General features: G+C 39.5%; 1 protein-coding gene and 1 non-coding gene across 3 annotated transcripts; both read left to right on the top strand.

The window, feature by feature from the left end:
• Positions 1-66,079: 66,079 nt before the first annotated feature.
• On the top strand, positions 66,080-249,873 carry ADCY9 (adenylate cyclase 9). 2 transcript variants are annotated; one of them, XM_036738071.1, is made up of 10 exons: positions 66,080-68,425; positions 174,986-175,179; positions 195,797-195,901; positions 199,766-199,983; positions 204,943-205,045; positions 214,403-214,611; positions 226,203-226,362; positions 227,724-227,872; positions 228,997-229,038; positions 246,225-249,873. In XM_036738071.1, the coding sequence occupies exons 1-10, from the start codon at positions 66,721-66,723 to the stop codon at positions 247,414-247,416; spliced, it is 4,077 nt and encodes a 1,358-aa protein (XP_036593966.1). In that variant the 5' UTR covers positions 66,080-66,720; the 3' UTR covers positions 247,417-249,873. The 2 variants fall into 2 exon arrangements, with proteins under 2 accessions (XP_036593966.1, XP_036593964.1); XM_036738069.1 differs by having other exon boundaries at positions 199,763-199,983.
• LOC118832405 lies at positions 173,044-173,150 on the top strand. Its single transcript, XR_005009170.1, has one exon. It is a non-coding gene; the product is annotated as a U6 spliceosomal RNA (small nuclear RNA).
• Positions 249,874-258,479: the final 8,606 nt, after the last annotated feature.

Here is a 258,479-nt window from a genome sequence, read left to right as displayed (position 1 = left end):
TTGGTCCCAAGTGGTTCTAAAGGTGAAGTAGAGGCAGGTGATGGTGAAGAAGCAGAACAAGAGAGGAGTACTAGGGTATGAAGTGGGGGGTGTGCCATGGACAGAACACTGAACTTGGACTGTTGCAACAGCTTTCTGAATGTTCTCCCTCCTGTCAGCTTCTCCCCTTTGCTGCTCATGTCATGCTCATGCTCATGTCTTCTTAATGCACTGATCTGGGCCTGCTGGAGAGGAGAGAGCCTTGGACTTAGAGGTAGGAGATCTGGGATCAGCTCTGAGCTCTGGCATTCATTAGCTATGCCATCTGCACAACTAACTTAACCTCTCTGAGACTCAGCTTCCTCAAATGTAAAATAAAAATAATAATACCCGCCTCCCAAAGTTGCCGTCATCTGGGGACTTTTCTTGTTCTAACACGCAGGACCGCCAGTTCTATGGGGGAGGTAGAGGGAGCGACTAGGGCTTTATTCCAAGGCTCTGTCAACATGTGTGACCAAATCAATTCAATTTCAGTTTAAAAAGCATTTATTAACCAGCAGCTATAAGCCAGGCGCAGTGGTAGACACAGGTACACAGAAACAAAAAACCGCCTTTGATCTGTCTCAAGGAGCTTAAATTCTATTGGATGAAAAAAAAATATATATATACACACATACACACATACACAGTATATATACATACACATTATCTGTATATACAACAATATGTATCTATATGCATAACATGCTATAGATGTGTATATGTACAGACAAGTAAATATAAACATGATGACTCTTGGCTACTCTTGGTTACTCTTCGATTGATACGTGTCAGTTCCCTGGTGAGGATGACTACCTCAGATTCTCTGTACTTGTTGGGTACGCATTCCTAAAGCTTTATAGCTTAGCAGACCCCAACAAGGTAAGTATCTTACAACAGTCACCCAGAGTACACAATTAGCCTGAAGCAAAGATGTTCCCTGCAATCTGTAGTAAGAAGATTTAAAATATGCAAAATACCCTCTTCCTCCCACATAACGTTTTTTCGTAAACAATATTTTATTTTTTCTAATTACAGGTAAAGACAGTTTTCAACATTCATTTTTGATAAGATTTTTTGATAAGATTTTGAGTTCCAAATTTTTCTCCCTCTGTCCTTCCTTCCCCTCCTCCCTCCCCAAAATGGCAAGCAATTTGATATAGGTTATACATGTGCAATCATGTTAAACATATTTTCACTTTAGTCATGTTGTGAAAGAAGAAATAGAACAAAAGGAAAACAAGACAAGAAACAAAAAAATGTGAAAATAGTATGCTTCATTCTGCATTCAGACTCCATAGTTCTTTCTCTCTTCCCGAATAATCTTAAGGCACACTCCCCTGACAGCCTATATATAACTAAAGTGATTCAGCGATCACATGAGAGAAATGTGGGGATGGGTAACTCATACTTTAGATTCTTCAGGGTCCCTGGTATCCTTTTGTTCCTGTCTTGGCAAGATGTCTTGGCTGGGTGTGTTGTTTACTTTAGACTCACTAAGCCAGTCTCTACTGGACACTTTGCTTTAGTTGGAATCCTTGGACTTCCTCTCTGAAGGGCACATTGCTTTGACAGTTGGCTAGCATCTGTAGTATCCATCTAGAATGAAATCCTTGCCTAGGCCACTGCCCAGGTGGGCAGAAAGAGAGAGAATCTTTATTTTGGGACCAATGGGAAACTTCCCCAGTTCTACTTTGTGGGAGTCTCAGGTCTGAGACCTAACATTTCCTGAGAAGCAAGATTTATGCTCCAAGCATGAAAATCTCTTTCTCTCTTCAAGCTCTCTCAACCAGAAGTTTGGGGCTGAAAAAAATTATTGAATTTTTCAGGCTTTTGCATGCAGGTCTTCCAAGGCCAGGTGCTTCTGTTATTCTAATGGGGCAGAGAGAGAAACCTGCCCCCTCCCTTTTTTCAAGAAGGGGAAGGGAAAAGGTACAGAGTTGATTTCTCAAGCTTGCTGTTCAAGCAGATTGTCTTTTTAACACTAATATTGGCCACAAGGGCTAGAGCTGATTGTCTTAGCCAATCAGGAGTTCCCTGGACTCCATCATGGTTTAATTTAATGACCAATGTCTTATAATACCACCAGAATGATGAAGAAACTTCAATTGGACCACTAACAGAAGCTCCCCTTCCGTTGTGGTATCAGGAAGTTTGGAAAGCTCCCGCATTGATTTGTTCACCAAAGAATCTCCCAGATCCCTTTGCTTTATGGGGAAAAGTATACAAAATAAACACGTGGTAATTTGGGGGAGGGGCTCTAATAAGTGAGGGATCCAGGAAAGGCCTCTTGAAAGAAGTTGTACTTAAACTTATCCCTGGTGAGGACTAGGGGTTCCAAGATGCAGGGACGAGTGAGAGTGTGCCAGGCATGGGGTAACAGGCAGGGCGAGGGAGCTAGAATGTTGGGGACTGAGTAGAAACCATAGGGTTTAGCACTTCGGTAAACTAGAAAACTACCCAAAGGCTTACCTCCTCTGCTCCTTCCCTTCCTCCCACCCTCCTGCGAGTGATCTCCTCCATGTTCTACCTACCCCCTCACCTGCCTGTAGCAATCTCTTCAAGTCCAGGAGCCTCTGCTTTAAAAAGCAGGATGAAGGGCCTGTGTGTGCTGCTTGCCCCTAGGCTCGCAGGTTTGTGCCACCCAGGTACGAGAGTTATTAGTTGAGTCTCTGGCACAGAGTCGTGGCTTGTTGGTATGTTTTGACAATTACAGAATATCTCTGTAGCCACTAATGGAAAATCGTCCCATTGGAGCTGCTGCAATAGGTTGGGACGTGGTCTCTTCGCTGAGAGGACTGTCTTACCTGGGAGCGGCAACAATCAAACCCTTGTTAGCCTGGACTGCCCCCAGTAAGAATCACCTTATCAGATCCTGACGTTCAAGGTCACTGCTAGTACAACAGGGAAGCAGGGGACAAAGAAGTGAGAGAGGCGAGGGTTTGGGTTAGAGCGGCCGCTGGGGCTGCTATTATGGAGCCCCATTCCTTCTCTTTCAGACCAGGTCAGGGGAGCAGGGAGTTCTGCACAGGTCTCTACCCTCCCTTTCACGCTGCCTCTTGAATTGCACACTCACTACTTTTTTTTCACTTAATTTTTTGTTCAAGTATTTTTTAGAAATTCTGAACATAAGAAAACAAGCCTTTCTGTAACAAGGTCAAACGAAAAACCGAAAAAGGAGGATTGCGCCTGAACCTGCAATCCGTCGGGTACGATTCGGTATTCCTTTGAAATACACAACACAGTTATCACGGAACTTTCTTTTTTTCCTCCCTACCCTACCTCCCTACCCCACCCTCACCCTAGAGATGGCTACCACTAGACACAAATATTCGTGTAGATACACACACACACACACACACACACAAACATGCACGCATACACAATACACGTATGTGCATATAAACAGGCACACATTCACACACATATACACAGATGTGCATACTTACCTATGCATACACACACACATTTTAGCAACACTACCTCTCGGTGAGGAGGCCCTTCATAGTAAAGGCTTTCTTCCTTACATCTCACTTAACACTTTGTTTTGCTCTTCCCTAATGTACTTTTTTTTTGAGGAAATTGGGGTTAAGTGACTTGCCCAGGGTCACACAGCTAGCAAGTGTCTGAGGTTGGATTTGAACTTAGGCCCTCTTGACTTCAGATGCAAACAGCATCTTCCTTCATAGGACCTTTGCAGTTAATTTGGGTGTTTATAATAGAAAGACTTGGATGCCCAAAGTTGTTCTTAAAACAGGATTACTGTTACTGTGTACATTGTCTTGGGTTTTTTCTCCTTGTCTAGAACACTCTCACTACCAGTCTTCACCCACCGATAGTCTACTCTGCTCCCATTTGAAGTCTCCTTCCCTTTCCAGCTTTATCTTGTGTGGGACCTATGCACCAACCAAAGTAAACCGCTCTCTACCCTGTAAGACATTCTGTGCTTTCCCACCTCCATGTCTATGCTCACTCAATTCTCCTCTCTGGAATGTTGTTGAATTCCTTGAGTACTTGAATATTTCAGAGATGGGCATAGGGACTGTCTTTGTTAAAGGGAATCTCTAGGGGAGGGCACTCCATCTACCAACATGGAGGAGCACCTTCTTGGAAACTTTTATAGTCTTAGAGAGTTATCTAGAGGAGAAATGTCAAACCTAGGCAAGCTGAATGAGGCCCACTCCATATCCCTGCGTGCGTGTGTGTGTGTGTGTGTGTGTGTGTGTGTGTGTGTGTGCATGTGTGTGTGTGTGTGTGTGTAGGTGGGGGTAGAGGACCAGATTAAAATGTAATTGGGAAATATTTAACAAAAATAAGTAAAAATGCAATACAACATAGATAATGTTAATTTGTGGCTTTCTAAATCAGTATGAGGAAGCAGGTATCCCATTTCTATTTGAATTTGACACTGCTGGCCTAAAGCACTAAGAGATTAAGGGACTTTCCTAGCTTTTAGGCGCTGAATAAATGCTTATTGACTGACTGAGGAGGGTCACGCAGACCAGTATGTGTCAGAGGTGGACTTGAACTTGGGTTTTCTTCGCTTCCAGGGCCTGCTCTCTCGCATCTCAGAAACACTACCTCTCAATGAGGAGGCTAGATTCTAAAGCCCAACATAATATCATTTCCTCTATGACACCTTCCCTGATTCACTTTTAGTAAGGGCTTTCTTCCTTACGACTCACCTAACACTTTGTTTTGTTCCTCCCTAATGCACTTTTTTGGAGAGGCAATTGGGGTTAAGTGACTTGCCCAGGGTCACACAGTTAGTAAGCATCCAAGGCTGAATTTGAACGTAGGTCCTCCTGACCTGAGTGCCAGGGTGGCATCTGGCTGCCCCCTAATGTACTTCCACGATGTCTTGCATGGTACACTCTAAGGAAGAACCTTGCTTTGACTAAACATTGTATCTTCTCTGTCTATAGGAAGTGCTTGCTAAGGGTTTAATTTTCACTAATTGTTTAATGAATGAATGTTTTATTTATGTACAAATGTTCAGACCACAATGGAGAACTGTGTGCCGTTCTGGGCCCACATTTTAGGAAGGATGTTGATAACATGGACTGTTCAGAAGAGGGCAGCCAAGATGGCAAAGAACCTCAAAATGATGCCATACGGGGATGGGGTGAAGGAATGGGGGATATTTAACCTGGAGAAGAAAAGATTTATTGGAGTACAGGATAGCCACCTTGCAGTATTTGAGGGGCCTTTAAGTGGATAAGATCAGTCAGTCAATAAACATTTATGAAGGACCTACTGTGTGCTAGGCACTTCGCTCAGTGCTGGATTACAGTGGTTCTCCCTGACCCTAGAGGGCAGAACCAGGAGCGATGGGTGGGATCTGCAACATGGGCTTAATGTGAGGAAAAAGCTCCTAATGAGGAGAAATCTCTAAATGTGGACAGGGCTGACCTCGGAAGCAGCATTGCCCTTCAGCACGGGTGCTTTAGTGAAGACTGGACGGCTGTGTACTTCCGGGATGCTGTAGCAAGAAGCCAACATTTCATAGAGCGCTTTAAGGTTTGAAAAGAACTTTCCAAATGTCTCATTTTATCCTCATAGTGACTCTGAGTCAGGTGCTTGTATTATCCCCATTTCACAAATGGGGAAACCGAAGCAGCTACAGGTTAAGTGACTTGTCCAGGGCCACACAGCTGGTAAGTATCTGAAGCTTGATTTGAACTCAGGTCTTCCTGATCCCAGCTCCATCACTCTATTCATTGCACATGCAAAAATGTATATACTAGTATGTAGGTAAGAATTATGTATACACTATTTTATATGTCTATATTAGGGTAACGGAAAGACTGGATAGGAATTCAGAGGGAAGGCCCAGAGGAAAGCGGAGGACTGGAAACGGCCTCTCGAGGGTTGAATTGGAGCTGATTTAAAGGCAGGGACTTTCATCTGTCTTTGTATTTCCCACAGAGCTTGGCACGGGACGTGACCCTCCTCAGTCTCCTTCGCTGACTCCTCACCCATTTTGTGTCTCTTTGCTGTGGGTATATGCTAAGGCTGTGTCCTGGGCTCCTTCTCTCTGTGCACCCTCTTCAGTGACCTCACCAACTTTGCCTGTGCAGACCTAGGCTTTTCACAACGCTCCGGTTCCATGGAGCCAACTGCCTAACGGACACTTTGAACCTAGTTGCCCGTGGTCGTCTCAAACTCAACAAGTCCCAGACAGAACTCATTATCTTTGCCAAACCCAAACCCGGCCTTCTATTTCCATTGAGCACACCACCGTCCTTCCAGTCAACCAAGTTTCGAACCTGAATCATCATCAACTCCTCATCCTCCCTCACCCCTCATAGCTAATCAAGTTTTATTGACTCTGCCCCACACTATCTCCTGCATCTATCTCCTCTTTACTCATACAGCCCTGCTCCTTCCTTCCCCCAGTTCAGGCCCTTTTCATCTCTTACATTTTCAGTTGTTTTCAGTCATGTATGACTCTTTGTGACCCCATTTGGGCTTTTCTTGGCTAGCATACTGGAGTGGTTTGCCATTTCCTTCTCCAGTTCATTTTACAGATAAGGAAACTGAGAGAAACAAAGTTAAGTGACTTGCCCAGGGTCACACATCTAGTAAGTGTCTGAGGCTGGATTTGAACTCAGGTTTTCCTGATTTCAGGCCCAGTGCTCTATCCACCGTGCCATCTGGCTGCCCCCATTTCTTACATGGACCTTTGCAATAACCTCCAAATTGGTTTCTTTCTTCTCCAAGTCATCCTCCAAACAGCTTCCAAAGTCATTTTCCTCAAGTCTAGGTCTGACCATATTACTCCTCTGTTCTGTAAACTCCAGAGGCTTCCTATTGCCTCTATAATAAAATGCAAAATCTATTTGGCACTTAAAATCTTTCACAGCTTGACTCCAATCTCCCTTTCCAACTTTATTGTTTATTACTCTCCTTCACACACTCTGTAATCCACTAAAACAGACCTTGTTATTCCTCATACATGACACACCCACCTGCCCTCCCTCCCTTCCTTCTTCCCTCCCTCCCTTCCTCCCTCCCTCCCTTCCTTGCTTCCTTTTTCCCTCCCTCCCTTCCTTGCTCCCTCCCTTCCTTCCTCCCTCCCTCCCTTCCTTCCTCCCTCCCTTCCTTCCTCCCTCCCTTCCTTCCTCCCTCCCTCCCTTCCTCCCTCCCTTCCTTCCTCCCTCCCTTCCTTCCTCCCTCCTTTCCTCCCTCCCTCCCTCCCTCCCTTCCTTGCTTCCTTCCTCCCTCCCTCCCTTCCTTCCTTGTTTCTTTCTTCTCTTCCTTCCTCCATACTATACTGCCTGAGTTTTAGCTCTATCCTTGTCATTTATTTACTGTGTGACCTTAAGCAAGTCACTTCCTTTACCTGTAGCTCAGTTTCCTCCTCTGTAAAATTAGAGATTAAACAAGATAATCTATCTCTAAGCTCTCTGCTACCTATAAAATTTTAAGTATATGAATTGCCTTCATAGACAGGAAAAGGATGATTGGAGTACTTTTTTTTTTTAGTTTAGGACAGATTTCTGAATTCATTTGACTTTTTTTTCCCCCAAAGCCTTATGTGCACACCACCCCCTTCTCACCCTCTCCCCCACCCATTCTGGGCCTTGGACCAAAGCACTGCCTCGCCCCCATGAGGAACTCCCACTCTCAACTGCATCTGTCCACAAGCTAACAGTGGGGCTGGTGCTGCTGGGAGAACATTTTGTTCTTTAGGGAACCCAGGTGTCCTGGTACCTAGTGTAAACTTAATTCTCCTCCACCAGACTGGCTCCTGCCTCATTACCTGGTGCACAGCTTTCTGAAGATGAACGAGCCTTTCCTAATTTATTGAGACTGGTCCCTTGCTTAAAGCTCTTTTAGCAAACATAGCGTACATTCTTTTTTTGTTTGTTTGTTTGTTTCTCTTCATTTCAGAATTGGCTCTGTATACACAAATCATTTTAAAAAATACATGCATACCAACCACCATAGGAGCCTTCTCTAGGAAACAGGGATCAGAAATACAAATTGCGGACAATCAGAAAAGTTGACCGTTAAAGAGAGCCACATTAAAATTCCATGGGTCACTCTTCCTTCAAATATTCTCGATGCCTTCTTTAAGTTCCTCCTTTGCGGACACAGGGAATTTCAGGCCAGGCTGCACTGTAGCCAGCTCTGGGTTGTATTTAGCTTTTCCTTCAAGGAGGGCTCAATGTCTACATTCCATGTTTCAAGGTCCCTTCTGGCACTAATGTTCTCTGTCCAAGATCCTTTCGAGCTCTAACATTCGAGATTGCCTCAGTTTCTTTACCTGTAAAATGGAAGTACTAAGCAGCCACCTCACACAGCTGTTGTAAGGATCAAACGAGACATTCTTTGTAAATCCCTTATTACAGGGCCTGGAACACTCTCTGCACTTAATGAATTCCAACCCCCTCCCCTCTCTTTGAAGTAAGGTCTCTTCCAGATCTGAACTTCTCTGTTCTGAGGTTCCTGTCACCTCAGAGCCTCCATGTTCTATGTTCTAAGGTTCATATTCTAATATTCTGTGCTCTCTGATCTCTAAATTACCCACTTGTGCTGCTCACCAGGACAGCAGGTGCTTTGTCCATCTCAGTCCCAGAGTATTCACTTTGTGAAGCCACTCTAGTCAAAGGGGAAGGGCAGAGGCATAGAACCTTGCAGCTCACTTTCTTGCCCAGTTATCTGTGCTTGTTGCTCCCAAAGCTATACTGCCAACCTCAAATTCCTTTAGGACCTATCTCTGAGGCCTTGCCTGCTCCATTTATTGGCTGCCACTGCCATCTAGTAGTGGTCTCTACCCTCTCAGTGACAATGTCCCTCTGGTCAGGATGGGAACTCAGGCTACTCATTTGTGCTAAGACCCTGTGACACAGAGACAAAAGATAGTCTTCCTTTTCAAGGAGCTGATGTGCTACTGACAGGGGGTGGATATAACATAGAAACATAAAAGCATAACATATGTTAAATTGGAGAAAAAGAGAGAGAGAAAGAAAGAGAAGAGAAGAGGGAGGAGGAAAAAGAAAAAGAAGAGAGGAAAAAGAAGAAAGGGGAAGGAGAAGAATAAAGGGGAAGGAGGAGGAGAAGAAGAAGAAGAAGAAGAAGAAGAAGAAGAAGAAGAAGAAGAAGAAGAAGAAGAAGAAGAAGAAGAAGAAGAAGAAGAAGAAAGGGGAAGGAGGAGAAAAAGGGAGGAGAAGGAAGAAGAAGAAGAAGAAGAAGAAGAAGAAGAAGAAGAAGAAGAAGAAGAAGAAGAAGAAGAAGAAGAAGAAGAAAAGGGAAGGAGGAGAAGAAAGGGGAAGGAGGAGAAGAAAGGAGGAGGAGGAGGAGAAGAAGAAGAAGAAGAAGAAGAAGAAGAAGAAGAAGAAGAAGAAGAAGAAGAAAAGGGAAGGAGGAGAAGAAAGGGGAAGGAGGAGAAGAAAAGAGGAGGAGGAGAAGAAAGGAAGAGGAAGAGAAGAAAGGAGGAGGAGGAGAAGAAAGAAGAGGAGGAGAAGAAACGAAGAGGAAGAGAAGAAAGGAGGAGGAGGAGAAGAAAGAAGAAGGGAAAAGAAGAGGAGGAGGAGAATAAAAAGAAGAAAGAAAGGAAGGAAGGAAGGAAGAAAGAAACAGTTTATATTCTGATGGAGGAAAACACCTCATAAAATTGAGCCGAAAAGCAGAGGTGTAGGGGGAGGGTGGTAAAGGTCCCCACAGAAGGACATTGTAACAAAATCCAGAGCATAAAGGAAGGCTGGTCTAGGCTGTTCCTCAGAATGGTGGTTCTGGGAGGTAACTCACCAACAGGAAAAGGAGAGGAAAGCAGAAAGCAGTTGAGGCTCGGCGGTTCAGCCCTCATCTCCCACAGCACTCACTTTGTACCTCGAGTTCGTGTGTCTTGCATTATTGCTTATTAAACTTTTACAGTATGTTTGTGCTTTATTGTTCTATTACACTGAGCTCCAGGGAGGTAAAGACTCTGTCTTACTTAAACTCTGGGTCTCCCCAAAATGCCAAGCCCAGGGCTCTGAATAAAATGGGGAATAAGAAATGCTCATGGAAAGGATATCTAGTTGGATGGAAGCATAAATTGATGGGTGGATGGTTACATACACACACAGAGGAGATGCCCCCTCCTCTGCCCCTCCCCCTCTTCCTTCAACCCCTTTGAGTTACAAGAATCTCTCAGGCCGGAAGGGTCCCTAATGTAGTTGAAAAAAGTCTCCCTTTTCTTTTATCAGTTATTCTAGTTACTACAAGGTTTCTACCAGTCCTAGCTGAGGGCCCTCTGGTGCTGCCCCAGACAGACAAAAGCTAGGCTTTTACCACTTCCCAGGGGAGGCAGAAACTTCAGGAAAGGGGGTGGGGGGGCTGGGTTGTCAGCTCTCCCTCCATGGTGGCAGGTTCTGTTCGGGGGTGGTGCCAGCTCAGAGCACCCGCTCCCCAGGCTCAGCCAGAACGCCTAGGCTTTTCAAGAGTGAATGGGTGTGGGTTGAGATGACTCACCAGCTGGGTACAGACTCTCTCTACAGCCCACGGAATGGCACCACTCCCCAGGAGATGCACAGAGGGAATCGTTCAGTGACATCAGCTCAGGTTTCTCAACAGTCGTGATCCCAAACACCTCAGAAGCCTTCGAATCAGAGAATTTTAAGGGCTGGAAGGGAACCTTAGCAATTATCTAGTCCATTTAGGTAAAGAAGCTGAGACTTGAAGAGGTAAAAAGAAGTCCAAGGCCAGCAAGTAAGTGGTAGACCGTACCCAGGTCATCTGACGCTACAGCCTGTGTCTTTTTTCACAGCACAAGGCCTGGGACTGAGAGACTCATGTCCAAACTGTCTACATGAGAGATGAGTTAACATCATGATCTCGTGGAAAGGGCGCCTTGATCCTATCACTAAGTTGCCCTGTGATCTTACAGAATTTGCTTCAAGAGTCTTGTAGATTTAGAGCTGGAAGGAACCTCAGAGGCCGTTTAGTCCAAACCCCCTTTTTACAGATGAGGAAACTGAGGCCCCAAGCAGTTAAATGACTTGCCCAAGGTCATGCAGTAAGTGGTGAGGCTGGAACTTGAACCCAGGCCTTCTGCCTCCAAATTCAGAGCTCTTTTCTTCTGTATTGTGCTCTCTGCTGCTTCTGTTCCTTCATCTGTTAAACAAGATGATTGGATAAGATGATCCCACACATCCCTTCTAACTGGAACACTCTGTAAATGGTAGTGTCTGGGATAGCTGGAAGAGATGATTGGAGATTGAATTTGGAAGCTCTGGACAAAGAGGGCCAGGAAGGTGAAACACGGGGCAGTCCTAGATAATGTGACTTTAAAGCTAGTGGGTTTAAATTTAGATCATGTTAAACAAATGGCCTCTCCCACTTTTTTTCCTTTCTGTTTATAGCCTAGGCTGGGCTTTTGAATCCTCACTTTACTTGCTCTACTAGTTTGGCTCTGTGTGAGACAGTTGCCTCATTGCTCACGGGGCCGCAGACTTCACCAATCCAACAACAAGTCCTTTCTGAGTCTCTGTGTGCCCAGTTGTATTTCCAGCACTACGGGGAAAATGATAGGGAAAGGACAGACTCCCAAAGTCTCGTCACTGGAAGGGAACTTTGGGGCACAGGTCTGACTATGTGACTCCACTGCTCAAACATCTTCAGTGGCTCCCTGGTATCTTCAGATACCAACTCAACTTGCTATTTGAGACTTCTCTAGTCTGGCTCCAGCCTATGTTTCCAGACTAATTTCACATCACTCCCTTCACCCGTCCCCCATCCCAGCCAAACAGGCTCAGCATTCTATCTCTGAACTAACTTAGTGAAAAGCACTAGATCTGTAGGCAGAGATTGCTGTTCAGTTGTGTCAATCATGTTTGACTCCTCATGGTGACCCCGGTTTGGGGTTTTCTTAGTAAAGAAACTGGAGTGGTTTGTCTTTGTCTTCTTCGGCTCATTTTACAGATGGGGTAACTGAGGAAGAAAGGTGCCCTGTGCCCAGGGTCACACAGCTGTTAGGTGTCCGAGGCCAGATTTGAACTCAGGAAGATGAGTCTTCCTGACTCCGGGTCCTGCACTCTATCCACCGGACCACCCAGCTTGGGTTTAAATCTCACTTTGGACTCATGCTACTTGTGTGACCTTGGACAAATCACTTAACCTCCCCGGGTCTCAATTTTCCCATCTATAAAATGAGGGGTTTAGATTAGATGGCTGTAACGGGGTGAGTTAGAGCCAACCCCTGCCCTCCTCGGACCTCTGAGACCAGGGCCCGCTGAGGTACACGCAAGGCAAGGCTCTTCGGTATGGGAGGAAGAGGATGGAGTCAGGAGGAAGGGTCTCGCCATCATTGCCTGCGAGGCAATTCCGGGTCTTTGTCTGGACTTGCCTGACCGCAGGGAACTTTGGGTGAGCTTGGGAAGAGAAGGGGAGGAGAGTAGGCAGAACCAGGACAGCCCTAATGCCCACGTAACCAAAGATATAAAAGTTTGCTTCTAACCTGAATAAAGCAGAGTTCCTTCCATCCATCCTTGGCTCCCACCTCAATCGTTGCATCCCGAGACAGGTCCTTGCTGGTCAAGGACTACCAGGGGTGAGAGGACCCCAACAGATGGTCTCTGAGGTCTCTTGCAGCTCTTGATCTATGATTCTAATTAAAGTCATCCCTGGTGCCGTGAATTCATTTCCTCTTCTCCTCCCGCCCTTATCATCCTTATTATCCTTCAAGGCTCAGCTCAGGTTTTCCATCTCCTTCCCTAGGCCTAGCATTGTGCCATGTACATAGAAGATGCTTAATAATAATTGTGACTAATAAATGTGAATTGAAGTGAAATGAGACCGTGGTATTGTAGGAAGAATTGGTGACTTCTTAGAGTCAGAAGAACTTGGTTTCCAGGCCTAGTTCAAAACCTTTGCAATGACAACTGACACTTTAATGTTGGTAAAACACGTTGTATACGTCATCTCAATGGAGCCTCACGGCAATCAGGTGGGTGGTGCAAGCATCATTGTCCCCATTTTCAAGAAGAGGAAACTAGGGCCCAGAAAATGTAAGTGACTTGTCTGTAGTAGTTGCTATTCGGTTGTGTTCAACTGTTTGTGACCCTATTTGGGGTTTTCTTGGCAAAGATACGGGGATGGTTTGCCATTTCCTTTTCTGGCTCATTTTACAGTTGAGGAAACTGAGGCAGAGACGCGCCCAGGATCACGCCACTTGTAAGCGTCTGAGGCTGGAGTCGAACTGAGGTCTTCCTGACTCCAGGCCCAAAGCTCTGTGCCACCTAGCTGCCCTTGTCCATAGTTACCTATCTAATAAGTGTGATAGGTGGTAGTCATAGTGAAGTTTTGCTGACTCGGGGTCCAACATTCTATTCGCTGTGCCGGGTAGCCTCTCAAACTGTACAGCCCCAGGGCAAGTTACTTAGATTCCTCTGTGCCTCAGTTCCTTGTCTATAAAGTCAGGCCATTCAATTTTATAAGTTTGTTATTGTGGGAAATTTATTTTTTAAGAAAGAAAAGAAAAGTGGCCTCCCTGAGTACACAACACGACAAGGGCAGTGGTTATTCACCGGATTTCCTCAGCATGGCTTTGGTCAGGCTGATCAGAGGATCATAGATACGGAGGTGGAAGAGAAGGCAGAGGGCAGTTATTGTGCACCTGAGCCTCAGTTAACAGAGAACAAGCAACATTGGCCCATTTTCTGACATGTAATTGTGGTTCAGTCATTTACAGTCATGTCTGACTCCTCGTGACCCCATTTGGATTTTTGTTTGTTTTTTGGCAAAGCTACTGGAGCGGTTTGCCATTTCCTTCTTTGGCTCATTTTACAGAGGAGGAAACTGAGGCAAACAGGGTTAAGTGACTTGCCTGAGGTCACACAACTAGTATGTTTCTGAGGTTAGATGTGAACCCAGGAAGACTACAGGCCCTTGCTCTGTGCACCATGGCACCATCTAGCTGCCCCATAGGTAATTATAGCTCCTTATATTCTCTCATTTGATGCTTGAAACAACTCTGTGAACCAGGTGCTATTTCCTGGACAAATTAAAGGGCTTGCCAGGGGCATGCAGTATGAATCTGAACCATGTGGAAAATGCTCTTACAAGCTCAAAGGCTGCACTAGTGACAAGTGCTGTTATTCGGTCTACTCCCCTCACTGTACCGATCAGAAATCCTCCCTGCCCTGAAGGGGTCCACAGCTCATCTGGGCAGGCAGGATACACATATGCAGAATCCTTAGCAAAGCCATCGCATGTAATCAAGTCCGAGGCGGTTTGGTAGCACTGGTTTTATGTTCTCCTGGGGGCCAGAGAACGCTAAGATCACTGTGTGCCAGGGTAGTCGTGGAATCAAAGGAAGAGTGGGGTTTAGTCTGGCCTGGAGGGAGTAGTGCAGTGCATCTGGGACGTTGGGAAAGGGTGACACAGTGTGACGGAGCGAGCCCTAGATTTGCAGTCAAAGGGCCTGGGTTTGAATCCCAATTCTGCCACGCGCTACCTACCTGCCTGTGTGAGCTGGGACTTGCCAGGCGCTTAACCTTTTTTCTAAGCCACAGTTTTATTATCTGTAAAACTCTGTAAAATGCCCTCTGCCATCCCTTCTGATAAAATCTGTGGCCCTGTGATCAGCCTGACAAGAGCTATGTTAAAGAAATAAAGTTAAGGATGACTGCCCTTGTTATATTGCACACTGTAGTTCAGAGAGGGTGAGTGCTTTGTCTGGGGTCACAGAGCTAGTAATGACCAGAACTGGGGCTCGAAGCCAAGTCCTCTGACTCCAGGCCCAGTATTCTTTCTATCGTACCCTCACAGTTAGGCCATCCTGGTTCTATTACTGACTTGATGTTGGGGGTAGGGGAGGCTGCTAAAAAGATGGGGGCCAAATCATAGAGAGTCTTGAAAGCCAGGTAGGGGAACTTGGATTTGATGGGACTGGTGATACAGAAACCTTGTTTTTGAGGAGAAGAGTCCCAGCTGTGGTGGTGATTTGTGAAGGCACTTTAGAAAGTCTGAAATCCTCTGATTACGAAACATCACTATTATCTGCTGCTTCTTACTAGTCACCATTCCTAACCTTTCTCTAGGTTCCCGGGATACTTAGTATTTCTACCTAGAAATTCCTCAAGGTCACCAGACACTGCACTTAGATGGCATGAGCTGGGGGGGGGGGGAGTGGTGCAAACAGACCCCCAATTAGGCTCCTCATTCAAAGAAATTCAGAACTGCAAGGGGCCCGGGGAGGGGAGGGTCGGGTCCTCTAGTCCGGGCTTTTAGCAGATGCCGAATTCCTGTTAAAATGTCTTGGGTTAGACTTGTGAAGGCTGTTGAAAATCCAGAGATGACTTCTAAGCTATAGGAACTGGGATGGGGCAGAAAAAGAAAGACTGTAGTCCTGGGCTGGGGGTGGGGTGGTGGGGGGGAGGAGAGGGGAGGGGCCACAGAAGCTGGAGCATAGTACAGAGCTCCCACTGCCTCTCCAGAGATAGATGGTCAGATTCCCATAACAGTAACTTTTCTGGCCCAGAGAGGTTCAGCCTTCTCATCTCAGGACCACCAAGGAGAGCTCCTTTGTCCTCAAGGTCCTTGCCTTCTCTTTCTGCTTGCAAACTTCCTCCAGTTATGTACAAACACAAAATACCAGGATATGAGTCAGTGAAATGGTAGTTTGGCCTGTGCCTGAAAACAAGGCTGACGAATTCTGGGGAAAGACGAGCCTCAGGGATGATGCATGCAGCCTTGGAGCTCTCTCACGACTTTTAATGGGAAGTGGATGGGGGTGGTGTGTGAAGTCCTAGGAGCATAGGATTTAGAGTTAGAAGGTACTTTGGAGGGTATTTAGTCCTGTCAGCCCAGCCTACCTTGATATACAGAGGAGGAAACTAAGGCCCATAGACGTAAAATGGCTGCCCAAGGTCACACAGATAGGAGTGACGGTGGCAGAGCCAGGATTAGAAATCAGATCCTTTGGCCACAAACCCAGCACTCTCCCATATTTGGACAGGTGCCATTGTCGCCTGCTGATCGTGAGCTTTGAATCAAAGGCCCACTTGTATTGGCCGCTTTACCTGAGGACACGAGTCCAACACACGGCCAACTTTGGGCAAAACCGTCAGTCAGCCAGCAAGTCCTCTGACTGTGCGTTCAGCCCCAAATGAGGCGCTGTTGGGAGGCGGGGAAGAGAGGATTGATACAAGGATGAATAAGATGCGAAGGAGCTTCTAATCTAGTTGGTCAGATAAGACACACGCAAGCACGGAAAGTTAGATTACCAAATTAGCATATGAAACATAAATGTATTTCAATGTATGAAGTATAGTGTAGTATATGGGAGAGAATGGGGCAGCGAGGCACAAAGGAGTAGAAGAAACCTGGGTTCGAGTCCCGCCTCAGACCCTTACTGTCCCATCGGCTGACCGCCCCAATTCAATGAAATTGAACATATTGTTATTAGTGTGAAAGGCACAATGTCAGGCGTACGAAGAAAAAATAAAACAGTCCCTGCCCCTTCTAAAAGGGGGGGGGTCACCGCATGGAACAGGGACTGTGGGTTGGGGGTGGGCATAAGACCAGGCTAAGGGCGAGAGGAAGTGCTAAAAAAAGAGTCACGCGGGCACGACTGCCCCAGTCTCCACCCTTCTCTGCTCATAGGCTTGTTTCCTTGTTAAGTTTTTCTCTAGGTTTATCAGCAGTCTAGCAGGTATGAATATGAAGTTTACCTTAAATGCAGAAAATTATCTGTCTAATTAGCTTACTCTCAACTTAGGCCAAACCAATCTGTTTCCCTCTTGGGTTAGGTTCCCTTTTCTCAATTCCAAACCATGCACTTATAGGCTTGAACAAAAATTATAGTTACCGGCCATGTACTTTAACAGCAATAGGAAATAGTATAGAAGCGCAGATAGATGTTAGAACACAGCGTAGCAGGCTAGAATATGATTTACAGCTGTCTGGCGGGATTTATTCTGAGTTCTTCAGCCTTCTTCCTCACCTGTTGGAGAGGAAAAACGGGAAGGAAAGTGGTCAGATAGGAAGCAAGGCAGGGAGGAATAAGCTGTGGTCTGGACTTCCCCTTTCACCAGTCACTGCAGCTGCTGGTTCCCGGTCAACCCCGCATTCCTCTGGCCAGTCCCAGTCCACCCATGCGTGCATTTATCTGCTCTGATCTAGCCAGCACCTTGCTTCTACTCCCTGTCTTGATCTGGTCTAGTCAGCATCTAATTTCCACTCCCTGGCTTACTTCCCTAGTCCCAGCTTTCATTGGAAGTGAGGCAGGAGGAGAGGAGCATCCTCCCCCACATCAAGTTCCCTCTCTACTGTCAGTAACCCACTGGGAGAATCTAGCTGCCGGTTACATATAATTTGACAACATTGCTTCAGTCATTGTGTGGTGGTTGTTCTTTCTAATTTCGTTGTTACAGTCATTGTGTATATCGTTTTTCGTGGCTCAGCTTATTCACTTTTTATCCACTCATGTAAATCTTTCCATGCTTCCTTGTATTCGGTATGTTTATCATTTCTGGAAGCTAGTTGCTTCACTCTATAGAGCCCTAGACCTGCAGTCAGGAGGACCCGAGTCTGCCTCACATCCTGCATCAGCCATTCACTAGCTGTGTGACACTTAAGTCACTGAATCTCTGTTTGCCTCGGTGTCCTCATCTTTAAAATGCGGATAATAACAGCGCTTGCTTCCAAGAGGTGTTGTGAGGCTAAGATGAGGTAACTTGCAGCTCTTTGCAAACCTTTAGGTCCTACAGGAACGCTAGCTGTTATCATTATAGCGCAGGAGTATTCTATTACATCCACGGACCACAATTTGTTTAGCTATTCCTCAGTCATTGGGCATCTGCCTTGTTTCCAGTTCTTTGCCACCACAAAAGGTGCTGCTGTAAACATCTCGATGCTTATGGAGCCTTTCTTTTTATGAATAGCCTCCTTAGGATAGATGCCTAGCAGTGGAATCTCTGGGTCAAAGCTTACGGACATGGCAATCATTTCAATTTGCTTTCTAGAATGGTCATTTTAATTCACAGCTCCACCAACAATGCATTGGCTTGCCAATTTTTCAGCAGTCTTTCCAATACTAATTATTCTCACCTTTCATCATCTTTGTCAATTTGTCAGGTGTGAGACCTGACAAACCTCTGAGTTGTTCTGATGTGCAATTCTATTATTGTTGGTGATTCGGAGCCTTCTTTCATATAGTTGTTAGCTATTTGCAATTATTTTGAGAACTGTTTGTTCATACCATCTGACCATGAATGGCTTTTAGTCATATAGTTTTGTTTGCTGTCTATCTTAGCTATCAAACCCTTTTCAGAGACATTTGGTACAGAGATTTTTTTTCAGTCAACCACTTCCCTTCTTATCCTAAATATGTTAATTTTGCTTGTGTAGAAACTTTTCACTTTAATGTAATCAAAATCATCTATTTTATCTTTTGTAGTTGTCTCTATCGCTTGTTTAGATAGCTGTGAGAGCTATGACAAGTATATGATCTAAGTTCTCGGTTATTTTGTTGGAACCCCTACCTCGTCCTGGCCTGGCTCCCCAGAGATGGCAAGGGGCCCCAGCAATGGTAACTGGGCTCTTTCTTCTCCTAGAATGGTTCCACTGTCCTGGTCTTCCTTAACCCTCATTCCCTCCTTCCCTTTCGTTGGTTCCTCTGTATCTTTCCCTAGATGAGGTTTTTACTTCTCTTGATTTAATAAACCCTTAAGTCAGTTTAAAACAACAACAGCTCTGTGATCTGCTTTCCCCCTAATTTTAATGTCATGATTGTTAAGATTCAGGTCCCATGTTGAATTTACTGGGGAATATCATGTAAGATGTTTTGAGAGTTCATTCATTCCCACTTAGTTTCTGATATAAAAAATCACGGACAGAGTCACCTCTGAATCCCCAACACATTTATTAGGAACCCCCAAAGATACATAAATCTATAACTCTAACATGTTGATACTGCTCAGATGGTGCTAGAAAGCTATTAATAGAATATGGATAGGCTCTAGTAATATGACAAGGATACAGACACCAAATGGCAACTTGCCTGCCTCTGGGAATTTTGCCACACCTGGGGTTCAAGGTAGGTAGTGTGTATTGGCAGCTGAGGCAGTTGGCAGGGGTGCTATCAAGATCCCATGACTTCTAGCTCATACATTTCCTCTAGCCCTTCCTCTATGTTCACTCTGCCCATTAGGCAAGGCACCAGGGAGCCACAGCAGCTTCCCGCTTTACCATCTGATTTAAGTCTATGGCCCTGGCTGTTGGCCTCTTCTTTGAGGGTGTGGCATTTTGGGCATACCTTAATGTGAAGCAGAGAAGTAGTCAAAGCAGCAAGCCCATTCCGTGTGACCCTCACAAAGGGTCCTGTCATACCTCTCTTACTTCCCTTTGTGTGGGGTCTCCCACATTAGAGTGAGGTCCAGCACTATCTATGCTTTGCATTGGTGTTGATGATAATAACAGCTAGCATTTCTATGATAGCTTAAGGTTTGCAAAGTACATTACAAATCTTATCTGATTTTATCCTTTATCCTCTGGGAGGTAGGTGCCAGTATTATCTCCATTTTATGGATGAGGAAACTGAGGCAGACAGAAGTTAAGTGAATTGCCCAGGGTCATACAATTAGTATGTATCTGAAGTTGGATTTGAACTCAGGCCTTCCTGACTCCGCGTCCAGGTGGCTCCATTCCCTCTGCCTCCTGGCTGCCTACTGTTGAGGTCATTTCTATTTACATTTGTCTCCCCAGGGCTCAGCACAGCACTTGGCACATAGTAAGAACTTAATAAATGCTTTTTCCTTAGTTTATTCATTTATTTCTCTCTAGCCTTCCACCTCTGTGCCTGCCATGTTTTCAGCTATTCGGCTTTGTCATTGGCTGTGGCCCATGAATCAGTGTAAATATACTCTCCCTCCCGGGTCTTGTCCTTGGCATGTTTTACCAGAGCAGGAACCATTTGGAACTCACACTACAGTAAGACATGAGTGCTGCTGCCTGAGCCCACCCTTGGCACCCTTCCAGAGGTCCTTGTGAACTTGATTTATGTGCCTTTATTTCTTCCGGCTGAACACAAGCCTGTTCCTGCTACCTCCATGGTTATTAGATCCGGCCCCACAACCCAACCTGAGGCCCTGTGTTTGAGATCACCTTTCTCCCTTTCTCTACCCCAATCAGAACTCACATTTCCTGTGTCCCGTTTCTATGGGTGTTGCCCCCATCTTCACCCCCTCCCCTGAGTATTGGCTTCCCTACCCCCCTTCCCAATAGCTTTCTATGCACCCAAAAACGAACTCCTACATTAACTTAATTTTACATTATAGTAATTCGTGTTGTTATGGCCAAAGAACGTAATCCTCTAATTATACATATCAAAAGAAAAATAAAATAGGGAGATGTTGTCTTGTCAAAGGAGTCTGCTGCTGTCGGAGGATGTCCAAAGAGAAGAGCGGTCATTGTCCTATAGTTAGTGGGTTCTCCAAATGTTCTTGTTTGTGGTTATTTTTTATTTTAGAAACTCTATTCCACCTGTCACTTTCTCTTGGTTAGCTCTTTCTTTTTTTTTCAAAGCTTTTACAAAGGCATCCACTCCAAAGATATAGCAAGGAGGAACAAACCTTCCCCCCCCCCCCCAGTCTCTGGGGAGTGGAGGGAGATTAGGTTCACAGCTTAACTCAGTTCCTTTAGAGCACAGTCCCACAAAGTTCCAACTCCAAGGCCCTCTTGGGCTTCTTAGCATCCTGGCTTCTCTGATTCCTTGCTGGGCTGGCATCAATATCTGGCCTGGAAACCTGAATCCAAGGTTGCCATGGCTTGGGCTCCCAGGAAAGGAATCCTACCACCCCCCACCTAGAATTGAAAAGGACAATCAAAGTTGACCAAAACACAAGCCCATTCTGGGACCTGGGGGCCTGAGGGAGTAAAGGATAAGGTGGGCCATTCACCTTACTCAGCTTCATCCACTGTGTCCAGACTGTGGATGAACAAGTCCTTCACCCCTAGGTACACTTGGAAAGGGGTAACTGTTACTTAGGTTTCCGACATCTAAAGTAATGAGCAGACTTACTAGAAATTGTAGTTATCCCTTCCACATCAGTGGGGGCGAGAGGCACAGCAGCCCCCTGGATCTGGAAAATCCATGTAAAATTCTTTTTAGCCCTCCTTTTGTACCAGAGAAGGAATCTGAATGATTATGGTATTAAAAAACAAAATATGTTGATAATATATAATATTATATATATATATGTATATATTATATATATATATATACTTATTTTATGCATTTCTGAGTTCCTAAACTTTTCCTGTGTGGTCTGCTGGCCTTCGTGTTTTGCCTGCAGCTTCTGCAAAACTCCAAAAAATTCCCTTTTAATTTCTTCTACCAACCTTCAATACATCAAAACCACGATATATTGAAATCATGATGGGGAAGGTCGCAACGTGGAAGGGATAACCGTAAGCGCCACCGGACTTCGATGACTCGGGAGGAGAAAGTGAGGCTGATATGACTTTGTGCAGCTCTGTCTCACTTAAATAAATTCGTGAACAAGTCAAGACCCCATCCTTGTGACGTCATTGGTCATCTTTGAGAAAGAAGGCCAAAAATGGTTAGGGACTCACAAAGATACGTGCAAACACACTGCTTTCTTGTTGAGGTTACTTACGAGGCAATGGTACAAGTCTAGACTACAATCACAGAGCAAGAACGACGCCCATGTGTTTCTGCAAAAACGTTCCACGTAGTGTGGTGGAAAGGATTCAGCGGCATTCAGGTGGGTTCTTTCATAGATGGTCCTCACTTGAGGTTCCCATGTCTCTGCCCCAGCCTCCAGTCTTCCTGTCTTTGGAGGTACCCTCCGCTCTGGTCAGATTTCAAGGTCAAGCGACATAGGCCTCCAAATCCTGGCTGAACGGCTTCCTGAGCTGTTGTGGAGTTGAGTTCTTCCAGTCTTTCCAGAGGCTATGACAACACTTCATTGATCCTTTCGAACATTGAGCTTTACCCGTTTGTTGACACAGCTCACAGCATGGTGGGGTAACATCCTCATTAGGGCAACACTGGCCCCCAGCCACCTGAGAGACCTTCGGGTATTAGGCCAATCAAGGTGGCTGGTGGGGAGGTGGAGTGGAAAATTGCCTGGCTGGGATTCCCCCAAAGGTCAAATCAAATAGAAAATCCTCTGGTTTTCTTTGAAAGCCCTTGGTAACCCGCCCCCTTCCTGCCTTTCCAGGCTTCTCCCGCCTTCTTCCCCTCCACATTCTCTCTGATCCAGCGGTGCTGGCCTCCTTGCTGTTCTTTTCACCCATCTCCCAGGCTTTTCCACCGGATGTCCCCTGTACGCGGGATGCTCTTCTTCCCCACCTCGGCCCCTGGCTACTTCTAAGTCTTTGCTAAGCTCCTACCTTCGGCAGGAAGCCTTTCCTAATCCCTCTTAATTCTAGAACCTTTTCTCTGTGGATTCTTTCCCCCTCATCCTATGGAGAACTTGTTTGTGCACAGCTGCAGCTCGTCTTCCCCCAGTGGACTCTGATCTCCTTGAAGGCAGAAGCTGTTTGCCTTTCTTTGTACCCCTGGCACTGAACACAGTGCCAGGCAAGTGGCAGGAGTTTAATAAATGGACTTGGTGTCCCTCGCTCCCGCTTCAAGAAGGGCCCTCTCCTTTTTTAATTACACATGTCCTGATGATAATAGCTGGCATTCATGCGGTGCTTTGAGGTTCGCCAAGTGTCTTACCTAGATTATCTCATTTGACCCTCACGACGACCCTATGAGGCAGGTGCTATGATTGTTCCCATTTTAAAATGAGGAGACTGAGGCCAAAAGTGGTTAAGTGATTTATCTGGGGTCACAGGTCACACTGCTGTCTAGTATCTGAGGCAGAATTTGAACTCAGGTCTTTCTGACTTCAAGGCCAACACTGTGGCATCGAGGTGGAGGAGCAGATAGAGTATTGGACCTGGAGTCAACAAGACTCCAATTTCAAATAGGACTTTAGACACTTTTACTGACTGTGAGACTCTGGGCAACTCATTTAACCTGTACCTGCCTCAGTTTCCTCATCTGTAAAACGGGGATAGTCATAGCTCCTACTTCTCGGGGTTACTGTCAACATCAAATGAGGTAATATATTTTTAAAAGGCTTTGTAAATAAAGCTCTGCATAAATGCTGGTTATCTACTGAGCCACCCAACTGACGTACACTCCAGACAATCTCTTTCACACAGTTTCTCTTGCTCTGTTCACTCGTAATGGGTTGCAGCTTGCTTACACCCACCATGTACCTCCGCATTACCCTTTGGACGATCCACAGCTTTAGTTCTTTCAGAGGCACGCTGGAACAATGTTGATACAAAAAAGATGGGCCTTTGTTTCAGAGAGAAGCTTGGAGTCATTAAAAGAACTTCACAATTTCCCAAAATCAATCCAGCCTTCTCTCCCATTGAAGGACCCATTGTCCTTAAAACATACGTACAGATGTGTGGTTAACCCATTCTACACATCGTAGCATGGTCTGGATAATCAGCATTCTTCATCCACTTAGTTTTTCCTGTATGAATAATTAGTTCAAATTCTTTTGAGTGATTCCCAAACTCATTTAGGAGACCCTGCAGTGTCCCAGGGATTAATGACACTCACAAACGAGAGCATCTGGAGGACCTTACTGCATGTAGGACATCCCTCTTCCATTTGCCCTCTGCATCAACCGTCCTTGTGATGGCAGCGTACACCACTGGCAGGCATATATTGTTTGTCTCATTTGACATTTATCATCATAGCATCTCGTTCTTTGGCCAAAGCTAACCTAATAACTAACCTAAGTTCATTAGTAAGTGGCAACAAAGTGCCACGAGTGCTTGGGAGTGGGTCAGTATGCCAAGGGGTCAGTAAAGATTGGCATAGCACCTGTAGTAATGGGGCACTGGGCATATAAGTTTTGATTGGAATATGGAAAGGGAGAAAAATCCCAAACATGAGGCATTGCCTGGAGGTCAGATATGAGTGGGATATCACAGTAGGTGAGCTCTGGGCAGAAGGGGAGTAGGAGGGCAGCAATAGTACAGGGACCCTCGAGGATGTGGAAGAAAGTAGCAGGATTCCAAACACAGGCTTTGCTGAGAGAATGGTGAGCCAGGCTCCAACTCTTGGTACACCCTTCTGGCAATATGGCTGTTGTGGTGGTGATAGCATGGAAGGTCCATTTTCTCTAAACCTATCTCACAGGGCTACTGCGAAGGAAAAGGAAAGAAAATATAATCAAGTGAAGCACAGGATGTTAGACATAGAAAGCATCTTGCATCTCGATTTTACCCTCGAAGTAACTGAGACCCAGGAGGGAAAATGACTTATCAAAGACCACATCACAAGTTAGTGGCAGAGACAGTACTAGAACCCCTCTTGACTCCCAGCTCCTGTGTCCTCTCCTTTCCAGGTTTCACAACACAAGACTGTCTTTTAATTAGGTTATTTTGGTACTTCAGTAACTAATCACATCTGGCACATAATGTTTAATAAATGTTTGTTAATTTGTTAAACCCCTTGGATGGGGTCCAACAAGCAGTTCCTTACTATAGTAATGATGTCAGGTTGTACTTTGAGACCCTTCTTTGGAAAGCAGAAACAACACAAATCCAAGGGATTGGCTTTCCCTACCAAAGCTGTTAAGGTTTTCACAATTCTGCCATTATTATCAGAAATGACCTATAAGGAATGAGCCTTCCTGCAGAGAGGAGGTTTAGTCAGACAGTCTTTAGTGGGTACTAACTCCATACAACCCTCTGGTGTTCCAGGGATTGATAAACTAAGATAAATGAAAAGCCTGAGAGACAGAGTTTCTGGGTAATTAATAATCAATTTCTTAATTAGGCTACCTGGTAATCAACACAATGATGGTCAGTGGTTTCTCTGGGTAACTAAAGAAAAAACAATGGAGATCCCTGAATGCTTAAATACCTTTGGAAAAGGAGGTGCCCCGACAGGTGAAAATGAGCCCTGATTGGTGAACATTTAATGAGAGGGTGGGCTAAAAGTCTTGAGCTTCTCCTGCTGAGAATGTGACTAGATCTTTGAGACTTGGCCACCTCCAGCAATCTGGACAAAGGAATCCATCTCTACCCAGACCCTCTGCTTGGTTTTCTCCTTCATAAGCTGGGTCACCCTAAATTCTAATGGAGGGTTCCAGAGACAGGGGCTTATTTCCTAAGGGCAAGAATTCACCTAGTTCAGATTGTAAAGTCTTCTACTCGGGTGGTATCCTGCCCAAGATCACAGATGGTATACTCCTAGGACTTGGGCGATCTCATCTATCAGCAAGGTCCTTCAGAGGCTGACTGACTGGCTTACAGAGGCAGAAATAGAAAGGAAAATCCTTGATCCTAATTTAACAGTTGGTTATTAATATAATATAAAAATAGTTTCTCTCAGCACTCACAGAACTTTGCAGGTACCGGTTCTAACCTGGGCTCTGGGTTCATGAGGGTTGAGATTAACAGAGGCCTATGCTGAGGCAGGAAGTTGAAGATTAGCATTTGGGGATCCCTTTGGGTTGGCTTTTCAGAGAACTGGCACAGGGACCATCCCCTGTGCACAGCTGGAGGGATTTGGGCTCCTTCCTCATTGTCTTTCCCAGGGAGGCCATTTGGGGACCTCTCTGCTGACCAAGCAGCCCACAAACATTTTTTAAACCCAGACACTGGTCCCTTGGCACTATGATAACATTGCAGATGGAGCCAAGGCAAGAACCATTGGGTGCCACATTTTGGAAAAGACATAGATAAGTGGGAGAGCATCTGAACTTGGATGCTATGGATAGATTCCAGGAGGTCTGTCCACTTGGACAGGGGAAATTTGGATGGGAAAAAAATTATATCTTTATTTCAGTATAAATGGTTTCCTTTGTAGTTCAATATATCTTATTTTGTACATTTAAAGACATTCTGAGAAAGGGTCCATTGGCTTCGCCAAAGGGGTCCATGAAGCACAAAAAAGTTAAGAGGCCCTGATCTACAGGAAGATGGCCAGATTTGGGAAGGGCTTCATGGTCATGCCATATGAAGATTAATGGAAGCAAGTAGGACTGTTTACCCTGGAGAAGAGTGAAATGGGGTGGGGATGGGGGCAGGAAGTGGGGTTGATAGTTGTCCTCTAGTCCTTGAAAGGGCTTTCTTATGTGGAAAAGGTATTAGATTCATTCTGGTTGGCCCCAGAGGGCAAAAGTGGAAACCTTGGGTAGAATTTTCAGAGTCAGATTTGATGTCAGGAAAAACATCCAGGTAATCAGAACCGTCCAAGACTGGCATGGGCTGCCTCAAGGCATAATGGATTGCTTCTCCCCGGAAGTCTTCAAGGCAGGAGGACCATTTGTCTGGGCTGTTATAGAACAAGAGTCAGGGTTCCAGTTCAGTCATGAATTAAAACAGATAGCCTCTGAGCTTCCATCCTGACTTGGAGATGCTGAGATGACCCAGCATCAGTTCCTGAACAAGATGGGGGAGAGAGGGAGTTGAGCACACTTTACACTGATCACAGATACCCCAAGGGAGCCTTTGTCCACCCAAGCAGCCAACTGTTCAGCTCCCTAGGCCAGGCTCACAGGCCTTTTTTCTGCTACATTTTTTATCTTTTCAGCTTTTCCTCCTTCTCTGTCTCAGCTGCCTTAGTCTCCATGGCTGCACCATCTGGGATTTTGACTTTGCTGTGGATCTCAAGTACTTCTCCTTCCCCCTCCCTCCTCCCCCCTCATCATGTTCCACCAAGTGTGGGCCCTTGCCAGTTCAGACTTAATAAGTACAGAGAGTTCTTCCTTCATTTGTTTCTCTCTGCACAGGGAGGACAACATTGCTTCATAGGCTTCGAGGGGGTTTGGGCTTAGCGGCGACTCTGGTTTATTTTTTAATGAATGGCACAGTCTTTCCTTTGGCGTATGATGGTCTTCCTGAGGTTGGTCACCAGGCATAGGCCTTATGCCGTGTGCCATCATTCTGAATTCTCCTAACTTGATGTGTTTCTGAGTATAAAAGGGTTGGGAACCAGAATCGTATCGCGCAACCCTCCAGGACGCTATGGTCCCATGGTACTCTCACAAGACACACTGCGTTCATCTCCAAGCTTACAGATGTAACCAAAGCTAAGAATGGTTCAGACAGATGTGTGTCATGTAATGATTTCAGACAAGGTGATAATATCACTTACTTTGCTGACTCTTGAGCTATTGGGATAAGGGTAGCTATTAACTTGATTCCCCCCTGTAAATAGGGAAAAGTGGTGGCTCTAAATGCTCTCTGATGTAGAAGAGAGAGAAATCTTTTTCTCCATTCCTTTTTTCCCCTCTCCTCCCTTCCCTGTTCTATACTACCCTCTCTTCCCCTCCTCTACCTGAGCTTACCTTTTCCTACATTCTCAACATCACAGTATCTCAGGATGTTCAAACTGGAAGAGACCAAGTATGAGAGCTGGAAGGGACATTAGACTTTAATTTAAACCCCTTATTTTACATATGGGGAGACTGAGACCCTCTCAGAGAAGTGAAATGACTGTCTCTGGCAGTGCCCAGTCTATCATCCCAAGCTGTCTTCCTCACTGGGGGCCATTGTCTCATTTGTTACCCCAGAAGTGGGTCAAGGAAGCAAGTGCAGGGCCATGGTCTCCAGACTTTGCAATCCAGAAACTGCCAGCCTACTTGTTAATAAGGAAAGCAAAACAAAAAAAAAACCCCAAAACATCTGCAAACAACAACCACCAACTGGCTTTCGGTGCCTTTGTCTGGTACATGACCACCACTGCGACTACATTTAAAAATAACTAATTTTTGTGCTTCAACCAACACTTACTGCGTATGTACTAAGGACTGGGCCATGGTAGGGGTTGAGAAGAATAGAGATACAAACATATATTATGGCAAATCACTTGGCCTGGTTCTTGGAGGTGTAGAAAGTGCTTTCAATCCAACATTAAATTTAACTCTCACAACAACCTTTTAGGGTGGGTGATCCTGGTGTCATCTCCCTGTTAAAGATGAGGAAGCTAACTCTCAGGCACTTGAAGTGCCTTGCCCAGGGAGTCTTAGCTGGCAAATAGAGCCAGAACCTGAAACTAGGGCTCCAAACTGAACAGCCAGTGTTCATTCCACCAACCCACTTCTAAGCCATTAATTAAGATCTCTGTCCTCACTGAGTTTACGATTTAGCATTAACCAAAATAATAGGTTTATGTTTGTCAAATAAACAATGTAGAAAATAAAGTGAAAAAAAAATCCTGGGACAGCTAGGTGGCACAGTAGATTGAGCACCAGCCCTGCAGTCAGGAGGACTTGAGTTCAAATCCGGCCTCAGACACTTACTAGTTGTGCGACCCTGGGCAGGTCACTTAAAAAAAAAGAAAAGGAAAAATCCTAAACCACCTCCCCTGCCAAACATAGCAGACACATTTTTGGGTGAGTTGCAATTCATTTCAGACTAGCCTAAGAGAGTCCACAGGGGTGGGGAACCTTCAGCCTTGAGGCTGAATCCAATTCAGCCCTTTGACTGAATCCAAACTTCACAGAACATAATCCCCTTAATAAAATGATTTGTTCTGTAAAACTTGAACTCAGTCTAAAGGCCATATCCTAGACCTAGAAGGCCACAAGTGGCTTCAAGGCTGCAGGTTCCCCATCCCTGGTAGGGAGCAGCTTGTTGTATCCAGTGACCCTGGAACCAGCTTTGAGGACCATACACGCTCCCTTTTTATGGTTGTAGAATTCCTAGCTCTCCCTCTGGTCTGCTTTGCTCTGGATAACCTGAAGAATTGGAAGCCTACACCCATTCTTTAGTTTCACCATTAATAGATAAGGAGTCTGGTGGAGGTGCAAGCCTTTACCATTCATAAGTGGACATACCTCTACTCTCTTCCCTTATAATACGTTCTAAACTTTGTGCTGGGATCTTCTTTCTAAAGGACTGTTTTGTACAAATCACCCTTTCTGGGGGTAGCTAGGTGGTGCAGCGGATAGAGCACCAGCCCTGAGGACCTGAGTTCAAATCCAACCTCAGACACTTACTAGCTGTGTGACCTTGGGCAAGTCACTGAACTCCCATTGCCTCCAAAACCAAAACCAAACAAAACAATCATTCCTCCTCCTCAAAAACATCAAAACCTGTGCATTTCTCATGGAGTAAGTGCGCCCAATCTGCCTCCATCTTTACGTCTCCCTGGTCTCTGGAAGCAACCTTTGGGGCAAATCAAACGGATCTCATTCCCCAAACACACCACAGGCATGCCTGCTTTTGTATCACAGAGCGCAGGCTCTATGCTTTTGGCTCATGCAGGTCTCCCTGTTTAAAATGCCCTCCCCCTTGTCTTTACTTATATAAAGCCCAGTCACCCCTCAAGGGCCAGGTTGAGGTTCAGCTCCTCTAAGAAAGCCTTCCACCCGACCCCCACCCCACAGCCTTCAGGGATTTCTCCCTCCCCAGAAACCCCATTGCATGTATTATGTCTATCAAGACCGCCATCTCCTCTTTGCCTGCCTTCAGTTATCCTGTTATGGAGCCCTTGGTCCCTTTGTTCAGAGAAACACATAATTGGATTAACAAAAACCAAAATCTAAATAGTACAGACAGCTTAGTGCTTCTGAAAGGAACACAGAATTTGGATTGGACACCGTTGGGCTTTATTGTAATTTAGGATTTGCTGTATGCTGTCTGCTAAAGGCAGTTAGTTGTTTTTTGTATAAACTCTGGTATCACTCTTTGCATCTCTAGCACTTAGCATAGTGCCTTGGTCAGAACAGCCCTCCCATCCTCCCATAAATGCGCTCAAGATGAGTCAGAGAGTCACAGAATGTTAGAGCTGAGAAGTTAGAATATTAGAGATGGAAGGTTTCTTCTTCTTCTTCTTCTTCTTCTTCTTCTTCTTCTTCTTCTTCTTCTTCTTCTTCTTCTTCTTCTTCTTCTTCTTCTTCTTCTTCTTCTCCTTCTTCTTCTCCTCTTCCTCCTCCTCCTCCTCCTCCTCTTCCTCCTCCTTCTCCTCCTCCTTCAGTTTACAGTTATAGAGTGCTTTGAATCTATAAGGCACTTTACATACAAGGGAGTACCATTTAGCACCAGATGTGAAACAGGTAATATAGGTGACAGTATTCCCATTTTACACATGAGGAAGCTCGACCTCAGGGAGATCGTGAGGGAGATAGATCCAGGGGTGTGCTGGAGTCAGCTCTAACCAGCTCCGGAGAGCTAATTGTTACATTTTTGGTGTGAATGTTTACACATTGAAAACCAGTAAATGCTATAAATCAGGGCTTGATTAATTATTTTGTTGATTGTCTAGATTTAAGAAAGTGGTGGAGGAAATATTAACAGTGTAGATTAGATTTGAGAGTGTATCGTTTGCATCGTTTTCTCCTTCCCCAGCCAGTTGTGGAACGCTTATCAGCATATTCCTGGGTGCGGTGCAAAGTGTGCTCCCTTTAGAATCAAAGGATAAGGATTTGAATCTTAGGTTTACTATTTAAAATCTAGGTGATCTTGGATGAGTCATTTAAACCCTTTGGGTTTTCTTCCCTCCCCCCATCTGTAAAATGAGGGGTCTAAACTGAATAACTCCTAAGGCCTTTTCCAGTTTCAAACCCTCTGATTCTGTGACTTGCCAAAGGTCACGCTGGTAAATGTTAGAACCGGTATTCTAAGCTTGATCTTTTGACTCTAAGTCCGGCATTCATTCCATGACACCATGGTGACAGATAGATAGACAGAGCGTTTGTTAAATGCTAACTATGTCCTGGGCTGTTAGGTGGTGCAGTGGATAAAGTGCCAGGTCCGGAGTCGGGATGACCTGAGTTCGAATTTGACTTTGGACACTTGCTAATTATATGACCCTGGGCAAATCACTTAACCCTATTGGCCTCAGTTTTCTTATCTGTAAAATGAGCTGGAGAAAGAAATGGCAAACACTCCAAGAAAACCTCAAATGAGGTCACAAAAAGTTGGACATGACTGAGAAACAATTAAATGACTGTCTCAGGCACCGTGCTGACTGACTGGGTGTAAAATACAAGCAAAGCAAGACAGTCTGCCCTCATGGAGCTTACAGTCTAATGGGGAAAATAATACATATATAAGGGTCCTGGAAAGAGCAGGGGCAGTGTGCCCATGAGGGAGATGGAAAAGTCTAGAATATGAGGAGCTGAGCCAGGAATGATGTGAGTACAGCCTGATGACCTCATGAAATGATGGCTGTGGCTAGGGACAGGGGAGAAAAGAGTGGAGGTGAGGAAAAGGAGGTGGAGGCAGGAGAGAGTTGAGGCAAAGCATGGCATGGATCCTTCCCAAAATGGTGGTCCCCAGGAGGAAGTCACTCATGAGGAGAGGAGAGAACAGAGTGGAAATGTTGAAGGTTAGTAATATTATATCTACTTAGTCTAATATTAATAATAATCACATTGCTAATAATGCAATATTAATAGATAAGTCATAGGGAGTTAGCCAAGGCACCTGGAGATTAAATGTCTTGTAGAATTACTCAGGTAGCAATTGTTAGCAAGATTCAAACCTAGGTCTTTCTGGCTCTAATCCCAGAACTCTTTACTATGTCGTCATCATCATCATCTCATTTTTCTTATCTTTTTAATGGATTTTGGATAAAAAACAGTCTGAGGACAAATTTTGTTGTTGTTCAGTTGTTTTGGTTGTGTCTGACTGTTCGTGACCCCATTTGGGGTTTTCTTGGCAGAGATACTGGAGTGCTTTGCCATTTTCTTCTCCAGCTCATCTTACAGATGAAGAAAATGAGGCAAAGAGGGTTAGGTGACTTGCCCAGGGTCACACAGCTAGTAAGTGTCTGAGGCGGGATTTGAACTGAGGTCTTCCTGACTCCAGACCCTGTACTCTATCCCCATGCCACCTTGCTGCCCTGAAGACAAATCGCTACGCCTCTCTTCTTTTGTATTTAGTGTTCTGTGGCCTATTGCACACGAGAAACAAAACGATGACTACTTTTTATAGACTCACTGAAAGGGTCTTTGGGATAATATGTGCCTCATCCTGTTCCCACATGGTTTTAATTTCGCCCGCTAACTCTCAGTCTTTTGAAAGCCTGTCATTTCATGTAGTTTGGAGACGGTGTGTATTTGGAATGGCAACAGCTATTAAAACCCTTGTTCTTAAATTTTATGGACCAATGTTACGTCCTGAGAGTTGTATGTCTGACTCCTGTAGAGTTTATTTCCTGAATTCTCAAGACTCTCTGGGCTTTGCATTTGGAGTGTGGGGATTTGTTGTCTGTCCATTTATAAAGGTCAGTGAGCTCTGGCACTTAGTTCCAGCTGCCTGATCCTGTTCTGGTTGGGAGATGTTCAAGTTTTGCGGCCTCTGGTGATAACGTTGCCCAGTTTCTTCCACTTCCCTGCATACGCTGCTTTGATCAGTAAGTCCAGGTTCTTTTAGGGTAAGTCTCTCTGTCATTTCTGGTGAAAGATGACCTTGTCCTTCATGGCCATCACAAGCCCCTCTTCCATAAACAAACCTGTGTGACTCTGTCACTCGTCCAATACTTCTTGGTTGACATTTTGTTGGGTAAGTTCATGTTGTTTGCCCATCTAGGAAGGAAGGAAACAAGTGGTTATTGAGCACCTACTATGCGTCAGGCACTTTCCAAACATTATCTCACATGATCCTCGTTTGAGATCAATCCTTGGAGGTAGGTGCAATTATCGTCCCCATTTTAGAGTTGAAGAAACTGAGGCAAGCCGAGGGTCAGACAGACAGGAAAGCCCTGGAGTGTGAATCTGAACTATATACAAATAGATATTGCACATATATACAATCCATATAAACATGAGGTATAGGGGGTGCTCAGGGAGGCCTAGCACCTCTGCTGGGAGGGTTTGCTGAGCCCTTTCCAGGAGACCTTTGGTGTCCACCTTTCACCCAACTCTCACCTGTGATTCCAAGAAGCTGGAGCAGGAGAAGAGGTCACACTCTGGTAAAGCTGCCTCGGCTGACAGTTTAAACCATATTGAAGGTAACTGATGGCTTCAAACCTGTGGGTGAATTTCAGGGATGTCTGCTCCAACCACGTGAACATCTTCCCCAGCAGAATGGGCAGATGAGAATAATTTGTTCCGACAGCTGTAAAGGTGGCTGAAACAGACCCAGAGGAGTGCTCAGAGTGTGGTCAGACTTGGAAGATGCCAAGGTCATGTCCTGCATTCTGGGCTATCGCCGGTCATCCTGATTTTTGTCTTGCCACTGGAGTTCATGACTGGAAGAGAGAGCGAGAATTAAGATATTAAGAAGGTATTGATAGCTATTGGAATTATGCTTGTTTGTTGAAACTGTCTCTACTTGTTTTCAATTCCCAAATGGGGAAACATTTTATCTGTAAGAAGAATATAAGGGCTCACTTTTATTTAAATTTTTTTAACATTTATATTTAATGTTTTGAGGTCCAAATTCTATCCCCAACATATCCCTGTTAGTCATTTTGTACAAGAAGACTCGAAGAAAAAAATGAAAGAAAGTGAAAAATAGCATGCTGCTGTCTATATTCAATCAATATTAGTTCTTTCCCTGGAAGCAGAGAGCATGCTTCATCATTAGTCCTTTGGGATTGCCTTGGACCATTGTATTGCTGAGAATAGCTAAGTCATTCACAATTCTTCATTGAACAACATTGCTGTTACTGTCTACAAAATTCTCCTGGTTCCATTCACTTCACTATGCATCAGTACATGTAAGTCTTCCCAAGTTTTTCTGAAATCATCCTGCTTGTCATTTCTTACAGCACAAAAATATTCTATTACAATTATATACCACAGCTTGTTTAGCCATTCCCCAACTGATGGGCATCCTTTGATTTCCAATTCTTAGCCCCCACAAAAAGAACTGCTATAAATATTTTTGTACAAATAAGTCCTTTTCCCTTTTTTTGGATGCTTTTGGAATATCGACCTAGCAGTGGTATTGCTGGATCAAAAAGTATGCACAGTTTTATAACCCATTAGGCATAGCTCCAAACTGCTCTCCAGAATGGTTAGATGAGTTCACAACTCTACCAACAGTACATTAGTGTCCCAGTTTTCCTACATCCCCTCCAACATCCAATATTTTCCTTTTTTCGTATTAGCCAATTTGATAGATGTGATGTGGTACCTCAGAGTTGTTTTGATTTGCATTTCTCTGATCAATAGTGATTTAAAGCATTTTTCCATATGACTATAGATAGCTTTGATTTCTTTGTCTGAAAACTGTCTGTTCATATCCTTTGACCATTTATCAATTGAAGAATGACTTGTTTTTTTGTAAATGTAACTCAGTTCTCCATATATTTGAGAAATGATGCCATGATCAGAGATACTTGTTGCAAATTCCCTCCCCCCATAGTTTTTTGCTTTCCTTATAATTTTGGTTGCATTGGTTTTGTTTGTACAAAACTTTTTAATTTTATATAATTAAAATTATCTATTTCATGTTTTGTAATACTCTCTATATCTTCTTTGGTCCTAAATTCTTCCCTTATCCATAAAACTGACAGATAAACTATTCCATGCTCTATTAATTTGCTTATGGTATCACCCTTTGGGTATAAATCATATATCCATTTTGACCTTATCTTGGCATACAGTGTGAGATGTTGGTCTCTAACTAGTTTTTGCCATACTATTTTCCCAGAAGTTTTTGTCCAACAATGAATTTTTGTTCTAAAAGCTTGGATCTTTGGGTTTATCATATGCTAGATTGCTATGGTCATTTACTACAGTGTAATTTGTATCTAATCTATTCCACTGATCCACCAGTATTTCTTAGCCAGTACCAGATTGTTTTGATAATTGACACTTTATAATGCAGTTTGAGCTCTGCTATGGCTAGACCACCTTCTTTCACATTTTTTTTCATTAATTCTCTTGATATTCTGGACCTTTTGTTCTTCTAGATGAATTTTGTTATGATTTTTTCTAGCTCTATAAAAATAATTTGTTGATAGTTAGATTGGTATGGCACTAAAGAAATAGACAAGTTTAGGTAGAGTTGTCATTTTTATTATATGGGTTCAGCTTACCCATGAGCAATTGGTATTTTTGGTCTGACTTTATTTGTGTGAAAAGTTTTTTATAGTTGTGTTCATGTAGTTTCTAGGTTTGCCTTGGTGGCCAAGTATTTCATATTGTCTGCAATTATTTTAAATGGAATTTCTCTTTTTACCTCTTGCTGTTGGACTTTGTTGGTAATATATAGAAATGCTGATGATTTATGTGGGTTTATTTTGTATCCTGCAACTTTGCTAAAGTTGTTAATAATTTTAAGTAGTTTTTTAGTTGATTCTCTAGGATTTTCTTTTTTTTTTCTTTTTTTGGCAGGGCAATTGGGGTTAAGTGACTTGCCCAAGGTCACACAGCTAGTATGTGTGTCAAGTGTCTGAGGCTGCTCTACTCACTGCACCACCTACCTGTCACCTAGGATTTTCTTAAATGCTCACTTTTATATACTGCTTTAGAGCCTACAAAGTGCTATCTTGCTATCAAATAGTGACAGTATTATCATCTCCATTTGACAGAAAAGGAAACTGAGGGTGTTCCAGGTATGGGGGAACAGACAGAGAGTTAAGTGGCCAAGATCACACAGTTGCTAAGTGACAGTCCATCAGACACTGGAGTCCAATTGAACACAGACTTAAATTCAGCAAGCATATCAAGGCAGCTAGGTGGCACAGTGAGCAGAGCACTGGCCCTGGAGTTAGGAGGACTTGAGTTCAAATCCAGCCTCAGATACTTGGCACACTTACTAGCTGGGTGACCTTGGGCAAGTTACTTAACCCTAACTGCCTTCCCTTCCCTCCTCCAAAAAAAAGTTCAGCAAACATTTATTGTTAATAGTAATCACATTTGCATATTGCTTAAGGTTTGCAAAGCACTTTGCAAATATTATCTCATTTGATCCTCACAACAACCCCCATTTTGGCCCCATTTTATGGATGACAGAGGTTAAATGGCATGCCCAAGGTCCCATGGCTAGTTAGGTTTCTGGGGCTAGATTTGAATTCAGGTCTTCCTGCCTTAGGTCAACTGCTTTATCCACTTTGTCATCAGCTGCCTGAAGGGTAGAAAAGTACATTAATGTAATGGAGAACTATAATGTAATTAAAACTGACAGGTCTGAGGACTACAAAAAAAATGGGAGAGACATTTATGAAATAATGCAAAATGAAAAAAAAGAGCATGTGCTAATCAAGACCGAAGAAGAGGAATAGTAAATAATCAATCAAACATTTATTATGTGCCTACTATATGCCAGGCACTGTGCTAAGAACTAGGGATACAAAAAGGGACAAAAGACAATCCCTGCCCTCCAGGAGTTCATAAAGGGAGACAACAAACAAATAAATACATGCAAATGAGTTCTATACAGGATAAGTGGGAAATAATTAAAATAAAAAAGGCACTAGAATTAAGAGGTGTTGGGAAAGGCTTTCTGTAAAAGATGGAGTTTTTGTTGGGACTTAAAGGAAGCCAGGGAAGGCAGAAGGCAGAAAAGAGGAGGGAGAGCTTTCCAGGCATGTCTTTTGATTTGACCAGATGAGACTCTGGGTAGCCATTGGAGACTCTGGCTTTGAGAATGACAGAGAAAATGTCCAGAGCACAGAAATGGAGTATCTTGTTCCTGGAATAGCCAAGAGCCCAGTGTCACTGGACTGAAGAGTACCTGTGGGGAGTAAGGTCTAAAAAGACTGGAAAGATAGGAGGAGGCTAAGTTATAAAGGACTTTGAACAACAAGCAGAGAATTTTCATTTGATCCTGGAGGCAATAGGGGGCCACTGGAGTTTATTGAGTGGGGGGGTGGGGTGAAGTGGTAGGACCTACACTCTAGGAAAATCACTTTAGTGATTGAATGGAGGATGGGTTGGGGTAGGAGAGACTTGAGGTGGGCAGACCCACCAGCAGGCTATTGAAATAATCTAGATGCGAGGTGATGAGGGTGGCATGTGTCAGAGGAGAGAAGGGGGCATAGTAGAGAGATATTACAAAGGTGAAATTGGCAGGTCTTGGCGTCAGCTTGGCAAGTGGGAAATAGTGAAGAATCCAGGATGATTCCTAGGTTGTGAGTCTGAGGGACTGGGAGGATGGTATTGCCCTCTATAGTAATAGGGAAGGTAAGAGGGGGAGAGAGTCTAGGAGGAAAGAAAATGAATTCCCTTTTGGACATGTGGAGTTTAAGATGCCTACTAGACATAAGGCAGTTGGAGATGTTTGAGAGATTGGAGGTCAGCGTAGAGTATTTCAGCAGGATAGGTAGATTTGAGACTCATCAGCATGGAAGATGGTAACTAAATCCATAGGAGCTGATAAGATCATCAAGGAATGTAGTATAGAAGGAGAAAAGAAGGGGACCTAGGACCAAACTCTGTGGGACACCTATGTTAGAAGATGGGATCTAAATAAGGGCCCAGCAAAAGAGACTGAGGAATGGGCTGATACAAAGGTAAAGAACTAGGAGAGAGTAGGGTCCTGAAAACCTAGAGAGAAGAAAGTGTCAAGGAAGAGAGAGTGATCAACAGGATCAAAGTCTGGAGAGGCCAAAGAGAATGAAGATTCAGAAAAGGCCACTGGATTTGTGTAATGCCAAGCAGGATGGAACTTTTTGCTGTTTTTTGTTTGAGTGCTTCTCAGCACTAGGGCCAGCAAGTGCCTTTGATTGAGTCTAGCCTTTGTTTCAATCAAGAGTCTTTGATTGAATTGGGAGTCTTTGATGACCTGCTCAAGTCACGAAAAAGCATAAGTCAGATGAGTTTGAGTCACACCCTCTGACCCTGAAGAAGTATACATATATATATACATATATACTCTGAGGTCAGCATTTTGCTGGCCGCTCACTTACTGGAAGAGTGTAGTGTGATTTGATCAGAGGAGGCTCTGGGTAGCTGTTGGAGCCTCTGGCTTTGAAAAACCCAGATGTTAGTGCTTCTCTCTCTGGTAACTATGTCTGTAACGTCTTGGACAGACAGCTAGAATCCTGTCTGCTGATTTGTGTTATTTTGCTCTGTTTGTATAATTTCTGCTTGTAATTTCTGTTTGTGTTTCCTCTGAAGTTCAGGGTGCTGACTTTTCCCCCTGAACTAAGTAAATGATATATGTATGTTTAATTAAAGTGAAATTGTAAACCCCTTAAAGTTTCTTTTCTTAGAAAAGCAGATCAAAGAACCTGTGCTAGCAGCCCTCCTGTATGCTAGTATTATTGGCCTTACACAGCCACAGTAATGGAAAGTAGCATTATTGATACAATGTAGCAACTAAGAAATCACTAGTAACCTTGGAGAGAGCAGTTTCTGTGCAATGATAGGTTCTGGAGCCATATTCTAAGGGGTTAAGAAGAGAGTGAGAGGAGAGGTGATGGAGATATTTATTGTAGATTGGTCTTTTCAAGGAGTTTGACCACAAAAGGTAGAAGAGACATACAACAATAGTTAATAGAGATGAAAGAATCAAGTGAGGGGTTGGTTTTTTTTTTTTAGTATAGGCAAGACATGGATATGTTTGTAAGCAATAGAGAATGATCAAAGAAGCAGGGAGGGAATGAAAATAGTGAGAGAGTGGGGATGACAGAGGGGGGTTATTTGGGATCACTTGAGCAGGTAGAGTTAGCCTTGATAAAAAGTTAGGCCACCTCATCATGTGAAACAAGGGTGAAGAAGATGGCAAACGACATCTGAGTGATAGGAGATGAAAAAGAGGGGAGAAGACGGAGGTCCTGGCCTCATTTTTTTCTATAAAATACAGAGCAGGGTTCTCAGCTGAAAGTGGGAAGAAGGGGAGCCATGGAAGGTTTGAGGAGGAATGAAAAGGGTTAGAAGAGCCTCTGTGGACAGTGGGATAGTAAGTTCATAATGGAAGTATAGTAGGATTGCCTAGCAATGGTGAGGGCCCACTTGAGGTTATGTAACATAAATTTGTAGTGGACTCAGAATAGTTATGTGATTTTCTCTGTCTTTGTTCAACAGCACATACGTAGGAGCAAAGGCAGCAAATGGTGGGAATGGTTTGAAGCTGAGACTGGGCTGGGCATAATGGGCAAAATGACAAAAGGACTAAGGATTCAGAAAGGAGGACAGCATAGAATTGAATTAGTTCACCAAGGGGTTAAGATGAGGAAAAGAGGAGAGAGTGGCCAGTGCAAGGGGGATGGCCTAGGAGAGAACTGAGGGGTCAAGTTTAGTACAGGCTAGATGACCTGGGAGACAATTGAAGGGTCAAGGGATTGGAAATCATGGTGCATACTACTGTTGTCCCTTCCACAGTGTGACTTTCCCCATTGCAGTTTCAATACACCATGGTTCAGCATAAGAAATTAGATGGGAATTTTGGGGGAGTTTTGCGGAAGCCACAGATAACAGATGAAGGCCAGCAGACAGCACAGAAAAAGTTTAGAAACTCAGAAATGCATAAAACATATGTATAGTATTATATAATATCAAGAAAAAAGAGAAGGAAATCTGCAAAGCTGGAAGACTTCTTCTCTGGTACGAAGGAAGGGCCAAAAATTTTACTCAGATTTTCCAGATCATGGGGGCGCCGCACCTCTAATCCCTGCAACGTGGAAAAGATAACTGTGTAGAGTTTTGAGTAAGGCAGAGAAAGGTTTTGTAAGACAAGGTGGAGGGAGAGGTGAAAAGCCAATGGATTATGGTTGGATGAGGGTTATTTCAGGATTCTTTCATGTGGAGGTGGTACACTTGTGGGTTATTTTAAGACCATCTTTAAGGATGAGGAGTAAGGACAAACGGACAATGAATTCTGATGGGGACTTAGAGGTAGTGATTGAAAAACGATGATGGTATTTTAGCTATTGAAATTAATAAATTTTCATGTAAATTGTCATTAGGCAAATTTAGTTGCTTATCTTGATGTCAAACTAAAAAAAAAACCCTTTAACTTATAGAATACTCTCTCTTGCGACAGGCAGTAGGGAGGTTTTAGGTTTTTTTCAATCAAACAAACTTTATTGAACAGCAACTATGCATTTAGTATTATGCTAGGCATTTTATGTCCTATATACTTAAATTAAAAATAATTTCACATTTTATTTTTTCCAATTACATATAAAAACATTTTTAACCTTTGTTCTTAAAAAATTTTGAGTTCCAAATTCTCTCTCCCTCCCTTTCCTCCCTCCTCCTTGAGAAGGCAAGCAATTTGATATAGATTATACATGTATGGTCACGCAAAACATCCTATATACTTTTAAAAATACCTTCTCACACATTTTTTGTGATCTTCCCGCTACTCTAAGGAGCAGGAAGGGTAGCTATTATTATCTATTTTATAGATGAAGAAAAAGGCCTGGAGAAGTTGTGGCTTATGTTATTCCTCTCTACTTTGGCGCCATGCTCCTGACAAAGTGAACTACTCTCTGTGTCACAAAACCACCGGATTTGAGAGTGGATCCCAAACTCAATTGTTATCTAGTCCTACCAATACACAGTTTTGTCTCATATCATCCTGCATCAGAGCCTTCACTTAAATAATTCCTCAGCTCCCAGGCTACCTTGGACATGGCCTTGTACGGTGGAAAGAACACTAGATTAAGAAATAAATGACCTGAGTTCTGTCTGGTTTCAGCTTCCTGCCTCATCCTTTCATTTCTGCCTGTTGCCATTCTACATACTAAGATTCCTCCCTGGTTCTTCCATTTTCTTACCTATAATATGGTGGGATTGGACTAGAGTGGTCTCTGAGGTCCCTCCCAACTCTGACTCTCTCAGATTCTCCTCTTTAGGTTGATGATCCTGCCACTTTCCCCCTCCTTCCATCTAGCTTGCTATTTGTATTATAAGGGGGAAGGGATGAATGGGTGTGGATGGTTAGGAGTGGGCTTTAATAGCACAGGCAGAGCAGTAGGAAACCTATAAAACCCAAGTAGAGAGAGTCACAGTGGGGATATAACACCTGGGGACTTTCCACAACAATGGCTGGCTCCACCTGTCCTCCAGAAGGAAGTTTACCTCGTGTGAGCCACTCTGACTGGCTGGAAGTGAAGTCTCCCCAGCCGCACTGCATGAACCAGGCTTTCGGACAAAGGTCAGTTTATGGATTCCAGCACTATTTCTCCTATGGGTGAGGGCAGCCAGCCCCAGAAATAGCATTTCTCTGACATGGGACTGTGAACAAGGAGGTTGGAACAAACCTCCCACTGCCTGTCTGACAAGCTGCTCAGCTTCCGCTCCTCCAGATCCTGCTGTAAGATACAGTTCTTTCCTGAAGCCCAAATGCACTCACCTGAGGCCCAGAAATGCCACAATCAATGCTGTATGTTTCTAGTCTCTGCGCAGTGTGGTTGCACCCAGACCTTGCCCAAGAACCTCACCCGACCTGGCTCTTTCCTATGAGGGCATTCATTCCCTTGCTTTCAAGATATTGCTATACTGAAAACAACCCTGAGCCTGGCAGTCTTGAAGACCTACGCCCAAGTCCCTGCTCCAGCAAGTAACTTCCTTTCTGGGGGCCTCAGTTTCTTTATCTATAAAATGGAGATAATAAACTACTGACTTCGTAGAATCTAGAACCGGAAGAGATCAATTAAACCCTTATTCTCCTTACTCTCCAAGACTTCTCTGTCTGTATAGCAGCAGACTTCTCACCCTAGAGATGCCTCCTCCCTGAGGCCTGCTCTCCTGATTGGTAAAGCCCACCCTGGATCACTCAGACTACTCTGACATCTCCTGCTCCTCTATACCAGTCTTCTCCCTCGCTTACACCTCCTCTTACTTTCTGGCTACCCTGAATGTATTGTCTTCCTGCTTTCAAATGGAAACTCCTTGTGGGACTGTCTTTTTTTTTTGTATTTGTATCTCCAGTGCCCACACATAATCAATACTTAATAAATAAATGCTGTATCTATCCCAGGGGTGGGGAACCTTCGATTTGGATGCTGCACTTGAGGACCTAGAAGGCCACATGTGGCCTTAGGCCGAAGGTTCCCCACCCCTGATCTATCCAGTCTAACTCCTCTTCTTATCGATGAGGAAATTCAAGTCCAGCGAGGTTATCTTGTAACTTCTCTGCCTGTGGTGACGCAGTGGCAGAGCCAAACTTAAAATCAAACACTTTCCTTCCAAATCCAATACTCTTCCATGCTTCTGTTCTTCCTTTCCTGTGGGGTGGCTATGGTGAAAGTAGTTTGGAAGCGCTATAGACCCATACACCATTACTACAAAGACTTTCTGCTGCTGAATTTTGGCTGAGAGAGCAATGAGCAGGAACGAGGTCTGCCTCTGTGTTTTATGACACTAACTGCATTGCCCAAGCGTGTCAGCACTGACGGAGGCTGAGGCTCCCCTTTCAGCTAAGTCAATAATAATGCACTTGTAGCTGATGCACTTCTGCCCTTGGAAACCTAGAGAATCATGCCAGCAATGAACGGCCTGACTGTGGCAACCTTGGAGGCCCTCACACATCATCCTAATACGGGGTCTCTCCCAGCTCTGCACATGGAACACTTTGCCCGGAGGGCCCGCACGGGGCAGTAGAGGAGATCGTCCAGTCGCAGGCCTGTCTAGTCTTCTCCCTTGCAGCCGGGCTCTTATCCACTAGAACAAATTCAGGCCGGGATGTGTTGGAAGTGCTTTGCCTTGCTTCCGTGCAAATTTGGTTTGAAGAAAAGAGCACTGGACGAGGGAGTCAGGAATCTTGGGTTCCAGTTACAGCTCTACCCCTAAATCACTGTTTGATCTTGTGCAAGACATTAGGAAAGCATCTGGGACTCAGTTCCCTCCTATGTGAAATGAAGGAGTTGGACCTCTTTCAAGTAAAACTTTGTTATTTTCTGTTTTAAAATTCCTTCCCACTCTTTATACACTCTAGATGAGAAGGTCCATGCCACTGCTGAATTGTTTTGTTCCAAGAGGTCTTGCAGATCTAACATTCCACGTTCTAAGCTCTTTCGGAGCACTAATGCTCTGTGTCCTGTTTTCTAGAGCTCCTTCCAGTTCCAGCATTCTGCGTTCTAAGGCCTCTTTCAGCTCGAACATTCGACTTGCAAGACTCATTTCAGCACCAAGATTCCAAGTTTCTAAATAGTCTCTGCTCCTTTTACAACCATTCTTGATGATACCTTCAGCTAGGAATTTGGAAATAGACCAGCTTGGGCTCTGGGGTGTCATGCAAGGTCAACCCAACGCCAGGAAGAGCAAGGTCAGGCTGGTCACTGCAGGAGGTGATTAGTAAGTATTAGCCTTCCTCAGATACTTAAGTAACCCAGGAATGTGATTTCAAAGCTGCCTTAGCAACATGGCACAGAGGTCCTGGGCCCTGGCTGCTTTGCCCTTCCTGATTCCTCACCTAACCTCAAAACCTTTGCTTTTGTTCCAAACTCTGTCTTTCCCCTCCCCTGGCATTAGATGGCCCAGGGCCGCAATTTGCTAATCTTGTTTCTCTGACTCTTGGCCTGACTTCCCAGACTCGGCCCAAGAGGGCTGATATTGTTTTTGCTAGTACCTGACTACCCAACATCACACTCTGTCTAGCAGATCAGTCAAGGAGCAGATGGCATTGCTAAACCAGCCTTCTCATGAGGTTCTGGGAGCCCTAGAAAAAGAGAACTATAACATTTTAAATCTTCAGAGTGAGCAGGGACCTTAGAATGAGTTGGAAAGGACACAGACTGTTTAGAACGTTCCATCTGGAAGGGACCTTAAAACAGAGAATGTCAGAGTTGGAAGGAAACTTCAGAATCACCTACCCCAATTCCCTCATTTTGTAAGACTAGTAAGGAAAGTCACTTGTGTGAAGTCACCCTACTAATAACTAGGCAGGGATCAAAGGGCCATTGGATGATCAGTTTAGAGCTGTCAGGGATTTGAGAGGCCAGAGTCCAATCTCCTTATTTTTCAGATTAGGATTTAAGAGCAGGGATTAGCATTTAGTTCCAGTGCTTGTAATAGATGCTTAATACATGTTTGCTCAATGTAATTGAATTTCCACCAAGCCATACTTCCTTTAATGTGAAAACAGGCTTTTGTGTGGTCTCTGATCTCTAGAGGGAGGCCTATGCTACTGGAAGGAGCATGATTAGGGATCACTTACACACAGGAGACTTCATGGAGTAGTGGGAAAAAGCCCTGTAAGGTATGGAAAGGAGTTATTACTATCTCTGTTTTACAGATTTACAGGGGATTTGAAATCAGAAGAGGTAGGGTTCAAGGCTTGGCTCCCCAATTTACTAGCTGTGTGATGTTGGAGAAACCGCTTCTCCATGTCTTCATTCTGTAAAGTGAGGGCGATGACACATTACCTGCCTTACAGGATTGCTGTGATTAATGTGTTATATAAATTGGATCTATTATTAGCTCAGGATGCCTCTATGATGTGATTTGAGGGAACACCACGCCACAGAATTCCATCCTTATGAGCTCTGGAATGTCCTTTCCTAAGGCTGATTGCAGCTTTTGGCTTCAAAGGCTTCCACCCTTTACAAAATGTACTATCATTGGGAGAAAGGCTAACTAGAGGAACTGGTTTTCAGACGTTTATACCATGAGGTCAAATACTGAACTCTCAACCCTTGTCTCCTCCACTTTTTTGGCCATTTACAAGAGAGAACACTGATAAATTAGAGTGTAACCAGAGGAGGTCTGCAGGGTTGTGGAAGGGGGTTTTAAACCAGTTTTGTGAATAAAGAAATTGAGGCTATTGGGCCAGAGAAAGAGAAGACTTGGCACATGGCTTCCATCTTCAAGTCTAAGAGGACTCTAATGGGGTGGGGGAGAGATTATTATTCTAATTGGCTATGGGGGCAGGGCTAGAATCAATTGGGGAGTAGGGGAGAAGGAGGGAAGATTTGCAGGGATATAGGTTTTAGCCCTAATATGATGTGGAATGTTAGAATCATCGAAACCATCTCCAAGTGGAATAAATAGCTTTAAAAAGTAGTGAACTCTTTGATTCTGGAGGTATTTCAGTAGAATATGTATGACTTGTTGGGATGTTGGGTGGAGAGAGTATCCACGGTCCATACAAGGATTGGACTAATTGACCTTTAAGTTTCTTTCTAAACCCAGGATTCTGGGATTTAATACTAATGACTTTCTAAGCTTTTCTAATAGCCAAAGCAGAGCTGTAAATTCTGATCAGAGGAAGGTAGAGAGATGAGTTCAAGTTTGGGGCCCAGCTCAGGGAAGTCAGGAAGCTCTGAATGAGCCCCACAGATCACAGGAAAGGGCCATAAAGTCATAGCAGAAGCTTAATAAATGCTGAAGTTAAGGTAGAATTGAGGCTAGAACCCAGTTCTCACTATCAGTCCAGCACACTTGACCTTGGAAGCATAGAAGTCAAAATTCATCAGAGCTGAAAACCAAGATATGACTGGGTACCTTGGTGGTTGGAGTCAGGAGGGGAGTGGGAGCTCAAACAGAGAGGTGAGAAGGAACCACACAAACATTGGTGACCTCATAATTTTGCTGAGAACAGGCCTTGAACCATCCTCTGCTTCCAGGAAATAGTTGTCAAGGGCTAAATGGAGCCCCAGGGGGAAAGACTCCTGTTGATTTCTCTTTTGAATATCTTTTGTTATACCTAATTTTCTCTGTTAAATAATCTAATACTTGGGTTCTCTAGAATATGTCAGTTTGAATTTCTTTACAGAACATACTGGTGAATAAAAACAAATTTTCCCCCTAAGGTTTTAATTTTACTAGTGCCTAAAGTGTGCTTATGTAAATATGCTTTTGACCCATCAGTTGACAAATGTTGCAAAGCTTATGATATGTTTTCACTCTTCGGTAGTTCACAGTTTTGCAATCGGGATATCATTTTTTCCCCTTCACCTTCATCATCTCACTGCAGTGAATGATAATAATTCAGCAATTCAATTTAATAAACATTACTGATTACCTACAGTATGCAAAGCACTGTTCTAGGTATTGGGGATACAAAGGCAAAACCAAAGCAGTTACTTATCCTGAAGGAGCTTTATATTTTACAGTTAAGTAAAAGATAATCCACAGAGAACATTAATAACTAGGAGGATCAGAAAAAGATTCCTATAGGGAGCCATATTTGAATTGAGTTTTGAAGGAATCTAGGGATTTTTAGGGATAGAGATGAGAAGGAAGTGCATTCTAGGCCTAGGGGGCAGCCTGAGTAAAGTTATAGAAAAGAGAGAAAGAGTATAAACTTCAAAGAAAAGCTAGCTAGTAGTTCCATTTGGTTGGATTACAAGCTACATGAGAAAAGTAGTATGGAATAGGATCAAAATGGTAGGTGGAATTCAGATTACAGAGGGCTTGAAATGATAGGCCAAGGAACTTAGAAGCAATAGGTAGTTCTCTATGGAAGAATTTTCAGTAGGAGAGTGATGTGGTCAGACCTAGGTTTTGTTGTTGGTTTTTAAGTTGTGTCTGACTCTTCATGACCCTACCTGGACTTTTCTTGGCAAAGATACTGGAGTGGTTTGCCATTTCCTTCTCCAGCTCGTTTATCAGATGAAGAAACTGAGGACAACAGGGTTCAGTGACTTGCTTTGGGTCACACAGCTGGCTGAGGCCAGATTTGAACTCACCGAGGTGACTCTTCCTGACTCTGAGCCCTGCACTCTATCTACTATGCAACCTAGCTGCTTAATGTATTAATGTGGCAATTGTGCAAAGGATGGATTGAAAAGGAGAGAAAATGGAAGCAGGGAGATGGGTTAAGAGGCTATGCAATAATGAAAAGAGATGAGGAGTTAAATTAGAGCAGTGGTTGTGGGAATATAGAGAAAGAGATGGACACAAGAGATGTTATGGAAGTAGGATCAGAAAGGCTTGATGATTGGTTGGACATGGGAAGTGAGGAAGAGGGAAGTGTCAGTAATGATCCTGAGTTCATGAATTTGCTTGACAGGTGCCTTCAAACAAAATGGGGAAAATTGGAGGAAGAATGGATTTGGGGGGAAGTTTAATGAGTACTGTTTGGACATGTTGAATTTCATATGTCTATGGGACATTCGAGTGGCCAACAGACATCTGGCAATATGAGACTGGAATTCAGGAAAGCAACTGAGATCAGATAAATAGATTTGTGAGTCATAGATACATACATAGAAATGACCATTAAAACTATGGGGATTGATGAAATCACCAAAAAGAAGGGGTAGAAAGATAAGAGAATCATGTCAAGGACAGAGCCTTTATGTTCACCCAGACTTAGTGGACAGGAGATAAATTATGATCCAACAAAGGATAGTGAGCTAGAGAAGTCAGAAAGATGGGGAGAGAATCAGGAGAAGGCAGTTTCATGGTAGACAGTGGAGAAAACAGTATCCAAGAGGAGTGAGTGTGGTCAGTGGAGTCAAAAGTTTGTAAGAATCAAGGAGGATGAAGGTTGAAGAACAACTATTAGATGTAACACTTAAGAGATCATTGGCAACCTTTGAGAGAATGGTTTCAGTCAAATGGTGGGGTTGGGAGCCAGATTGCAGGGATTGGGAAGTGAGTGGGAGTTGAGGAAGTGGAGGCGATAAGTGTGGATGAATCTTTCCAGTAGTTTGGTTGTGAAAGGGAGAAGAGATATAGAATATTTGGAATGGTAGAACCAAGTGAATCCTTTTTTAAGGATGGGGACTCCTGGGAATATTTGTACAGGGCAGAGAAGGAGGTAGTTGGGGAGAGAGAGAGAAGAGAGAGAGAGAGACAGAGAGAGACAGAGAGAGATAGAGAGAAACAGAGAGAGACAGAGACGAGAGAATGATTAAAGAGGTAAGCTCCTGGAGGAGAAATGAGAGGATGGGTACAGTGACAAAAGTAGAAGAGTTGTCCTTGACAAGGAGAAAGATCACTTTTTCCTCAGAGCCTTGAGCAAAGAAACTTGTAGTGGACCCAGCATATGAGGAGCAAAGAAAGTGGATCATGAGGACCAGCAACAGGACAAGAGGCCAAGGGATAAAAGGGCAGTGTGAAGGTGAACTTATTCATTGAAGGGTCAAGACTTTAAGGACAGCTAGGTGGCACAGTGGATAGAGTGCTGGGTTTAGAATCAGGAAAACTCATCTTCCTGAGTTTAAATCTGACCTCAGACACTTACTAGCTGTGTGACCCTGGGCAAGTTACCCTGTTTGCCTTAGTTTCCTCATCTGTAAAATGAGCTGGAGAAGGAAATGGCAAACCTCTCCAGTATCTCTGCCAAGAAGACCTCCAAATGGGGTAATAAAGAGTTGGACAAGACTCACAGATGGCTGACCAACAATTACCTATTAGAAAATAGGCCAATATTATTTCTCCTCCATTAATTGATGCTCAAGTATACAATATAACTGATCTCTGTCTTCTCTTCTAGTTCTATATCTATAATTCCAAGATTCAAAGTATTCCAGATCCAGTATGGTCTAGATCCATGAAAAAAGCATAGGTTCTAAGCCCTATGTGTTTATTTTTATTAGTCTGCTAAAGGAAATGATTAACTCAAAGCAAAGGCATTTAATGAAATAATATAGTAAGAAAATTAGCAATAGAACATTATCTCCATAGATTTGTGGCATATTCCTTCACAAATACACATTGCATCAGTGGGAAGTATGGACCCACCTAGGAAAAACCCATGGAGGTATATATATATATTTGTGACTAGGGCTCATGCATGGAGATACATGCATTGAAGTACATGTAAGATGCATGTGTGACCAGGATGCACATACAGTGGGAGATGCACATAGTGAACACATGTGGCCATAACATACACACAGAGGGCTATGCACATGGGGAACAAGTGTGACTAGGACATACCAATGGAAGGCAACTCATGATTTCAGTGCTGCAGGGCACCCATATCTTCTGGTAATATCCTCATACTGCTTCTTCCCAGCCTGCTGTACTATAGTCTCATTGATGTGTAGTCTCTACTAGACATTGTTTCATTGGTCTTTTTTGGGTGGTGGGCTGCTGGTCTTATGCTCACTGCTAGGCATTGCTCCAGTAGGTAAGTGGGTATACAGCTTTTCCTTGCTTCCAATTTCTGGTTTTTAGCTTAAGTCCTCAGCTCAAGTGCTACCTTTTCTCCATACAAGGAATGGTATTAATCATTTCTATTTTGGTTTACAGGCCAGAGGCTTAAGTGTTCAAGAGCTAATAAGTGTTCAAGAGAAGATTTGAACCCAGAGTTCCTGATACTGAGTCCAGCGCTATGAGTATTATGCCGTGTTGATTCATATTTACACAGCTAGGTATAAGGTGGGGATTGATGGGGCAAGATCAGATAAAAAATATTTGAAGAGGGAAAAATACTCTCAGCAAGGGACTTTAAAGAAGGTGATGGGGAGTGGGGAGCACCTACCCTGAGCCTTGAAGGAAGATAAGGATTTCGAAAGGCAAATGTGAGGACAGAATGCAGTTGGGTGGGAGATGGTGTGTCAGGTTTGGGGAACATATGGTAGTTTGGCCGAAGCATAGTATGTGAATGGCAGTAATGCCAATATACTAGAAAGGCAGATTGGTGCCAGCCTACGGAGGGCTTCAAATGCTAGGCTAGGCAGTTTGTATTTTGTTCTAGAGGCAGTAGATTTTAGAATAGGTAGAATCCTGTCTTAGGAAGATTATTTTAGCAGCTATGTAGAGGACAAATTAAAGAGGGAAGAGATTCCAAGCAGGAAGACCAATCAGGAGGCTATTTCAATATAACAGGTGAGAAATGAGAAGAGCCGGAGCTTGGATGGTTGCCATGTAAGTGGAGAAAAGGTGACGGGCACAAGACAAACTGAGGGGCTAGGATCAACAGAATTCAGCAGCCAGTCAGCTATGGAGCAAGGGGAAAGGAAAGAGAAGAGACAGATCTGATCAGATGAAATTTAATAGGTGTAACCTGAATCCTAAAGTCCATTGGTATGGGACTCTCTCCTCACCGGTGGAGATCAATGCCCTGTGAGGAAGGGCAGGGCAGAATGATTAAGAGCAGGAAAGAAGAGAGCTCTGGTGTCTTCAGGACCTTTGGGGCTCTTCAGTTTCTGTGGGATCTTGAGTATTTTTAGGGGGGGTCTTCTGGCTTCCACGTTCAAGAAAGAAGATAGACAATGTCAACCCTACTTCAGGAAAGGAGACTGGGACTCTTGAGAAGAAGCCAACTTGAGATGAGCTAGCAGTTTCCATTATGGCCCTATCTCCAGTTGCTATGCTAGAGATTTCAGGGAATTTCCCATTGGCTGAGATCTGGGACTCTCTCTTGTAACCTGAGATGAGTTATCTTGCTCCCATTGGGAGAGCTCTTTCACTCTGTATTGTCTGATATATATTCTCTTATTCTACTTTCTCTGATTTCTGTTTTGCTACTGACTTGGATAAATGGGTTTCTTTGCTCTTCTTTGTATGTGTGTTCTTTGTGGAACTGGTGTTTGATGGGAAGAAAGTCAAACCTTGGATATAGAGTTTGGGGTCTCCCTTTCCCTATTAATGAACAGCCATCAGAAGTTTAGCTTGAACCTGAAAAGCATATCCCCTAGGCCTGGACAATATTCAAGGAAGCAGACAGAATAATTCTAGCCTGGTGCTTCCTCTGTTTGAGGAGAGTAGAATAGTTAGGCTCTGCCCTCTACCTCCTACTTCCCCTGCTGGTAGGAATTAAAGTCTCTTACGGAGAAGAGTGGTGGGAAAAGGGCATAAAGATGTCTATTCTACCTCCCTTCAAGCCACAAAATGACACCATGATACATTTGGGGGACAGCCTTTGTTACACATGGATAAATGTGAAGTTTTATACTTGGGCTAAAAAATCAACTTCACAAGTATAAAATGGGGGAAGCATAGCTAGACATCAGTTTGTCTGACAAAGCTCTAGGGGTTTTAGTGGACTACAAGGTCAGTATGAGTCAACACAAATGTTGAATACAGAAAATGAATATGATCTTAGGCTATATTTAGAAAGCTGTCATATCCAGAACTAGGCAGGTGACAATTCCACTGCATTCTGCTCTAAGCAGAACACATCTGTGTTCAGGTCTGAGTGACATTTTAGGAAATGTATTGATAAGCTAAATAATGTTTAGAACAGGGATTCTGAATGTTTTTTTTTGTGTAATGGACCTCTTTGGTGGCCTGGTGAAGCATATGGATGCCTTCTCAGAAAAATGGTTCAGTATTACAAAAGAAATCAATTATATTTAAAATATAGTTATCCGAATATATTTTAAAATAAGTTCACAGATCTCTGGTTAAGAACACCTGGTCTAGAAGATGGTAATCAGAATGGTGAAGGACCTTGAGTTCATTCTAGGATTGGTTGAAGGACTAGAGGTGTGTTTAGCCTGGCAAAGAGGAGACTTAGAAATGACATGGAAGTTGCCTTCAAGTATTTGAAGGTATGTCATATGGAAAAGCGATTAAACTTATTCTGTTTCTTTTAGGAGCAATGGGTAGAAGTTGCAGAGGCAAATGTAGGCCTGATGTAAGGGGAAAACATCCTAATGATTACAGCTATCCTAAAGTGGAAGAGGCTACTTTGAGAGGTAGTGACTGCATTGCCCCGTCCACAGAAGTCTTCACAGCAAAAGCAGGGTGCCTACTGGCTGAGTATACTACAGAGAAGAGGATTCCTTTTCTTGTATGGGCCAGAATGGATGGCCCTTTGCAACTCTGAAATTCTGTGATTCTGAGTCATATATGATCCTGAAGTTTCAAATATCAATGGATGGGAGAATGGTGGTGAAATCAACAGCCTGTCTTTGGAATTCAAAGTCCTTTACAATATGGCCCATCCCACTACCTTTCCTATCTTCTTTCACCTTGAACCCCCCATACCCCCTGCCAGCCCCATGATACTCTTTGATCCAGTAACACTGGCTTTCTTGATGTTCCCCAAATAATACACCTCATCTCTTGGCTCCCAGGCATTTAGCTGGCTATCCTTCATTCTTGGAATACTCTGCCTCCTCATCTCTGCCTTCTGTCTTCCTTGGCTTCCTTCAAGGTGCAGCTAAAATCCCACCTTCTGCAGGAAGGGATTTTCCTAGTCCCTCTTAATTCTAACACCTTCCCTCTGTCTCCAAGGTCTTCAGAAAGAGACATAGAACTTTCAATTCCATTTGGCAGCTATATCTCAGGGGTTTACAGGAACCCTTGCCATGGTTGATCTTGATACGAATTCTTATCCTTACTGTTCCCCCTCAATAGCTCAGTGGCCACTGACTATGGTGGGGTTGGCTGAACAAGAATGGTAAATGTGCATTTGTATGGAGAGGACATGTTTGTTTACTTGTTTACTTGGGAGTCATAGCGTACAAAACTGACTTCACAGAACTGATGGTGAAACATGTTACCCAACCCTTGTCAGAGACGTGTTGGACTAGAGGTACAGAGTGAGGTAAGTGTTCTCAGACGTGGCAAATTTGTTGATTTGTTTTGCTTGACTACATGTACGTGTTGTAAGAGAAGGCTCCTATTTGGTAGGGGTTGGAGGGTTAGTGGGTAGTGATAGGTGTACTCTCTCAAAAAAGCATCAGCAAAGCTTTTTGTAAATTTTAAAATGCACAGAAGAAAACAAAAAAGATGTGAAGAAGGGGATGGAAATGAATGGGGCAATTTTGTTATCACCTAGCTCCCAGAAGGAGAGTTACACTTTCTTAAAACTCTCTTTCTTGGTCTTTTTCAGCATATTAACATGTTTGCGTTCGTTGATCATTGTTAAGTTTATAATAAAAAAAAACTTTAAAAAGAAGGAGAAAGGAAGAGTTAATGACAGCAATCAATCCACAGACATTTATTAAGCACCTATTATGTTCAAGCATTATAGTTGGCCCTAGGGATACATGACAAAAGTGAAACTATGCTATCCTCAAAAAACTTTTATGCTAGAGGAGAGAACATGTACAAACAAGGGCGTATACAAAACATATTCAAAATAAATACCAGGTAATTTTTTTGAGGGGGATGGAGAGAAAGGCATTAGCATATAGGAGAATCATGAAAAATAAAATTTTTTTTCCCTCGAAAGGGCAGACCAAGGAGCAAATCACTACCTTTTTGAAAAAGAAGGCCAAGTTTTAGAGGGACCCAAGATCTAGAGAACTAATATTGGATAAGGAAAAAGAAAATTTCTAAAAGATTTTTTTCTAAAATAGAAAGAAATTTTAAAAAATTCTCACTCCAATCCTCTTCTTTCCAGACCCAATTTGGCCCTTTATGGTTAAGACAGTAGCCTTTAATTTGGCCACAGGAGTAGGATGGGATTCTCATAGTCCTACAGGAACTCAGGGCCACTCTCTATATTCCTGTATCATATTTCCATCCAACAAGCAGAACAAAAGTTGTTGAAAGGCTGTCCTATGGAAAAGGGCAGAGTGGACACAACTCTGGACTTCAAGTCAGGAAACCTTGAGTTCAAATCCTGGAAGTGCAAGTCATTTAAGCTTCAGTTTCCTTATCTGCAAAATTGTGATAATAATCGCATTTGTCTCATAGAGTTATTGTGAGGGTCAAACGAAAGATATTGTGAAGTGCTTTGCAAACTCAAAAGGCTATGTAAATGTTAGCTATTATTACTGTACTTGTTTTATTTGTATTTATTTATCAAGGGGGCAGAATTAGGATCAAGGGACGGATGTTACAGAGAGGGAGATTTTGACTCTGCCACTACCTCTTAGGAGGCAGGGATTTCACCATTACTGAAGGTTCTTAAATAGCAGCTGGATGACCACTACATGTTGGAAATGTTGAGGCATTCTTGCTTCAGGTCGGGGTTCCAGTAGAATATAAAGTCTTTGTTGGTCAGTCAGTCAGTCAATAAGCATTTATTGAGCATCTGCTATGTGCCAACCACTGTGTTAAGTGCTGGGGATATTAAGAAAGAAAAAAGACTGTCCTTGCTCTCAAGGAGCTTATGGTCTAACGGGGGAGAAAACATGCAAACAACTACATAGAAACAAGATATATGCAGGATAAATTAGATAATCAACAGAGGGAAGACACTAGCATTAAGGGGCAGGAACTGTTTTGCATTTTGTTTTTATATCCTTAGCACCTAGTGTGGTGCCTCATATACAGTAGGCACTTATTAAATGCTTGTTGAAGAATGAATGAATGACCCTTGAGGTTCAGTGACTACAAATATTTTTTTGTTCTGCTAAACCCTTTCACCAACATAGACAGTGTTGTGAACCCCTAGGGTAATTTAACACACCAATCATACTCTTCTTTACGTTTACTGACTGCTGCAATACCTATAATAACAAAAGCTCCAAATTAAAATTTATATTACGTAATTATAAAGCAGAGAACTTTTGTTTCACTTATAATTATGAAAACTCTAAATATAAAATTATAGATAATTATGAATATTTTATGTGGGACAGTCTGTAGAAATTAAAAGACTAATTCAGCAATATCTCATATCCTATTATTGGTAGGATTTCATATTAAATTTGCTTTACAAATGTTGAATATAAATAACATTTTGATTATGATTAAGACGTTTAACATAATGTAACAATCATATATAAACTTAATTTTGGTGTTGGACTTTTTTATTTGAATAAAGGTTTGCAATATTTGGCTGGACACCAAACAAACAGTCTTAAGTCTGGCTCTGAATTGCATTTTTTTCTCTCTGTACTTCTATTTAAAATAAGAATAAAGTAAAAATGCTTGCTCGCACAGATATGTGGAAGAAGATGTAGATCTTGCTGAGAGATGAAAATTCATTCTTTATTTTTAGCTACTTAACCAATTAAAAATGAGTAGCTAGTTATGATATAAAATACTTACTTTTCTACTTTTTATCTGACCATCTCTTGAACTCTAATTTCAAACTGTCATGGTAGTTTGGAAACAATTTCATGACAGGTTGAGAAACTACAGGCAAGTAGGTGGTACAGTGGATAGAGTGCTGGGCTTGGAGTCAGGAAGACTCATCTTCCTGAGTTCAAATCTAACATTTACTAGCTATGTGACCCTGACCAAGTCATTTAACCCAGTTGCCTCAGTTTCCTCATGTATAAAATGAGCTGGAGAGGGAAATGGCAAACTACTCCATTATCTTTGCCAAGAAAACCCCAAGTGGGGTCACAAAGAGTTGGACATGACTGAAAACAACTGAACAACAACGAGAAACTACAACACCGCACTTCGCTTACCCAGAAGCGGTCAAAGCTTTATGTAGTTGCTGTGTGAACACCAATGTCATTGTGCATATTATTGGAGTACTGTAGAAACACCCCTATAATACTTCAAACATGCAAAAACTTGTTGTCACAGAAGACACATCCATTTGTAACATAATTCAGTAGTTACTGTCTAAGGTACCATTAACTTTTTTTTTTTAAATCAAGAATCCTGTGGGCCATTGCTGCTGCAGGGGTTTGCATTCCAAGGGATTTGTGAACCACTGAATAGGACCTACTGCTATGAACTATGGGGCCGCTAGGAGGTACAGTGGATAGAATACTGGGCTTGGAATCAAGAAGATTCATCTTCATGAGTTCAAATCTGCCATCAGACACTTACTAGCTGTGTGACCCTGGGCAAGTCACTTACCCCTGTTGGCCTCAGTTTCCTCATCTGTAAAATGAGCTGGACAAGGAAACACAAACCACTCAAGAATCTCTGCCAAGAAAACCCTAAATGGGGTCATGAAGAGTCAGACACAGCTGACTGTGAACAGCAGCAGCTATGAACTGAAAAGTAATAGAGAAGTACCTCATTATATGGGGAGTTTTCAGTATACACACCCAGGAACCCAACAGCATTTCACTTTAAGAAACAGAAGAGAGCATATCTAGCCCACATAAGCCTTCCTTGAAAAGATGTTCCACTATAGTATATGCAGAATGTGACAAATTCTCATTCAGTTGTTACTTTGCTACTGGCTTGTTTGGAATTTGTCTGTCTTTCCTGACTTTTATGCCTCATTCTTGGCCCAGCTTCTGATTTAGTCGACTGAGTCCTTTTTTTCTTGACCCAGACTTCACTTCCACCACCTCCATGGCTGAGGCAATTCTCTCTTCTGTGAATGAGATAGCAGTAGCCGTATGGTTAAAGGGGACTAAGCAATCTCCTTGTAGTACGATCAGTGGCTTTAGAACTAGTAGAGACCTCAGAGATCATCTGGTCAAATTCCCTCATTTTATAAGTGATTGAAGTGAGGACCTGAGAGGTTAAAAGGGGCAGGTAATAAAAAATCATTTATACTTGGCTTAGGTGTATGACTTGCTACTCACATTTGGATATGGGTGTGTCGGATGTTCTGGGAATATACTTCAAATGAAATAACAAACCACACTAATGAAGACCTGACTCAGGAGGCACTGGGAAGCTGTCCAGTTTCCACATCCTGCCCCTCTACTCAACTCCTCCCTCAAAACCATTCATGTTGGAAAGAGATAACATCTCCCAGACTAATTCGATGCATTGGAGTGCATTCCACTAAGCGCCGAATCTTAATTATTGGTCTTTGATAATTTGAATCAGAGAAATGAGCGTCCTATTCACCAGCAATAAACACAATGCATAACGGCGATCTGCTGCTGAGGAGAGACTGTACTTGCTGAAGATCTATCCCATAGCTTCTAGAACCCAAGGTATCTCTCAAGGCTTGCTGTTAGATATAGGAGGATAAAGATAAAGTGTGTGTGTGTGTGTGTGGGTGCTCCAGAAAACCAGTGACCACATACCCATCATCACTACTGGAAGAGCTTAAGCACATGATCTGTTGGTGGTAAAGTGATCCTTGAAGACAGAAATCCTATTTAGTAGGTCAGAGAATCCTGGAGTTGGAAGGAACCTCAGAGTTCATCGCCAGCCTTCCAACTGATGGAAGAAACTCTTCTCTAACCTCCCTATCAAGCGGTCACCCAGCTGCTCTGCAGCTTCGGATAGATGGTTTGGCTGCTGCTGAGGGAGGCAGCAATACCATTTGGAACCATTCTGGGCTTAGGAAGATGCCACTTAGCCTATATAAGTCAGGGGCTAGAAAAGGTGCCCTAAACATTGCTTCCCTCACCCTAAAAGTGCTCCCAAGATTATTAATGCACATGAACTTGTTAAACCTTTGCTACATTCTAGGCACTGTGCTAAGCACTGGGGATACAAAGAGAAGGCAACGACAATTTGGGCCGTCAAGGAATTTACAATCTAGCAGAGGAGACAGCATATACATAATAATAACCATAATAGCCAATATTTTATGGAATGCTTTAAGGTTTACAAAGTGCTTCTTTTTTGTGATATTTTATTTTTTCTAATTACATGTAAAGACACATTCATTAAAAATATTTTTTTCTGAGTCTCAGATTTTCTCCCTCACTCTCTCCGTCCTGTGCTCCTTCCTTAAGACAGTAAGTAATTTGATATAGGTTATATATTTGCAATCACATAAAGCATATTTCTATGTCAGTCATGTTGTAAAAGCAGAAACAAGGCTATAAGAAACATACACACATACACAAAAGAAAGTGTAAATCATATGCTTCTATCTGTGTTCAGACTCCATCAGCTCTTTCTCTGGATGCAAATAACATTTTTCCTATGAGTCCTTTGGAATTGTCTTGGCTCATTGCATTGCTGAGAATAGCTAAGTCACTCACAGATGATCATTGTACAATGTGGCTGTTACTGTGTACAATGTTCTCCCTGCTCACTTCACTTAACTAAGTGCTTCATATATTTTGATATCCCACTTGATCCCCACAATAACCCTGTGACAGAGGGGCTAATATTATCTCTACTTTGCAAATGAAGAAACTGAGGCTTAGAGAGCTGGGGTGAAGATAACTTACCTAATACTAGCAGTTGTAAGGAGGGACCAGAAAAGGCCTCCTGCAGGATGTGGTGCTTGATATGACTCGTAAAGGAAGCTGGGAACTTTCTAAGTTGAAGGTTAGGCGGGTGAAAGTTGGTACCTATTTAAAATGACGGCTGGTATTTTATTATGGAACACCAAACACTACAAGATAACAAGAAAAGCTCTTATTCAGAAAGAGCTAGGCTGTTTATAAGCAATATGAAGCCTATTAGCATAGAGAGAAATCAGACTTCTTGACACACAGGTGATAGAGAATGGTGCTGGAGACTTTCTTCTGGAGAGATTTTTCATCTTTAGAAAAACATTGACTTTGCAGTCTGGCAATTGCTTGTCTCTCAAACTTTGCTAGCACAGTGCCTGGCCCAAAGCCCTTCATAAGTGCCCTCTTTAGCTAGCTAGCTATCTTGGAGATGGACATCTATCTCAATACTTGTGGCTAAGGTAGGAACACTTGATTACTAGTATATGGGGTTCCATGAATTATAATAATCATGTAATATTTATATAATACTTTGAAGGTTACAGATGAGGGAATTGAGGTTCAGAGATACTATTGGACTGTCTGTGGCCCCACAACAAGATGGCAGAGTTGGTCTTCAGAAATGAGAGTTTTACTGCTAGTTCCATACATCATAGCTGATAAATGCAAATGTAGAGGTGGAAAGATTCTTCCAGAATATGTTTAGATTCACTATCAAAGTTATGCCAACATTTTTTTAAATTTTTTTTATGCCAACATTTAACAAGCTGATTGTCGCTGAGGGATACAAGTTGGCAGCAATATCAAAGCATGGTGAAAAACTTCTTGGTCAAATAGGGACCATCAGAATAATAGCCTGCTTCTGCTTGGCAGAGTTGATGAGATCAGAAGAATATTTTGACTGAGATAGAACCAGAGTAGGGCAATCGGGGATTTGTGCTAGGGCAGTAAATTTGCTCCAGGGCAATGGAGAGGATAGTTGCCTGTACTTAAACTCCTTTAAGGAAAAGGCAAGGGCAGAAGGGTGTTAGTGGGAGTGGAGCTGTGGCTTCATAGAAGCAATGATGATGGTGAGAACTGGAGTGGGAGCAAGGCTTTGGCTAGCTTCCTTGGACAAGGGGAAAGACGGTGGAAGCTGCAGCTCACAGGATCTGAGTTCTGACCCTTCCTAGGAATGAAGGAGGCCCAGCTCTGATCCAAACAGCTAGTCTCCTAGTGCTCCTACAGCGGCCCTGCAGGGGCCTCCTTAAAGCACGTCTCCTTGCTTCGAGAAAACAGCACTGTATCTGAGCAACCCAATGACCAGGGGTGTTCTAGAAAGCTGGGCTCCCCACCTCCATCTGCTGAGAGAGAGAGAGAGAGAGAGAGAGAGAGAGAGAGAGAGAGAGACAGAGAGAGAGAGACAGAGAGACAGAGAGAGACAAAGACAGAGACAGAGAGAGACAGAGACAGAGAGACAGAGACAGAGACACACACATACACAGCAGACACAGCAGACACACAGAGAGACAGAGAAAGAGACAGAGACAGAGAGACAGAGAGAAACAGAAACAGAAAGACAGAGAGACAGAGACAGACCCTGAAAGAAGGGCAAAGTAAGAGAAGGGAGATAGTATCTCATGCCTTCCTGGAGACACCTCTATTATTATCCATTCAGGGGATCTTTTCTTTTTCTTGAAATTTGACTTTTGTGGCTTCTCAGACTTTCCTGTGGCCCCTCAGACTTTCCTGTGGCCCCAGTCTGGGGTGGTGGGTGGGGGCAGGATGACCAAGCAGAACTATGATAGGTTGTCTTTTGAATTCAGAGAGAGGCACTTCAGGACCATGAGGCCCTGTAGGGAATAGAGGCAAGGCTGCTCTGGGGAGAGAGAAATGCTTCCCTAGGCCAAGAAATCTTAGCTTTGGCTGCCAGTCAGAAGGATCAGGGCCTTGTGTTTGGGTATGAATGGAGCACTTCAGCAGATCAAGGCGATGGAGCAAACCAGCTCCTTAGCCCCTGCTGGAGGACTTTGCCTTGCTGGACATGTCCCTGCTTCCCATTCAGGAGATCTCTTCTTTCCTCTGGAAGCTTTTCCTTCTCAAGTGCTCAAAATTTCCCCTGAGGAGGAGCCCAGGCCAGTTGGTGGTGGTGAGCATGGGATGAGGCAGATCGGGGAGGATGAGACCTGTGCTCAGCTCTTTTTCTTGAGTTTTAAGACTAAAAGCCAGAACTCATGAAGGCTGTGCCTGCCCCCCACCTCCACCCCTCAGGGAAGCCAAATTTCCTCAACCTGACTAAAAGGGCTCTGGAGCAGGAATCAAGGAACTTAGGTTCCTCCAGGCCTTGCTCTATCTCTGGATTATCATCATTTTTTCCATAAAATGAGGGGTTGGACATTATGTGCTTCAAGGTCTCTAGCTCCTCTCTAGCTCTAACACTAAGTCCTTGAGATTTGATCATATCTAAGCTGAACCTGGAACAACTAGGTGGTGAAGTAGATAGAATGCTGGTCTTGGAGACAGGAAGACCTGAGTTCAAATCCTACCTCAGACATTTACTAACTGTGTGACCCCAGACAAGCCACTTAATTGCTGTTTGCCTCAAAAATCCCTCCTTCATCACTGCCTTGTCATAGCAAAGGGGCTTGTGTAGCTTAATGAAACTAAGAGCTATGCTGTGCATGGTTATCCAAGACAAACAAGTCTTAGTGGAGAGCTCTGATAAAAAAAAAAAAAACTGATTCACTGGAGAAGAAAATGGCAAACTCCAGTATCTTTGCCAAGAAAACCCCACAACAAAATAGTCCACTGGGTTGCAAAGAGTCGGCCACAACTGAACAACAACAAAGCTGAAACGAAGTTTCCACAAGAGCTGAGTAAACCTTTCTCTGTAACCTTCCTACCTGGACTTCGTCACTGTCTCCAGAAACTCATCTTCTTGCAAGATCAAACCAACCCTGAAACTCACACCTCCTCAGTACCCCGGCCCCTTGGGCCCCTCTCTCCCTCTGATTGGAGAAGGGTCTCTGAACTCCTCCCAGTTCCTCTTTTTAAGGAGGAGGCCCAGGGCAGACACCTCATCGTGTCCCACCTGACTTCAGTTTTTTGTTAAATTGTTTTCCCGCATTAGATTGTGAGGTCCTTGTGTACCAGGACTCTATTTTGCCTTTCTATGTATCTCAGCATTTAGTACGGCGCTTGGCGCATGGTAGGCACTCAGTAAATGTTTATAGACTGACTGACCGATCCTGGGCAAGCCACTTTCTAGAACTTAGTTTCTTCCTCTGTAAAATAAAAGAGATGAACTAAATGATCCCTTAAAGGCCCTTTCAACCCTAACGTGGTACTTCGAAGGCTTGGGGGAGGACATTGTTTTCAGGCCTTCTTTCAGCTCTATCCCTCAAAGTATCTCTGTTTGCTGTAGGGGTTAAACTCTCTTCCCCTGCACTTTAGTAATCAGGCTTCTTAAATGGCAACAGGGAGGAAAAAACTGCCATTAACAACTAGTTAAGAGGAATAATTTTTTAAAATAGGAAGCTGCCAAAGGATCCACTTTTTCTGGAGGAGGGAGATTGCAGACTCCTTAGAAGAAATATCTTAGTATCCTAGGGGCTCTGTCCCTTTTAACAGGGTGGTATCTATCTGTTTCTTCTGACTGTGTGGTGTCTATCCCTATCTCCTCTCTTATCATTTGCTCTTGGCAATATTTTTCGTGCTTGCACCAGGTGCAAAATTTTAGTTTTAGTTCTGTTGTTCATTCAGTCATTTTTCAGTCGTGTCTGACTCTTTGTGATCCCATTTGGAGTTTTCTTGGCAGAGGTACTGGAGTGGTTTGCCATTACCTTCTCCAGCTCATTTTACAGATGTGGAAACTGAGGCAAACAGGTTGCCCAGGGTCACACAGCTATTAAGTGTCTGAGGTCAGATTTGAACTCCTAGCACTCTATTCACTGCACCACCTAGTTATATCTCATTCAACAATGAAAACTGAGGATCGCTCTCATTATTGTGACACCATAAGTGGTTTTAAAATGCTGGATGGAACACTATCTGAAGTATTTCTGACTTGAGCTATCCAAATCAAATGCCCATTAAGTTGGACTCGGGCCACATGAATGCTTAGGGAATGAAAACACCTGCTAAGAATATTTTGACGATATCTCATCATCTGTGTGACCTTGTTACTTCCCCCTTTTCGGGCCTCAGTTTCTCCTTCCATAAAATGAATGGATTGTACCACATGGTCATTGAGCTTCCTTCCAGTTCCAGCATTCTACAATTTTATGATTGTATGCCTAACAATTACCCCCCTGCTCTGGCTAGCCACCTTGCAAATGTATGTCTTGGGTTGCAAAAAGGAATAGACTGAGCTCAGTTCAGACCCTTCTGTCTATACTTAGAAAAAGAACTCAAAGCTCATGCCTTGTGAAGGCTAGGTCAGTCTAGACATTTTTACCCATCAAATTAAGCAGGGAGCCCCATTTGCCTGAATGCTGAGTAGGTGACTCCTCCAAGCTGATATCAGCAGCATGGAGACTGTATTCACTGACACCACTGGGAACTGGTTTGATGAGAATGGCTCAGAGATCAAGAAGCTACTTGTACCAAAGCAAGGAGGGCATTGTCAACATATCTGTAGCATGGACCAGAGAGACTCCTACAGAAGTGCTAGGACAGGCAGGTCAAGTTGAGATGCATGTGTGTGATGCCAAGAATGGCAAATCAGATCTAAGCTATGCAAACTGCCGCTTAAATAAAAGGCCTTCGTAATCCTTCATAAAGATTACGTATAACTCTCTTCATATTTACATGACATTGCAAAGGAGTGAAAATTGGTTCCACCCTCTTCACAGATGTGGAAAGAACTATACAGAGGTGGTGGGAACCTGTGTTGGATTCCCTAGATGGGCCCTTGGGCTTCTAACCAGTGCCCAGGGTGGGTAACATGCACCTCTGGTAGTTTTCTGGAGCAGAAGGGACCTCTATCATTAGAAAGTCTGGCTAGCAACCAGCCATTATAGAAACATGGAAGTCATCCCAACCTGGTATTCAAACTGTTCAAACTCTGGTACTTTCAGCCAAGGGAGACACAGTTGGACTAGGGAGTATATATATACTATTGCAAGATTTTGCTTTTTTGCTCCTGCCTTGGTTCTACAAAGTAAATGTAGTTCATTAATTTATTTGTGTTGAAACTACGTAAAGCTAATAGTGTACTGAAGCAAACTGATTTGGAAAGGGTAGGGAAAAAACAGTCTACAGGTGTAAAACAGGCAGTATTTTGTCAACTGTTTTTAAGAAAACCAGGAAATGGAGAGATAAATCTAGAGAAATTCATTAATTCCTTCCTTCAACTAGAATTTATTGAGCTTTATTAGATGCTAAACAGAGGCAGCTGGTGGCTCAGCTGAATGCCCAGTGGCACTGGGCATTCAAATCCAGCCTCAGACACTTCCTAGCTGTGTGACCCTGGGAAAGTCACTTAACCTCTGATTGTCTGACAAAAGGATCCACTGGATCCACCGGAGAAGGAAATGGCAAACTACTCCAATATCTTTGCCAAGAAAACCCCATGGACAGTTGGTCCACAGGGCCACAAAGAGTCAGACACAACTGAACAACAACAATGTGCCAAACTCTAGAGAGGAGAGGAGGATACAAAAAGTCAAACATAGAAGCTAAAACTTTACAACTAGAAGGGACCTGAGAGAAAACCCTTTGCTTTTTAGATGGAGATACTGAGGCCCAGAGAAATGAAGTGACGAGCTGAAGGTCATGTAGTGACTTAGTGGCAGAGTCAAAGCTAGATTCCCCTATCTCCTGATGTACTCTTTCCACTGGATCAGCCTCCTCCTCAAACTCTAATTCCCTAGTCACCAAGAGCCAAGTTCAGGAGACAAGACATACACAGCATGAAACACGTAGGTGCATTAATGAGTCTTCAAATGAGTGGTCCATACAGTAAGTGCCATAGGAGTCCAGAGACCTAGACCTAGACCTAGAATAGATCAGAAATGGCCTAGAATAGATCAGAATAGCGTAGATTTGCAAAGTCTCACAAAGGGAGTGGGGCTTGAGCATGACCCTGAAGAAGGCAAGGGAAAGACATTTTGGAAGACTGGGGGAAAAACATGCACAAAGACCCGGAGGTAAGGATCAAGCTTGGTAATTTACGGGAGCAATGAGAACACCCAGCTGAAGCTAGAGCCCAAGCTTGTACTGGGGAGTAGTAGAAGCCTAGAGCAGTAGGGCAGGGCTAGAGATAAATGGTATTCCGTAGTGCAGAATTGCTCTTATGGGAACAGGTTAGAAAAAGCCCCAAACTGAGAATCAAGGTAACTTTAGTCAAATTTAGTACTGCCATCTACTATTGACTAGAACAGGCCACTTTCTGAGCCTTAATTAATTTTCTTATCTGTAGGAATGATGCAGTTGGATTAGATCATCTGTGCCATCTCATTCAGCTTTGACTTCTTACAGTCTTGGGAGGAAGGTGGAGGAAGGATAGAGTTAGGCGTTTCCAGTCTTGCAGAATGTGGTGGCTAGCTGTGGTTGTAGGACTTTGATTCTTTGGGGATTGGAACCCCAAACTTCCTTTTTAGAAAAAAATAAACATTTTGTCGCTGCTTTAAAAAACAAACCACTGGTGCCGTTTCTCAATTACTCCTCCCCTTCTTTCGCCATCTGCCTTGTAACAAAGAAGTAGAAACACTAAGCTTCTTAAGGATAGAACCTGGGAAAAAACTTGCACAGTTCTTGGAGCACTGCCCACGAATTCAGGGGACAACACGACGCTTGGAAACACTGTAAGCTCTTGATATACTCAGTGCCTTGACGGACTCGGTGCTGTTACATGGCTGTGGCCCTCCCTCTGCACGAAAAGGCAAACTGGGAAGCGGCCGAAGTCTTCGCTTTAGACAAGGGCTCACTAGGAGCTTCGTGAAATCGCGCACTTCTCCAGCACACTTAACGCGATCAGATCTACGGGGGGTGACCTCGGGCTCCCCGGAGTTGGAGAAGGAGGGGATGACATTTCAGTTTCCCCTTGCATCTGCAGAGTCACAGCTGGCTCAGCCCCAGCAGCAAAGGGACTCTGTGGACCGGGACGCCGGACTGTCCTGCAGCCTCTTGCACGGGGGCTGCCGTTGTCGGCAGTGAGAGGCTCAGCGGGATCCCTTCCCGGGCTACCCCGCGGGGGCACCCACCGTTTCGACGCATCCCCCTCCCGCACAACCCAGAGGCTCGAGGGACGCGCGCCCCCGCGAGCCCGGACTCGGGGCTGCCGCGCTCCGTAATAACGACGCCCCGGCTTCTTCCTCTCCTTCCCCGCCTCCGATCTCAGTCCTCCCGGGACTCCTAGTCACGCGCGGGACCCGCGGGCCCACTTCGTGCTCGTGGGCGAAGATCCCGGGCGGGGGCTCCCGGCGCGGGGACGCGCGCGCCTCCCCCGGAGGGAGAGCGCGCGCGACCCGACTCGCGGCCTGGGAAGTGGCGTGACCGTGCTGCGCGTGCGCGCTGCGGAGGGGCGAGGGGCGGCGCGCGAGGGGCGGCGCGCGGGCGCGAGTCTGTCAGTGACAGCGGGAGGGGGGAGAAGATGGTGGCGGCGGCCGCTCGTCAGACATGAAGCGGCGGCAGCGGCGGCCAGCACCCCGGCAGCAGAAGCAGCGAAGGCGGCCGCGGCTGCAGCGGCATCTCCGGCTCCGGCTCCCGGCGGCAGCCCCCGGGGAGTGAAGGACTGCCTCCGTTGGGGCCGCGGGGAAGACGCCCTAAGGGAGCCCGGGGCTCTGCGGCAGCGGCTGCGCCCGCGGAGTCCGCCCTGCCCGGGCTGAGGGGGAGGCAGCGCCCCCCCCGCCAGGCCGGGCTTCTCCCCGTCTCCCCCGCCGGGCACGCTGGTCCCTCGCGTCGCCGGGGGCAGCTCCTGGAGGCGGGCGGCTCAGCCCCGCCGCGGCCGCGGAAGCCGTGGGAGGAGAAACAGCTCCGAAGAGGCGAACCTCCGGTGCCCGCATCCTCGGACTGGCTCGCAGCCCCCTCCCCTCTCATAACCCCCCCCCCCCCCCGACCCTTAGCGCCCGGAGCCGGGACGCGGAGGTCAGGAAAGCGCGGGGCGCCGCAGCCGCCTGGAACCAGGCCCCGCTAGACCGGGAAAAGACTGGGGGGCGGCCGCCTGCCCCATCGTGGGAGGGGAGCCCCGGCCGGGGCACGAGCCAGCGGCCGGCATCGGTCCGGGAAGGGGGGGCGCGCTCCTCCCCGCGGCCCCACCACCCCCGCCCCGGGCTGGGGCGCCGGGTCCCTGCCGCAAACTCTGCCTGATTGCGGGAGAGGGACAAGCGCGCTCCCTCTGCCGACCCCCGGCCCTTCGCGGGACGCGGCTCTGCAGGGACCGAAGCTCCCGAGCGCGAGCCGGGCGGCCTTTTGGGGTCGGACTCGTTGTGGAAACCGCGGTTCGGAGCGGAGGATGGTCCTGCCGCGGCGGGAGGCAGCGTTGTCATTGTCACGGCGGCGCCTTTAGCGTAGAGCGAAGGACGAGCGAGGCTTCGGTGCGTGCTGAAGTCGCTGCATTACTTTCTCTGTCTTTCTTTTCATTTTTTCGCCGGAGGATGAAGCGCCCCGAGGAGAGACAGCTGTTTTCCGAAAGGAGATTGCTGTGCCGAGAGTGATCAAGACTGGGACTTCCCCAAAGATTTGCAGTTTGTTGGGAAAGGACGGTGTGGGAGGAGGGAAAGCAACGCGGTGCAATCCACCACCCGGAGGGTCAAAGTCAGCAGAGAGCGATCCGGGAAACAGCGAGTCGGTCCTGCGTGTTCCAGCATCTTTCATGAATACGTGGGTCTTTTTAGGGCTTTACATTTTTACTTTCTGGCTTGAACCTGAACGACTGAAGCACTGATTAGGACGTTAGCCAGCGGATGCTGCGAGCACGTAGTGAGAACTCACCAAGACATTGAAAGCACCCGGGGGTGAATAACCAGTGCTTAAAAAGTTGAACAGATCTTTTGGCGTTCACCCCTATATATGTATACGTAGATACATTGATGTAATCAAGATTATTTTAATAACTACCAGTGACCTGTAAGAGATTTGTCAACATGGCTTCCCCTCCACACCAGCAGCTGCTACATCACCACAGCACCGAGGTAAGCTGTGACTCCAGTGGAGACAGCAACAGCGTCCGGGTAAAAATCAACCCCAAGCAGCATTTGGGCTGTTCCTCCAACCCTCACCCCAAACACTGCAAGTACAGCATCTCCTCCAGTTGTAGCAGCTCAGGTGAATCAGGAGGGGTTCCTAGGAGAACCGGAGGTGGAAGCCGAGGCCTCCGCAGGAAAAAGAAACTGCCACAGCTTTTTGAGAGAGCTTCTAGTAGATGGTGGAACCCCAAATTTGACTCTACCAACCTAGAGGAGGCTTGTATGGAAAGGTGCTTTCCACAGACCCAGCGCAGGTTCCGCTATGCTCTCTTCTACATTGGCGTGGCCTGTCTTCTATGGGGCATCTATTTTGGTATCCACATGCGATCTCAATTGATTGTCTTTGTGGTTCCAACTCTGTGCTTCCTTTTGGTGTGTGTGTGTTTTTTTCTATTTACCTTCACAAAGCATTATGCTCGGCATTATGTGTGGACCTCACTGATCCTTATCCTCCTGGTTTTTACTCTGACTCTAGCTTCACAGTTTCAGGTTTTGCCACCTCTCTCAGGAAGTGATGACGGCTCCAATCATACTCCCCTTGCTATGTCCACAGACACTTGCTTATCTCAAGTAGGCAGTTTTTCCATGTGCATTGAAGTGCTCTTGTTACTCTATGCTGTTATGCACTTACCTCTATATTTAAGCTTGTTCTTGGGAGTAGCCTATTCTATTCTTTTTGAGCTCTTTGGGTATCATTTCCGAAATGAATGCTGTTTCCCATCATCTGGAATGAGATCGATGCACTGGGAGCTGCTGAGCAAAGCTTTGCTCCACATATGTATTCATGCCATTGGGATTCACTTATTTATCATGTCTGAAGTTAGATCAAGGAGCACATTCCTTAAAGTGGGACAATCAATTATGCATGGCAAAGACTTGGAGGTAGAAAAAGCCCTGAAAGAGCGAATGATTCACTCTGTGATGCCAAGGATCATAGCTGATGACTTAATGAAGCAAGGGGATGATGAAAGTGAGAACTCAGTCAAACGACACTCCACCTCAAGCCCCAAGAACAGGAAGAAAAAGTCTTCCATACAGAAAACTCCCATAATATTTCGTCCTTTTAAGATGCAGCAAATTGAACAAGTAAGCATTTTGTTTGCAGATATTGTTGGCTTCACTAAAATGAGTGCCAACAAGTCTGCTCATGCCCTGGTGGGTCTCCTGAATGATTTGTTTGGTCGATTTGACCGTTTATGTGAAGACACAAAATGTGAGAAAATAAGTACTCTGGGTGACTGCTATTATTGTGTGGCAGGGTGTCCAGAACCCAGAGCAGATCATGCCTATTGCTGCATCGAAATGGGTTTAGGCATGATCAAAGCCATTGAACAGTTCTGCCAGGAGAAGAAAGAAATGGTGAACATGCGAGTTGGGGTTCACACTGGGACAGTTTTGTGTGGCATTCTGGGCATGAGGAGGTTTAAATTTGACGTGTGGTCAAATGATGTGAACTTAGCCAATCTTATGGAGCAGCTGGGTGTGGCTGGCAAGGTTCACATTTCAGAGGCTACAGCAAAATATTTAGATGATCGTTATGAAATGGAGGATGGGAAAGTTATCGAACGCGTTGGCCAGAGTGTTGTCGCTGACCAGTTGAAAGGTATGTGTTATTTCTGTCTTTCCATTCCCTGTGGCTGATCAATGTCCCAGTATAGTTTCACTTATCAGGACCTCGAAATCAATTTGACTTTTGCTGCTGTGATTTAGGGATCAGTAACTGTGTCGACATAGGTGAGTCTGGCAGAAAGAAGGATGATTTAGAATGTACAGTAGCTTTTATTCCTCCGTAACTTTCTAAGCTCCTGTGGCAGGTAGGTTGGAAGATACTAGTCAACATCATTAAGAACTTTTGAAACGTAACCGTTTCATTTCATATTTTAAAACATTTTGTTCCCAAAGGCAGGATTGCTTGTCAGTCATGCCAGAAAGGTTATCTTTGAGTTTCTTAGAATTTTGGGCCTCAGTTTCCTCATCTGCTTTACCTCCTACAGGGCTGCAGTAAGGATCAAACGATATGTCAAAACACTTTGAAAGGTGTAATAAATCCAAGCTATTCTTATCGTACTTATTTGTGTTAACTATAGACGTGGAGATTCTGGCTTTATGTTTTTAAAGAATTTTGGACTTCTAGTCCATCCAAATCCCAAGCCTTTTCAGTTGTGGTGAGCCTTAAGGAAAGATCCGTATAGCTTTACCGTTGCTATTTTTCTGGATTTGCTTTTATTTAGCCTCATTTTGCAGCAGAGAACACAGGTTTGAACAGGTTAGGGAATGAAGAATGCCATAAAAATGGTACTAGGAATAAGCAGTTTAATTTACCTGCCATATTTCGAAACTTGTTCTTTTTATACAGCTTCTCTGTTTTTACTAAATTCTTAATTGGGAGGAAAACCCTATTTAGGAAATGTATGTAGATAGGGAAGTACATTGTTTTAAAAATTACTTATAAAGCCTTTATTTCATAAAATAACTGTGTTTTGTGGTGTTAAGACATTGTAGGATGTGAATGTATTAAGGAAAGGAATGAATATATACCTTATTCATTCAAATGTTTATTAAACGTCTGTCATGTGAAAACGTTGTACTAGGTGGTGGGGATCTGAAGCCAAAAAAGATACAGTCCCTGCCTTATGGAAGCTTACATTATATTGATTTCAAGTCAGAGACTGTAGGTAGTCAGTATTAATTACTTTCAAAATACACTCTTGCCTATTATTCTTTATATAAGCTGCTGGAGTTTAACTTCACTCATTTATAAGATGAGGCAGTTGCACTTCAGTGATCTCTAAGGTCTCTTTCAGCTCTGACTTACATGATTGTGGTGGGACCCATCCAAGTCCATTGACACTTCTATAATTCTACTGTCTGGCAAAAATATATTTGCTTGATCCTTGACACTTCCCTGCCTCCAAGTTTACTGTGGTAATTTTAAAAATTAAGGGACTGTAGATAATTTTAAGAAACTTGAACTCCGTGAATATATGCTTGATTTAGCCAATATGGCAACTGGCAAGATTCGAAACTGTACTTTGTAGCCCACTGAAATATTTTTTTGCTAAGCTCAGAACTTTTATAGTTTGGTGCCCTGCTCTTCATTCTACAGGGCACAAGCAAAGTGAGGTTGTGAAGCATTACCCCTGCTTCTCATTTTTACTCACTTATTTTTTGACAGGTTCTAGGGAATGGAAAAAGGGTACATCGTATTAAGTAAAGTATGTCAGGTCAGTGTACAATATAAGTAACTTTATAAATTGTACTTCATACAATTTAGAATTGTATCATTTAAAAAACAAGAGTGATCATAGTGTATTTACAAACTGGAGTCATTGAATAGTTGGAACTCATCTTTGGGGGGAGTGTTAAATCTTACATGTTGAAATGTTAATTTAACTTTTTAGAATGAGGCACTTAAAGCAGTTAAAAACATTCCAGATCTTGTATGTTTGGTGTTTTTTTTTTCATCCTAAACATTGTAAACTTGGAAGGTTAAGTATTTCTTTTCTTTTAAAAGTTTATTGATAGATTTTATTCTGAAACTATCCAACAAACACCCCAAGAAATCCCCTAGAAAGTACATTCTCTGAAAACAAGTAAGTCCACATAGTAGAGCGATTGTGATAGTGCATGCTACTTTCCACTTTTGTAGTTTATAGGTTACTAACAGAGACAAAGGAAAAGTTTTTTTTTAAAAAATTGATACCAACATTGTCCATTGTCTTTGACTTTAGTTTTGTTCCAGTTAAGTGTATATATATAGTGTTTTGGCAGGGCAGTTGGGGTTAAGTGACTTGCCCAAGGTCACACAGCTAGTACATGTGTCAAGTATCTGAGGCTGCATTTGAACTCAGGTCCTCTTGACTCCAGGGCCAGCGCTCTACTCACTGCGCCACCTAGCTGCCCCCTTAAGTATATTTTTTAAACTGGTATTTTTTCAATTATCTATTTTTCAGCAAACTGAAATAAGCATGCTTTTCTATATCTTCAACCTATGCTTTTGTGGCCTTTCAAAAATTCCTCTAACCCCTCAGGACATTTTATTTATTTTGTGACTTTTATTTGGTAGGATACAACAAACTTCCTTATTCCTTTTAACATGATAATCGAAGTATGAAGTTGTAGCAAATTCTTTGACGGCACATTTTGGACATTTTAAAACAGAGATTTCATAAACTTAAATTTTTAGCGTGGAGATTATCTAAATATAGGAGACAGCTAGGTGGTTCAGTGGATAGAGTGCTGGACCTGGAGCCCGGGAGATGTGAGTTCAAAGCTTGTCTCAGACACTTACTGGCTTGGTGACCCTGAGCAAGTTACTTAACCTCCGTTTGTCTTAATCTACTGGAAAAGGAAATGGCAAACCACTCCAGCATCTTTGCCAAGAAAATCCCATGGACAGAATAGTCATGAAGAGTCAGACATGACTGAAGAACAATAATACATAAATATTCCCAGAGCCACCTTAGCATTCTGTATTTTATGGCATGGTTAATTTATGTTACAAGATTGTATTGTGCCTGAAGCAGAAAAATTAGTTGTTAGGACTAGATATTCAGCATAGGCAATTAATGTAATTAATTAGTTCCCTGAAAACATAACAAGTGAAACAGTATTAAGAGAGGGTATTTTATTCTGTAGATACAATGTTATAAATGTTTTAAAGTTTTTTTCATTTGAATGAATACATATTTCAGTGGAGTTTGGCGACATTATGGTTTGGTCATCATGTGTTAGTGGTATTGTGAAATGACATTAATTGGAACAATGTTATGTGAGATCTATAGTACTAGATCTACATCGCTCTCTATCTATCTATCTATGTCGTTCTCCTCTGTCACCCTGTGCTCTGCTTCGGTGATGGGGTGAGATGTTCTAGTCGCCAGCAGACACTACCGAGCCATTCTACAGCTATTCAGAGTTTATAGAAAGTTTTCCTTACAGGAACATTATGAAGTAGGTAATGTTTTCCCCATTTGACAGGTGAGGAAACTGAGGCATAAGAAATCAAACAACTTGCCCACTGACATGGCTAATAAGTGGCAGACCGAGGACTCAAGTCAAGTCCGGGTTTCCTAGTTCAGTGGTCTTTCTACTGCCTCAAAACAACAATAACAAACAAACAAACAACCCACAACTTATCTTTTAACAGTCTTATGAGGTAGATTAGTACAGGTATTGTTTGTTATGCCTATTTACTAGAAGAGGGAATTAAAATATGGAAAGATAGACACAGAGAGGACTCTGCTGGGGACTGCAGCACAGATCTTCCGGCTTCAGTGCTTTTTCCACTATCAAGCGCTGATGAAGTGATTTCAAGTGCAGTGCTGCAAGGATTTTGAATTTGATCCAAAGAGCAATGAGAAAACATGCTGGAACTTTAACATGGGGGGATGGGATGGTTGAAGTGACCGGAAAAAGAGAATATTTGAGCAGCCTTACTAAAACTATTTTGTAGGGGACCTGGGAATCCTGGTAGGAGGCAATTGTAATGGTTTAGCATTTCCTTGGGCCAAAGGACAAAGACAAAAGGCCATGCTTCTAGATTGAAATGTAGTTGATGCAACTCTGACAGAAAACACTTCATTTCCTGCTCTCAGATAATATGGAAACAAAACTAAGGCTCTCAATTACTTTACACTCACAGAGAAGACTGAGTATTTTTTATGTTCTAGTTCAGAAGTTCTTAACTTTTTCTGCATCATGGACTTCTTTGACAATCTGGTGAAGCCTGTGGACCCCTTCTCAGAATCATGTTTTTAAATGCATTACAAATACATAGAGTCACAAAAGAAACTGGTTATATTGAAATAAAGATGTATTTTTTTCTATCCAAGTTTATATACACTTCCCCTTGAAATCTATATACAGAACCTGGGAACCTCATGTTAAAAACTCTTGTTCTACTTGGAAAGTTGTCATATTGAAGATTCAAGAAAATGTAATTAGTTTCTGCTAAATTTCTTAAGGCTTCTTGCTATCAATGCCCTCTTAAAGTCACTCAAAAATAGCTAACAGATTCCTTTTAAAGTAAGACACTCCTTTCAAAGCTCTGTCATTTTTATAGGTTTGAAAACAATTAGGTTAACCCAAGAAAAAGATAGAGGTTTAAATAAAGATGAGCAGCTAGTTCTGAATCTAGGATATTATGATTTGCAATATTAAACATCAACTTCTATTTTAGAATCAGAAGTAATTTCTTTGGGAGCATCATAATCTGTAAGTGTTACAGTTCATAAAGCACTACCAACCATAGCAGATCCTCACTAAGACAGAATAATTGGGGTGGGAGAAAGCCAGGTTGACTTAGTGAAGTTAAAGCAGGCAAATATTTGTAAAGAGATACAGATGACTTTCAAAGACCTTTAAACTAGATTTTGACAGCTAAGTTTTAGGTTTGCAGAGGAATGAGGGTAGAGGACTGTCTGTATATGTTTGGGTAGAAATCTCTATTAGCTGCTATAATGATGCTTTTCCTCTGTCACCTGAAACATGCATGTGAGAAGAATTCCCACACAAAATAGGTCTAAGGTTATGCTTCCCACTGGTCCAGGGGTCTCCTTTCACTTAAAGCATCAACTGGCCCTTGCCTGAGACTAGAAATATAGGTTCTCTAGTTTCAGACATGTGTTGATGTGTCAGCTGGTGGCTTTGATTCTGAGCCAAGTGCTGGTTGTTGGAACGTTTGCTTTGAGGATGAATATGTCACTCAAGGTCTGCCCATAAATTGAATTGGATGGTCAGTGTCCACTGGACTTGGAAGCAGCCATAGTTCCTGGCTCTGCTACCTATTGGTCATGTAACCATGGACAAGTCACTTGTCTTCTCTGAATGTGTTTCTTCATCCCTGAAATGAGACTGATAATAGTTGTGCTATCTACACCACTGGTTTTAAAGTTTTGTCCAGAAATTGCTCTGTAAACTGTTAGATACTATTAAAAATGTGAGCTACTTTTGAATCTTCAGAACCTGGAGTTTTTTGTGCTATGCCCAGCTGAAATTTTCCTCGAACATTTAATACTATTTGTAGTGGATCCCTTTGGAATTACCACATTCTGCTTTGTGTTATTGCACACATGCCTTATCTCCATTATTAGACTATAAGCTCTTTAAGGGAAGGAACTGTGTCTTTTTTTCATCTTTGTATCCCTAGTGCTCTTCTGTCAAGTAAATGTTTAACGAATTTTATTGAGTTGAAAAGTTTTCTTTCATCCGCTATCCACTGCTGCCTAATATCCAATATGCAGAGAGACCCTTCTTCCTTCTTCCACACCCAATCCCCAGATTAACACCCAGTTCAGTCTCTACACCTGTGCTTTCTGCCAGGTGATGGGAGGTTGGGGGCCCACCTGAAAGCTTAACATTTATACACATTGAAGCATATCTTCTCTGACCCATAGATATGGCTGAGTCAGAACACATTATGCAATGTGAGCTGGAATGGACTAAGACAAAGAACTTCTGGGTCACTACCTGGAAGCTTTTGGCTTGTTAGGACACATTTTGTGGTGCAAGGCAACTGTTTAAATTTGAATCAAGGACATTTTTAAAAATTAGAATTTGGCTTTGCAAACTAATGTCAAGTGGAAGGTTTGCTGGATTTGGTGTTTATATAAGGAGAAGAAAGGGAATTATATCAGGTGGAAGAAACAGAACTTGAGATAAAAATGAAAAAGGAAAAAGAAATTTAGGACAAATTTCTATGAAGCTGTCTGATTTATTTATAATTATGTACCTATTGGTTTCATTTGTCCAGGATGCCTTTCCATTTGGCTCAGGAGGTAGTGATACTCTGAATGGTATCATAAAAGGAACACTAGACTTAGGCAATCTGGACTTCAGTCCTGGTGTTTCTACTTCTTACTAACCATAGGCAAGTCACTTTGGCTCTTTGGGCTTCAATTTCTTCATTTGTAAAGTGGGGATGATACATGTATCACCTACCTATTTCACAGGGTTGTTGTGAAGGAAGTGTCTTGTAAGCTGTAAAGTACCATATATGAGGTATTCAGTTTAATGAACATTTAAGTTCCTGCTGTGTTCAAGCACTTTGATGTAAGCAATAAAAAGAAAAAAACCGCAAATTACAGAACCTGCCTGGAAGGAGCTTTGCTTTCTACCTGGGGGAGAAACACAACATGAACACACAAGGTAATTTGAGGAAGGACAGAATACTAGTAACTTGGAAGGCTTCCTTGAGGAGATAGTAAGTGAACAGAAGCTTAACGAAGGGAAAGCTTTAGATAGACATGAGATGTGGAGAGAGTGCATTGTAAGCATCAAGAATGGCTCATGTGTATGCATGAAGGTGAAAATGAAATGTGGAGTTTGTAGAACAGCTGCCATTCCAGTGTGGTTGGAACGCGGTTATGTGAGAGGAGTAATAGGAAATAAGGCTGGAAATGTAGATAGGTAGGAGTTAGATTGTAGAGGGCTTCGAATGCCAGGACTTTGTATTTTATTTCAGAGGTGGTAGGGAAGTGACGCGGTCAGACCAGTGTCTGAGTAGATGATTTTGGTAGCTGTGCATTGGAGAAGGAGATAGACGTAATAAGATAGGATGTTATTATAGTGGCCCAGGAGAGAGATGATAACGGACTGATCAAGGGTAGTGACAGTATGAGTGGAGTGGAAACAAATTTGAAGGACCTTGGAATGTATTATAGGCTCACTAATTTTGCATAATGTAGGAAGGTTGTGATAGTTTTGATAAAAGTGTCCTCCCCATTCTCTCCAAAAGCTTATGTTACTTTTCATGTAAATAAAAACATTTAAGTTGGAGCTGTGATAGAAGCAATTATATATTCTTCAAATATTGAAGAAACAATTTTACCAAAGTACATGTGCTGTAGTGCCCAAGTTCTTTTTTTCATAAATACAGTTTTTTTTGGATATACTAACAAGTGTCATCTAAATTTTGTCACCTGTTGTCCAAGATGTTCAATAAAGGCTTTTGTATTCATTTTGGCTTATCTCCTTCTCCTTGTTTTCTTGGAAAGATTTTATTCTTTCTGTTACTCTTTGACATGTTTGTAAAGTATAATCAGGATTTAATAGAAATTTGGGATAGTTATGAATGATTGTGCTGGGCTTCTCCTATTGCAGTTGTACAAGAAACCTTGTACTACAAAAGGGAATTGCTTTTACTCCAGTGCTTCAGTTTGTGTGATGTGGTGGTGATAGATGGTGTGATACAGTTGTGGTTTGGAAATTATATCAAATTTGTTTCTAATCTTGTTGAGGGAGAAGGAAAAAATAAATACTTATTTAGGTATTAAAATACCACATGTCATTAAAGCAACAAGGAAAAGACTTAGTAGTAACATAATTGGTAATTTTTCTCCTACAAATGCTTTAAAAGATCCAGAATTTTATCAGTACAAGTGCTCCCTCCCCTAAAACAGAACGCAAGTCCATTTAAGTCTTAACATAGATGGTATCATGAGTTGCTAAGGGTATACAAATTCGTCACCTGGTGGTCAGTCTGCCAATGAAAGCCTCTAAGAACTTAGCCTTACTGATTCTCAGTTAACAGGCTTAGTGTGTGTGTTGCTGAACCCATCAATTCAAAGGCTTTTTAGCTTGGGCCAGTCTAGCTTTTGAGAACCCAGGGATGCAACATGGGACTAGAATTTTAGTGGATTAACTTTTCTCATTCATTTATTCTATAAGTGTTTATTAAGCATCTACTAGGTATTATCCTAGGCCCTAAGGGAACAATGACAAAGCAAAGCAGAGCTCTATTGAGTATTAACCCAAGTTTCACCCATTATTTACTGTTGACCTCCAGAAAAGCTACACCAGACTTGAGGAACTCTTTGGGGCAAGACCCATTCAAAATCATAGCTCATGGTTCCTCACAGTGTGTTTACTTTTGCCCTCCTGCTGGAGAACATGTTGGTTCAGAACAAAGTCAAATAGCATAGCAAATAAAGTAATAATTAATACCTGCCCCCCTTTCCCTCATTACATACTGTCCCACAGGTTACAACATTTGACTAGGGTACCTGCATGGTGGTTACCCATGTAGAGAATACCTATGACTAGGGAATATGTGTCAAGGGGCACATACTAGGAATTTATTCATGTTGGGGTTATCGATGGCCAGGAGAGCTTGCACCTCCAGCATAACATAGATGTTGACAACATTTGGAAAAGTCACAATATTTTTTGCTGTTCTACGGTCACATTTTTGCTTTCTTCAGGATATATCTTCTGCTTGATGCATCCTCTCCTCTGGGTATATTCAATGGTTGTAGTCGTCAAGCTTTCCTACTTTCTTCTGTATTTCGGCTTTCCAAGGTCCTTTGCTAGACTTCCAGCTACTTTTTAGCTATCTGCCAAGTTGCAATTACTAGAAAGCCTCTTCCTTGCAAAGCAATGCTGACAGCTCTTTAGTCTGTAACTAAGATTATGAGCCACCAAACCTAGGGCAGCCACAAAGCAAGCCAGAGATCCCAAGGATAAAATTAAGTCTATTCTTTTGACTATCTAAGTCTGGTGCTGATTTGAAGTCTATGGTTGCAGAGGAGTATATGATTTAGAGTTAGGCACTCCTTGTAATTCTTACTTAACTCCTTATGGGGATGTTGTGCTCTTCAAATCCAAATTGGGTATGCTGCCTCCCAAAACAAACTCAGGAGAACTTTGAGTAGGATGGAGAGGGAAATCCATATTTGCTCTAAAATCCTCTTCAATTGGAAGATAAAGGAAGTTAATCAAGAACAGAAGCTTAGGGGAGGAGGTGGAGTCCTTGCCTTCTACCCTCGTGGCTCACATTTTTGTCTTTCTTATATATGTCTGCCAGTAACAAAGCCTCTGACATCTGTATTCTATATGGCCACCATCTTAAGACTTCATTCTCTCGCTCCATTTGTAATATGGTTTATAGCTTTCAGTAGCTAACTTTGAAAAATGCACTCCATTTCTGTGTGTTTTACACACTAGTGCTCATTGAAGTTCATTCTTTGTGCTGTGAATAGGCTTTGAACTTTACAAAAATGTAGACATATTTTATAGTGCTTTCCTAATTTATTTATAAAAATTAATTTTATTTGGTAGTCTTGCTTTCTTAATGTGCTTTTTTCTGTGACTGTTTCAAAGTGTAAGTTATTTTACATGATTTGAGAAGTAAGGGACATGGTTACTATTCTGTCTAAATTAAAGCTAAATTCCTACATTATTGAAGATTGATGTTTTGTATGTAGCTCTACTAGCAATATTCAACTTACTATTTATTGACCAGTTTTTGAGTAGGTTAATGAGCAGGAAAGATCAATCCTTCTCTCCTTTCCTTTCCCTCCTCACCTCTATGGAAAACCATGATTCTGTAGCCACAGAATCATACAGTAGCTTCCTATATTAACTAATTATTCTTGATAACTAGATGCTAGTTATCATCAAAGGTCATTTGTTTATTCATTTGCTCTCCCTTTTTTCTCTGAAAAAAGGAGAAAAGGCAAAATAGGTAATTCATTTTGAGAATTGGTAGAGCTGAAATTTTCAGGTTGGTGAAAGATTCATATGAAGTTGTAGGAAAATTTCATGTAATAGAATGCATTTAGCTTTTTTCATTTTTACTTATACAAGATAACATATCAGAAGAAACCATTTTTTAAATTTAAATTTATTTATTTAACATATTTGGTTTTCAGCATTGATTTTCACAACAGTTTGAATTACAAATTTTCTCCCCATTTCTACCCTCCCCCCCACTCCAAGATGGCTTATATTCTGGTTGCCCTGTTCCCCAGTCAGCCCTCCCCTCTATCACCCCCCTCCCCTCTCATCCCCTTTTCCCTTCCTTTCTTGTAGGGCAAGATAAATTTCTATGCCCCATTGCCCGTGTATCTTATTTTTTAGTTGCATGCAAAAACTTTTTTTTTTGAACATCTGATTTTAAAACCTTGAGTTCCAAATTCTCTCCCCTCTTCCCTTCCTACCCACCCTCCCTAAGAAGTCGAGCAATTCAACCTAGGCCACACATGTATCATTATGTATAACCCTTCCACAATACTCATGTTGTGAAAGGCTAACTACATTTTGCTCCTTCCCAACCCATCCCGCTTTATTGAATTTTCTCCCTTGACCCTGTCCCCTTTCCAAAGTGTTTGTTTTGATTACCTCCACCCCCATCTGCCCTCCCCTCCATCATCCCCCCCTTTTATTTTTTTTTTATCTTCCTCCCTCTTCTTTCCTGTGGGGTAAGATGCCCAACTGAGTATGTATGGTATTCCCCCTCAGGCCAAATCTGATGAGAGCAAGGTTCACTCATTCCCCCCTCACCTACCCTCTCCCCTCCTCCCACAGAACTGCTTCCTCTTGCCATCTTTACGTGAGATATAATCCACCCCATTCTCTCCCTATCTCCCTCTCTCAGTATGTTGCTCTCTCATCCCTTAATTTCATTTTATTTCTTTTAGATATCTCCCCTTCATCTTCAACTCACCCTGTGTCTGCTCTCTCTATATATACACATACATATATACATACATATACACTCACATATACATATATATACATAAACATATATATACACACATACATATATACATACATACACACACGCACACACATATATATGCATATTCCCTTCAGCTACCCTAATACTGAGGTCTCATGAATCATACATGTCATCTTTCCATGTAGGAATGTAAACAAAACAGTTCAACTTTAGTAAGCCCCTTGCAATTTCCGTTTCTTGATTACCTTTTCATGCTTCTCTTGATTCTTGTGTTTGAAAGTCAAATTTTCTATTCAGTTCTGGTCTTTTCATTGAGAAAGCTTGAAAGTCCTCTATTTTATTGAAAGTCCATATTTTGCCTTGGAAGAAGAAACCTTTTTATTGGATGGCGGAGGTTGATTGGCAGTCTCTAGGAAAGAGATAGATGCTTTTGATGAGTCACTGAAAGTAGCTCTTCAACATATCATGACAGAATGTTCAGAGTTGGAGGGGAGATTAAGGATTATCTAGTTCACCTTCACTCCAGAGTGGGGAAGTGACTTGTTCATTCAACTCCTACTGAAATTGAGATTCATTTAAAGTGTAATCAAATGATGCCCATTTCCCATAGACTTAGAGACAGAGCTGGAAGGGACTTTGGAGAACACCTTATTTCACCTCCTTATTTTTCAGAGGTGGAAACAAAGATCCCAGAATTAATGTCAAAGCAGAGACTAGACCACAGGTCTTCTGACTCCCAGTCCAGCATTATTTTAGTCAGGTTGCTGAAATTTTTGAGATCTGACCAAGACTCCATATGAGCAGTAACCCCTATTCCCTAGTTTCATGACAGTAGCTGCACAAGAATAGGTGTACCCTCAGTCTGGTCTCAACCTCATCTAGAGGCACTAAAGAGGATGTAACCTCCTCCAGAGAAGCAGTGGATTGGACAGGTGCCCACAGTAGGGTGAGGTGTAGGTGGTATATCCAGTGCCCACACTTGCCAGTGGCCCTTGTTTGGGAGCCTTAGAGAAGCTGCTCCCATCACAGCTCTCACCAAACTCTCCCTCCTCCCTCATTCTTCCTTTGAAGAGATAACAACAACATTGTCATTTTAGGGTACGATAATGTTTCATTCTACTGCATACAAGTGCTGTCAGTCCTCTAAATTTCCTACTCTAGGGCAATTTTCCACCTGAGGCTAATTCCTAGTTACACTCTAGGGCTAGAGTCTAGGCTTAGAGAATGGTTACTTATTCAACTTAACTAGAGTGTGGAATATTTGAGGGGGAGTAATGTGGGATATAGGCTAGAAAGGTAGGTTAGAGATAGATTGTGGAGAGCCTTGTGTATCAGGCTAAGAGGTTTATTATTCATTCAATAAGCAGTGTAAGTGAGTTGTTGAAAGTGGTTGGGTTTTTTTGGCAGTGGAGTAACTTGATGAGAAATGTATTTTAGGAAGATTAACTTGGTAGTGATGTTTAGACCAGATTGGAGTGGAATTTTTGTTGGTAGGACCTGGAGGCACGGAGAGTAATTACGAGACTATTTTGATAGTCTAGTGCAGTGTTCTCCAAACTGTTTTTGATTGCATAATCTGTTAACAAATATTTTTGAGCATATACCCCCATTATAAAACTAATAATATGGAACATTGCAAAAGAATGAGATAAAGATGAAGTAATATTTGATCCTAGAGTAAACAGGAAGGCACTGGACTTTATAGAGTAGAAAGCGACGTGGTTAGACTTGCGCTTTAAGACTGTCGCTTTGGCCTCTGGGTGGAGGAATAGAATGGAGAGACTTAGGAAGAGAAACCACGTTTTGACCATTTATTCATCGGGAACTGGGTATACCTTTATTGATTTTTAATAGCTCCTCATATATTTGAGATATCATTTGCCATAAATATCTTTCCCAATCTATTTTTCTTTTAATTCTTCTCTTTGTTGTATGGAAATTATTTATGGTAATATAGTTGAATACATCTCTCTTGACCCTAATTATATTTTCTGTTTGTTTAATAGAGAAAATCATAATTCTTACATACATCATTTCCATTCCTTCCATTTTTAAACATTTAAGTCTGTCATCTCTTTTGAATTCACTAAGGTATATGGTGTAAGATAGTAGACTAAATCCATTTCCCACCCATTCTAACCACTTTGCCCAAGTATATTTGTTAAATATAAAATCTTTTTCCTGTTTTTATTTTGTGTAGGCTTACCAAATCCTAATTTTTTTGGATGTTTTGTTGGTGTCTCTATTCTTATCCACTAATCTGGTTCTCTGTTTTAATTTTTTTTTGTTTAGTACCAGATAGTCCTGATGATAATTTCTTTGTAACATGTTTTAAATTCTGGGGATGCATGACAACTTTCATTAGGATTTTTTTTTTACTTTAACATGTCCCCAAATGGTTTTACTTGTTTTTTTTCCATGTAGATTTTATTATAATTATATCCAATTATATAAAGAAACCATTTGGTATTTTGATTGGTATTAATATTAAATGCATAAATTTATTTGGGGAAGTATTGTCTTTTTCACTCCCTTAGTCCTCTTTGTCCATGAATATTGAATATCTTCTACTTATTTTGATGTTTCCTTTATTTGTGATAATATTCTTTTATTTTTGGTAGGTCAATTCTTAAATATTTGACTTTTTTGTTATTTTAAATGATATTTCTTTTTAATGACATTTTCTTGGTCTTTATTGCCAGCAAATAAGAATGCAGATGATTTTTTGCAGGCTAATCCTGTGTCCTTGAATCTTTAATAAACTTATATATTGTCTCCATTAATAAGATACATGCAGATTCATTTCCTGGCTCTCTACCCTCTATACTTCCATAAGGAACTAATCTATCCATGTCCAACCTCATTTTTCAGTGTCCTAGTAAACCTCTCTAGATCTTTCTTGTCAGAAAGCCTGTGCTTAGTCCCAACATTCCTTTACTATGACTCAGCCTTTAGTGAGACCCTGACTTGGTACAAATTGTTGGTTTGTGGAATCCAGGCCCAGGTTCCATCCCTACCAGCCAGCAACAACATGACACCATATGGTTAAATAACTAAAAATCGCAAGTTATAATGTTAAAAGGAAACACTCAAAGACTAATTTTGCAAAATATTTTCTTAATCCTGTTAATTAAGACAGTGGAGAAGTTGATGAAAAATACAATACAGCATAACATAGAATATTTGCTTCATGATTTGCAGAGCAGAGGTCACAGAGCATATTATGGACAGAGTACTATGTGTGGGATCAGGAAGACCTAGATTCAAATCTTGCTTTTGACATTTTCTTGGTATGTCTCACTGGGTAAATTACTTAACTTCTGTATGTGTCAATTTTGTGGAATGAGAGAGTTGGACTAAATGATGTCAGAAAGTCACTTCCAGCTCTAAATCTATGAATCACGCAAATGCATAGTTCTTTTGCATATGCAAATTGCATAGCATTAGAAATTGATTTTAAGTACAAGAAGACAAATTTTACTTTGTGCTAACTTTGAAGATTATAGGTTAGATAAAGATATCATTCAACATGAAAATTTCATTCCTAGAAGATTAAAATAATGAAAATGAAATTTCTCTAAGAAGGCGTATTATTGAGAAACCTTATTATTGAAATTCTATACCTGAATGTGGACTAAATTCAATTCAGTGGTAAACAGCACTTATTGTGTTCAGAGCATAGTCCTAGGACTTTTTGGGAATACAAAAATTTTTCACTGCACCTTCTTTCATGGTCTAATTACCGTACTAGTAATTATAGTACAACATAATATATGATAAATGTTTTAAAAAGGTGATATGAAACTGCTAGGTGGGGTCTTAATAAAAGTAATTTCCAATTGAGTTGGAGTGTGGGAAGAAGGCAGAGAAAGTTTCATGGAGGAGGGGGCATTCAAACTTGAGCTTTAAGAAATTTATAGAATTTTAGTAGTCTGTATTGGGAATGGGGAGGTATGAGGAGGGAGTTCCAGAGGATGGTGTGTGACCATTTTATGTAAGGATGGAGGTAGAAACACTTGAAAGATGTACAGGGATGTACAATTTGTCTGAAGCATGTAAGGAGGTGAATCTTATAAGGCAAGACTCCATCATCATGTGGAGAGCCTTGAGTGCTAAACTGAGAAGTTTGGACCCTCTGCCAAAAAGACAAGTAGGGAGCCATTGAAGGGTTTTGAACAGAGGAATGACGGTATAAATAGTAGCATATGGCTAAAGCTTCAAAATCCATTAGGCAAAGAATGTATTATTTGGACTTTGTATCTTTTAAACATCTCAGCGAATTCAGCCAGAATAATTTAAATAGTTCTACTTTCCTTTTAGTTCCCAGAAGAACTTAGAGGTTATAAGCAGTTTTATATTTCTGGATTCTAAGAGATTAACTTCTCTTTGGGAGATTTCACAATGTTACTTAATTTAGTATGGAAGCAGTGTAGTGGAGACAGTGCTGGGTTTAGAGTTAGGTTTAAATCCTGTCTTTGACGCTAGCTGTGTGATCCCTGACAAGACCTTTGAAGCGTTTCAGTCAACTTCCTGGGACTTAGCTAAGTCATTTGGTGGAGATATTTCCTTTATTGGGACTTTGATACAATTACAATATTCCAGTCCTCAATTTGGCAGATGTTCATTTTATAATTGCATGCACTTAATATTTCAGTGTTCTAGTTTGTACTGGACTTCATATTTGTCTGAATATTGTTCCTTATGGTGTGTGGATTTTTTTGTGGTTTTCCAAATTTTAACAAAAATCTGACAGTAACTGAAGATTTAATACAACAAACATTAAGTGCTATTGTCTTTTTGCTAAATAAATTTTATTTTGCTAAGCTGAGCTTGACAAACACCAATTGTGAGCATTTCCATCTACAAATAAGAACAGAAAAAGAACTGCGCATGAAACAGCAAATTTCCATTCTGTATGGCTTGTTGGGTTTTATTTTTGAAGAATATGGTACATTCATCACATTCTGTGTTTCCTTCTGTACCTCCTTCTGTTCTGGCTTGTGATTCTGCTAGACTGGCTTTACAAAGATAAAATAGAATGCTGTCACTGCCTTGAATAAACTTAAATTCTAGAGTTTAGTATAGGAAGTATGATATACATAGAAAACTATGATACATATTAGTCTAAGAGAAAAGTTCAAAGGAACCAAAGTGTTATGAGAAATCTGAAGAATGAGTTTGCTTCTCACATGGGGGAATCAGAGGAGACTTCCTGGAGACTTAGTTTGAACCTTGAAGGAAGGGAAGGATTTCGACAGGCAGAGATGGAAGAGGTGAGGAAGCCATACCATATAAAGGGGGTGAGCAAAATCACTGAGACATAGGAAAAGAAAGGATGAGTAATGGTGACTACAGTGTACATTGAGTCTGGCTAGAATTTACAGTTTGTAGAGGAGAGTGGTAATTTAAAAGGATGCATTGGAGACAGATTGTGGAGGACCTTAAAAGCCAGGGTAAGGAGTTTTCACGTTATTCTAGGTCGGGGTAGACAAACTTTTCGTGTAAAGAACTAGATAGTAAATATTTTAGGTTTTTTGGGCCAACAAGCAAAACTGCGGATATTTTGTAGGTAATTATATGACAAGAAAAGAAACAAATTTCTACAAATATTGTTGGCAAAATTCACAATATAGTAATAATAACAATTGAGTACATTTTTTGGGGTAATACAGGTCTACTAATGAGAAGGATGGGATTTGTTCTTGGAGGGGTAATATTTTGTGTAATTGATGTTCAGCTGATTTTCCCTGTCATTAAAATGATTGCAAATGTTCATCCGGTAATGCTAATCTATAATGAGATCTTATAGATTTCTTCTTTGAAAATGCGTTTTCACAAAGATAAGTACTGCCAAATACTTCTATCAGTTCGTGAGCATATGATTTTAATTGAGCTGAAATGCTAATAGTCCTAAGCAAGTTTATTTTCTCTGGATACATTTCTTTGACTGCTACAATCAAACGTGATTCAATTAATTCACCATTAGTAAACAGATTTCCTTGCTTGGCTAGCTAACTCATGGGAGTCTCATTCCTTTTTTAGTTTTTGCTAAGAAATTCTGCTCTGATGAGATATTCCGTTTTAAATTTTGTAATTTTTCTGACAATTGCTTTTCTGTGAATTGGGAATATTGTGATGAGTGCCTACACTGGTAATGTTGGTATATATTGTATACTTTTAGCAAGGTTATGTTGTCATTGTATGATAAATACAATCCTTTGCTAATTCGATAATAAAGTAACCTACACTTAACTGTCTTAAAAATATAACATTCAAAGTCCACTTTTATTTTCTCGTTTTGACATGATGGAAATGTACTGGTAATTTTTTAAAAATGTTGTGGTAAGGCAATACATACAGTTCAGAAACACTGTTGAGTTGCACCTGCCTCACTATGATCATTTGTGGTGTCCTGACCAGTGGTGGGAAGGCAGTCTATAACAACTCAGCTCTGCTGTTGTGGTGTGAAAGCATCCATAGATAATACATCAATGAATGAATGTGGCTGGTTTCCAATAAAATTTTATTTATGGGCACTGAAATCTGAATTTCATGTAATTTTTAATGTGTCATGAAATAATATTCTTCTTTTGATTTTTCAACCATTTAAAACTGTGATAAGCGGTCTTAGCCTGCAGGTCATACAACAGCAGTTGGGGCCTGCAGGCTGCAGTTTGCTTACCTCTGCTATCGGTGATGGGGGAGCTACTGATGATTTTTGAGTAGGAGAGAGATTTGAATCGGAACTATGATTTAGGAAGATTACTCAGGCTGAGCAAAGGTAGAATAGAGAAGGGAGATACTAGAAACAGATTAGTTAGGAGGCAATTATTTTGGTGTTTGGTTTTTATTTTTAGGAAAGTGGAAATTAATCCTCTTAAATAAAATCCCGTTCAGCAGATCCGCTAAGCATAGCAACTGAAACTACTGAGAAGATTTAAAATGAGCAGGAAGAAAACCAGCCCTTAAGTTTCATTATTAGAACAGTGATGCTAATGTCCAATAGCAATGTCAAAGGAAAATAATATCCGTCAAAGTTGAGGTTTGGGGAACTGATTCTAAAGGGAAGTATTATAAACACTCCACTTCATCCCATCGGCTTGAATGGGGAATTCCTCTTACCAATGCAGGGTAGCACTTTCTCTGCAACTTCATTTTAAAAGAGTTGCCAGAGTACTAAGAGGGCAAGTGAATTGCCTAGGCACACAAAGCCAGTATATGTGTCAGAAGCAGGACATGAATCCAAGACTTCCCACCTTTCAAGCTAGCTCTCTATTTGCTATACCATACTGCCTCTCATTAGAAGGAGGGACAGATAAATTTACTGAAATCACAAAATAATTTAACTTAAACCCCCCAAACCAGTAATTTTAGTTTTAAATATTTTTGTGTTGAAATGATTGTGATTCATATCAGGACCTATGGAGCAGTTAGTTGTGTCTTGGATCTTCCAGTCTCTAGCCTACCTTTTCAGATTTATTTAGTGTCACTCCCAGCATTCCATCTTCTTCCTTTTCTCAGCCTATGCTCCATTCCTGAAGTGCATTCCCTCTCCTTTCCCCTCTTAGAATCCTTAGCTTAGCTTAGTTCAGCTCAGGGACATCTTTTTATTGGAAACTATCTCTGATCCCTCAGTTGTGAGAACATACTCCCTCCTCAAATTATCTTGTACTTAGCTATTTGCATATTGTTGTATCATCCCTCAATAGAATGTAAGTTCCTTGTGGACTGGAATTATTTTTAATTTTTTGTTTTTGTATCTTCATTCCTAGAAAGAGTAAGCATTTATTAAATGCTTACCATGTTCCAGGCACTGTGCTGAGTTCTGGGTTTACAAAAACAAGAAAACAAGGCAGTTCTCTCAAGGAACTGAGAGAAGACAGAACATAAGGGGAGATGGAAGGAGGGTTAGGAGAGTCCCTCAGCTGGGCCTTCTCATGATAGGGAGGCTCTAAGTGGCAACTCCCTAGTCACTGAGTCAGCTTCAGGGTGTAATTTTTTACCAGGAGGCTCAGGGCATTTGGAGAATTCTAGAATAATGCTTTGCACTTCACATTTAATAAATGTTTATTGTTGAATTCTCCAGTCTGATCTTTTAATTAATCTGATCTTACCGGACTGCTCTCCTTCATTGATCCCTAGTTCTTGTTTCTCGCTTCAGACAAGTGAGCTTCTCTGTACTCTATCCATGATGCATACAATTCATTCAGGGATATGCTGGAGTCAGCTCATACAGGCTGGAGACTACCAGTTTTTAAATTTTTACTGTAAGCATTTACGTCTTAGAAATAGGTAAACTCCAATCAGGCTTCGATTTTTGTTTTGTTGATTTTCTAGACTTACAAGTGATGGAGAAAATGTTAATCGTGCTGCTCAAGCTCAAAAATGTTTCCTGACTACATTTTTATCTTAGGAGGACTACTTATTAAACATTTACCAGCACATGACTATATTTATTCCTCCCAGAATGCTGCATATCCATTGACAAAAAGTTGATTGGATTAACCAACAGTTTGTAAAATTATGTTAATAATGACCTGCCACTAAAACCTCTTATTATCTTCCCTGATGCCTTCTTTGACAGTGGCCAGAATGCAATAACAGAAATAAGAAAATATGTACACTATATTTTTGTTAATAATAACCTTGGAAATTAATTCTTTTACGTGTGAATGGAATTGATGTTATTTTTTAATCATTAGATTTTCTTGCAGAATGAGAAAGATATGAACCATTGGAGAGCTAGAGGAAATAATAACTAATTTTTGAAAATAAGTTGACATGGCGGCATCTGGGTAGCACGGTGAATAGAGCACTGGCCCTGGAGTCAGGACAACCTGACTTCGAATTTGGTCTCGAATACTTGACACCTACTAGCTGTGTGACCCTGGGTAAGTCACTTAACTCTGATAGCCCTCACAAGAAAAAAGAAAAAGAAAATAAGCTGACATGGAAATGCTTAATAGTATTTGAAAGTATCACTTAGCCTAAAATTAACCATTCCATTTCCACTAGGCATTTGTAGTACTCAGAAACCTTTATCTTCAGTCTGCATTAAGATGATATTTAATCAGAGTACTGGAACTTGCCATCCATGATTCGTTAGCTGGTTACATAGATTGCTTAAGTCAAGGCATAGATTATCACTCTCTTAACTTTTTGTTCTTTCTTAATGTGCCACTTCTTGGCAGGCTTGTTCTTGTTCTTTGTTTCACTTGAGTTTGCTTCTTACAGGACTCCACATTAAGTCTTAAGGTCTTGTTTTCCTTTAATTTCCTAATGGGGGCTGCTTCAAGTAGCAGATTGTTGTGGATGAATTTAATTTAGGTAGCTAGAGTTGCTTCTGTAGCCTCAGGACAAGTATAGTATCTCACACATCATAGGTTCATAATAAATTCTTATTGCTTGATTAACATGGTTGGATGGCTCAATTTCAAGAAAGCCTCAGCTATTTGGAAGCCTAAGAAATCAAGTTTTCCAGTTAGGCTTAAGCACTAAAGCTTTTATTTTAGCCATGTTGGATGGAAATATTTCCTTTCTTTCTCTTTTTTTAAATGATACTTTATTTTTTCCTTAATTTCATGTAAAAACAATTTTTAACATTCATTTTTAAAAATTTTGAGTTCCAAATTCTCTCCCTCCCTTTCTCCATTTCCTCTTCCTTGAGACAGTAAGCAATTTGATATAGGTTATACATGTGTACTCATGCAGACATATTTCCATATTAATCATCTTGTGAAAGAAAACACAGACCAAAAAAACTCATGAAAAAAAATAAAGTGAAAAATAGTACGCTTTGATCTGCATTCAGACTCTACCAGTTCTTTCTTTGGAGGTGGATAGCATTTTTTCAACATGAATCCTTTGGAATTGTCTTTGGATCATTATATTGCTGAGAATAGCTGTCATTCACAGTTTATCATCATACAATACTGTTGTTACTGTGTACAACGTTCTCCTGGTTCTGCTCACTTCACTTTGCATCTGTTCATGTAAGTCTTTCCAGGTTTTTCTGAAATCATCCTGCTTGCCATTTCTTGTAGCACAATATTGTTCCATTACAATTATATACCACAACTTGTTCTGCCATTAATAGAAATATTTATAAAATTGATCATGTACTTAAGTAGATAACACTGAATATAATTTTACTTTTTCTTGATGGCTCAGGTTCATCATCATGAAAATCAGATGTTATCCTTTGTAGGAAAGTCTTACAGAAAGGGAGAAGGCCTGATTTCAAATGCCATGCCTACCATTTACCAACTATTTAATGGCAGGCAAGTCACTTTACCTCTCTGGGAGGTATTTCTATAATATGGGGCTATTACTTTACCTATTTCTTCAGTTTGTTGTAAGAAAAGTATTATTTGGACTACAAAGTATTACATAAATGTGAGCCATTATTACTGTGCTGTGATGTTAGTAATACCCTTGAGGCTATAGAGTGGGCTCACTTTACTGTGTCTCCACAATAAAAGCCCCAGGCTATTACCTTCTGAGTCCTTGTGTCTGATTTTCATGGTACTTCTCTCAATCAATCACTCGCTATCTGCCTACCCTGCTTCTCCATACCCTTTTAACCTTTTAAGATTTGCAACTTCTGGTCTGATATGGGTTAGGAAATCAAGTAAGTAGATTTGTATAAAAATGAGTAAATAACTTTACATATGGGACTCAAGGATAAATTACTATCATTGTAAATTGTGGTGAGATAGCACTAAGACAATAAGAAATTAAAGGAATAAGCATAAGCAACAAGAAAGCAAAACTCTCACTTTCTGCAGATGATATAATGCTTTACTTAGAGAATCCTACAGAGTCAATAAAAACTAGTTGAAACAATGACTTTAGCAAAGTTGTATGATATAAAATAAATCTACACAAACCATCAACATTTCTATATTTTACCAACAGAATCCAACAGGAAGAGATAGAATGAGAAATTCCATTTAAATAACTGAAGACAGTATTGTTGTTTGTCCTTCATTCTTGAAGAGGACCAATGACTTCAGGAGGGTTATGTCTTGACTTGCATATGAATTAGATTATCTCCTCCAGAGTCATCAGAGTCCAGTAACAAGACAGCTTAAGATGACTGGCAGTGGCCCCAGATGCAGTGAGAGACCTTGGCCTTTTTAAGCTAAGGTCTTTCTCAGATCTCAGTTTGTCCAAGGCAATGCCCATTCAGTAATTAAAGGCTAGGTAAAAATTGAGGCAAAAGATGGCCTAGTTTGCCTTCATAAAATAATCAATCTGGGTTGAGAAGACCCTCAGAGATTTTGGACAGAACAGAAACAATTACTATTTACCAGAATACTTGGGAATCTACTTGCCAAGATACATGTAGGAACTATATGAATACAATTACAAAACTCTCTTCACACAAATAAAGACAGATCTAAATAATTGGAAAAATATTGATTGCTCATGGGTAGGCTGAGCCAATACAATAAAAATGAAAATTCTACCTAAATTAATTTACTTATTCAGTGCCATATTAATCAAACAGCTAAAGAATTCATAGATCTAGAAAAAATAATAAAATTCATCTGGAAAAACAAAAAATCAAGAATATCAAGGGAATCAACAAAAAAAAATGTGAAGGAAGAGGGCCTAGCAGTACCAGATCTCAAACTATATTGCAAAGTGGTAGTCATGAAAACAATTTGGTATTGGATAAAAATGAAGTAGATGATCAATGCAATAGATGATTAACATAATATACAGAAACAAATAAGCACTGTGGGTTAGTGTTTGATCAACCGAAAGATCCCAGCTTTTAGGGCAAAACTGCTGGGAAAACTGGAAAGCAGTCTAGCAGAAACAGGGGATAGACCAACATCTCATACTATTTACCATGATAAGCTCAAAATAGTTACATGATTTAGACATAAAAGGTAATATAAGCAAATTAGGGGATCATGGAAGAATTACTTGCCAGATCTATGGGTGGGGGAAGACCAAACAAGAGACATAAAACATCGTGGGAGGTAAAGTTAATTCTAATTACATAAAATTAAAGTGATTTTGCACAAACAAAACTAGTGCAGCTAAAATTAGAAGAAAAGCAGGAAACAAAAAAATTTTTACAGCAAGTTTCTTTGATAAGGGTTTCATTTCTCATATATATGGATAACTGAATCAAATTTATAAAAATAGAAGCTATTTTCCAATTGATAAATGGTCAAAGGATATGAACAGGCTGTTTTCAGAGGAAGAAGCCAAAGCTATCAATAGTCATGAAAAAATATTCTAAATCACTAATAATTAGAGAAAATGAAAAAACAACTCTGAGGTACCACCTCACACCCATCAGACTGGGTAAGATGACAGAAAAGAAAAATGGCAGATCCTGGAGGTGATATGGGAAAATAAGGTACTCTAATGTACTGTTGAGAGAGCTGTGAACTAGTCTAACTATTCTAGAGAATAATCTGAAACTATACCCAAAGGGCTATAAAACTGCATACCCTTTGACCCAGCAATACCACTACTAGGTCTATACCATAAAGGAGATCAAAGAAAAAGGAAAAGAACCCATATGTACTAAAATATTTATTTATAACAGCTCTTTTTGTGGTGACAAAAAGTTGGAAATTGAGAAGATGATCATCAATTGAGAGATGGCTGTAGAGTTATGATATATAAATATGATGGAATACTATTTTTTCCCAAAACTTAGAATTTCTTTTATTGTCTTTTTTTAAATTTAATTTTATTTTAGACTCAAAGGCCAGAACACAAATACAGCATAGAGAAAAGAAACAAAACATATCATAAACTTAAATATTGAAACTTAAATACAAAGAAAGAAAAAAAAGCATGCCGTGTGCATAGAAGAACATAAGAGAGGATTCAAAATATATTGATTTTCATTTCAAGTAAGCCTATTTAATAAATAATAAATGTTGTTTTGAAAATTGTTCTTCAGTTCTCTGCTGTGCACTTTTTTACTTTGTTCTTTTCCCCCCTCCCCCAACCCCATCCCCAAAGGCTACCATAAAGTTTAGATATGTTTCTTTATAGTTATAGATATGTACATATGCACATACATATATACATACATATATAGACATATACTTTTTCATACTGTACTCCTAATCTTTGTTTTTATATTTGTGCATATCTTGTTTCCTATCCCTCCTGATTCCTCCCCTTTACTTAACTGACTACCTTGCCTTCCTATTACCTGCCTACCCCCTGCCAAAGATCCCTCCCCTATCCTCCCATTCCCATAAATCTAAACACCCTCCTATACCCCCTTTTACCTATTCCCTCATTCTCCCCTCTAAAAATCCCTCCCTTGTCCTCTCCCCCTTACTATACCCCTACCATTTTATTTCTTCTAAATTTACAAGACTTTTATACTCTTCTAAATATATATGTATTGTTCTCTCTTAAAGCCATTCCCGATAAAAGTAGGTTACCAGAACTACCAGCCCTCCTCCCCCATCTAAATCCTCTGCATCCTTTCTTCCCCTTGCACCTCATTTGTATAAAATAGTTACTTTTTTTTAGCTGTTTCTAAATTTGCAGGGTATGATATTTTTGAATAGAGCCCCAGGTCTTTTGCTCTTTGATATATTGTGTTCCAAGACCTGCGGTCCTTTAATGTCTCTGCTGCTAGGTCTTGGGTAATTCTGGTTGTGGCACCCTCATATTTAAATTGTTTTAATCTTGATGCTTTTAATATTTTATCCTTGAGCTGGGGGTTTCAGAATTTGACTATGATATTCCTATGATTTTTCCTCATAGGATCTCTTTTAAGTGGTTTGCGATGGATTTTTTCTATTTCTACTTCACTGCCTTGTTCTAATGCTTCAGGACAATTTTCTTTATTTCTTGTATTATTGTGTCAAGATTCCTTTTTTGATCGTGACTTTCAGTTACTCTGATTATTTTTATATTTTCTCTTCCTGATCTATTCTCCAAATCTCTTGTTTTTCTTATGTTTCACTTTCTCTTCTATTGTTTCATTATTCATGTTTTGTTTAATTATTTCTTGATCTCTTATAATTTCACTGACTTCACTTTGCCCAATTCTAATTTTCAAGGTGTCATTTTCCTCCTTGAGAGTCTGGATCTCCTTTTCTTTTTGGTTCACTTTCTTTTCATGACCTTTTTGTTTTTCTTGGATTATTTTTAGTTTTAGTTTTTAGTTTTTCCTTCATCTCTGTCATTTGATTTTTAAAGTCCTTTTTAAGATCTTCTATAAATTCTTTTTGGGCGGGTGACCATTTGACATTGCTCTTTGGGGGTTTCTTTACTTCAATATCCTCCTCTGAAGATGAACCCCGGTCATCTGTATTCCCGGAATAGGTTTCTATGGTTGGATTCTTTCTCTTTTGCCTATGCATTTTTTTTGTGGTAATAACTTAATTTTTGTAATCACCTTGTATGGGACAGAATTTTTAAATAATAGGAGAGCCATCTTTAAGAGAAACAAAGTAAATTTATTATACAAACCTTGCAAGACTTGGGCACACCTCCATAAGGGAGGAGGCGAGGTAAAAGGGTACCTGCCTTAATTTATACTCTTAATGAAAAAGATTCCCACCCACCTCTATCCCTTCTCACCATTGGCTGAGAGGCGGGCTTACAATCTAGGCGCGAAAACTACACAGAGGACCAAGATTGATCCGGTTCGTTCAGGTTTTTCCCTATCAGAACTCAACTGCCAGGGTGGCGTCTGAAAGTCTAGGAGGAGAAATGGGATGGGGGAAGGAGAGACCCTTCCCAGAGCAGAGAACAAATAGCTCACAGGAAGTTCATTATCTTCTAATATCTGAGAGAGAGGGGGGAAGGGCATGCCTTCCCAAAATTACAAGGCCAAATCCCAGAACCTCTCCATTAGACATACCCTGTGAAGTCTTCACAATTATCCAACCCACACAACCTCTAGCCTTGGGGTATGGCAAATGGTGCCTCTTGCCCCAGATCTTCAGTTCTGCCCTCTAGTCTGGAACCAAAGCCAAACCTCCAACCTCCTGTTAGTGCCCACAGCCAGGGGCTTTCTGCCCCACTGACTCTGCACTCACAGGGCATGTGCTGGTTCCTTCTCGCCCCCACAACTCTTCGAAGCACAGCTAGGTCTGGCGTTCCTTGTCAGCAGAGGTTCCCTCAATCTTCCTAGGCTCAAACGCACAACTCCCCTCATTATCCAGGGGTGAAAAGTTCCAATGGCTGGGGCCGAGGCAGCCTTTCAAACCAACTAACCCCAGGACTTGCTACTAGTTGTTTAAAGTGGCTTGCCTGCTTGTTGTTAAAAGGGAACCTAGCCTGGAGGTGTTTACTCCTCGCAGGGACCAAACCTGGTCCTGAGATTTTTCTTCAGATCTTCTCAAACTGTCCCAGGAAGATTTCAGTTCTGCCCCTATTCTTCTTTGTCTCCATCCTCACTTTGTTCTCTCTAAGGTGCTATTTAAACTCTTTTGTGGGGAAAAATCTTGAGAGCTTGGAATTTTCTGACCTACTCCACCATCTCCCCAGAATCCTCTCCTACTATTTTTCTGTAAGAAATGATGGAGGGAATGATTTCAGGAAAATCTGGGAAGACTATAAAAGTTGATGCAAAGTGCATTGAGCAAAACTAGGAGAACATTGTACTGAGTAAAAACAATATTCTAAAGATAATCAACTCTGAATGACTTAATTAATAACTCTCATCATACAATAACCCTTTACCACAACTCCAAAGGGCTCATGATGTAATATAGAGAACTTTCTAGATAGAAAACTGATGGACTCAAGAGTGCAGCGTGAAGTGCATTTTTTCCTTTATTTTTCTTGCTTTTTAATGGAGAAATATGTTTTTGTTATAAATTCATATGTATAATGGATATCACACTTCCTGACTTTTCAATTAGTGCAGGAAGGTCTGGAGGGAGGGAGAAAATTTGAAACCGAGAAGTGAGATAACGTATATAAAGTACTTGGTAAATCTTAAAGGGCTAAATAACTGTTAGCTATTATTATTACTATCATTAATTATCATATGAGTAAAGTACCAGCATGTTGCTCATGGCTTTTGTTATAGCAGTTTTGGTTGTTCAGAAGTTTCTGGGATAGTGTTTGACAGCCCAGGGTCCTCTCTATGCCTCGAGTAGGCATTGAGGTAGAGTTTTAGTGGATATTCATTATGAAGCAAAAATCATGGATATTGAATTAAGGATTGGTTATTAAAATTGGTGGATTTAATATAAGATACCATTACTGTACACACTTTTGCAAAATCTTAGTACCAGTGAAAATCCTACTTTTTTTTAGTCTCTACATTTTTGGAATGAAGACTTTACATGGTAAATATAGCAGATAGATATAGCAGGGAGTGAGGAACCTGTGTCCTTGAGGCCACATGTGCTCTTCTAGGTCCTTGGGTGTGGCCTTTTGACTGAGTCCAAGTTTTACATAACAGATCCTTTTATTAAGGGGATTTGTTCTGTGAAGTTTGGATTCAGTCAAAGAGCTGCATTTGAGGACCTAGAGAGGCCGCAGATTCCCAGCCCCTGCTATAGAGTACAATAGATAGTTAAACATAGATATAGATACAGATGGAAAGATCACCAGAAGGCCTGAGTTTGAAGACTCACTTTGCTCAAATGGGCAAGTTACTTTACCTCTGAGCATCAGTTTTACTGTTTGAATTGGGAACAAAAATATTTGTTCTATTTACCTTACAAGTTGTTGTAAGGATCAAATGAGATTGTATAAACGGTAAGCTGTAGATTTGGACTGTCTTTATCAATATTATTCCTTATATAAATTAATATGTAATAATCATAATTTAATAATGAATTTTAAAATAAGATAAACATTAAATACATAGGCATCAATTTAATAAACAAAACTATCATGGAAATAGAGTAATATTGAAATAATATACAGTACATTATTTAATTTAAAATGAAGAATGCTGATATATGCTGCTATAATTGTGTAATACAAAATAATGTTCCTCAGCTAGAAAAGAAACGTCTCTTTAATTTAAAATAAACATTTTTGTATATTTTCAAAAATTCTTTTTGGGACCATCAGGCATATGCTGAGACAGCTCCAGATTTTTCTAGAAGTCTGATCTTCCTGAAATGCTTCTTTTTTTCCCCTTAGGTTCTACTGTCAAATAAGCTTTATAGCACAAGTGGAGACATTTTATGAGCTACATAATTTGCTAACTTTGTTTGTCATTTAACATACCACATTTATGTTTGCCAAGTTTATATATACTGACCTTCCAGTTTACTAAGATTGTGACATTACCTTGAAAAATGTTATAAGCTGTTTTCCTTAACATTTTAAGGGGATGCTTAAAGTTTGTACATTTTGTTACGTTCAAAAATAGTATTCAATAGCAGTTTGTATATGGGAAAATTTTTTTAAAAAATTCTATATCAAATGACAAGACTTAACAAATCAAGGTAGTATTTCTTAAAGGAAATTTGGAGAATGCTGAATGTCCATTATGATCGAAGTAGTGGCATTATGGTCCAGAGAAAAGCGTAAATGATTGATTGGCAGGTCAATAAAATTCAAACTTCTTAGCCTGACCTTAAAGACCCTTCATAACATAGGTATAGTTTACTTTTCCAGACTTACTTCATGCAACTCTTTACTCATTATTGTAGAAGGAGCCTTGGCTCTAGAGACAAAAGATGTGGGTTTAAATCCAACCCCTGACATTTCTTTTGTGACCTTGGTCTGTTTCTTCATCTGCTAAATGAGAAGGTTGAACTAAATGGCCTCTGAGGTCCCTTCCAGCTTTAGATCTTTGCTCTCATGATCCTTTGCTCCAGCCAAATTGGATTTCTCACAAGCCCCTGAATCTATTTATTACGTGCTTTCCTGTTTCTGTGCCTTTGCTAACACTGCGTCCAACTCCTGGAATACTCCTGATCCCTTTTCTCCAAATCTATCTGTTGCCATTCTACCTAAAGTCCAAAACACAGCCAGAAGTGATCTTTCCTTCATTCAATCTCATAACATTTTATATTCTTTTATATGCTGTATTATATTCATCTCTTTATGTGAATGAGTACTTCTACTACACTGAAACTACTTGGGGACTGGGATCAGTGTCTTATTTATCTTGATATCTTCTCTAGCACTTAGTATAGTTCCTTGTACAATAAAAAAAGATGTACTTAAATGATGAACTGAAGAAGTTGACTATATGAGTAAAGAAGACAGGATAGATTATTTTGAAGAGAGTAAAACTGGGCCAGAATCACTTACTTTGTAGACAGAGGGGAAAAAAGGTGAATTTAAAAGGCAAAGTTGAGTGAACCATTCTGGTACTAAAAGGGGGCCTTGAAGTTAGACCACATATCAAAAAGGGTTTTGTTTTATCAAGAGGTTAGGTACAGTTGAATTAAGATAACATACAAAATAGAGAAAATAACCCAGAGAAAATAACTGTGACCAACATAAGCTGGGAGTTCATCATATATTGAGGATATACTGTAATTTATGTCATTTCCATATTTCCAACTATACCTGTTTTTATTCAGTACATCTAACTTTACTTTTTTCTTTAGAAATTTCTATTTAGTAGCATTAAAATGAATATATTCTTAGATTGTTTATAGATGAATACTTTATTTTTAAAATTTAATATTTTATTTTTTCCGCAATTACTTGTAAAAACAGTTCTTAACATTTATTTTAAAAAATTTTGAGTTCCAAATTCTCTCCTTCCTTTCCACCCTTTCCCCCTCCTTGGATTAGTAAGCAATTTGATATACATTATACATGTACAATCATGCAAAACATGTTTCCATGTTAGTCATGTTGTGAAAGAAAACACAGCAAAAAAAAAAACAACAAGAAAAATAAAGAAAGTAAAGAAAAAGTATACTTTGATCTGCATTCAGACTCCATCAGTTCTTTCTCTGGAGCTGGATAGCATTTTTCATAAGTCCTTCAGAATATTCTTGGATCATTGTATTGCTGAGAATAGCTAAGTCACTCATGGTTGATCATCATATAATAACGCTGTTACTGCATGCAGTGTTCTCATTTCACTTTGCATCAGTTCATGTAAGTTTTTCCAGGTTTTTCGGAGAGCATCCAGCTCATCATTTCTTATAGCACAATAGTATTCCATCATAATCATATACAACAACTTGTTCAGCTATTCCCCAGTTGGTGGACATCCCCTCAATTTCTAATTCTTTGCTACCACTGAAAGAGCTGCTATAAATGTTTTTGTACATATAAGTCTTTTTCCTTTTAGGCTTTTTTTTTTTGTCTCTTTGGGATACAGACCTAGTAATGGTACTGCTTGGTCAAAGGGTATGCATGGTTTTATAGCTGTTTGGGCATAGTTCCAAATTTCTTTACAGATAGGTTGGTTAGGGTTAGTCTCTCAATTTTCCCATATCCCGTCCAGTATTTGTAATTTTCATTTTCTGTCATATTAGCCAATCTTGATGGGTGTGAGGTGATAAATACTTTCAATGTTATTCAAAAAGACTTTTAAGCAGGTCTTGTTTCTAAAGGTACACAGCATGGTATAGTTGTTATTCAGTTATATCCAATTCTTCATGACTCCATAAGGGGTTTTCTTGGCAAAGATACTAGAGTGGCTTACCATTTCCATCTCCAGGGGATTAAGGCAAATAGGAATTGAATGACTTTCTCAGGGTCATTCAACTAGTGAGTATCGGAAGCTGGATTTGGACTCAGGTCTTCCTGACTCCAGACCCAGCACTCTATCCACTGAGCCACCTTAGCTGCCTTCCACAGTAGAAAGAGATCATTCAGAGTTGGAAGATCTAGGTTTAAATCTCACCTTTGCCACTTACTGTGTGATGTTGGGCAAGCCGCCTATCTTCTATGAGTCTCAGTGTTCTCATCTATAAAAATGAGGTGGCTGGACTAGATGACCTCCAAAGGGGCTTGACCCATAAACCTTATGTGATACAGAGCCAGACCTTATTTAGAGAAAAAGCCAAACTAGAAGAGTATGTATGTAGTTTCTTGGCTATTCCTCAGAGTTCCTTTTCTCATGACCACTGTCATTAAATTCTCTAAGGCCCATGTGACAAGAGATGGTCATGAACACTAATTAATATGATGTTAATTACTAACTGGATAGATGACTGGCACTGTTGTGTTTGGGATTATAGGAAGTTAAAATGTTAGCTATTTAATCTTTTGGAAAATTCTAGATTAATGGAGACATGCCAGTGGAATTTCTTACAGTGTGATAGTGGCATGGTGCTATAATGTGTTAGTGAGCAGAGTTGTCGGAGATATCACTTCTTGTCACTTGTTCCCCTCTCATTTGTGGGCCTTGGATAGCCCATTTTTGCTGTGTACCATTATTTATTCACAGTATTGACCAGACCTATTTCATAGCCTTAGTGCTACTCATGAAAATAATGTAGAGTAGGAAATTTTATGATTGACAAATTGTAATTCTTTTATCATGTAATGTGTGGGCATTATAAAGCTTCTCCATACGTGTTAGATGTTAGTCTTCTCCATGACTCTAGTTTCTTGCATCTTCCAGTATACCCTTCAAATAACACTCTTAATGTATTTCTTTGATCACATCACTCCCTGGCTCAAAAACCTTTGGAGCTCTCCATTTCCTGCTGAACAATGTCCCCATTCCTCAGCCAAGCATGCAGCTAAACCACAGTCTGGTTCCATTCTTTCTTCTTAGCCTTTTCACTCAGTTCCCCTTCATTTTAGCCAAACCGAACTGTTCAGTGCTCTTTAATGTTGCCCTGCCTGCTCCTTCCACGCCTTTGCAGTCTGACATGGACTTCCCTTTTCACTTCTTGAAAACCTTACTTTCTTTGATAGTGCGATGTAGTAGAATGTATACTGAATTTGAAGTTGAAAGACCTGGGTTTGAATCCTGCCATTTAATGGCATTCCTGTTTCCTCACCAGCAAAATGGGCATAATACCTGAAGTATCTACCTCACAGCATTATTGGGAGGATTAAATGAAACATGTAAAGTGATCTGTAAGCCTTGAAGTCCTTTGTGAACACCAGCTTGTTGTTATAGTGAAAGAAGGCACAGTGAAGGTGCCCACTGACTCCTCCCTTACTCCTCAGGTGAAAGTGACCCTTCTCTTCTTGAATCTTTGTGGCTCTAATTTTTTCTTTTGGAGGGGGAAGGCAATTGGGTTTAAGTGACTTGCCCAAGGTCACACAGCTAGTAAGCGTCAGTTGTCTGAGGCTGGATTTGAACTCAGGTCTTCCTGACTCCAGGGCCAGTGCTCTATTCACTGCACCACCTAGCTGCCCCTTCTTGAATCTTTAATAAGCCTTTCACCTTCTCATTAACAGTTATAGTCCAAGTTAATGTAGAATGTAAGGATTTTAAAAGCAAAGGTAGGTTATTTTTCATTTTTATATCCCTAGTGCCAATTGCTGTACATAATAGGTCTTTAATAAATTTTTGTTAATTGTTTTTTTTTTCAGTTCAGTAAGCATTTAGTGACACCTGTGTGCGAATCACTGTATTAGGTATTGGGGATATAACCACACAAAATGAAATACTTGTTGTTCATTTGTGTCTGACTCTTCATAACCCCATTTGAGGTTTTCTTGGCAAAGATACTGGAGTGGTTTGCCATGTCCTTCTCCAGCTTATTTTACAGATGAGGAAACTGAGGCAAACAGGGTTAAGTGACTTGCCCAGGGTTATATGGCTAGTGTCTTCCTTACTCCAGGTCTGGCTCTCTATCCATTGTGTCACCTAGCTGCCCCAAGTGAAATATTACCTGCCCTCAAAGAAATTTACATCGTATTCTCAGTGTCTAATCCAGCAGAATATTATGGGTTTATGAGAAAATTTGCAGAAAAGAACCTGCAAAACCAGATTCCTTTGAAGATAATGGTTACAACAAAAAAGAAGCAAGATAATGGAGGAGATACTGTCATTCTCAAAGGAGAAATAATAGGAAAATCAGTTGTGAACAAAATTTATAGGCTCAGATGGCCAACATACAGGTAACAAATAGTTGATTTTGTGTGTGCATGTGTTGGTGTTAGTCATTTTTGAAAACATGTGACTTATTCTGTACCTAGAGCCCATCACCTGTCTTCTAAGAGGTGGAAAGAATGCTTCATCATCAGTCTTCTGGAGTTATGATTATTTCATTGATTAGTGTTAACCAAGCTTTCAAAATTGTTTTGCACTACAATGTTATGGCTAATATATAGTCTTCCTGTTTCTGCTCACTTTACTCAGCATCGGTTCATACAAATGTTCTCAGGTTTCTCTGAATCAATTCCTTTCATTATTTCTTATGGAACAATAATATTTTATTACATTTTTATATCACAATTGCTCAACCATTCCCTAGTTGATGGGAATCCACTTTATTTCCAGTTCTTTTCTACAACACAAAGAGTTGCCATAAATATTTTGGTATACATGGGTACTTTCTCTTTGTTTTTGATATATTGGGGCATATCTCTCAGTCAAAGAGAATGCACAATTTGTTGAGTTTGGAGGTATAGTTCCAAATTGCTTTCCAGAGTTATTAAATTGAATTGTATTACAGAAGAATTCAGTTTTCAGGCACCACTATTTGGACATATTCATAAAAAGAGATATATAAGCTGTAACATCTGGCATTCAGATGTTTGATATATAATCCACCACGTAGGGAAACAACTGACAACTATGTTCAATCTTAGGCTGATAATAGATCAAAAGGTCACTATGAAGTGTAGGTCCTATTTGAAATAGCTGTATTGTTCATGCTGAATTGGAGTAATACTACAATTAGAATCATGTGAAATTGTTGATGATGAAGTGTATTTATAATTATTTTCTTTTTGATAAATATGCTTTGTGACTGTCCGCTTTAAGCTAGCATTGTTTGGTAACTTTGGAATTGTGTGTTAGATAAACACTTGGTATCTAGGGCAAGTTTAAAAAAGTACTATTTAAATATTGACAAAAAACTCTAGGAACTTTCTTGTTCAAATGAATTCAAACTGTCTAAATACAGTGTGGTAAAATTAGACTATTCCTCTGGTTTCCGTGGGATAGAGAGAATCTAAGAGTCTGATGTGCCCATCAAGGACATTATACTTTTTAGCTATCCTTAGAACCCAGGGATGTGGGATATTTTCCATCGCCAGCCCTGTTCCCACAAAGCTTCCTTAATATAGAATTTTTTTTCCTTAAGTGAACACCAAAAGTACTCAACCCCAAACATGGCTGGTGGTTTATTTTTATTTTGCTTTGTTTTTTTTAAATGTAGTTAAAGCAAACAAAAAATACTATATAAACTTGTGTAATTTACAAAGTGTAAATTCAATTTGCCATGGAAAAGAACTAAAATTAGATGTTTCTGCTGGAGTTTTTAATTACAAGTATAGCTCATTGTGCATCCTCTAAAACAGAGATTGGCAACCTTTTAAACTATAGTGGGCAGTTCCTAAGGGCAAGCAATCCTCCAGCTAGTTCTACCAGCATTTTCCAATTTGCTCAGAAATTGTAGGGTGAGGTGGGGGAGGGGAGGGAAGGCATTCTGGTAAGACAGAGTCTAGGCATATTGGGATTGGGTAAAGTGGAAGTTACTTTGGGACTTGTTTTTCCCACTATGCTAGTTTAGATTTTTGTCAATGCTTAGCTTATTCCCTAAGTCATCTAGGCCTAATAGGGTCATATGAGTTTTGGAGCTAACCCTGCTGGCCTGGAGTTCAAAGCAGCTCTGAACTTGAGCAGGTCCATCAAGTCTTGCAATTTTCATTATCATAGATGCCATAGTCAATAAGCAACTTGGAGGTCTGTGATTTTCCAGAATCTGCCAGAACCGGATACGTAGCATATATGTGCTCTATGCAAATTTAAAAAATTTAAATCCCCTGGGGATTACTGCCCATTACAGGTTGTGTTCTATGTGGATATGTTGGAGGAAGTAGGGTTATTTAGGGCAAGAGAAGAGAAGACTTTGGAAATACGATAATTATTTTACATTATTTGAAGTACTTTCATGGGGAAGGAGTATCAGACTCATTCTTCTCGGCTCCAGAAGGCATTCCTAGAAGCACAGGAGTAGAAGTCTCAGAGAAGCTGATGTAGGTTTGATGTAAGTACATACTAACTCAAACTTAAAGCTGTACAAAGTGGAATGGATTGCTTTGGGAAATAGTGGGTTCTACCTCACTTGAAGTCTTCAGGAAAAGGTTGCATGAAAATTTGTCAGGGATATTATAGAGATGCAGACTGGACAAGATGAACTAGAAAGTTCTTTCTAAATCTGAGTTTCCATGATTCTATGAAATATTTGTTGAATGATTCAAAGGTATTTGTTATCCTCATGTGAGTACTCCCTCCACTCCCAAGTCAGCCATCAGAGCCTTAGAATAAGGTCTTTGAGAATTGCTTTGGTGGAAAAATTCATCTTCCATTAGGCAGCCTCCTGCCGATGAATTTCCAAACTTAACTAGGCTGGCCCTTGCATGACAGATACATACTACAGTGCCTAGCTGTCCGTAAGTCTGGTGAGACCTTTGAGACCCAGTGCTACTCTCTACTGCATAATGAGGCAATGAAGACTTTAGTGGTGTTTTAGTGGTATTAACTGTCTTGTTAACTGGCATGGCCAATGTTGCACAGGTCATAAGGAGAATGGAAGAGGAAGAGAATAAGCATTTATATAGCACCTACTATGTGCTGGGCACTGTGCCAGGCTCTTTACAAGTATTATTTCATTTGATCCTTACAACATCCCTGAGAGGTAGATGCTGTTTTTATACCCAATTTACAGTCAAGGAAACTGAGACAAAGAGAGGTCAAATGACTTGCCAGGGTCACACTTGTAGTAAATGTCTAAAGCTGGATTTGAACTCAGGCCTTCCTGACTCCAGGCCTAGCACTCCGTGTTCAATGGCACCATCAGCTGCCTGGTCTTGAGCCTGAGACTCACAAACTAGCTTCTCAGTGACCAAATCATTAGTCCTGTGAAAGCAGAGAACCATTTCAGGATCTTAAGTAGAAGAATGAATGTCTATGGGACCTATACCTTTGGGAAAGTACAGTCACTTTCCTTCTCTTGACATTGCTTTTCTCATCTGTAAAATGAAGGGTTTGGACTAGGTGATCACTAAGGTCCCTTTCAGTCCTAAGTCCTAAAGGAGCTAGGATCTTAAGGGAAAAGTGATGTGGATTACTGAAGAAGGGAGAGTGACATTGGAGTGGGAGAATTTCCTTGAATATGAGTAGAGGGAGGGGCAGGAGTAAGCAAGTTGTACAGAATGAGAAAGCCTCATTATTTTGGGTTTTTTATGTTGTTGTTTTTAGGTCTATTCTCTCACTTATCTAAATTTTTTTAAATGCTGCATTTATCGCTAAAAAAGAGCTTTCCCATGTACGCAACAGATAGAAACAGAGTTCTGTATGATACCATGTATCTCCATTGATATTGCTTGCTTCTTAAAATTGAAATATATAATACATTTTACACATTACCTTCAAAACTGTCCTACTTATCTGAGTGTCCTTCTGAATTTTATTCTCTTCTGTGCATTTTTAAAAAAATGTAACCTTGGCCCTCTTTTTGGAAGGATGGGACATCATTGTTGTCAACACTCCTGTCTCTGACCTCTCTCATCCATTAGAACCTGAAAGATAGGTTTAAAAAAAACCTCTTGTAACAAATAATAATAGTAAAAACCAACCCACACAATTCTAGTGTCCAAAGACACAGGTCTCTGTATCTTATGTCCATCGCCTTACTGTCAGTTAGGAGGTGGGTAATATCCTTCATCATAAGTCCTCCCGAGACCTCATCATCTCATGCCTGCACTGTTGCAATAATCTTCTGACTGGTCTGCTTCTGGTTGGTCTCTCTCCTCTTCAGTCTGTCTCCTACTCATTTGTCAGTGATTGTCCTAAAGCTCAGATCTGACCATATTACTACCCAACTCAACAAACTCCAGTGAGTGGCTTTTTATCACCTCCAGGATCAAACATAAAATCCTCTGGCATTCAAAGACCTTCATAACCTGTCACTTTCCCTCCTTTCCAGTCTTCTTACATCTTACCTACACAGCCTTGCTCCCATTCTCATATTCTCATGTACTCCTCAATCCAGCGACACTCTCTTGTCTTTCTTTGTATCCCTAGTACTTAGCACAGTGCCTGGCACATAGTAGACACTTAATAAATGCCTATTGACAGGGCAACTGACGTACTACCCAGGATTCTCTGAAATTGTCTTTTTCATTTTTTTTTACAATGCAATAATATTCCATTACATTAATATATCCAAATTTGTCAGACGTTCCCCAGGAATCTAAAAGGCAATCTGAGATACTCACTTAGATTCTAGTTCTTTTCTTTTTAAACATTTTCTCCTTTTAATCCTCCCTTCAGAATCAGCACGTTTGAGCCTCTTATTAGCTTCCCTCTTCTACTTCCCTATCCACGTTTTCTTATTAAGGTTGATTTCTATACCAAACTCTGTGTGTCAAGTCAAGTCAATAGCACTTATTACACGCTTGTGACGCGCCTTGGAGTTTTCTCAGGGGAATCCTCCGCCCTTGGGGCGTCAGGACATAGAGCCTTGCAGCGTCTCAGTGCTGACCCTGGCTTTGCTGAAGAAGCTCCCTCCTATTGCCCATTGTCTTCTGACTGACTTTTGTGCTATTCTGGGGTGGAACAAATCAATTACTATAATTTCTCATTGGATTTCATGATCATTTCATGATTATTCATTCTGGTAAGAACTAAAAGTAGGTGGAGTAGGTTTGTGGGAGTCGGATGTAGTGTACTACCTTCTGTTCAGGAAGCAATCTTGGCAAGAAGTATAAGTCTCATGTTTTTATACACAGTTAAAGTATAGAGATGAGAGAGGAAGCTAACACAGGCAAAAACTCAGGATCAGAGGGAGAGGTAAGAGCAATCAAAAATCAATGGATCATGAATGGATCACGTACAAATGTATGCACAATGTGCTAGCTGCTAGGGCTAGGCGGTGGGGACGCAAGTACAAAGAATAAAACAGAACCTCCTCACAAGGAACTCTGACTACTGGTTCCTGTGATCAGACTTGTCTGAGAGGTACAAAGGAAAGAAAACTAGGAGTCGACTAGGCTTGAATAGGAGAAGGTCATTCATAAACTTAGGGGGAAAAATTTCAGTGGAATAAGGAGAATAGAAGCCAAGTTTTAGGGGCTAAAGAGAGAAAATAATGAAGAATGGAGATGGCATCTATTGACTCCGTATTCAAGGAAGGAGGATCAAATCCAGGGTTTTTGTAAGAAATGGCATTCTTCATAGATGACCTTGTCAGTAGGAAATCTGCTTGGATTTTGTGCAGATAGAGTATATCATTGATTCTTGTCATAGGATTTGTAAGACAGTTGGTTATGGCTGAGATACAATTAATGACCATAAACCAGTTTTTCTTTTTTATGAAGGTAATTGACTTGTATGGAGTGAGAAACGTCATATGTGTCCTAAAAGTTTTAGTGTAATTTTAAGCTATTAAAGCTAAGGAAGTTATAATAATAGCTAACAAATAGCCATTTAAGCTATTAAAGCTGAAAATTGCACTATGGCTTTTGGAACACCTTGTGTATGATGGAAAAATACACTGGATTTTGAATTACAAGACTTAGGTTTGGGCCCTAGTTCTGCTACTCACTAGCTATGTGACCCTGAACAAATCACTTAACCTCTCTAAGTTCAGATTCCTTATTTGTAAAATCAGTTATGAGAAAAGCACTTTGTAAACCTTACTGAGCTATGTAAGTATGTATTGGTATTATTTTTGTTGCTAAGGATTAAATCCATCTGGCAGAACTCGAGATGTGCCAGTTCAAGCACCACCTTCTATGTGAAGCTATTTTTTATTTCCCCTCCATAACTTGTATTTGTTCTCTTTATATTTATTCTGTGTGGTTTAAGCATGTGCATATCATCCTTTCCTCAGAGCCTGGGCCAGTGCCTATACACCTGACTGCACTCTGAAGGTTGGAGTTGTGGAGGGGCCCAGGAGTTCTTGGAGGCTGGATGCGATTTTCCCTAGTTTCCAAGAATGGCTACTAGACTCCTCTTATGTATTTTTAGCCTGGAGGTTATGAGTCTAGTTCAGAACAAACACTCCTTCCCTAGTTGCTAGTTCTTAATCTACACTTAACCAACCTAATTCCTAACCATACTGGTTACACAGAAGATATCATAAATATCAAAATGAATAAACTCATTTATCTAAGCAAACAGAGAAGTTATGCAGATTAGAATATACTAGCAAATGCACAAGAATAAATAAGCTCTTTAAATGGATGCGAGATGAGCCCTCAGCCTGGTCAAAACAGAGGGCCTGATCTCACCCAGGGGAAAGCCTCCAAAGTCTGGGGAGGCAAGCCAGAAATCAGGGACATGTTGAGGAGCCAGCCAGCTTCCCTAACATATCTGAAGCAACTCTCTCTCTCTCTCCCTGCCTCCCTCCCCCCACCACCACCCTCAGAGCCTGTGTTAAGCCATATATGTATCTTTTCCAGGAAGCTCTGGCAGCACCTCTTAACAAAGGTACTCAGTGTCACATGTGCTCAGTATTTGCTCCATGAAACTCCTCTCACATTCCACACCTGTAGCTTATATCCAGTCCTTTTCAGTGGTTCTTCTTTATTGGTTTTATTGTAGGACCACCACTTCTGTGGATAGAGACTACTCATAATCTGGTTGGGGAATGATCATTTTTTCACACCAGATCCTGCCAATCTTGCATGGAACTGAGGGAAATGCAGATTTAAATGTGGGTCTTTTGTGGCACTTGATAGTCGCTGTGCCATTATATGAACTTTGCACTCAGTAAGCCGTTAAAAATGCTTCATTCACTCATTCATTCATTCATCCATGCGCCTTCAGAAAGAGATTCTGAGCTGTTGGTGCTGTTAATTAGCAAGGTTTTAATGCTATTTTAACTTATAAAAACTAGCGAAAAAATTACAAAAGGAACCATGTTTAATGTCTCTTCAAGATCAAGTCAAATGTTTTCTTAACAGTAGTTCAGAAATATTGAAACTATTAATGGCATTAGTGCTATTTTTTTTGGCTTTTTAATTTTCCTTTTTATTATGAGCTTGACAAACATCAATAAATATGAACATTTTAATAGACAAAGATGAACAGAAAAGGGGGATTGGATAGGGAATCATGAACCCCTATTATGTACAGATTAGTTTTTTAAAGTATATATTAAGTTTAATATGATGTTATAATACTGCTCTACTGTCTTTTGAACTTCCTTCTATCTTTTCTGCTTAAAAAAGTTTTTTGATACCTTAAAAAAAATTTTGCATCACTACTACTAAGCCCCACTTCCCCTCCTGCAGTTTGCTTCCCAAAACCTTCCCAAGGAACAAATAAATGTAGTCAAGCAAAACAAGTTAACATGTTGTTCTCATTTCAAAATGTGCGTTTTGGCAGAATTAGGCAAATGGAAAAGGAGGTCCGAAAGACCACGGAAGAAAATACTACCTTAAAAATTAGATTGGAGCAAGTGGAAGCTAGTGACTTGATGAGAAATCAAGATATTATAAAACAGAACCAAAGGAATGAAAAAATGGAAGACAATGTGAAATATCTCATTGGAAAAACCACTGACCTGGAAAATAGATCCAGGAGAGATAATTTAAAAATTATTGGACTACCTGAAAGCCATGATCAAAAAAAGAGCCTAGATATCATCTTTCAAGAAATTATCAAGGAGAACCGCCCTGATATTCTAGAACCACAGGGCAAAATAGGAATTGAAAGAATCCATCGATCGCCTCCTCAAATAGATCCCAAAAAGAAATCTCCTAGGAATATTGTCGCCAAATTCCAGAGCTCCCAGATCAAGGAGAAAATACTTCAAGCAGCCAGAAAGAAACAATTTCAGTATTGTGGAAACACAATCAGAATAACCCAAGATCTAGCAGCTTCTACATTAAGAGATCGAAGGGCTTGGAATACGATATTCCGGAGCCAGGATTAAAACCAAGAATCACCTACCCAGCAAAACTGAGTATCATGCTCCAAGGCAAAATATGGACTTTCAATAAAACAGAGGATTTTCAAGCTTTCTCAGTGGAAAGACCAGAGCTGAATAGAAAATTTGACTTTCAAACACAAGAATCAAGAGAAGCATGGAAAGGTAATCGAGAAAAAGAAATTGCAAGGGACTTACTAAAGTTGAACTGTTTTGTTTACATTCCTACATGGAAAGATGATGTGTATGATTCATGAGACCTTAGTATTAAGGTAGCTGAAGGGAATATGCGTATATATATATATATATATATATATATATATATATATACACACACACACACACACACATATATATGTTTATGTATATATGTATATGTGAGTGTGTATGTATGTTTATATGTATGTATATATGTATGTATGTGTATGTATATATATATATAAATATATATATATATATATACATAGAGAGAGAGAGAGAGAGAGAGAGAGAGAAATAAAATCAAATTAAGGGATGCGAGAGGAATATATTGAGAGAGGGAGATAGGGAGAGATAGAATGGGGTAAATTATCTTGCATAAAAGTGGCAAGAAAAAGCAGTTCTGTAGGAAGAGAAGAGAAGGCAGGTGAGGGGGAATGAGTGAATCTTGCTCTCATCAGATTTGACCTGAGGAGGGTATCTTACCCCACAGGAAAGAAGGAGGAAGAAGATAAAAAAGGGGGGGGGTTGAAGGGAGGACAGATGGGGGTGGAGGTAACCAAAAACAAACACTTTCGAAAAGGGACAGGGTCAAGGGAGAGAATTCAATAAAGGGGGATAGGTTAGGAAGGAGCAAAAATATAGTTAGTCTTTCACAACATGAGTATTGTGGAAGGGTCATACATAATGATACGCATGTGGCCTATGTTGAATTGCTTGACTTCTTAGGGAGGGTGGGTGGGAAGGGAAGAGGGGAGAGAATTTGGAACTCAAAGTTTTAAAAACAGATGTTCAAAAACAACAAAAAAAAGTTTTTGCATGCAACTAGAAAATAAGATACACAGGCAATGGGGCATAGAAATTTATCTTGCCCTACGAGAAAGGAAGGGAAAAGGGGATGGTAGGGGAGTGGGGTGACAGAAGGGAGGGCTGACTGGGGAACAGGGCAACCAGAATATATGCCATCTTGGAGTGGGGGGGGAAGGGTAGAAATGGGGAGAAAATTTGTAATTCAAACTCTTGTGAAAATCAATGCTGAAAACTAAATATATTAAATTAAAAAAATACAAAAAAATAGCTAACCTGTGTTAATTAGTGAACTAATGTTAATAAAAAATAAACTGAAAGACCAAAACAAACAAACAAAAAAAACAACAAAATGTGTGTTTTGTTCAGTACCTCTTGTCTATCAGCACTCTGCCAAGAGATGTGAAGGAAACTTAAACATCATTCTTCTGGAGTCATCATTGGTTATCTTTACATTATTTGGGATTTGAGTCTTTTAAAATTATTTTCCTTTAAAGCATTGTGGTTATTGTATAAACAGTTTTCCTGATTCTGTTCACTTGACTCTGTGTAAGTTCACATAAGATTTCTCTTAATCTGTTCCTCTCATCATTTCTTAGAGTCCACATTTCTTTATAGAAATAATTCATTGCACTTACATATCATAATTTATTCATCCATACCTCATTTATGGGCACCCACTTTGTTTCAATTTCTTTGCTACAATTCAAAGTGCTGCTAAAATATTTCTGTACATATCACTCCTTTGTTAGGAAATATGGAAGTGGTATTAGTAGGTCATGAGGACAAAATTAATGATTTTTTGATTATAGTTTCTGTGCCAGTCACTTCTGTGCCAATCAGTTGCTGAGGAAGAAGTGGCATATCTTTTGTTTTTGATAATTCTGTACGTTCAAAATGTTTATTCAAAAGAATGATACAACAGAAAGAGTGCTTGATTTGGAATCAGAACATCAGCTCTCAAGTGCTGTCTCTGTCCCTTACTCCCTGGGTGATGGGGCAGGCTGTTTAACCCCTCTGGATCTCATTTTCCACCTCAGGAAAATGAGAAGGTTGTACTAGATAACTTTTACGGTCCCTTCTAAGTCTAAATCTGTGATACTGTGCTCTTTTCTTTTTCCATGGTTTGATTCAAGAACTTGGGAAGAAAAAAAATCAATTTCCTGTTAAGAATTTATTTTTCAAAATCTTGAGCAATGTCTAAGCTACTGCTACTGTGGCTGTTATCATCTATCTATTCCAGCCTTTTGATGAGAGCTGTTTGGGCTTTGAAGTTAAGCATTACTAGATATGTTAACAGAAAAGCAAAGGCAAGATCTGTACCTTAATAGGACTTCACATCATCAATCTGGCAACACTGATTGGAATATATACATTTAATACAAACCGCGGTTAGTCAGCAACAAAGAAGCCAAAAAGGGACTTTTTTTCCTTTTTGAAAAATCTTTTAAATTGCTTTCTTTATTATTTTCTATTGACATAATTTCTAAGTATGATGGGTAAGTTTACAAGAAAGCAGGAAACAGTGAAGAACATTGAAAGGTGAAGGGTGAGGAACATAGGATGTTTGGTAAAGGCAACTATTTGGTGAGCACCCACACTTGTAAGACACTGTGCTATGCCCTGTGTGAGATATAAATATGAGTGGTTCCTGCTTTCATGGAGTATTTAATATAGCTGGAGAAACAATATATACATACGCAAAAGATAACTTCAGAACAGGGCAGTATCTGGTACCCTAGGAGTAATACAGACAATTGCTGTAGGCTTTGGAGGAGGGAGGAAGCCTTTTAAGTTGGGTGCTGGAGGAGAGGTAGGATTCAGATAGTTAGATACAAGGGCGAGGCATTCCATTCATGAGCAAAAGCAGGAAAGGACAGTGAATATGAGGCAGACAACTAAAGCATCCAGTTCTTAGCAATGGAGCCTCACCTCAGTGTTTTCTAGAACATAGAGTTGTCGAGCAACTAACAACATCTAACAGTGATCAGCAGTTAGTATTTGTTTTCACCGTCATGGCCATTTTATCTAATAGCTAGTGACAGAATTAGGGACATATGAGAGTGCTGATCACTCTGGCTATAGCCTTGGATAGTAATAGGAATGAGATAGTAGTATAAGACACTCACATTCTCCAGATTTCAGAGGGTATTGTTTCATTTGAGTGAATTTGTGAGCTATGATGTAATAAAAGGAGGTGGCCTGCAAGTCTAGAGACCTGGGTTCCATGGCTCCATGGGTTCCTGGGCTCCATACTCAGCCCTTAGTTCATCATCTGTAAAATTAAGAAGTTGGACTAGGCAACCCCTAAGATCTCTGAGGATGTATTAAGAGAGCACCCAGGTGCTGTCAGTGACTTCAAGTTACCAAGTCCAGATGATCTAGATTCCAGGGTACTGAAAGAGCCAGTAAATGTGATTGCTGACCCACTGATAGTTCTGTGTTTAAAACTCATGGAGAATAGGAGAGGTGTGCCATAGATCCGGAGATGGGGAGATGGGAAAGAGGCTAATATTTGCAAACTAGAGCCTGGTGTCCTTGACTCTAATTCCTGGAATTTCTTGTCAATTGGATAGTTTAGAGCATTTAGATAGGGCCGTGATTATCACTAAGAGGCAGTATATAGTTCATCAGTGATAGGTTATGACAGGCTGGATAACCTCATTTCCTTTTTGAACGTTATTTGATCTGTATATTGTAAATATAGGACCCCTGAATTTCAATGTCATTTTAGAAAGTCTTTCATAATATTATTGCAGGCAGGATGGAGAGATTTTAGGCTAGGTGGGATAACAGGTAGGTTTGGATCTGGTTGAATGACTGTACCTAAAAAGTGGCTGTTTGTGGATCCATGCCAACATCTGGAGTATTGTAGTCAGTTCTAGTGTTTGGAAAGACACTGACAAACTGGAGTATATTCAGAGGAAGGTGAATAGGGTGATGAGAGGAACGAAAGCCATGCTACATCAGGGCTGGTTGAAAGAACTGCTGATGTTTAATTTAGGGAAAGGGGGGAGGACTTTATAGTTGCATTGTATCAACAAATCAGAGGACCAGGGTTTGAATTATTGGCTCTGCTCCTTACATCACCAATATGGTTTGGGGCAAGTCACTCAACTATTCTGGACTTTGGTTTTCTGAACTGTAAAATGAATGAATGAATGAATGAATGAATGAATGAATGAATGAATGGAGCAGCTATTAAGCATTCCTATGTGTAAGGTGCTGGGGATATAAATAGAAAAGTAAGCCTTCCTGCTCAGAAAGAGCTTGCACTCTAATCAGTAGCAACACGGAGAAAGTTCTGCTGTGAATCAGATGGAAAGGCACCTTTGTCATTAGGGTCTATTGGCAAAGCAGATGGTGATGCCTCTTCTTTAATGCCCACTCTAATTTCCACTGACAAAATCACAATAAATTTCTGACATTTGACAGTGCCAAAGATCTTCAGTGAATGTGGCTGTAGCACCTGTAGAAGCAGTTGCAAGGCTCCATTTCTCAGCAGTTACTTCCCAGGATGATTGTTGCAAGAAGCAGTCTAGAAGCATTGTTATCCCAAAGGATTTGGGGTTCAGGGCTTTGAGCAGTCTCCATCAGGGTCTGTGGGAAGATGGTGGTTCAGATGATGGTGGTAGTTTGACTTGCTTTACACATACTGCCTTCTGTGCTTCCTCAGGGTGCCTTGCTGCTTCAGCAGCAAGTCTGGCTGGCCTATACTGTGAGTGTCCATTCATTGGTAATTAGTGAGGATGGCTGGCCCCTTCTCCCAAGGAGTCACTTCCTTGGGCAGTGGCAGGATTGGTGGGCTGAAAGGTGTTGCCCCTGCCGGGGCTTATTTGCCTGTTGGCAGCAGTTGGTCAGCAGTTGGTAGTGGTGGTTATGAAGAAGGTGAGCCCCCTTTCCACCATGATTGCTCCCTTCAGTGAGAGCTGTTGGGGTTAGACTGGAAGCAGGTCTGGTGGTTTGGAGGATGCTGCTATTCCCAAGGCTCTTGGGTTCAAGAAGCTGATCTGAAAGTACATGGTGTCTAGCTAGTGGTGGTAGTGATGGCAGCTCGGCTTGCCTGGCGCATGCTGCTTCTTGTCTGACCCTCAGGATGCTTCGCTTCTTCAGCTGGGCTGCCAAATGAATGACTGTTGGTTGACTACTTGGACTAAATAGCAATAATAAAAGGTAACATTTATATAGACCTACTATGTGCTAAGTGCTTTATAATTATTACCTCTTCTCATCTGTGAAACAACCCTATTATCCCTATTTTATGCAGAAGGAAATTGAAGCAATCAGATGTTAAGTGACTTGCCCAAGGTCACAGCTAGTAAGTAACTGAGATCAGATTTGAACTCAGGTCTTCCTGGCTCCAGCCCTAGTGCTCTGTCTGTTGCACCAACATTAAGGTCCTTTCTGTCAGGAAAACCTGAGACACTAACTTTTTGAAGGAACATCATTTGGAAAAGGGACAAGGAGAAAAGGAGAGAGCCAGGAACAAAAGGTTGATGTTGCAGAGAAGCAGATTTCCATGTGACAGCGAGGAAAATTTCCTAACAATCAGAGCTGCCCAGAAGTAGAATGGACTGACTCCACAAGTTAATAAAGTTATCACGCACGGCCTAAAAGCAGAGATTGGATCACTACTCGTCAAGAATGGTAACAGTGGTTATTTCCTCTTCACGTTGGACTGGCCAGAGCTTCTTAAACTTTGTCCGACCCCGCCATTTAAGAAGAGCCGAAGGGGGTGAGAGTGGGAAAGCTGAAGAAGCCTTGCACTAGACGATCCATTTTGGTCTTTTCCAAGTCTGAGATTAATGATTCCCTTCTAGCTCTACAATTCTATGCTTTGTATGATTCTGTTACCTAATTCCTGTGTTCCTTACATTCCAAATTATGTTGACTTAATTTCTGGTAAGCAAGAAGTAAGGGAATTAATGGGAATTTTGCGATTAATGTATTAAATGAGTCTAAGTTATTTTTTCAATATAGAAGGACTTTGCATGCACCATAATAAAAGAACTGTATTTAAAAAATCTCTGTGTTTTTGTGCTGAAGTTTCATAATAAAATTTCATAACCCCTTAAAGATGGGACAGAGTCAATCCTTGGTTATTTGCCAAGGTGCATTTTGATCCACTGAACCTGGAAAACTGTTTAAAACATTTGATAGAACATCACTAGCAAATCTTTTGTTACTACAACTGGCTCTGCATTAGTAAGGAAAGATTCATTAGAATAAATTTATTAAAAAAATAAAAATCCCTCTGTATTCAGTTTGTGCTTTTAAAAAGCAAGTGCTTTTTTTTTTCAAAAGCAAAAAACCCTTTTTTCCCATGGATCACCACTTTCACTCTTTATCCCTAAAGTGGAAAGGAAAGAAAATATTGCTAGGTGGATTTTTTTTCTTTTTTTTTTTTCTTTTCTTCTTCTTCTTCTTTTTTTTTTTTTTGCATGGATGGCTCAGTCTCAGCTCACAAAGATGGAATCAGCTCTTCTCCAGGGCTGCGCCTGTAAGAGTGTCTGTAATTAATTCAAAAACAACTCAGTGAGTAATTCTGCTGACTTAATAAGATAAACTGATTAATAGAGTAAACATTTGTATCCATTAATTTTTATTAAAAGGTGACTTACATAGTGACTTATTTTTGTGTAATAGTGTTACTGCCTGCTAGATTATAAACTTCTTGAGGGCAGGGACTGTGTTTTCTCCTGACTCCACCCCCCACGACTAGCATTGGACCTTGCACGTAACTGGTGCTTAATACATGTTTGTTGAATACTTGTTTTTTATTTAAAGAGATAAATAAATGACAGGAAAGTGACAACTTCTTCACTCCCTTCCTTCCTCTCAACCCTCTCCTCTAACTCCAAAAAGTTTTCCATTAACAAGTATATATCTATTGGTAAAGGACGACTCTATAAGCCTCTTTTGGCTCTAACTCTGATCCTCAAATCATCTCTGGTACACAGATTCCCTAGGAGGCTGCATCATTTGGAGGGACTCGACTGAGAATCCAGCTATGTTAAATATAGACCTGAGATCCAGTTGTTTTGGCATATCCAGTTTGTTCTGGTGAAGTCTTTGAACTTTGTAGATTTTCTGGAGTGGAATTGGCCTTCTCTTGATTCTCTGGACTGGGGATAGGGATGACTTAAGAGTCAGAATCAGAACTACCAGATCCATCCTGGTCTGGACCAGGTTAGAACCAAACTGTCTCTAGGGGGATAAAGGATCATACATCTATATAGAGCGGGAAGGCTCTCGAGGCTTGCATTGTTGCAACACTCCCTAGTGCAGCTGAACTAGAATAAAATGGAATGGGGAAATACTTAACAAAATAATTAAAAATACAGCAGAACACAGGTAATGTTCTATTCTAAGTCAGTATGTAGCCACAAAGTTTAGTGGTACCCTGCCTTGTCCTTTCCTATTTCTGTTTGAATTTGACATCGTTGGTCTAGCTAGGGGTGGGAAATCTGCAGCCTCAAGGTCCTCAAGTGCGGCCCTTCGACTGAATCCAAATCCCCTTGATGGAAGGATTTGTTGTGTAAAACTTGGATTCAGTCTAAAGGCCGCACCCCAGGACCTAGAAGGCCTCAGGTTCCCCACCCCTGGTAGGGCACCCTGCTCATTTTATGGATTAGGAAACAGAGGCCCACAGGGATTAAGTGACTCGCCAAGGTCAAGAGGCAGGATTTGAACCCAGGTCCTCTGACTCCAGAAACAGTACTCTTTCTATGATATCTGTGGATTTTTTCTGTTACTGTAAAAAGAATACTTCCTGGCTATGTAATGACAAGACTGAGGTTCAGGTTATAGCCCCCACTGCTTCTTGGCTGTGTAACTGTGGCTAAATAAGAATAAGAATAATGAATGGATGAAGGACAAAACACTGGACTAATGTCCCGGAAAGGGAGTCCCCATTCTGCTGGAGGAGCCAACACGTGGAACAGGTTATCTACAGGTTAGACAGAAAGGCTCGTGGTCCTTAAGGTGCAGTAACAAAGCAGGTGGTGATGCATATTCTTTAATGTCGTATGCATTTCTGATGTTGAGTTCTCTGGCAGTGCCAGGGTTTTTGGTGGTGAGAACTTTCTTTTCCTGGTCTTCTTTTTGTCACTGTGGCTGCCTAGGAGGCAGGGCCTGCAGTGCCATCTTCTATTCTCTAAGGGGTTACTTTCCTTAAGGATGGGTGTGGGGTCTGGGCTAGAAGCAGGGCTAATGTTTTGGGGAGCACTATTATTTACAGGGCTCTGAGATTCAGGGTCCTGGATTCTTTTATCTGGGTCTGAGTAGAGGCATCTCTCTCTCTCTCTCCCCTTCCCTCCCTTCCTCCCTCCCTCTCTCTCTCTCCCCTTCAGCAAGGTTGTCTTGCCTATCCTGTAGGTTGGTCAGCAGTTGGTGGGAATGGCTGACTTCTTTTTCACCAGAGTTGATTCCTTTAATGATGACTTCAGGGGCTGGGCTAGAAGCAGAGCCAGTGGTCTATGGGATGTTGGGCTAACTGTCTTTGGTGGCACAAGTTGGTATTGATGATGGCAAGGCTGGTGGGCCTCTTCTACAAAGGGATTTCTCTCCTGCACGATGGCTGTGAGGGCAGGGCAGGAAGCAAGGTTGGTAGTCTAGGGGGCATGACTATTCCCAGGGCTCTTGAACTCAAGATCCTGGGCTATCTCTATCAGGATCTCAGGGGAGGTGGTCATGGTTGTTTGACTGACCTGGTGCATGTGGTCTTTTGCCTCTCAGGGTTCCTTGCTACTTCAGCTAAGCTAGCTTGCCTGGGACATAGGTAGTATACATAGATATATTGCAGGGCAGAAGTGGAGGGAGTTGTTCTCAAAGAGATGGCAGCCATGAAAGAACAGATGCCAGTAGGGAACAGCATGGGGTGGAGGCCTTCCCCCATCCCTTTCCGCTGCCCTCAGCTCCACAGGCAGGAAAGTGGTTCAGTCATGCAGCAAACTATGAGCCCCAATCCCAGGCCCCAGGCCTCTCGGCGCTCAGACTTATAGAGGGTTTTAGACAGAGAGCTGATATGGCATGAAGACTGCCCACCACTAATGGGGCAAGACAGAGAAATGTGGATCATTGGAATTAGGATATTTGTGCTTAATAAGAAATGAGGGGCACCAGCCAGGGAAACATGTGCCATAGGAAGCAAGTGGCTGAGGGAGGGTCAGTACCTCGTCTCTAGGTCCCCTGAGGCCTGGCACACATGCATCCTAGGCGTTCACTGGCTCTTATACATACACATGTATTTATAGATGTATAATATATAATAGCTAACTTTATATAATGCTTTAGTACTTTAAGGTTGCAAAACATTTATTATCTCATTTGAGTTCAGGAGGTGACATTTTGTAGTGTAGCAGATAGATTGCCTGACTCACAGTCAAGAAAATCTGAATTCAAATTCTACCTTAGACATTAGCTGTGTGACCTCGTCTAATCGCTTAACTCTGTGCCTCAGTGTCCTCATATGTAAAATGGAGTTGATAATAATAGCTTCTACTCACAGGGCTGCTGTCACCTCTTGAACTCATTTCTCCGTCTATAAAATGGAAGTGATAATAATACTTTTACTGCCTTGCCTACATAGTTGTGAGGAAAGTGCTTTGTAAACGACAAACAAGAGAGTCCAAGTGGTGAAATGCAGAGGTGTCGAAAGTGCAGCTGTACCAGACTAAAATGAAATTGGGAAATATTTAACAAAATAAAAATATCTATAAAACATAGATAATGTGGTTTCTAAGTTACTCTGTGAATTCTGGGGATCTGTATTTGTCAATTCATTGCCCTTGTTTTCATTTGAGTTTGACATCACTGATAGATCATAAATGCAGCGCTTGGAGTCTACAAGACCTGGATTCAAATCGTACCTCAAACCCTCATTAGCTGTGTGACCCTGGGCAAATCACTTAACCTGCCTCTGCCCCAATTCCTTCATCCATGAAAAGAGGGGATTGGACTCAATAGCCTCTGAGGTCCATCCCTTCCAGCTCTAAGCCTTTGATCCTAGATTTTAATATAAAAATATTACTGCTTTACATGTAGGTAATGATTTAAGGTTTACAAAGCATTTTGCATACTGCCTTTCATTATATTGTATTATTACAAGTAAGTTACATAAATGAGAGCTAGTATTAGTAGCCTAGGGGAAAATTTTGTTGAACCAAAACATAAATGGGTCCTCGTGTAATAAAATAAGGAAGGGTATGTAATAATATATAAAATTAAAAGCTTTTACATATATTGAAAACAACTGGGGTTTGTAAGTATAGTCATTTTGACTTAATTATGATTCTTCTAGAAAACTAATTTGGACAGAAATTAATGTTTCTTCTTTGGAGTTTGTTTTTCTCCTTTTATTTGGTTTTTTAAAAAAATATGTCAGTTTAGTCATCCTGAGTGAGGGATCCTCCATTCCCAAATGAGTTTGGCCTATCTATTCTCTGTACTCTTTAGACAGTACAGGTGATGTGAACCAATCTGAAGCAGATGTGTACTGGGAGGAAAGGGTGGGTAGCAGTCATTTTTCTTGATCTTGAAATGTGGCAAGGATGTTTCCTTTCTGAGACAGTAGCTGAGCTCTTGGCATTTGTAATCAATGAGGGGAGGGGCATTTTGCTGTAGAAGGCTGAAGTCAGTAGTGCAAGGGTAGTGACAACCCGGTGGCAGCTGAGAGGATGGGTCCTTCATTTGTCTTCCAACTCCACAGCTCCCCATAGCTTACTTTTCCTGTACTTTTTCTGGCTCTTTTTTCCAGTTGCTATAATAATCTTCCCCCAAGGTGTCTTGAGCAAATTAGTAATATCGAAGCTTTTGAAGCTATTTTGGCAATCTTCCCCTTTATTTCCTTTGATATGAGGAGTTGGGTGACTGGAAGGGTTGATTTTTGCAGCAGAATCCTATCCCTAGTTAAGAGCTAAGACCAAGACTACTTTGGTTTTCACACTTAAATGGCTCTCCGTTAGTAAGCATTTATTAAGCACCTACTATGTGCCAGACACTATACTAAGTGCAAGAAGTACAAAGAAAAGCAAAAACAAAAACACAAAACTGGTCCTTGCTCTCAAGGAGCTCATAGTTTACTATGTAAAAATAATCATGTGCAAACAAGATATATACAGATCAAATTGAAGATAATCATAGAGAGAAGTCACTATCATTAAAGGAGATGAGGAAAGGCCCCTCATAGAAGATGGTATTTTAGCTGGGGCTTAAAGGAACCAAGTACCATATAAATTATGAATTAATATCAATACTAAACATATTGAACCAAATGGCATAGCATCCAAATTCTAAAAGGAAATGTTAAATGAGTTACAGTAGGAAATAAACAATAAAACTATACTTGTAAGGGATCTCAATTTGCCCCATCAGATCTAGATAAATATAACCATAAAATAAACAATAAAAAGGTTAAGGAAATGAATCAAATTCCAGAAAAGTTAGATTTGATAGACCTCTGAATATTATTAAATGGGAATAGAAAGGAGTAGAGTAATTTCTGAGGTGTACATACCTTCACAAAAATTGACCATTGTATTAGGGCATAAAAACCTCATAAACAAATGCAGAGAAGCAGAAAAATTAAATACATATTTTTAAAATGATAATACAGTAAAAATTACATTCAATAAAGGGCCTATAAAGCAATGATTAAAAATTAATTGGAAACAAAATAACCAAATCCTAAAGAATGAATGGGTGAAAGAATAAGTCATGAAAACAATCAATAATTTCATTGAACATAGTGATAACAATGAGACAACATACCAAAATTTGTGAGATGCAGCCAAAGCAGTACTTAGGGGAAAATTTATATATCTAAACTCTTATATCAATAAAAGAGAGGGGAAAAAAGATCAATAAATTGGTCAGGTAAGTTTAAAAAAACTCTAGAAAAACAACAAGTTAAAACTCTTGAATTAAACACCAAAATGAAAATCCTAAAAATCAAAGAAGTTAGCAAAATTGAAAGTAAAAAAAATTGAGCTAATAAATAAAAGTAGGCTTTCTATAACAACAGATAAACCACTGGCTAATTTGATTTTTAAAAAAGAAAGAAGAGAACCAAATTACCAGCATCAAAAATGAAAAAAATAAATCCACAACCAATGAAGAAGGAATAAAAGCAATTTTGTCCAACCATATGCCAATAAAACCAGCAATCTACATGCAATGAATGAATGTTTACAAAAATATAAATGGCCCAGATTAACAGGATAGGAAGTAGAATAATTAAATGAACCTATCTTAGAAAAAAAGTGAACAAGCCATAAGTGAGCTCCTTAAGAAAAAAACTCCAGGACCAGATGGTTTTACAAGTGAATTCTTCCAAACATTTAAAGAACAATTAATACTAATACTACATAAACTGTTTGAAAAAAATAGGTAAAAAGGGAGCCCTACCAGATTCCTTCCATGACATAAATATGGGCGAGTCAAAACTGAGAAAGAAAATTATAAACCAGTTTCCCTAATGAATATTGATGCAAAAATTGAAACCAAATACTATCAAGAAGATTATAGCAGTATGTCACAAAAAGACATATTATAGCAATATATCACTATGATCAAGTTGAATTTTTCCCAGGAATGCAGGGCTAGCTCTAGGAAAAGTATAAATATAATTGACTATATTAATAACAAAACAAACATCAGATGATCATTTCAGTCAACATAGAAAAAGCCTTTGACAAAATACAACACTCTTTTCCTGTTAAAAGCACCAGAAAGTACAGGAATAGATGGAGCTTTCCTTAAAATGATGAGTAGTATCTGTTTAAAATCAAGAAAAGTTAGACATGACTGAAAGTGACTGAACAACAACAAAAGTGAAGCATATATTTAGAGAATGTGTGGCCACAACAACTAACAGTTCTAGAACCTCAGCAGATTTCATTTTCTTGTTGAGGAAAATCCTCACTGCATTCAGTGTAGGGCATGGTGTTCTGATGAATGAGTTGCTCGGCTGTTTAGCTGGGCTGGCTTTTTGCATGATGTAGTGTCTCTGTGTGACTGGTAGCTTAGCTGGACTCACTCCTCCTCAAGTTCAGTGTCTCAGCTGAATAAGCCAGTCTGCTGCTGTGCTGGCTCTTACTAGCTTCTGCTGCTACTGGGCTGGGTCAAGCAGCTTATTGGCAGCTACAGCATGGATGAGCCAGATAGATTGATCCAGATAGATGTGGCCTCAAGGCCACATGTTACCCTCTAGGTCCACAAGTGCAGCCCTTTGACTGAATCCAAATTTGGGTCCTTCTGGGTTTAGTTCAAAGGTTCCCAAACTTATTTGGCCTATGGTGCTCTTTTCAAAAAAGAAAATTACTCAGAGCCCCCTGGAAATCTACTTTCTTTAACATTTTAACAGCTTTTTAAAAAATTTGCATCATTTTCAAAAAATATAAAATATTTTTTAAAAAATGATGGATTTTAAACTTAATACTTTATTGTGAATTTGTGAATTTTTTCCTGCATTGAAATTATGATGGTGCAATATTGCATCATATAACCATATAGTATCATATTATAAAAAGTCATTACATGCACCTATTCCTGCAGATGCATTCTGGACTTGATAATGAGTGGCACACTCCCCTGCCAACACTTGCTTGTTAAGACCTGTAGGCAGACTTAGCCACTGATTGGTTGTAACTTGCATTTTGTGTGTTTATTTGGAAAATAATGTAATCACTGCAACCTTAACTCTGTTACACAACAAATGAAAAAAGTACAATTTTCAAAGTTTTCTTATCTTTTCTTCTTTCCTTATGCTTCCACAGCCCCCCTTTTTATTCAATGCCCCCCAATTGCACTTGAGGCTACTACTGCCCTCCTGGATCCTTCCAGCACCCTCCAGGAGATGGTATTGCCCACTTTGGGAACCTCTGAATGGGTTTGAAGAGATGGGAGAAGTCTTGCCCCTCCTATTGGACAAATTCTTCAAAATACTCTTCCCTTAATTGGTCGACTCTTGTTGACTTAGGGTGATTAGTTTCACTTCAGTCAGTTTCATCTCCTCTGTTCCTTTGGGTATTTTTTGAGTATGAGTTGCTAGGGACAAAAATTTGGAGGTAATTTGTGTCCTAGAGGCAAGTTCATGTTCCTGCTGGCTTCTTTATTTAGAATTAAGGCATTCAAGCTGTACCCCGATCCCTACCCCAATTTAGCCTGAGAAATGCAGTTTGGAACCTGAAGTTTTTCCCTTTTACAATTCATTGTCTCTGTTTCAGCCCCTTCAGGCCTTTGGCTTTTGTTGCAGTCTCTTTGGAGCATCCCCTCTTAGTCAAACATTTTCAAAAATTGGCTAACTATAGGAAGGCTGGAAGGAATACCTTAATTCTTACTTTGATTTGACCTCCTGGAACATTTTGCTTCTCTTAGACACATATTCAAATTTGTGTCTTAGAGCTTCATATAGGATTTGTCACATTATAAGCATTTAATAAATATTATCAAATTAGAAAATTGATCTCCCTTGGAGCTATGGTGGTAGCATCTGCTTCCAGAGCTCTCAGTCCACAGATGGTAAGGGGATCAAACAACTGATCAGAAGGAGATTACAGGGATCTCTTTGCTGGCACTAAGGCAGGATTCAGTTGCTTTGTCCATACTTGGATCTGGGTCAGAATCCTTGGTGGCAGTCCTGGGGCAAGGGGGAGCACTGGCATAGCAAAGCTTGTGGCAGTAGTGGAGAGGGAACCCTCCTCACAGTTTCAGGGCAGAAAAGAGTGCTTGTGGTTACTTATTGACCCGAGTGCAGGCCAGGAAAGGAGTAAACACATTTCCTTAGATCATACTACCTTGGAAGACCTGAAAATTTACAGGTCCCTAGAAGTATCTCTGAAAACAGCTGCATGCAAAACTCCTGAAGCTTGGGACAGTACACTCTCTACACTGGAAGCAGAGCCCTACCTTACAAAGAGTTAAAAAGTCAAGTAATTGGCTGGGAAATGAGCAAACAGCATAAAAAACCTCAGACTATAGAATTTTACTTTGGTGACAAGGAAGATCAAAATGTACACTCAGAAGAAGACAACAAAGCTCCTATATCCAAAGCCTCCAAGAAAAATATGACTTAGTCTCAGGCCATGGAAGAGCTCAGAAGGGATTTTGAAAATCAACTAAGAGAAATAGAGGAAAAATTAGGAAGAGAAATGAGAGTGATATAAGAAAATCATGAAAAATTAGTCAATAGCTTGCTAAAGGAGACCCCCCCCCAAAAATACTGAAGAAAATAATACCTTAAAAATAGACTAGGCCAAATGGCAAAAGAGGTCCAAAAAGCCAATGAGGAGAAGAATGCTTTAAAAAGCAGAATCAGACAAATGGAAAAGGAGGTCCAAAAGCTCACTGAAGAAAATAATGCCTTAAAAATTAGAATGAAGAAAATGGAAGCTATGATAAATCAAGAAATTATGGAACAAAACCAAAAGAATGAAAAAATAAAAGACAATGTGAAATATCTCATTGGAAAAACCACTGACCTGGAGAATAGATCCAGGAGAGCTAATTTAAAAATTATTGGACTACCTGAAAGCCATGACCAAAAAAAGAGCCTAGACATCATCTTTCAAGAAATTATCTAGGAAAACTGCCCTGATATTCTAGAACCAGAGGGTAAAATAGAAATTGAAAGAATCCACCCATCACCTCCTGAAAGAGATCTCAAAAGGAAAACTCCCAGGAATATTATAGCCAAATTCCAGAGTTCCCAGGTCAAGAAGAAAATATTGCAAGCAGCCAAAAAGAAACAATTCAAGTACTGTGGAAACACAATCAGGATAATACAAGATTTAGCAGCTTCTACATTAAGGAATGGGAGGGCTTGGAGTATGATATTCCAGAGGTTAAAGGAGCTAGGATTAAAACCAAGAATCACCTACCCAGCAAAACTGAGTGTAATCAATGAGGGAGGAAAAGTGATATTCAATGATGTAGAGGAATTTAATGCATTCTTGAGAAGCCAGAGCTAAATAGAAAAATTGACCTTCAAATACAAGACTCAAGAGAAGCATGAGAAGGTAAACAAGAAAGAGAAATCAATTAAAATTGAACTGTTTACATTCCTACATGGAAAGGTGATATTTGTAATGCATGAGACCTTTCTCATTATTAGGGTAGTTGGAGGCAATATATATAGACAGAGGGCACAGGGTGAGTTGAATATGAAGGGATGATATCTAAAAAATAAAATTAAGGGGTGAAAGAGGAATGTACCGGAAGGAGAAAGGGAGAGGTAGAATGGGGTAAAATATCTCACATCAAAGAGGCAAGAAAAACCTTTTACAGTGGAGGGGAAGAGGAGAGAGGTGAGAGGGAATGAGTGAACCTTACCCTTATTGGATTTGGCTTAAGGAGGGAATAACATACACACTCACTTGGGTGTGGAAATCTATCTTGCCCTACAGGAAAGTGGGGGGGAAGGGGATGGAGGGGTAATAGAAAAGGGAGGGCAGATTGGGGGAGGAGATAATCAAAAGCAAACACTTTTGAGGAGGGACAGGGTCAAAGGAGAGAATAGAATAAATGAAAGGCATAGGATGGAGGGAAATATAGTTAGTCTTTCACAACATGACTATTATGGAAGTGTTTTGCATGACTACACATGTATAACCTACATCGAATTGCTTGCCCTCTCAATGAGGGTGGATGGGGAGAGAGGAAGGGAGAGAATTTGGTACCTAAAGTTTTAAAAAAACTAACGTTAAAAATTATTTTTTACATGCAACTGAGAAATAAGATGCACAAGTAATAGAGTATAGAAATCTAGCTTACCCTACAGGAAAATAGAAGGGGAAGGGAATAGGAGAAGGGAGGGGGGGCGGGTGATAGAATGGAGAGCAGATTGGGGGGAGGGGTAATCAGAATGCACATCATCATGGGGTCATGGGAGGGGAGAGGAGAGATGGGGAGAAAATTTGGAACTCAAAATCTTGTGGAAGTGAATGTTGAAAACTAAAATAAATAAATAAATTGGAAAAAAAGAAAGTCGATCTGAAAAGAATTTCCACAAGCATCTTCCAGCTATTGAATTCTGCTAAATATGTCTAGTGGTCTTGTGGTAGGAAATTTATCTGATTGTATGGCTATCCAGATATTCTGGTGTTTCCCACTTATGTCGTTCTCGCTTATCTTTTTTCCCCCAATCTTGACCTCCACTTACAACTTATTCATAGATCTACCTTGTTCTCTATCCCTATTTTCCTTTAGCTTTCTGCTACATTTTAACCCTGTGAAGGAACTATCTAAACCAGAAGTCTTGGTAGGAAGTTTTCGAGGAATGTGAGATATCTGTTTGCAATATTTTGTTCAGTTATATTTAGTATAACTAATGTATCTTTAGTTCTTATCTAGCAAAATAATGATTAGATTATTCTATGGTCCTATAGTTCTCACTTATGTAATATTTTTCTGTTCATAATAATCTTGTGAGGGAACTAAATCTCAGAGAGCTCATGACTTGCCCAAGGTCATAAAGCTAGTAAAAGGTAAAGCTAGGTCTCTAAGTCTTGTGCTTTCTATGCATCTAAGCTCATTAAACCATGGACACTTAGCCCTTAAAATATATTGGCAGAACCTGATCCAGGGGAACTGGATGTATGAGATATCTCTGGGATGGAAAAATAGGGAAATTTTGGCACCAAATACATATCAAGCCTATTTTTCTATTGAATAATAGTCACAGGTAAGAGATATTTTTGATACAAAATTTTAGATAGTGTGACATTGTAGTGCAGTGGATAGAGGGATAATCAAGAAGTTCTGGTTTCAGGTCCTACATCTTTACAATGTTAGGCAAGTTACTTAACCTCTTATTTCACCAAGGAATCCTTCTGGTCTAGAAGAGTTTCCCCATTGGGAGTTTCCTATACCAACACAATAACAGTTCTAGACTAAAAAAATTCATATCTAATATTTTAAAATGAAAAATATCATTAATATCTGTACCTTTTATTAAGGATACCTTATTCACATTACAGGAAACACAGTTTGGAAAATGCTGCATCAAATGATACTGTCAGTCAATAAACATTTATTAAGCATCTACTGTGTGCTGGGTACTCTGCCAAGCCATGGAAGTACACATATAAAAAGGAAAGATCGTCCCTATTCTCAAGGAGTTTATAATTTAGTCATACTTCTTTTTTAATAAATTAATTAATTTTTAGTCTTGAACACTCACTTCTGTAAGTTTAAATTTTCTCTATCTTCCTCCCCTCTCCTGTCCCCAAGATGCTGTGCAATCCAATATGGGCTCTACATATACCTTCTTATTAAACACATTTACATATTAGTCATGTGGTACAGAAGAATTAGAAAGAATGGAAAGAACCATGAGAAAGAAAAACCAAACAAAAAGAGCCAATAGTCTGCTTCGATCTGCATTCAGACTCCATATTTCTTTCTCTGGATGTGGATGGCATTTTCCATCAGGAGTCTTTTGGAATTGTTTTAGGTCCTTGCATTGCTGAGAAGAGCTAAGTCTATCAAAGTCAGTCATCACACAGTGTGGCTGTTACCATGTACAATGTTCTTCTGGTTCTGCTCACTTCACTTGGCATCAGTTCATATAAGTCTTTCCAGGTTTTCCTGAAGTCTGCATGCTTATCATTTGTTATAGCATAATAGTATTCCATTACATTCATATATGAAAGCTTGTTCAGCCATTGCCCAATTGATGGGCATCCCCTCAATTTCCAGTTTTTGGCCACCACAAAAAGAGATGCTATAAATATTTTTGTACATGTGGGTCCTTTTACCATTTTTATGATCTCTGGGATACAGCCCTAGAAGTGGACTGTCTTTTCTTTAGTGAATAGTGTATAACTACTTTCAACTGAAAAGAAAAATTGAAACTCTTAAAAATATTAGATCCTCTAATTTTAAAAAAAATCTCTTTAGTAATAAGTATTACAACTATGATTTTTCATAATCACTTTGCTTGGTTATTCTTTCTTTTTTTTTTTACCAAGATGCTTCTAATCAGAGCAACATGTGTAGATTTGGAATGTTTGTCAGATGGACACAGTCTAACTTCAGAGATTTGCAAGTATGGTTTGAGACAATCCATTTCATATTTGAACCTACAAAATCCTATTCTACATAGCTCTCTATGCCAACCTGTGAGATCAGTTGCGTGTTCTGCTCATTTCTGTCATGTGAATTGTCCATCTATGTAGTAAAAAAAATGTAACTATACTTTTAAAAACATTGCTGCTGCTTTTTATTATTTTTGTCAAGTGACTAGACTTAGAATGAAATACTTACTTTTGTTTACTGATAAATTTTCCTGTGTTTTGAATTCCTTTAAATTGGTTTTGAAGTATATGCTTTGATTCATGTAGGAAAAAGAATAAAAAAATTGTTGAAGAGTGTTTTATCATAGGCAGAATAGGTTGGTTTTCCTCCAAAGTAAATAACTTATCAAACTGACATCTGTAACTTATTGTGCATTTGACTTCGTTGGCTCAATCCCAAGCCTACATATTTGTTACAGACTGCAACTTTGATATCATTACCCATACCATCCAAAAATATTTTGTCATTGCCTGGTGGCATTTTTTTAAATCTCCAAAAAAGGGAAGGATCAAAGCATAGTCTGTTCATTTCTGCCCTCCTAGAGATATAAAACAGCTGTTAGGTACAAATAACTATTGTAGTAACATTTGCCCAACTTTTATAAATAGATTGAAGGCTAGAAACTAAACTCTTCTGTTGAAGGATAGGAAATTTTTGCTGCAGATTGTTATATGCTGATGAACATAAAGTGTTATTTTACTTTAAAGTCACTATAAAAGGTTGTAATATTTTGTTACACTTTGCTGAATCAAAGAACTAACATTTTCTTTGAACTATAAAAAATGAATAAAAACAGATTGGTGAAAATCTCTCTCATAAGTATAGCTGATAAAAGTGTGAAATCCAGTATCATAAGGAATTAATATAATTTTTTTAGAGTAATACCTCTTCACTAAAAGATAAATGATCAAAGCACATGAACAAATTGAAAGAACAAACATAGATAAGAAATATCACTTGACAAATTTGTTTGAATGCTCTAGTAATCAAGAGAAATGTGAATTAAAATAACTTTGAAGTATCATCTTACAAGTATCAAACTGAAAAAATAGTCAAAGTTGAATTTTGGGAGCACTATGGGAAATAAGCATTTTATTACATTATTGATAGAATTGCAAATTGGTGCAATCATTTTGGGGAATGATTAGACATAGATAGATACCTTTTGACTCAGTGATTTTAGGATTAGGACTAGATTTTAAAGATATCAAAACTGGAAAACCTATATTGTTCATTCTTTGGAAGAATGGCTGATTAAATTATTTCATTATAATGGAAGATTGAAATGACAAATATGAGGATTATAAAGATAAGAGGAAAAGTTTATATGAACTAATGCAAAATGACAAGGCAGAATTAAAAGAACACACACATATTGATCGCACCTTTATAAAAACAGTAACAAAGCTTGGAGTACTCGAGAATATTGTAAAAGAGATTCTTTTTTTCAGGTTGGACTAGTATCATGCATCAGGATTTAGAGGCTGAAGGGATCTTAGAGATTGTCTTATTGAAACCCCTCATTTTAAAGATGAAATTGAGCTTCTTTTATGTCTGAGCCAAAATCCTACTTGCTGAAAGAAACCTTTCTTCGTACTCCTTAATGTTAGTGACTTCCTTCTGAGACTATCCCCAATTTATCTTGTATATATCTTTTTCTAAAAGTGGTTGCATACATGTTTTCTCTCTCATTAGATACTGAGCTTCTTGAAACAGGGACTGTTTTTGTCTTTCATTGTAACCTGAGCACTTAGCTCAGTGCCTGGCACATAGTAAATACTTAATAAATGTTTGTTGGCTTTTTGACTTGGCTTAAAAAAAATGAAATGGAAATCTTTTAGATTTCCTGGCAGAAGATGGTATTTGTCAACCCTAAAATGTTAAACTCATTAATGAACCATTAACTCTCTCTTCTCTGTTCCCTCACCTAACAGTCAATCTGATAGCCATGGAAATAAGAGTAAATGCAAGCACAATTTATAACTTTGCTAGCATGGAAAAATACCATTTTAATCTCTTTAAGGATTATCATGGTAACATTAACCAGCTGTTAAGCCATTGTTTCTAGAATAATAGCCTTAACACAAGCAGTTTACTAATTCATTTATTATTGGTTTATTTGGTTCATAGTTTAACCATGGCACACATACTCCCAATATAGATAGATAACAGCAAATCAGTATTAGATATCCCTGTGGATGTTGGGTTGGAACTGGAATTCCTTGATTCTCTTGGCTTTTAAAGACTCTAAGAAATAACTGATTCTAGATTAAGAGTTTAAGGATGTTGGGACAAGAAAACCATTCTCTGGTCCTTAGTTGTTCAACTAAAATAAAACCTCACAAAAATAAGAGAATAACATTATAAAATGGAGTCTGAGTTTTGTTTTATTCTATTTCTGGGGAGAAGAAAACCAAACTCTACTCTTAAGGAATCTTAAATGTCACAATGAAGAATCTGTAGAGAAGTGTACATCAGTCCTTTTCCTCTTTCTCTTTAGGGGGTATAAACCTTGTACCAGTATTTATGGAGTTTAACAGATTTTAGGGCATAATTCCAGATTGCTTTACAGATGGCTGGACCAGTTCACATTCTCACCACCAGTGCATTAATAATGTATCTATTTCCCAGCCTTTCCATTTTTCTTTTTTTCTCAACTTTTCTATTTCTTGGCTTTAGATACTAATAATTTTTTAAAAGCTCCATTTGTTCCTGTGCTTCTTACTGTTAGGTTTGATTTTTTTTTAACATGAATAGGTATATATTTTGTCAAAAAAACTTGCCCCTATTGAAATGATCATCTGATTTTTGTTAATTATTACTAACACAACCAGTTATAGCTTTCCTATATTGAGGCTGCTATGACTCCAGTCTAGTCATAATGTATAATTTGTTGATATGTTGCTGTAGTCTCCTTGCTAATGTTTTACTTTAAATTTTGCATCAAATTTGTTAGGGAAATTGGTGTATGATTTTCTTTCTCGAAGTTTACTCTTCCCGGGTTAGGTATCAAGGTCATTTCTGTGTAATAAAAAGAATTTGCTAGGATGTTTTTTTAACCTATGTTTTTCCATATAGTTTATGTAGTATTGGAATTAACTGTTCTTTAATTGTGTGGTAGAATTCATTTATAAATCCATCTGGTTCTGGAGTATTTTCTTGGGGAACTCATGGTTTCTTCATTTTCTTTTTCTAAAACAGGATTATTTAAGTATTTTATTTCCTATTCTGTTAATCCCATCAATTTATGTTTTTTGTAAATATTCATTCATTTAATTTAATCTGTCAGTTTTATTGGCATATAAAGTTGGATAAGATAGCTCGTAATTGCTTTTATTTCTTCATTGGTGATGGATTCACCTTTTTCATTTTTGATACTTGTAATTTGGTTTTCTTTTTTCTTTTTTTAAACTCAAATTAGCTAATGGCTTAGCTATTTTATTGTTATTTGTTTTTCTTTTTTTAATTTCATTTTTTCCAATTACATGTAAAGACAATTTTTGACATTCATTTTTTATAAAATTTTGAGTTCCAAATTTTCTCCTTCCAAGTTTCATATAGGTTCTATATGTGTAGTTGCATAAAATATATTTCCATATTAGTTATGTTGTGAAAGAAGAAACAGAACAAAAGGAAAAAACAAAAAAATTTTTTTTTTAAAAAGCTCCTAGTTGCTGTATTTTTTCATTTAAGAGTTTTTTTTTTACTTTTACTTTTGTTACTCTCTCCTTTGATTTTCAAGATTTCTATACTATAATTAGGGTCATAAAAATTTCTTATTTTTCTAGTGTTTTTAGTTGCATGCCTAATTTGTGGATCTGCTCTTTCTTTCATTGGTGTATTTATTGTTCTTGTTGAGTCTATCATATCCTACTTTTCATGATCCCATTCCGAGTTGTTTACCATGTCTTTCTCCAGCTCATTTTACAGATGAGAAAATTGAGACAAACAGGGTTAAATGACTTGCCCAGGGTCACAAAGCTAGTAAGTGACTGAGGCATGAGGATGAGTCTTCCTGACTCTTGGCCTGTCACTGTATTCATTGGGCCACCTACCTACCTCAATGTAAGTGTTTACAGACATAAATTTTCTCCCTAAATGCTGCTTTGGCTGCATCCCACACATTTTGGTATGTTGTCTTATTGTTGTCATTGAGCTAAATTTTGAAGGAAATAAATGACTCTGAAAGATAGCTGAGGGAGTGCATTCCAGAAATGCCAAAGCAAGTCATGGAGCGTCCTGTGTGAGGGACAGCAAGAAGGCCGTTTGACTAGCCCACAGAGTATGTGAAGTGGAGCCTTAAGGAGAGAAGAAAAAGTTTGGAACAATTGCTTAAGAGAGAGTAGGGTAGAGAGTCAGTCTGGCATGAGGAAACAAATGGCTTTAGAGCAGTTAGGGAATTGAATCTTCCTGATGTTGTCTGACTAGGTAAGAGTGCAGCAGGGCTGTCACCTCCCTCGTTCTAGACACTATCCTCTCCAAACACAGTCCAAGATCACACTAACTTTTGGCTGCCGTCACACTACTGAGTCATTGAACTTCTGGTCTACTAAAACTACCAGATCTTTTTAGATAGGCGCTTCTGTTTTGTCATACCTTCCTCATCCCTTTCCTGCGAAGCTGATTTTTTAAAAACCCAAAAGAAGGACTGACTGACTGATGGAATGAATGAAAAAGCATTTATCAAATACCTATTATGTGCAAAGCACTGGGGGTACGGGTAGAAAAGGAATACAGTCTCTTTTCTTAAGAAGCTCACATTCTAACAGGGAAAGGCAACACAGAGGAAATTTGAGCTGCAAGTGAGATGGGAAGGTCTGTGAACCTTAGGGTGCAGCGGCAATGCAGAGGAGAGGGTAATACCTCTTCTTCAGTGTGATTTCCACTGAAAAATCCTATCACTTTTGGAGGCTGAACTATTTGATAATGCCTTTAAGGTCTTTGGTGATAAGGACTTTCTTTTCTGGGTCTCTAATATCTATGGCTACTGAAGAAATATCATACCTGCAGAAGCAGTAGTTAGGCCATATCTGATCTCTGGATAATTCTTGTGTTGGGCTGGAAGCAAGACCTGCAGTCTGAGGGAGGGGGGTGCTGATGTAGAGCTCTTGGCCTTACCTGCCCATGGGGGACAGTTGGCTAGCAGTTAGTAGTGGTGGTGGCAAGGAAGGTGGATTCTCTCCCCTCAGTAACAACTGAGGGCCAGGGCTGAAAGAAGCACAAGGGACCTGTAGGCAGTTCTGAAGGCCACTGGGCTGGCTCCACTGGAGTCAAGGAAAGATGATAGTTGAGGTAATGGCAGTGGTTTGACTTGCCTGGCACCTGCCACCGCTTGCCATTTTAGTTAAGCTGGCCCACTTGCTATTGTAGGTAGCAGTTGATAAATGATGGACTCCTTTCTCAATAGGAGTTGCTTCTCAGGAAGCTGTTCTGGAGGCAGGGGTCACTGTCATCCCTAAGGCTTTAGGATTCAGGATCTTGGGCTATGTCTATTCACTGTCATTTATTTATATTAATTTATTTTCATTTACCAACCTTGCCCTGCCCCACCCTGCCTGGCTCCTCCAAGAATGTAAGTTGCTTGAGGGCAGGAACTGTTTTTCCTTCTCTCTTTTTATCTTTAGCATCTACCACAGTGCCTTACACATAGTAAGTGTTTAATAACTCCTTGTTGTATTGGATCATTAAATTAGCTGTACTTGAGAGGCAGCACGGCATGATGGATACTTCTATGGGAATCTTGGTGTTTCAAGTTGCAAATGGCATAATGTTGGATTTTGTTTTCTAATCTATTCTTCTAACCTCTTTGTTAGTGGGGAAGTTCATCTCATTCATTTTTATACTTATGATTGTTATTTATCTTTCTCCATCTTATCGTCTTATACTTTTTGCTCTTTTTGCTTCCTGCCCCACCTTTACAAAAAGAGTATAGTGAGAGAGGTGTTTGCTCAGCACTACTGTTCTAGGCTTGACAAGACCTGCTTTCTGTTCTCCTGCCCCTTTGTTCTTTCCCTCATCTAGACCCCAACCACAGGTTCTTCTCCTTCCTTCCTTCCTTCTTTCCCTCCTTCCTTCATTCCTTTCCTTCTTTCCTTCCTTCCTTCCTTTTCTTCTTTTCTTCCTTCCTTCTTTCCTTCCTTCCCTCCTTCCTTCCTTCCTTTCCTTCCTTCCTTCCTTCCTTCCTTTTCTTCTTTAACTTCCTCTTTGTAATCCATTCTCCAAGATTAGTGTTTGTTTTTCTTATGGCTAACCACTTCCTGACTTTGTTGTCTCTCTTACTCTTTCCTTTCCCTTCTCTTCATTCCTCCTGTTTCCCAGTTGAGTTAAATATATTTCTGCACCCAGCTCTTACATGTCTATGTGTATTCTTCTTTTTAACCAGTTCAGATGAAAATGAGGTTCAGGTGTTCCTTTCTCTTCCCATGCCATTCTCCTTATTTGTATAGTCTTCCACTTGGGCACCTATATTATGTGAAATTATAAATTCTCCATCCTTCTCCCTTTCTTCACTAGTGCATTCCTTTTTTCTTCTCTTTCCTTTCTTCTTTTAAGATGGTCAAAACATAACAAAATCACCCCTAGACACTGTCTTATTTAACTCTTATAACCCCTGATGACATTAGGGTTCTGAGAGTACACTTGTATTATCTCCCCATTTAAATGTAAACATTTCATCCTTGTTTGGAACTTTCCAATTGCTTGCTAGTGTGTACATATTTATGTTTCTCTTCACTCCTGTATTTGTAAATCAGAATTTCTCCTAAGCTCTAATATTTTCATCTGGAATGCTTGGAAGTCCTCTGTTTCATTAAAAATCCATTTAAAAAATCCTTGTAGTATTACATTCAGTTTTGCTCAGTAAGTTATTCTTGGTTGTAAGCCAATAGATATAGTTTTTGACTTTTAGAAGATCATATTCTAAGATCTCTGCTTCTTTATAGTAGCAGTTACTAAATTTTGTGTCATCCTGACTGTAGCTCCTTAGAACTTTAGCTCTTTCTCTTTGATGTGGAAGCTTTGAATTTTGGCAATGATATCCCTGGGGTTTTTCATTTTGGGATTTCTTTAAAGAGATGACCAGTGAATCCTATTTTTACTTGGTCCTCTGTTAATAATAGATCAGGCAGTTTTCTCTCACGAATTCTTGAAATACAATATGCAGGTTTTTCTTTTGGTCATGACTTCCAGGTAGTTTAAGTGTTCTCAAGTGATCTCTCCTTGATCTTTTTTCCAAGTCACTGGTTTTTTTATATGAGAAACATTTAATTCTCTTCAATTTTTTTTCGGTCTTCTGACTTTATTTGAATTTTCTTGTTGTCTCATGGGGGTATTTAGTTTCTATTTGATCCATTCTAATTTCCAAGTCATCTGTTGCTTGGGTGAGGCTTTTGAACCTCTTGTGCTAAGCTTTTAATAATCTTTCCAAGTCTTTCCTTCAAATCTTTCATTTCTTTCCTAATTCTTTCATATAGCACTTTCATTTCATTTAAGAAATCATTTTGAAAAATATTTTTCTGTGCTCTCTGCTATGTCTGTCTGGCTTGAAACTATCTATCCGTGCACACAAACCTATATGTTTCCTTACACTGACCTGGACTGGAGAAATGACTTGCTGTGATTTTTTCCTTGGATTTCCTGATCATGAATCAATTGTTGCCTTTTCTAGGTCTTTGTTGGAGTAGTTGCAGAGGGAGAGCTGGGTTGACTGCATTGCTTCTTCATACTTTACCATATTCACAGGTCTCCTGCTCAGTTTCTTTTAATGGAATTTTCATTTTAATGCCATTAGTGTGATATCATTTTAAAATGACCAGGCAAACATAGCCTTCAATGTAATTTTGTGGGTACCTAAATTTCTTTATGTATTGAAGCAAATTTCTGACTATTGGGTGATTCTCCCTCCTCAAAAAAACCACCCACAAAACAAAAACAAAAACCCAAACAAACCAGGGAGCAAAGCTGAAGCCAATTGAAAGGAGATCTCTTTGGCATCCTTCCTAGTTTCAAACCTGTTTCTGTCTAGAATTACTGAACAAAGAGAATTGAACACTCTTCCCTGACTGAGAAAAGAAATACATTACTTATACACAAATAGGTCAGGTTGGGACCTCAGGGAAGGAAAGCACACTCTGACAAACCATTATTTTTTAAATACAATTTTTATTAATTTCTTTTGTTTTTATATCACTTGCACTTTCTACCGTATTCTTCCTTGCACCACCTCCCAGGGAACCATCCTTTTTTATAAAGAAGGCAAACTATGATTAATAAAAATACTTATCAGTAATCACACACACAAAAAGAAAGGGATTGTAATGTCATTTATTTCTTTTTAATAGTTTCCATTTGTGGGGTAATCATTAATCTAGAAGTTGGGATCTTTTATTCCTCAAGGAAACGCACGCAATCCCAAAACTGATATGACCACCATCAATAACCTTGTCCTTCTTAATGGCTTGTCCTTCAGTGCTGGCAGCAGTATGAGTAGATAGGGAGGCAGAGGCAGGTGCCAAACCTGGCTAATCAGCTCTAATAATTTCCAAAAATGGCTGTTCCTCTTCCATCTCTAGCTTATTCATAGATGCTCTCTATGGGCCTAATAGGCTCAGTCTATGCTTCTGAGAAAAAATGTAACATGTGTCTTCCAAAGGTGAACTGGAAGAAACTCCTTTCCCCCTCTGCCCACCCCCGCCACTCTTCAAATGAATAATTTAGGCTGTGCCATAGTTCCTGTTGGGAAAAAATACCATTGAATCAGCTGTGCTGTCTTAAGTGTTATAAGCAATCAATGAAATCTGTCTAGTTTTCTTTTTTGAGAAAAGGGTAGATGTGCCATATGCCCTATGAAGCCTTCTCAAAGCTTCCTCCCCACCCCTGCTGCCCCATTTTATGACTTACTCCTCCAATTTCATGTAGTATTTTATTTTCAACTTTCAAATGCAATTTGTATTATAATATTTATTTATGCCTTATTCATTTTCCTAGAGTATATCACTTCGTTAGGGTAGAGACCATGTCTTATTAAAGCTTTATATATTTCTCAGTGCTTTGCACAATGCTCTGCAGACAGAATTTGCTTAGTAAATATGAAATTTGGTGAATATAGCTGCTTATAATGAAATACTTTGCCCAAAGATAACATTTAGCCATATATAAGCAAATCTTTTGAGATTAAAGTTGTACTTATCTACATCAGGATGTGCCACATTGAACATACATCAATATGTATATTCAAGATGGATATACAGTTATGAGGATTAGATTAAAAATAAGTCTGAAAAAAAAATAAAAAAGAATAAAAAATAAAAAAAAATAAAAAAAAATAAAAAAAAATAAGTCTGATCACTTCAGATTGCACATTGGCCCCTAAATTGTCCCTAAATTGAACAGTCTTGAAATAATGACAAGGCAGTGTGATAGCCAGGCGATAGATAACAATGCTGTTCTTGCATCGAGGAAGAACTAGATTGAAATCTCGGCTCTGATATTAGCTGTGTGACCACAGGCAAATCTTGTAATCGCTCTGAGCTTAAGTTAACACCTGTAAAATGAAAATAATGATGCTTTTGCCCACATGACAAGGTTGTCACGAGGCTATATAATGTCAGTTATTATTTATTTTATTTACAAATGTTTTTATGTTTACAAACACAGATAAAAAATTATTCAATACATGGTTAGAACAGTTAACTTGCTAGCTTAGGACTGCAGAAATTCCTGGTTAACAAATGTCAGTCGATAGGCAGCACAGATATTCTTAAAATGAATCTTAAAATCTTTTTGTTTGGGCCTGACGTGGTTGTAAATTTACTGGGTCTAAATGAATTTCAGTTCGGTTTCTTTTTTTTCAGTCTTATTTTTTCATTTCTTTCGAGGGGGGAAGGCAGGGCAATTGGGGTTAAGTGACTTGCCCAAAGTCACACAGCTAGTACATGTGTCAAGTGTCTGAGGCCGGATTTAAACTCAGGTCCTCCTGACTCCAGGGCCGGTGCTCTACTCACTGTGCCACCTAGCTGCCCAGTTTCTTTCTTTCTTTCTTTTTTTTTTTTTAAAACAAGTTACTTTCTTATTGTGAACTTAATTGTAGGATTTTGATCTGGAAAGGACCTTAAGCGCCATTAGGTCCAGCTGCTTCATTTCACAGATGAGGCTCTGGGTAAGTGACTTGACCAGGATTACATAGCTACTAAGTTATTCTACTTGTATCTCCTTCTGCTCTTCTTTTTTTCCTTCTGTGCATTTAAAACAAACAAACAAACAAACTTTCTTGATACTCTTCCCCCTCACCTCCACCCACCCCAACTATCACTACCCATTAACTCATGTTCTATTTTTTCTGACTTAGAAGACCTCTCTTGTAGTAAGCATGTATGGCCAAGCAAAACAAATAAATAATTACATGCCTTGGCCATGTCCGGTAGTACATGATTGATTCTATACCTCTAGTCCTAGGGTGGGGAACCTGTGGCATGGAGGCCACATGTGTCCCTCTAGGTCCTCAAGTGCAGCCCTTGAGTTTGGATTCAGTCAAAGGGCTGCACTTGAGGACCTAGAGGGACATATGTGGCCTTGAGGCCACAGGTTCCCCACCCCTGTTCTAGTACATTAATTTACTGCCTGAAGGTGGGAAATATGTTTTATCATCAGGCTTTTGAAGTCTTGCTACTTTGGTCAGAGTTCTGAAGACTTCCAAAGTTGTTTTCACTCATATGATAATTAGGGGCATCACATAAATTATTCTCCTGATTCTGCCCACTTCATTATGTATCACGTAATATGTCTTTCCATATTTCTCTGAATCGTTATATTCATCATTTCTTATAAAGCAACAAAATTCCATGATACAGTTGTACCACAATTTGTTTAATCATTCAACTGATAGGTCCTTTTTTTGTTTCTATTTCTTTGTTGTAATGAAGAGGGCTGCTATAAATATTCCAATCCATATGTGTCTCTCCCTCTGTCCTTGGTTTTCTTAGGGTACATGCCTAATAGTAGTATTGGTAAGGAAAGGGTATATATATATATGTAGTCTAGTGAAGTTGGGTGCAGTGAATTTTCCAATAAGTATCTGGTGTTGCCCTTGTGCTAGGGAAACAGATATTAAACAGTTCAATCTCAACATTTATTAAGCACCTGCTGTGTGCATCTCACTGTATTATTATGAAGCTCATAATCCACTTTGGAGATAAGACCCATAAACCAGTCTCTCTGTGGTATATACATTCTAGAAAACATGTTAAAGCTTTTACATCTCTTGATATGTAGAATTTTCCAGACAATGTAAAAGTTGGGCTTGAAGGGGAAAAGAATGCCTTTCTCCAGTTTATGTACATAATTCACCTTCCAACCTTGCTAGAAAATGTCTCTTTTATCCCTGACCTTACTCCTGTCTCTTCATTACCGTGCAGCCCTAGCAAGTCCTTTTAGCGGTGAACAGGAACAAATCAGTAGAAAGGGAGGAAGTGAGTGTTTATTAAGCACCTACTGTGTGTTAAGGGCTTTACAGACATTGTCTCTTTTTGTCGTCACAACAACCCTGAGAGGTGGGTGCCGTTATTATTGCTATTTTACCACTCAGGAAACTGAGACAGAAGTTAAATGACTTGCCCAGGGTCACGCAGCTTATAAGTATCTGAAGCCAAATTTGAACTCTGGGCTTCCTTACTTTACCAGCACTTTCATCGACTACATCGCTTCTGTTTCAACTAAGCCATGACACGTTATGTACAACTGAAGCTGTATGTTATTTTCACATTATGCTTAATATTTTGGTATTTTGGTGAATCCGTGATTAGTCAGTAAACATTTATTATGCATCTGCTATGTGCCAGGTGCTTATCCCCTGTGCTGAGCTCTATGGATACAAAGGGCAAAAGCCTTGGAGGAGCTCACAATCTAATGGAGGAGACAACATGCAAATAGTTACGTACAAACAAACTATATACAGGATAAATGAGAAATAATCAACAGAGGGAATGAAAAGCATTTGGGAAAGGCTTCCTGTAGATGGTAGAATTTTAACTGAGACTTGAAGGAAGCTGGGAAAACCTGGTGATAGAGACAAGGAGTGAGAGCATTCTGTGTATGAAGGATAGCCAGTGAAAATGTCGAGTTGGGAAATGGAGTGCCTTGTGGAGAAACTGCAAGGAGACCAGTGCCATGAGATTGAAAAGTATGAGGTGGGAGGGGTCAGGTATAGGAAGACTGGAAAGGTGGAGGGGGGGTAGGTTATGAAGTACTCTGAAGGTCAAACAGGATTTCATATTTGATTCTAGAGGTAATAGTCATTGGAGCTTATTGAGTAGGGGCAATGACTGACATGGTTGGACCTGTGCTTTATGAAAATCACTAGTGTCTGAAGTGGGGAAAGGTAGACCCACTAGCAGGATATTGAAAGTCCAAGTGTGAGGGGATGAGGGCCTGAACCAGAGTGGTGGAAGTATCAGAGGAGAGAAGGAAAAATAAGTGAGAGATGGCAACAGATTGGATATTGGATGTGAGACTGAGGAGCTGAAAATGACATCTAGGTTGCCATTACAGATTAAAACCTTCCTTTACCATCTTATCCCATGAGAGTCTTATCTATATTGTTATCTATATGCATAGTCCTCAGTAGAGGCTCCCTCTATCCAACATACTGGAGGCCTTCTTCTAATTTTCTTCATAATTCTGGAATACCAATGTATTTCTCAGAGGACTGTCCATTTGTTGGCTCTGATTTTTGTTATGTGATCATGCTTTCTCCTTTTTTTTAGAAATACATGTCTTCTATAATATGGTTTATTCCACTTCCCCATGCATGAAGATCTTCTAAAATCATGATGTTCCATTATTCATAATTATATAGCACTTGGGGGGAGAATGTTGGTGTTAAAGCAGTAGTGAACAATTTAGGATCACTGGAATTACTATACACGTTTTTGGGTTTTTTAAATGTATATACTTTAGGTGGCTCCCTGGCAGGGAGAGAGGGAGGGATACTTGGGATAACTATGATGATTAAGACACAGAAGATGTCAATAAAAACTTATTTTAAAAGGAGAAAAAAAGAAATCACTGTGCAGTTTAAAAAGTATAATCTAGTCTTATCTCCTTTTATTAGATTCTAAACACATATCATTTTATGCCTGCAGCATTTTGTCCAAAGTATACATGTTAATGGACTAGCTCAACATACTGCCCAACCAACTTTATGTCAGAGACTATTTTACTAAGGCAAATTTGTAGTGCTTTGTGGCTTGAGGCAGTTAGTATAAAGTTACCTCTGAATAGGAGCATCTATGACTCTCTCATCAATTTGACTTTATATGGTGTAACTTTTATGTCACTGGTAAACACACCTTAGATAAATTTACATCTCCTTCTTTTTCATCTTACTTAGTGCCACCGCTTAGCAGATCATTGAGCAAAGATTTCTAAAGTTCTATTCCTCATTAAGAATCTAGTATGTGATTGGGGAACAGTAATTAGCCCATTTTAACTGTAGTGTAGCATGAGATGTTTGAAAAGAGTAACTTGGAGCCTGATTGTAGATGAACTTCAATGTTAACCTAAAGAATTTGTATTTTATTCCATAAGCAATGGGAAGACTGAAGATTTTTGGAAGTGATGTGAAAAGAATAAGAATACATTCCATAAAAATGTGTTTAAGGTAACCTCAGAATTAGCTGCTTGCTGCTCATCTATAAATAATAATCTACGCTGGATAAGTAGACACTTTCCTCAGTTTCTTTCATTTTCCTGCCATCGGTGGAGGAGAAAGTACTTAAGAATAAGACAGAAGTCTAAAAACAACAAATCACATGGGCTGGCAAGTTATGAGCTAGTGTGACAGCTAGAATGAAGCTGACACATGTGACACCTGAGCACCCAGTGAAAGGCAACCCCTTCCAACCTGGGCACTGAAATAACATCAGTGTGAGGATATGAAGATGTAAAACTGAAAAGCTGACTTAACATCCAGTTTTACAATACAGGAGAAAGGTACATAAAAAAGGAGCATAAAGGAATGAACAAAGGTGTTGATGAGCTCTGTTGCCTGAAATAGCAAATTGTCCAGAAAACCTGCTTCTTTTAAAGCCAACTTATAACTGGCAACCCCTACCTCCACCCCTAAGTGTTATTTATTCTTTTTCTTATCCCCCCTAACTTACTAGACTAAGAAGAAGAAGTCAGCATAATGTGATGCCAGTCACTGATTAAAGACCTTGTCCACACATTCAGTAGGTCTCAGCTGGGGCCAGTAAGGGAAGCTTGATTAGAGGTTTGTTTGTAGGCAGGCCCACACCCTTTACTTACTAGGTGATAAGCCCCAGGCCTACACTCTTTACTTACTACTAAACTCCAGGCCTATAACCTTTCGCTGATTGGGCATGAAGCCCTAGGGCCCTAAAAAGAGTATATATACATATATATACATATGTATATATATATATGGGTGTATATATATATATATATATATATATATATATATACCCAGAAGGTAGCCATTGTAAGGTTAGAATTCAGAATTCAACCCAAGGAGAAGGAGTAAAAATTCAGAGTCGACAGAGTTGTAGAGGGGAGAGTAGAAACCATAGAGCTGCAGAGACTAGAGAACTGAGGGGGGAGAGAACAAAGGCAACCAGACAGTTGGTATTCATGAGAGTTTACTGGAAGGCCCCAGCAGGGGGGAAAGTTACAGGATGACTTGGTTCCTTGCTGTAATACTGTGTTATAATTTCCTTGTTTTTACATTGAGGTGGATTTACTGGTTTTGGAATACAATTATTGCCTGCCCCTCAGGATTTGGAAGCAGGGACTGGAGCAGTGTGGGGAGAAGGACATACCCCCAAGAGTACTTTATTTGGATTTTTTTTGTTTGTGTTGGGACTTTACTCATTAAAGCATGCCTGCCAATACCTGAGAGTGCCAGGAGGAAGGCTGCAATGGCACTGTGGGGAGAAGGACACACCCCCAAGAAGGACTTTACTTGGACACTCTGTATTGACTGAAGAGATTGTAACTTGCTGTGACCTAGGGGTGGATGGTATTTGTATTTTCTGCCATCCCTTAAGGATGATATGTTATGCTAGGGAAGACCCCGGCCTGGGACTCCCTGCTTGTGTAAATAAGTATTTTGGAGATTGCTACCGAATGATGTTTTGCTTAAGAATGTTGCTATGAACGTTATGGTTTAGTTTACTGAGCAATGATATATGCTGTGTGGGTATTCTGAGAAATGCTATAAGATATACTGAATGATATGTTTTATTTAAGACTATGTGGCCACCTTACTAATAAGTTATTATATGATGGGATTGCAAGGTATACTACCTCCATTTTTTCCAGGATCAATGGCCATTTAGATTGATTAGATTAGATTAGATTTAGATCTAAGGCCAAGGATACTGGAGGAGTGGAATGTAATGTCAAGTAAAGTGGGATTTTTTGTTTTGCTCTTGTTTTCTTTGAGTTCTAGTTCTTCTCAACACTAAGGTAATCAAATGCCTTTGATTGAGACTTGCCTTTGTTTGAATCAAGAAACTCTGATTAATCAAGGGTCTTTGATTACCTGCTTAAGTCCTAAGAAAGCCTAAGTCACATGAGTTTGAGTCACATGGTTGTGATGCCCACTGTGGGATGACCCTGAAGAAATGTATATATACTTTGAGGTTAGCATTTTGCTTTGAGGGCTTACTCATTGGAAGAGTGTTTGTGTGGAGACTCTGGGTAGCCCTTAAGGACCTTCCCCCCACGACCACCTTTGAAAACTCAGATGTTGATACTTTTCTCTCTGGTAACTATATATGTATTGCTATGGTCAGACAGAAGCTTGTCTGTTGATTTGCATTATTTTCTCTGTTTGTAATTTCTGTTTGTATTTGCTCTGAAGTTCAGGGCACTAACTTTTTCCCCTGAACTAAGTGAATGAAATATGTATGTTTAATTAAAGTAAGATTGTTAACCTCTTAAAGTTGCTTTCCTTAGAAAAGCAGATCAAAGAACCTGTGCTAGCAGCCTTCCTGTGTGCTAGTGTTGTTCATCTTACGACTCCACAGCAGCTGTTAGCAGCATTGTTGTTACGCATATTCAAGCAGACCCTTTCTCTTGTTTCCGTTATTCAACATTTCTTCTTATAGGCTTAGCTGTGTGACTCTGGGCAAGTCACTTAACCTCTATTTGCCTCAGTTTCCTCCTCTGTAAAATGGGGATCAAATGAGATAATATTTATAAATTGCTTAGCACAGTGCCTGGCACATAGTAAATGCTATATAAATGTTAGCCACTATTCTATTATTATTGTTTCTTCAGTCTATATCACCCTGATATATACATCACTACTGATGTATCAGCCTCCAGAAAACTTTCCTTCATTTCTCTAGGAGTTTATCCATCCTAGTCCATCCTAACACCAATTCTCATTCATAGTAACTTCAGTATAGGTATATCTTTAAATATCCTCACATTCAAGTTCATCAACTTCAACTCCTATGACCTACATTTTTCCTCTACCTCAACCATTCACAAGAAATGGTTTAGCCTTGGACTTCATCATCACCCCACATCATTCCACCTTCATGATTGAGAATCATTAAATTTTCCAATCGGAATACCACTACTTTCCACAGGAAAGCTTTCCCATTCTCTCTATCCCATAAAAAAAATTACCTGATATTTAGTTTGTATATACTTAGATATGTTCAATGTGTCTCGCTGATAGAGGGAAATTATTTAATTTTTAAAATTTTGTGTCTCTATCCCTAGAGTGTGACACATAGTAGGTGCTTAATCCATGCTTGTTGGTTAATTAATTGGTCATTGCATACATTGTTCTCTTGGTTCTGCTTACTTCACTCTGAATAAGTTCATACACGTCTTCCCAGGTTTCTCTGAATCTATCTCTTTTGTCAGTTCTTAGAGCATAATGGTATCCTACATTCATACACCATGATTTGTTCAGCTATTCCAATTGATGAGCACTTCCATTAGTTTCAACAACAAAAAGTGCTGTCAGGAATATTTTTGTACATATGGGGCCTTTCACACTTTCTTGGATCATATATTGAAGTGTGTTATCATTGTTTTTTGAGATTTAGTTCCAAATTGCTTTCCAGAATAGCTGGCAGGCAAGCAGCAGACATTTATTAAATGCTTACTGTGTGCCAGGCACTGTGCTAAGATCAGTTCAGAATTTCACTGACGGTGCATTAATATATCTGTCCTTCTACAACTTCTCCAACAATTGTCATTTTCTTTTATCATCATTTTTGCCAATGTGACGTCCCGGGAGGTGAAGGGAAGCTCAGAACTGTTTTGTTTACATTTCAATTAGAACAACTTTGAGGTTCTACTGGGTGATTTGGAACATTTATTCATATGATTATTGGTGGCTTTTGTTTCTTCCCTTGGAAATTGCTTGTTTTTCCTTTGGCCGTTTATCTATTAGCATATGGTTCTTGTTCCTAAATGTTTCAGTCTGTTCCCTATATACCTTGGAGAGGGACAGAGATTAGACCAATGATTTAATTGGTATAGAGAACTCCTAAATGACAACCTCTCTTTACCAATGCAGGTTAGGATCTTCTCTGCCACTGATAATCTTGCCCAAGGAGAGTTGCTTTAAACATTTAGAGGTTAAATTATTTGCCCACCCAGTATACATCAGAGCCAGGTCTTTCTGCCCTCAAGGCTGGATTTATATCCATTATGCTTCACTGCCTTTAATATCTTGAATATCAGATTTTTAAAGAGAAATTTGTTTTAAAATTTTTCTCCCAGTTAATTGTTTCTCTAATTTCCCTTCTAATTCTAATAAACTCCAGGGACTACAAGATCAAATATTAAATATTTGATATTCAAAGCTCTTCTTAACCTGGCCCCTTCCTTCTTTCCAGTCTTGCTCTTTAATTTTCTCCACATACTCTAGCATCCTTACTATTCCTCACACATAACACTCCATCCCTTGACTCCCTTCATTTTTACTGGCTGTTCTACATACCGGAAATTCTCTCCCTCCTCATCTCTGCTTTCTAGCTTCCTTTAAGTCTCAGCTAAAATCCTACCTTCTTCAAGGAGCCTTTCCCAATCCTTAATCTTTGTGCCTTCCCTCTGAGATTGCTCCTTTACCTCCAATTTATCTTGTTTGTACATATTATGTTATATCCTCCATTAGACTGACCTCCTCAAGAACAGGAACTATTTTTTTGTCTTTCTTTGTATTCCCAGGGCTTAGCATAGTACCTGGCATATATTAGGCACTTAATAGATGTTAGTTGACTAATTTTAGCTGCACTGATTTTGTTTATGTGAACATTTTTCAATTTTATATATCAAATTGCCCATTTTATCTCTTGTGATGTTCACTAAATGATCCAATAAGGTCTCTTTCAGTTCTAATCCTATACTTGCTCCTCTTACAGAAATAGATTTTGAGGAACGAAAGAGCCATTTTTATTGCAGAGTTCATTTTTAAACTAATGAAATAAAATATCACTCAGATATGAAGTAGGAACAGATATTGAACTGAACAAAAGTGGAAAAGGGAAGAGATGGGAACAAGCATTTATATAGTCCCTACTGTGTGCCAGGCGCTTTGCTAAGTACTTTTTTTCCCCAAATGTTATTTCATTTGATCCTTACAATGATCCTGCCAGATAGGTATTATTGTTATCCCCATTAACCTCCACAGAGGTTAAGTGACTTGTCCAAGGCCACACAGCCAGCAAGTGTTTGAAACCACATTTGAGCTCAAGTCTTCCTGACTCTGGGCCCACCACTCTATCCACTGTACCACCAGCTGCCCATAAATGATGCAAAAATGAATGATAAAAGTATACATTTGGGAAACATATAAGCTAAAATAATAACTAAAATTAAAAGGTGGCCCAAGTCCCAGAAAGAAAAATACAATCATAGAACTTTAGATCTGGAAGGGACCTTAGAAATGATCAGGTTCAACCCTCTATTTTTTACAGTTGAGAAAATTGAGACCCAGTGAATGGAAAGGACTTATTCTCAGTAACATTGACAATAAATGTCAGCAATAAGATGCACAGACAGGCCTTATGTTTTCAATCCCATTTAGCTCCTCATATACCACATTTTCTCATGGTGGGATTGAGAGAATAGCAGTTGGAAGTTTGTTTTCATTAAATGAATAGGCTCTTGCTCTTACTATCTATGCCTTCTTTATACTTTTTGACTCTTTAAGTTATTAGAATAGCAATCAAAATGAAGAAATATTTAATTGGCTTATCATAACCTGGGAGTGCTAAACTAATATAATAACATCCTGTCTTAATGTGATAATATTCCAGTGAAAATGCTTTCGTTATTATTCAGTTGTATCCCAACTCTTTGTGACCTCATTTGGGGTTTTCTTGGCAAAGATATTCAAGTGGTTTGCTATTCCCTTCTCCAACTAATTTTATAGAGGAGGAAACTGAAGCAAACAGGGTTATGTGACTTTCCCAGGGTCACACAGCTAGGAAGTATCTGAGGCCGTATTTGAACTCAGGTCTTCCTGACTCCAGGCCCAATATTTTTCCACTGTACCAGTTAGCTGCCCCCAAATGCAGTAACATCATGTCTCTATAAGATGAGATTACAATGAAAATGTTAGCTTTAGTGAATAAAAGTGATTGTTAAAGAAAATCTGATTTATACTTACAAGCCTGAAATATAATTTTTTAAAGTTCCTGTACACTCAAATTTATTAATAAGTGGGGAGGAATAGAAATATTTTTATTCTCTCTGAGCTCCCCATTTCTCCCAACTACATTAACCAAATCATAAAAATGTTTAAATTAATTTCTTAAGTAACTTGCCAATTTCTTCCCCCACCAAAAATCCATTTTTGGAGAATGACCTTGATCTCAACCACATTATTAAAATAGAAATATCCTTTAGATAAAATTCTACTGGAGTTTTATTCACTTAGTTATTTCCATTGAATTTTGTAGTTGCCAGAATCAGTAAATATTAACACACATTTTAACAATTGCCTTCTTGGCTATTTGTATCAAATCAAGTTTTTATTAAACAGAATCACGTTTCTGAGAATACAACCTAGTCTTCAGTATATTGAGTTCATCTAGGAAGCCCCATTTTAATAACATTCTCCTGTACCTATCAATTTGTGATGGTGCAGGTATGATTGGAAAATACTATACTGAAGAAGCAAAGTCACTTTAAAAAATAGCTCATCTTTCTACAGCATTTCATTACTTGCAGAACATTTTCTTCACAGTAGACCCAATGATTAGCTTCAGCAAAAAGCACAACCCCTAGCATAAAGTAGGTGCTTAATAAATGCTAAACTGATTGACTGGCTCATTTTAAGTCTGGTTACATAAATCTAGTTACAATCTAATCCAACAAACATTTATTAAATCTCTGACTATGCGCGTGGCACTATTCTAGGCCCTGGGGAATACAAACACAAAATAAAAAATAATCTCAGTTTTCAAGCACCTTATATTCTTCTGAGGGTATACAATATATAAAGTAGATGAGGGCATGATATTTTGAGGAGGAAATCTTTTTTGAAAAGACCAATAAAATAGCTGAACCAGTAGCTAATTTGATTTTTTAAAGGGGTTTGTGTGCGTGCGTGTGTGTGTGTGTGTGTGTGTGTGTGTGTGTGTAAAACTAAAGCACCACCATCAAAAACAAAAAATGAGAAATCAAAACAACTGATAAGAAAGTAAAGGAAATTGTTAGAAACTATTTTGCGGGGTTACATGCTAATGAAACTAATAATATGAACAAAATAGGTGAATACTTAAAGAAATACAAAATACTCAGATTAACAAAGCAAGAAGTAGAGAATTTAAACATCCCAGTTTCAGCAAAATAAATTAAACAAGCCATAAATGAGCTTTCAAAGGAAAAACACCAAGCCAAGATAGATTTATAAGTGAATTCTACAAAACATTCAAATAGCAATGATCTACAATACTACATAAGTTGTTTAGAAAAGAAATAGAAAAAGGAGGCATCATACCAGATTCTTTATATGTAATAAATATGGTCCTCCTATCTAAACCTAAAAGAGAGAACATAGAGAAAGAAAACAGTAAATCAATATGACTAGTGAATAATGATACAAAAATATTGAATGAAATATTATCAAATAGCAACATATTCAAAAGATTATTCACTAGCTCAAGTTGGGTTTATGCCAAGAATTCAGGTCTAGTTTAATATTAGAAACACTATACATACAGTAGACTATATCTTTAACAAAATAGTGAAAATCATACAATTATATCTATAGATGCAGAAAATGCTTTTGAAAAAATATGACACTCATTTACATAGTTAAAAAACACTAGAAAGCATAAGGATAAACAGACCTTTTCTTAATACGATAAATAGTGTCAAACTAAGAACAAGCATTATTTGTCATGGAAAAATATTAGAGGCCTTTACATCAGGAGTAAAGCACAAATGTTTGTTGTCACCACAGTTTAATATGGTTGTAGAATGCTATCTATAACAACAATACAATAAAAATAAGTTAAAAGAATAAACATAGATAAAGAGAAAAATATTGCTATTTGCAGATGATGGGGTGGTTTACTTAAAGAATGCAAGATTCAACTAAAAAACAATTGAAACAATATCCTCAATAAAGAAGCAGAATATAAAATAAATCCAACAAAATGATCATCAGTCTATTTCTAATAAAAACCATTAGAAGTGATTAAAAAAAAGCAATTCCATTAAAAATGATAATAGAATATATAAAGTATCTGGGTCTTCTTCTGTAAGCAGACAATCAGGACTTCTATTAATATAAATACAGAGTCTGTTTTATAGAAGTAAAGCAAGACTTAAATAATTAGAGAGATATTAATTACTTATACTTAGGCCATGCCAATATAACAAGGTCTAGAAAAAGTAATAAAATTTATCTACAGTGACAAAAAGTTAATAATCTCAAGAGAAATAATGAAAAAAAATAGGAATGAAAGGAGGACTACCAGACCTCAAACTATATCATATGCAGAAAGGGATGCCTTGGAGCAACTTCGTTACTACCTTGTTGAACTTAGTATATATTTCTTTATAAAAAAAACAGGTGTAACAAGTTCACCATTTCTCATAGTCAGTCAGCAAACATTTATTACTATGTGCCAGACACTGTACTAAGTACTAGCAGTGTAAAGAAAGGCAAAAGCAAGGTTCCTGCCCTCAAGGAGCTTACATTCTAATGGGGGAAATTACATGTAAACAACTATATACATACAAGGTATATAGTGTAAGTGGAAAGTAGTCTCAGAGGTGAGGCACTAGCTGTGGAGAGTGGTATAGGGGGACCAGGAAAGGCCTCTTGCCTTTGATAGTACACCTATCAGTGTATGTCTTTGTTGAGTATTAACATTTAGTGTGTGAAGAGTTTATGTTACTATTGCCTTGTTAACTCATTTACTCCAAATCCTGATCTTACATTTGGAGCCAGCAAGCAAACTGCCTTCAATAAGGAGGACACAATGAAATGAATCCAGAAAGGGAAGCTGGAGCCAGATTGTAGAGGGCCTTCATTGCCAAGCTAAGCATTTGCTCTTTAGGCAGTATGGAACCACTAAAGATTTCTGAGCGGTATTTATTACAACCTATGCAGTAAAGTAAATATGATACCACAGACACTATAGAGTTAATGAGTTACTGAGAAATTTGTGAGTTTGGGAATTGTTGAATTATTTTATTTTCTATATTCTTGATATTACTTCATTGTATATGATGTCTTTTAGCAAGATGAAGTTTCTCTGCTTATCTCTTTTAATTAGGCTTTTTTTTTGCTTTTAGTTTGTCTGAGATCATGATTGCTACCCCTGCCTTTTTTATTCAGTTGAGGAATATTAGATTCTGCTTCAGTCTCTTATTTTAGCTCTATGTGTTTCTCTCTGTTTCAAGTGTCTTTTTTGTAAACAGAATATTATTGGATTCTGGTTTTTAATTCATTCTGCTACCAACTTCATTTTATAGTTGAATTCTTCCCATTCACATTCACAGTTATAATTACTAACTCTGCATTTCCCTCCATCCCATTTTCTTCTGTATCCTTCTCTCTCCGCTTTTATCCTGTCTGTCTTTCTGCTTACTACAGCCTTCCTTTATCCACCCTCTTTTTTATTACTAACCCCACCCTACCCCTCTTCTTATCCCTTTCCCTTCTTGCCTTCCCAGTTAGGTAAAATAGATTTCTCTGCCCAACTGAGTGTGTATGTATATTTTTTCCCCTTTGAATCAATTTTGATAAGAGTGAGGTTCAAGTATTTTCCACCACCCACCACTATTTTCCTCTCCACTTCTCCACAAAAGCTCTTCCTTGCATGCCTCTTTTATGTGAGACAATTTCCTCCATTCTTTCTTTCCTTTCTTCCTCTCCCAATGCATCCCTCTTTGTCACCCATCCATTTTTTAAGATCATCCCAACATAATTGATTCATTCCCCTGCCCTCTTTCTATGTAGAATCCTTCTAACTTCCATAATATTAATATTGTAATTATCTTAGGAGTTACATGTATCATCTTCCTGTATAGGAATGTAAAAAGTTTAACTTCTTTGTGTCCATTGTGATTTTTCTTTCATGTTTACCTTTTTATGCTTCTCTTGAGTCTTGTATTTGAATGTCAGATTTTCTATTCAGCTCTGGTCTTTTCATCAGGGATGCTTGAAAGTCCTCTACTTTATTAAATATTTATTTTTCCCCCTGAAAGATTATAATAGTTTTGCTGGGTAGGTTATTCATGACTGTAATCCTAGCTCTTTTGCCTTCTAGAATATCGTATTCCAAGCCCTTTGCTCATTTAACATAGTAGCTACTATATCTTGTGTGATCCTGACTGTGGCTCTTCAGCATTTGAATGGTGACGTTCTGGCTGTTTGAAGTATTTTCTCTTTCACCTGACAGCTCTGGAATTTGGCTGTATTATTTCTATGAGTTTTCATTTTGGGAACGCTTTCAGTTGATAATTAATAGATTCTTTCAATTTCTACTTTACTCTATGCTTGTAGGATATTAGGGAAGTTTTCCCTTATAATTTCTTGAAAGATGATGTCTAGGTTCTTTCTTTAATTTTTTTTGGAGGGGGGAAGGCAGGGCAATTGGGGTTAAGTGACTTGCCCAAGATTACACAGCTAGTAAGTGTGTAAAGTATATGAGGCTGGATTTGAACTCAGGTCCTCCTGACTCCAGGGCTGGTGCTGTCCTCCCTGTACCACCTAGCTAGCCCATAGGTTCTTTCTTTAACCATGAAATTCAGGTAATCCAATAATTCTTAAATGTTTTTCTCTTCTATATGTTTTCCAGATCAGTTATTTTTCCAATGAGATATTTCATATTATTTTCTATTTTTTTCATTCTTTTGATTTTGTTTTATTGTTTCTTGATGTTTTATGGAGTCATTAGCTTCCACTTGCCCAATTCTAATTTTATTTTTATTTTATTTTTATTTTTTTATTTTTATTTTTTGCAGGGGGGAAGGCAGGGTAATTGGGGTTAAGTGACTTGCCCAAGGTCACACAGCTAGTAAGTGTGTAAAGTATATGAGGCTGGATTTGAACTCAGGTACTCCTGACTCCAGGGCCGGTGCTCTACTCACTGCACCACCTAGCTGCCCCTCCCAATTCTAATTTTAAAAGAATTATTTTCTTCAATGAACTTTCCTACCTCCTTTTCCATTTGGCCAATTATGTTTTTAAGGTATTATTTTCTTCAGTATTTTTGTGCCTCTTTTGCCAAGTTATTGTCTTTTCATAATTTTCTTCCCTTGCTCTCATTTCTTTACTCTGTTTTTCCTCTTCTGCTCTTACTTGATTGTGAAGCTCTTCCAGGCATTCTTGTTGGACTTACGTCCTGTTCGCACTTTTTCTTTGAGCCTTTGACATCATTGTCTTCTTGGGAGTTTGTATCTTGATCTTCCTTGACACCATAGTAACTTTTTATGGTTAGTCCTTTTTTTTGTTTGCTCATTTTTCCAGCCTATTTCTTGACTTGGAACTTTATGTTAAAGTGGTTCTGTTCTGGGCATGGTGAGGGGGAAGGGACACTGTCCCAAGCTTCAGGCTTTTTTGCACTGTTATTTTTCAGAGCTAGTTCTATGGGTTTAGAAGTTTTTGGTGTTTCCAAAGTGGACTACTCTCCTGTTCTGTGCTCTGGTCATTACTCAGGAAGGGCCCCTATTCCGTTGCGATAGCAAATGATACTATTCCTCAGTATCCCTGCCCCTTTGTGACCAAAAGTGCTCCTCTCTGCTCCTGAAATGTTCCTCAGAAGTGGGTTGCCAAACAGTGTCTGGTCTAGTGCTAGCACAGAAATCCACTGTAATCTCTTTCTTACAGTTGCCTGATCCCCTTACTGTCTCTGGCTCAAGAGCTCCCGAAGCTGCTGCTGCTGTTGTCACCAATACCAAGTCTCACCACTGGCATTGTATCCATTTAATCTCTGAGCCAGCCCCCACCCTTGTCTCAGATCTCTCCTTCTGACTTAATCAGTTGTCTTGGGTTGGAAGAATGTCTCACCCTGACCTTTTGTTGGCTCTGCCCCTCCAGAATTCAATTTGAGGTGTAAAGTTGTTTGGAGGGGAATGTTGGGAGAACTTGGATGCAGTGCTTCCTCTGCTTTGCCATCTTGGCTCCACCCCCAGTTTCTGTATTCTTTAGAACAGTTTTGAAGAGGGAAAATAACATACCTTCCAAAAGAATTGTAAAGCCAAATGTTTGTCAAACATAGCTAATTTATTAGGAAAGGAAATTATTGTTAACCATATCAAAGAGTAAATACAAAATTGAACTTTGGATAAGAGATAGAAATAGTTTCAACTTTGCCGAAATACTGACGTTTGTAAATATTTCTTTTATCACAATATCAGTTCTTATGGCATAGAAAGTCTACAGATTAATATTTCAGAAATAGAGTATGTAAACAATTATCTAACACTAAGATAAGCTTTGTTAAGATCTGAGATTAGGTTTAGACTGGATTCATGATTTGGGTAAGGATCCTAATAATAACACACATTTATGTTCTACTTTAAGATTTACAAATTATTAATTCTAAATGTCTGTGATTCTAGTCACATTTGGAAATTGCTATTCCAGTTCCCATTCCTTATAGTGGTTTATTCCCAAAGGTTATGCTGAAACTTTATTTACCTTACTGTTATTGAGAAGTATCCAAATCACTTATTCTTTTACTTCCTATTTTTATCTATTTTCATTCCTACTCATGGTAGAAACTGGTGCATAGACAAATATATTAAGAATAAGATGTGTAATATCGTAGTACTTGCTGGATTCTTTTTTATATACCTTCTAACCCAAAGGACAGCTATGTGAAGAGGTGGAAAAGTGGTAGGTGGTCCATCTTCTTGCCAGGGCTAACTAGTGTTCTTTATCCCATCTCCTCCCTTATCCTCTGGGAGCTTGCCTGATAAATCATTCCCTCTTTCTCTCATCTTCAGTCTCTCTTTATCCAGAGGTTTCTTCCCTGACATTTGCTCAGATTTTCTTCATCCTTAATCTTTAGTTGACCTTGCCATTCCCTCAAGCTGTCATCCTGCATCTCTTCTTCCTTTGACAGTTGATCTCCTACAAGGATAATCTAAGAATTAGATGATCTAATTGCCTATTCTTATTGCTTCCATTTTATCACTTCCTACTCACTTGTCAACCCCATGCAATCTGGCTTTTCAACCCATCAATCTACTGAAACTACATTTTCTGAAGTTTCCAATAGTTTCTTAATCATTAAATCCAATGGACTTTTTCTCAGTTTTAAATCTGTTTGAAATTCCTACAATTTTTGACACTGTTGACCACAATCCTCTCTTGGATTTTCTGTTCTACCTCTGCTTCCATGAAATTGTTTTCTCTTGATTTTCCTTTTTCCTATCTGTTCCTTTTTGATCTCCTTTGCTGGATTATCCCACTAGATCCCACAAAGTGTGAGTATCCCTCATAATTTTTGCTGGAGTCTTCTTCATTTCTCTCTATGTGTTTTCTCCATTATCAGCTTTCATGAGTTCAATTATCCCCTTTATATAGATTAGGGCTGTCTAAAATGTGGCCTGAAGGCAGAATGCAGCAGTGTGATTTATGCAGCCTGCCTACAAGCATAGAAATTTACATAAATGCTTTAGTAAACCCAAGCTACTGCAGAGCTCTCACTAAAATGGCAAATCAAAATATATTGCCTATTGTTTCAATAAAAACCAAAGGTTGGACAGCCCTGAATAGATGATTTACAAACCTTCATATCTGGTCCTAATCTCCCTCCTGAACGCTAACCCTGTTTTACTATCTGCCTGTTAGACATCTCCAATTGGATGTCCTGTAGGAGGAAAGTGGGGTTCATCAAGTGTCCTGCTTCCCTTCCTTACTTTTTAATATGTATATAGAGAGTTTTGGGTTGTTGTTTTGGCTTTTTTTTTTCTTTTCTACCTGATCTGAGCTTCATGGTTTCTTCCATTATGTGTGACACAAAAAATAGTGGGATCTTTGTGGAGTGGTGTTTTCATATTCATTGGCCTCATATTTGATTGCTCCTTTTTTCCTTGTTTTGCCTTTCCAAAGTTCACTATCACATCTATAAATAATAAAGACGGGAATATTTTCTGAAATCTACTTGACTTCTTTTTCCATTAGAATGGGCCTAGACTTTTGCACATAAAACAATCTCTGTATACTTTTATACAGACTTTTAGTGGTTTTTGTTGAAACCTTGGAGTAATCTTCAAATTTTCCTTTCCTTCATCTAATCAGTAGTCACGTCCTATTGATTCTCTGTCAATCATATACATCTTTCACCTTAATTCCCTTTTTACCTTTGCCGTTGCCTCCACTCTAGTCTAAGTGTTGCTTTATTATCTTTACCTTTCTATCAGAGGTTACTTACTATCTGCCTGAAATACTCTTTTTTAATTTTCATTTTTTAATTTATACTTTTTTAAAATTTGAGTTCCAAATTCTCTCTCTCCACTCCCTTCCACACCCATTGAGAAGGCAAGCAATATGATGTCAATTATACATGTGAAATCATACAAAACACATTTGCCTGAAATACTATAATAGTCTCCTGACACATCCCCCTTCCTACCAGTTTCTCCTTCCATTCATGTCCATTTAACAAGCATTTATTAAAGATTTGCTATGTATCAAGTACTGTGAACATCCTTCATATAGCTTCCGGATTAGTCTTTCATTTCTTTTAAAGACTACATGGCTTCCCATTGTTTATGGGAAGAAATATTAAATTGCTTAGTCTGACATTTAGGCTTGGGCTATGGCTCTCTACAACCTCTTTATAGTCTTTTAGTTCATGAAAGAATCCTTTCCCTTATTAAGTCAATGCTGTTGCCAAACTCTATTTTTTGTTTTCTCCAAGTATGTCCTATGCTTTCCTAATTGTGCCTTTGCTTGTGCTGTTCTTTATTGCAAGAATGCATTATAAGAAGGCTCCCCCTAACCCCAGTGTCTCTGACTGATGACTTCCTAGCCATACTTCAGATTTCCTTATAAAACTTTCTCTGATCTCATCTAGAAATGATTTCCTCAGCATCATATTTCTTTTATGTGCTCAACCATATTATCATTCGTATTGTACTAATCTGTGCTCCTCTTATTTCCTATACCAGATTGTAAACTCCTTAGGGATATGTGCTTTGTCTTATTTATCTTTTTTATCTCTCCCATGCCTAGCATGGTGCTCTTGAAGTAGCAGGCACTTGATAAATGTTATTGAATGAATGATCAAACTAATGAATACCATTTAATTTCCTGGCTTCAACTTTATTTTATGAAATGATATCAGAAACAGCCTTTTGATTTAAAAATTACTAGATGCATATATTTTCTTCTTTGTTAATTTCTCACTTGTTTAATTTATTAAGACATTTAAATCATGTATCTTTCTAATTGACCAAAATCTGTAAACTTCTCCCCTAGTTTAACTTATTCTTCTTACCTGGATCTGGATCCATGTGCCTAAAATATCCAAGCTATAGGTTAGTTCAGTTGCCACTCTCTATCCCTGAATAATTGATGGAATTGACTGTTCAGAAAAGTACTATTAATGCATAATCACAATTTATATATGGATCATTTGTAGCTGTGTCCTTAGTTTATTTTCTCATACCTTTCTTAATATTCTAAGTATGTATGATCATAGGCATATTGGTCCAAACATCAATTAGTTATGAAACTAATTTTCTTACATATTAGCATTAGCATTTTATTTCTCTTGCAGCCTATATAGTTTATAATCTGAAGACCTCTTGATACTATCTTTCAGTTCATCTCTTTATATTTGCTCTTCATATTTAAATAGCCTTATATTGGTTCATTAATCCTGCTGTTTTCTTTATGTTGATTTCTTTTTTCCCCCAAGTGCCCTTCTTTTGCTTCTTTTCCCTCATAATTATTCTCTTCATCCTTAGTTCCTTTTCTTTTTTCATTTTTGTCATTTCCACTATCTTAAATGTCTTCTAGTATTGTATTTTTCTTCAAGTTTATTGTAAATCTTTTTATGTACTAGTTTTATGATTTGGTATTTTTAAAAGTACCACCCATACGCGCACGCGCGCATGTGTGTGTGTGTGTGTGTGTGTGTGTGTGTGTGTGTGTGTGTGTCTAATTTTCCTTTCCTTGACTTCAGAATTCTTCCACGTTGGAATTATCATTTCCTTTGGAGTTGTTTACCTTCCTTCCATTTTTGGCCACATTCACACTCCCCCAACTCAGTTTGCTTTCTAGGTTTCTCTTTATTTTTCTTTCCATGCCTCACTTTTATGCCTTAGCCTTTTCCTTACTTACCCAAGGATGCTTTACTTCTTGTATACTTCCTTTCCTCCTCTCCCTCATGAGCCTTACTCCTCTTATTTCTTATACTTCTTTAGTTCAACAAACATTAAAAAACCATGACATACAAGCAACATACCAGGTGCTTGGAATATAAAGGCAACAGTGAAAATAACCTTACTCTCAAGAAACTTGTGTTTTAGTGGGGAAGAATTGCAATTTACATTTATATAGTGCTTTATAAAACATTTTACATATATTATGTCACTTGATCTTCACACTAAGTCTCTGAGGTAGGTACTACCATTTTTATCCCTAACTGAGGAAATGGGCTCTGAAAGAGTGAGTGACTTTGTCATATGACATGAGAAGCAAAATGTGAGCCTACTTTCTCCTGATTCCAAGTCCATTGACATTTCTAGTATACCACACTGCCTCTGTACCTCCTAATCTTTGATCTATATTTACACATCTTACTGTATTCACCTTTCTTAGTTCTTTACTTCAAATGTAATTGGACATTCTCTTGTCCAAGATAAAGTTAATTGTTAGCATCTGGTTATTAATACAAAGCTGAGAGTCTGTTTTCATTTCTTGATCTTTTCATAGCCCCTTCTCACTATTTAAAATCTATGTATTACGTCTCCTCTGAAAATCATGTTTCTTTCTTATAATCTTTTTGATTTATACTGTTTTCTTAAGTTTACTATGAAAATGTCACTTCTGTATCTTTTTTATCAAAACAGCCCTGAATGCATGAAATTCTCTTCTCTTATAGGTTTGTTTCAATAATTATTGCCTTTGAGTTCACTGCCATCCTTCAGCTATCTTACCTAACTTTTCTGTAAGTATTATTTGAATCCCTTCCTTAGTGCTTATTCTTTTTATTAGTCTTAAATATATGTGGGCTTTATATAAATCTTCTCTTTTCTCTTTCATTTTTCCTCAAATACACATGTAAGAGGGGTGTCTTATACCTCTTGGCCCTGATTAATATAACTTAAAAGATACCCTACTGCATGAAATCTTTTTGAGGTGAAAATGCCACTTGGATTGAATTGCAGAATCAGTCAATTAATCAAATCCATAAAATAGGTGGAAACAATTCTTAGACCTCTCTATTGAATCAGTCCAAGAAATTATGGTTTCCAACAAGCTTCGAGCCATTGAATGAAATAAGATGGTGAAATATATTGTGATTGAAAGAATTGGACATATCTTTGGCCCTAGGAATATCAGGGGAATGGATTAGAAGAGGAAAACAGTTTAACTTTTGGAATGCTTTGAGGAACCAGACCCTTGCATCTGTTTCCAGAGGACAACAAAGTGGAAACATAGAAATGAGCCCAGAGATACTGGGAAACCTTACCATCATTGACTATGTCATCTGAGAGAAGGGATCAGTAACAAAGGTTGCATCCAGGTGAGAGTGGAGAGAGGACAAATACACATACTGAGGAAAAGAAGCTTCAGAGAGTGTGACCTTTCTGGGGCTTTGAGAAACGCAGATTGGGCACTCTAGAAGGGCCCAGATCCTCAGGGCCCACTAGGGAGTTACAGTTCAAGAGACCTTCATTGATATTCCAGGAAGAAAGAAAAGGACTTGCAGCCAACCAGAAGCTGAGTTACTACCTAGTCATATATGTTCTCTACGTGAGCCTTCATTTCCCTGGACTTCGTATGCTATTGCAGGAAGATAATCCCAGAATTTTGTGGGTATGTTTTGTCCCAACTCTTTTTACTATGTAGTACTTTAGTAATGACTTATTTCCAAGAGCTAATTAAATCTGATTGGCTGGTAATCAATAGAAACACACTGAATAAAAGCATGTGAGCCAGGACCACAAAACCACCTGTAACCCCTCCGGGTTACCCCTGCCTAGACTGTAAAGGGAGAAGTAGTCCAACACCTCTGGGAACTTGACTTGCTAGTCCATTAGGGGCTGTAGAAGTTGCAGGGGCCTGGAACAGGGGGAGGAAGTGCCGTATACATTTTATGTTTTTCCAGATTCTAATTTCTAAATCTTTCCTACTTAATGTTTTAATATTCCAGGTGCCTAAAAAAAATATAATTCCAGGAGCCTACCCTGTATTGTCTATTTCAAAATGATCCTTCTTTCTTCTGACTTTGCATCATGTTTTATACTTTTTACCATGTTCTATTTTAATTTATAGTTTACTGTGTAATTATTCTATATTAATATGTTGTATTCCCTACTTGGATGTGAGTTCCTTGAAGTCAAGGACCATTTCTCAATTTTCTTTTTATTACCCTGAATACTTAGCACTGTGCTTTATGAATACTAGGTGTTTAATAAATATTCTTGAATGAATGAATGAATGAAAAAGTATCTACTTTTTCAAAACTTTCTCTTTTTCCCTCAACCCAGTTTACCCTTTATAGATACTATCCTAATAACAGAGCTCTTGTATTTAAAATGTTAATTGCTGCATATAACTAACACTGAATTTTGCAATTTGGTAATTCATAGAGAGTTTGAATCTTTCGGCATTAATGATTTTATTCCCATCAAGTCTTTGAGCAGTCGAAAACAGCCTACTTTTTGAAAACAAAGTCAATCAGTATGCAGAGTAAAGTTAACAGAACTAGAAAAAAACCACACTGTCTACAACGTTGTAAATGGAAAGAACAATACGATGAAATTGAAAGCAGTACCCGTGATTTATGATGATCACATTTTACCCTGGAAAAGAAACCATGCATGTAGAATTATATGTGCTTGTTCAATTGTGTCTATCAGATGCAATTGAGATGTTGATGGATTTTGTTAAACTGCTTTTTTCCCTCTTTCTTTTCCTCATAGCTTTCAGGTAGACCAATAATTCTTGGATTGTCTTTCCTGGATCTATTTTCCAGGTCAGTTGTTTTTCCAATCAGATATTTCATGTTTTCTTGTATTTTTTCATTCTTTAGATTTTGTTTGACTGATTCTTGATGTCTCATAGAGTCATTAGCTTCTACTTGCCCAATTCTAATTTTTAATGTTTTGTTTTCTTCCTTTATCTTCTCTATCTCCTTTTTCATTTGGTTGATTTTACTTTTCAATGAGACATTTTCTCCATTTATATCTGATTCTCCTTAATCATTTCACTGATTTTACTTTTTAAAGATTTGTTTTCCTCAGTGAATTTTTTTTCCATTTTTTCCATTTTTTCTTTTGCCTCCCTAATTTGGTTTTTAAAGTCCTCCTTGAGTTCTTCCAGGAATGCTTTTTGGTCTGGAGACCAGTTCACTTTCCCTTTTGAGGTTTCAGATGTAGGTATAATATCCATGCTGTCCTCTTCTGAATTGGTATTTTGATCTTCCCTGTCTCCATAATATGACTCAATGGTCTTTGGCTTTTTAGTGTGTTTTTTCATGGTGTTTTTTTTTCTCCTGGCTTCTAAAGTGGATCTCTGTTTCTGAGGCTTAGAGGTCACTGTCCCAAGTTTCTTGTGTTGGAATCTGTGGGCCTGCTCACTGGCTTTATGTTCTATGGCCTCTGGTTTTGTGAGGTGTGGGAGAGGGGTAGTCTGGCTGCTGGGAGTCTCCTCTTCCCCAGGACTGTTCTACAGCAGGGGTGGTCTCAGCAGTTATCTGTGTTGGTGTCTGCCACTTCCCCTGGCTGTGCAAAGCCAAGTCTGGGGTCCTGGCATTGACATTAGTTAGCTCCACCCCCTGGAGCTCAGTTACTCTCATTCTGGGGGACACCTCTCTTCCTGCACTAGTCTCCTTCTGCCACCATAAGAAGGGCCCTCTCCCCAACTTCTCTCACTACTGAAGCCCCACTTCTGGCTCCTCTGTTTCTCCCATGGAAGTATTCTTTGGGTTTATTCAAGGGAGGGATGAGAGCCATTTTACCTGGACATCATGGCTCCCAGAATTTCAAGAAGGCAAGTTTCAAACCTTTAGACTGTGGGTTGGAGGCCTTGGGCTAGCTGCTTCTGCAACCACAGAGCTCTGACAGATTCCTGTCCAGGGCTGAGAAGCCTGGGGTTCAATCTCTGCATAGCCAGTACTTCCACCCTGGGCCTGCTCCTGCTCCTGCTCCAGTGTTTCGCTTACCCAGCACTGTCCCAGACCTGCGTTCTGGCTGGATTCCTCTGCTGTTCCTGGTTGGTTTGTTCTGGTGCTCTTGTGTGTGCCCAGTGCTCCTACACCTCTCAGTCTACTGGTGGCTTCCAACTCTCTCAGATCTGCTCAGATTCACTTTTTTAGACGTATCTGACAGAATTTGTGAGAAAGCTCTGGTAGTTCCTTCCTTTCACAGGGCCATCTTGGCTCCGCCCTCCTCCTTCTTTTTAAATTCTTGTTAGAGGGGTTGGCTGGATGGGTAGGAGAGGGATGAAAAAATATTTAGAAAGCAAGGTAATGTAAAAACAAAAATTATCAATTAAGAATGAGACTTTTTAAAAAATGAATTAGTGTTATAAAGGCATTCAAACACTTTTCTATAAAGAAAAGAATTGTTTTAGGATCTTTATCAAGAAGTATGAGAGCTGTGTTATAAAACTTTGCCATTATCATTTAAAAATTCAATGTGACATTTATTAAGCTGCTACTATGTGCACAGAAAGAGGTATAAAGATAAATATGCAAAATTTTCTGGACACTATGAGGAAAATAAAAATATGGTCTGTACCTATTAGCTATTCCCTATTATGGTTCAACTTCCTACTCACTAGGAAAAGCTTCAAAATGGTTATTTAGACATGTATCCAATGGGCCTTTTTCTTCTCTTCCTCCTTTGTTTCTTTTTCTTCCACCATCCAACCTCCTGACAGTGGGATTTCATCTGTTTCTTTAGATCTTTTTTCTTCTTTGTTTTTACCTTGAAGTATCTCTCTCCCATTCAGCATATTATTTTTTTTGTCTCTATACCTTGACTCAGGCCCATACCTTGGATGTGCTCCCTTCTCATTTCCACTTCCCAAATCCTCAGTTTCCTTCATGCCTCAGCCAAAGTACCATCTCCTAGGGAAGCTCTTCCTCATCCTCTTAGTTGTTAGTACTCTAGTCTCTCTCTTTTGTAATTACTTTCTATTTACTTAGCTGTATACTTCTCATATTCCCCCATAAAATGTAAGGACCTTTAAATCAGGGGAGCTTTGGGGGTCTCTCTTATATCCCTTGCACCTAGCATAGTACCTTGCACATAGTTGGTTTGGTATGTGTTTTTAAAAAAATTATATTGAATTGAATATCTGATCATTGGAAAGTGGCTAAACAAATGGCAGCATATGAGTATAATATAATTTTATGGTCCCACAAAAAGATGAATATGAAAAGAAGGAAATATGCTAAAAAAAAACCTCTGTATTATTCAAGCAGTATCAGCAGAACCCAAGCTGTGCACACAGTAACTACAAGTATCACAGTTTCACCTCTGCCACATGGTTTACTAGAACATGCTGATTTCACTCTATATAGGATGTAGTTAATAGAGTGGGAAGAGCATTAAATATAGATTCCTAGGATGTACATTGAATCCCTGTGGACCTTGAGCAATAAAATCATTGAACATCCCTGGTCCTCTTTTTCTTTGTCTGTGAAATGAGGGAGTTGGACTAGATGACATCTTAAGGTCCCGTCTAGCACTCAATCTATGATTCAATGATCCATTGCTCATGAACCCACCTCCCTTCAATCCGCTATATTAATCATGAGATATCTTGCAAATCAAAGTTACCTAAAATGAATTCCCCATTCCTATACATCTCCAAGGCTAGAAGACCACGTGTGTGTGTGTCTGTCTGTCTGTCTGTCTGTCTGTGTATGGTGGTGGAGGGTATGGTAAAGAGGAGGAAGGCTTTACATATGAGTTAAACTAGATGGTTTTTTCCCAACTGAGGTTCCATGTGCTTCTATATATGAAATACCACTACTTCCATGACCTCTTCAGTTGGTAATGACTTTTGGCCTTATGGCCTCCATAAAACATTTTGTGTGAGCCTCTCTAATCTTATATATTTGTATATATTATAGTTAACAAACTTTTACTCTAAGCCTAATTGTGATATGGAGGTGATCTTGATTTCTTCGAGGTTATGCTAACAGATGGTTATGTACATGGTCTGGCATTTACTATTACTGTTAGGAAAGTTTTATTTATAATGTAGTCTTTTTGAAATCTTGAGTTGGTCAATGAGTTTCCTGTGCATCTATATTGATCTCTTTCAAAGCTCCTCCTTTTCTTCCTCATTGGAATGGTTTCTATTTGTGTCTTCAAATTTCCATTCTGTTTTTTAATAGTTGATGTTGTTTATAAAGACAAAATACATATATAAAGCAAATGAAATTACACATACTTTCTTTGTACCCGGAAGGAAAGTTTTTAGGTCTTTACTAGAGAACCCAGGGGGGAGAAAAGAAATACAAAAGGATTAACATATTGAAGTCAAAGTTAGCATGGAGAAGGGCAACATTCAGAAACACAGCATTTTTTTTTCCCAAATCCCTTGTGATCAGTTGGCCCAAACTGTCTCAGTCCTGTAGGCCTGGGCCATTCTTTATCAGTAGCTATCTCTGCCTATCTGAAATGGTATCTTCTTTAAAACATGTGTAGATATTCTCTTCCCATTTCCTTGTGAGAACTCTGGGTGCTTAGCACCCTCATTGCTGAGAGTCCTTTGAGTGTTTGCTGAGCTAGAAGAACTGATAATAGGGTGCCACATCTAGTAAAAGAAGAGACTTCTGGGTGGATATAGGTTCCTAAGTGACAAGATGTGACCTCAGTGAGAGGTAGAGAGTAACAGTACTTCTTTACCCCAATATAATGATAGTGGGGCTGATGATTCTCGTGTGGACCATGGACTCAACTAGCTAGACTTGTGCTGGGGTTCCTTGTGACCTTTTCCTCTCTTGTGTGTTTCTTCCCTGTTAGCATTGATCTTGAGAACACTGAAATGTCCAGAACTGGTATCTTCTACTTCGCTGCCTCCCAAACAAAGTCAGGAAAGAGCCTAGGCAGTTGTAAGAGTAGCTTAGCCCATCGGAAGGAGTCAGCATTAGAAGAAGGTCAAAGTTTCATTCTTTAGAGCTTCCTATCCTCCTCGCTTCCAACTTTCCCTGTAAAATTTTAGGTCTTGGGATTCTATCTGTCCTTTCTTGCAAATCTGGAATACATTGACTACTATGCTTTTTTTAATTAATTTGTTTTCATTCAGCAAAAAATTTGCCTTCTCTACCTCCCTTCCTTTACCTCCAATTGACAAAGAAAAACAAAACCCTTGTTGTAAACATCTCTAGTTGAGAAAAAATGAATTATCTGATTGACCATGTCCCCCCAAAATGTCTCATTCTGCTCTGAATCTTTTTATCTCTCTCAGAAAGTAGGTCAAATTTTTCCTCGTAAATCTTCTGGGATCATCTTTGGTTATACCGATCTGAGTTCCTAAGTCTTTCAAAGTTTTTTGTCTTTCCAATATTGTCAGTGCATAAATTGTTGTCTTGGTTCTGCTCACCTCTCTCCACATCAGTTAAAAAAAAAAGGCCTGCCAGGTTTCTCTGAAACCATCTCTGTCATAATTTTTTATAGCACAATAGGATCCTTATCTCATTTGCAAACCATAATTTGTTCAAGCATTCTCCAGTTGATGAGCACCCCCCTCCATTTTCCAATTTTTTGAAATCGGAAAAAGAGCTGCTATAAATGTTTTGTACCTTCTTAGAATTTGTTCTGCTTAGAACTAATCCCTCCCTTCATATATCTCCTCTCTCCTTTCTCCCCTTTCCTTCCTTATTCACTTTGGAGTGATAGTTCTCTACCCAACTGTGTGTTTGTGTGTGTGTGTATTTTTCCCTTAGACGAGAGTAAGATTCAAGTGTGACCCACTCCCCCTACTCTTTCCTCCATGTCTGTATAGACTCCTACTTATGCACCCCTATTATGTAAGATAATTTTCCTTAACCTTCTTCTCCATCCCTTCACCCCTCATCTCTTTCCTCCCTCCCTTTCCATTTTTTTAATATCAAGACATAACAGAACCATTCCCAAGCCTTTTGTCCAATTAGACTGCCTCTATGATCCTGGATGATGATTGGGTTCAGACGGAACATATGTCAGCTCCCCATATTAAAACACAAACCATTTATCCTCGTTTAATTCATTATGATCATTCACTCATGTTTCCCTTTTTATGTTTCTCTTGACTCCTAGGCTTGCACTTCAAGGATTCAATGTATCTCTTAACTTTTCATCAGGAATCTGTTTTGCTGATTAAGTTATTCTTGGCTGTGAGTCATCTTGAATATCGTATTCCAAGTTCTCTGTTTCTTTATTGTGGTGGCTCCTAAATCTTTTGTGATCTACATAATTAGCTTATATTTGGTCCATGCAGTTTTCAGAGAGTTTGTTGCTTGAGGAAGGTTTTGTACCTCTTTTGCCAAGCTGTAGATTCCCTTTCCAATTCTTTCTTCCATACCTTGTTTCTTTTCAATTTTTTCCTCAAATATGCTTGTTTCATTGATCAAAATATTTAACTTTCTTAAAAAAAACCCTTTTCATCTCTTTCATAAAATAGAGCTAGAAATGTAGAGGAGGTGCCTGCCTGAAAGCAAGTTATGAAAGTCAAGAGCACAGCCCAGGAGAGAGGAAGGTAGGCTAGATTGCCTTTGAGAACTGGCAAACCTCTTGTACTAATCCTAACTTCCTCATAAAGACAAAGACTCATTTTTAAATACTAGAATCCTACCAGTATTTCTGTATGGCGTCAAAGCATGGAATATATCTCCTTTCAAAGAATTAAAAATTAGTGTCACTTAGAGAGTAATGGAGGCACATGGTAAGTATCATTAGTTTGCTACATATAACCATTGAGGAGCTCTAAAGAAAAGGAGTAAAAGACTTCATTAAGGAATTGTATGAAAGGAAGAGAAGATGGGCTGGTTAAGTGGCAAGAATTTGGAATGACATATAGACAGCCAGAGTATTCTGATGGTACCCCCATGATGTCGAGAGAAAGTGAGAAAGTTTCCTTACGTTCATGGACAAAGGTATGTAGGTGCAGAGAATGACTGCCTACCTGCCTGCCCGCTTGGGGCTAGGCACATGGCTGTCCTTTTAGAGTAACCCATAGTGGACACAGGCAAAGAAAAAGAGAACAGTCAGGCAGGCTATGATTATAAGCACCGTGAACATTTATTCTACTCTTCGCTGTTTTCATGCATCCTAGTGGAATGACTTGTGTAGCCCTTGGGATATGAACAAACCACTGCTCTAGTGAAGTTACTTCAGAAGGCCCATCCCTAAATTTTAGACTTCAGGGCTTATTCCTCTCATAGTTAACTCACTTAGAATGGTTTCTCAGTGTAATCCTTTAAAATTTTACATTTTGCATTTCAACCCAGGAAGCTAAGCTTAGCCAATAGTGTTGGACTATGATCAAAGTGTAAGGTTTCACTTAATTGAGCTAATCCAATTGAAATGTAAATAGGACAAATAATCAGCTTATCACTTTTCCTGGCAATGAATGGATGGAAGACCTCAGTTTGGCTCTTGTAACCTTTGCATTATAGTAAGCACATCATGAATAAGTGTCTCAGTAAAGAGAAATCCAAACTAGACATAATGTTGGCACTGTTATTTATGAAGTGATTCAGTAGATACTTTTCTGACTCCTTATCGTAAAAGCTCATGTTTATAGTATTCTTTGCAATTTATACAGTACTCTCTTCAAAACATGCTATTAAGTGGGTAGTATGTATGTTATTACCCACGTTTTATAAATGAGGATATAGCTCATATGGTATACTTCCTTTCTCACACGAGGTCCCCAGAATAACTGCCCTAGGTTTAAGGTTTTCCATGGGTCCATATTTACTCAAAATGATCATTCATAAGCCCCCATTGATGTATCTACTTTTTGTCTGATTAGCCAAAAGACGTAATTCAAAGGAAAGTTCAAAAATTTAATGTAATAGTATAGTAAGAAGAATATTCTCCCCAGAAACACAATGCACACTGTTGTACAAATATGCACAGCATCAGTGCAGAGAATGAGTATGTTGGGATCACAGGACAGGAGGAATACAGAGGGACAATTCACACTTTTGAGGGTAAATGATGTTTTGCCTTCCTTAGGTCTGCACCACTCCAGGCACAGTATCTCCATTGGGCCTGCCCCTTACTGCATGTGGTATGTCTCTGTCCTGTCTTTTCTCCATGGCTACAGTTGCCTTGATAAGAGTAGACAGATGGCTTACTAATCCAAAAAAGCCCCCAGAGTACCCCCAAGCCAAAACTAGATCTGTCCTTTTAACAATTATGATAGCTGGCATTGACTTAGTGCTTTAAGGGTGGTCGAGCACTTTGCTAAGGTGCCTAAAGTAGGAGCTATTTATTATTTCCATTTTACAGATGAGGAAAGTAATACTGAGAAGGGTCACATGGCTAGTAAGCTTTTGAGGCAGCATTTGGACTCAGGTCTCTGTGACTACAAGTCCAGTTCTCTATCCACAGTGTGATCTAGCTGCCAGAGATCAAAAGCCTTCTGTTACAGAAGAGGACTTTATCTTAAGCTGTCTCACATACTCACAAATTGTCCCAGGCTTAGCTGCCAATCAGTCTGAGTCAGGACCCACTTTCCTGCCTTTGTTATGCATGTTTATCCGTTGTTGTTCAGTTGTTTCAGTTCTGTCAGACTCTTCACGACTCTATTTGAGTTTTCTTGGCAAAGATGTTGGATTTCCTTCTCCAGCTCATTTTATAGATGAGGAAACTGAGGCAAACAGGGTTGAATGACTTGCCCAGGGTCACACAGCTAGGAAGTGTCTGAGGCCAGATTTGAACTCGGGAAGATGAGTCTTCCTGACTCCAGGCCCAGTGATCTATCCACTTTACCACCTAGCTGCCTTGTTTTTGTTAGCCTAATTTCTTTAGTGGTACATTTTAGCCAGATGGCCCAGTGGATGGAACCCTGGGCGTGGAGTCAGGAAGACCTGAGTGCAAATCCAGCCTCAGACATTTCCTGGCTGTGTGACCCTGGGCAAGTCGCTTCACCTCTATTTGCCTCAATTTCCTCATCTGTAAAAGGGATCATAATAGCATCTCCTCAGGGTTGTGAGACTTTAATTAATGATTTAATTAATTTAATTGTGAGGTGACTGTAAAGTGCTTAATACAGTGCCTGGCACATAGTAAGTGCTAGATAAGTGTTAGCTATTCACTATTATTACTAGAAAAGCTTCCATCTCCTTATAAGGATAAGGGGCAAAGACAGACAGAATTTGAGCCCAGGTGTCCCAACTGAAAATCCTCTATTTTTTCTGCCATCACCATTCTTTTTCATGTATATAGGGAGCAAGAAAACAATTGGTTATTACCAACCTGATGAAATACATAGACTTGTTGTTTTGGGGGAGTGGGGTGAATATGACAGTGGGAAATTGATCAGAATCCTGAAGAACAGCAATAGCTTTGGGGCATATTTGTGATGGCATACTTAGAAGCTTTTGTTCCTTCTCTGCCTATTTGTTGCCCTTGTGAAGGTTATACTGCTCTTTTAAAGTAATTAAAACAATCTCTTGAAAAGAACCGTATGTGTACCATTTGTAGGGAAGAAACTTATATTTAAGAATTCTTAGGCCCTGATTGATGAGCTTTTTTTGGTGTATTAATTGTTGCAGTCCTCAGGCAACATCCTACTTTACTTTCTCTTCAGGTTAATGGGACTATATTTAAACCCCTTGGGAGAAAAGTTTATTTTAAAACGACTGCTACTGTGGAGAGAGAACCTTTTTGGTACTCAAACGAGAGTGCAGGAAGTAGAAGATGTCTCCTTTCCCTGCAGGAGTGAAGCAGCTCTTGGCTTGATAAGTCCACTCAAATATTTCTAGTATTTTGTAGACTCATCTGGGGCTGAGACTCAGAACTGGAAAAGGCTGGAAAGCACACTGTCATAGTTATTTTTCCATAGCCAGCATGAAAGCTAGGCACCATGAAAGCTTTATACATCCTAGACCAATCTGCCACCCACCCCCACCAATAAAAGTTTTTTTAAAAAACCCCCAAAAAACAATGGACTCTCTGGCAGCAGTGGAGATTGTCAATTTTCAAAGAGGTAAGATTTCTAGCCCCCAACATGGGGTTTTATACCTTGCAAATTTCTTGGTATATACATTACTATATGCAGCACTAGCCACATCTCTTTCTGGCTCCCCTAAAGGCTACATATCTTGAATTCCTATAATCTGATACTCAGAGTCCTTGAAATATAGAGGTGTATGGGAGCTTTTGGGTTATGTTGTCCAAGAAAGAACTTTCAGAGAAGGAAATGTCTTGCCAAAGGTCACGACTGGGTAGAGAGGAGCCTAAGCCTGACTCCTCTCCTCAGTGCTCTTTAACGCTCAGCCATAATGCCTTGTAGAACTAGTTCTGCAGTCTAGCTGAGAAGGACTTTTGTCTCAATTAAACAGTTCTTTAAAGGTTAGTCAGGTACAAACGCTTAACACCTTAGTGAACCCTACAAGGAATAGCAGTATGACTTTTGTCCATCCCTGGGTCCTTTTGAGTTTTCCCAAGCTGAAATGAGGAAATCAATTAAGTGTTACAAATTATATGATCTGAGGAGAATAACCTACCCCTTGGATTTATATAGTAGCTTACTGGTAGAAAGTGTTTGAAAATATTTCACACAATTTCATTTATTGTAAAAAGGTAGAGCTGGAAGGTACCTTGGAGATCATCCAATCTAACCTTTTTTTTTTAAACAAATGAAGTAATCATATGACCAGAGAAAGTTAAATGGCTTGCCCAAGTCTACATAAGTAGTGAATAGCAGAGCCAGTATTTAAACCAAAGTCTTCCCACTCCAGATCTAGTGCTCTTTCAACTACATATATCAGTGAACAAATGTGAAGCATGACAATTTGTTATATTAACAGGTCATTTTCCTTTTATGTGTTCGTTTTCACTCAAAGCTAGATATTTTGTCAGTTTTTTGTTCAGTCATTTTTCAGTCATGCACAACTCTTCATGACGCCATTTGAGATTTTCTTGGCAAACGTACTAGAGTAGTTTGCTTTTTCCTTCTCCAGCTGATTTTACAGATGAGGAAACTGAGGCAAACAGGATTAAGTGACTTGCACAGGGCCACACAGCTAGTAAATGTTTGTAGCCAGAATGGACTTTGTTTTCTTTGAATGACTCAGCTCGCCTCGTTGAGCTTCCCTGGACGCTGGGGCTTGCTCTTCTGGGGCAGGACCAGAGCTTCCTGTGTGATGAGTCGTGGCGCTGGCTGAGGGGAGGTGTGTTAATGTGGTCTACGCTGGGGGAGGGGCCAAGTCAAGAAGCAATCGGCCCTGGTCGTTCAGGCGGCGCTTGATGATGTCAAAAACTCTATAAGAGGGGAGAGGACAGCTTGAAGATCCTCCTTTCCTTTTCCGGTTGGAGCCAGAGACGCCTACAGCCGAAGCTGAGCTGCCGGTAGCAGAGCTGACTAGAGGCTAGTGGGTAATCTTCTTACCGTAGAGGGGAAGCATGTATACGATTTTGCCTTATACCATCTCGCTTCTCTGTGGCCTCCTGGTTACTCTTGTGAGGCGGACTTATTGGGCCTGGAAGCTTTTGATGAAAATATCAAAATGGGGATGCTGGTTTGTGGGATTGTTACCGTGGAGTGTAAATACATGCTTTAGTTCTCCTGCCTTCTGCCTAGAGAATTCCTTATATCCTGCGGTTCCGGACCTTTTAGGCACATATGAAATTCTCTTTGAAATCATAAATTCTGCCTTCCTAATATAATGTTTGAGGCTGCATTTGAACTCCTGTCTTCCTGACTCCAGACCTGGCACATTATCCACTGCGCCACCTAGCTGCCCATTTTATCAGTTAGGGAAGTGATTGATTTATGAATCAAAGCATAATGCATATATGTATTTTTATTAGGAAGAATATAAAATTTCAAGGAAGTTGTAGAAATTCAAGGCCCGTGTAGAATGAATCTTAAAGGTTTTCATCCAGCTATGTCCTAGCATTTAAAAATACTCACCTAAATGATTCTCACTACTGATATTACAATTCCCTAGGTTGTTTTTTATTTTTCTCAAGGTTTTCTTTCTTTTTTTTTTTACTGAATTCTGAAAACACAAATAATGATAATTTACTTTAAAATATAATCATGTTGAGCACTGTTAGGAAAGAAGGAGTATTATGAGATTAAGCAATGATGTTTATAAAAATATTGGAGATTACTGTTTTAAACTCTCCCTAGTCTATTTGACTACCCAATAATTAGTTAATAAGCATTAAACACCTACTCTATATTGAGCATATAAAAGAATTAGAGGGACTTGTTCTGCCCTTAAGGAATTTACAGCTTATTTAAATTCTACCCTGGGATTTTTATGTATCTATCTACTGGTACTAGTAAACCAATATAGCTTGAGTTCTATGTGGGAAAGCATCTCCCTGTTATTATCTAGCTCATGAATTATGCTAAATAATAACTCACTTTGCAATAATAACTACTTTGCAAAGCATTCTTTTGGCAATAGCCCTCTAAGGTAGCCATCACATGTATTATTATCCCCATCCTACAAGGCCAGAGAAGTTAAACCCACAGTAACAGGACTAGTAACAAACTAAGGCCTTCCGATTTCAAATTCAGTGTTCTTCTGCCTCATTTATATTTACAGATTTGTTTTTGTTACAGCTTTCACACATTCTCATTCCGACTTCAGTAACACTATGAGAGAGATAAGGAAATGGTGTATCTGAGAGGTTAAATGATTTGCTTGTTACATGTCACATGACTAGTTGGTCCATGGGAGAGCTGCATTCCTGACATGAGTATTCTTTCCTTTATATCATACTATGTCTCCAGGGCTTAGAGCAATTTGGATATTCACAAAGCTGCTTAAGTATTCAATCCTATAGAGTCTCTGAAAACTCTCAGTGATGTGCGATTAACTTTGCAGTATATTTTAAGTAGTAGTGCTTGCTTCGGCAGCACATATACTAAAATTGGAACGATACAGAGAAGATTAGCATGGCCCCTGTGCAAGGATGACACGCAAATTCGTGAAGCGTTCCATATTTTTTCCTCAAAATTATAAATAGCATCTACCTAAAACTATCAACAAGCATTATTTGTAATGGGGATAAACTAGATGCATTCCCAATAAGATCAGGGGTGAAACAAGGATGTCCATTATCACCCCTATTATTCAATTTGGTTCTAGAAACATTAGCTGTAGCAACAAGAGAAGAAAAAGAAATTGAAGGAATTAGAATAGGAAAAGAAGAAACTAAATTATCACTGTTTGCAGATGATATGATGATTTATCTAGAGAATCCTAGAGAATCAAGTAAAAAACTACTTGAAATAATAAACAACTTTAGCAAAGTTGCAGGATATAAAATAAACCCACATAAATCCTCAGCATTCCTATACATTACTGACAAAGCCCAACAGATAGAAAGAGAAATTCCATTCAAAGTTACTGAAGGCACTATAAAATATTTGGGAGTCTATTTGCCAAGACAAACCCAGGGCCTATATGAACATAACTATGAAACACTTTTCACGCGAATAAAATCAGATCTAAATAAATGGAGAAATATCACTTGCTCATGGTTAGGCCGAGCTAATATAATAAAATGACAATTCTACCTAAATTAATCTATCTATTCAGTGCCATACCAATCGAACTACCAAAAAATTTTTTTACTGAGCTGGACAAAATAATAACAAAATTCATTTGGAAAAACAAGAGGTCTAGAGTATCTAGGATATTAATGAAAAGACATGCTAGAGATGGTGGTTTAGCCACACCAGATATTAAACTGTACTACACAGCAGCAGTCATCAAAACTGCCTGGTACTGGCTAAGAAACAGGGGTGTGGATCAGTGGAATAGGATAGGTACACAAGTAGGTGAAATCAACAAGTTTAGCAATCTACTCTTTGATAAACCCAAAGAGGCCAGTTTCTGGGCTAATAATTCACTATTTCACAAAAACTGTTGGGAAAATTGGAAAATGGTAGGGAAAAAACTGGGCATATTTTAAGTAGTATCTCAGATTTCCATGAGAGCCCTAAATGTCATATGGTTTGTCCATTTAACCTACTTTTCTTTTAGATATTGTATGAAAGAATTAAACCTAGTATAAAATAGACTGTAAATGACAAAGGAGAAGCTTCCTACTTAATAAATATTGAATTAGAACTGTGTGATTTTTATTACCATATTTATTTTCAGGGTAGCCATACTTTTACAGCAGTTTTATGGGCATAACCGTGGCATATGTAATACTACTAGCTAGCACCATGTAGCACTCCAGGGTTTGCATAGCGCTTTTACAAATATTATCTTCTTCAACTTCTCACAAAAGTTCTGAGTATAGGTGCTGTTATTATGCCCATTTTTACAGATGAGGAAACTGAGGCAAACAGATCAAGTGATATTGCCCAGGGTCATAGAGCTTATAAGTCTCAGGCAAGAGTTCAATTCAGGCACTGTTGTTAGCTACCAGAATTTACAGATTGAGACATGTTACTTGAAATAAACACAAGTTATTTATAATATCAATTATTTTTTGTCACTGTGAAAGGCCATATGACCTTTTATATATTTAAATGTTTTTTTCTGTTTCTCATCTCTACCTGTTTCTACCTTTTTCTTTTTACCTGTTTCTCCTCTCTAAAATTATGTAAGGAAGACCATTATTGGAATGAATATTTGTTTTTTTGAAGCAAAAAGCTTTTCCTGCAGACTATAAGTCTAAAATAAAAATGTATAAGTGAAAATTTATAATTCATTGTACAAAGTTTTACTTTAAATATATCCTAAAAATTCCATATGATGTATCCATCAAGGTCAGCTCTAATTAGACAGTTGTTTCCATCTGTGATGATTATAATTTTTTTCCATAGGTTTGAAGACATACCTGATATCGGGTCAGAGAGTCCTGAAAGAATCCCATTGCAGCTGTTCAGAGGCCTTGCTTTCTGGCTTTGAGGCAGGGGATTGCTCAAGCTTGTCTTCAGGCCCTAAATTACAGGGAACATCATCACCAGAGAGTGTCAGTGACTTGGCGAAGACTTTTAAAACCTTTGATAAAAACAAGGTTAGTTTTTTCATATATTGTTTAAAAAATTATTTTAATTCTAGAATAAAATTTGCAAAATAATAAATGTTACTCTGGCTTATGACTGACTTCTTAGTATATAGGGGAAGTAATCGTTTTTGTTTTCAGTGCCCTGGTTTTTGTCTGACACCATCGTCTTCTTGATTTTGTTCTTTTTTTATGTAAAGACATTAATCACCATTGTTAGTTCTAGTTTTCTACAATTGCACTGTCTTTATAGGTTCATGGTAATATATATATGTGTGTGTGTGTGTGTGTGTGTGTGTGTGTATACATATAATATATAGAAATTTTTCTCCAAATTATCTACAAGTAATTCTACTTACTTGCAGATAATTTGGAGAAAAATTTCTATATATTATTTCAAAGTGACCCTTTCCCACATTGCCCATCTTAACTCCCCGGAAACAAAATTGAACTTGATTATTATTTTTGTCACTAAGGTATATCTGGTATTAACATACTGTAGCCAATATATGCCTCAATATAATTCATGGCCAAGGGCCTTGCCTGCCCTCTTCTCCTCTCCCTCTTCCCCAAGCTCTGGACTTTGTGAATCTGGGGGCTGAGCCAACAGAGTTGTTTTTTCTTTGGCTCATTAAGTCTCCACTCAGAGAAAACTATGGGAAATCTCCATAGATGGCTTGTGTCTGAGTCAGTCAGGTAGCATTTATTAAGCACCTACTTATATGCCCAGCCCTGCGCTAAGTTTGAAGAAAGGCAAAAACCAGTCCTGCTCTTAAGGAGGTCACAGTCTAAAGGGGGAGAGAGCGCGCAAATAACTATGTACAAACAAGCTACATACAGGATAAATGAGAGGTAATCAACAGAGAAAAGGAATTAGCATTAAGAAGAATTAGGAAAGGCTTATGACGCAGAAGGTGGGACTTTAATTGAGACTTGAAGGAAGCCAAGAAGCTGAGATAAGGCAGGGCAAGAGTTTTAGGCACGGGAGACAACAGTCAGAGGCAGGAGATGCAGTGTTGTGTGTGAGGAACGTCGAGGAGACCGGCATCGTTGTGTTACAGCGTATGCTGGGTAGAGGAGGGGAGAATTTGTGCGGTGTGAGAAGGCTGGACAGTTGGGAAAGGGCCGTGTTATAGAGGACTTTAGGAGCCAAACAGATGATTTTATATATGATCTTGGAGGTGATGAGGAGGTACTGGGGGTGATTGCATGGGGAAGGGGTGACGTGCTCAGATTTGTACTATAGGGATTATCAATTGTCAAAGTGGAGAGAGACTTGAGGCAGGGAAACCAAGGAGCAAGCTTGGTTCAGGTGTGAGGTGATGGCCGACGCCGGGGTGGTGGCGGTGTCAGAAGAAAGGAAGGAGTGTGTAAGAAAGGTGTTATGAGGATCAAAATGGCTGTACTTGACAGCTGATTGCATTTGCAGGGTGAGAGAGTTAGTAGTGGAACGTGACACCCAGTTTGCAAGTGTGTGTGTAACAGAGTTACTTAAATTCCTCTATAAGCTCTCAAAGTAATAAATGTACGTTGGGTACAGTGGGGCTTCTCAAATTGTGGGTCACAACCCCATATGGATTTAAGAACTAGGGTAAAGGACAGCCTTTATTTCATCCTATGAAAATCCAGAAGATACAAAGGGTTTATAAGAGCCCACAAACAAGTACCAAAAAGCCCCATAAAGTATTCACAGTAACCCATATGCTTTCCTCACAAGGGACTGGACTTGGAGTTGCCAGTGAGGTGATAGCCTGATGTTCCATTGAAATCTCTCTTCTCCAAAAGATCTTGTTAAGTTCTTTCCATACCTGTAGTGCCATCTTAGGGTTTAGAGTTCTCTGAAAGGAAAATACATTTTGAGGCCACTGTACAGACAATCTCCTTTCCTCCTTCCCATCATATCTGTGCTGTCTGAATAACTAACAGTAATAGTGGGCAGTCAAGTACTTGTCTTCTGCTCCTCCATGTCCTGAATTCTCCAAAATAGGAATTATGCACAATAGGTAAAGTAATTTTAGATATCTCTATGGTCTAGGACACCCAAGAACCCAAACAAAGCGATAATTCGGTGAATTAAGAGCAAAAAAAAAGCCTACTCACTAGCCCCTCACGCCCCACCTCAGCATCCTCTCCCCACCACAGTCTGGCAGTAGGGCTACACAAACCATCAGACTTCCAACAAAACTCAACCCTACATGCCTCCCCCTTTCCTAGAACTGTGGAAATCCAAAGATAGAAGCTTGCTCCAGCTGGGACAGCAGTGGGGGCAGCACTCTGTGTCACAAGAGATCTCAGGCAGAGAACTGAGAAACAGAGGGAACTCGGGCAGGATCAGGTGTGAGGAGGGACACTGGGCTGTGTGGCACTCCACTAAGCCTGAGGAAAAGAGCCCAGCATCTAGCTGAGGCCAGTTCTTTCCCCAGAAGTCATTTGGGGCAGAGACGAAGGTTGGCGAACTTTAAATTGCCCATCATGAGAGGAGGCTTAGATAGTTTTAAAGTATAACCCAAAGAAACCGCACTAAGAGGAGAAGGAGGTAGAAAATGAGCATTGGGAGAGTATAAGGGAAAAGCCTGAAATTACCAAGTAATTCAGGAAGAAGAAAACTCAATGAAAGACCTTGATTATAAGCAGGTAAACCAACAGGAAAGGTATTAATAACAGAAGAGAAAGGTAGCCTCCAGATCAAGCACATCTATGAATAAACATTGTAAGATAAAGTAAAATGTATCAACACCTGATGAGGCAAATATTCCTCAGTGTTTTAAAAGAAAAATAAGAACCATGAAGGCAGAATTTATGGCCTACACAGCAGAAATAATTGGCAAAACAGAAATTATTGAATGTACAGTGTCGAGTCTCACCAAAGAAACAGAAGACAGAATAACTGATTGAGAATGCAAATACTTGGAAGCAAAGAACAACCTAGGGAAAAAAAATAATGTGAAAAGAAAACATGATCTCAAAAATTGATGGATTATAGATCTCCCAGAAAAACACGAAGTCCAAAAAAACCCTGAACACCATAATGCAGAAAATTATATAAGAAAACTGCCTTGAGGGGGGCGGAGCCAAGATGGCGGCTGGTAAGCACGGACTAGAGTGAGCTCCGTACCCGAGTCCCTCCAAAAACCTATAAAAATGGCTCTGAACCAATTCTAAAACGGCAGAACCCACAGAACAGCAGAGGGAAGCAGGGCTCCAGCCCAGGACAGCCCGGATGGTCTCTGGGTGAGCTCTATTCCACACGGAGCTGGGAGCTGGGAGCTGGGAACGGAGTGGAGCAGAGCCCAGCCTGAGCGGCGTGGACGATCCAGACCGGAAGCCGGGCGGAGGGGGCCCTAGCGCCCTGAATACGTGAGCAGTTACCAGACCCCTCGACCCACAAACACCAAAGACTGCGGAGAAGGTTAGTGGGAAAAGCTGCGGGAGTGGAAGGAGTTCGCGGTTCGGCTTCCAGCCCCGGGGGCAGCGGAGGTGGGGCAGCTACAGCTGTTGTTACTTCCGGCTCCAGGCCCACCTGGTGGGGGGAATTATGTGGCGGATCACAGCAGGGGTGCACAGCCTGCCGAAGATCTGAGCCCAGTCTGGACTGGGGGTCCTTGGGGAAGGAGGAGTGCGGCTCTGACAGAGCTGGCACCTCCCCCCCAAACGTAGAACATAGAACTCTGTAATCTACAAGCAGTCATACCCCACTGAAAAGCTCAAGGGTCAAGTTAGTTGGTTGGGAATATGGCCAGGACGCGAAAATGCGCCCAGATTCAGTCTCAGACTTTGGATTCTTTCTTTGGTGACAAAGAAGACCAAAACATACAGCCTAAAGAAGACAGCAAAGTCATAGAGCCTACAACCAAAGCCTCCAAGAAAAACATGAACTGGCCCCAGACCATAGAAGAACTCAAAAGGATTTGGAAAAGCAAGTTAGAGAAGTAGAGGAAAAATTGGGAAGAGAAATAAGAAGGATGCGAGAAAACCATGAAAAACAAGTCAATGACTTGCTAAAGGAGACCCAAAAAAATACTGAAAAATACACTGAAGAAAACAATACCTTACAAAATAGACTAACTCAAATGGCAAAAGAGCTCCAAAAAGCCAATGAGGAGAAGAATTCCTTGAAAGGCAGAATTAGCCAAATGGAAAAGGAGGTCCAAAAGACCACTGAAGAAAATACTACTTTAAAAATTAGATTGGAGCAAGTGGAAGCTAGTGACTTTATGAGAAATCAGGATATTATAAAACAGAACCAGAGGAATGAAAAAATGGAAGACAATGTGAAATATCTCCTTGGAAAAACCACTGACCTGGAAAATAGATCCAGGAGAGATAATTTAAAAATTATTGGACTACCTGAAAGCCATGATCAAAAAAAGAGCCTAGATACCATCTTTCAGGAAATTATCAAGGAGAACTGCCCTGATATTCTAGAGCCACAGGGCAAAATAGAAATTGAAAGAATCCATCGATCGCCTCCGCAAATAGATCCCAAAAAGAAATCTCCTAGGAATATTGTTGCCAAATTCCAGAGCTCCCAGATCAAGGAGAAAATACTGCAAGCAGCCAGAAAGAAACAATTTGAATATTGTGGAAACCCAATCAGAATAACCCAAGACCTGGCAGCTTCTACATTAAGAGATCAAAGGGCGTGGAATGTGATATTCCGGAGGTCAATGGAGCTAGGATTAAAACCTAGAATCACCTACCCAGCAAAACTGAGTATCATGTTCCAAGGCAAAATATGGATTTTCAATAAAATGGAGGACTTTCAAGCTTTCTCAGTGAAAAGACCAGAACTGAATAGAAAATTTGACTTTCAAACACAAGAATCAAGAGAAGCATGAAAAGGTAATCAAGAAACGGAAATTGCAAGGGACTTACTAAAGTTGAACTGTTTTGTTTACATTCCTACATGGAAAGATGATGAGTATGGTTCATGAGACCTCAGTATTAGGGTAGTTGAAGGGAATATGCATATATATATATGCATATATATATGTTTATGTATATATATATAAGTGAATGTGTATGTATGCATGTATCTATGTGTATATATATGTATGTGTATGTATGTGTATATATATATATATATGTAAAAGAAAAAGAGCAGACACAGGGTGAGTTGAGGATGAAGGGAAGATAGCTAAAAGAAATAAAATGAAATTAAGGGATGAGAGAGTAACTTACTGAGAGAGGGAGATAGGGAGAGATAGAATGGGGTGGATTATCTCCCATAAAGGTGGCAAGAGGAAGCAGTTCTAGGAGAGGAGGGGAGTGGGCAGGTGAGGGGGGAATGAGTGAACCTTGCTCTCATCAGATTTGGCCTGAGGGGGAATACCATACATACTCAGTTGGGTATCTTACCCCACAGGAAAGAAGAGGGAGGAAGATAAAAAAAAAAATAAAAGGCAGGGGGATGATGGAGTGGAGGGCAGATGGGGGTGGAGGTAATCAAAACAAACACTTTGGAAAGGGGACAGGGTCAAGGAAGAAAATTCAATAAAGCGGGAGGGGTTGGGAAGGAGCAAATGTAGTTAGCCTTTCACAACATGAATATTGTGGAAGGGTTATACATAATAATACATGTGTGGCCTAGGTTGAATTGCTCAACTTCTTAGGGAGGGTGGGTGGGAAGGGAAGAGGGAAGGGAATTTGGAACTCAAAGTTTTAAAATCAGATGTTCAAAAACAAAAAAACTTTTTGTATGCAACTAAAAAATAAGATACACAGGCAATGGGGCGTAGAAATTTATCTTGCCCTACAAGAAAGGAAGGGAAAAGGGGATGAGAGGGGAGGGGGGTGATAGAGGGGAGGGCTGACTGGGGAACAGGGCAACCAGAATATACGCCATCTTGGAGTGGGGGGGGAGGGCAGAAATGGGGACAAAATTTGTAATTCAAACTGTTGTGAAAATCAATGCTGAAAACCAAATATGTTAAATAAATAAATTGCATTAAAAAAAAAAAAAAGAAAACTGCCTTGAACTTCTGAACATAGAAAATAAAGTGCCAATTGAAAGAATCTACAGATTATCCCTAGAAAATACCCTATGCTAGAAACTCCAAAACACATAGCTGTTAAATTGAACAATTCCACTGACAATAAATTCTGCAAGCCACCAATAGAAAAACCTTCAAATAGAAAAGAAAGGAAATTCAAATAACACAAAGCTATTTTCACCCACCAGAAACCACAGAAGGAAATAAAATAGTATAAAGTGAAAAAAGAGCAAAAAAGCTCAAAATGAAATATATGGCTTACTCTCCAAATCTGAGCCTAACCGTTAATGAAAAAAATAGGATGTTCAATGGAGCACCCAGTTTTTCAGAAATATCTACATATATGTGCATGTATATACATATATATGTATGTGTATGTGTGTATTCATGTATGTTTTAAGAGGAAATTTTTGTTACAAAAAGAATTTACTTCATTTTTATTATTATCACTAAGAAAGGTGGTAATTTCTTAATTTAGCACACACACCCTTAGTAATACTTTGATATAAGAAAATCAGTATGTTTTGCAGTAACACAGAGGTAGTACCCTGTGCTTTGCCCTGTATGATCACACAATTAATTTTGCAAAGAAACTTCCTTTTAATGAACTTTTAATAAGCTTGATTACCCTCATAACAGTTTGAAAAACTGTATGCAGTTCATTGTGTTTGCCTAGGAAGCATTTCTAGGAAGCAAAGTGTTTAAATTGCATGAGAGGCCACATTTTTAACTAATGTATTTATATTTTAATTTCATCCCAACATTAATTGAGTTCCATCAATGAAAGTCTCTAAGCAACTTTATATAATGCAAATCACAGATGTCACAGATGAGCGTTGTTTTATAAAGTTTGCTTTTGGTTATTAATGACATCTAATTTTGACAGCATGCTTTCATTTATTCATTTCAGCATTCTTTTGGGATGATATTGTAGCTAAATGATAAGTTGCCTTTGATTTTTCTCTAATTTGAGAGATGTGCTTGTTGTGTCTTTAGGGGTATCTCCATCCTTTGAGACTCCAAAACACAAGTCATTATGTAGGTGTGGCTCATACCCAGGTATCAGCAGGTACCTCTAGTACATCTGCTTTCTGCCAAGAGGTGGGAGGCATGCTCCATTATCAGTCTTCTGGAGTTATGATTGGGCATTGATACTGTGGTCATTGTAGCTCTTTTTCTCCTCGTTCTGTTTACTTCATTTTGCATCATTTCACGCAAATCTTTCCAGGTTTCTCTGAATCCTTCCTTTTCATAGTTTTTTATGGCATGATAAAATGCCATTAGATTCAACCATTCCCCACCTGTACATAGGGGTCTTTGACCCCTTTGGGGTATAGGCCTAGTAATGACATAACTGGAGGTTTAAACCCAGGTCCTCTGATTCCAAATCTGGAGCTCTTTTCACTATACCATGCTGCCCCCGCCACACCTAACCTGCTAAACTTCAGCTCTGATGCCTTGGATGAAGGTATGGTGCTGCTCAGGATAGGTAACACAATGGATGGAATCAGGATTAAGAATGACCTTGACAATCTGGGTCTGAATCCCAAGACTTAAGCCGATTGCTCTACTAAGACCCTGTCCTTCTACTGGCTGGTTCCTCCCATAATTTCCACTTTAAGGAAAGTATACAGGCCAGCTATGTCTTCATCCCTCTCCAGAGCTCCATTCTGAACACTCTGGACTTTCTGTACTACCCTACCCCCCAACCCTTTCAGCTTCTTTTTATGTGTTGTCTTCCTCCCTTACAATGGAATGAATCTCTTTGAGGGCAGGTACTCTCTTTCTTTCAGCTTGTATTTATATTCCCAGTACTTAGCTGGGTGCCAGACAGAGTGAGCATTTAACTAATGCTTAATAACTAACAATATAGATAAAATTCAATAAGAATAAATGTAAAATCTTAGACTTGAGTTGAAAAATCAGCCCAAATGCCAAATTGGGAAGGCATAGTTCAGGAGCAGTTAATCTGAAAGAGATCTTAGGGTTTGCTCAATATGATTTATCAATGTCATATGGCTGCCCCAAAAAACTAATGGCATGAGTTACACCAAGAGTCAGAGCTTTCCACAATAGTCCCTTTGTACTCTGTCCTGGCCAGAGCACATTTTAAGGAAGGAGGGCAGTGAAGGGCCTAAAGTCTATGTCATATAAAGATAAGGCGAAGAAATTGGGGGTATTTAACCTGGAAAAGAGAAGACCAGGGTGGTAATGTCTGAAGGGCTATTATATGAAGGAGGAATTATACTTGCTCTATTTTAATTAGGTATTTGGGGGCTTCAATCTACTTAGGGGCCTCTTGCCAGCAGGGGAAAATCAGGAGCAAAGCAGAAAAGAAGCAAATTTAGGATTAATTTCAAGAAAAACTTATTAAAATTTTATCTGTCTAAAAGTGTAATGGGGGTGCCTTTGAGGTGGTGGGCTCCCTCTTCGCATTAGCTGGAGACTGTATGTTATAGTTAAGATTCCCATCCTCCAATATTTCTCTTCCCCCTTGTGGCTAAACTCTTTAAGAAAACTGTCTACAACTGGTGCCTCCACTTCTTTTCCTCTCACTTTAATTCTCTGGAGCCTAACTTTTTACCTCACCATCTAACTGAAGCTGCTCTCTTTAAAATTAACAATGATCTCTTAACTGTCCAATCTAAAGGCCTCTTCTCCATCCTCATCCTTCTTGACCTCTCTGTAGTCTTTGACATTGTCAATCATCCTCTTCTTATTGCTATCTTCTCTCTAGGTTTTCATTGCATTATTTTCTCCTATATCTCTTCCTACAGGTCCGACCACTCCTACTGAGTCTCCTCTCCATCCTTATCTCATACACTAAGTGTGGGGGTCTTTCCTGAGACCTCTTCTCTTCTCCCTGTACATGATCTCATCTGTTCCCTTGGATTCAATTATCACATCTATGCAGATGATTATCTGATCTTTTTGTCCAGCCCTCACTTTTCTCCTGACTTCTATCTCACATCTCCAACTGCCTACTAGACATCTTGAACTGGGTATCTCATAGACATCTTGAATTCAACATGTCTAAAAATGAACTTATTATCTTTGCCCTAAACTTTCCCCTCATCTTAACTTCCTTATTACTTTTTGAGGGTAATCACCATCTTCCCAGTCACTAGACTCATAACCTAAGGTCACCCTGGACTCCTCTCTCTTGCCCCACTCACCCATATTCAATCAGTTGCCAATTCCTGTCATTTCTACCTTCTTAACATCTCTCATATATACTTCCTCCCCTTCTCTTACTTCATCCCCCCCTGGGCCTCAGGTTCTTTAGCTATAAAATGAGGAGGTTGGACTCAGTGATCTCTAAGATTCCCTATTATTCTAAATCTATGATCCTGTGTATGAATGACTGAGTATCTGATCATGGACTCAAAACAGGAGGAGGCAACTAAGATAAGGGGGCAAATAAAGCCAGAATAGAAGAGCTATAAAGAGGTCCAAAGACCAGGGATGATGCATGATGCACGCAAGCAGGTATAATGTGAGTGTGGTAGCTTCTCAACACCAGTAAGCAGGAACATAGAGTTTTCTCCTATCACCACTGCTTCTGATCATTAAACTAGGTGTATCAGTAAGGCAGTGGTAACAATGTAGATGGTAATTGTCAAAATACCTGTGTGCTTCTGTATCGCAAAGAGTACAAGACTCTCCGCATAGAAGGTAGAAGAAGGAAACCATTTATTCAGACCCCAGAGAACCGTATCCCATAAGCCATCTGCCCAATCTATCACAGCGGTGAAGCTTCTGATACATAATATCACAACCTGGAGCCTCGCCATTCCAAAACCTCTCTGACTCCCTGCTGGGGTCTTCCCAAAGACAAACTCACAGTACAGCTATCACAGTCTGTTCAGCTCTAACTATCATGATGGCCATTAGCAGCCATAACAGCTCTCTCTCTTTCTCTCTCTCTGTCTCTCAGCATTTCCTGTGATGTTTCCTTTTCCTATCAGGAAGCTCCTACTACCACATGTGACTTAGGCATCTTGTGACAGGTCATATGGCCTATTAATGGGTGGGAATGATCTTCAAATCTAAATTGCTACTATAACTGTACAACCTTTGACCTTTGACCAGAGATACCACTACTAGGCCTATACAACATAGAGGTCAAAGAAAGAAGTAAAGGATTCATCTGTACAAAAAATATTCATAGCAGCACTTTTTGTTGCAGCTGAGAACTAGAAACAGAGTTGGTGTCCATTACTCGGGTAACAGCTGACCAAATCATATAAGTGAAATGGAATATTATTGTGCTTTGAAAAACAACAAAAGGAAAGGATTCAAAGAAACCCCAGGAGATTTGTATACACTGATGCAGAATGAAATAAACAGATCAATTTATACAATGACTGCAACTCTGTAAAGATGAGCAACTTTGGAAGATTTAGGAACTCGGATCAATACAATGACCAACAACGATTCCAGAGAACCAGTGATGAAGCATACTACCTACTTCCTGAGAGAAAGAAGCAAAATTAGACATAGCATTTTCACACATGGCTACTAATACAGGAATTTGTTTTGCTTATTTTTGCATATCTATTACAAGAGTTATGAAGAGTGAAAGAAATGAACAAGTACGGAAGAAAAAGAATAGAAATCTAAATATTAAGCTTATACTAATTTAAACCTGTTAAGCATTTTTGAACCATATTCTTTGTTCTATAGGTTGTTTCAATATGTTTGTTTTTAAGATATAAGGGAAGGAAATTACTGACCTAAAGTTAGGTAAGGATAAAGGAAGAATCATTTTTTTTTAATGAAAGGGGAAGAAAGGGCCAGTTAGAAAGTAGAAAGCCAGAAGAAGAGTGCCATCAAATCCTAATTCAAAGGGTCCCTTATTTTTGGAGGTGGTAATACTGGAGAGGGGAAGGCATTGAACATTACAGAGAATTTGAAAAACATTAAGATGAAATAGAGGTGATAATCATAACTTGGATTTATACAGTGCTTTACAAGCACTTTCCTCACAATGAGAGAGTATTTTGCATACCATTTTGCAAATGAGGATTTCTTCTTGTTGAGTTGTTTCAGTCATGTTTGACTTCTTTGTGACTCCATTTGGGGTTTTCTTCGCAAAGATATTGGAATGATTTATCATCTCCTTCTCCAGCTCATTTTAGAGATGAAGAAACTGAGGCAAGCAGAGTTAAGTGACTTGACCAGGATCACACAGCTAGTAAGTATCTGAGGTCCTATTTAGACTCAGGTCCTTCTGACTACAGAACTGAGTCACAAATTATATCAGTGCCTTTGGAACACTTTAAGAAAAACTAAATCAAGGGCAGCCAGGTGGCACAGTGAGTAGAGCACCAGCCTTGGAGTCAGGAGGACTTGAGTTTAAATACGGCCTCAGACACTTGACATACTTACTAGCTGTGTGACTGTAGCAACAATTCAGCTAGCAGCAGCTGTTAAGGTGTTAGACCCAACAAGACCAGCAACAAGAGCTGCCAGCACAGGTTCTTTGATCTGCTTTACCTAAGGAAAGCAAATTTAAGGGGTTAACAATCTCACTTTAATCAACATACAAATATCATTCACTTAGTTCAGGAGGAAAAGCCAGCACCTGAACTTCAGAGCAAATACAAACATACATTATAAACAGACCAAATACAAGCCAACATCTGGATTAGCAAAGCAGGGAGGGGAGGTGTGGGGGGGAGGGAGTTACAACAGCTTGCCCAAGAGCCAGTCTTCCAGTGAGTGGGAGCCCCAAAAGTCAAATGCCAACTTTGCTCAGGGCCCTGGGTGCATTTGATTACCTCAGTGCTGAAAAGCACTCAAACAAAGAACAGGGAAATTCCCATTTAGGGTGTGGGAAAGTTAATCCCTAGTACTACCATGTACAAATCAGTGACTCCTGATCCAATCAAAGAAACAAAGGCTACATCTTCAAGGGCATTTGATTAAATAGTGCTAAAGAGAAAACAGTAAAAGAAAGTCCCACCTTAATACTGATACAGTGACCTTGGGCAAGTCACTTAAACCCCAATTGCCCTGCCTATCCCCCCCCGCCAAAACAAAAACCCACCTAAATCAGGAAAGTAACAGTCACGTTTACTGTTACTATAATAATTGAGCGTGGAGGCTATGGTTCTAAGGTGCAAGTCTGTGCATAAAAAATAAGAAAAACTACTCTTTCCCCTGATACTTTAAAGTAAATAAAGAGAATTAGAAAAAAGTATTACATCATTTTCATCAATTTTCATAACCAATGATAGTGAAGGCATCACATTGAAGTGCAAAGGTCTCACATGCAAAGTGATTAGCTGGGAAAAGATACCTCTTTTGTGCCCGAGACCCCTTTGCAATCTGGGGAAGCCTATGGACTCCTCAGAATGAGCTTTTAAATACATAAAGTAAACTGCATGTGATTACAAAGCAAGCCAATTATACCGAATGTAGTTATCAAAATTAAAAAAAAACAAGTTCACAAACTTAGTGTAAGACTCCCTACTTTAGAACTTACCCTTCATCAAATACGTAGAGAGATAGATAGATGGATGGATAGATGGATGGATGGATGGATGGATGGATGGATGGATGGATAGATAGATAGATAGATAGATAGATAGATAGATAGATAGATAGATGGATGGATAGATAGATAGATATATGGATAGATAGGTGGGTGGATGGATAGATAGATGGATAGATGGATGGATAGACTGATAGATGGATAGATAGATACATACATAGATAGATACATACATAGATACATAGAAACAGATACATAGATATTTAGATATATAGATAGGTACTTATATACATAGATACTTAGATACAGATAGATACATAGATAGATACAAAGATAGATACATACATAGATAGATAGATACATACATTGATACATACATAGATACATAGATAAATAGATACGTAGATAGACTATCTCCATTGCTTATTTAATGACATTAAATAAGTGATCGTTTCTTTTCTTCCTTTGTCATCTGTGTATCCATAGATAGATACATACATAGATACATACATAGATAGATACATAGATAAATAGATACATAGATACAGATAGATACATAGATAGGTAGATACATAGATATATACATAGATAGATACATACATAGACATATACATAGATAAATAGATACATAGACACATAGATATATACATAGATAGATGCATACATAGATACAGATAGATACATAGATACATAGATAGATAGATACATAGATAGATACATAGATAGATAGATAGATAGATGGATAGATAGATGGATAGACAGAATACTCTTTCAAAATGATCACTTAGAGATCATCCAGTTAGGAAGTGCTCATGTTTCAGCTAATATTCATTAGCTCTACATTAATCTATTATTCAACACCTCTGGGCTGTGCTCTCACCAGGTATGTCTAGTGTTTACTATCAGTAATGAAGTTAATGATGTAGATTTGCCCACATGGGGGCAATTCAGTTAGGATCCATTCTGTTTTCAAAAGGCTTATACGTCCCCTTTGAGGTTCAATTTCAGCTTTAGCCTAGGGACCATTCCTTTGTGACTATCTCCATTTAGTGACATTAAATAAGTGATCATTTCTTTTCTTCCTTTGTCATCTGCATATACAATGATTATCTTTAGTCTCAGTTTGAAGAAGTTGTTGTTTTTCAGAGGTAGAAGTGCTTTTATTCCATTACAGTAATTGAAAAGGTAATAGTTTTTCAAAATCTAATTTACAGTATCTATGATAGAAATTAAATGACAAGTATATGTTATGAATTGTTTTCTGTTTGATAGAAATGACACTGTGGGTTTTAAAGACCATTCCTTGTTTTGTTCTTTGACAGCCCACCTGTATTTACTGAGGAGCACATTGTGGACAAAACATCATGCCTCACTTATACTATTGTATAAGAGAAGTATTTTGTAAATTTTAAAGTTCTGTGTAAATCAGATTAGTTGTTATTATTGTTATTATCTGGTATCCTTAGTGAATGGGGTATTAGAAATAAATTTTCTAGAAAACTGAAGCTCATCCATTTAAACAAATGATTTATTTCAATTTTAAAGTAATCTTTCTAAGGAATTTCTAAATAATCTTTCTTTTGTATATTTCTCTAACTTAAAAAAGACTGCAAAGAACATAATTTAACCTTTCTTTGATAACAGTTATAGTGATAATACTCTAATACCCTCAGGGGCTATTGAGAGTGGCAGGCAAGATTTGTCCCTATGCTGAAAGTTCCCTATACTAAATGGCCCTTAAGTTGTCATAGACAACGTAACTACTATGGATAGTTGCAGTTCTTGTCTTGGTTTGATAATTTTTGTCTCCTACCTTGCTATAAAATGTAACTTTTTACTATTGTCATGGATGCTACCTCTGGAAGCCTGTTCCTCCCACACTTTCCTTTCTAATTTGTTATTGAGTTAGGAAACCAAATAAACAAATTTATTAAAATTGTTTCTGAAATAGGAGTAAGTAGGCTCTGAGTAAAGGGCTGAGGACTCTCTGGTAAAGAAAGCAATAAGCTTGAAGAACATAGATTTTGGCATTCTTTGGCTGCTGTGAGGATTTTTTTTGTCTTTTTTTCTTCTTTCTAGGTTCACTGATATATTCAGATAGTTGAGGTGGTTATTAGGTAAGTGACTTCTGGATCAGTGCAGTGTTTCCACATAAAGGAAATAAATTTTATCTTTATTGGTTAGATAGCAAAAAGCCATAGAATCTAATGTATATATTGGTATCTTTACCTTTTGGTTCTAAATATCCAATATTGTCAATACTCAATTATATGTGCAGAGGTGATACATACTATGGTTTATCTGCTCCATACATGTTGCAATTCATTCAATGCTGTGACTGCTTTTTGGACATCTAAAGTCCTAATGGAAGATTCCCCTTGCTTTCCTTCCTTGCTTTTTCTCTAAGAACTATAAGCTATCTTTGTCCTTCTGTTGATGTTTTTTCTGTCAGTCATAGCAACTGGATTTACTTTCTCAACAATCTTTAAATTTACTACCTTCAATCATAGATACTTTTTGGGAATTCCCTTCCCAGTGTACTGATTGCGCCCCGCCCCCCTTCAGTCTGTTTCAAGGACAAGGTAACTGCTTCATGCGCTGGGTCGGTAAGCATTCCAATAAGTATTTCCTTACTGTGTTCCAGGCGCTATCCTAACACTCGCCAATGTAAACAAAGCAGGCCCTGCCTTTAAGACACTTATCTTCTATTGGGGAGAAAAATATATAGAAGGGAGCTGGAAGGGGGGTGGCCTGGGAAGGAGTGGCCTGGGTTCTGGTAACATCAGGCAAAAGCTGAGAGCCGAGGGGCCTGGGACAGAGTCCCCACTGCTGAGTTTGTACTCCTAGCTTGTATTTGTCATGTTGAGGCTTTCTCACATGACCCTCTGGTACTACTTAAAACATCATGTAAATATTATTATTATTATTATTACTGTAAAGATGTAGTGAGCTGGATTAGGATAATAGAGTCCTGAATCCTGCTTCTTTGTGCTTTCCTCTGAATTATGTCTATTGAGAACACCTCCTCTTCATCAGCCTGTACAGAAATGGCGTGGCTAGGACCCTAGGTGAAGAGCCCCTCAGTGTGTCTCCTTTTTATTATGCCTTTGACTCCAGGTTCTTCTCCTACCTGTTTACTTTCTGCTCAGTCTCCTTTGCTGGTTCTTGATCCACGCCATGTTCTCTGCTAGTGTGTCCCCCAAGATCCTGTCCTAGGCTCTTTTCCTCTTTCTTCTACATGCTCTCACTTGATGATCCTTTCGCTCCCTCAGATTTTGGTTCTTATGTCTAAGCAGCTGATTCCCTGATCCCTAGATCTCCCCATCTTTCTTTTCTGAGCTTTAACTTCCAGCTTCCTTATGGACATCTCAGAGTGGATATTTCATAGACAACTTAAATTCAGCATGTTTAAACAGTTGTTTGTGACTCTTCATGCTCCACTCCATTGCCAAAGCTTATTGCTTTTTATTACATTTCTTGTATATCCCTTCTCCTCTACTCGTACCAGCCACCATCCTAGTTCAGGCCCTCATCAATGCTCACCTGAAAAACAGTCTGTTAATCTCCCTGCCTCACATCTCTCCCCACTCAATTCCATCCTCCACATAACTGCCAAAATGATTTTCCTAAACCATATATTTGACTATATCTATCCCCCACACACCTTAATAAACACCAGTGACTCCATATTACCTCAGTGCACAATATCAAGTCCTATTAGGCACCTAAAGCTCTTCATAATCTGGACATCTTCTCACCTTTCTATTATTCTTATACTGTACTTCCCCTTCCACATTGCAGGGGTTAGAGGCATGGCACTCCCACAATCTAGAAAATTCATGTAAAATTTTTGGCCCTCCCTTTGTACCAGAGAAGAAGTCTGAATTTTTCCTTTCTTTTTATGGGGTGTTTACAGTACTTTAATGGAAAATGGGGCTAAGTATTTGGTCACAGGATCTGTGTTGTCTGCTGGCCTTCACGTGTCATCTGTGTCTTTGAAAAAACTTCCAGAAAATTCCTATTTAATTTCTTATGCCAACCATGACATATATTGAAACCATGATGGGGAAAGTCACGTTGTGGAAAGAGATAACTGTACTCCCCTCCATGCACTCTGATCCAAGCCATATTGGCCCTACTTACTGGTCTATCCTATACTGTCTATCCCCCATCCCTGAATATTCCCCCTCTTCATCTGTACCTCTTTGCCTCAGTTCTGCAGAGGACCTTTCCTGCTAGTTCCTTCTGCTAGAGATTACTTCCCATATATTGGTATATAGCTTATATGTACCTAGCTATTTGCCAGTATCTCTCCCATTAGAATGTGAGCTCTTAGGGCAGGGACTAGTTTTACTTTTCTTTGTATCCTCAGTGTTTAGCACAGTCCCTGCGTGTGTGTTACTGTGTTTGTGTATATTTATTTTTATTCAGAACTTTAAACACCAAACAAATTGAGCATTTCCACAAAATAATAGAACAGGAAAAGAGAATTGTTATAAGACTGCAGATCTCTCTTATGTATAGCTTGCTTTTCTTTTTAATTATACAATTTTATCCAATAACTTTCAAAGCTGTCCTGCTTCTGCATTTTTTAAAAAGGTACCCCAGCGACCCTTTCCCCTCTTTCTCCTTTTTCTACTCCATCCTTCTGTATTTTGTGCATCTAATCAATTCCACTACTCCACCTTTTTAGTTTTGATAATTATTGCTTTGAAGTTTAGGTTTTTGGCAGCTAGGTATTACAGTGAATAGAGTGTCAGGCCTGGAGTCAGGAAGACCTGAGTTCAAATCCCACCTCAGATACTTACTAGCTGTATGTCTCTGGGCAAGTCGCTTAACCCTGTTTGCCTCCCTTTCCTCATCTGTAAAAGGGTCTGGAGAAGGAAATAGCAAAACACTTGAGTATCTTTCCCAAGAAAACCCCAAATAGGGTCACGAAGAGTCGGACACCACTGAAATAAGTCAACAGCAAGTTTAGTTCAAGATCTGGTACTGTTGGAATCCTTTCTTTTCACTTTAAATTTTTTCCTTGAGATTTTAACCTTTTGTGCCTTCAAATGAATTTAGTTATTTTTTCTAGCCCTATAAAATAAATGTCAAGTTTATTCCTGATACATGGCAAACATGATTGATTAATATATAGCTGTTTTCTAAAACATTACAAAAGAGCTCTTCACTTTGCAAGGTGATTCAAAGGTTTTCTTTAAAGTAGTAAGCTTCCCAGGTGCATTGAAGTGTTTGTTCAAGCACTATAAAGAGGAAAGATACAAAGATGAGTAAAATAGAATCCTTGGCTTTAGAGAGCTTAAAATCTAGTAGAATGCCTACCATACCTGGCAGCCTGTGATGAGAGAGGTACAAAATGCTGTGGAGGATGAGAGGTCTTCAAGAAGAGGTGACTTTTCAGGAGGTTTTTGGAGGAGGGATGGGATCATGAAGGGTGAAGATGAGAGGAGGAGTATTTCTGGCAGAAAGGACAACATAGTAAAGGCACAGAGTCAGGAAAGTGTGGGATGAATACAGAAACAGCCTAGAAAATGTGTGTATGGGGTGTGGAAGAGAGAGACAAGGAAATATTGGGATCATAGTTTAGAGGGCCTTAAATTCTAGGTAAGAAATTTGCACTTCATTCTTCTATGTGCAATGGGGAGTTACTAAGGAAACATGAATAGGAAAGTGGCATTATCAGTTCTTTGGATAAATTAATATGTAGGGTGGGTTGGAGGAGAAGAAGAGACTGAAGGATTGACTGGAAAACCATGTTAATCTAGGCAATAGGATTAGGAAAGAATTTGTGTGCTATAGGCAAAAGTCCGATGCTAATCTTTGGACTCTGGCAAGGCCACTGCAGAAAAGACTATAGTACCAGTAGCATTTGCTATCAGTCCTTTTGAACAAAAAAAGATACTTACTTAACTTCCTTAACTTCTATAGCTATACAGCTTTTGAGATGATGAAGATCACTTTCAGACTTTGAAATGTCTATAAGGTCACTCTTTGGGAAGTTAGTGAGTCATAAAATTATAGTTTTTTAAAAGGTTCAGAAAAATCTGGGAAGATTTATATGAACTGATGAAAAAATGAAGTGAACAGAACCAGGAGAACATGGTGCATAGTAACAGGAATATCATAATGTAATTGACTGTGAAAGACCTAGCTTCTTTGATTAGTACCATGATCCATGACACTCTAAAAGACTTAAGATGAAAAGTGCTATCCATTTTTCCAGAGAGAGAACTGAAGAACTCTAAGTGTAGATTGAAGCATATTTTTTCACTTTCTTTCCTTTCTTTTTTTATAATTACACTTTATTTTTTCTTGCTTTTTTGTGCATGACAGCTAGTATGGCAATGTTTTGCATGACTTTATATGTATATGGGTATCATATTGCTTGCCTTCTCGATGGGTCGGGAAGGGAGCTGGAGGGCAGGAAAGAATTTAGAACTCAAAATTTTAAAAAATCAATGTTAAAAATAAATACACATTAAAAAAATAGCCCTCTACTAATTTAAGTTGGTATGTAGTTTCTTTTATTCATTCATTCATCTGTGTATTTGTTCATTTATTTATATCTACCTATCTCTCTATCTATTTATGGCAGAGACAGCTAGGTGGAATATGGATAGAGTGCTTGGTCTGAAATTGGGAAGACTTAACAAAACCACTCTGGAATTGTGTAGGAATCTTTATTTTTATCAAAGCTATAAGTTTGCTTCTTATTCTTCTTATTTGCTTCTTGTTCTTATTCCCTTTTCTTCCTTGGAACTTTTTTCCTACTTGTTTTCTGTTTTCTGAAACACCTTATGAACTTTTAGGCATTCTAGATCATAGACTGAGAGCTAAAAGAGACCTCAGAGGCTATTTAGTTCTATGTTAGTGTTTGCACTTAGCTTATCTTGATTTTAGAAGTATGAATTATTTTAAATACCATTTTTGACTGGAAATTTGGCCATTGTTGGAGATTTCCTTGAAGTAGATATTTTTCTGCCAATTTGTTTCTTTCGAAATGTCCATCTCTTCCCTTGAAAGAGCATACTGAACTTTGTTTGGTAGGTAGCGTGGGTTTTGGATTTATGGTATAGGCTTCTTAATTTTGTGTGTTTTTTATGCATTTTCCTCAACTGTCCTTTGCCCTTGTTGAGAAATTTGCTGTGATCCTGATTTATGTCCTTTAGTAGTTAAATTTGGTCTCCAAAAAGCTTGAAGTATTTTTCCCTCTTATTATAAGTGACAATTTAACTGAAGTGTTTTAGGAGTATCGAGAATTGAATTCTTTCTTGTCAGGGTCCTATAAATTCTTTCTATTTGGGTATTACCATCTAAAAAAATTTCTGACAGTTTTCTGGAATGTCCCATTCGATTTCTTTTATTTTTCTAAATTGGAGGGGTGTCATAATCCTGAGACTTCTTCAGTATGATTAGTCTTCCAGGTTCTTCGATTGATTACATGTTTTCCAATTTTTTTTTTGGTAATTCAGTGATTTTCTGTACCTTTACTTCCTCAGTTCTGTTCTGACTATATTAATAATCTATCATAAGACTAGTTTTCCAATGTAATAAGTCAGATTTTGGGTGATCCTATTTATTCTTCTAAGTTTTCTGTGATAGTCTCCATATTGATCATTTCTTTTCTTGGCTTTTTTTTTTTTTGTTGTCGCATCTTTTAATACATTGATTTTATCTCAGTTTTAAACTTTTGTCAAGCTCTGTTTGGTCTTGTAATTTTCTTTTTAGTATTAACTCTGCATAATTTATTCAATTTGAGGATGTCTTTCAAGTTATATTGTTTCTTTTCCCATCGGCCTTGCTTCTGTCTGGACTTTAGGAGTATAGTTGCTCTGTGACATTTAAAATTCTTTTATCAGTATTCTTCTTGCCTTTGAATGTTTTAAATTTAGATTGATTTCTCCTTTGTTTTTCACAGCTGCTTTTCTTTTTGTTGTTTTTTCATAAGTTTATGGTGAAACTGCCTTCCTGCTAAACCTCCCATGTTGCCACCTTGACTGGAGTATTCTTTGACTGAATTAAATGGTTTCCATATTTGTACATTTATTTCATATGACTACCGATAGCAGTGAAACTGAATGGCATACTGGTGATTTTTTTTGTAGATATCTTAACTGTTTTCTTCTTGTAGACATGTCCTTCATGTGGTGTTACATTTGCTCCCAACTGTGAAGCCAGTCCTGAAGAAGGAGCAATTCAGAATGGCTCTCAAGATGAGCATAAAAATAATGCCAAGGTAATTTGCTTGTTATAGCTACCTTTTTTCTATTTATTTTACTGTTAGACCTTCCTAAGGTAAATCTTGGTTTGCTTGGGTGTGAGCAGGTGAAGATCATCTATTAGGTAACAACACAAAAGTTTTTCCAGTCCCACTGATTCTGAATAAGTCTATCAAGAGTAGGGCACACTTATTCTGTACATGTTGTACGAGTCACATATTAAGGATAAAACATCTTCCTGCTTTCCAGGAACTCACAGTTTTGGGAGGGAAAAACAAAACCAGAATATGTGAAATAGAACACAATTAGGCGCTCACCTGAATGATACTCATTACAAGCACTATTAGAGTTTATAGTTTAATGTTCACTAAGAAATTAAGGGAAGATCTGTCAAGGAAGTGATTCAAGCTAGGCCTTAGAACCAGGGGCGTCCAAGTTTTTTCAGTAGTGAACTATAACATCAGATATCTGCAGTATATGCAGGGGCCACATTGATTTTTTAAAATTGAAAACATTTGTGAGGTCTATTAATTATTTTTAAATATGGATCTTAAAAAAGGATTAATACAAATGCAGTCAAAAGTCAAAAGAAATAGAATCAGGCTTTATCTAAGGAGAAACTTCTTAACAATGAAGGTTACCTAAATATAGAATAGTTTTCCTTAGAAGATAGTGGGTCCTCATTCACTAGAGGTGTATAAGTAAAGACTGGATGACCATCTTTTAGGTATATAGTACAAAGAAGATTGTTGTTCTAGTACAGTTTGAGTTCACACAATTCAAAAGTCTGTGATTCAGCATGCTTCATAAAAAAGTGCATATACACCTAATATGTAACTAGTAAGGCAGCTGGTGGTGCAGTGGATAGAACATAAGGCTTGGAATCAGGAAGACCTGAGTTCAAATTTGGCCTCAGATTTTTATTAGCTATGTAGCCCTGGCAAGTCATCTAACTTCTGTTTGCCTCAGTTTCCTCATCTATAAAATGGACATCAACAGTACTACCTCCCACATTTGTTTGTGAGGGTCAAAGGAGATAATATTGTTAACAATCACTTAGCACCGTGCCTGGCACATAGTAGGTGCTTTATAAATACTTATTCCCTCTCCCTCCACCTCGAGTTAGTTACTGAGTAGTTTTGAATAAGTTAGTTACACATTTTCAGTAACTGTTGAATCCATTCACTGTTCTCATCTGACTCCAGGTTTGCAATCATCGATAACAATTCTCAGTTTCAGCAGTTTCATGGAAGAGGATGTACTTTCATGGTCAGGCAGACCCTAACCTTCATCCATATAGCCAGAAATGTCAGGTGGTTAGGTCTGGCCTCCTAATTTAACTATGCTATCTTTATTAATTTTGTTCTATAAATCTCAGAGGCCACATGTTAGATGGCTGAACCTGAAAGGAGAATTAAATTTGAATCTCATGTCTGTTGTTTATAACCTGTATTGCCCCGGGCAACTCAGTTAACCTTCCTGAGCTTCAGTTTCTTCACAAATAAAATGAAAATATTAATATTGTAATACATAGGGTTGTTGAAAATCTTAAAGTGCTATGTAAATGTGAGTTATAATTGGAAAGACAGTTTAGTATAGTAGAAGGCACTGGACTTAGAATCAGGAGACCTGGGTTTGAATCATAGCTATAACACTCCAGTAGTTGTTTGACTGTGGACAAGTCACTTAACAGTTTTGAGCCTCATTATACTCATCTACAGAATGATCATGCTAATACTTGCACTACCCAGTGTTGTGTGGAAAGTACTTTTACAACCATCAATGGCTGCAGAAAGCTATGGTTGTTTCAATAAGAGAAGATGAGGAAGGCATTCCAGTCAGAATGGACAGCAGGAAGAGAATTGTTAGATAGAAATGACTGTGCCATGGGCAGAGGATTCTGAGAAGACCAGCTGGTTATGGCATAGGGTATGTTTAACAAAGTCCCCTAAAAGCCAAGCAGGGTTTGAACATCACTCAGAAAGCAATAGGAAGCCACAGGAAGTCTTAAGCAGGGAAGGAATGTGAAATTAGAACAATGGTTTTGTAACTGTGTGCAAAATAGGGTTGGTGAGGAAGCTAGAAGAGAGAGACCAGTCACAAGGCTATTATTGTAGTCTAGGTTAAGGCAAAGGGGGCCTTCATGGAGTGATATACTCTCAGATGGAAAGGACTTTGGGGGTTAACAGTCCATTTCCTATTCCAACAAGAAGTTTGTCTACACTACCCATGACTGGTGCTAATCTAGCCTTTGCTTGGAGGCCTAAAGTGTTAGGAGAGATCATTAACTCTTGAGACAGGCCATTCCACTTTTGGATGACATTTTCTTTTGATACATTTTAAATCTGTCTCTCTGCCTCTTCTACCCATTGATCCTATTGTACTAATGGAAACAAGCAAATGAAATAAAATGAAACGAATCCTTCTTCTATTAGCAATACTTGTAAAGCGGCCTTCATTTATGTGAAGATGGCTCTCAGGCCCCACCTGATACACGTGCTCTTCTTCAAACTAAACATTCTCATTTTCTTCAACTTTGGAGATAACTTTGTGTGTATTTTGTGTCAGCGCATCAATGGAGATGTATATCCCCAGTAAAACACTGAGTCCTTGAGTATAGGAACTGTTTGAGTTTTTGTATCAGTAATCCTTGCTTAGTGCCCAACACAGAGAAGACGCTCTATAAATTCTTGTTGAATTAATTGAATTCCACCAGTCTGGATATGGGCATTGTGGTATGTGACCTCACCATGCTCGGTGCCCAGAGCTAAACACAAAACTCCAGAGGTCATCTTGTTTGTGTAGAGGGGCATAGAACTGCTGCTTCCCTGCTCCCGGATACTGTGCTTCTCCTAAAGCTGGATCTCTTATTAGGTGTTTCAGCTGCTTGTCACCTTGACTTATATGGAATTGGTCTCTTCATATGTATTTGTGCAGTTGATTAAAAACAAGTATAGAACTTTGTTCATTCTTATTAAATTTCATTTTATTAGATATGGCTCTATGTTCTGGCCTATTGAGATCTTGAGGATAAACATTCTTTTCAATTCCTCAAGTACTTATTGAGTGTCTGCTCTGTCCAAGGCAGTGTGCTGGGTGCTAGAAATACAAAGACAAAGCTAACTCTGTCATCCAGTATATTAGCCCTTATTAAGAAATGGGATGAGATTAAGAGACATTGAGTTTAGTTTGACAAGTGTTGAGTTTGAAGTGATTGCATGTAGAGGAAAGCGGTTGGAAAATGAGACTGAAGCCATTGTGAAGGCTGGGCTGAGAAGGTTGACTTATACATCAGCCCAGATGCAGCCTAAGAGTGAGGCCACAAGCTCCCTGAGGAATGACGCAGCAGTGACAGAAGGCCGAGGACATAGCTTCAGGGGACAATCCCCAGTTACATGGGGGCAGGATGAGGAGTTAGGAGAAGTAGGAGCATTTAAAGAGGTCATAGGAGAATCAGAAAAATTCAGTGTCTTTAAAATCAAGGGAGGAGAAACTTTCAAAAAGGATATGGTGATATATTAGAAAAGGTTTTCTATACCAAGAAACTCACTAACACAGGGGCATATAACCTTTTTAATGCCATAAGTGATTAAACTGGTATTCTCCCAGACAGAAGTATCATAGGACCTTTTTCTTTGTAAGCATGGTTGTATTAGGTTAGGGACGTTCCATGAATGTCTCCTAGCTTTCTCATGGATCAAACATCTATAAGAACTTAAGAACTTGTGTATTTTCAATCAGTATGACCTTTCTGAATAATGAGTTATATATTCATTAGCCTTTATGTAAATAGGCATATAGCGTACCTTCTAAAATACACATAATATGCTGATACTAAAATATTTTAAACTTCTGTATTTATTATTCTTGTTATGAAGCAGGCTTCTGGAGGACATAGTCCAAAGGCCCAAAATGGACTTCTGAATCCGCCTCAGGAAGAGAAGCTCACCAATAGTCAGACGTCATTGTACGAGATGTTACAAGAGAAAGGAAGATGGACAGGGGTGAGCTTGGATCAGTCCGCTCTCCTTCCGCTGAGATTCAAGAACATCCGAGAGAAGACAGATGCTCATTTTGTTGATGTTATTAAGGAAGACAGGTAAGGTGCAAGTGATTTCATCACGGTAAAATTTTTAAAGTGAAAAGATCTCCTTTTTTGTTTAATAACCTTTTTAAAGAAAGAACTGAATCTATGATTTCATTGGTGTAGGGATACACCAATGCAAACTGACAGCTGCTCTGCAACCTAGAGGCTTAACACGGTAAGGGATCTGGCCAGGGTCACCCAACCAGCGGCATCAGAGATGGAGCTTTCTGGTGTTCCTTATTATGTGTGTCCTCTCCAGGCATGTACATATGACTCGACTGTAAGCAAACCTAGGATGTGAGCATCTGAACTTACAGTTAAAGGGGAATTATTTACTTTACGCAAGGATTCTGCACTTTAAGACTTAAAACAAATATATCCCTGGGCTTCCCAAATTGTATATTTAATATGCAGTATTATTATTGTTCTTGCATTTAGGTGATATTTTAAGGTTTGCAAAGCACTTTACATATGTTCATTCACTTAATTAGCCAAAATTTGACATATGCACAACTACTTTGGAGCAACTATCAAGGGAATAAAATGATGTTCATGTACCTAGAAAATAGAATCTGTTAATAAACTAAGTGACTGTAGTAAGTACTCCCTAACAAAGAAGTAATCTAATAGCATAAGCTTAAAATTTCAAAAACAAAGAAAAACTTTCCCTTAAGTTGCTCATGAGTTATCAGATGGAAACAAGGTGCTCTTGAGGCTTTTAAAATGATCATAAATTTGACAAAAATAAATAAATGTGCACAACTACATAAAACTCTTAATATTTAGCAAGGATTAACCAAATGAATTAACAACAATGGCTTTTTCTGTGTCCTTTCCCAAGTTTGTATGAAAATTTACAAACTTTGATTTAATTATTTTCTTTCTCTTTAAAATATATATCATTGTTAGCACAATGGCTGGCACAAGGTAAATACTTAATAAATGTATGCTTCAAGTTACACTAATCCCATGGTTGCAGAGGTCTTGTGTGTGTCTTTGTATGCTTCATAATTATTATTCTAATGGCACCACGATATTTTGGTATATTAATATACATTTTTCAACTATTCCTCAATTGTTAACATGTATGGATCATTTCCAGTTTTTCCTACTACAAATAGAAAGAAGCTACGACTACTTTATACACTAGGTCCTTTTTTTATATTATTAGGATAAAGTTGTAACAGCAGATCTTATGGTAAGAGATATGATCAATTTTTACTTAATTTTATATATTGTCATATTGCTATACAAAATGAACTAGTCTCTCTCATCCTGCTAATGATGTATTTGAGCGGCTCTTTCTCCCACAACTCAATATTGAATTACACACACACACGCACGCGCGCGTGCACACACCACAATTTCTTGCTGTTCTAGTGGGTATAATATGATGCCTTTAGGAGGGACATGAAAAGGACAGAGGGAAAGGACAGAAACACCTATGATATTGAAGTTGTAATGAATTTTTACACTTTTGGAAGTGACTACTGTCTTATGGCCGCATTTTCCCCCAGAAGTCAGATTTATCTCCTTTTGTTGGCAGTTACTTTATACAGTTTTTTTTTTTGTATTCTGCATATAGACTTAGATTGTTATTCTTCACGTCTTTTTCCAAATTGGAAGATACTTTCTAATTGAAACAAAAATAGACAAATATGACACTGAACTTTTGGAGTGGGGAATTTTCCTTCATGTAATTATTTTAAAGGAGGTATCCTAATGTGGTGATTTGGGACCTGAATTTTATTGTTAATTTGCTGTAAAGCTTTAGGCAACCTCTAAACCTTAATCTCACATAATCTTTATGAGCCTCACTTTCCTCATTCTCAAATAAAGGGAGTTCAACTAGCCAATTGTTCTTTTATAGGACACCAGGTTATTCTCCTTGTAGCTGCTTCTTCTCTCAAGTGGCTATCTTTCTGTATCTTCTGTGTCTTTGTTCTCTCTGTGTTTCTGTATTTCTCTCTGTCTCTCTGCTTCTCTCTGTCTCTGTCTCTGTCTCTCTGTCTCTGTCTCTCTGTCTCTCTCTCTCTGTCCTCTCTCTTCTCTCTCTCTCTCTCTCTCTCTCTCCCTCTCTCTCTCTCTCTCTCTCTCTCTCTCCTCTCTCCCCCTCTCTCTCTCTGTCTCTCTCTCCTCCCCCCACCTTTCTGTCTCCCCTCTCTTCCCCACCCACCTCATGGATGCATTATCTCTCACTAGTTTCTTTCTTCCTGTGACATGATCAGTGGTGGGGGCAGGAGACAGAGAAAAATAGGGGAGAAACTCCTTCCTCCCTCCAACAACATTCCCTCTCAGAAGCCCGAGTTCTCCACTACAAGGCTGTTTCACCACTGGACTGATTTTCCTGAAAGTCCTTTAGCTATTTATAGCCCCCAGCCCTGGTCAGCCAATAAACTATTTCTTTCTTAACCCAATCAAAGAGCTTCATAAAAAAAACATAGTGTATGAAGTATTGTTTACAAATTTAAAACTTCGCCAAGCCCTTACAACTGATTACATTACATTAATTAAGGTCAGGGGTATAGAACCCTTCTCCTCTATCCACCCCTATCTGGTGTAACAGATATTTAGCCGCATTGTGTTTGAAATCAGGTGGTACGGAGGGCATCTAGATTCTGTAAGCTCCTTGCTAGTAAGATTGTTTCATTTTATTTGTATCCTAGTGTAGTACTGTTTATACTTGACACATAACAGGTGCCTAATAAATATTTGTTGATTGACTAGCCTTGCTGATTTGAATTAAAATAATAAAAATGGCTTCCTTTCCACGTTGATTGTGTCCAGTTCAATCTTCTTATTCATAGAAAGCATAAAGCAAGCAACATTGTGTTGACATTTAGCATTAAGGGTAATGTGTTCTACCCACCCACAGGCCTGTGTAGCAGACCCCCAGCTTAGAAAGGAGTGTAGCACTGAAGTAATTAGAGATGCTACAGTTCCGCTCTCTGACTAATGGAGAAAACGTGGCAGTGCTGTAGGCCTTCTACACCTGCCATTCTAGACTTCCTTTCATTCTGCTATCTTCAGAGGGGAGAATAAGGTTGAGTTAAGAGTCATGGAATTTAGAGTTGTATGGAACCTGCGAAGTCATTTGACCTAAGGTCCTCATGCTATAGGGAAGGAAAACTAAAGCTCCCAGAGGTGGAGGAGCCTATCTAAAGCCACACCCTGAGCAGAAGCAGAGCCAGAGCTAGAACCACCTAGGGAGAAAAAGGCCTTTCCTTTTCCTCACTCTGCACCCATAGGTGTGCCCAGCTTAAGGGCCCTCCTCTCCCAAAGGAGAGGCCACCTCATAAAACACTGTATGTTCATTTCCACCTGAATTTTTATAATTATTCCACCACATAAGGAAGAGTTCCCGTTGCCAACAATTCATTCAAGGAAGTAAGGTTGGGATTTTTTTTGTGGTCCCTTTGTTTGTTTTATAGTTTAGGAGTTTGTACAAGTTTATTTATATGTAGTTATACCAGGTAATTGAGCTTTGTCATGATTTGTCAGTCTCGATGGCAGTTGTATCAAAAATCATGCCCTGTTACTGATTCAGCTTAGCAGTACACTGGCAATTACTGTTAGTTAATATTGTTACTGTATAATTAGTTAGATAATATTGTCAGAGAGATGGACTTGGAGGCACGATCGGGTTTCAAGTCATCTGCTGGCTATGTTATCTTGGGAAATCACTTAATCTCCCAGAACTTTAAGCAGCTCTCTAAGACTGCAAGTTGCAAAGATTGGACTGGACTGCACTGATAAAGGGAATTTCCTTACCAGGGAGTTCCCTACACCAGTGAAATTCCAGGTATAGCAGCCCCCATTCCTATAGCCAGTTCAAAATTATTTTTTAATTTGCATTTAAATCATCCAAGATCAATATGAACACTTTCGTAATGAAAAGGGCACAACAGTATTTTGCATTGTCTTATATGATGTTTGTGTAACAAATATACACTTTCTTATAATACTGAATATTGCTAATGTGTTTTCCAGAGTGAGGTTCAATTGTTCTCTGTCATAGCTACACTAATGGTCTTTCTTTAGCACTTGAAGAATACAAGATACACTTATGTTTTAGGCATATAAATAACTTGTCCAGAGACAAAAAAAACTTTGTTAAGAAACAACAATTATACAGAGTTTAGATCTCCATTTCATTGACATCCTTTATAGATATCTTTGGGGTTTTTTTTTGTTTTTAAAAAATTTATTTATTTTTAGTTTTCAACATTCATTTCCACAAGATTTTGAGTGAAAAATTTTCTCTCATCTCTCCCCTCCTCCCCACCCCAAGATGGCATGTGTTATGATTGCCCCTTTCCCCAGTCTGCCCTCCCTTCTATCACCCCACTCCCCTGCCCTCATCCCTTTTCCCCTTACTTTCTTATAGGCCAAGATAGATTTCTATACCCCATTGCCTGTTTACCTTATTTCCCAGTTACATGTAAAAACAGTTTTTAATATTTGTTTTTAGAACTTTGAGTTCCTCCCCACCCTCGCTCCTTGGGAAGGCAAGCATTCAATATAGGTTATACAAGTATTGTTCTGCAAAACACTTCCATAATATTCATGTTGTGAAAGACTAACTATATTTCTATGTTTTATTTTTATTTTTAAAATTTTTTTTAAATTAAGATTTTTTATTTTTAGTTTACAACACTCAGTTCCACATGATTTTGAGTTCCAGATTTTCTTCCCCCACCTTCCCCACTCCTCCCCAAGACGGCATGGAATCCGATATATCTTCTGTATATAACTTTGCATTAAACTTATTTACACAATAGTCAAATTGTAAAGAAGAATTATGACAAATGGGATAAATCATGAGAAAGAAGAAACAAAACCAAAAAAAAACCCAAAGAAAAAAAAGAGCAAATACTAACTATATTTCTAAATGATATCTTTGTAACCATTTACCATATTATTTATAGTCAATATAACTACTATTATTGTTTTCTCCTTTTTCATTTCTAGCCTGATGAAAGACTACTTCTTTAAGCCACCTATTAATAAACTGAGCTTGAATTTCTTGGATCGGGATCTAGAGATGGCCTACAGGACTAGCTATCAGGAAGAGGTAACTTTTATTTTTTAATAGCAATTTTTTGTTGTTACTATGCCCTATATTAATGACTTTGGTTGAAATGTAAATGATGACATTTTATCAGTCCCTGCTGTCTAGTCATCCCCTGAGGAAAAATTTTTTTTTCATCCTTCTAATCACCCAGAATTGTATCCAGGGAACAAAGATATATGCCTTTGGAGCTTGTTAGGGTATATGGTATGGCTTCTTGATCTGATCCTGATTTCTCCAAGACTGCTTTCCAAATGTCCCAGCAGTTAAAAAAAAATCTTTGCCTCAATAATTTGTGTTCTTGGGTTTATTGAACACTGTGCTGCTGTATCTGATTTGTCTGGATATTACATCCCTAATCTGATCACTTTTTCATGTTTTTATCAATGCCCAATAATTTTAATGATTACTGCTTTCTAGTATAATTTAAAAACTGGTATTGCTAGATCCTCTTCTTTGCCATTTGTCTTTGCTGTTTCCCTTGAGATTCTTGACCTTTTAGTCCCCTAAATAGATTCTATCATAATTTAGTCTAGTTCTATAAAATAATTCTTTGGTGGTATGATACGACACTGTAAATTAATGTAAGTAATATTGCAATGTTTATTATATTAGAAGCCCAAATATGAATTCTCCAATTATTTGCCACCTACTTCTGTAAAAACATTTTAGAATTGTATCCATATAACTCCTGCATGTCTTGATTAGCCTCCCTGACATATTATACATTCTATAGTAATTTTAAACTTAACTCCTTTTTCTCTATTTCCATTTTTTGGTGGGGAGGATTGTTGGTAATGTGCAGAAAATCTGATGTTTTTTTATGTCCTGCTACTTTGTGAAAGTTATTAATTGTTTATACTAATTTTAGTTGAATTCCTAAAGGACTCTAAGTAAATCATCATATCATCTGAAAAAGCAATAGTTTTCTTTCTTCTTTGCCTATGCTTATTCCTGAATTTCTTTCTTTTTTTTTTTTTTTGGTCTTACCACTATAGCTACTATTTGTAGAACTGTATCAAATAATAGTCATGACAGTGGACATCCTTACTTTACCCCTTATCATACTGGAAGAACCTCTACTGTTCTCCATTACAGATGATGCCTATTCTTGGATTTAGATAGATAGTATCTACCATATGGTGGAAAGATCTACTTATTCCTTTGATTTCTAGTGCTTTTAAAATAAAAGGGTATTGTATTTTATCAAGAGCTTTTTCTGTATCTAGTGATGGGACTTAGTGATTTTTATTTTGTTTTTATGATTTATAATGTTTATAATTTTCTAAATGGTAAACCAAACTTGCTATTCCTTATATAAACCCAACTAAGTCATAATGTAAATATTTATTATATTGCTAGAGCTTCTTTGGTAATGTTTTATTCAATATTTTTGTAACAATATTCATTACCAATGTTGTAGCAAGGGTTGACAAACCATGGCCTACCCATGGGCCAAATCCAGGCAACAACCTATTTTTGTATGGCCTGCAAGCTAAGAATAGTCTTCACATTTTAAAGTACAATAAAACTTTAAAATGTAAAAACCATTCTTAGCTTCCAAATGTACAAAAACAGGTGGTGGAGCAGATTTGGCTCCTGGAACATAGTTTGCCAACCCTAGTTTTTTTTTCCTTTGACTTCTTTCTCCCTGGTTTAAGTATAGGGTAATATTCACTTCACAGAAAGAGCTTGGCAGGATGCAATCATTCCATATTTGTGCAAATTTCAGTTAATTATTCTTCGAATGGCAGAATTCCCTTTTTTTCTTTTAATAAGACTAGTTCTCCCCATCTTGCCCAGACTGAAGATGTAGAGGCCATCTATAAGCCCAGTCCCAATACTGTTTGGCACAGAAGCTCTAACCTGCTCTATTTCCTATTTGATCTCCTTCTTAGGCAGTCTGGTGGAAACCCACTCCCATGGACTCACCATATTGTTGCCAGACTTAATGTGGACACCTAATCAGATTAGCCCATTGTAGCTCAGAATCCTTAAATTCAAATAATTCGCCAGCCTCAGTCTTCCCAGTAGCAAGGATTATAGATAAAGCATTCACCATGACACTTGGTTTAGCATTTACTTGTAAATTTATCTGCTCTGGAGATTATTTTCTTTGGGTGTTCATTTGTGGCTTCTTCAAAACAACTCTAAAAATTCAAAAAATGACAAAAAATGGAAATAGAACCAAGACAATTTCATTAACGTACTGTGAACTGTGAATTGGAACTGTGAATTGGTCCAACCATTCTGGAAAATAATTTGGAAATTATGATAAAAAGTTGTTAAAATGTCCATACTCTTTGGCCCAGAGATCCTATTGTAAGGAATATATCAAGAATCAAAGATAGAAAGTTACTATACATCATATGCACCAAAATGTTCATAGAATAATTTTTTTGTGGTTACAAAGAACTGAAAACAAAATAGATAACCATTAATTAGAGAATAGATAAACTGTGTGGTACATGAATGTAATGAAATGTTACTTTGCCATGGGAAATGACAAATGTGAAGAATTCAGAGAAGTATGGAAAGACTTATGTGAACTAAAGCAGGGTAAAATGAGCAGAACAAGGAAAATAGATGCAATGACAGTATAAACAGAAAAAAACAATATTATGTTACTTCTTTTCTTTCTTAACTTACTTTTAAATAATGCCATATAATGCCTTTTACCAACTACAAAGTTCTTATGCCCACAGTTTAAAGCGAAATTTTAAAGAACTTATTTTAAAATACCCTTTAAGACTAAATGGAATTGTTTTTTTCTTTGAAAATTCCTATCTGTGATTTAGCTTATTATCTTTTATCCTTCTACTTTCTAGCAGCTTCATAATAACTTAGATTATTAATCTGTTAAGCAGTAATAGGGGTCTAGTTCTGTCTGCCACTAATTAACTATATGATCATAGACAAGTCACTTACTCCTATAGAACTTAGATTCTTCACATGTAAAATCAAGGGGTTGAACTAAATACTTATGAGGTATCTTCTAATTCTTACAGTCTGTGATTGTGTCTCATGTAAATTTCCATTAGAACTTGCCCAAATTTTCGAGGGCATGTGGCCCAGAAAGTTTGAATACACACACATACACATATGTATATACATGTGTATATCTATATATGCGTATACATATGCAAATATATAGTGTACTATAGCATTGTTGAAAAGGAGATATTCAAAAATCAATTATTGAATATCATTCCTACATTAGGTAAGTCACAATTGAAATTTTGTGTATAGATTATAGTAATGTTTAGCAATATTGTTTAGTGATATTTCAAGTTATATGAATTATCCTAATTTGTAATAAGGAATTATGATATTCTATATCTCACTAATGTTTTATCTACTTTTTCTTTCATATGTAAATATCTAAATAGTTTTATCACTATTTTGTAACTATTTTCCAGAAATTCTGTTACAACTGATACTTGACACTGATAAATTATTTTACAGTTTCCAAAATATTTTCACATTCACATGTCATTTGGTACCTCACAATAAGGTAGAGGCAGCAAAACATAATAGAAAGATGGCCCTGGAGTCAGGAATACTTGGGTTCCTGTCCTGCCTCTGACACATACTGATTTTGTAAATATAGGCAAATCACTTATCTTCTGAGTGCCCCAAGCAATTCCCTATTTTTTTGCCAGTGTTCAGCTTTGGAGGAAATTTCCATACTTGGAGTACCAACAGATGAAATCACAGGTTTGGAACAAAGAAAACCCCAGAAGGTAGTTGGGGCAAGTATTGGTGAAGGTTCTATGTAAATTTCCTAAAGGAGTGGTCCACTGCTCTGGGAGACTAATTGTACTAGGACGACTCTGGGAACTTGAAGGATTTTGTATTCATTCGGGCTGTGACAGCACTATCTCTTCATTTTGTCCACTGTAAAATACTGGCACCACCACCCAAGACAAACTGGAAGGACTGCTGAACCAAAGGTCATAAAACCCAGGAGATCTGTATTATCCCAGTGGAGCAGAACAAGTTCGCCCACCACTACCACCCAGAGCCAAGCTGCCTGGAAAGTCCTGAGCTACACCCTTAAAAGACACTTGGCAGCAACCCCCCCATTGGCACAATGAGCCCCTCATAGAGCATCCCAGCTGTTGTCTCTGACCTCATCCCAGCTGCTGACTCATCTGGCCCTTTCTGATTTCTTAGTCCTGAGACACATCCCTTTCTTCCCCTCCCTATACACATGCCAGTCCAACTAGCCATGTTGACGCAGTTCCCTCTCTTTGAATTTTTCCCTGACCTGCTTATTCCCAGAAGGCATTGCTACCCATATCCTAGAGCCTGCCTCTCTTATTTTGTCTCATTCATCCAAGTATTCTGATTATTTAGTTTTCACACCCACTCCTCTGAACACATTCCAGCCAAGTCTTTAATTTCTCAATATTCAAGTTTCTGGTGCACCTGCCTAATTTAAGAAGGATCCAGTTCTGTGGACTCAAAGCTTCTCTTAACTCTGACCTATTCCTTCACCAAAGCCCCACAGCCACCTCCAGTTTCCCCTCTGGGCCTCAGTTCCATTTTAGGCCACATCTCTGGCCTTAGTCTGTCTGTCTGCAGCCCAGGCTGTCTTATATCCATTTTACATATAAGGAAAATGAAGCTCAAAGACATTGTGTTACTTTCCTAAGGTCATTCGGCCACTAAGTGGCAGAGCAGGAACTAGAGTGAAAGTTTTTGACTCTTAATCCAGTCGCCTATGTATCACACCATGGAAGATTTCTAAAAACCCAACCAGTAGCATATTTATTTGAAATAATATACAAACAAAATTCCAGAATTACCCCTTTCTCCTATTATTAGTTTTCGCTTGAAATTGAGTTCATGTTAGCATTATACTATGAGCTTAAATATCCTACAGTGAAATTTAGTTAAATCACAATTTAATGGGGATTTTCATTTTATACCCTATGGAGGTATTCTTCAAGGGGAAAACAGAGTCAATTATATAACTAAATGTGAATAAAATTGTTTTTCAGCATAAATATTACATTAAAATCACATTTACATTATTTTATTCATTCGTCTGAAAATGTGGAAGTAGAATAGTAGAAAGTATAACCTATTGAAAATCTATGATTAAAAAAAAGACATGTGAAAGGAATTCCACAGAGCAATATCCTAGTTATGGGGTCCTGTACAATAACATTCGAGGAGATAGTCATTCCAGAGTAGTTATCTTTGGGTTGGAGGGGCAGCCATAGCAAAAGATAAGGATAGAATTCAAGATAGAGACATTCTTTGTGTCTAATGTTGAAGGAGCTGGGTCAATGTTTTAGAATGCACCTTATCTCATGAATTAAATTGACAGGTGCAGGATGGTCAACTGCCTTTTTGAGAAGTATTTTTATAGCCTGGAGCCCTCTCTGTATAAGAACCACTTTCTCCAATTGAGCTTGAATAAATAATTTACATAAATAGATAGAGTAAATAAAAGCATTTTAACTTGCATAATGTTCACATTTTATCCCTATATTCCCTTCCCCATTAAAGTGCCTTTTAGATGTTAGGATCTTAATAACAGTTTGTAGAAATAAAATGAATTATAATAATTCAACTGAGTTTTGACAAAGAGCAAACCAACCAACCTAAATAAGAAACAAAATTCTTTTTAACGATCTACCTACTCTCCTGTTGATTATTATTATATCTTATTTTTTGTGTTACTAAGCAGTGAGCTCACTTTCATTCTTCCCTCAGTGATATGAGCCTGGAGACCTGGTGTGTTGGTAAGCAAAATGGGCTCTTAGCACTTAGTTGGCCTTTGTTTCCTTTGAGTAATTCCATGTATTTCATTGAGCCTGACTAGGTACTAAGCCCCAGGCCCAAACCCCTATTAGGTGTGGAACCTATGTGGGTGTGATTGGTGACTGGGTGGGGCCCAAGGTGGGCTGGCTAAGGAAGGTGCTAACTCCAGAGCACCATGCCTGTCTTGAGTCTTACTAAGTGCTAAGCCCCAGGCTCTAAACCCTATTAGGTGTTAACCTAACCTATGTGGATGTGAACCTCCCAGGGTCCTAAGGGGGGGCGTGGCTAATTCAAGAGCCAATCATAGCAGCTTAAGTTTCTGGTCGTTCAGATGACGTCGATGATGTCTGAAACCCTATAGAAGAGAAGATGAGCCATTTGCACAGGGCTCTCACTCTTGGTGGCATTTGGAGACTCCTGGGCAGCTATAGCTAAGAAGCCCTCGTAACAACTTTTTATCATAATTTCCAAATTATTTTCCAGAGTGGTTGGACCAATTCACAGTTCCACCAACAGTATATTAATGAAATTGTCTTGGTTCTATTTCCATCTTTTGTCATTTCTTGAAACCTTAGAGTTGTTGTTGATTTACATTTCTCTTATTATTAGTGATTTGGAATAATTGTTAATACTACTGTTAATAGCTTTCAATTATTTTGAGAATTGTTTGTTTTGTTGGTTTTATATAGCCTGGACTACTGCAATAGCTTACTGATTGCTCTCTTGGCCTCCAGTCTTCTTCCCCTCCTCCTCCTCCTCCTCTTCCTCCTCCTCCAATACACCTCCTCCCACAGTTGGCCAAGTTTATATTCCTCGTAAACCCAGATGCTGAGACTTTGTTAAACTCTGGTAACTATGTATTGGGATTTGAATCAGACAAGGTCTGTCTGTTGATGTTTGTACTTTTGTTTGTATTTTTGCTCTGAAGTTCAAGGTGCTTCTTTTTCCCCTGAACTAAGTGAATGATATTGTATGCTGAATTAAAAGTAAGCTTGTCAACCCTTCATGTAGCTTTCCTTAGTTAAGCAGATCAAAAAACCTGTGCTTTTGCAGCATGCTGGTAGCATTCTTGTTGTTGGGGTTGTATTGGTCTTACACCCCCAACAGTTGCTAGCCGGATTGTTGAAACACCTGGTAAAGTCATATGTCAAGAAATCACAAAGCCAAGAAACTGCATCATTTGAGCTGATTAGAAGGATTTTTTAAAAATCACATTTTAATGTCCTTCAGATACCATTGCAGCAGATAGCCAATGAACGTCCATCAATGAAGTACTAGACCTTTTTAAGTATCTGTTGCCCTGTATCTCTAACAACAGAATACCTCAGCCATGAGATACCCTGGGCTGCTCATGGAATCTTGGGATTTATGGAGTGGTCTCATTTGTGTTTAGGCCAGTCTCTGGAGGTTCAGGGAATTCCAAGATGGTATTTTAGTTCCAGGAGTCTTGAGCCCAGAAAATTCACATAACTTCACTATTTTAATATGTGTATTTAAAAGATGTATCTTTGTGTATATAGTTGTGCATATATGCATATAACACAGCTGTGTGTGTGTATATGTATGTATATATGGGCATGTGTATACATACATACATACATGATATATTATATATGTATATATTATATATATATAAATTAATAGGATGAAAATCAATGTGATACAGTAGAAACAGCACTAGATTTGTAAACAAAAAACTTAGGTTCAAATTCTGACTGCCCTCTTACTTTAACTTCAGACAAGTCATTAAATGTCTCTGCTTGCCAAAATGGTGCTCACCCAAAGAGAAACCCGTTAAAACTTTATTTTCTCTTAGTTCATTTTTTAGTTCTTGTAGAATCTTATGAGTGCTAGCAGTTATCCTGTGCTCCCTAAAGTGTATATGTTATAGTGTGAATGATACTTCAGTCATTGTGGATTCAACTTGCACAAATCCAAACCTGTGAATTGAAATCAGTAACACATTGTACATTTTTGTGTAATCTTTAAATGTAGCTGTCTTCAAATACAGATTATTAACTTGTGTTTTCATTTAAGGAGATGGTACATTTTAGGAAAAAAGAGCACAATACTAGGAATTAGGAGACATGGAGTCTGGTCTGAGTCTTGCTGTGACTCTGAGCTTCATTTACCAGCTCTATAAAATAAAGATTGGACTGTCTGGTCTACAAAGTCTCTCCTAGCTCTAGTGATCAGTGTTCTATTTGTGAAAATGTGTTGATCATAAAAGCTGATATTTTATTTAAATGAACAAACAGGTAATATGTAATATAATCATATAATGTACCATACTGGTCTAAATATAGATTGCAGTTTTTCCCACAAATCTGCTTTTCAAAAAAACTGGGCATAAATAAAAATCAATATGATTTTTCAACACGTATTTTTTGTTTTTGCCTCCAAAGAGATCTCATTTTGGGTGTGGCTCTACTATTGGCAGCATATTCTTCTAACGGTGCTTAGAGCTGGTCTCTCTTTACATTCTCTCCTTGGTAACCACATCAGCTTCCGCAGGTTTAATAAGCTTTTTTATGCATGCGATTCCCAAATGTGTGTATACACACACACACACACACACACACACACACACACACACACACACGCCTTATTCTCCTAAACTCTAGTCACATACCAACAATTTCCTGTTAGACAGTTCTACCTGCATGTTCCATAAGCATCTCAAATTCAGCATGTCTAAAACTAAACTACTCACTATCTTCTCCCCAAAACCTACTCTCTTCCTAACTTCCTGTTTGATATGTAGGCTACCACCATCCTCCCAACAGCCTGTGTTCTGCTAGTTGAAGCCTCATGGTTATCCTTGACTCTTTGTTCTCCTTCACTCCCCCCCCCACCACAGCCAGTTATTTGCCAAGTCTTGTTGTTTGTCATCGGCCAGCCCCCTAGCCTAGTTCAAGCCCTCCTAACCTCTGACCTGTGCTATTTGTTTCCTGCCTGATCTCTTCACCTCTAGTCTCTGCTCTTTCCAGTCATCCTCTGTACTGCTGCCATATTAATCTTCCTAAAGCATGGGTCTTAATCGTGTTGTCCAGTCCTTATTACCTATAGGATAAAAACAAACCTTTCAGCGTGGCATTTAAAGCCTGTCACAGTCTAACTCCAACTTAGCTTTCTAGACTGATTTCATATTACTTCCCACCATTCATTTCAGCCTAACTGACCTACTTGCTGTTTCCCAAACTTGGTATTTTACTTCCTGGTCCCTGCCTCTGCATAAACTATCCCCTATTCTTGGAATTTTCTGCTTTCTCACCTTTGTCTTCTGACTCTCTAGCTCCTGTAAGGCCAGCATAAGTACTGCCCCCTACACAAGGCCTTTTCTGATCCATCTCTAGCTAATACCCCATGCCCCTCCAAATTACTTTGTATTTACTATGTATATATTTTGTATTTCTTTATCTGTATGTTGTTGTGTTTCTCCAGTAGAATGGAAGCATCTAAGCATAAGGACCATTTCATTTTGGGGGGTATAGAAGGTACTTAATAAGTGCTTGTTGAATTGAAATGAATGGGAATGTAAGAGCTATTCATGCTTTTCCTTTTTCTTTCCCATATTCAAAACAGGTTATAAAAAATTCTCCTGTGAAGACATTTGCCAGTGCTACCTTCAGTTCCCTCCTGGATGTGTTTTTGTCAACAACAGTTTTCCTCATTCTGTCCATCACCTGCTTCCTAAAACATGGGATGGCTTCTGCCCCTCCCCCGCCAGCTGCAGTTGTGATTTTCATCATCGCTGTTCTGTTGGAAGTGTTCTCCCTCATCGTTTCTATTAGGTAAAGAATGGGAACCTTGGCATGATAAATCTCGGTTGGGATTACATGGTACTATCTTTGAGTTTTCCTGTAGGGGATGGATTCTCTAGCCACACTTTGTCTAGGGAAAAGGGACCCTCAATGGCCCTAGCCTTTCCTGGATCAAGAGGGCATGCTCCTCTGGAAAGGCATGTGCCCATCTGGATCAGAGGAAAGGAGGCTCCCCACTCCTAGCAGATGGGGAATATCTCAGTTGGGAAAAGATACTTGAAGATTTATGTTAGCAATTTGTTTAAAGAGGAGAAAGACCCGGGAGGGTTTTCTTTAGTCAGTGTAATTGATCGGGGAGAGTGCTCCTTGAAAAGGTTCAGAGGTCTTTGGCCAGTCTTTTGAAGGGTCATCCTTTCTGTCTGCAACAGGACAGGACTTCTGCTGTGAAGGTGATGCTTCACTCAGAGAGTATGAGCTAGGAAACTGTACAAAGGATCTCTGTCCCTGGAGGAAACTGCAGCGTGAATTGGGGAGCTTGATCAGGGTGTCCAAACAGCATGATTACAAGAGGACGAAACCTGAAAGTTAGCTGAGAGGTCAAACATAGAATGGTCTCTGGGAGTTGCTCACAGTGGACCAGTTAGAACATAAATTATTCTATCTGATATGGCTAATTTGCACACTCAGTACGTACTTAAGCAATACTTCACTCCGAGAGAGAACAGTGGAGCTTGGACATTAATAGTAGCTGAGAATCCTGTTCTTCTCATCCAAGAAATGGCTGTTTCCTCCTTGTAGGGGTAGTCTTCTTAACCAGCTGTGGTAACCACAGCTCGTGTTTAACAGTGCTATCTATTGCCCAGGATGTCACCTCTAGAAGCATCTTCCTTCCAATAAACTGAAAACAAGTCCCATGAGTATTTACCAGTGTGTTATGTTCATTTCATTGTTTATTTAAAGGATAACTATGTTATTAAATGTGGAAATAATGTCTCCAATAAAAATTTGAATCGGTGGCGTAGTCTCTTTACGCCGTTTCTCCTATGCCATCAGCAGGATTGTTCTGAGGAAATATGCTGAGACATTATTATCATTTGGATTATTTTTTAAAAAGTTAACTATGACAGTGTCATCAGTTTTGATGATATTGTCGATATTTTAAGTGGCTAGAGATATGAAATTCATTGATATTTGAAATTCACAAAATCCTAAGGTACTTTTACAGATCATCTAATCAGCCCCTTTACTTGAAAGTACTTAATCTTTTATGAAAAAATATTAGAATCACAGGGCCATAGATTCGGACATTTGTTGTTCAGTCATATCCAACCCTCTGTGGCAAAGTTACTGGAGTGGTTTGTCATTTTCTTCTCCAGCTCATTTTACAGATGAGGAACTGAGGCAAACAGGGTGAATTGTCTTACCTAAGGTCACATGGCTAGTAACCGTCTGAAGCCAGTTTTGAATTCATGAAGATACGTTTTCCTAATTCCAAACTCAGTGCTATATTCATTGCACTGCCTAGCTGCCCAGATTTGGAGATGAAAGGGACCTTTTAGGTCATCTAGTCCAATCCCTTCATTTTATAGGTCGCTCAGGTAAGAGTATTTGGAGTTACCAAAGATAGGATTTGAATTTATATTTTATCCTGGAGGAAACAGGGAGCCCCTGGAGTTTATGTAGTAAGGGAGAATATGGTCAGATTTGCTTATCAGGGACATCAACATGGCAAGACTGAAAGAAGGTTTAGAGAGGGGATAGTCTTGAGGGAGGGTGGCCAAATATGGTTTGAAATATGCTTTCCTAGATCAGTAATAAAAATTTCAGGTGAAGTAAGGAAGGCTTTCTGAATTCCTGATTGGGATTTCGTAAATAAAGGGAAGGGAAGGCATGGAATCTGCTTTTCCCTCCTTCATCTAGATGCAAAGTGGAGGGAGGTGGGGTGGGAAGGGGATAGTTTAGCTTTCCTGTTGGAAGTATACTCTGCATGTATAATGCCCACTAGATGGCCCTTATCCTTTATGAAAATTACCAGAGTTGTGTTCTGACTGGCTTTACTTTACACTTTTGTGCTCGCCCCTTTTCCTATACATTAGAGCAAAACAGGGCAAATACTTAACAGCTAAGAAGGAAGGAAGGAAGAAAGGAAGCAAGAACTTTTTTATAAAAAAAAAGTTATTTATTCCATTAAATATTTCTTGATTACATTTTAAAATTTTTAACATTTTTAAAATTTTTAGTTCTAAATTCTCTCCCTCTCTTTCTCCCCTCCCCTACCTCTTGAGAAGGCAAACAGTCTATCAATTATACATGTGAAGTTATGCAAAACACATTTCCATATTAGCCATGTTGCAAAAGAAAACACCCACACATACACACACACAAGTATGCTTTAATCTGCACTCAGAGTTCATCAGTTCTCTCTCTGGAAATAGATAGCATTTTTCATCATGGGTCCTTTGGAATTGTCTTGGATCACTATATTGATCAGGGTAGATAAGTGTTTCACAGTTGATCATTGTTACAATGTTCTGTTACTGTGTATAATGTTTTGGTTCTGCTCACTTCACTCTGCTTCAACTCATATAAGTCTTCCCAGGTTTGTTTGTTTTTTAAATCATCTTGCTTGTCATTTTTTATAGCACAAGAATATTCTATCACAATCATATTCTGTAACTTGTTCAGTTACTCCCCAATTGTTGGGCATCTCCTCAATTCCTGATTCTTTGCCACCACAAAAAGAGCTATCAATATTTTTGTACAAATAGATCTTTTTCCCTGCAGATACAATGTTATAAATATACTCACGTTTGTCTAGGAATAAACAAAACTCATTGGGAATCCAGGAAGGTTTTAATTATATTTTACTTTTATTCATTCAGAATAAATGGATACATCCCCTGAGGAGTACAAGGTAGCACAAGGACTCAGACAGGCGCCAGTTCTTTTATTGACTCCCAATTCGAATCTCCCGCCAGGCTCTTCATTGGCCAGATGTAACCCCTGACTGCCTATGTCATGCCCTCCTCAAATGGCTCATTAAGCATGCGTACAAATCTCTAACCTTTTACCTGGTCAGAAGCCTGGTCTCTGCTGGATCACAGCTCTGATTAGAACCAATCACCTGACTTACATTCTGCTAAAGCTGGAGGGTGGGGTGGGGGGTGGGGGGTGGAGGGCGGAGGTACTTTCAACTCCGTGGAAACAAAACTGCTTCCATTTCTCACATACAGGAATACAGACCTAGTAGTGGTATTGTTGGGTCAAAGAGTATACGCAGTTTTTATAGCCCTTTGGGCATACTTCCAAAATGTTCTCCAGAATGGTTGGACCAGTTCACAAATCCATTGACAGTGTATTAGTGTCCCAGTTTTCCCACATCCCCTCCAATATTTGTCATTTTCTTTTTCTATCATGTTAGCCCATTCCAGTGGGTGTGAGATAGTATCTCAGAAATGCTTTAATTGAAGCAAAGACTTCTTAAGCACCTACTATGTGACAGTCACTGTACCAAGTATCTCATTTGATCCTGTGAGGTAGATGCTATTATTATCCCCATCTTACATTTGAAGAAACCGAGAGTTGTCCAGAGCTGTTGAGAGGCTTACGCAGGGCCACAAAGGAATAAGTGTCGGAGGTCAGATTTTAACTCGGGTCTTCCTGACTCCAGCGCCGGCAGTCTGTTCCCTGTACTACCTTATTGCCTTTTACTAAAGCAAGGCCACGACGGGTTTTAAGGAAGGAAGTTAAGAGGGCACATATACCACCATCTGTCTGCTCTCCTGTCCTTATAACCCCAAGTAGTAGCTACAGCCTCCTCCGCTTTCAGCATTCTAGAAACTTTGAGGTGTCTTGGGCTGCACTTGCCTCCCTAAGCCATACCTTAAATAAGCCTCTGCGCTTTTCCTCCATCCTGGTTATTGTTTTGGACATAAAAATTGCTAGTTACTTGGGTGAGACTAATGGAGGTACAATTATTTACAAAAACCCATATTTAGTAGGCTTTACTAAGGGGTTTACAGGTTCAGGCAGTCTCTACTTTTCCCCCACAATGCATTTCTGGTAACTGCACCATAAAGTAGATCGTTGCCAATAGACTGAACTTTTCCATACAACGCACCTAGCCAAGGACTGAATAAATCATAACTTATTAAGAATATGTTATAAAAGCAAAGATTGTTTTTTGTTCAGAGCTGTGGCTTTATTAGCATATGGCTCTTCCTGTGTGGAAACTCCTTCTAGTGATGTAGCTCCATAAATTGCCTATAACTCATCAATTAATTAACAAGTATTTATTAAGGATCTGCCTTGTTCCAGGCACTGAGGTGGGCCATGGGGATACAAGCACAAAGAATGAAAGGATTGTTTCAGGCATTAAGAGGTCAGATGACTTGCCCAAGGTCATACAGCTAATGTGTGCCAGGGCCAGGGTTTGAACGGAGGGCTTCCTAACCTCAAGCCTGTTCCTCTTACCTTTATACCAAACTCTAGCTCCAAAAACATATATAATAAACTTCTAGAATCATTTAAATGCTTCAAATCCAGTAAGTTAGGTAGAAGTATACGTTGCACTAGGACCCCAAGCATGCTATAAAATACACATAGGGACTGAAACTGTGATTGCATCAAGAGAGTGGAACTCCTAAGTGACTTGCCCAGGAGGCTCAAAGGTGAAATTTGAACCCATGTCTTCCTGGTTCCCAGCCCTACTCTTATCTGCTCCCTCAAAATTATGGAGTGCATACTTGGAAAAAAAATACAGTGTTCTTTTATCAGACAGAGACTGTCTTATGAGAAAGTGAGTTTCTTCTCACTCTGGAAATGATCAGCCTAAGACTAGATGACTACCATGTGCATGGATATTATGGAGAGGATTCCTCTGTTGGCTGGAAGTTTGGACTAGAATTCTAAGTTCCCTTCCAATTCTGAGTCTATGAAATTTGATCTAAGCTAATTCAGTCCTTTTCAGTGTGTCCGACTCTTCATGACCCCAACTTGGGGTTTCTTGGCAAAGATACTGGAGTGGTTTCTCATTTCCTTCTCCAGCTCAGTTTACAGATGAGGAAACAGCAGAGTTAAGTGACTTGCCAGGGTCACACAGCTAATAAGTGTCTGAGGCCAGATTTGAAGTCAGGAAGATGAGTCTTCTGACTCTAGGCCCCATACTCTATTTCACTGTCCACGTAGCTGCCTGAGCTAATATATTAACTATAATAAATATTCAATTAATGATTAATTTTTTAAAGTACTATAAGTTTGGGAGTGCTGAGAATGGGGGGAGGGGGAGGAATGATTTGCATGACCCAAATACCTTTAAAAAAAGTGTGCTTTTTCCCTTGATATAGATTGCCCTCCAACAGCTAGGGTTGAGGTTTCAGAATAGGCACTGACCTCAGAGCTGTCCTTACCCAAGTTTTGTATTCAATCCAGAGGTACTTTGTTGTCTGGTAGCCTTGAAAACAATTCTAGGGTCATCAAAGCTACTACCTCCCCACTAAAAAAATGCTAAGACAACATAACCTCTCTAGACAGACTGATGTGTCATAGGACTTTGGCCAAAATGCTAACTACAGGAGCACTGCAGTGCAGATATTAATTAGTCAGATCCAGTGAGGGAAGCTAGTTGTATTGGAAGCAAGGAAAGGGGGGAACTACTTGTATCTATCATTGACACCTACCTGTTACTTACAGTTCCCTCTATTGTGAGGCAAGGACATTGTTGAGAATTTTGTGTCTGTTTCCATTAATTATGTCACCTATCAAATAAACTAATATGAAGCAGGATGGCTTTTATAGTTTTGTCAGAAGGCATATTTACACTGTGTGAAAATTATTGGTGTGAGAATGTTTTTGTCAGCTTAAAAGTAACAGACAAATACGTTACTTGATTCATACCTGGAATGATAGAATCATAGATGGGGGGGGCGGAGTTTAGAGGGCATCTATTCTAACCCTATAATTTACAAATGAGGAAACTGAGATGCAGGAAAGATTAAATTATCTGTCCGTCTGCACTCCTTATCAATGGCCTTGTTTCTGGTTTTGCCTAGTAGAGAATTAATACACAAATTTAATTTTTGTTCAAAATCCCAACATGACTCAATTTTCTAAAATTGGCCTTTAGCGCCATCTTCTGGCCCAATGATTATGTTACTCACCTAACTGCTAATAGAATGGTCAAAAGTATTAAAATAAGTACAACTTAGGTACTTCAATGTTTGGATCCCATACCATGACTTTCTGCCTCACCGAATCCATCTCACATGAGAGTCTATTGTTAGTAGTACTAGAGCTTGGGCTAAACTTAAAATACAAAATCTTCAGTCTGTCATTTAGACCTTCAGTGACATTACTATAACTTCCCTTTCCCAATTTATTCATATTACTCCCCAAACTGACTTGCTGGCAATTCCCTGAACTTGATTTTCCATATCCTGTCTCTGTGCCTTCTCATGGACTGTCCTTCATGCTGAGGATTTGTTTCCTATCCACTTCTACCTCTTAAAAGCCCTAGTTTCCCCCAAGGCTCAGTTCATAGATGCTATTTACTATGCAAAGCTTTCCTTCTCTCCTCAGTAGTTCGTTCTTGTTCCTTAAATTGCCTTGGATTTATCTGTGTATATGTTGTATCACTTCCCTCTCACTTCTCAAGCTCTTAGCTGTTTTCCCATCCTTATACTTGACTGAAGTTGCTCTTGCTAAGGTTGCCAAGGATCTCTTAACTGTGAATTCAGTGGCCTTTTCCTAATCTTCATCCAGCCTGACTCCTCCACAGCTTTTGATATTCAAAATCCTCCAAAATATTTTCTTTTGTCTTGGCCTTCTTAGTTTGAGGTCATTCCCCTACAATTATTCGAGATCATGGGTATTCTAAACAAACTAGAATGTAATCTATGGAATATTTAAGACCTTTTGAGAAGGAAATTTTACAACCTTCCTTAACTTTTTCCAATAGTCAATAAATCTTATGGAATTATTAGAAAGATTACAGAATCTCAGAGTTGGAAGATACCTCAGAAGCCAAATAATCCAATCTGTACTTGAAGGAAGTCCCTTTAAAACATTCATAACAAGAGGTCATCCGGCCTCTGTTTGGAGACTCTTAGTGAGGGGTAGCCCACTACTTCCCAAAGGTGTCCTATCATGTTTGTCCTTCATTCTGGAAAAGGACCAGGACATCAGGGAAATGATGACATGACCTGCAGTTGACTTTGACTTGAGTGAGGGGGTGCTGTGCAAGGTCACCAGCTTCACTTTCTCCTCCAGGGCCATCTGGGTCCAGTGAGCTGATATTCACCAGGACTACTGGAGAAGGCCCAGGATGCAGTGGGAGACCCTGGCCCTCTCAGGCTAAGGTCTTTTTAGGTTCTCGCTTTGAGGGAGGTAACACCCATTCAGTGACTAGGCCTCAGAAGTGAGTCAGAGAATGGCCCCTTTAATCAAAAACCTTTAGAGGCTCTGTTAGAGTAGATAAATGGAGTGCTGGATTTGGAGTCAGAGGCCCTGAATTCAAATTCTGCCTTTGCCACTTATTACTTTCGTGACCTTGAGCAAGTCAGGCTCTCTGGGTCTCAGATTCCTTATCTGTAAAAAAGGAAGAAGTGATCCCTTTAAGGTTCCTCCTAACCCTAAAATCCTGGATATTTCTGACAGTTAGGAAGTTTTTTCTTACGTCCTACCTATATCCACTTTAAGCAGAACAAGGACATTCTATAGAACAGCTCTTCAGATTCTTGTAGACAATGGCTTCTCTCCTGTTCTCCAGGTTAAACATCTGCTGTTCCTGCAGCTGGTCCTCCGGAGTCATGATCCTGGTCCTTTCCAGCCTATCACTGCCCATCCCATAATATAGTACCCAGAGCAGAACGCAGTACTCTGGGTGTGGGTGTGGTCCGATCAAGGCACAGTCCAGTGAGACTAGACTCACCTCCTTCATCCTTTGCACTGGCCTAGCTTGGAGGGTTAGCTTTTTTCACTGCTGCATCACAGTTAACTGATATCGAGTGTGTAGTTTGCTTAATCCCCAATTTTTATTTTCAAATGAACTGCTTTCTAGCCATGCCTCCCCAGTCTCAGACTTGTGAAGTTGACTTTTTTCAATTTAATTCATGAAACATTTATTGTGTACTGTGTGCCAGATACCGAGGAATACAGAGACAAAAATGAAACACTCCTTGTTCCCAGGAACTTACATCCTGGGGGCAGCTAGGTGGCACAGTGAGTAGAGCACTGGCCCTGGAGTCAGGAGGACCCGAGTTCAAATCCGGCCTCAGACGCTTGACACACTAGCTGTGTGACCTTGGGCAAGTCACTTAACCCCAATTGCCCTGCCTTCCCCCTGCAAAAAAAAAACAACAAAAACTTACATCCTGATGAAGGGAAAGCATATTTATGTATGTATGTGTGTATGTATGTACATATAAAATTAAATATACTGAGAGGGAGCAGAGGACGCTGATATCTGGGTGGATTAGGAGAAATTTCTGTAAGAGAAGGCCCTTGAGTGGAGCTTTGAAGGAAACTAAGGATTCTATTAGGTGGCAATGAGAGGGGAGTATATTTCTGGACATCCTAATTCAAAGGCCTGGAGACAGTAGATAGGAAGAGCAAACAGGACAGTTGGGATGGAGCTTAGAACCCATTCAGGAACATAAGGTCTAATAAGCCCATAAAGGTAGGCTCTAGCCAGATTGGGAGGGGCTTTCCACAACAAACAGAGGAGTGCATATTTTGTCCTAGAGGCGAGAGGGAGCCATTGGAACTTCTTGAGCAGGCAAATGACACAGTCAGACCTGTGCCTTCCAATGATCAAAGTGACAGCTTTGGACAGGATTAATGGGAAAGGGTCAAGCCATTAGGAGGCTGTTGCAGTAGTTGAGGTGAGAGGTAGTGAGGTCCTGAACTGGGCTGGTGGCAATGTTAACCAAGAGAAGGGGATGGACTAATACATTGTGTAGGTGTAATCGATGAGACTTGGCAGCTGTTTAGACGTGAGTGGTAAAAGAAGGGGAAACACTGAGAATGATTCTGAGGTTGCAATCCTGGTCACTCAACAGATATGGGAAGGAAGATAAAATAATATCTGTATTATCTGAGCTATCTAAAACTGTTTTCTATTCTCAGGGAGATGTCAATGAGAATTTTTGTGTATTAGTTATTAAATTCCTTACTGATGATCAGAGGTTAAAGAGAACATTTAGAGCCATCCTGGTAAAAGAAGAGCGATAATGTTGAGCCCTACTGATGTATTCAGGTGCCTAAAACTCATTTGGATTCACCTTCTATTCAATCACTGCTCATAGGTCTCTATTCTCCCTCTGAAACCCACTTCAGCCAATCAGAATTAATCATGTGGTATCAGAGCAACATTTGCTCAAAATAAATGTGAGATATAATAGATAAGATTCAAGCTACAAACACTCTTGCTACCCACTTCCCAAAATGCAACCTTCCCAACTTCCAGGGAACAAGTACTCCTTTCAGACCCACACTGTAACCAATAGAACAGGAAAAACAGGCCTGTGAGGCTTCTCTTGGCACTCCCCAAGCTCCTATATAAGACCAACAGCCAGGATTTGAAAATAACATCCAGCCTTGGGTCTGCTAAGTTTCTTAGCTTTGGAACTAGATAACACAGAAACCCCAGACCACATTCTCGCCATCATCAATGAGGTCCAAATGGAACCACAGAAGCCCTGTCTCTAGGGAGTCCTGTTTCTTGGGAACCAAAGACTCAGGAGTCTCAAATAGGGTCCCTCTTCATCTCCTGGCACCTTCCTTTACCATTTATCTTTTCCAGTCTCCTTAGCTCTCCTTCCACCCCTGCCTCTTGAAACTTCCTCTCTCTCATCTCTCACAAGAGCTCTGCGTAGCCTTTTGAGATATATGGGGTGTTCAGAGAGGACTAGCACCTCTGTTGTGAGGGTGAGCCCTTTTCAGAGCTGCTCATTCACCTTTGGTGGCCACCTGTCAATCAGTTCTCGCCTGTGGCTGCAAGAAGCTGTAGCTGGAGCAGCAGTCACACCCCAAGAAAACTGTGTTGGTAGACAGGCTAAACCAGATTAAGGGTAACTGACAGGCCTCAAACCTGTTAGTGAGTTGAGGGATATCTACCCCAAGTATATGAAGACTCCCTCCATTGGAATGGGTGGATGAGAACAATTTGTTCCAGTGGCTATGAAGGCAGCGGAAGCAGGCACTGTGGGGTGCTTAGAACTTGGTCAGACATTGAAGATGCCAAAGTCATCCGCTGCATCCTGGGTCATCTCCACTAGTGTTGACTTTCGTCTTGCCGCTGGCCTTCAATTACTCTGGAAGGGAAAGTAAGACTGATGCCTCGGTGCAACTGTGCCTCACTTAAATCCGGTTCACACATGGGTCAAGACGTCATGCCATGATGTCCTTGGTCCTCTTCAAAACTAAGGAGAAACAGTGACCGCCTAGCCTCTTACTTGGTTTGCTGCAGTTTCCCGTTCCCCAAACCCCTGTGGGAGCTCTGAAGAGGCCCTTTACCTCATTGTGACATGTGACGTTTGTAAGTGTTTGCATACAGTAGCCTACTGCTCTGCTAAAGTATCAATCCATTTTCTCTTGTTATATCATCAAAGGAGCATTGGAGCAGGTACCTATCATTCTCTGAACTCCTTCTGTTCCTAAAAGTCATCGTTAAAGTACCATTCAGCCTTGTCTTCATATTGAATAATCTTGTTTTCATCGGTCTTCCTCTTTCTCAGGTAGCCTACCTTTAAACTTGTTTGTAGCTTTGCTTTTATGAGGTCTCCACATCCATTTTATACTGTGGGGACTAAAAGTTAATACTGTTCTTTAGCAAGAATCAGACCAAAGCTGAATATATAGAAAAATTCCCACATAGTTTTTGTATTTTATATTTTATGTTTATAGTATTTCAAGAATTCAAGGATTTATAATTTCATTGATGTGGATATTTGCAACACTGATGCATCTCAGGTTATAGAGGGCTTTGAATGTCAAGCAAAGAAGTATGAATTTGATTTGGCAGGCAATACTGAAGGAGTCATTGATTTTTTTTTAGTAAAGAAATAACCAAATCTATGCATGTGGCATAACCAGATCTATACATAAGGAGAATTAGTCTGGCAGTGGTATGAAGAATAGATTGACAAGGAGAGAGAGTAAAGGTACAAAGATCTATCAAGAGGCTTTAGGAATAATTGAGGCTTTTCCTACAGCAGTGGCAGTGGGAATAGAGAGGAGGGAACAGAGGCAAGGGATATTATGGAATAAGAAAACAATTTGGAACAACTCTCATTCAACATAAATTAAAATCTGCTGTGTGTATTATATTATGAATGCAGATTGACTACTGAAATCAGTAATTTGGTGCTCACCATTTCCATCGCTGACTCAGTAGATAGACTTTGTTCATTGTATCAAGTTTTCAGCCTTCTTGCCTTCCATTTGTGGTCTGATGGAATGCAGCACTCTAGCTGGGCAATCCATCTGTTGCCCAATTTATTTTCTACATAACCTGTCTAGCATATATGCACCTACCTGTTTTTATGACTGACCTACATGCAGGAAAACAGTGTTTGCAGTGTATGTTAAAATTTTGAATTACTTAGTGACTTTATTTGTTACAGAATGGCATTTTTCCTTGAGGAGGTAATGACTTGTACTAAGCACCTGCTGGAGGTGATAGCTGGTTGGCTACCTCGGCATTTCATTGGCGCAATCCTGGTCTCACTCCCAGCCCTTGCAGTTTATTCACATTTTACCTCTGAATTTGAAACAAACATACATGTAAGTCAATTACTGTGCTTGCCTATCTTAGTTGCTGTGTTTTGTTGGGACTTCTATTAATTTTCATCTACAAGCTTGAGGCTACTTTGGGCATTCTTTTAGATATCACTAGCCTTTTTAAAAAAACATTAAATAAACGGTCTTCCTAAAAAGTAAACTTTTAAGAAAGAGATCTAGGGATAAAGGTTCGGCTTCTATCCTTTTTATATAGTGCTCCTTAAATCCTATTAACTAATTGACTTACAAATCCTACTTCAGCACTTGGAAGAACCTCCCAAAAGAAAAGTACAATTCAATTGTATAGTAGAAGTTTAGAATTATTATTATTCTAATATTTTGTGGCTCGAATTCAAGTAGTTTGTCCCAAGGGTCCAAGTAAAAACTCCAAATTCAAACCCACCAAATATTCAATTCAATAAAACCTTTATAATTAACGCAGGTATGCAGGTAACGTGTATCAACTGTTAATTTACCAAGAAAAGAACTTCTAAATTGAACCCCATAATTTGTGGATTCATACCAACTTGAAAACTATGTGTATCTCTAGTGCAAGCTAATGCAAAATGAGTATCTAAGGGCCTGATTGTTTTTCATGCTTTTAGAACCAAATTGTATTTTGATTTATTCACAGCAGGGTGCTTTAAGGAAAAGCATCATGATGATACAGTGGCAACCCTCAAATGATGATGCTTGCAGACGACTTCTTTTCCCTTCCCATCAGCATAAGCTTTGGAGTATCTTGGGAAACTTGATTTTAACCTGTCATTTTAAACTTGTTTAAAATTCTAGGCAGTGAACTTCATGACAGTCTAGAAGACTGTTTGATCCACTAAGCGTAAAAATAACAGCCTCTTGTCAAACTGTGTTAGAGAGGTATACGGAGAGAGCACAAAGACAATAAATGAATGTGGATGGAGCTTATTGGGGAAAGCTTCGTGGAGGGGGCCGGTACTTGAATAAATAGCAGCAAGCTTGAGAGGAGGATGAAGGAAGAACTGGAGAACAGGAATAAAGATTTAGGAACAGGAAGTGTCTGTCATAGTAAAAAGAGCACTATAGTGTAAGTCAAAGAGCTGGCTTCCCATCCCAGTGGTGCCATCTATTGGATATATGATCCTGGGCGAATCATTTCCTCTCTGGGCCTCAGTTTCCTTGATCGTAAATCAACTTCTGAAGCCCACTCTTGCCCTAAAGCTCTGCATTGTCATTTGGCCTTATACTATGTAACTTTTCAGGAAAACTATGTCTTTTTCACATATTAATATTCACTGAATAGTATTACTCAGTTAAATTCTTACAATAGGAAGTTCTGTTGAAACTTTGAGTTAAATTTGAAATTGCTTTTTTCCCCCTCATTGCAGTATACCATGTTTATGTGCTCTGCAGTCCTGATCACCATTGTGCAATACTGTAATTTTTGCCAGCTTAGTTTCTGGATGCGATCATCATTAGCAACAATTGTTGGAGTTGTGCTCGTCATTCTACTCTATGTCTCTTTGTGTCCAGACAGGTAAGTTATGGCTGCGACAGATCAAAGCAGTCACTGAAACAAAATTGCCTGCACTGCCAACTGTTGCTTCTGAAATAGCTCTTAATTCAACACAAACATAAAAGATGGTGGAATCTGAAGTATGGGACACTGTATATAATGTCAAACTTGTTCAATACGTAGGTTAGTTTTACTGAACTGTTTTATTCTTTGTTTATTCCCCCTTTCACATCTCTGCCTGCTGAAATTGTCCTTTTCCTTCCAGGCCCAGTCAAGTTACTGCCTCTTTGTCCCTTCAGCTAGAAATTATCTATCTTTCCTTGAATCTTTCCTGTTTCTCTGTGATCTCTCTTGTATAATAGCTTTTGTGTCTGTGTGCATTATGTATGCCCCTACTGGATGGTAAGGGCCTTGAGAGCAGGGACTATATCTTGTTTTATCTCTATAGCCTCTGCATCTAGCACAGGGTTTTTCACAGAAAAGTTACTTACTACATACTTATTCAACTGACTACATCAAAAATCAGCAGAGATACAGTACTGCTGTCACCATATGTGGTCAAGCCACTGATTTAGATAACAGGATGCTCCCTGTCACTTGTTTAGATGGTTAAAGAGGGTCTTGTTTGATAAAATTGGGATATGCTTTGTCTTGGGTGCCTTTTAAATGCCCTTCATGCTTTTACGTGTAAAAGGTAAGTCCTTCTCCAAACAATATATTGGACCTCAACTGCTTTCGACTCTTGTCTTGAGCATCCCATCTTTAGTTTTTCCCTGGGGATATGTGCGTGTGTAAAGACATTTGGGGTTTCTAGCCACTAGCAGTTTTTGTTTGCTTCCTCAAAATGAAGGAAGTCAGTTACGGCTTTTTAAGTGTTTCTTTTCTGTGTGGGCTTGCCGCACACAGTCATTCACCCCACATATTTTCAGTATGTGATATGGAATCTTCTTAGCAGCTCCATTGTCTGTGCCTTTTTTAAAAATGACTCTCCACCGGGAGTTTTGGTTAAACCATATTAATATAATGTCTTTAGCTGCTTGCCATCTCTATATTTCAAAAAGTAGAGAAATTTATTAACTAATTATCAACTTGCTTTATCGCCTTCTTTATTTTAAAATTTCTTTTTCCCTGCATTTGTATTTCAGTTCCATAGAAACTTCCCACTTAGATGCAGCACAGAATTTCAGGTAAGCTTTTTGTATTGTATACATCTCTGAAGAATGACAGTGGCGAATGGTGGAAATAATCACTGTGTTAACAGGGATTGTGTGGAATTTTTGTTTGACTATATTTATTTGTTCATAGGGAGGATTTTTACTGTAGGAGAGGAAGTGGACGCTTAGTGATAGTGATATGAAAAACAGAAAAGAGCATCGGTAAAACATTTTTGAAATACAAAGAAGAGAATAGTTCAGAGAGGCACACAGGGAAGTGGGGGCAGTGTTAGAACTATCCTGTTAAATTTAACACGCTCTTAAAAAACCCAAACTTAGGGAATAGAGAGTCATGGTTTCATTTACAGTCTTCTTTTTCTCTTCTTACTTGTATTTATGTTTGTTGATGTTTAAGTTCACAATTAAAAAAATAAAAAATTTAAAAATCATCCAAGAGTAAGAAGATCTCAGTTCAAGTCCCATCTCTGTCACTTCCTAGCTGTGTGACCCTGGACAAATAACTTTTCTGTGCCTCAGCTTCTCCATCTGTAAATGGTGATAGTAGTTTCATTGCCCAGCTCAGGGTTGTTGAGAGCAAATTATTTTGTGGACTTTAAAGCCCTATATAAATATGAATTGTGTATTGTGAAGAGAGAGAAAATTTATTTCCTTTTATTCATTTTTTTCAAATTGCTAAGTTATATCACAGCTTATATATGGGTTTCCTGAAAATATATACATTGGGGAGGCTTTGGTCAGGATACTTCTGATCAAGTGACCTCCTCCCCAGCCAAACTGATGTAATCACAGAAGAGGCAAGTAACAAAGAGATAAGGTGGTGATATCTTGAAGCGTACAAAGATGGATTTTCACTTTGTTATACTTTTACGAGAAATGAAGGAGTTCTTTCTTGATGGAATTAGAAGGGCAGTTTGCCAAAGATTGACTGTGCCTTTAAAAACTAGCTTGCCAGCTCTCAACATAATTGAGACAAGAGAACTTTGTGAAACATGATCCTGGAAGCAGAGAGGAGAGTCATCTAAAAAGGAAGGACTCAGAGAAAGCTACTTGTCCAACAGGAGGTACTGTGCCCAGAAGGGAGTAGGGTCAGGGGAGAATGACTCTTGGCAGCAGAGAAGATAAGTAGCTCATGGATTCAAGAGAGAATCAGTGTTGGGAGTCAAGCTCTTGAGAGAAGCAGGCTCAGGGACCTCAGCTGAGCAAAGTTCCCCGGGAAATGTACTGCACTCAGGGAAGCGGCCTGAGGATGCCATGAGAAGAAGAATTATTTTAAGGCTCTGCAGTGCCAGAGACATGGATTACTTTGGTCATATATGTTCCCTGTGTGTGTCTGTCTCATTACCAGTGGATGTATCCGCTCTTCTTCCTGATGCTGTGTGGTAAAGTATGGCTTACGGGAATGTTTGTAGCTGATGTTCTTACTATGCCATCTTAATAAATGCCTTTGCTTTGAACTAATTGAGTCTAAAATGGTTGACTATTAAAGGTAAATCTACTGCTTGGGGCTCCTGCTCTGTTGTTTTTAAATGAAAACCCCCCAAATTTCAGGAACTCTGTTGTTGTCAGTCCCACATACATACTTTGGGGGTACTTGCAACCTGAGTATGAGTTGGAGGGTAGAACAGAAGGGCAAATATTCATATATATGGGATGTCCCAAAAAAAGTCTTAATGCAGTTTTAAGACTTAATAGCTTAAAACTGCACTAAGAATTTTGAGACATCATACATACACATGCATATATATATATATATATATATATATATATATATATACGTATCTCTATATAAATTTTGACTAAAATTACATAAAATCCTTTATTCTTGTCTTGGCTTTTAGTCTTCTAAAATAGGAATGCAATTTTGACCTTTCTTTGCCCTTTGTGTAATGTATAAATAACACTCTTCTAGAAGTTGTCAAGTTGGAAGCAGCTGTCTTTTATAGAAAGAAGATTTCTAGCCAAGCTAGCTATAGAATTAAATTATGTATGTTGAGTAATCACTATATGTTAAAGTATTTTCATCTGCCATTTTTTAAAAAACTGAGTATTCATTTCTACAGGTTCTGCTGCAGTCTTGGTTTTCTTTTGGCTGCTATGCATACAACACTCTTCCACCTCCTGCCATAGCCTTCCTCCTCATCTTCCCCTAGCTGTGTTCCCCTTTAACTCAAGGAATTGCTCGGGACTCTCAACTCCTTAATCATACCACTTTCCCCCATATCTTCCCTCCTCTCTCTTCAACTACCTAGAATGGATCCCAGGGACAACTCTGTGTTAGTTTCAAAGATTAAACTGAGTTGATTTACTTAAGGAATGGAAATCTTAGCAGGAGGGACCCCAAAAGCAACTGGACAGATAATGCAGGAGTTTAGGTATACTCTTATTCCGCCTTTTCTCCCATGACAATTCAGGCATAACTGTGACTTTTTTTCAGTTGATATATTTTGTTATGAAAAAAGTAGTTATTTCCCAATAAATCACCCCATACTGACCCACAAAAAAGGTTAAGTACAACTATAGTAAATTGTGCTGTACTTCATAAACTGTGGGTCATGACCCCATATAGGACTGAGACCCACAGTTTAAGAAGCACTGAAGGAGCTGCGAATGGAAAAAGTTTAGGAAGCCCTGGACATGACTTCCCATTTTTGTAGTTTACAAATTAACAGAATGTACATGTTTTAACCTTAGTACTTTGGAACTACTGCTGTCAATTGCATTTGACCCAGGATTTGTTTGCTTTTACTGATGCTTTACTTTGCATTATTGTCGTAGTGTACATGCTTCTTTGGGTTCTGCTTTCTTTACTCTGTATCAGTTCATAAAAGTTTCTCCTTTTTCTCAGATTCTAAATATCCATCTTTGCTCATGCCTAATATTCCTGTGTAGTCTCATATCACGATTTGTCCGATAACACACCATTTGTGTAAAACATACTTTGTTTCCATGTTTTTACTGTCATAAATACTGCTGCTCTGAACATTTTTACACAGGGAAACCTCTCTTGCTGTCCTTAACTTCAGTGTGTAAACCTAATAAAAGGACAGCTGGATCAGAGACTTTAAACGGTTTTAATAACTTTTATTTTGTCATTCCAAAGTATTTTCCAGAATAATTGGAACAATTCACAGTTCCATCAACATTAACTTATTCAACAAACATTTATTAACCATTAACTTCTGTGTCCAGAAGGCATTGTACTAAGTGGTAAGGATACAAAGACAGGGATGAAAATCCCTCTTGGGGGGATACAACGTGTAAGTCTAGTAAGTGCAAGATCATTTGAGGAGAAAGAACACAAGTGACTGGGGAAGGTAGGGCGTGGGGGTGGGAACCAGGAAATGCTTGCTGAAGGAGGTTGTACCTGAGCTAAATTTTAAAAGAAGTTCCCACTTGTAGGGTTTTGTTTCCCTTATAGCAGCTTGAGAGATGGGCATCTCATCCTAGTCCAGAAGTCAGGAATAGAGCTGGGAAGGGAAATTCAAACTCTTAACAGCCATATGAAAAAAAAAATTGCTTCAAATCACTAATAATTAGAGAAGTACAAATTAAAACAACTCTGAGGTTCTATCTCATATTCATAAAATTGGCAGAAAAGGTAATTTTTGGAGTGGCTGAGGGAAAATAGGCACACTATTTTCTAGAAGTTATGAATTGGTCAGCCATTATGAAAAGCAATTGGAACTATATCCAAAAAAATTACTACACTACATATATCCTTTGATTCAGTGATACTGCCTTTGGCTCATGCCCCAAAAAGATCAAAGAAAGAGGAAAAGGATTTGCATGTACAAAACTATTTACAGCAACTCTTTTTGTAATGACAAAGAGCTGGAAACTCAGGGATGTCTATCAGTTTGGGAATGGCTGAAAAATTATGGTCTCTGAATATAATGGAATTATTATTGTACCATAAGAAATATTTAAAGGCATACATTCAAAGAAACTTGAGAAAATAGTGTGAACTGATACTGAATGAAATTTTGGGAAGAAAAATAACTTTTAAAAGAACTCTGATTAATGCATTAACCAACCACAATTCCAGAGGATTGATGATGAAGTGCGCTACCCACTTTCTGATAAAGAGGCGATGGATTAAAGGTGCAGAATGAAACACACCTGGCCAATGTGAGGATTTCTTTGGCTTGACTATATATATTTGTTATAAGGGGTTTGTTTTTTCTTTTTTCAGTTGGGGGCAGAGGGAGTTGGGGAGAAGGGGAGGTTGTGGTAAGGTTGAAGAAAAAAATGGATCACTGAAGAAGGTTTAAATGCACAGAAAAGAACAGAAAAGCCAAAAGAAAACAAAGGAGCAGAACTGATCTGAAAGTTACGTGTTGAATCTATGCTTATAAGGAAAAGCAAACTGTATTTAAGAGAGATTAATGCCTTAAAGTTCAGTGTTCTTTTTATACTCTCCTTTGTATATGGAAATGTTCATTTTATTTGGTGCTCAAGTTCAGAATAATTTTTAAAAATAAGAAATTTTTAAAAAATAACAAATGGGTTGGAGATGGTGGAGAGAAGCAGAGGTTCATCTGGTTGCTACTCAGTCTCAGCAGCACAGCACATCAGTTTTCAGACAGAGCAGGAGGAGTTGCTCCTCTGCTTGTGATTCTCATTGTCTCCACCAGGAGCTTGCTGGGTCACAGATGAGGGGACTTCCTGCCCCTGTACCTCCTTCTGTGTGGTGTGGACAAAACAGACAACCTCAGTGCTCACTTCTGATTTCTGTACCCCCAAAAGCCTATAAAAGCCCCAGCAAGCCAGACTTCTTTTTTTTCTTTTTTAATTATTATTTATTTATTTAATATTATTAGTTTTCAGCATTGATTTCCACAAGAGTTTGAATTACAGATTTTCTCCCCATTTCTACCCTCCCCAACCCCCACTCCAAGATGGCATATATTCTGATTGCCCCATTCCCCAGTCAGCCCTCCCTTCTGTCACCCCACTGCCTCCCATCCCCTTTTCCCTTAATTTCTTGTAGGGCAAGATAGATTTCTATGCCCCATTGCCTGTATATCTTATTTCCTAGTTGCATGTGAAAACTTTTTATTTTGAACATCTGCTTTTAAAACTTTGAGTTCCAAATTCTCTCCCCACCCACCCTCCCTAAGAAGGCAAGCAATTCAACATAGGCCACTTGTGTATCATTATGCAAAACCCTTCCACTATACTCATGTTGTGAAAGAATAACTATATTTTGCTGCTTCCTATCCTATCCAGCTTTATTCAGGTTTCTCCCTTGACCCTGTCCCTTTTCAAAAGTGTTTGCTTTTGATTACCTCCTCCCCTGATCTGTCCTCCCTTCTATCTCCCCCCTTTTTATCTCCTTCCTCCTTCTTTCCTGTGGGGTAAGATACCCTATTGAGTGTGTATGTTATTCCCTCCTCAGGTCAAATCCCATGAGAGAAAGATTCACTCATTCCCCCCTCACCTGCCCCCTCTTCCCTTCCTACAGAACTGCTTTTTCTTGCCACTTTTATGTGAGATAATTTACCCCATTCTATCTTTTCCTTTTTCCTTCTCTCAATATATTCCTCTCTCATACCTTAATTTTATTTTATTTTTTTTAGATATCATCCCTTTACCTTCAACTCACCCTGTGCCCTCTGTATATATACATATATATAATATATGTATATATAATATATATTATATATTCTATATATGTGTATATATACACATATATTATATATGTATATATACATATATATTCTATATATATGTATATATACATATATATATATATGTATATTCCCTTCAGCTACCCTAATACTGAGGTCTCATGAATTATACACATCATCTTTCCATGTAGGAATGTAAACAAAACAGTTCAACTTTAGTAAGTCCCTTATGATTTCTCTATCTTGTTTATCTTTTCATGCTTCTCTTGATTCTTGTGTTTGAAAGTCAAATTTTCTATTCAGCTCTGGTCTTTTCACTGAGAAAGCTTGAAAGTCCTCTATTTTATTGAAAATCCTTATTTTGCCTTGGAGTATTATACTCAATTTTGCTGGGTAGGTGATTCTTGGTCTTAATCCTAGCTCCTTTGACCTCAGAAATATCATATTCCAAGCCCTTCAATCCTTTAATGTAGAAGCTGCTAGATCTTGTGTTATTCTGATTGTGTTTCCACAATACTCGAATTGTTCTTTCCAGCTGCTTGCAATATTTTCTCCTTGACCTGGTAAGTCTAGAATTTTTCAACAGTATTCCTAGGAGTTTTCTTTTTGGGATCTTTTTTCAAGAGGTGATTGGTGGATTCTTTCGATTTCTATTTTACCCTCTGGTTCTAGAATATCAGGGCAGTTTTCCTTGATATAATTTCTTGAAAGATGATGTCTAGGCTCTTTTTTTTTTGATCATGGCTTTCAGGTAATCCAATAATTTTTAAATTATCTCTCCTGGATCTATTCTCCAGGTCAGTGGTTTTTCCAAGGAGATATTTCACATTGTCTTCTATTTTTTCATTCTTTTGGTTCTGTTTTATAATTTCTTGATTTCTCATCAAGTCACTAGCTTCCACTTGCTCCATTCTAATTTTTAAGGTAGTATTTTCTTCAGTGGTCTTTTGGAGCTCCTTTTCCATTTGGCTAATTCTGCCTTTCAAGGCATTCTTCTCCTCATTGGCTTTTTGGAGCTCTTTTGCCATTTGGGTTAGCCTATTTTTAAGGTGTTATTTTCTTCAGTATTTTTGGGGTCTCCTTTAGCAAGTTGTTCACTTGTTTTCATGGTTTTCTTGCATCACTCTCATTTCTCTCCCCAATTTTTCCTCTACTTCTCTTATTTGCTTTTCCAAATCCTTTTTGAACTCTTCCATGGCCTGAGACCAATTCATGTTTTTCTTGGAGGCTTTTGATGTGGCCTCTTTGACTTTTTTTACTTCTTCTGGCTGTATGTTTTGATCTTCTTTGTCACCAAAAAAAGATTCTATAGTCTGAGTCCTTTTGCACTGCTTGTTCATCTTCCCAGCCAACTACTTGACCCTTCAACTTTTTGTCAGGGTATGACTGCTTCAGAGTGGCGAGTGCTTTGTCCCAAGCTTCAGGGGTCTTGCACTGCTGTTTTCGGAGCTACTTCTTCATAGCAAGCTCTACCACACCAGCACTCCTCCTCCACCAAGAACCACCAACCAGGACCACGACCCTGATCCAAGCTGGGCAAAGCAAGGGAACCCTGCCTCTGTGCCAGCAAAGTCCTCCCTGAACTCCTACTCTGATCTGTCACTTGATTCCTCCCACAGGGTGGGCCTGGGGCCAGAAGGAACTGCAGGTGGAGCTCTGAAAGTAGCCGCTGGGGTCGGACCATGTACTTCTCTCACCCCAGTCCAGTAGTTTTCCCACTGACCTGCTAAGTTGTCTTTGGCATTTGTGGATTGAGAAGTCTGGTAACTGCTATAGCTCAGTGCTTCATGGCCCTAAGGCCTGCTCTGCCCAATCTATTCCTGGCCTGGTCATTCCTGGTGCAGTCCATGCTGGGCTGTGCTCCGCTCCCAGCATGGTGTGATGGACCCTTCCCAGCAACCGTCCAGGCAGTCTTGGGCTGGAGACCTGCTTCCCTCTGTTATTTCATAGGTTCTGTATCTCTAGAATTTGTTCAGAGCCATTTTTACAGGTGTTTGGGGGGATTTGGAGGAGAATTTAAGCAAGTCCCTGTTTTCCAGCCACCATCTTGGCTCCGCTCCCCACCCACCCCCATGACCTTCTCTTCTGGTGCCATCTCTTTTTCCCAGTGCTAGGCAATTTTCTTATTAATTTTGAACTTTGGAGATTCTATTGTGTCTTTCTACCTTTTCACCATCCAAATAACTCTTTGCCTAGATCCAGAGTTGAAAGCTCATCCTTGTTGAGATAGTGTGTACCAGATAGATTGGGCAAAAGCTAGTTTATCTGCAAGTCATACTTCATTGGCTACAGCAGACACAGATTTCTGAGACACAGATTCTCTGGGACTATCCATATCTGTTATCTTTTTAGTGGCTTCCTTATCTGGGCTTTGAAGGTCTGAGTCATGTGCATTGATAATTTATTTGGGAATCAGGTCACTAGTACTTGGTATAAATGACCTTGTTCTTTAATTGTACCTGTCAAGTAATTGCATCATATTTAATTTCTACCACCCCCCTGCATATCATATTAAACTTCAAGGTCTCTGTTCCCTTTTTCGTTTAGATTTACAAAGAGAAAAAATTTTTTTTCACTACTCCATTTTCTATAGGCTTTTGCTGTTGAATCTTTATATGCAGTATGACTCCTTTGCTTTGCTTCCATGGCCCACACTGGAAAGGATGTTCCTTAGTCAGTCAGGATAGAAACCTTTTTTCTCAGAGGCACTGTGGTCCTTTGTCTCTGTTAGTATTTGCCCCACTTCAGTTAACCGTTGTAGCAGGAGCCATGACTTAAGACTAATGGTGGGAAGGTTCAGGGTAATACATCAGACCTCTGTGTATTTGCTTCAGTCTGACCTCATCTATTTTCTCAGGTCCTTCTGCACCTCTCTCTATTAGTGACTATAATCAAAAATCCATTCTGGCTATAAATTGAGAAGGTTTTTAGTCTTTATACTGAACAGTGGAATAGATAAATACACAGTATAAGCTTCCTGTGGGTTTTTACCACAACCATATTATATCTTTAGGTTTTATAGACATGCTTGCCACATGATTCTAGGGTATATGGACATTAGGTCCCGTACAAGGCTAAGAGCTTTTCCTTTAAGACTTTCTATCAGTATGATTCTCTTTTCTGGCTCTTGTGCTTGCTGGTGCTGTGGTGAATCGGATGCTTGGCAAATCTAATTCTTCAGTTGTTCTACTAAAGGCCATTGTTCCTGTCCCAAAAAGATTTCTAATTTGGATCTGATATGTCTTATATGGGGTCTGGCATTAACCTTTACCTACAGGAGAACTGGTTTTTTTCCTCAGAATTAAGCATGCCTCTTAATTTCTTTTTCTATAAAAGCTTCTACTTTTTAAAGCATTTCCATATCCTCAGAGATTAATTCCCAGGTCCTATTTCCTGCTGTCAGGAATTTTCTACAGCGGGAATTTTCAAATGATCAGATGGATCTGGTAACTTACCAGTGGCAATGACTCACTTCCTGAGTTATTTCCGCTGTGAGCTTTTGCCTTATCTTGCTCAGGCCCAAGCCTCTGTGCCACTTCCGTGCTGTCTAGTCATCGTGTCCCTACACAGTTCCATTCCACCCCCACCCCCAGCACAAAGATATTGCAAATTAAACAACTGAGACATAAAAAATAGAAGAAAAGTGAATAACACAAAATTCTTCTTAACCACTATCAACAAAATCTGAACTAGGAATCAGCTCAATTGAAACTTTTCACTAAAATCCTAGTGTCACAAGAGAGGCTTAATAACCTTTCAAAATAATAATAAAACAATAAAATATAAATTCCAATAATATTAGAGAAAGCAAGGGGGAAAAGAAAAGAAAAAGAGCCTTTCAAAAATTACTTCCCCAAACCAAAGTTCCTACATATAAGGAATGTATATGTGTTGTTGGTTCCTGCTTATAGAGTTTTGTTTCCCTTGTAGCATGTTTACAGATGTGTACCCTATGTATAGCACCACTACCCCTTTAGGAAACTTGCCCTACCTAGGCCTAGGTTTAGCTTACTTTTGCCTCAAGGAGTTATCTCACTTAGGTCTTGGGAAATTTGGGAGAAGGAGAGAGGAGGGAAGGAGGGAGGAAGGGAGGGAGGGAGGGAGGGAGAGAGAGAGAGAGAGAGAGAGAGAGAGAGAGAGAGAGAGAGAAAGAAAGAGAGAGAGAATATGTATATCAATCTCTCTTCTCTTTATGGAAAGTTGTGCTTGCCTAGGGGTATGATAGAAGTATACCTCCCTTGCTTTTGGGACTTCCAAATGGGATCTTCCCTTTCCCCTGGTACCTAAGTTGTGCTTTAAAAAAAAGGGGGGGAGGTTCCATCTCTCTTCTCTCTATAGGAATCAAAAACCTCTTCTCAGATCTTTACCCACTACTGCTCTTAATCACAACAGATAAGGATTTAATAGCTACCTAATATTTCTTTTACTCAGAGAGGAACCAAATCATAAGTAATAACAATAATGATAAACAATTGAGGGACAATTAATTTGTAGGGAAACAGCTTCCTGCAACAGGGAATAGAATCACCTTCTTCCATTGCGTGCTTCCTTCTCTCATAATGAAGAAGGACCTGAAAGAAATTACTTCCAGTTAATGGAAAGCTTTCTTTCACCGGGGGTGGGGAGGGGATTGAGGAAAGCTCCCTCTGGCTGCTCTTCAGTCTCATAACCACAATTCAGCACTTCTCAGCTAGAGAAGGAAGAATTGTTCCCCAGCTTCAGACTCCCATTGCCTGCAGTAGGCACTTGCAAAGTCACAGATGAAGGGGGAAACAGAATAACCTTCCATCTTTTTTAAACAAAATGGACAGTCTCACTCCTCTCTTACAGCTTCTCATACCTGGAATGCTCTTGTTTAAATCAAGAGTCATTGATTGGAAACAATGTATATGATGTGGTGCTAGTGATTAAAAATCTTTCCTACACCCCTTTTTGCTAAGTAGGCTCTGAGTCCTCAGGGCCCTGAACAGGGTATATGAGCTCTGAGGTTGGTGTTTTGCTTTTGGGAGCACAGTCATTAGAAGAGCGTTGGTGTGGAGACTCTGGGTAATTGTCGTGGAGCCCCTCAGCTTTGAAAACCCAGATATTGGTGCTTCTCTTTCTGATAACGATGTATGTGATGTCTTGATCAGACAAAAGCCTGTCTGTTGATCTATTTATATTTCCTGTTTGTATTTGCTCTGAAGTTCAGGTGCTAACTTTTTCCCCTGAACTAAGTGAATGATATATGTATGTTTAATTAAAATGAGATTGGAAACCCCTTAAAGTTGCTTTCCTTAGAAAAGCAGATCAAAGACCTGTGCTAGCAGCCCTCCTGTGTGTTCTTGTTGTCGGTCTTTCACCTCCACAGCAGCTGCTAGCAACATTATTGTTACAATGCCCCATCTAGAATCTGAAGATTGAGGCTTATCCAGGTTCTTCCAGCCATCACCTACAAGCCCTGAAGCAAGCCACTCCATCCATAGAGACCTTATTCCCCACCCCCCAATAAAAAAAAGGAGAGGGCTTGACCATTTCTTTCAAACCTGTGATCTTATTAATTTCTCCAAATTCCCAACTCCTTTTCTACTCCAGGATATTTCCTATTTCTCCTTCATAGGCTTCACCCCACAAACATTCTCTTTTTTTCCAGTTCAATTCAGCAAACATTTATTAAGCACTACTATGTGCCAGGCACTGTGCTAAATGCTGGGATACAAATAAGAAAAAGAAAGATAGTCCCTACCACCAAGGAGCTCACAATATAACAAATAAAGATAACACACCAAAGGAAGATGGAAATGAGGGGAGAAGCTGCCAAAGGGTAGCCAGTGAGGACACATGTTGTTTCATGGAATCCAAACCAAACAGAGCTACTAATGGAAAATTCTGAAAGTTCAGAGCCCTCTGTAAAGGAAGGCTTGGGGAATAGTGTCTTGTTCTACCTTCTAACTGTCTAATCAAAGGGGAGAGGCAACTGAGGAAGCTGAGTATCAAAAACTGAGTCATTAAGCATGGTGGTGAGATTTCAGGTGAAGAGTTTATCCTGGACAAGGCATGATGCTCCCTGGAGGTGAAACCAAGTAGAGCTGCTGATGGAAACCTGAAAATTAGCAATGACCCTCAGAGAAGGTACAGTTTCTAAAAGGCAAATAACTTTGTCTTCTTTGTTAATCCCAGATAAATATGGTTCAGGAATCATCTCCTTCCCTTCCTTTAATTTTTTTTGTATGAACAATTTCACTTGTGATGCCCCATTTCAAGAAACATTCATTCAGTTATTCTCCCTCCTTCCTCTATCCCTCCACTACAGGCACTTCTAAAAATCTCCCTTAATGGGTTTCATCATAATGGTCCTCTTTTTTGTCACAGTAATCCTCAGAAAAGGTGAGACTTCTGATAGACAACAGATTTCTCTCTTCATAGTATTTAAACATTGATATATCTGATGGGTATTTTCATGTTCTATAGACCTAATACCTTTCTTAAGTTTTTTTTGTTGAATTTAGAATTTGTATGTCAAATGCTCCACTGACTTCTGTTTTCTTCAGTCAGAATGATTCAAATTTCTTCTCCCTAGTGAAAAATCTATCTTTTATCATTGATTTTTTTTCCTACTTAGCTTTGTACAATGTATTATTTTAGGGACTGAAAATTAATTTCCTTTGTTTTTTAGGAAATCATTTCAGCTTTTTTTCATTTCTCATAGTTGGTGGTTTTACGCAGTCTTACTCTTTTCCCTGTAAAGGACCTCCTCCTGGCTGCTTGCAAGATTTTTTTGTGTGTAAAGTGGAAGTCCTATGATTAGCACCTACACAGATGGTAGTGAGGTGGCTCAGTGGACAGTGTACTAGATTTCAAGTCAAGAAAGCCCAGCTTCAAATCTGGCCTCAGACACTGCCTAGCTTTGTGACCAAAGTCACGAGTCCCTTAGCCTCTCTTGGCCTTATTTTTCTCATCGATAAAATGTGAATGATGGCACCTACCTCTTGAGGTTGTTGTGAAAATTAAATGAATTAACATATGTAAAGCACTTTGCAAACTGTGAACATTATGTAAATGCTGTTATTGTTTTTCTTGTTGTTTCTGGGTGAAGTGAACTCTTTTGGTGCCCTCTGGATTCTACAGATCTAGATTTTGTCCTCTAGTTTTAATCCCTTATAGACAGTTCATGATTTCCCAAAGTATGGTATTCAGGCTTTTGGTTTTCTCGTGTTGTTTTGTGAGACCAATAATTCTCAGGGTTTGGTTTGGCTTGGTTTTACCATATTCCATCTTCAAGTTCATTTGCTTTGGCTTCTAGAGGCTTCAAATGTTCTTCAAATTTTGCTTTTTAAAATTTTTGTTCTGATGTCCTCTCCATATGTATTTTTGAGTATCAGATTTGCTGATCTCTTTCTCAATGGCCATTGCATTTGTAAGAATTCCCATTATACTGTTTATTCTCTCATTTGACTTTTTGAATTCTCGAGACCTCTAGTTTCCATACTTCCTTTCCTTTCTTCTTCCTTTAACTCCTTTATTGAGATTCTAAAGCACTCCGGAGTTTCTTGATGTTATCTCCTAATCATTTGGGAGGTCTCATTGTTATGGTGGCTGTATTTTCTCTCTTCTGGTGGTTTTGCTTTTCTTTCTTTTATTCGTTTCACATATTCATTATATTGAGACCTCGTTGTTGACTCATTCTTTTAGTCTCTCTGCTGATTTTTCTGGTTTCCTTTGTGATAAATTGTCTCCATTTCCCTCTTTTTGTTGTTTATTTTATTTTATTTTATTTGGTATATTTCTTGATGTTGGAACACCAGTAGTGAAAGTGAACTGAGCTTTGCCACAACCTCTCATTCCGCCATCTTTCTGGAAATCCCTGGTAATGTTTTAAGAACTTTGTTTTTATTCCCTTTGCTTAGGAAGGTCCTACAGAGCTATTTCTGTATAGTATGCTGGACTGAAGTGTTTTGTTAATATTTTTGCTTTGGAGAAATTGTGAGAGAGCTCATTTAGATACTGCATTACCTAAATATCAGGACTTAGGACTAAGAACTGACTTTTTTTCTTGTCTAGATTTTCTCTCTCAAATCCTGTAAAGGCCATGAAGTATTGAGTTGCTAAACATAACGCGCTTTTTTTATAATTTAAGGCAAATATATTTTTCTGGCTATTCTCTGAGTTGTCTTTAAAATTCAGCATTCAATGTCAGTTAATGAAAAGACATTGGCAAAGTAGGTAAGTAGTCTCTCTAGTCCCCAATCCACATGTGTCTATAAGAAAGGTATTTGTCAACTTCATGTGCCTCTAATTTTTCTTAATTTATATATTATGTCAGAATTTTCCAAGCCATTTTGGTTATGGAACAATTTGGGACCAGAAATGATAGAACTTATAGATGCTAGGTAGAAGGATGAAATCCAGAAAATTTTAATACTTCTAAAATAAATGGTGTATAATAAACTCAGGCCAGTCTTGTCCCTTATTCCTAAACCTGGAATGAAATTAATCATCCATCTGAAAACTAACCAAAAGAGATTTGCCTAGCCATAGCAAGGGAAGGATATTCAGAGCAAAGAAATACTATTCAGTTAGGATCCAGCATTAATACAGGTGAGTGCAACTTGTCTGTGTTGGTGTTGGTGTTGGTATTGCTGCTGGTGTGTGAGCCAAAAGCCTGAGGCAGGAGCCAGGTGATGAAGGACACAAGAAAGCTCCAGCACTAGCCCAGGCCTATAGTTCCCTTAGCCAAGCACACCTTAAGAATAGTTTCAGTACTTTGGAAGGAAAAACGAATCTGTCTTGCATGGGGCAAATCCTTTGGATACTGAACCCACTATGTGAAGATTGTGGAAATTTAAGAGCAAAAGAGGGGAAAGGAGATACAGTATAAAGATAGTTTGACACGTGTGTCAGGCACAAGAAGTGATGGGGATCATAATTGTGTGTGTGGAGTCAGGAAGACCTGAGTTCAAATGTGGCCTCAAACACTTCCTAGCTGAGCAAGTCCCTGAGAGAACTGATTATTGGATAACCAGTTATTGGGGAAATCCAAGGTTTTTTCCCTTTCTATTTTCTCATTTTCCACTGTGTCAAGTCAGCATCTGAAGGACATCACTGATAATGAGATTGGATTAACTTTCTCCTCCAAAGCCCACTGTGTTCTACTCAGGCTTGACTGGGAGGGTAGATCCTTTGCCTAGAAGGCCCAGGGTCTGGGAGTAAAAGGGACATAATCAAAGTTAAATTCCTCCAGCCATTCATTAGAATAGGCCCACCTCTCATAATATTCATTCTTCTCATTAATTGTTAATGAATCAGAGTTGATTGCCACCTATCTGGAACACCTACTCTTCCAAGGGCATAGGAGGTTCAAGAAGCCAACAGGATCCATCTTTGGCATTCAGGAGTGCCACTGACCCCTTTTATTAATTATCTGCTAGCGATAATTAACAATAGTTAATCAAATGAGTTGCACTGTAAGAAAGACAGAACAGCAACATGTAGACATTGATCATTCCTGAAGCAAGATGAGGAAAGCTTAGTGCTTCTCATATATTCCATCTGACCACCAATGTGGATTTGTTTTAGTTCCCAAGCAGTCCTACATGTCTCCCATCCCCAGCCCCTGCATACCTTCAAAATTTCACATCTCTTCATATTCACTGAACCCCCATTTGGAAAATGCTACATTAATTTCTTTGTCAAGAGACATAATTGGGGAATGGGTAACCAAATTTTGTAGTTAACTGAAATTAATTTGTGAAGTATTTATAAATGTAAAGACCTGCCTCTGGAACACTCCTTAGCCCATTGTATCAGTTGACCTCATCACTTAATTTTACAACCATAGAAATTTTTTGTTTTGTTTTACATGCTTGTTTTTCTTATTTTCTTGTGCTTTTTCTTATATATTCACATATATGGAAATTAATATAAAATTTATATTTCACAAAAGTTTACAATTTTACCAACTATAGATATAAATTCTAATAACCAGGATAGTCAGTCAAGCAGCTGTGTCAGCATACTTTGAAAAAGAGTCTGTAAAAGTACAAAATGAAAACTGTTTCTGATAATTTCACTTAGAATTAGCTTAGGATAAAAAATATTTTGCATGAATTTTGCACAGGCAAGACCTGCTAGAATATATACTCAAGGTTGCCTCCATACCACGGTGAGAATCAGAGTTGGACTTTGGCTTGACAGTTGTAGGAAGCTTGTAATGGATGTCCTTGCCCCGGTTTTCGCCTCCCCGTAACATTTTCAACGTAGTTGCCAAAATAATCGTCCTAAAGCACAAGTCTGGCCATGTCGGTCCTCACTCAAAAAAACTTCCCTACTGCTCCCTACTGCTTCTAGGTTAAAATACAAACCTCTCAACCTCTTTTTTGTAAGATTTTTCTCAATTTAGATCCAGCCTGTCTTTTCAGAACTACTTTGCATTTCACATTCCCTTTCATTTACTAAATACTCTAACCAAACTCTAAAACTAGCTGTTTCCCTTATTTGGCATTCAATCTCCTACTTCCATCTACACAAATTGTCCCGTGTCTTGAATAAACTACTTGTTTGTCTGTTTCCCAAATCTCTATTAGACAAGATAACATGTAAGTTGCTTTGCAAACCTTAAAGTGCTATAAAAAAGCAAGTAGTGGTGGTGGTGGTGGTGGTGGTGGTGATGATGATGATCTGCCTTCAACACTCAACTCAAGGACTGTTGCCCATAGGTCATTCAGAAGATGTGTTTTTGAATCTTAGCTCTGCTACTTACTACTTGTATGACTTTGGGAAACCCATTTAGCTTTTCTGAACCTCTGCTTTCTCACATATAAAATGAGGGCTTGGAGTAGATGGCCTTTGAGGTCCCTTCCAGCTCCAAATCTGTGGTCATATGATCCTAAGCCTATACTCATCCTTCTCATTGTCAGTAGTCTCTGCAGCTCATATGAGTCAATCAATAAACATTTATTAAGTGGTTACTGTGTACCAGGCATTGTATTAAACCTTGGAAATTCAAAGAAAGGGAAAAACCTGCTCTCAGTGAGCTCACATTCTAATGGCAAAGATAACATGCAAATAACTGTACAGACAGTGTAAATGGGAAAAGTATTTATTTATCTGTGCACGTGTTATATCCCACAAGGAGAATATAAGCTCCACCACGGAAGGGGACTTTTGTGTTTTTCCCTTTTCATCCCCAGAACTAGCACAGAGGCAGCACTTCATATGTTAATTGTCAAATTGAAGTAATCAGTTATAAATATTTAACCTTAAATTGTTCTTAGATCTTTTAGCTAGCAGAATAAACCTGAATTGAATCTTCAGCTGAAGGCTGTGCTGTGGGCAGTTAACACCAGAAATCATAGAACAATTGCCAATCTGCATTGGTAGAGGGAATCTCCTCACTAGTACGTCTCTATACAAGAGATAGAAAGGATCTGGTAAAAAATAAAAACCTGGAATTCAGTAGCTATTTGAAGTGCTGGTCCTCTCTATGTGCCTGTTAACGTTGTGTTTCTATACTTTGAAATTTTGATTAGCAGCTTTAATATTAAACATATTTCTAATTGTATATTTCTCTTTCTTCTCCTTGCTTTCTAGTTCCAGGAAGAATCCCTGCAACACTTCAATGCCAAATTTTAGCAAAAAACCAGCAGACCTAATTGGCCAGGAGGTGACACTCGTTTGCTTTCTCCTGCTTTTACTGGTCTGGTTCCTAAATCGAGAGTTTGAAGTCAGTTACAGACTTCACTATCATGGAAGTGTGGAGGCTGATCTTCACCGTACCAAAATCCAGAGTATGAGAGATCAAGCTGACTGGCTGCTAAGAAACATTATTCCTTATCATGTGGCAGAGCAACTGAAGGTTTCCCAGAGCTACTCTAAAAACCATGATAGTGGAGGGGTAATCTTTGCCAGCATTGTCAACTTCAGTGAATTTTATGAAGAGAACTATGAAGGAGGCAAGGAATGCTACCGAGTCCTAAATGAACTGATTGGGGATTTTGATGAATTGCTGAGCAAACCAGATTATAACAACATCGAGAAGATAAAAACCATTGGGGCCACATACATGGCAGCCTCAGGGCTGAATACCTCCCAGTGTCAAGACAGCAACCATCCACATGAACATTTACGAACCCTTTTTGAATTTGCCAAAGAAATGATGCAAGTTGTGGATGACTTCAACAACAACATGCTCTGGTTTAACTTTAAACTTAGAATCGGCTTTAACCATGGACCCCTCACTGCAGGGGTTATCGGCACCACGAAGTTACTCTACGACATCTGGGGAGATACGGTAAACATTGCCAGCAGGATGGATACTACTGGAGTTGAGTGCCGCATACAGGTGAGCGAAGAGAGCTACCATATCTTGAACAAGATGGGATATGAATTTGACTACAGGGGGACAGTAAATGTGAAGGGAAAAGGTCAAATGAAAACCTACCTTTATCCAAAATGCATGGACAGCGGGATTGTGCCACATCACCAGTTATCTATCTCACCAGACATCCGAGTTCAAGTAGATGGCAGCATTGGACGGTCTCCAACAGATGAGATTGCCAACTTGGTGCCTTCTGTTCACAATTCTGACAAGACATCTTACGGTTCTGATGGTAATACACAGGCTAAGGATGTTTACCCTTCTTCCAAGAAGGCTCGGAAAGATCCAGTAAAAGCAGAAGAAAGGTGTAGATTTGGCAAAGCCATAGAAAAGAGTGACTGTGAGGAAGTGGAAGCTGAAGAAGCCAATGAGCTGACCAAACTAAATATTTCAAAGAGTGTATGATGCAGCCACAAAGAGCTAGCTGCATGAGGTGCTCTATCCATAGAAACACAATAATATTTACAATTTGGCTGTTTTTCTTTTCAAGAGACACATTTCCAGTGCCTAGGTGTTATGTTGTCATTCAAACCCTGACTTCTGTGTGGATCATGGATGTTCAGGGTTCATTTCCATCCATCTCTCTGCCCGCACTTCCCCCCCTTGAAAAGCTTCCCACCTCTTTCTGTAATTATCTTTCAGCAGTGTGGAGGATAATAAGTGCCTTCAGGTATATTCCATGGCCTTGAAGTCTAGGTACAGAGGCCATTGGTGAAATCATGGCTTTGGGTATCAATTGCATTTTAAAACAAAAGCTGTGGTTAAGATATCATTTTTATTGTTGTTTCTCACAAGACACTTTTTTTGGCTAATACAACTCTTTGAGATTTGTTTATTTCCTTGTGTATATATAATAGTAATAGTGTTTTACAGTCATCATCTGACCTTTCTATGTAAACACACTTGCATTTATGAAATTGATATACAAGTGCCAATAATGTACTGAGAAGGGACGTTAGAGGAAAGGAAATAACGTACAGTGAGCTGGCAAAGGCATTGACTCCACAGTGGCTTGTCCTTTAGGTAAAGCCTGCAGTGTAGCCGTGGTGATTCCATCCTCTTTTGCAAATGCTTTGAAAACACGCATATGCCATTGTGTGTATTGGATGCGCCACTTCCCTTACGCTCAGTGGTTTTCAGGGCAACCTTCACAGTGCAAACAGGTAACAAAGCATCTTCAGTCTGGGCCATCCAGTATCAGAGAAGCCATTTTCACTTTAGTGAATCCCTACTCTTAAGGGATTTTCAAGTTCAAAGTTAGTGTCTTTGAAGTATGTGTGTCTAAGAGAAGAACTTAAAATAAATGTCTTAGGGTTGCATTTATTTATTTATTTATTTTCAAGAAATGTGATTAGGTTGGAGATGGGTTTGGGGGTAGGGGTCTTGCCAGAGGGAAATGGATTTTGTTTGCAAAGAATATAATATAACGATAATCAGATGTCCGTTAGTATTTCAGCCGCCTAGCTACCAACCACTGCGAGGACACGGAGCAGTATTTACATCAAAGCGGGTGTGGATTCCAAGTCATCAAATGCATGTTGACTCTGAAGATCCCAGCTTCCCATTCTGTATGGAACGCTCCTCCTGCCCAGTGCCCTCAGGTTTTGTATTGTGGTACATTGTTGCACTCTGGCATTCTGCTGGCTTTCTGCTTGCCCTCTTCATTCACTGCAGGTATTAGATCAAAATGCTTTCTCTGTTCCGTTTAAGGATGTATATAGAAAGAGCTTTCATCATGAGCTGTAAGCAACACAGGAACTGGTCACCAATATTAGTACTCCCTTTGTTTCCACAAATTTGAATCATTTTTTCTTTTCTTTATTATTTCAGAGTAGATGACTTACGGGGGGGTGGCAAAATATGTTCCTTTAAGCTAGTTCTTACCTGTTTTAGATCAAAAGAGTTCTTCCACTATACTATAAGATGAAACAATCTGTCCAAAGTTGAGTTGATTGGCCTAAGAGAATAGGAAAAACCTCCTTCTGCAGTCACATTGAATTGTTTTACTCCACCTTGAGTTCAAAGTTCCTTAAGAGCTGAGCCCAGATGAGAGTTTCTCTAAGAGCTCTTGATAGTTCTGAGGCAATACTAAAATATGGCTCATAAAATAGTTTGAGAAAGCCACTTCTACATTTAAAGCTCCATATATGACTTACCATCAACATGTCACCCCATTCGAATACTATTCTAACTGCCCTTACCAAATCCTTGGTTCTCATGACGTTGTTCTCCCCTGAGTGAAATCTGACTCACAGCTCAGGTTTAATCAGAAAGGACCCACAGATGGGCACCTACTAGTATAGCGTTATATCCATAATGTTGATTTTATAGGGCAATAACATCGTTATCAGTAACAGTAATATTTACCTGCCAATTTGTTGGTCTTCCAATGTTGAAGGAAGTGTAGTTATTCAAATACCTCTTGCCTGTAAAGAATGTATTCCTCCCCAAAAATGCAGAATTTATTTTTATTTCTTAAGAAATAATAATAATAAAAGACTCTAATTTATTGATGAATTGCTGATCTGCTTTGGTAGGCGGAGCTTCCACAATCCCTACATGGATGGAATCACAGGTCCAGACCAGTAACAATAACTCAGATTTATATAAGATTTTCCTCACAACCACCCTGCGTGGTAGGTTATATTAGTTTTATTATCCCTGTTCTACAGGTGAGGAAACTAAGGATCAGGGAAATGAAATGGCCTGCCCATGGTTGTTGGATTCAAACCCAACTCCAGGCAAGCACTCTGTCTCTCACATCCCACTGCTTCTCATGCTAAGTGATGCTTTCCTTCTTTGTGGAAATGTTCTCTTGAGGGTATTTTCTTCTCTCAGTATTAAAGAGTGTGAACATTTTAATCTCCTCTTCTCCTCCATTCATTAGGGTCTAAAATCTCTGCAATAACTAGTAGCTAAAATGGTTGGTTAGTTTCAGTTCCACCCATTGTAACGGCTTGAATCATCATAATATACTCTAGTAAGTTATTCATCTTTGTGTTTGCTGCTCTATTTTCAAACGTGTTTCCTTTTTCATGAAGAAACCAGGTGTAATGGGAAGAGTGTTAGACTGAGAGTAAGGAGAGGATGAAGTCTGCATCCGCCCTCTGACATTAGCTATGTGACCATGAGGGAGTCATATGAGTTCTCTGAGTGTCTTTCAGCTTACTTAGCCATCAAATGAGGATAAATGATACCAATAGTACCTGTTTAATGGGCCTGATGAGAGCCCAATGACACCATGTGTGTAAAAGCACTTTGCCAAACTAAAAAACTATGTAAGTGTCAGTTAGTATAATTTTACCAACTTTTTAAAATTATCATTCATGATTGCATGAAACTAGTGAGCTGCAAACAGAAGAAGGGTTCACTGGCATCTGGTGGTCTGAAAGAAAGGTCTACCCAAAAGTTGATAATGCTGTCTTCCAGAAAAGTTCTCCTGAGCCTACTTGAACAGCTGGTCCGGGCAGCCTTTCCATGTCCCTAAGTCACTGTTCTCTCACACAAAACCTGAAACCATAGCTTACTTACCTCATGTCACCACAGAGTCTGTATAGGAAAAGCCTTGAATCTAATTCTGTTGGCAATCCTATTGAGCAGATGGTCCCTATAGGTGAGCATGATTCCAGACTTTGAACTGAAGTGCTAGTAGCTATTCCTTCATTAGATTGGTTTTTGGTGTGGTTATAATTATGCCTTATGGGTCTAGTGTCAGAAGCAATAGCTTCTGAATACGTGCCAACAGTTGCTTGTGATTGCATTCCATAACTGTCTTCTTTGCCCCAAGTCAGAGAAGGGGTAGAACCAAAGCAAGAAGAGATAGCAGAGGTCACCTAATTCAACCATCTCCTTTTATAAAGAAGGCAACTGAGGCACAAGGCAGATGAAGGGATTTGCCAAAGGTCACATGGTTAGTAAGTGGCAGAATGGGACCTTGAAGCCGGGTCTCCTGATTCCCAGTCCAAGTGTTCTCCCCACTGTGCTAAGCTGCCTCTTCTAAGTACTTTAATGACTTTTCCATAGTTTTTCATAGAATACATAGATTTCTTTCTATTTAGAAACTTGATTTCTTTTCCTTTACAATTGAAAGACAGTTATAAAAATCCCTGAATGAATCAAATATTGTCCAAGATTAAACCCAGAGCACTTTGGGGCTACTTGATTGGCTTCCAAAGTTATTTCTTGAATTGCATGCCTCAACAGGATGTGGAAAACCAAAAGCCAGTGTGTTTCACACATTATACGCGTTGGCCATGATATTTACTTTTTCCCAAAAATGCCTCCTTGTGTTCCTTATATATTTTTGAGGTAAGAATGTCTAAGAAACATCAAATGTTTCCAAAATTACCCTACGCCTTGAACCCACGTTGCAATGAATAGAAGCAAATTCTGTTTTGTCTTTTACTCTTCCATGTGTATTTTTTAATTCATTTTTATCATCTACAAATTCATCCACTGAAGAAACATGCATTCAAAATACACTTCAATCTAAATATTCAGCACCTGGCATGTCTTCCTTGAAGTAACTGGTGCTGTGGTAGGTATTAAGACAATATTCTTGTGCTTTCTGCTCCCTGGGGCTGAAATAACAGGCTAATTATCCCCCTCAGCACTTAAAAAAGTATTTTGTAAAGATGATAAAAAAGGGTTTGTGTGTCAGACAATTTTTTATTTTGCTTTTAACAGGAATATTTACGTTAGCTGACATTAGCCAGGGGATGTTTTATTTCTAAATGTATCTTGAAAAATAATGATACTTTTATAATCATGGTACACAAGGAAATTCTAGCTGTGGCATTTGCCTCTTATTCCTAGCTCCTCTCCCACCCCAAACAGCGACAGTGGTTCATATTTAGCTAAGGCTGTAAAGTTTCCAAGGAGTTCACAGCAATCCTATGACATAGATCAGACCAATATTATTGTATTTGTTTTACACTTTAGGAAATTGAGACTCAAGAGAGGTTCAATAAGTTACCCACAGTCACACAGCTAGTAAGTAGCAAGTCAAGATTTGAGCCCATGTAGTCTACGGATGATTTCATTCACATCCAGTCACACTACAGAGAAACAACGAAAACTTACCCCCAAGTATAGCCTGGCATAGTATAGCGCCCCCTTGTGAATTCCTCTTGATACTTCCATAGGCCTTTGGTGAGTCAGCAAACGCTGACTGAAACCCCAATGTGTGCAGAGAGCTTTTGGGTGCTGGTTGAGAGAACCAGTTAGTAGAAATAGGGTCATAGGCCCTTGGAGACTTGATAATCTGTTTGAGAGAGAAGGCATCCAACTGATCATCCTCTGAACACTCAGCTTCTATGATTTATTGGTAATGACAGAAATGATACCTTCTATTACGTCTCCCTAAGAATCTTTTCAGTTAGACCTTTTAAAGATTTGTTGCGAAGGATGGCAATAACCTTTTGCTCTTGCTCACATTCTGGTTTATGGGTCTGTTGACCAGAAAAAGGGACTCCAAGAACTGTTAGAAAATCTCATAGAAGATCTAGAGAGGCAACCTCTGATTTGGGGTAGGCTCATTCATTATTCCTTCCTCATTCACCTGAAGTTTTTTTCCCTCCATTTTGATGCTTTTTGCCCTCTTAAAAAAAACCCAAACTATTCTTATATCCCAGGACCTAGCACAGTGCCTTATACGTAGTAGGCGCTTAATAATCTTTATATAATTGAATTGATCCCACTTGGAATAGAGAGAGCCAAAGGACTAGGAAAAGCAAATTGACTAGAGGAAAAAGATAGTAATTAAGAAACACGTACACATATAAGTATATGCATACATACACACACACACACACACACACACACACACACACATATATATAATATATATATATATATATGTATCTATGTATATTTAAGTTTAAGTCCCCCCAAAGGTCTACAGCTATAAAAATTTCCTTGTGTATAATTACTGGCCTCAAACTTATTTCAAAAACTTTATTGCTGACTTTTAATTCCTTTGAAGGAATAGTAAATATGGTCTACCCCGAGTCACAATTTTGGGAAAATCCTAATTATTGCTGCTCTGCTAGTGTAAATGAGATTAAATGTGACTCATGACCCACAGTAGGAATAATTTATGTTTTTCTTCTTCTGATTAAAATTAAACATTTGTACTTTTTATCTCAATCATCTAAATGCTTTAAGAACTATCCAGCAAACTTTGGCAGTACTTATTCTAAACACACAGTAGGAAATCAAAGTTTTTCCAGTAGGTGAGAGATGGAGTCAAATGACATGGCTGTTCTTTGTATTCAGGATACTAAATTTAGTAAGGAGGCCTCAGTTGATTTAACAAATTGTGGAACAGGTAGACTGGAAACCATACTTTAAAATGTATTTACTATTAAAGGGTCTTGCAGTCTGCCGAAGGAAATTCAGAGTTCTCTGCATGGACTAAGTGAAAAATATCTACTTAGTAAGTTTTTTGACAGTGGCCTAACGTCTACCATATCATCTAATAGTGGCTTTGAGACCATTTTTCTTTTCAAAGACCTGTGGTTAGTCTTGCAGGATTTACCATATGGCAAAACAGCAATAGATAAAGAATATTTAATAGAACCCATGCCACCAAAACTGATGTCCAGGGTAATAAAAGAGCACATTTCACAGTTTTACCCACAAGCCATAACTTTCTTTAAAAGCGAATCTCTCTTAAAAGGGGCGGTGTATGATCTGTGAACTAGATGGATTTTTTTTTCACTAATGAGAATCTTTCAGGAAGAATCTTCCTTCCGGCAAAGGGCTCCTCTCCTCTCCCTGCGATCCTGTGGTTAAATTACAGAGGTCTCTGCTTCACCTACAAAGGGCATATTTCACACCCGGCTTTCCAGCAGTGTTTGAGTACCATCAATACAATTTTAACATCTTCCCATCAGCAGTTTGAGTTCACAGACTCTTGATGTGTTATGTCATTAGTTTGTTTTGGGAATCTATGATTTACTTTTTAAAATGTTCCTCTCGGGATCTATAATCAATTGTGTAGAAAACTTCAAAGATAATCACAACTATGTGTAGTAAATGTGATTCCCACAAATTATTCAGCAGCATTCTCTTTTTCATCCCATGTCCATAATGTCCCAATCACTTGATTGCCAAAGAGAAACTTTGTTATATAGGCTAAGAGAGAAAGAAGTATGTTCTAAAGGGATAGATATGACATGTTTACACAACTCCAAAAAGAAAGTAGTGTGGGAAAAGTTAAACAGAGAGCAGTATTCAGGGAGAAGTAAGTAAGGTAGTAGAATATTGTCTCAAATCTCAGAGGGCAGAACTAAACTGTGCCAACCAGTGCCATGCTTTCTTCATCACAACGCATTTGTCACCACTTCATACACATATCCTTCCCTAGCTTGCCGCCAAACCTCTCAAATTTGGCTCTTCCAGTACTAGGCCTTTTTGACTTTCACGAGATATACTCAATACTAGAGCATAGACTCTGTGTGCTTAATAGAGTTCTGACTGTCCCTACTGTGCCCTTCCACTTGTCCTCTCAGAGTCCTACCCTAAATACTGTACTGTGATCAACAAAACAAAATTTCACACACATACACACCCCATACCTAAGGAAATATTCACACCAACAGTGACATACATTGCTGACTTGGGTTTCAGCAAGACATTTGGCAAAGTCCCTCAAGATATTCTTACTGACAAGATGGGAAGGTGTGATCCGGGTAATGGTGCAATTAGTTGGATTCAGAACTGGTTAAATGACTGGATTGTCAACCAATTTTCATGTTCTCTTGTAGGGTATCCCAGGACTGTCCTGGGCTTTGTTTTATTCAACTTTTTAAACAATGATTTCTGTGAAATCATGAATGGAATGTTGATCAAGTTTGTAGATTATACAGAGCTGGGAGGAATGGGTAACATGTTATGTGATTGGTTCAGGATCTGAAGAAATCTCAACAGGCTAGAATAATGGCCCTAATCTAATAAGATGACATTTAATGGGGGTGTTAAGTTCTGTACTTAAATTCAAGATCTCAACTGCCCAAGTTCAAGATGGGGAAGATGTGGCTGAACAAAAGGTTATGTGTAAATGATATTGGGATTTTAGTGAACTTCAAACCCAGTGTAGCATAATGGGGGAGGGGGAAGGTATCTAATGTGACATCAGGCTGTGTTAAGTATCACATCCAGAACTTAGTAGTGATAACTCCACTCTCCATTCTGGTATATGGAGTATCATGTTTGGTTCTGCTTACCAGATGGACAAGCTGTAATTTGTCCAGAAGAGGGCTACCAGGCTAGTGAGGAGAGCTAAAAAACCACATCCCACAGTGACCTAAGGATATTTAACCTAGAGAAGACTTGGGGAGTATACAGTGAAACATGATAGTTATTTTCAAATATTTGAAGGGTTTTCATATGAAAACAGGAGTAGACTTGTTCGGCCCGGCACTAGAGGAGCAGAGCTGGAACAATGGATAGAAGCTGCAGACAGACAAATTTTGGCTTGCTTCCTAACAAATAGAGCCACCCAGAAGTGGAAAGAGCTACCTCAGGGGAAGGTATTACATATTACTGGAGGTCTTTAAGCAAAAGCTGGATGACCGCTTACTGGAGAATTTATAGAGTGATTCACTATTAGGTATAAGTTGGACTAGAAAGTCAGTGGGATCTTTTCAGCTCTGAGATTCTATGCCTCTGTGAGAGAGACAGAATGTTCCTTTGACATCAAAAAAACTTTTTATATCCTATAAACAGACAACTCATAAAAATATGCCTGTACATAGGATAGTCTTATATTTGTAGAGTACTTTTTCCCAAGGAACTAAAAATACTTTTATTTCCTCTGATAAGTCTGTGAAGTCATCAAGGAGCAGATATTCACTCAATTAACAAATTAGAAAAAGTTTTAGAAGCTAAATGATTTGGTCAGGATTGCCCATCAAGTCACCACCTCAAGCTCTTCCCACTATACCGGGTTATATTTGTAGCATGAAAACGACTATTTGCCAAATAAACTCTCCATCTAATTTCTGGGCCTCCATTCTTTCTGGGGCAATAACTGAGAATCCAACTCTGGTGGTGGATGGAGACATGATGCATTTAAAGTTGTGGGAATAAAAATGAGTTCAGTGAATGAGGTCAGATACAATTTCCCACTTGAGGGTTATGCCTCTGATTTTACATCTTTTTTTGAAAGACATGATTTGAATAACAAAAGGACTATCAAAGTTACTTTTTCTCTTGGCAATTTTTTTGGGCTCTGTTTCCTAATGGTAACTTTCTAGAATTATCTAAATATACATGACCTTTCAAATATAATGAAGTAGTGACCATGCATTAACAACAGTGAAAAAGCCAGGAAAGGTCTCCAACCCACGAACGTGTTTGTGCCTTAAGAGGCAGGAGTGTTAAATGCAGATAATTTCTCAGATACTTTAATTCCTTTCCCCTGTACAGACAACAATGAATGCTTTACAATCTTTTTTTATTTTCTCATTTGTAAAATACTTTTTAAAACCTGTTTTGTTTGTCAGATCATAGCAGTGTCAAACCATGGAAGAGAACCTAACAAATTATAGAAAATTAGCTGTTCAGATTCTAGTGATTATTATGTTGGAACTTTATGAGAACTCGTTACAGTTTTCTTTAGTTCTCACCCAGCAGCTTCATCTTTCCATACACACATGCCCTACTTTGCCAATATCTACAGCAATACTCCCTATAGCATGAATGCAAACTTCCTTCGTATTATAAGGGCCCTAATAGTGCCAACTTGTACACTCAGAGACCTGCACTATTTGTTGAAAGTGACCTCTTCCTTATCGTGCTTCTAAGTGAAGCATAGCAAAGCAAGCATACAACACTAATCGAAGACTGCCAACCCCTGCAGTCTTTGTGTCTGCTCAGTGAGCACCATGATTTGTTGCACTTTGCCCAGTCTGCACTCCAAATCCCCATATCATTTGCAAACTTCCGGTCCCTGTGTGGGGATTGAAGATGAGACAAAGACAAAGCTGGAAAACCTACAACCTTGAAGTTCTCCATAAACCCCATCTGGTCCTTACTAGCATAATTCCCAAGTGTGTTTAGCTAAAACTAACTCCTGAGAGTGAACCAGGACCAGAAACGAGCCTCTCTACCTATGTCTACCCTGCTTCAAATAGCTGTAGACCAGAATGGATTCTCTGGTCTTGTTTAGAACCCAACAATACCATCCAAGAATGCATTTTCCCACTGGAGAGTTGTTATGGGTTCTAGAAGCTGCCCTGGGGCTCAGGAGGTGTGAGTTTAGGAAGTCCAACCTCTTAAAACTGTCCACTAGACAAGAAACCAGCCAGAGGTTCTAATTAAGCCTCAGGTGATGAGGGGCTGTTCCACAGCTACTTTTTTTTTTTGACAAGCCTAGATCCCCAAAGCTCTACAATTCCAATGACATAAAGCCATCTTACTATGTATGAAGAGCAGGGCCTCTTGTAATATCCTCTTAAAGTTATGGTATTCAGTTTAAGCAGTAATAAAAAATACATCAATAAGTAATAAGTGAAAAACCAGAGCCTTAACTACTTTACACATCTCTCTTAAGATAAGCCCAATGTCACTTAAGGATTTAACATTCCCTAAATGTATTAAAAATTCGTTACTGTTCAAACCGTGGTTTCTTTATGGTTATGTGCTTCTGGAGTATGAGGCTGAATGGCAGTTTAATCAATTCAGATACAGTTATACCCATACCAAAAGTGATTTTGTGATTCTCATTGTGTGTTCCATATGATATGCAGAGCCATGACATGTACAAGATGAGACACATCACCAAAGCCTCTTTTCACTGCGATCTGGCATGACAGATCGGAATGTCTTGAGATTTATACTGTTTTCTGTTTCTCTGAAGTTGTGTGCTCAGAGTCCTAAGGGGGAATGTGCTGCTCTTTTTCAAGCATTTGATTTGCGGTTGGCTATATGTTGTGTACTGAAGCTGATGTCATATATGCCGGAGACTCTAGCTGTGAAGACAACCATTGCTGGTCATGAAACGCAGAAAGAAATAGCAAAAAAAAAAAAAAAAGTCACCTGTGGATTATGAAGAACCTTTCAATTCTAAAAGCAATGATAGTTTTCTTTTTTAAAAAGAAAATCTCATTTTCTAGAAATTGTAGTTAAAGGTCTTATCTCACTCCCAGCAAATCCTTTTATCACTCTGTCCCACCCTCTCATCCCTTTAGCTGAAGGTCAGAGAACACTGCTGATGGGAAATGTTGAAGCTTCACTTCACCTGGGGGAGGAGGAGGGGGCCATTTGGGAGCCTAATTGTAAAAAGACAAAGAAACAAAAAGAAATATTTATGCTTTGTCAACAACCAAAGCCAAGAAGAAGTTGTATCTGTGAAATATTAAGCTATATCTGTATATAGAATAAACACACCATGATCTTTGACTCATTACTACAGACCTTGTAACCAATTGTATACCATAATGTTTTACTGTACTGGAGAAAAT

This window comes from Trichosurus vulpecula, chromosome 9, assembly GCF_011100635.1.
Source record: "Trichosurus vulpecula isolate mTriVul1 chromosome 9, mTriVul1.pri, whole genome shotgun sequence".
Lineage (NCBI taxonomy): Eukaryota > Metazoa > Chordata > Mammalia > Diprotodontia > Phalangeridae > Trichosurus > Trichosurus vulpecula.
Note: the sequence above shows the minus strand (reverse complement) of the source record. Positions and strands in the feature narration are given on the sequence as shown.

Excerpts from the sequence above, each read along its gene's own strand:
- ADCY9 (XM_036738069.1), top strand. The coding sequence starts at position 66,721 with ATGGCTTCCCCTCCACACCAGCAGCTGCTACATCACCACAGCACCGAG. Across the intron at positions 199,984-204,942 it reads GATGTTATTAAGGAAGACAG|CCTGATGAAAGACTACTTCT; the intron begins GTAAGGTGCAAG and ends TTTCATTTCTAG. Across the intron at positions 226,363-227,723 it reads AATTTGAAACAAACATACAT|TATACCATGTTTATGTGCTC; the intron begins GTAAGTCAATTA and ends CCCTCATTGCAG.